The 288358-nt window shown below is 45.6% G+C and overlaps 1 protein-coding gene across 1 annotated transcript; it reads left to right on the forward strand.

Annotated features, from left to right (window-relative positions):
• The first annotated feature begins 24485 nt into the window (after window positions 1–24485).
• EFHC1 (EF-hand domain containing 1) lies at window positions 24486–231097 on the forward strand. Its single transcript, XM_069236146.1, has 10 exons — window positions 24486–24631; window positions 55015–55236; window positions 64977–65264; window positions 71455–71604; window positions 115173–115365; window positions 137310–137530; window positions 146970–147110; window positions 169111–169324; window positions 187091–187238; window positions 230896–231097. The coding sequence occupies exons 1-10, from the start codon at window positions 24569–24571 to the stop codon at window positions 230900–230902; spliced, it is 1647 nt and encodes a 548-aa protein (XP_069092247.1). The 5' UTR covers window positions 24486–24568; the 3' UTR covers window positions 230903–231097.
• The last annotated feature ends 57261 nt before the right edge of the window (window positions 231098–288358 follow it).

A 288358-nucleotide genomic window follows, 5' to 3' on the forward strand; every position in this document is an offset into this window, starting at 1 on the left:
CCGCTGTTGTCTCTGAAATCAGTGTGTCAATTCCCACGTGATTCGCTAGAGGAAAAACCTTTAGCAACCATAACTTCCAAGTCAATACCTTCTCTACACATCATGGCTATGTCCTTTATAGGTATTTCTCCACTGTTTCTTGCACATCACTGGGCTGAATGGATAGACATTTGAAAATTCCCTAATCGCTTTAGATGGACAAGGGTTTTCAGCTGAAAGGAAAAAACCTTTGTTATTAAGTATCATAGGCAAGGAGCCACATCGCATTTTCAAATACTTACTTCAGATGCTGGGAAATGACAACCTTTAGAGGACGTGTATAAGGAGGCTAATCTGCGCTTAGAGAAGATATTTGCTAAGGAGGAGAACATAGACATGTCTTGTTATAAGTTTTATACCAGACCACAGAGACAAGGGTAATCTTTAGAAGAGTTTGTTTCTAGTTTACATGAACTGTCAGTCAAATGCAAGTTTGGACAAATGACAGACGAACTGATCAGAGATCAACTAATTGTGCAGTGCAGGAGTAAAAAACTCAAGAGAGTTTATGGGCTGCCAAAAACCATCTCTGAAGGATGCTATTAGTATTGCTAAAAATGTGGAGGAGTCTGAACAATGCATGAAGGAAATGAGTAAAAAAGAATCATTAAGCAACAAAGGAGATGAAGCTACTCCAGAAAGAAAAGAAAAGCTCCAGGATACACATATCAAATATTAAGCCACAAAAGGGTGCTCAAGATGTGGAAGCGCGTCACATCCAGGCGATTCAAAATGGTGCTTTGCCAGCAACAAAGAATGCAGGAAATGCAGTCACAAAAGACATTATGCGCGCATGTGCAAGGACAATAATAGATCACGGGTGGCAGTTATAGATGGAACTGCATATGAAGACAACAATGAAGACGGAGTGCTGATTGTGCACAATGAAGAGGACGAGAAAGGGAGGAAAATCAGACCAAAGTCATCTTTTGCACTCTCAGGTGAAAAAGGTGAACTAGTGGTTGGCTCAGGGTCATTGTACCAAAGAGCATGTGGAAGAAGGAGTGGCCACATACAACTTTAATACCCAGCGACTTAAATGCAAGAGGCTATCAAGGAGAAAAAATAGATGTGTTGGGATACTTTTTGTCGTCTATGGTATTTAAGTCACAGAAAATTGAAGGAAAGATCTATGTGGCTGAAGATGGACCACCAATTTTAGGATGGGTGCATCAGTTTGACCTACACATTGTAACTGATCCTCAAGCACCAGACAATGTGTTAATAATAGATGATTTAAGTACGGAGGAAGTGTTGGATGAAATGAAAGACATTTTTGATAAAAAGTTGGGAGAAATGAAAGGTTATGTACACAAAATAGTGTTAAAAAAGGGAACTGTTCCAGTCAAACACAAGTTGAGGGGGGTCCCAGTCGTAGTAAAGGCAGGGGGCCCAGTAGCAGTAAGGGCAGAAGTAAAAAATAATGCTTGTGGATATGATAATAGAAGGGGTCATAGAAACCATTGAGGTCTCTGTGTGGATCTCCCCTGTGGTTATTACAAAGAAAAGTGATCGCAATCTCAGGTTCTGTATAGACTTAGGTAGTCTTAATCAAAATGTTGTGACGGACACATTTCCTCTTCCGAACATTAACAAATTACTCCTGTTACTCAAGGTTGGGAAGTACTTTTCGAAACTTAACTTGAAAAGTGCTTACCACCAGACCAAACTACATAAAGAGTATAGGAGTTTAAAGACATTCAGCACAATGGAAGACACATTCCAGTTTACGAGGATGCTGTTTGGGTTACCCTCGGCTGCGAGTGTGTCCCTGCAGATGATGTCAAAAATTTTAAAAGGAATGGAAAATGTAATATACTTTCATGATGACATCTTGGTTTTTGTGAATTCAGTACAGGAACATAACAATGATCTGAGATCCATCCTGGGACGGGTAAAGGAAGCAGTACTAACACTAAGGAGAGGCAAATGTAAATTTCTTGTCAAAGAAATTGAATATTTAGATCACACAATCTCAATGCAGGAGTTGGACCCAAGAATGACCTATTAAAAGCAATTAGATCTGTGCCTCAGGATAATGATACATTAAGATATTTCATGGGATTGATTGAGTACTACTCCAAATTTGTCACAGACTTTGCAGAGAAAACTGAAAATCTAAGGAAGCTCTTACACAAATGTTGCACATTCAAACGGGAAGAAGCTCAACAGAGAGCGTTTGATGGTTTGAAGATGGATGTGTGTGAAGCCAGCATTCTAGTGCCTTTTGATACCCAGTAAAAAACGATATTAACTGTGGATGCGAGTGCATGTGGTTTGGGGGCTGACTTGTCCCAGTTGCATAATACCATGGAGAAGACAGTGGCGTTTGCCTCGTGCTCTTTAACAGAGAGTGAATGTAAGTATTCCGTGACAGAATGCAAGGCATTAGCTGCTGGGTAGTCAGTGGAACATTTTAGGACCTTTCTGTAGGGTTTGCATTTTTGCATCTGCACAGATCACAATCCCCTCATATAGGTATTGAGCACTGGGGGAGCTGGTAAGGGGTTGCTAAGCTGGCAAGATTAGCTTCTAGGCTTCAAGTATGTCGTTTTCAGGTTGAACAAGCGGACTGTCTTTCACATTTATCTCTAGATTGGAAGGATATTGATGGTCCCAACATCATAGCCAAAGAAAAGGAAGGATCAGTGGATTGGTTCATAAGATGCTGAAGAATGTGTAACAGGTGCGTTCAAAGCTGAAGAGTAGAGTAAGTGTATGGAGAAGGACATGGTTCTTAAAGGTGTCGAGCAAATGGTGGTTAAGGGAGGACAGAGAGAGAGAGCTGTTGCTCCGTCTATGAGGCCATTTGTGAAAATTATTGATGAACTGACATTATCAAATAATGTGATCATCGTGAGGAATGATAAATGTGTACCACCAGAAGAACTGAAGGAAAGGATTATCAGTCTTGCCCATGAAGGCCGTTTGGGTCAGACCATGACAAAGAAAAGAGTGTGGGAAAATTTTGGGTGGCTGGGCATGGATGATCAGATTATATCATGGGTGGAGAAGCATGAGATGTGTAAAGAAAGTGAAAAAAGACGCAAGACTGGGGTTCAAGCAACACAAGGCCATACTGAGGATCTGTGAATACCCTGGAGCACGGTGTGTTTGGATTCTATTGGACCGATGCAAGGTGTGAGAGCCAAAATGAAGGTTGCCTTGGTGATGGTAGATGTACATTTAAAATGGCTGGTAGTTAAATTTTTGCATGAGGTGACCACAGGTAGTACTATCAAAGTGTTGAAGAAAGTGTTTTTAGAGGAGGGATTTCCCCACATATTAATTAAAGACAATGGCACACAGCTTACGTTGCATGACATGAGATAATTTTTGGAGAATGGCGGAATAAAACACCATCGCGCAGCATTGTACAATCTCCAAGCCAACGAAATGGTTGAAATGGCCAACTGTTTGGTGAAAGATGCCATACTAATGGCCACTCAAAGTGGAGAAAATGTTGAATTGTTGGTAAATTACATGGTTTGGGCCCACCCTATCACTATGAATAACATAACTAATGCTTCTCCTTTGGAGAAAATGACAGGGAGGAAAGCAAGCACAAAGTTGACCCCAGCATGGGTAAGTCATAATGGTTGTGAGAGAAGTGCAAACAAGAGAAAGGATAGCACTAAGAGTGCAGTAAAAAGTGGTGAGCATGGAAGGGTGAGTGGAGGACTATCCAAGTTTCAAAGTGAAGAAAGTATCAGAAGGATATGTTGAACTGTAGAATGGCAACAAGTGGAATAAACGCAAGGTAGCACAATATCAAAGGGGAGGGATAGTCACTGAAAACAAGAGACATGCATGTGAAGAACTCAACAGTTACATGTTGATGGATGATAATGAATTGGTGAACGATGTGAGAGAGGGGGTAAGGAGACAATGTGAGCATGGCAGTGGGGATATACCCGAACAGGTGCATGACAATAATGTACAAAATGAAAGTGAAAGAGTAGTACGGAGACATGAAATCCGCAGGCCTCCTCACTACATAGAGGACTATGTACAAAATGTTTCATATCTTAGCTTGCCCTGTGAAATCATTAATACTTCACCCTTTCTCACTATTTTTCTTGTATTGGTTTCAGTATACAGAAGGGGAGGGTGTAGTAATTACAATGTGTTTACATTTATACCAGTTTATGCTTGTCATATATCTTTAATGTTTAGAACCTTTAGTTATTTTAGTTCTAGTGGAAAGCTTGGACAGCGTTGATTCTCTTGAAGTCAGTTGCCCTGTGGCAGGCGAGAGAAGGATTGTCTTTCATCTGGCTGTGTATCAAATAAAGGTTTTGCTGCCTTTCCATGTTGTGTACGCTCCTTCACCAACACATTACCTTGTAGGAAGTAACAATCATACAGACCACTAGACCCGATTCAGGGGCGTAGACTCTATTTTTGAAGCCAAAAAAGGCTTTATTTTGTCTCCCACCTAAAACTGCATCTGCTTCAATATAAGCCTATGGGGAACATACATTCCTGCGATTTTGTTTTCAAAATCTCCCATTTCCCAGTTTGAAAATATTGGCATGTATGAAACAGGCATGAGTGGACATCGACAGCACAGGACATCTGAGACCATACTGTCACCTAGCCCATATTTTCCATCTGTTAGTTTACAACGGGCCTCTCTAGTTTCAAAAACTGTTAAGTGCTGATTACCATACCTGATATCACAGGAAGTGATGTCAAGAACCTGTGACAAGATAAATACAAAAAGTTGCATCAGTTAAATAAATGATTAAAAATATAAATGGAAATGGGGGTGTGGCATTCGCCCGAGAAGATGGATGCCTAAATGGATAGCTCTGCCACACCCAATATCAAATCACCTTCGTCATCACCCACGAGCAACAGTTCAACCACATTCTGACGCTCCTGGACCTGCTGAACATGCAGTGAAGAGGCCAGTAGTAAAGAAAATCGGTCCTGCTGCAACCGGTAAGGAGAAGCAGACCACAAGGCTCACGAGCCCCCTGTCGTACGTGAGTTAACGTACGAGGCCGGAGGGACAGAACTGGCCTGTCTTCTATGTTTAGGCGCCTCATGACGCCACGACCAATCCGTAGCGAGGACGGTCGTGACGTCAGGGGGCGGCGCGGCGGAAAGCGGAGAGGCGCGAACAAAGCGCGGTGTTGCGGCCAGCCGGCTCCTCGTGGGCCTTATTTCTTATGGCAAGAATAAAAGATATTAACATGAAATCCGGCTCCCTCGCATCCTTCATACCTGCCACTACAAATGGCGACGAGGGTCACAGCTTCTACCAAGGCCCACGAGTGTAGCCCACCCTACCTGGTGTTTCGGGAGGCCAGTGGAAAGCGCTCATATTTCTTCACGTGAGACTACATGCAACCCCTAAGGCGCTGATGCTGCGATCTACACACAATTGATTTTGACGACTCCTACCGTCCTGCACAGCCCAGTAGCCTCCCATAGTGGATGCTGCACCTGTATCACGCGGTCCTTCCAAGTGTGGCACCCGCTTTCCGGACATGTCGCAGACAGGTCATATCTGCGTGCCTCCCCTCTTCCTGGACTTTCCTGGTAAGCCATGCATGAAGTGGAAAGGATGGCTGCGCACATTTGAGAACTATATTATCTCAATTGATGGTCAGGGGTATAGCCCCGAACGGAAAAAGTCTTTGTTATTCGGACTGTTGGGGAAGGCTGGACAAGAGGTTTTCGATAGCCTGCCGGTTTATGTGAATCCCCATGGAGCCACAGCTCCGCTGAATGAGTACCAGGAGGCTGTACGGCGGCTTGAGTTGCAGTATGCGGAGGAGTGCAACATCATGGTGGGGCGCCATAAATTCGCACTGCGGAAACAAGAGGAAGGAGAGACTATCGAAGAGTATATTGCATGTCTACGTGTTCTAGCCCAAGATTGCGAATTCGCAGCGATGACTGATACGTACATTAGAGATCAGGTGGTGTTCTACTGCCATTCAAAGAAAGTGCAGGAACGTTTGCTTTCATGCAGGAATCCTTCACTGAAGGACGTAATAGCCATTGCAAAGGCACTGGAACGCTCCATGGTATCTTCCAAGGAACTGGCGAACACTAGTCAGGCTTCAAATGTGTTCTATGTACAGGACAGCCGTAAACATGTGCCCAAGACTTCAGACAGGGCGGCGAGTGATAGAGGGGGAGGCAGGAGGCAGCTCGTCTGTTTTAGATGTGGGTCAAAGGATCACTTAGCGGATAGCAGGGCCTGCCCTGCCGTGCACAAAAGCTGTTCTAAATGCAGGAAGTTGGGCCACTTTGCGGCAGTATGTAAAGCAAAAAAATATAATACGGGCATGAAAGTGAGCTCGGTAAGCGAGAGTGACACTGATGCAGATGCGGACATTGTGTTGTCCATTGATGGTGAGGACGGTAGAGTGAAGGGTCCCATTGGCTCCGTCATGATTGGTGTGATAAAATTGCCATTTACGGCTGATTCTGGTTCCCCCCTTACCCTGATCTCTGATAGGACATTTGATTCGAAATGGCAAGATGTACGACTGCATGAGACGGATGTGAGTCCAAAGGCCTTCGGGGAACACAACATAGTGATGAAAGGTTACTTCTGGGACTCCCTCACCTTTCGAGGGCGCACTGTGAGAACAAAGATATATGTGGCTGAAAATGGGAGGAGCCTTGTGGGATGGAAGGACCTGGCGAAGCTAGGTGTGATGCTAGTCCCTGGGGCAGAAGATCCCATAGTTCTGAGAGATGACTGGGTCAATTATGTGCAGCCTGATGATTTACATGATGGATTAGCTGAGGTCCTCGAAATGTTTGACTCCGTTTTTGAAAACAAGGTAGGGTGTGTAAGAGGATTTGTGCATGCTATACGGTTAAAAAAGGGTGCCCTACCAATTAAGCACAAAGTCAGAACGATTCCTCTTTCTGTAAGGGGGAGCTTAAGGCTGTTCTTGATAAGCTGAAAAGAGAAGGAGTAATAGAGGAAGCAGGTGCATCAGAATGGGTGTCCGCAATCGTGGTGTCCAAGAAGAAGAGGACAGGGGACATTCGGTTATGTGTAGACCTGCGATCACTGAACAGAAATATCCTGGTGAACTGCCATCCACTGCCCAACATTCAGGAGATATTGTCGGCCACAGCAGGATCGAAGTTTTTCACCCTGATAGACCTGAAGTCTGCATACCACCAGGTATGTCTCACGGAGGAGTCCAAGGAACTTACCACCTTTATTACCCCGTTTGGAGCATACAGGTACATCCGTCTTCCATTCGGCCTTGCATCGGCCTCGGGCGTCTTTCAAAAGCTAATGGACCTCCTCTTCTGCGATATGAAGGGGGTTGAAGCATTTCAGGACGACATTCTGATACACACGGAAGACGAGAAGGGGCACTTGGAACTGCTGCGCAGAGTGTTGGAGGTGCTACAAAAAAGGGGGATGACAGTCTCCAAAGACAAGTGCAAATTCATGGAAGGCAAGATAGAATACTTAGGGCATGTACTTACCCCAAATGGCATTGCGCCGAAAGATGATTTAGTGAGGGCCATACGAGATGCCCCTTGCCCAGGAGACAAAGACGCCTTGCGATCGTTCCTGGGACTCAGCAAATACTATTCCAAGTTCATGCAAGGATACGCAACCACTGTGGATCCTCTAAGGAAACTGCTACGGAAGAACGAAAAATATACGTGGACGCAGGAACAAAGCACTGCCTTCGAATCCGTCAAACAGGCAATCGTCGCGGCCCCAGTATTACAACCGTACAACAAGGACCTCCGGAATGTAATCACGGTTGACGCTAGTGCCAAGGGAATTGGTGCAGTGTTTTGCCAATTCCAAGGGAAGAAGGAGAACACTGTTGCATTTATATCGCGGTCATTGAGCGAAGCAGAGAAGCACTACAGCACCATCGAGCGGGAGACGCTCGCGTGCGTCTGGGCCGTAGAGAAACTGAGAAATTATTTGTGGGGCAGGGAGTTCGAACTAGTCACCGACCACAAACCCTTGATATACATGATGGACGGTGAAGGACGTGGCAATGGCAAAGCCAGCTCGAGGCTCCTACGTCTACTGTCTAAGTTGCAAGAATATCACTTCACCGTCAGACACATCAAAGGGGGTCTCAACTGCAGGGCGGATTGCCTATCTCGCATACCGATCCCGGATGAGGAGAATGATTCCCTGGACGACACGGAGTGCGTTGTGGCAATGGTGGACGCAACAGCCATGTGCGAGGGATCCATTTCAGAGGAAGAATGGTTGACGGCTCAGGAGAAGGACGTGACCATTCGGAGGGTGATGGACCACATGAAGGCTCATTGGCCCCCTATCCGGAACTTGCACGGGCCACTCAGAAGTTTCCAACAGATTAGTTCTGAACTCACCATTGAAGGCGGCTTTGTGAAGAGACACGAGCTGTTTGTACCTCCGGAAAGTTTAAGAGACAAGCTAATCAGGATTGCCCATAAGGGCCACCCGGGCAATACCGCTACAAAGAATCTCCTCAAGCAGTACTACTGGTGGCCAGGGATGTGCAGCGACGTCAGCAGATTCATTGATCGGTGTGGACCGTGCTTAAGGGCCGATAAGCACTGGAAGACGACAAAAGGAGAGTTGCAGCTGGTGGACATTCCTGCCGGCCCGTGGAACAAGATTGCCATTGATTTTGCGGGCCCATTTACCATGCTACCTGACGAGTGTAGACATCTCATCGTCCTTACGGATTACTTCTCCAAATGGATTCACTACAAGTTCGTCAGGGAAGTTACCACTGAACGAGTGATCAAGGCATTGACGAAAATTTTCGCGATTGAGGGACAGCCGAAGATCATGGTGTCGGACAATGGCACCCAGCTAGTGTCCAGGCAGATGACGGATTTTCTGTCCAGGTTGGGGATTAAGCAGGAGAAGACCCCGCTGTACAGCCCGAAGAGCAATGGGCAGGTTGAGCGTATGAATAGATTCCTCAAAGAGGGCGTGCAACAGGCGATCGCTTCCAACATGAATGTGAAAGCGTTTCTGGCGGACAAGGTGCACACTTTCCACAACACGCCCAGTGAGGTTACTGGACACACTCCGTTTTATTTGATGAGAGGGAGAAGATGCATGAGTGAGCTTACCCCCAAATTCAATAAGTGGTATGACATGAACCGGGAAATTGAGGCAGAATCTGATGAGAGGTTGAGAGTCAAAGCAAGAATAGTGGCCAAACAGGAAAACAATAAGCGGTACGCTGACATGGTGAATAGAGCCAAAACTAAAAATATAGCGCAAGGGGATTGGGTATTGGTGAAGAAACCCAACAGGGTGATGAAGGGGGAGTCTGTGTTTCAAACCCCGGTGCGTGTGCAAGGAGTGACAAGAGGGGCAGTCTGTCTGGAAGGAGCGGGGTGGCGGAGCAAGGACGACATAGTTAGGCTCAAGGCTGGTCAAGAGAAAATCATCATGGAAGGTGTCCATGTGGATGGGGCCGAATGCACGGATGATGTTGACGAGTGGCAAACTCACGAAGCCAGGGATGTGGTCATTGATGAGGAGGAATGTGCGAATACGCCTTCCAGGCGAGGAATAAGTGGACAGGGGAGTGCAGAGCGATGCGAGAAGGCATGGCGTGGCTTGACGGATGCATCAGGACAGAATGGTTGCAGGCCCGAATCTGTGGAGAGCGACAGTCACAATGTAATAGGGTCAAGCCGAGAGGATGCGTGCGCCGTCAGGGCGGATTCACGTCAGTATGTTACTCCGAGCAGGCCAACTAGGCGTATCCGAGCCCCCAAGAGGTTCGAAGATTTTGTTATGAGGTGAAGTTCCTTAAGTTCTCTTGTTCTGTTGAAAAGGGAGATGTCGTACGTGAGTTAACGTACGAGGCCGGAGGGACAGAACTGGTCTGTCTTCTATGTTTAGGCGCCTCATGACGCCACGACCAATCTGTAGCGAGGACGGTCGTGACGTCAGGGGGCGGCGCGGCGGAAAGCGGAGAGGCGCGAACAAAGCGCGGTGTTGCGGCCGGCCGGCTCCTCGTGGGCCTTATTTCTTATGGCAAGAATAAAAGATATTAACATGAAATCCGGCTCCCTCGCATCCTTCATACCTGCCACTACACCCCCCCGACTCTCATTCTGGTAATATCGTCATGCCTGTCCTTAAGATAGCCACCACTGGGACACTGGCCAAACTACAATAATCACGCCGCTTTTTTCATCCACTTCACCCGCTCGTGATCCACGAAAAGCACGAGAAATACACCCGGACATCGGTAGGTGCATTTCTTCACCTTAACATAACTTACTGTACACACACGCATGTGTCTGGAAACGACCCTATCGCACCTGACCTTAAGATGGCCACTCCACTGTGATATGAAGGTTCCAGAAACTTCCCTGCTCCTACTCATCGATGTCTCTCAACTAAGCCCAGTGTTTAAAAGTCCATGATAGTAACTGGTGACTGTTCCCCTTATGAGTAATGAGTAATGAGCTGAGTAATGATAATGAGCTGAGTGCTGAAAGCATTGTATACTGAGACCACTCGGAGCATTGTATACTCAGAGCACTGAATACTCAGAACACTGGGATTGTGGAGTGCATGGTGTGCATGGTGTGCACTGAGAGTGAACTGGGAGTGTATTAGGTGTACTGCATGGACCGAGTGCACTGAGTGGGCACTGAGCACTGAGAGAGTGCTAAGTGCACTGAGTAAGCACTGAACACGGAGAGAATGCCAAAAGAGTTCTGAGTACCAAGTACTGAGTACCAAGAGCACTGAGAGAGTACTGGGATAGCTCTGAGAACACTGAGAGAACTGTATACAGCGAACTGAGGACAAAGAACTAAGGAATCTAAGGGATCAGGGAGGGCAGTGAGATCCGGGCTCTGACTATTGAGATTATTGTGTTCTGAGAGTTATTGAGCTCTGAGAGCAGAGAACACCTCTCAAAACACGTACTAATACTAGCAACTACATGCTCTAAGACAACCATTAAAAAAATCATCAAATCTACCCATTTCAACACTACCCATCTCACTTCCCACCGCTCGTCACATCAGATGATCCTTCAGTAAATACTTCTGAAAGCTATTCAAACCAACTGTCACTGACTGAAGGAGGAGCTTACGACATCATGGGAGAACCTAGAACACATGACAGACGGAGTTCTAAAGACTCTAAACCGGTGTAGAAAAGATCAAAACAGGATGTGCCCACACCAGACTCCCTTATTAAACCCAAAACGGATACCTGTGCAACACTAGAATTAATTATGCAAAAGCTAGACACTCTCCACAATCTTGCACAATCCACAAAATCAACTATGGAGTCCATGCAAAATGACCTCTCCTCCTTGAAACAGGACATGCGACTAATGATCAGTAGGATCTCCAAAGTGAAATCGCGCATAAGCAACTTAGAGGACCGCAATCACTCTTCAGCAAAAACATTGACAATGTCCTCAATAAGACTATTATGGTTGGAGAAACACATCACAGAGTTAGAGGACAGAAATAGGAGAGGCAACCTCCGAATATTTGGCCTTCCGGAAGGAATGGAGTCTCAAGCCCCATCCTGTGCTGCGCTCATCAAGAAATGGATCCCCCAAGTCTTAGGCATAAACTTTGAAAAAGACTTTGAAATAACGTGGGCCCACAGAATTCCAACTCATTCTACCAAAAACTCGGACACCCCAAGGGCCCTCATCTTCAGACTCCTTTGTTACTCACATACAGAATACATCATTAACCAGATGAAGAAAATACAAAGAATCAAATGGCAAGGCGCAACCATTGGGATCTCACAAGACTATTCTAAGGACACTGTTAAAAAGAAGAAAGCATTCCTTGCCTTAGCCAATCTCTAAAAATCTCATCAATTCAGTTCTCATTCTTGTCTAAAGACAACTCACAACTGAAAAAACCCTCAATATTCGAGGATCCTAACGACCTAGGTTCATTCATTGCAGAGATCAAAAATTCACATATGTGCTCATAATAATAAATAGAAGACGCTAACACTCCTCTCCTAACAATATCTAACTTACTAATAATCATATTCTAACAAAAGGCCACTAGCCAGCGTGAACTGTTTTACTACTAATCTAACTAATCATATGTCACCTAATCGACTAACTAATGCCAGTGTTAAAAAGAAAACGCTAACTCTAATGCTGTCCCTTATTCACTACATCTCTTCACTGCACTTGCTCTAGTGACACATGGCGTTCCATCAATTCTCTGTCTGCCACCATCAGAGAGCAACGAAGAATTATTGATGATTATCTCCTAAGCAGGACCGTATCCCTCTAATCTACCTCCAGATAACCATCCCCATAAAGCAAGGATACATATTAGCACTTACCACCCATCTTTATACCCTATCTCTAACATAATACTAAGCCACCCTACTAAATCAACTTTAGAGATATTCCCAGGTGTCGGATTGACTAATCTGACATGCTACATATACTGCCTCTCCGGGGCACCTAAATCTAATTAAAACACTGCATATTGAGGCTTTATCTCCTGGTAGTGCTCACTTAGCTGTCCGTTCAGGCACTGTGATATGTGAGGTCAATATGTCTAATGTCTATGTCATCTAATCTCTACTACGGCCTGCTGAGGGCATACATTGGACAATAGTTGTTAAGAGGTTCTACTCTCACATGTTATGTAATTTCGTAACGTTAAGGGTTGCTACTCGATGTTTTCTAGTGGTGCTCAGCAATTCTCAGTACTACTATGGCGCTCACATTAACCAACTCACTTCTTCGAGGGGATTCAGTCGATAATGCTTGTTGTGGGATTCTACTCTCAGACGTTATGTAATTTCTTAACGTTAAGGTTTGCCACTAAATGTTGTTAATGTTGTTCAGTACTATTCTGTTTTTCCCTACCGTAATGACAGTAATCTCAACCGGAACAGCTGCCAAGAAATGCAAGAACAATCTTCTCTCAGAGGATATGTAGTATACAATGCAAGTGTTTTGTAACTCGTTATAATGACTCAATATTGCCCATTGTTAACTAAAGTTACTGGTAATACAGAGATTAACAACTCCTGTGGTTCCGAAATACCAACCTATTCCTCACATTGCGCACAGCGGCCTCCGACATCCAGTAACCATGTCCCTTCATACCCAGGCATATTTCCCTATCTCGTACCTACATCAGACATCTGCAGGCTGCCTGTTTTAGTAACGTAAACGTATGCCACTCGTAACCATGAACATGTGTATTTGCCAGTCAGTGAAAACCCAGAACCATTTCAAAACTGACTAAGGCCCTCGACCCCGGATCTAGGCTTGACCTCTCGTGGCCCCCACCACCCACTCTCTGTTGTAGAGATTCCTAGATATCCCTTCAGGAAACCTAACCATAACACTCCACATTGATATGCTATACAAGCTGTATCTCTCTCTTCTACTTAATGTACTTCTTTCTCTCTTTCTCTCTCTCACTCTGCCAGTTCTCCTGCTATACACTACTACCTCTTTCCTCTATCCCCACTTCCCTACACCTCCCCAACCTACCCACTCACCTCCCACGTGAACCCCAAACCTACCAACCTCCCCGCCCTCAATCCCTATCCTCCCAAACATAAAAATACATATCCCACAGCTGACTTGGACCAAACATATTAGCTATGCATAATCTAAAAAATTTATCCCTTACTGTCAAGGGACTAAATCACCCAACCAAACGATAAAAAATCCTAGACTACACCCATAAACTTAAGGGAGACTTAATACTCCTTCAAGAAACAAAAGTTGCCTCAAAAGAGGCTCTTCTACTAAGGAAATCTTGAGTGGATGATATATAACCTGCACCCTAGCGCCAAACAAAAAAAACTGCCTAATTACACTTTCCTTCTCTTCTTCTTGGTTGACCATTACCAAACCTAAAGCAGATCCTGAAGGGAGATGGCTAATTACTAAACTCCAGAAACACAACACCAACCTCATAACTGTGAACATATAACTGCGATAACCCAACCTATTGGCTTAATCTTAACGAAAAAAATATCCAACCTACCCGCGCACTGCAAAGATGGGGATTTTAACCTCCCCATGGGACAGCATCTTAGACAGACACTCTGCATGCCCTTTCAGACCCAATAAATCACAAAACAAATGCTGAACCTGTGTAACTCCCACAAACCTAAAGATATATGGAGACACTTCAACCCAACAGGTAAAGACTACTCATTCTTTTCTCACCCTCTCAATACATTCTCCTGTATCGTTTCCTTAAAAGTTGACGAAGCGCACGTTCCTACTACATCGAACCTCAGTATTGAACGAATCTTAGGTTCTGATCATGCATGTATCACCATTCTCTATGACATCTCTAGCTCTGCCCCAAATTACAAAATATGGAGGATGAATGACCTTCTTACCGAAAACCCATCCTTCAGAGAATCCAAAAAGAAAGAAATTTAATTTTTCATTGAAACAAACAAAAACTCTGTCTCAAATCCCCAGATAATGTGGGATGCCCTAAAACCCACTATCAGAGGACACATGATTAAACTCATGGCTAGGAAAAATAAACAAGACAACACGACTTTAGACCACTTAGAAAACCAAATTAAAAAAACAAAAAATACTCTTAAACAATCACGAGATAAGACACAACTAACCATTCTAACCAAACTGAAATACAAATATAACAAAATTCTAAGTAACAAAGAGCAACTAATAGTCCAAAGACTTAAAGGCATCAATTTGGGGGGCTGTAATAGGGCAGGCAGAATCCTAGCCTCCCACCTAAAACATAATGGTCGTAAAATGAGAATAGCTGCCATAACGAATGAACAAGGCTGTATCTCAAATAGGGAGAAAGACATCCTTGCCGTCTTCGAAAAATACTATTGTAACCTGTACACCAAAGGAACGGACACCACCTATGAAGCCTGTCTAAACTACCTGAAAGTTATTAACTTAAACAAAATTGATCAGGGCTCTAAAGAACAATTGGAAAATCCCATCTCCGAGCAAGAAATCCTTCTTGCTATAAATAAACTAAAGACTAAAAAAGCCCCAGGCCCAGAAGGCTTTCCAGCCTCCTTCTATCAAACATGGTCTACATCCATAATCTCACCACTAGAAGATCTCTACACACACTTCACCAATAAAGCTGCCGTCCATGGCACCACCACAGAGGCTACAATAATTGTCATTCCCAAGGAAGGGAAAGATTCAACCAACCCCAAAAACTATATCCTTAATAAACATTGATTGCAAAATGTATGAAACATTCTGGTGCTCAGGTTAAAACCCATCTTAGGCCAAATCATTCACCCCTCCGAGGCACGTTTCGTAAAAGGTAGACTTAGCTCAGACAACATAAGACTTCTCAGTCAGTTCTTAGAAATAGCTCCCTACCTGAAACACCCCTCATGTGCGATAGCACTCGATGCAGAAAAGGCCTTCGATAAGGTCTCCTGGCCCTTTTTACATGCCACCCTCACTAGCCGCAATTTAGGCCCTGCTTTCACCAGGATGATTCTGGCCCTACACCAAGAACCCCAAGCGAGAATTAATATCAATAGCAGCCTCTCCAACACACATTCACACTCCAACAAGGAACCAGACAGGGTTGCCCCCTATCCCTCTTACTATTTCTACTCACACTAGAACCCCACCTGATACAAATTAGACAAAACACAAATATCCCAGGAATTCCCTTCAAGGCAGGCCCTAGGAAAGTATCTGCATACACGGATGACATCCTCCTATTCACTTCTCAGGCAGACTTAGCTATCCCCAATATTATGTCAACAATAAACAATTAGGCCCAATTCTCAGGATACTGTCTTAACAGAGATAAAACTAAAGCCCCCCCCCTTAATATATAGTGCAACAAATCTATCAAAGGAAAAAATGGTCTTAAATGGAACCTCGACGAATTTAAAAAACCTTGGTTAATGGTTCTGCCCAAACCTTAAAGAATTCAAAATTGAAGAAATTATAGATAACTGGTCCTCCAAATTTATCACGTGGTGAAGGAGTATTGAATCCATCAAAATGATGATCTCACCTCTTATCATGTTTCTCATTAGTATGCCCCTCTTATACCTTTCGGATAACTTCTTCACTACGACAGATGGCATCATTACCAAATTTCTATGGCAATCTAAAAAAACCAGAATTGCCCTCATAAAGCTGAGACTTCCGAAATCATTGGGTGGACTAAACCTAACTGATTTTAGAAGATATCAACATGCCTTCCTTGCTAAACACGGAAGCCTTTGGCTTACTCCCTCACTACCTAACTCACCTTCCTGGCTAGAAATCAAAGAAGCTTTAGCCAAACCACTCTCTCTTACCTCCCTGATAACAACAAAGAATATAATAACAGACCACTCTACATGTATGCTTAATTGTACTGCGCAAGCCCTCTGGATGAGACAACAAACTGCAGAATAAAATGCGTTACTCACATTTCGCCTCTTTATGGCACAACAAACTACTAAAAATAGAAGGAAAAACACCTTTCTTAGAAGACTGGGCTAATAAAGGTATACTACTACCACACCAGATTGGACAGGTCAAATACCCCACACCTGAAACACATACACACACCACACACACCTGTTCACCGCACCATAATACATACCCCCTCAAACCCTTGTGAACACTACCACGACCCAGAGATACACAACCCACAAACTACTGCACATTGAGCATTTATTTTACACGTTGCTCACACACCCACAACAATCAACTGCCTGCACTGCACCTCACTTGCACAGCACGCACCCCCACAACATATCACGCCACAAGCACTCACGTTTCACCGACAATGAGTTGCGGGTCATGGTGGACGAGATCGTCAGAGTCGAGCCACAACTGATGGGAGCACAAGTCTAGCAAACATCTATGGCCAGGAAAACCGAGCTTTGGCACGGGGATCGTCGACAGGGTGAACGTAGTCGGCAGCTACCCTCGCACAAGGAAGGACATCAGAAAGAGGTGGAACGACCTCATTGGCAAGGTCCGTTTCATGGCGTCCAGGCACAACATCACCCTCAACAAGACTGGCAGTGGACCCCCACCTCCTCCCATTGACTTGACATCCTGGAGGAGAAGATCTTGGATGTCATGCATCCTGAGGGCCTGACTGGAATCATCAGAGGGATTGACTGCTCCCACCAGCAGGCCACTACCATTAGCCAGATCACATCTGAGCCCTCCACGTCAGCTGCAGCCAATGGAATGGAGGCCCTGCCACAGGACAAGCAGGGCACCAGCACCCCTCCCCTGTAGCTGAGGAGCAGAACATACCCCCTTGTGTGTCACAGCGACACACTGTTGACTGTCCACTGTCATAACTCCGTATCTCACATGGCCATCATACTGGACTTCGACTCCCCACAGGTGGGCTAAGTACTCTGATGATCCCACTTGGCAGGACCCCACTGGTCAGCCCTTGCACTTGTCACATAAAAATAAACACTTTTGAGCACAGTTACTGCCTACTTCTTTATCTACCATGATTACAATATAGACAGCCATGACATGTGTAACAGGCAGACCATTGTCCTACCAATGTATGTGAAAGTGCCAGAAGGGGGAGCAATCATTTACAAGTTCTGAAATAAAGATAACAGCACGACATCTAAAGTTATGGGTTCACCAAAAACCCACATTGAACACAAAACCCTGGTGGCAGCCATGCACACTGTAGACATTGCTACTGGTTACGTAGCATGGCTTTTACACCTACCTGTATGTCAGTGGAAGTATTGTTGTATCAGGTCTGCTCTGGAATCAGCTGTATCCTCGTCATCCTCCTCCTCATCACTCCCCATGTTCCCTTCATCGGCCACTGGCACAGCTGCCCCCTCCTCAGTATTCGGTAATGGGATGTAACATCTGAGAGCCAAATTGTGTAACATGCAGCATGCCACAATGATCTGGCACACTTTTGCTCGTCTTCACAGTAGGGCCCCTCCAGTAAGGTGCAGGCACCCGAATCTGGCTTTCAGCACTCCAAAGGTGCATTTGATGACCAGTCGAGCCATGGGCCTCATTGAAACGGTTTTCAGCTGCTGTAGTCGGATGCCTGAGAGGTGTCAGCAGCTATGACAGGTTGGGATAACCAGAATCACCTGTGTGCACAGAGGTAATAGGCATATTGAAAACTGTAGGTAAATCGGGCAGGTGGTGTAGAGTGTTCAGAATACAGAGGCACACATATGACACAATACATAACGATGAGCCAGGCACAATCCCTTTGCAGTGGTGCCATCATGTGTGGGATGCTGCTGTTCCGCAGAATGTAGGCATCATGCACTGAACCTGGGAACCGGGCAGTCACTTGTGTGATGTAGAGGTCTGCGAGACATACCACCTGCACGTTGCTTGAGTAGAAGTTTTTACGGTTCCTGAACACCTGTTCACTCCTCCTGGGTGGCACCAGGGCAGTGTGGGTCCCATCAATAGCCCCGATCACATGTGGCACATGTGCTACAGCGTAGAAGGCTGCTTTCACAGTGGGCAAATCATCACTTTGGGGGAACCTGATATAGCTGCCTATATGTTTGAGTAGGGCACATAGGACGTTCTTCAAGACGTGGCTGAACATGGGCTGGGACATTCTGGCAGCCCAGCCCACTGTAATTTGAAAGGACCCTGAGGCAGGGAAGTAGAGGACTGCCAACACCTGTACTATGGGTGTGATGGCATTGGGATGACGAATACCAGGCTGCAGATCCGGCTCCGACAGTCTCACAAGCTCCATGATGGTCTGACAGTTCAGTCGATAACACTGGATGACATGCAGATTTTCAAGGGTGGCAAGATCGACCAGGGGCCTGTAGACAGGAGCATTCCTCACCATCATTCTTCCACCGTACCTGGGAATAGGAGAGAGTAGCAATCATTATGTGCATAAAGGACTGTGTGGACGCAGTGGAGCTGTGCACATGGCACTGTAAAACATCCATGACGCACCTCATAAACCCCCTCTATACACATTGTAGATGTAAAATGGCAGCCGCCTGTCCTGTATGCACAGGACAGATGGAAGTGGGCGAATCCTGCCTGCGTAAGACGTCATGGTGGTAGGCGGTCACAACAGCCCTGCAAGTCCTCATTGGTTAACATGGTTGCCTATGGGAGACATGAGGCAATGGTGATCACCGCTGGCGGTGACGGTGATGTCCGCGGCGACCATGACCGCCATTTCATGTGCTCATGTTCACTTGACTCCTGGCACTCGTGCTGAGAAGACCTCCACTGCATGTGCTGCTGTTTTCTGACTCTGGTAGCCAAGATGCCACGTGCTGCAGGGGATTGGGCCCCAGCCTTCTCACAGGAAGAACTAGAGAAGCTTGTGGAGGGGGTCCTACCCATGCATGTCCAGTTGTATGGGGCACCAGGGCAGCAGGTGAGGCCACTGTCATCGTACTGTCTGTGAGTGGTACGAATGTGGACGGGGGCCTTGGGACAAGGATGAGTGAACTGTTGAAGGACCTGGATGAGGGCTGTGAGAACAACTGTAATGTTGAAATGTGAGTATGTTCATGAGATGTGTTGTGACCAATGCAGTCCATAAGATGCCACGCTACACGACTGTCTCCTTTTCTCCGTGTCATCCATGCAGGATGAGCACCCATCAGAAGAAGGGGATTTGGCGTGCCATCGCCAAGCAAGTGTGGACCCTGGGGGTCCATGCCTGGCAGAGCAACCACTGCAGGAAGCAGTAGGAGGACCTGAGATGCTGGGCCAGGAAGACTAGTGTGGCCCAGCTGCGGACGTCCTCCCAACGAGGGGGGGTGCCCGTTGGTCCCTGTCCCCTGTTATGTCCTGCATTTTGGCGGTGGCATACCCTGAGGTGGATGGGCACTTGAGGGCAGCACAGCAGCCACAAGGGGGTGAGTACACATTCGTACTTAGGTTATGTGGTGAGTGATAGGTGCAGCCTGTGCAATGTGTGAAGGCTGTGGAATGTGTGCTAGGTAGCTACTGTCGGACTAGACTTGGGATACATAGAGGCCGGATGTGCTACATACATGTGTTCGAATGCCGTGCAGGATGCGAGTTGAGGTGAACTTAACTGCTAAATAATACCAATGACATGGCAACTATGTAGTAGATGAGCAGGGTATTTGATGTGGACAGGGTCCCTGCTTCTGGAGTTCACACACATTGTACTCCCAACTATCCAAACAGTGTGGCTGGGGCCATAACCCTATCTGCTGTCTGCTGGCAGGTGGTGTATGTGTAGTCTGCAAAGTCTGAGGTTTCACATCACACAGCTATATGTGCATGGGTTATGTGGCTGTGCAAGTATGCCTCTAAACGCCCGTAGGGTATTTAGTTTGGGTCCTGTGATCGTAAAGAGCCATGACCCAATGGGCTGGTTCAGCCATGTGTTGAGGGTATGGCTTTTATCCTGTACAGGACTGAATGTGTGTCAGCATAAGTGGAACTCGTGCATGACTGTGGTGGCACGCATGGTCTGTTATTGGAGTGGCATGTGTGAGTGAGGGCAAGGCATGTAATGACATGGAATTACAGTATGTTGTAGTGACTTGTGTGTGGCTGTTGTGCTGGCATTGACCAATTGCTCCCTTTCTCTCTTTACCACCCTGCCTCTCACTGTTCCACCCTCCCTCCCTCTCCTCCTCTGTCTTTGTGTGCATCAGCATCATCTGGCAAAGAAGAAGGGGCTCCGGCAAGTGGGTAAGCTGCATCCCACGGGACCCAGGAGGCTGATACCAGTGGAGCCGAGGGGACCAGTGGGCAGAGGGCAAGGGGAGAACCACAGGGGAGACGTGATCAACTACACCACCATCAGATTCTTCCTCCGATGGCGACTCCCTGGAGGTGACGGAACCTTGAGGCCCTATGCCTGCACCATCCTTGTCCGCCACCCCACTTACCAGCACCACCCTCCCTGTAGCTCCCAACCCAGTTGCCCAGGACCGCTCACCCAGGAGGGCGGGCATCTCCTTCGCCGCAGGCATCTCTGCCCCTGCCCCAGTCAGCCCTGCTGTGCTCGATGAGGAGGCTATTGAACTCCTGAGGTCCATCTCTGTTGGGCAGACAACCATCGTGAATGCCATCCAGGGACTGGCATCCCAGATGCAACAGTCAAATGCATTCCTGGAAGGCATTCACAATGCCCTGTCTGCCCTTCATAGATCGTTTCAGGCTCTGGCCACCTCATTGATGGCAGACAGTGTTCCTTCTTCTTCCGTCCACCCTCCAACTACCTGTTCCCACTCCCACATCCCTCTCCCATTTCCCATCCAAAGCACACTTTCATACCAGCATGCATCCCCTCCAACAGAACCAGAGCGCAAGGACAATCACATGCACCACAAACACCACCACCGCCATGCACACATCCAACATTCAGATGCACACATAACAATATCCACTCCATACAGTAACTCTCCCACCTCCTTCCCCCTCACAGTTACATTGCCACTCACACCTGCAGACACCACATCATCAGTCCGAGGTCCAGCCACATGTGCTGTCACTGCCACTGTCACCACAACAGCAGACCCCCATACATACACCCCATGCACCACATCCGCACGCACAACAGTCAACACAACCACATGCAGCACATCCACTCTTCCTGCACACACCACCCCAACATTCACTCACACATCCCCCCTGCCATCTCCCTGTGTATCCTCCCCTCCTCCTCCCAATACACCTATACGCCCACACTCATCCACCCAACATGCACCACACACCCAGCACACACATATCATCCATCCATGCACCAGCACCCAAATCACGCTGACGTACACACCTATCAACCATCCTCTCTCCCTCCACTCCCAAACGCCTTACCCAAGACCTACCCACTGCCCCGAAAAAAAAATTCCTTCATGAGTTTTCCCTGTTCCCATCCCCTGGTCCAGTCCCTGTTCCCCCAAAACACCCTGCTACCCTTCCCAGACCCCTGCCTTCCACCTCTGGGCTGAGACATGCCCCACAGACAGCAGTCTACAGTGCTGCCACAACAAGCAGACCTGCCCCTCACACCTCCAGACCTGGGACCACTCCATCTGGGTCCCCTGCTGTAGTAGCCTCCACCGCCATCCCACCAAAGAAGGCAGGAAAGAGGGGCAAGGCTAAGGTGTCCCCCTGAAAGCAAGACAGTAAGGAGGGGAAGCCTGAAGACAGGAGGAGGGACCCCCCATCCAAACCCTGATCCCCCCCCCACCATCCTGAGGTGCCTGCATCCCCCATTGATGCCCCTGCCCTGTGGAGGTCTGCACATTGCAATCAGGAGTCAAGTTAGGCACTCCTCATATGCCCAGTGTGCCCGGGACATTTGGACACATATGCACTGACCCTTGTGGCATTTTGTGAATAGCTGTTTTTATTAAGATTTTAAAATATTGAATTATATTTATCTACAATGGCACTGTTGGTGTCGATGCTACATAGCTTGTCCTGGCTTTCCTTGCGCATGTATGTGTGTTGACTGTACGTTTGTGCGTGTGTGTGTACTAATGTCCTTCCCTCCAGTGTGGGCTAGGCTGGGGTACTTATGGCTGATGTCTATATCGGCATCGCTGGTTCTGGATGTCAATGGCCAGCAGGAGCACTGGAAAGACTTGCAATTCGTGTGCCATGGTGCCTACGGATGTGCGTGTGTTCCAGAAGGTGAATGCTTCCTTTTATGTTGTTTGTTACCACCATGGTTTTCGCAGCCGTTAGACCACCCCGGAAGTCCTGGCGGTGTGCAAGCTTGTAATACGGTGGGTGGAAACTGTCTGACCACCGGCCTGAAGAAGCCTTCTGCCGGCAACAGCGGTCTGTCCACAATGGCAGTCCAGACTGAAACTTGACTGTGTTCTGCAGGTGCCTTCCCAGTACTCGTAATATGGCGGTCTACACCGCCAAGCCTGCGGCAGTGCGACCACCATCTCCACCACGGCGGTCCACTAACCACCAAACCTGTAATGAGGGACTTTTATCACTTCTCAAAACTCAATGTGACTGTTGCTACACACAAATGCAACATTAAGGCTGACTTAACCATTATCCTACACTCGTGAAATAAAGGAGGCCATACTGCATCTAAGATTTACTCCTTCTATCTCCTACTTGCTCGGCACTTACCAATTCAAGACAAAAGAAATGGGAAATACTCCTATGTCCCTCAGAGCACCCGCAAAAGTTGCAACTATACTGGTCACAGAGTTGGACAAACGTAACCACTAATAAAACCATTCTTTAGTTATCTCAAACTAGGTACTGGATGCTACTGGAGCTGCGAAAAAGCTCCAGGAGACTTAAACCACATGCTACTACACTGCACCTTTTTGAAAACGTTTTGAGATGAAATAGGGAAAACTATTTAAAAAATACTAAATATTATCTGGATCCCAAATTTAGCCTCCATCACACTGGGCATTCTTCTCCCTGATCTTACGCTACAGAGGAAAGACTACATTCTATGGGATATACTTGTCTCTACAGGTCTCAAAACCATACTTTCTGAATGGAAATACTTATCCAAACTCTCCCCCCACACCTGGTGGGAATGGATACTTTTCATTAGAAGTTCAGACAACTCCCAAAACTCATACTTGAAAACAAACTATAGAAAGAAGGAAAGTATATGGTTCAAACTTGATAAGTTCTGTGGTTAAACACCCTCCATACCCATACCCCTTCCCCACTACAATGCACTCACCCTCCTCCTGCCCCCTCTACCTACCCTACCCAATCTCTCCTCTATCTTTACTGCTCTTTCTCTACCTTCTTTTCTGCTGTGTATCCTCTCTGCGCCCACAGCTTACAGGTGGGGGAACCTCAGTTTACTCAGACATCTTGCTATTAGTCACCAACTCTCCAATACAAACATTTCAAAACATCACCATCCCCGTAGGCTACAAAGCACACCCACATAACCAACTCATGCTCACCTCTGTCCTTTACCCTTATTATAAGCTATGTTGGTGTTCTCAACAGAGTTGTACATCTCCCCCTCTCGATTAACCTGTATTGTCATACATGTAAAATGGCTGTACTTTTATATCTCTATAAAATCCTAATAAAACTATTTGAATTGAAAAAAATATAAATGGAAAATAAATTACATCAGTTCACTCCAGAACCTTGCTAATTTTATGTTGCCTGTGCGGATCTTCTCTTGCTGGGCAGGACTTCCTGCAACTTCTACGGCGCCCAGGCGCTGATCTGCACATAGCACAGTGTTGCATTTACAAGTCAGTTTCATCATCCCTTTTCGCCCAAATGACACAATTGGCTGACAGGTTTGGGCAAAGCTCAAAAACTCAATTTGATTTCCCAACGTCTTGGTCGGTTCTACGATTAACGTGGAGTTAAGCAGTAGGGAAATAACCAACGCCACATAACCTAAATATCCTACCAGTATCACATGTCTCTTATTATTGCCTGACCTTAAAATGGCGGTACTCCTACGCACGCGCTTAGGTCGAGCTTGGCTCTGTTTCTATCGTTGGCTTGGAGCCGCGCGCGCCTCCGCCGTTGCTAGGGCGACGCTAGGGACGCTCTGAGGGCCTTTTGGCGACACGGAGGAGCTCAGCAGCTCAAATCCAACCATGGCCTCCCACCCCATGCAGGGGCTGCCCTTCCTGCCCGGCAACAGCTTCAGGGACCCCACGGTAAGACCCGGGGCATAGAGTCGAAGAGTGCAGGTTGCACTGGGTGCCACACTTCTTCCTTTGGCTTCCTGGCAAAGAGGCTGGTAATGGGGGATAAGAGTTGGTGGAGGGAGGCGGGCAGTGGGAGAGGAGAGGGTTATTTGTAATGGGGATCTGAAACGTTTAAAGTATTTTTTATAAGGTATATTATGTTTCATAAACTAAGCAAGTTGGTACATATAACAGTTCGCTAAACCTAATTTTCATCCTAAAATGCCACCCGATCTTCGAAATGGATACACTACTACTGTACAAATGAAGGTGGCATAATTAATCAGAATCGCCTTCACCTGTGAGCGAATATTAATAATGAGAGGGTGACAAACACTTTTGGTACCAACTGAACATATATACAACACTGCTCCTTTTTACTGTGTACTACCCGAAGTCACATTTCGAAACTTAATCTGTGTCCAATTATTTCTATATTTATTTCACTAATTTTACCAACGTGGATTATTAGCGCTGTTAATTTTTGGCTCGGGAAGTTGCTACATCGTATATTGGGACAACATTTAAATTGTGCATCCTTTGTTAAACACGCATTGGCAAAACCAACAGGTCTCGCGTTTCGAACCTTTTGGCCTTGGCAGTGTCTTTTTTTGCGATGCTGTACTGCATGATGCATAAAAAAAAAGTGATGGATGGAATGCTTGAATGAATGTCAACCACTGGCAATCGCTCGTGGCTACCTTCCAATCCATCGTATTTTTGCACACCTTGCTACCTCAGTTTGGGTCCAGCCATATGCAATTAAGTCTTGACCCTGTTCCTACCGAAAACTCCAGCCCGAACTGCCATGCCAAGTCCTCTCTGAACAGTAACACAAGCAACCTAGGACCGGTTTCGCCCTGATTAGGACTCATCAGCCACATATAGCTTGGTCCCACTGACATAACGTGCACGGGACCGATGTCTATTCATCACTTTGTTTTTGATGCCCTAAGTGTATTGGTTATGCCCTAAAGTGGGTCCTGCGCTGCCTGTGCCACTGGAACCAAGCTATAACTGGCTAATGAGCTATATTAAGGACGAAACCAGTCCTGGGTTGTTTGTGTTCTATTTCAGAAAGGACCAAGCCTGGCAGTTTGGCTGGACTGTTCCCAATGGAGCAGGGTCAAGACTGATTTGCATATGGCTGGTCCCAAAATGAGTTGGCATCGTAGATGAAAAACAAAGGTCTTGAGAGATGGCCCAGAGCGATTATCAGTGGCTGAGATAATTCCATCATTCTATTCATCACTTTGTTTTTGAAGCCCAAAGTGTGAAGAACAGTGGAGGAGTAGGTGAGGATGGCTGCAACCAAGTGTCAAAAGACAAAGCAGCACGCAAGGGAGAGAAACAAAGAGGGCAGGGAAAGAAGCAATGAAAAGAGAAAGCAACACATAGCGTCTGGAAGACAGCAATCGGATAACAAGCATTTGCAATACAATAGGTCTTGTATTTTCTTTAGTTAGAGCTATTGGCATTGTAAATTCTTAAATGGACTTTTTTTGCCACGAAAATTGGTTAACCCTGCTTCATACTTTCGTCTTTGCACTGCACTGACCTCCTGGTCAGCGTCTGCTGCCCAACCCAGCTCCTCTGGCTGCTGCTGCCTCTGCCTTCTGCCTCGGACGAACTGGGAGTCTCCCAACTCTCAGTTTGAGGCCCTCCTCCACCCGCAGGCTCTTCCCTGTGCCTCATTCCTGGTGGTCTAGTGCCATCACAAGTAAGTATCTTAATCTCTAGCTCTCTTTCACTCTTGCTTTTTTTCTGCCTTTTCACTCGTTTTTACTGCTGCTTTCTCTTCCATCTCTTTTTCCTTTTTACTCTCCCCTGCTGTCCCTGCCTTCTGTCCCACGCAACTCTGGGCTCTGTGGCCCTGCCCCCCTTACAAAGCACAGTTCCCACCCCCAGCCTCCCAGCTGACTGCTCCCCTGCCCCTTCCCTTCTTAATGACAGCCGCAGCGCTGTGAGAGGGCAACTGCACTCACCTCCTGGTCAGCATCTACTGCCCTCCCCAGCTCCTCTGGCTGCTGTTGCCTCTGCCTTCTGCCTGGGACCAACTGAGAGTCTCCTGACTCTCAGTTCAAGGCCCTCCTCCACCCGCAGGCTCCTCCCTGCGCCTCATCTCTGGTGGTCTAGTGGCCATCACAAGTAAGTATCTTTCTCTCTGCCCCTCTCCCACTCTTGCTTTTCTCTGCCTTTTCACTCGTTTTTACTTCTGCTTTCTCTTTCACCTCTTTTTCCTTTACTTTCCCCTGCTGTCCCTGCCTTCCCTGCCACGCTTCTCGAGTCCCTGCGGCCCACCTCCCTTCCCCATTCCCCCCTGCGAAGCACCTTTCCCACCCTCCCGCCTCCCAGCTGACCGCTCCCCCGTCCCTTCATAATGGCGGCCTCGCCGCTGGAGTGCCAAAGGCAATCCCATCTGTGCCCGGATCTCACCCAGCGCCAGAAACCCTGGATCTCCGTCAAGCCACATCCTGGCCAACCTCCGTTACGATGCTGAGACCCTCCATCGCCTTAACATCGGATGTTTCAACAACTGTTGCACCATCTCCCCTAAGGACCCCCACGGACCCTTCACCTGCAGGAACTGCAACTTCAGCGCCGGCCTCAACAAGCTAAAGGTAATCTACACACAGAGAGATACCAACACCCTCCACAACCCCATCAACTGCCTCCTCCTGAACATCCGCTCCCTCCACAAACATGCCACTGAACTCTGGGACTTGATCGACACCGCCCGACCGGACGTTGCCTTCCTCACCAACACCTGGACCAACCTGGGATCTGACATCGTCATTGCCTTTCCCGACGGATACAGCATCTTAAGGAGGGACCGACCCTCCCGCCCAGGCAGAGGACCTTCCATCATACACAAGTCCTCACCACGTGTTAAGGCCGTCCCAGAAGAACAGTGCACCACCATAGAACACCTTAATTTCCTGGTCCACTCCAACCACAACTCCTCCATCCGCGGCACCTTGGTGTACAGGCCACCCAGCCCCCGCTCAGCATTCATAGACAAAGTTGTAGACATCGATACCCCCCAGGCCCTGACGTCAGACGACTACCTCCTCCTCGGCGACCTGAATTTCCACTTCAAGGACCCAAACACCATTGCTCTACTCGACAACCTCGCAACCTTCGGCCTCGGACTGCTGGTCTCAGCACCCACACACATTGTAGGACACACACTGCACCCCATCTTCACCTCAAGCAACCGGATCACCATCAAGACCATCTCCACCCCAGACTGGACCGACCACCGCTGCATACATTTCACAATCACCGCACCCAGCAGCTACACCCTCAACCCACCCCAGGACCCCCCCACAGGAAATGGAATTAAATCACCAACGAGCAACTCACCTCAACCCTCACCAAATCCCTCCCTCCTCCCTCAGATGATGCCAAATGTTAGAAATGGGGTCTTTGGTTGGCAGTCAGGTTACCCCTGTCCAAGCAAGGACCCACACTCTAGTCAGGGTAAAGGAGAATCACCCTCAGTTAACCCCTGCTCACCCCCTTGGTAACTTGGCACGAGCAGGCAGGCTTAACTTCAGAAGCAATGTGTAAAGTATTTGTACCAACACACACAGAAAGTCAGTGAAAACACTACAAAATGACACAACACAGGTTTACAAAAATAGAAAATATTTATCTAAACAAAACAAGATCAAAACGACAAAAATCCAACATATACAAGTCAAGTTATAAATTTAAAAAGCAAAAGAGTCTTAAATCCTTTAGAAAACACTGAGAGCATTGTTAGCATACAAAAGTACAGGGATAGTGTCAAAACAAAGCCGCACGGGCGAACGGTCGTCGAAAAAGGCCAGCGATGCTTCAATTTCTCACTTGCAAGCAAGACCATGAGTCATTCCTCCTCCAGTCGGGTCGGCGTGCGTCGTTTCTTCTCTCCTGCGAGAGAGCGATGCATTGATTTGGATGGGCACCTCGGGTCCAGGCAGGCTTTGCGTTGATTTTTCACGCCCATCGATGTTGCGTCGAAATCCGGTTGCACGGTGTCAAGAAACCGCACAGCGTGGAGGCTTGCATCGTTAACATCAGCCGTTGCGGGAGTTGCGAATTGTTTCTCCAGCCACGTTGCATCAATTTCCCAGTGCGAGGCCGGCAGCTCGTCGTTTTTCAGCTGCAAAGTGGGTGGTGCATCGAAAGTTTCCCCCGCACGGTGGTCATTGAGTGGATTTCTGTCCTTTTCCACCAGCTGCACCTTTCAAGGGCCCAGAGGCACCACTTGGCAGGTAGGACTCTCAGCAGAAAGCCCAAGTGCTGGTAGGAAGAAGTCTGAGAGTTCAACAACGGGCAGCAAGCTCCGTTTCAAGCCCTTGGATATTCTTCACCAGTGGGAAACCACACAAAAGGCACTCTTTGTCCTCTCTGAGGTAGAAACAGCTACTGCAGGCCAACCCAGCAGAGCACAGTCACAGGCAAAGGGGCAGTACTCCTCCTCCAGCTTCTCCAGCTCTTCTCCTTGGCATCCACCAGCTGCACCTTTCAAGGGCCCAGAGGCACCACTTGGCAGGCAGGACTCTCAGTAGAAAGCCCAAGTGCTGGCAGAGAGAAGTCTTTGCTGTCCCTGAGACTTCAACAACAGGCAGCAAGCTCCGTTTCAAGCCCTTGGATATTCTTCACCAGTGGGAAGTCACACAAAAGGCACTCTTTGTCCTCTCTGAGGTAGAAACAGCTACTGCAGGCCAACCCAGCAAAGCACAGTCACAGGCAAAGGGGCAGTACTCATCCCCCAGCTTCTCCAGCTCTTCTCCTTGGCATCCACCAGCTGCACCTTTCAAGGGCCCAGAGGCACCACTTGGCAGGCAGGACTCTCAGCAGAAAGCCCAAGTGCTGACAGAGAGAAGTCTTTGCTGTCCCTGAGACGTCAACAACAGGCAGCAAGCTCCGTTTCAAGCCCTTGGATATTCTTCACCAGTGGGAAGTCACACAAAAGTCACTCTTTGTCCTCTCTGAGGTAGAAACAGCTACTGCAGGCCAACCCAGCAAAGCACAGTCATAGGCAAAGGGGCAGTACTCATCCCCCAGCTTCTCCAGCTCTTCTCCTTGGCAGAGGTTTCTCTTGGTTTCAGAAGTAATCTGATTTTCAGGGGTTTTGGGTGCTCTTCTTATACCCCTTTCTGCCTTTGAAGTATACCTACTTCAAAGGAAAGTCTCTCTTGTTTGTGAGATCCTGCCTTGCCCAGGCAAGGCCCCAGACACACAACGGGGGGTTGGAGACTGTGAGGGCAGGCACAGCCCTTTCAGGTGTAAGGGACCACTTCTTTCCTCCCCTCAGCCCAGATGGCCCATCAGGATATGCAGGCTACCCTCCAGCTCCCTTTGTGTCACTGTATAGAGGAGAGGTGCAAACAGCCCAAATGTCAAACTAACCCAGACAGGGAATCCACAAACAGGCAGAGTCACAGAATGGTTTAAGCAAGAAAATGCCTACTTTCTAAAAGTGGCATTTTCAAACACACAATCTAAAAAACAACTTCACTAAAAGATGTATTTTTAAATTGTGAGTTCAGAGACCCCAAACTCCACTTCTCTATCTGCTCCCAAAGTGAATCTACGCTTTAATCATATTTAAAGGCAGTCCCCATGTTAACCTATGAGAGAGATAGGCCTTGCAACAGTGAAAAACAAATTTGGCAGTATTTCTATGTCAGGACATATAAAACACATAAGTACATGTCCCACCTTTTAACATACACTACACCCTGTCCATGGGGCTACATAGGGCCTACCTTAGGGGTGCCTTACATGTTTTAAAAGGAAAGGTTTAGGCCTGGCAAGTGGGTACACTTGCCAAGTCGAATTGGCAGTTTAAAACCGCACTCACAGGCAATGCAGTGGCAGGTCTGAGCCATGTTTATAGGGCTACTAATGTGGGTAGCACAACCAGTGCTGCAGGCCCATTAGTAGTATTTGATTTACAAGCCCTGAGCACCTCTAGTGCACTTTACTAGGGACTTACTGGTAAATCACATATGCCAATCAAGGAGAGCCAATGTACACATACAATTTATACAGGGAACACTTACACTTTAGCACTGGTCAGCAGTGGTAAAAGTGTCCAGAGCAAACAAAACAGCAAAAACAGAGTCCAGCACACAGAAACAAGCTAGGAAGTAGAGGCAAAAAGTTAGGGGAGACCATGCCAGTGATGCCAGGTCTAACACCAACACAGTAGCGCGCACTCTCAATGCATGGATCACCGAATGCGCCGACACTCTAGTCCGGCTGACATCAACCAAACGTGTACTTAAGAAGGCCAGCTGGTTCACCACCGAACTCCAAGAATCAAAGCGCACCCGCAGACGCTTAGAGAAAAAATGGAGGAACAGCCAAACCAACCACCCACTGCCAAATATCAAGAACGCTAGGAAGGACGCACTCTGGGATTGCATCAACTCCTCCACACAAAACACTAAGGAACTCTTCTTAGTCATCACTGAGTTCACAAATCTCCCCCTCCGACGCCACCAGCAACCTCCCGTCACAGGACCTCTGCAACAAAGTTGACACCTTTTTCCACTGCAAGATCCAGGACATCTACGACAGCTTCCTGAAAAAAAACCTGGCACTGGAACCTGCAACAGGACGCACCCCACCAGAACCCACCCAGACCATCCACAGCTGGTCCACGCTCACCATGGAGGAAACAGTAAACATCATGAACAGCACCCACTCTGGATCCTCCACAGACCCATGCCCGCACCACATATACATCAGAGCCAGCACATCCATCGCCCTTGAGCTCCAAAACGCGATGAACTTCTCCATCAACACCGCCACCTTCCCCGAGGTCTGGAAACACGCTGAAATACACCCTCTCCTGAAGAAACACTCGGCTGACCCTTCAGAACTAAAGAATTTCTGGCCCATCTCGCTGATACCCTACCCTGCCAAGGTACTGGAGAAACCAATCAGCGCACAACTACGTAATTTCATTGAGACCAACAATTCCCTGGACAGTTCCTAGTCCAGATTCGCAGCAACCACAGCACGGAGACAGGCCCTCTGGCAGCCACCAACGACATTCGATCACTCCTAGACCATGGCCACACCGCAGCGCTCATACTCCTCGACCTCTCAGCAGCCTTCAACACAGTATCCCACAGCACTCTACGCACTAGACTCCACAACATAGGAATCTGCGGAAGTTCCCTGAAATGGATCCACTCCTTGCTCTCCGGGAGGACTCAGAGGGTCAGATTCCCACCCTACACATCCAGACCAACAGGAGTTCATTGTGGAGTCCCCCAAGGATCCTCACTGAGTCCCACACTGTTCAACGTATACATGCCCTTTCTCGCAGCCATCGTCAGAAGCCATGGAATGAACATCGTGTCATATGCTGATGACCCACAACTCAACATTTCCTTCACCGAAGACCCGGACACGGCCAAAAGGAATTTCCACTCAGGAATGGAAGCCATTGCCACCTGGATGACAGAAAACTGCCTCACGCTCAACTCCGACAAGATGGAGCTCATCATCTTCAGAAATGCCACCTCAGCATGAGACGACTCCTGGTGGCCCACATCCCTCAGCGCCCACACCAACTGAGCACGCCCGCTACTTAGGCATCATCCTCGACTCCGCCCTATCCGTGACCTGCCAGGTTAACTCAGTCGCCTCCTCACCCTGGCACACACTCCGCAAACTTCAGAAAATCTTCAGATGAATCTCAGCAGACTGCCGCAGGACAGTCACCCACGCCTTAGTCACAAGCAAGCTTGACTACTGCAACGCTCTCTACGTCGGCACCTCGACGAGAAACATCAAGAAACTACAACTCATCCAGAACGCCGCTGCCAGACTCATCCTGGATCTCCCATGCCGAGAACATATCTCCCAACACCTGAGGACCCTCCACTGGCTCCCAAGCGACAAACAATTCACCTTCAAGATACAAAACCACATGTACAAGGCCATACACAACGCAGGACCAGCCTACCTGAACCACTGCGTCTCCTTCCACATCCCCGCCAGATCCCTCTGCTCTACCCAGCTGGCCCTTGCCACCATCCCTCTCATTTGGAAAACCACCGCCGGAGGCCGATCTTTTGCCTACATCGCAACAAGGAGCTGGAACAACCTCCCCCTGTACCTGAGACAAAGCTCATCGCTCACCATCTTCAGGAAGAACCTCAGGACATGGCTTTTCGGATGAGGCCGTCCCCCCAGCGCCTTGAGACCCTCACGGGTGAGTAGCCGCTCTTTACAAAAACTGATTGATTGATTGATCTTTTCTTACCATTTAATTCCAGTGGCCCTGCATGTAACTAAAGCACTTCCATTTACCTTCTTCCTCTATCTGCAGCAAAAAATGAAAATGTTGCTATTTAGCATCCTAATTTAAATCTGCCATGCTAATTCCAATAGAATACCACTTTCACCAGCCTACCATCAGAGGTGATGGTTGGCTAACAAAATTCCCCCAAAAAGACACAAGGCAGCCACAGAGGAGAAATAAATTAGAAGGGTCACCCAGACATATCAAGAGTGTTCAAACAATCATAGTGTAATAAGAAATCATGAATCATGGTCATATTTGTAATAAGGAAAGATTATTAAATTATGTACAATTAACATATAAACCTTTATCAGAAATAAACTGTCATCCTTAGACTGTATTGTTCGAAACACCAACATAACAAAAATATAATTTGTAAGAAACATGGTCATGTAACCATATCGTTAGCCCCTAAATGGCATAACCCTATGAAGAAAACAGGTTGAAGTAATGCTGTAACTCTATATTTAGCCCTTAGAGAGCAGAGTGCATTATACATTTTCAAGGCTAGCAGGTCTATTGCAATGATATTACAAACAAGTCCCATAAAACATAAACTACTCTCAGCTACAAAACAAAAGTTCCTCCCACAACAGCATTTAAAAGGATACTGCATGGTAGGAGGGGTTATTATTTTAGGGCCCCCACTAACCTAGTGTGGGGACCCAGAGATGATGAAGACACGTCGTGCTAAATGTTTTGATGGTGGTCCCATTGCCCTAAGACCACCACAGGGTGAGTTATGAGCAAAAATATTTTGTCAAAGTAATTCCCTGCAAAGCATTATGGGGCAAGTTTCCGCGTGCCACGAATATTTTAGTATGTTGATATGACTGTAATGCTTAGAACAGCCCCTAGAGGACACCACCATGAAATTAACATTTGTAAGGAACATGGTCATGTAACTATGTAGTTAACCCCTAGAGGACATAACCACACAAAAACAAAATGACATTAAATAATGTAGTATAGCCATATTTCTGATGGATACAACTACCTGTGGATTCCTCACCTTATGAATTTGATCCTTGTGCCAGCATCAGGGGTACCAGGCCTATAACAATGATATTACAAACAAGGCTCTTAAAAGACAAACTACTCTCAGCTGTAACACAAAAGTTCCAACCATGATGAGAGCACTTAAAAAATGCTGAATGGTAGGAGGGGTTATTATTTTGTGGTCCCCTCTAGCCTAGTGTGGGGACCCTGAGATGATGTAGGTAGATTGTGTAGTGCTGACCATTTTGGTGGTGTTTCCATTGTCCTAGGACCACCAAAGGCTGAGTTATGAGCAAAATGTTTTGTCAAAGTAAAGCCCTGCAAAGCATTATGGAGAGTGTTTCCCGAGTGCAGTGAATATTGTAGTATCGACTCCCTCACTGTGCCTGGAGAGCCGCTTTTGCTTTGAGGATTTCTGTTTTATGTAAAGCATTTACTAGTTTCAAGTGTTTTAAGGGGAGAGCTACAAGAAATGACTGATTAGGTAACCGTGAACAGTGTGACCAGTGCTTCAATACCACCAATCGAGTTCACGCTGTTGTGCCTGTTCGCGCTGTGAGTGCCATAGCCGCCATGCAGCTGGAAGGGGAGAGACCAAAGAAAAAAAAATAGTTCGCTCACGCTGAAGTATATTTGGTGATCGTGCAATAAGCCATGTAACAAGGGAAGTCTGCAAGGTGTGACAAAAACAGCCTCAAGGCGGGACAAACGTAAAGCATTTCCCAATGACATCAAGTGATTTTTGAAAGGCAAGCCCATGAACGAGTGAAAGTGATGGGTGTGAGTTGAGCATGGTTAAAATCCTACAACACTTACAACAGGTCAAAGCGTTTGCACGCTTGACCTAAAAAGGGGAATGAGAGAGACTGTAAAGCCAACCAATGCTAAGCAATGAGCAGGTGGCAAAGCCCAATTTAAGTTCTTGGTAAGACAACAAAAGGTCTTTTCCAACCAGGCAGCTTGTGCTGTCTGTAGGCTTGACTTAAAAAAGTACATTGAAGAAGAAAAGATTACTTTAATTGAGTATAATCTGAAATGTGGTAACATCTTTTACTGCAGCTGTTCTTAGGATGCATAGAGCTGCAGATTTAGCATTCCAGTTATCATTTGATTACATGCATATTTTTCTTTGTATATGGTTATAGGTGGGTGCTTGTATGCTTATGTTGAATGTTTCTTACATAGTACATGCTTAGTAAAGTCCAATTTCATTAGTTGCAGTATGATTTTCTTCTCTTATTTGGTGCTTTCATGCCATTCGTCACATTTAGCGTTACCTGTAGTATGGCTACCATAACCGTAGTTTATGGTGTGTGAAAATTAGATGTAGTGTACCTTTCTGTGGTGACATTGAGAATGGTTGCGGTATTGCGGTAGTATAAATATGATTTTCTTTCTGAGGATAAGTGCAATGAATGCATCTGTGTCTGTAGTGGTTTGTGAAAGAAAGCACTCTGTGCAAGTTCAGTAGTTTATTTCACTCAGTACCTTAATCTAGTACAACAAGGATCAGTCCTGTAAACGCTACCGTCCTGCTCTGTGCCACCTTAAATCTCCCCCAAATACCATTCCATTCTACATAATAATAGCCCGAGTACGGTGTCCACACAGGATCAATCTCCAGTACAACTGTTTGGATGAATTGTGGCGCATCTGATCTTCTAGTTTCACATTGTGGCCGTTTCAGATGTTGAGTTCTTCTGCTCATGGTGTGGCTGTTGTTGATCATGATCAGTGGCTGTGTGCCATTCAGGGTAGGTTGCCCGCCTCATTCAGCAGGCTAATGCTAAATGATTGTAAGATGCCAGGTTTGGGGTTCCTGTGCCCTAAGCTGAGTGAGGGGTACAGTGCTGCAACTGGAGTGTCTAAGGGTGTGGTGCAGGTCCAAGTAACTCGAGCTAACCTGTAAGTTTCGTTGTAAAAAAAGAACCGATTTTGTGTTTGTTATTTGCATATTACTGTTGACCTTCTTAAGAAATGAAAATCGGAAATTCTTTTTGTTTCACTTGATTAATCATAAGTGTGAAGCCATGAATTTATTTTATGTAATACATTAGGCTGTGAGAAAAAATAATATACTGAAGTGACCCTCACTTTGAGGGGCCCAGCATCAGTGATGAGAAACACGAGATATGAGGAATGAGATATGAGGACCGTTAAAAGGTGATCATTTGAGCCGCAAGATGTGCTGCTGCTCTAACAAAAATGTTCAAGACGGGATAATCAGCAATGATTGTTAGATTTCAGGCACTTAATGTAATGCATAGTGACTAGCCAGTAAGGCACTTTCACTAGTAATCATTGCAGGCAATGAGGCACACTGATCAGTCACTAAGTCGGGATGATTACTATGTGAGGCAGGCTGGACAGGTAAGTAGGTAGGTAGAGCACTGAATGAGGCAGGTTAAGGGGTGAATGAGGCAGGTTTAGCAATAAATAAGGCAGGTTTAGCAATAAATAAGGCAGAGTGGCCATTGGGTAGAGCCGCATGACCAGTGAATGGGCCATAGTGACCTCTGAATGAGGCAGCTTGGTCAGTAAGCCTTGCAGGGTGACAATTTTGCAGGCAAAGATTACCAGTGAACGCCTTGAACTCATTCTTACCTACAATGTCATTTGTTTCAGTCCACATCCCCCCCACGACAAGCACCCTGCTGCCCACCAATTACCGAAGTAAATAGAGTCTCAAATACACTCTGTTCCCCACAGGTTACTACAATAGGGAGCCCATCACCAGGCCACACTACCTCGTTCTATGTTGGCTACCCTCAAAATATAGAATTATAGATGGGTAACAGTGAATTGCAGGGATGAGTGTTCTGATTGACATCAAATATGCAATGAAAGCAAAGCTTGAGTTATCTGTGATATCACTCAGAACCCGAGGTGAAAATCGTACCGTAATTCACTTTTTACCCATCTATAATTGTATGTTATGTATGGCCCCCAAAATCATGAGCCGCGGCTTACAACTGCTACGCAGTGGCAGAGGAGTAGTGCGGGAGCCATACATAACATAGCATGGCCGCTGTTATGTATCTCTGACCCAAAGGAAAAAAAATACCGTATCTGCCGTCCTTGACCAACCCTCTCACCCTCCCTTCCTCCCGCCTCCAGCAGCAGTGCTGTCGGCTTTCAGTCAAAGCGAACAAGCAGGGCTGCGCTGTCAGGCTCTCGGGAAGGCCTGTCAGCCTGTCCTGGAAGGCCTATACAGCATCATAAGAGTGGGTAACCTGTTTTGTTACCAACTACTGCTATGTCATAGCAGTATGGGTATGAGGTTTAGAAACTGAAAAAACTTAAATAAACAATAGAGGTTCTCTGTGAGAGCCATACATAACAGAGCGATAAGTGCGCACATGGAAGAATAGGGTTTTGTAAGGACTGGGATGGGGATGACTTTAATTAAAAAAAAGTAGTATTTATATACGAACACAAAATGAAAAACCGCACACCACAAGTAATATACACACAGTTGTTCGTAAGGCTGACACGCTAGTGTTGTGGTTATTCCCCATTTATATGAGGCAGCATTTAGGCTAGGCCCCACTAGGGAATACAAGTCTTAAAGTTTCCACATGGCTTTTAAAAAGTCAAAGTGCCTCAGCCCTTCTTTCAGAACAACTTCTCCCACAAACCCGGCAGCCAAGTAATCAGCCTAAATCTCTTTCGCTGGAGTTTTGGTACATACGGTGTCCATAGTGCTCCTCTGTTCATGCAGTAAGTCTTCCTTAGTCCAGTGGCAGGCCTCAGGTGCTTCTGGGTTTGGGTGATTGAGTAGATGCTGTCCTTTCATGGGTTGCAACCCACTACGCTTCATTGTCATATGCTGCTTCAGGGCTACAGGCCTCTCTCTTCACTGCAGGCCCCATATGGCATAGCAGGACAACGGCCTCTCTGGGTCACAACACTGCACTGGGCAACAACCCTCTTCTCGTCACAGTGGTCTACCAGGATGATGGCCCTTACTCTTCACCGCAGTCCACACCTGGCATACGGGGTCGCGAACAATGCACATCGGGCAACGGCCCCTCTGGGTCACAGCACCGCAGAAGGCGATGGCACTCTTCCTGCCACAGTGACACTCCAGGACGATGGCCCTTAATCTTCACCGCAGCCCCCACCTGGCATATGGGAGTTACGCAGATGGCTCAATCGGTGCAGGTGTTCTGACATGGAGCAGAGTCTCACACTTTGCTTCAAGGATTCACTTGACATGATTCCCACTGGACCTAGCTCTTTCAGGCATTCTCCTCATCTTCCTCTTCTCTCGGCAGGCAGGCATATGTTGGTGCACCAGGCTTCAGGGAAAGTAGTCTTGATTCTGCTGGGTGATGTCCCCTCACCCAGCTAGGAGACTAACAGACCTTAGTGCATGGATGTCAAATCACCAAAATCCCAGGGGTAGCGGAAGTGACAACACACACTCTTTGACCTTAGTGACATCACAGGAAGTGATATATGACCTTTGAAGCTGTCACATGACCTTAACCCTGAAGACATTGCAATATTTTATATCACTGAAGTTCTTTAATAACTGCATATTATTAATAGGATTAATAACAACACAGCTAAACAGCCATTTTAGAAAAAAACTATATTAGGGTTCTGACATTATCTTTGAAAGTGGTGGAATATAATACTTACCCTGAATTGTAGTGAGCCAGACTATTAGAATTTGTGTTTAAAAGAATGGGAGCAAATAATGTATTAAAAAAATATAATATTCACATAAATCTGTTAAAGTCAAAGGCTATGAAAGGGCACTCATTCATATTTAAGTCATTTTATGTTGCGCCAAGCCAGTGAAACCTAACACTGCCAAGGAGTTCACCCCATTGTTTTCAGAAAGTGCTGTGGATATGGCCTTATGTCAAAACTGCCTCCATTGTGCCAGGCCAACATTTTGTCAAGGATGCCCCTCATATGCAGTGTGTGTCCCCTCATGCCAAAAATGACCTACAATATCCCAGTGTCAGAATTTTGGAATGAATGCCTCCCATACATTAAATTACCTTTTTGACAAATTACCTCTAGTACATCATGGCCAGAATTTTGTCATGCTTGCCCACCTCCCTTATGGAATGGTTTTCCTCCCTGATACCAAGAAGTATCTCAACTGAGCTAGCATCAGCATTGTGCCATCGACTCCCCCCCATGCCAACAGTTCCCTCAAGTGTGCCAGTATTTTTCCATGGGTGCCCATTATTATACTAATAATTACCTGTAACATGCTAGTGTCAGTATTTTTCACAGGTGCTTGTCGTGGTAACAATTGCCTCCAGTATGCCGGAAGCCACATTTTTCCAGGGGTGCCTCTATAAGCCAAGAATTACCTTCAGTATGTCAGGGCCAATAGCAGACTAGCAAGCATAACATTACATTTTCACTCAACTCACACTCATTCTCACTCACACTTCAACATTCATTCTCACTTGCATTTAGTCTCACTGACTATCTGGCACTCACTGTAACTCATTCGCAATCATTCTTACCCTGATGCAAATATACTTAGTTATACTCACTTGCACTAACTGTCCTTCTCACACACTGTCACTTACATATCCTCTCTCCTTAATTCAGATTCACTCTCCCCCACATTCACTCTAACTCCCACTCATACTTTCTCACTTATGTGCAATCACTCTTATTGACACTAATTCTGACTCACTTACTCACTGACACTTGATCTCACTACCTGTCACAGACTCTCACTCACTTTCACACGCACACACTCATGTTCACACATACAGACACACTCACAAACATATGCTCTCTTGCACCTAAACACACTCTCACCCACAAGCATGCACACTACATACATTTAAAAACATGTTTTTCTTACATCTGTCACTGAAGGTCTTGTTCTGGCTCCTGGTGCTCCATTTTTTATTACACTAGTAGTGACTAAGAAGCTATTATTATTAACCATTAGTGTAATATAAAATTGGCAGAAAAGGAAGGTGGGGCGTGCCCCTGTCTTATTGATACCGATTTTGCTGCCTCTGATGCCAGGGATCACAAAAACAGTGTCTGGGGCCACAGGGGGCAAGCCAGGGGTTGCATCTGCAACCCCTGGTGACCCTTAAATGATGTCCATGCCTTAGTGCCCAGTCCTGGCACAATTCCAGACACAGATGTGATATAATGTCTAAGGGCCTGTGAGAAGGTAGCCTCTTTCTAGCCTTGTTACCCCCACTTTTGGCCTGTTTGTGAGTGTATGTCAGGGTGTTTGTCACTGTTTTCACTGTCTCACTGGGATCCTGATAGCCAGGCCTCAGTGCTCATAGTGAAAACACTATGTTTTCAGTATGTTTGTTATGTGTCACTGGGATCCTGCTCGTCAGGACCCCAGTGCTCATAGGTTTGTGGCCTATATGTATGTGTCACTGGGACCCTGTCACACAGGGCCCCAGTGCTCATAGGTGTGCATGTATATGTTCCCTGTGTGGTGCCTAACTGTCTCACTGAGGCTCTGCTAACCAGAACCTCAGTGGTTATGCTCTCTCATTACTTTCAAATTGTCACTAACCGGCTAGTGACCAATTTTACCAATTTACATTGGCTTACTGGAACACCCTTATAATTCCCTAGTATATGGTACTGAGGTACCCAGGGTATTGGGGTTCCAGGAGATCCCTATGGGCTGCAGCATTTCTTTTGCCACCCATAGGGAGCTCTGACAATTCTTACACAGGCCTGCCACTGCAGCCTGAGTGAAATAACGTCCACGTTATTTCACAGCCATTTTACACTGCACTTAAGTAACTTATAAGTCACCTATGTGTCTAACCTTTACCTGGTAAAGGTTAGGTGCAAAGTTACTTAGTGTGAGGGCACCCTGGCACTAGCCAAGGTGCCCCCACATTGTTCAGAGCCAATTCCCTGAACTTTGTGAGTGCGGGGACACCATTACACGCGTACACTACATATAGGTCACTACCTATATGTAGCTTCACCATGGTAACTCCGAATATGGCCATGTAACATGTCTATGATCATGGAATCGCCCCCTCTATACCACCCTGGCATAGTTGGCACAATCCCATGATCCCAGTGGTCTGTAGCACAGACCCTGGTACTGCCAAACTGCCCTTCCTGGGGTTTCACTGCAGCTGCTGCTGCTGCCAACTCCTCAGACAGGCAGCTGCCCTCCTGGGGTCCAGCCAGGCCTGGCCCAGGATTGCAGAACAAAGAACTTCCTCTGAGAGAGGGTGTGACACCCTCTCCCTTTGGAAAATGGTGTGAAGGCAGGGGAGGAGTAGCCTCCCCCAGCCTCTGGAAATGCTTTCTTGGGCACAGATGTGCCCAATTCTGCATAAGCCAGTCTACACCGGTTCAGGGACCCCTTAGCCCCTGCTCTGGCGCGAAACTGGACAAAGGAAAGGGGAGTGACCACTCCCCTGACCTGCACCTCCCCTGGGAGGTGTCCAGAGCTCCTCCAGTGTGCTCCAGACCTCTGCCATCTTGGAAACAGAGGTGCTGCTGGCACACTGGACTGCTCTGAGTGGCCAGTGCCACCAGGTGACGTCAGAGACTCCTGCTGATAGGCTCCTTCAGGTGTTAGTAGCCTATCCTCTCTCCTAGGTAGCCAAACCCTCTTTTCTGGCTATTTAGGGTCTCTGTCTCTGGGGAAACTTTAGATAACGAATGCATGAGCTCAGCCGAGTTCCTCTGCATCTCTCTCTTCACCTTCTGATAAGGAATCGACTGCTGACCGCGCTGGAAGCCTGCAAACCTGCAACATAGTAGCAAAGACGACTACTGCAACTCTGTAACGCTGATCCTGCCGCCTTCTCAACTGTTTTCCTGCTTGTGCATGCTGTGGGGGTAGCCTGCCTCCTCTCTGCACCAGAAGCTCCGAAGAAATCTCCCGTGGGTCGACGGAATCTTCCCCCTGCAACCGCAGGCACCAAAAAGCTGCATTACCGGTCCCTTGGGTCTCCTCTCAGCACGACGAGCGAGGTCCCTCGAATCCAGCGACTCTGTCCAAGTGACCCCCACAGTCCAGTGACTCTTCAGCCCAAGTTTGGTGGAGGTAAGTCCTTGCCTCACCTCGCTGGGCTGCATTGCTGGGGACCGCGACTTTGCAGCTACTCCGGCCCCTGTGCACTTCCGGCGGAAATCCTTTGTGCACAGCCAAGCCTGGGTCCACGGCACTCTAACCTGCATTGCTCGACTTTCTAAGTTGGTCTCCGGCGACGTGGGACTCCTTTGTGCAACTTCGGCGAGCACCGTTTCACGCATCCTCGTAGTGCCTGTTTCTGGCACTTCTCTGGGTGCTACCTGCTTCAGTGAGGGCTCTTTGTCTTGCTCGACGTCCCCTCTCTCTTCAGGTCCAATTTGCGACCTCCTGGTCCCTCCTGGGCCCCGGCAGCGTCCAAAAACGCCAAACGCACGATTTGCGACTAGCAAGGCTTGTTGGCGTTCTTTCGGCGGGAAAACACTTCTGCACGACTCTCCACGGCGAGAGGGATCCGTCCACCAAAGGGGAAGTCTCTAGCCCTTTTCGTTCCTGCAGAAACCTCAACTTCTTCTGTCCAGTAGAAGCTTCTTTGCACCCGCAGCTGGCATTTCCTGGGCATCTGCCCATCTCCGACTTGCTTGTGACTTTTGGACTTGGTCCCCTTGTTCCACAGGTACCCTAGATTGGAAATCCACAGTTGTTGCATTGCTGGTTTGTGTCTTTCCTGCATTATTCCTCTAACACGACTATTTTGTCCTTAGGGGAACTTTAGTGCACTTTGCACTCACTTTTCAGGGTCTTGGGGAGGGTTATTTTTCTAACTCTCACTATTTTCTAATAGTCCCAGCGACCCTCTACAAGGTCACATAGGTTTGGGGTCCATTCGTGGTTCGCATTCCACTTTTGGAGTATATGGTTTGTGTTGCCCCTATCCCTATGTTTCCCCATTGCATCCTATTGTAACTATACATTGTTTGCACTGTTTTCTAAGACTATACTGCATATTTTTGCTATTGTGTATATATATCTTGTGTATATTTCCTATCCTCTCACTGAGGGTACACTCTAAGATACTTTGGCATATTGTCATAAAAATAAAGTACCTTTATTTTTAGTATAACTGTGTATTGTGTTTTCTTATGATATTGTGCATATGACACTAAGTGGTACTGTAGTAGCTTCACACGTCTCCTAGTTCAGCCTAAGCTGCTCTGCTAAGCTACCATTATCTATCAGCCTAAGCTGCTAGACACCCTATACACTAATAAGGGATAACTGGGCCTGGTGCAAGGTGCAAGTACCCCTTGGTACTCACTACAAGCCAGTCCAGCCTCCTACATTGGTTGTGCAGTGGTGGGATAAGTGCTTGAGACTACTTACCACTCTTGTCATTGTACTTTTCATAAGAGAAAAATATACAAAACAAGGTCAGTGTATATACACATAGCCAAAAAGTTTTGCATTTCCTCTTTTCACTCTTTTCTAAGTGCTGAAAAGTACTCCTAAACTTTCAAAAAGTTCTTAAAAGTTTAAAAAGTTTTTTCTGTCTTTCCAAAAAGTTCTGAAAACTTTTTTTTCTTTGTCTATCACTTTAACTCTCTCTAAAAAATGTCTGGCACAGGCCAAAGTGTTGATCTGTCCAAACTTGCATATGACAACCTTAGCTGGAAAAGAGCAAGGAGTCTCTGTATAGAGAGAGGTTTGAGTGTAGGGAAGAATCCTTCCTTGGAACTGTTACTTAACATGCTTAGAGAACAGGATAAGGCCATAGGTGCCCCATCTGTTGAAAAAGTACCTAATAGTTCTCAATCTGATTCAGGGACTCCCCCAGGAAAAGATTCAGGAAAGAAACTTCCTAGCCTGCCCATTACTAGACAATCTAGCATAGATGGTAATGATGATGAGCCACACCAAATAAATAGTGTTGTCTCACATCATAGCAAAAGCATTTATTCTCACCATACTGGTAGTAATGTTTCTGTAAACCAAGCTGTTAGGGTGCCTTCTGTAAGGGACAGGTCTCCTTCTGTTCATTCCCATCATAGCTCTGTTTCTAGAAATGTCCCTCCCACCAACCCTGATGACAGAATGTTAGAGAGGGAACTCAATAAGTTGAGGGTGGAACAAACCAGACTGAAGCTTAAAAAGCAACAGCTGGATTTGGATAGACAGTCTTTTGAATTAGAGAAGGAAAGACAGAAGTTGGGTTTAGATACCCATGGTGGCAGCAGCAGTATTCCCCATAGTCATCCTGCAAAAGAGCATGATTCCAAGAATCTGCACAAGATAGTTCCCCCTTATAAGGAGGGGGATGACATTAACAAGTGGTTTGCTGCACTTGAGAGGGCCTGTGTTGTACAGGATATCCCTCAAAGGCAGTGGGCTGCTATCCTATGGCTATCATTTAGTGGAAAAGGTAGGGATAGGCTCCTTACTGTGAAAGAAAATGATGCCAATAATTTTACAGTTCTTAAGAATGCACTCCTGGATGGTTATGGCTTAACCACTGAACAGTACAGGATAAAGTTCAGAGAGACCAAAAAGGAGTCTTCACAAGACTGGGTTGATTTCATTGACCATTCAGTGAAGGCCTTGGAGGGGTGGTTACATGGCAGTAAAGTTACTGATTATGAAAGCCTGTATAACACAATCCTGAGAGAGCATATAATTAATAATTGTGTGTCTGATTTGTTGCACCAGTACCTGGTAGACTCTGATCTGACCTCTCCCCAAGAATTGGGAAAGAAGGCAGACAAATGGGTCAGAACAAGGGTGAACAGAAAAGTTCATACAGGGGGTGACAAAGATGGCAATAAGAAGAAAGATGGTGAAAAATCTCAAGATAAGCATGGGGATAAGGGTAAAACCAAAGATCCCACTTCAAATCTTAAACACTCTTCAGAGGGTGGGGATAAAACAAATTCTTCCTCTTCTTCCCAACCTGCACACATTAAAAAGCCTTGGTGCTTTGTGTGTACAAATAGAGGCCATAGGCCAGGGGATAAGTCCTGTCCAGGTAAACCCCCTGAGCCTACCACCACTAATACATCAAGCTCTAGTGCCCCTAGCAGTAGTGGTACTAGTGGTGGGACTGCTGGCAACAGTCAAGATAAGGGTGTAGTTGGGTTCACTTTTGGGTCCATAGTAGAAACTGGGGTAGTCACTCCCAAGACAGTTTCTGTCACACCTAGTGGCATTGGCCTTGCCACACTGGCTGCTTGTCCCCTTACAATGGATAAGTACAGGCAGACAGTTTCAATAAATGGTGTTGAGGCCTTGGCCTACAGGGACACAGGTGCCAGTTTCACTTTGGTGACTGAAAACTTAGTGCACCCTGATCAACACATCATTGGACAACAGTATAAGATTATTGATGTCCATAACTCCACTAAGTTTCTTCCCTTAGCTATAATTCAGTTTAGTTGGGGTGGAGTTACTGGCCCTAAGCAGGTGGTGGTATCACCTAGCTTACCTGTAGACTGTCTCTTAGGTAATGACCTAGAGGCCTCAGGTTGGGCTGATGTAGAGTTTTATGCCCATGCAGCCATGCTGGGCATCCCTGAGGAATTGTTCCCTCTCATTTCTACTGAAATGAAAAAGCAAAGGAGAGAAGGCCTGAAAACTCAGGAACCCTCTCCATCAACAGGTAAAAAGGGTATCACAGTATCCCCTAACCACCCTACCATTCAGGATACCATTCCTGTGGTGGGAGAAACCTCTCCTGGGGTGGCACCTGTTCCAAGGGAATCATCAGTTGGCAAAACTGTACTCCCTGAGGTGGAAGTACCTCTCTGTGGGATAACTAACATTGGTGAGAAAAAGAGCACCATTTTAGTTAACATGGAGCATCCCTCCAACCCTCCCAGAGAAACTTTAGTGCAGAAACTCTGCACTGCCTCACAACACTTAGGACAGCATCCCTGCCCTAGTGTGGAGCTGATAGGACAGCATCCCTGCCCTGCTCCAACCCAAGAGAAACAGCATCCCTGTTCTCTCTTCCAGCCATATGGACAAAGTTTTTGCCCAGCTATGGCTTTTCTGAGACAGCATCCCTGTCTGGCATTTCCATCACTACAAATAGGTTCAGTGGACAATTCCCACTGCTCTAAACTAAAACTTACTGATAGAAACTCTGAAAATACATCTTCACATTGTTGCTTAGCTAAAAAACTTCAAACAGGGTGGTTTACATCCCCACAGGGAAGTAACCATATAGTGGATGATAAAGGGAGTAACCAGTCTATTGCAGAGCTACTCTCTACTTATCACCACTTAGACAATAAAGTCTCAACTGGCCAAGGTTAGCCTTATTGTCCTTCGTTTGGGGGGGGGGTTGTGTGAGAAGGTAGCCTCTTTCTAGCCTTGTTACCCCCACTTTTGGCCTGTTTGTGAGTGTATGTCAGGGTGTTTGTCACTGTTTTCACTGTCTCACTGGGATCCTGATAGCCAGGCCTCAGTGCTCATAATGAAAACACTATGTTTTCAGTATGTTTGTTATGTGTCACTGGGATCCTGCTCGTCAGGACCCCAGTGCTCATAGGTTTGTGGCCTATATGTATGTGTCACTGGGACCCTGTCACACAGGGCCCCAGTGCTCATAGGTGTGCATGTATATGTTCCCTGTGTGGTGCCTAACTGTCTCACTGAGGCTCTGCTAACCAGAACCTCAGTGGTTATGCTCTCTCATTACTTTCAAATTGTCACTAACAGGCTAGTGACCAATTTTACCAATTTACATTGGCTTACTGGAACACCCTTATAATTCCCTAGTATATGGTACTGAGGTACCCAGGGTATTGGGGTTCCAGGAGATCCCTATGGGCTGCAGCATTTCTTTTGCCACCCATAGGGAGCTCTGACAATTCTTACACAGGCCTGCCACTGCAGCCTGAGTGAAATAACGTCCACGTTATTTCACAGCCATTTTACACTGCACTTAAGTAACTTATAAGTCACCTATATGTCTAACCTTTACCTGGTAAAGGTTAGGTGCAAAGTTACTTAGTGTGAGGGCACCCTGGCACTAGCCAAGGTGCCCCCACATTGTTCAGAGCCAATTCCCTGAACTTTGTGAGTGCGGGGACACCATTACACGCGTACACTACATATAGGTCACTACCTATATGTAGCTTCACCATGGTAACTCCGAATATGGCCATGTAACATGTCTATGATCATGGAATTGCCCCCTCTATACCACCCTGGCATAGTTGGCACAATCCCATGATCCCAGTGGTCTGTAGCACAGACCCTGGTACTGCCAAACTGCCCTTCCTGGGGTTTCACTGCAGCTGCTGCTGCTGCCAACCCCTCAGACAGGCAGCTGCCCTCCTGGGGTCCAGCCAGGCCTGGCCCAGGATGGCAGAACAAAGAACTTCCTCTGAGAGAGGGTGTGACACCCTCTCCCTTTGGAAAATGGTGTGAAGGCAGGGGAGGAGTAGCCTCCCCCAGCCTCTGGAAATGCTTTCTTGGGCACAGATGTGCCCAATTCTGCATAAGCCAGTCTACACCGGTTCAGGGACCCCTTAGCCCCTGCTCTGGCGCGAAACTGGACAAAGGAAAGGGGAGTGACCACTCCCCTGACCTGCACCTCCCCTGGGAGGTGTCCAGAGCTCCTCCAGTGTGCTCCAGACCTCTGCCATCTTGGAAACAGAGGTGCTGCTGGCACACTGGACTGCTCTGAGTGGCCAGTGCCACCAGGTGACGTCAGAGACTCCTGCTGATAGGCTCTTTCAGGTGTTAGTAGCCTATCCTCTCTCCTAGGTAGCCAAACCCTCTTTTCTGTCTATTTAGGGTCTCTGTCTCTGGGGAAACTTTAGATAACGAATGCATGAGCTCAGCCGAGTTCCTCTGCATCTCTCTCTTCACCTTCTGATAAGGAATCGACTGCTGACCGCGCTGGAAGCCTGCAAACCTGCAACATAGTAGCAAAGACGACTACTGCAACTCTGTAACGCTGATCCTGCCGCCTTCTCGACTGTTTTCCTGCTTGTGCATGCTGTTGGGGTAGCCTGCCTCCTCTCTGCACCAGAAGCTCCGAAGAAATCTCCCGTGGGTCGACGGAATCTTCCCCCTGCAACCGCAGGCACCAAAAAGCTGCATTACCGGTCCCTTGGGTCTCCTCTCAGCACGACGAGCGAGGTCCCTCGAATCCAGCGACTCTGTCCAAGTGACCCCCACAGTCCAGTGACTCTTCAGCCCAAGTTTGGTGGAGGTAAGTCCTTGCCTCACCTCGCTGGGCTGCATTGCTGGGAACCGCGACTTTGCAGCTACTCCGGCCCCTGTGCACTTCCGGCGGAAATCCTTTGTGCACAGCCAAGCCTGGGTCCACGGCACTCTAACCTGCATTGCACGACTTTCTAAGTTGGTCTCCGGCGACGTGGGACTCCTTTGTGCAACTTCGGCGAGCACCGTTTCACGCATCCTCGTAGTGCCTGTTTCTGGCACTTCTCCGGGTGCTACCTGCTTCAGTGAGGGCTCTTTGTCTTGCTCGACGTCCCCTCTCTCTTCAGGTCCAATTTGCGACCTCCTGGTCCCTCCTGGGCCCCGGCAGCGTCCAAAAACGCCAAACGCACGATTTGCGACTAGCAAGGCTTGTTGGCGTTCTTTCGGCGGGAAAACACTTCTGCACGACTCTCCACGGCGAGAGGGATCCGTCCACCAAAGGGGAAGTCTCTAGCCCTTTTCGTTCCTGCAGAAACCTCAGCTTCTTCTGTCCAGTAGAAGCTTCTTTGCACCCGCAGCTGGCATTTCCTGGGCATCTGCCCATCTCCGACTTGCTTGTGACTTTTGGACTTGGTCCCCTTGTTCCACAGGTACCCTAGATTGGAAATCCACAGTTGTTGCATTGCTGGTTTGTGTCTTTCCTGCATTATTCCTCTAACACGACTATTTTGTCCTTAGGGGAACTTTAGTGCACTTTGCACTCACTTTTCAGGGTCTTGGGGAGGGTTATTTTTCTAACTCTCACTATTTTCTAATAGTCCCAGCGACCCTCTACAAGGTCACATAGGTTTGGGGTCCATTCGTGGTTCGCATTCCACTTTTGGAGTATATGGTTTGTGTTGCCCCTATCCCTATGTTTCCCCATTGCATCCTATTGTAACTATACATTGTTTGCACTGTTTTCTAAGACTATACTGCATATTTTTGCTATTGTGTATATATATCTTGTGTATATTTCCTATCCTCTCACTGAGGGTACACTCTAAGATACTTTGGCATATTGTCATAAAAATAAAGTACCTTTATTTTTAGTATAACTGTGTATTGTGTTTTCTTATGATATTGTGCATATGACACTAAGTGGTACTGTAGTAGCTTCACACGTCTCCTAGTTCAGCCTAAGCTGCTCTGCTAAGCTACCATTATCTATCAGCCTAAGCTGCTAGACACCCTATACACTAATAAGGGATAACTGGGCCTGGTGCAAGGTGCAAGTACCCCTTGGTACTCACTACAAGCCAGTCCAGCCTCCTACAGGGCCTGATTTAGAACTCCGTGGATGGGTTACTCCGTCACAATAGTGATGAATATCCCATCTGCCAAAATCTAAATTCCATCATGTCCAATGAGATTTAGATTTCGGCGGACAGGAAATCAGTCACCGTTCTGATGGAGTAATCCATCCACCGAGTTCTAAATCAAGCCCTTAGTCTTTAAGGATTGTGTTTAGGGGGTTGCCCACTTGGAAGTGCCCACTCTTGATAGCCCCACAACACAAGAGCATGACCTGGATGTCAACCTGACTGATACATGCCTATCAAAAGGTTACAAAAGCCCTCAGCCCTGTTCTTTATGATCCCTTATCCGCCCCATCAGCTTCCTGAGATGTGCCCACGCACAACTGACCAGTGACATTTTCAAAATTAAGGAACCTTTTTGAATTGCACAAAAGAGCCTGGCTTTCGCTTCCTCCAGAGTGTGTCCCACCCTGTTCCCAGGAATGCATGCAATACACACATCTGTCTGGGATGGCTTATAAACCTTCACATGCTTTTACAAGGCCCTGGGCTTCCAATATGGAACCCACATCCCTCAATGTACTGTACCAGATACAGGAACACATACATTACAGCACACACACATGCTGCACAGCGCTACATACTAACATAAGGTAGGCCAAGGGTGAGTTAGGTACATAGCAGCAGACCTTTACATAAGTGTGCCTGCAGGCCTCACTCCAGTGACACAGGTAAAAAGCCCTATTCCCTTTGCTGATCACTTATTTAAAAAACGGTATGCTCCGACCATTGAACTCGTGCTACTTAACTCCTGATAAGAGTAGTAGTCCTATACGTTGACTAGGGTAATGCTTCCAGTCTTAACAAGACTGAGATTCATTAGACAGGTCTGAGTCACTGCCACAGGCATGATCCCTTTGTGCCCATAACAAAAAAATCTGTACCAAGGATCCAGATATTGCTGCAGCTGAGTCACTCACAGCAGGGGCTTAAGGGATGCATCACAATGCAGAGGACCTTTTCAATCCAGCACAGGTAGACGCGGTACAGCGGCTGCTCCTCCTCCCGCTGATGAAGTGGGGTAATGACCCTGATGCTCTCCTGAAGAATAGCCTCCTGCTATAAGCTAAGGAGTTGAGATAAATCCTGACCTTCTGATTTTTGTAGTCTCTGCAAATGATTTCCCTTATCTAGAGATCAGACCCAGAGTATTTCCAAACCAGCTGAAAAGACTTAAAGGGAGTGTTTCTTTACGAAATGTAAGGCTGAATACATCCTAACATAGGGACACTTTTAAGAGCTTCATACTGCATACCATGATTATATTTGCCTTCAAGACACTCTCCACCTTCCAGTCCCTGGCCTTCATTTCTATCACTGAAGAGACTGCAGTGAGGACAACAATCTTATACTGTCATAGGCTACTTCTGAGAGGAAGTGAGACTGAATTTCCGTCATAGGCACGAATTCTACCCAATCTTTTATTCTTCATGTTCTGTGGAGAGCTTTCAGCGATATGTACCTGAGGTTGTAATGCACATGCTGACCTTGCCCCTGAAGCTTTATTTTTAACAGAAACCTGGCTATCTGAGGACTCTTTTTCCGATATAAACCTGGCCCTCCCTCAGGACTATCTTATACATCGACTAGACAGGCCTCACTGCAAGGGAGGAGGAATAGCAATTATTTATAAAAATTCTATTAATTGTATTACCTAAAATCTTTCTATTCCAGACTGTGAAAGTCTATTTTTCTCTTTAGCAATTAATGCTACTTTTACCTTATCCGGAATATTGATTTATCGTCCCCCTGGTCCTGAGAGGAAATTCCTTCTGGCTCTACCAGAAATAATAGCAGATTTTGCCTGCAGGAACTCTAACTTCACCATTCTGGGTGACTTTAATATCCATGTAGATGATGAAGACAATAATTTGGCAAAAACTCTGCTTATGGACTTAGCAGCCTTAGATCTGCCACAGCTGATTCTCGGCCCCCGCATATTAAAGGACACACCATTGATTTGGTGTTTAGTAATATGTTAAATTTATTAGCCCTGTCCATGCTTTCCCTGGTATGGACTGATCATTTTTTAATTTCGCTGTCACTTCCCCCTATTCTTGCGCCTATACAGCCCTTATCTAATACTACAACTCGGCATTCTTGGTCCAAGTTAAGTCATAAAGACTGGACAGATACTAGAATCCTATTGTCCATCCTTTTCCACCAATGAGTCTTGGACAGTAGACATTTTCAATAAATGGATCTCTAATTCCCTTGATATCATACTTCCGGCCAAGACTGTCCATAGCATTGTTCGTACCAAGAAGCCCTCCTGGTTTTCTCCTAAGGTACGGCAGTTAAAAAAGGAATGTAAACAGCTAGAAAGGAAATGGAGGAAAACCTGTGACGACGATTCCAAACATGAATACAGGATAGCAATTAGATCCTACCACGTGGAAATAAAAGCCTCACAAGGAACGTTCTACGCCTCTAGAATAGAACAATCTTCTAATTCTCCCAAATAAATTTTTACAATTTTCAAAGAATTAACCCAAGACCCTTCTCCTTGCATTCCTATTCAAGCTTCTCTGGAGCACAGTAATAATTAGGCAGGTTTTTTCAAGAGAAAATTCTCGATATTCAACGAACCTTCTCCCACAATCTTTCCCAAGAAGCTAAAACAACACTTCAAGACCCTCTGAGAGTCACCTTTTCAGTCTTTCAGCCCCTGACGGAGGACCTAGTAGTCAATCTCCTAGGCACCATAAAATCAGGCTCCCCTCTTGATCCAGCCCCACCGTCTATATTAGTCTTAGGCTCGGACGTCACAGTGCCTGTCCTAACCAAGATTCTCAATAACTCTCTTATTTCTGTTCAGCTTCCTCAAAATTGGAAACATGCTGTTATTAAACCTCTACTAAAAAAGCCTAGGCTTGATCCTAGGGTATTGAGCAATTATAGAACAATTGCTCTCCTTCCAATAGAATTCAAAATGATTGAAAAACATGTTAATAAACAAGTCTCAGGATTTCTTGAGGACCACAATCTTTTACATCATACTCAGATGGGCTTCAGACCTTTACATAGCATGGAATCCGGCCTTTTGGCTGTCACGGAAAATACTCGTCGACGCCTGGATTCAGGCGGCTATGCAGCAATTATTTGTTTGGATCTAAGTGCCGCATTTGATACTGTGGATCATAATATACTTCTTCATAGAATCTCTCAGATGGGCTTTCTAGGAACTTCATTTGAGTGTCTCCCTGCCTTTCTGAAGGACAGGACTTTTCAAGTCCTAGACCGATCCTTTTTCTCTAACTCTTTGCCCCTTAGTTGTGGGGTACCACAGGGCTCTTCTTTGAGCCTTACTCTTTTTAACATCTACATGTCTCCCCTGGCAAGAATTATTGAACCCTATGGACTATCCTTAGTATCATATGCAGATGATACTCAACTGGTCTTTTCCTTCTCTGCTAAGAATAGCCGAGAACAGGCCAATTTATTCTCCTGTCTTTCAGATATTGCTAGATGGATGGCAGATAGCAAACTCAACCTCAATGACGGAAAAACAGAAGTTATGATGGTTGGAATCTTTTCTTCACTCAAGTCTCCTTCTCCAGTTGCGGACTGGTTTAAGGAACTTCCTACGCCAAAATAAATCATAAAGAGCCTGGGCTTCTGGTTAGACCCTCACCTTACAATGGAATGCCATTCCAAGAAATTGGCTGCTACCTGCTTTAGTTTTCTAAGAACTCTCAGGAAAATCTTTAAGCTTCTTCCATTTTCAGCCAAAAGACTCCTTACTCAGGCTCTGATATTATCACGCCTTGACTATGGGAACGTGTTGTTTCTGCGCTCCCCCTCGTATGTCTTAAAGAGACTACAAGTAGTGCAGAATGCTGCGGCTTTCCTACTTACAGACACCCCCAGACATTCGTCTGCCGTCCCAGCCTTGGCCTCTCTCCACTGGCTCCCTGTTGAACAACGCATTATCTTTAAAGCCATGTGTTATGTCCACCGAGCCCTTCGAAATAAGGGTCCAGTCTTTCTTAGACAAATGATTATTCCCTATACCCCTCGGTGAACACTCCGATTCTCTTAGGCTTTTCTAATCAACTCTTTTTGTGCCAAGATACCCAGATGGGGGGGCAGATCCTTCGCCTGTAGAACAGCCAAGATCTGGAACTCCCCCTAAAGCTTCGCCATGACATGTCCGAACTTTCCTTTCATAGGAAACTGAAAACTTTCTTGTTCCGCGTATAGGCCTGTTCCTTTGCCTAATGATTCTCCTTCAGCGCTGGGAGGCCTCCGGGTAGCCATGCGCTTTATAAATTCCATAAACTAAACTAAACTAAACATGCAACAAATGCCCCTACCCATAAGGTAAGGATGGTGATTCCAGTATCCACTTTACAGTCGTATGGCTCTGCCAGAGGGCATTCTTCTGGTGGTATAGTAGTCTGACCTAGCAGACTGGAAAGAAGGAAGACCATTGTACAAGACTGTGATAATTCAGTTTTACTGCCTTTCATTGAATAGAGTCTGGCTGTGTATGTGGGGAAAAACAGTCTTTTTCAAATCATTCCACTCATTGAAACTTAGGTTCCTTGCCACCAGATGCAAGGGATGGCTGGAGGTCAATCATTGGTCACACTAGTGTAACAGGCAACAGTCTATTAAATATCATTGACTATACAGATGAAGATCCAGACTCTCTCAGAGAAACTAAAAAAAGTCTTCCTTATATTAAGATATTTGTACCTGGTTTGGAGTCTGCTCCCCATCCTCCATTACAGTGTCATACTCTTGAGAGTTGCAGGAAAGAAATGAGGATGTAGACTCATAGCAGGTAGATGAAGGCGACACTCTGCGCTTTCCTGTTTGTGGATCCTTCCAGCAATTCAGTCAGAACCTGCCTAATCACAGTGGTTTTTAATTGAAATATTACTTAGATAGAGAAAGATTTTTCCTAATGATGTGCCATTGTCTCTGGTAGACTGTGACCTCCTACTTTTTAGCCTCTGATGCTTCATTTTTCATAAACCAGGTGTTTCACACCTGTATGTGTAAACTAACCAGTTTATCACGCTTCAATATTTTTAGGTCAACATTCTGTTCAGCCCAAGGATGGAATTTTTTTTTCTCGAATCTCACAGAAAAGATCAGGACATCTTCTTTTTTAGCAATTGTGTCAAGTTCATTTGATATCATACAGAAATATTCTATTGGAATAGCTATTCAAGTAATCTCTGAATTTAGTAACCAATAGATGACCTATCATAGCTTCTAAAACTAGAGGCAAGACTCACGATTTTAAGCTGTGACTTACAGTGACCTTTGACTTCACCAGAGACTTAACGCAATGGACTATCCTAAATAGGTAAAAAAAAAAAGATTTTTTTTGCAAATTTTGGGGCGTGACGAGAGAGTGGGATACCATAGGCATCTACTCTCTGGAAAACTGTCATCACAGGTAGGTACCATTTTCATTTTGAAGCACAGTGCATTTTTCATTATATTCAATCCAAGAATTGCAGTTCTATACATTTACATATTAAAGGAATGTACGTTAAGCTGAATTCTGTGTTAAAATATCTTATCTCCCTAGAAAACTGCCTATCATCGTTCCCAGACCCTGGAATACCGAAATGGCTTTTCACGCTCACTACTTCCAACAGTTGGAATTGGGCGTGATCCAATCAATGCTAACCAGCTTTCTCAGGCTGAACTGGATGAGCTAGCTAACAAGAGGCCTACACTGACATATGGCCAAGCCAAACCAGCCCCGCCGTCAGATTTTATTCCAGCCCATGTGGCATTCGACAAAAAGGTAAAGAAACTTACATTATGTGAAATATTGTATTAATGGCAGTCAGTCTGGCTATAGTTGAAATCTTGCAATATATTTAAAGTATGTACATTTCTGATTGCTCTCTGTTTGGTTTCCTCTGTCAAGGTGTGGACATTGAGCTCTTTTGGTATGGTTGAAACAGAGAGAGGATGGAGAGTATTTAATAAGTTGTCTTTTGCCAGGTGGCGAAAAATCATAAAAATGTTACTAGACCTGCAGGTCGAGTAACTTGAATAATCTACTCAGCCATATCTGTAATGTACTTGACACTTAAACGGGTCTCAAATTGTGTGATCCTATGCGAACATTTTAGTTTATAGAGTCACCTTTTTCTTCATTCTCACATCTGAGTGCACCGCACCTTCAGATATGTGAGCTCAGCATTTCTGCTGTACAAAAAACCTCTTTTGTTTGATTAAATAGACTAAACGTTTGCTCCATGTATAAAAATAATCCAGCCCACATATAGGGGACACATGATCGATGACTTACCTCTTAGTTTACTATTAGCATTGCTATCAAGGCAGGAGTGATTCTCAGTTTATATTTAAAAACTCACTTTTAATAAATATATTACTAAAGCATGATGTGGTCCCACACTGTCATTTACAGACAGCAAATTTCCAAGAAATGTCCAAAACTCTTCCCACTAATTTGAAGCTTGACTGAAGCATGCCGTGGTCCCACACTGTCATTTACAGACAGCAAATTTCCAAGAAATGTCCAAAAATCTTCCCACTAATTTGAAGCTTGACTGATAAAAGTATATAAAGTATTAACAATCTGTTAAAATTGGGTTTCAGAAAATATATTTATTCTTTGCACATTACTAAGTAAAGTGTTCTGATTTGTTTTTACCCTGTTACATTTTTTTTTTCATCACACAGAAGTACAAACAATGGGCTTTCACAACTACTGAAAAATATTTTGAAATGTTTGTACGGTTGACTTAATTATTTAAATGTTGTCTGTTAGGAAAAACCTGACAACAATCCTGTCATTTCACACTCTTTCTCCAGCAGGTCAGGCAGTTCACCTTACAAAATCCTGGAACTCTGCAGTCAGCAAGTGTAGGAAGCTGGCTCTGTTTATACTATATCAAAATGAGATATAGGCCCTCATTCCGACCCTGACGGTCATAGACCGCCAGGGCCGCAGGTGACGGAAGCACCGCAAACAGGCTGGCGGTGCTTCCTTGCCCATTCTGACAGTGGCGGTAAAGCCGCGGTCAGAAAACCGGGTCCGGTGGTTTCCCGCCGGATTTCCCCCGGCTGGGCGAATCCGTGGGGATTCTGACCCCCTTACCGCCATCCTGTTTCTGGTGGTTTTTACCGCCAGGAACAGGATGGCGGGAACGGGTGTCCTGGGGCCCCTGCACTGCCCATGCCAATGGCATGGGCAGTGCAGGGGCCCCCTAACAGGGCCCCAGCATGCTTTTCACTGTCTGCCTAGCAGACAGTGAAAAGCGCAACGGGTGCAACTGCACCCGTCGCACACCTGCAACACCGCCGGCTCCATTCGGAGCCGGCTTCTGTGTTGCAGGCCCCTTTCCCGCTGGGCCGGCGGGCGCTACCTTAGGTAGCGCCCGCCGGCCCAGCATGAAAGTTGGAATGGCCCCAGCGGTCTCTTGACCGCGGGGCGGCCAAATGGCACTTCCCTCCAGGCGGGTGGCAACCACCGCCCGCCGGGGTCAGAATGACCCCCATAGTTTGTACAGAGTCCAGGGGTTCCCCAGAGGCTTGACAGAGGAAATTACAGATAATACTAATGCTCTATTTGTGGTAGTGTGGTCGAGCAGTTAGGCTTATCAGCCTAGGGTAGTGTTAAGCATTTGTTGTACACACACAAGCAATAGAAGAAAAACACACTCAATGACTTAACTCCAGACCAGTAGGATTTGATGTAGAAAAATATGTTTTGTCAATTTTTTTCTAGAACCACAAGATTCCGTTTGCAGGTATGTACATAGATTGAAAGGTACTTTGCATAGGTATATGTAGGACTTTTAATCAAATCGTCAGTACATACAGTTTTCTTTAAAATGGCAAAAAGCTATTTTAAAAGTAGACAGTGCAATTTTCAACAGTTCCTGGGGGAGTACAGTTTCTGAGGTAAGTAACAAACTTACAGTCTTGGTCTCCGGGGCATAGATAGCCCACCGTTGGGGGTTCAAGCTAACCCCAAGCACCCGCACCAGCAACACGGGGCCAGTTAGGTGCAGAGGTCAAACAGGAGCCAAAATAACGTGGGCGCCTATGGAGACAGGGGTACTCCGGTTCCGGTCTGCTTGCAGGTAAGTACCCGCGTTATCAGAGGGCAGACCAGAGGGGTTTAGAGGAGCACTGGAGGTGCCCCAAGGAGGCACCAATCCCACACCCTCAGCAGCACAAGGGTGGCCGGGTGCAAACAGGGCGTCGGGTTTCGAATGAAACTCTATGAGGGGACCCGGGGGTCACTTAGGTGCTGCAGGAAGGGCACAGGGGGGCTCCTCGGGAAAACCACCGACTGGATAAGGAGAGGGCAGCCTGCTGGTTGTTGCTGCACCGGTTCTCAGTTTCTCTCGAGTCTGGGGGCTGCAGGTGCAGTGCTTCTCCGGGCGTCGGATATCTTCGTCCCAGGCAGTTGCGGTCAGGGGGTCCTCGGGATTCCCTCTGCAGGCGTCGTTGTGGGGGTCTGGAGGGGTCAACACAGGGTGGCCTCTTGTTCCCAATCGCCTGGGGACCCTTTCTTGCTGGGTGGACCACCTAGACACGGGCCGTGGGCGTCGGATGCACAGGGGTCAGGCCTCGCGCATCCAGAGTGAGGTTGGAGTCCTTGGTTGAAAGTTTCTTCTGGACAGAGCCACACATGGGGCATTGCACATTGCCATTACCAGCACTCAAGCATTCTGTTTCTGTTTGCATCAATTGCATCACCTTTGATCTACCACATCGGTACAGGGGACTGTAAGGAACCATGCTATGGACCTTCTTCCAATTACATGAACCAGGCTAAGTGCATTGTACAAGTTGTGCATTATCTATAGATCGTGTAGTAGTTAAGCAAGACAGGGCAAAGTAATGAGTCGAACGAGAACAGGAAAGACTAGAAATCTTATGATACTGTACTTCCCAAACGTGTACCAAAACTCGCCAATGTAGACAAACAATTTGCATACAGATTCCACAGTGACAACCTTCAGTTTGCTTCAGTGGCTTTCATCTGTCTTAAAAAATAGTATATTGGTCCTGAATTGCTTTGACTAAACCTGGTCCAAAATGTGGAGCCACCACTGCCAGTTGGTGACATAAGGTTTAGTGGACAAGCTACAGACTATCCGAAAATGAAATGCAAACCCATTTAATGCAGTAAAAAGAGAAGGAATAAGCCTAACCGTTCCTTGGATATTTGTTATATAAATTGCCTTGTAGCATTTTAAATATGTTAATATTACCCATTTTAATAAGACGTGATTTATTAACAGAAAAAAAACAAAAGACTGAGTTGGCCCAGCGTACTCAAATAATAAACCTACAAGTATACACAGATTTAAGGAGAAAGTGTGTACCTCATACAGCAATATTTCTAGATCAAATAGAAAACAGACTATGCTAAGCAAGTTGCCTCCTATTAAGTTTTATGTGTTGGTAGATCTGTATGCAGCCTAGGATTCTAAAGCTCTCTGCTGATATTGCATTGAGCCTTTATATGCACCAGCTATTTCTGATTAATCCCAATATACCAAGGACACACATGATATTGTTTGTTGTCTATTGCTGAGGGAACATCACATAGGCCATTTTTTTTATTTTGGAGCGTTGTTAGACTGATTAGTGTTAGTTCCTTCTGAAAATGCACAGATAATTTTTTTTTTTTTTTTTAATGTCATTAGATTACACATACATGCCACTCACCAGATCAGTACTATGACCAAGAGACTACTGGAGGCACTTGTCGATGAATAAGACTTCCTTTGAGTAGGCCATCTGGATGAAGATGGCTCCCTGTTATGAGCTCTTCTGGGATGAGGAGTAGAACTTTACAAATCTTGGAACATGACCTTTGGTTCCTAGATCTTTCAGGCATCTGTGAGATCTTCTAAAGTGGAGTTTGCAAAAATGAGTTAAACAGGGACTAGATCATGGTAACTCAGCACTGAATATCTAAATGATCAGCTCCCTTTCTACAGAAACAAATACTATGTACATGGATAGATTTCCCCAGATGAAAGGTTTATAGAGCCCTTGTGGTCTCAGGCTACCGTAGTCACCTTGTTGAGAACCACAGTTTCTCCTTTTTCTGAGCCTGCCAGAAAAAGGCATTCATTGTTATAAAAACGTGGTTTCAATCTTCAGTAGTCCCCATCAGATAATGAATTTGCACCATTTATAAAGGCCTTGGGAGGAATTGGCTACTTCTACCTCAACATCATGCTGAACAACAATTTGCTACTTCAGTTGATCATATAACAGTCTCTTGTGGTATTGAAAAGAAAGAGTTTCATCTTGAGCGGTTCCCAGTAGGTAGCATATATGCACAGTTTCCAATGGGCATGGGAAGAACCAGCTATCTCCTACTTAACAGTATGCCAGAAGCAAACTCCTCAAATTTGAAACCGATTAAAAAAAAAAAAAAAAAGTGCTAATTCATAAACTGCCCCCTACTAACATTGCAAGTAAAAATACCCACTGAAGTCAGGACAGTCCAATATTGTAGGTAATTGTAAGACTGTAAAATTTTAAGGTAGGAGTCAATTTGCACTACCTGCTAGTAGTAGTAGTTCCATCAGACATTAGAATACATGATGACGTGTGGCATTGGTACCAGTATCTGTGACTACAATGTTATTTCCTGAAGAAGGTGGGGTTTAGTAAATTCTGCAGTCTGTAGTCCACCAACACATGTATCAGCATTTTTAACAGTTTGTTCACTGCACAATGACTGAGCATCAGTGTGTAAGTTATAGGAGTATCAACTTTGATGCTAAATTATGCATGTAGCGAGGAAGCAAATGGTTTTAATTTTTTGTATTTGTACTTACTGTAGGCAGGGTTTGTATTTTTGTGATTGATCGTCTCCATATTAGGGAACGTGTTAATAAATGATGCATGTTTATGTATGAGGTAAAGGTTTTTGTGGTTTATATACTAGAAACAGTTCATGTGCAAAGTGTAATTTGATGGTTATACAAAGTTTAGTTTGCCGTTTTAGTGTTGAGTTCCCCAGTAATTATTTGAATAAGTGATCCCCTTTAGTGATTTTATAATAGAGGGAATGATGACAGGAATGTGATCCTTGTCTCTCAGTATCAAGCGTCTAGTTGACCAGATCCTTCACTTCGAAGAGCATCTTGGGAACATATTCCTTCAAATGAAAGGAGGCCTTGTTGGAGTTGAACTTGTTGGACCCTGGTTTTCTCTGGGTCATGGGTCAGTCAGGTGTAACTGAGCAGTTTCAGCAGTGGCTATTTTCCTTTACCACTGATGCCCCAGGGTCTTTACCACTGATGCACTGATGCCCCAGGGTCTGAGTCAAGGTAACCAAGTTCCTCTGTTTGATAACTTGGCCCTTCTGTTGTCACAAGAATGAGTAGTCTAGGCAAGTCCAGGTTGAGATTGGAGGTACTGGAAATCGAACACCGCATGGCAAGAGTAATTAGTCTCAATACAATATCTAGACAAAGCTATAGCTTTAGAAAATAATGGGTCTTTTACTTACATATCAGAAAGCGGGTCATTTAAAATAATGTACACGAAAGAAAGTCAGATGGTTCTAGCTCCTACAGCTGAATCATTACCCAAAAAAGACTAAAGACTCGAGGAGCCACTTAGTAAATCATTTAGTCACTCCTTTACACTGGAATCCTACAACATATATTGTTGAGAAAAGCTTCATGCTCTTACAATCATGGTGTGATGCTTTGAGATCTGATTGAAGGCTCCCAGTCCCAGGCACCGGGACAAATGTGCCAGACTGTAGATTACAGTGTACAAACTTTCCAGTAATATGTCAGCTCTTTCTACCTGTTTTCTCAGTGACCATGTGTGACCAGAATGAGTTCAACGGATTTGAACCAAGATGGCAGAGAATCTGAAAACTTTCCAAAGATTATGTCACTCGAACACCCACTTCCCAAATTGAACATGGGATCCATATGGTTACCAAGGAATTGATGGCCCAAAGTCTCAATGTGACATTAACGGGCCTTAATGCTCTGTTCATTGGTGTCTGAGGCACCTGACAGAGTTTAAGGGTGTGATTAGTTAATTAGTCATTTGGTCTCTGAAGTCAGTGTTCAAAAGCGGCAGTACAATGACAGAACCGGGCTACTACTCTGAAGTTCACTCTCTGGGAGTACCAAATTTCATAAAAGCTTCATATGTTAAATCTAGAAGGCTTTCAGGAGTTGTGATTGATTGGGGACCTAGAAGACATGGACTCCTCACTTCAATAGATGGAATTGTGGACCTGTTATTTCTAGACTGGGTTCTACCTCAACATCAAACTGAAAAACCTCCAGAACCATAGAACTCAAAACGGACCTGATAATACCATGGTATATAACTACCACGGGAAACATCCCCAACCATGACTCCGGAACAACGAAGTCGCGAACAACGAAAGCGGAACAACGCTTTCATTAACCACGACTTTGTTGTTCTGTGCCTTAACCACGCATGTACTGAACAACGCACATGCGTGGTTAAGGCACAGAAGAAGGGAGTCGGCTTTGTCGGAGGACGCAATCAGGTAAGTGGGACTGGGGCCGTTTTAGGGGCGGGGTGGGGGTGGTCGGGGTATTTTTCGGGGTGTGGGTCAGGGTATTTTTTGTTTTTAGGGGTGGGGTCGGGGTAGTTTAGGTTTTAGGAGGGGTGGGGGGTTGCAGTAGTTTTAGGTGTGGAGTGGGGGTCGCTGAAGTTTTAGTGGCGGGGTGGGGGGTTCGGGGAAATTTTAGTTTTTAGGGGCAGGGTTGGGGGGTCGGGGTAGTTTAGGTTTTAGGGGGGTCGCTGTAGCTTTAGGGGCGGGGTGAGGGGTTGGGGGTTTTTTAGGGGCGGGGTGGGGGGTCGGGTAGTTTAGGTTTTAGGGGGTGGGGGGTTGCAGTAGTTTTAGGGGTGGGGGGTTGGGGTATTTTTAGTTTTTAGGGGTGGGGGATCGGGGTAGTTTAGGTTTTAGGGGGGTGGGAGGTCGCTGTAGTTTATGGGGCAAGGGTGGGGGGGTCGGGGTATTTTTAGTGGGGGGTCGGGGTATTTTTATTTTTAGGGGGATGGAGGGTTGCAGTAGTTTTAGGGGCGGGGTAGTTTAAGTTTTAGGGGTGGGGTCGGGGTAGTGGTAGAATTGTTTTTAGGGGTGGGGGTTGAGGTATGATTGTTTTAGGGGTGGGGGAGTCGCATGCTGGAACCACGCATGCCATTCCACGCATGCCTTTACCAGGAATGCCTTTACAACGAAAAATCATTGTTAAGGCATTCGTGATAAAGGCATTCGTGGTAACAACACGGTCGTTGTTCCGACCGCGTTGTTTAGGCATGTGTGATTCCAGCATTCGTGGTTCAGACTCCTATTCAACTACCACTGCCTCTGCTGACTCCTACAGTTTATAGAATGTTCGAACCCAAGAGATAATAGAAGGTCTGATGACTCTTGGGGGTGCAGGCAATGAATAATTTGCAGAGCATTACACTTTAGATCTAACGCACATTATCCCATCTTTGAAATATTTTGCAGCAATGCCAAACAATTCCTACTATAGTATGCATGGCTTCTTGTTACCATTTACATATTGGATTCAGTAGATGAATTTGCAGCATGTCAATGCTTGGACACTGTAACTGTTCAGCTGGAATTTGCACAAAGGTCAATACGCTAATCGCTCATTCATTGCAATGCGAAATGCATGCTTATATACACATCTTATGCTGTGCATGTATTTAGGCAAGCCAAGAAATGTGAGTAAAAGGTCCAGTCTGATGCCGTTCAGTGCTTTAGTGCATTGTTGCACCTTATAGTGGCTTTGCACAGCTCCTCCTGGACTTTTACCAGGTATTATAGTGGAGGCATTCTAGGACATGATGTAGAACAATAGGGAACAAAGGAAACATGAGGTGACATTAGGGGTAACATGTTTTGGTCTGATGCTGTCTATTTTCATCGCTTGGACTTTATAGCGAACTTTGCACTCAAGTAGACTTGTCACTATTCGATAAAAGCCCAATTGTAGCTGTTGTATTATGAGGGAGGTTTGAGCAAATGTTTTTTTAGCCTGAGGTTTTTATCCCATTTTTGCGTATTTTACCAAATTTTACTTTGTCACACCTGCACTTTGCATTTGATTTATGGAAGGGGCAGTGTAAGACGACGGGCAACAATGGGGAAGGTGAGAACACGGGGTGATACTGTTGTCCATGAAGAAGTTCATCTTCTCTTTGTGTCTCTTTTATGGTACCCTTGCCTTTTGCACATCTTACACTGTCACATCTGCACCATATATCTGGTTTTAAGGAAGAGCTAGTGTAAGATAAGATGGGAAACAATGAGAAGATGGGGTGATACTTTTCCCCTGAAAGAGGTTACTGTTTTTTATCAACGTGTATGCTTTTAACTTATTGTTTGTGATGTGCAATTTAATGATTTTAATTAACCAAAATAAACTTGGCAGTGTCAAACTGAGACTTTAGATCTCCTTGCTGGTTGATCATGGGCTCCTCACGCATGTTTCTTAGGAGTTGGCATCAAAATACAGGAAAATAAGTTCTGAGCTTGCAACCGGTTTTGTACCATTCCACGAACATCCTGAAAAGGCCACACTGCATGATCTCACTTACATCCTCAGCAATGTGTAACCATGCTCTGAACTTTAGCAGGTTTAATGAGAGTCACTATGCTAAATCATTCTCCATGACTGAACTATACCCTCTAGTCTGCATCATGCTCTTGATCACCTCTCTCCAGAACCTTGCACTGCATTCTCTTAGCCACATTCCAGACACCAATGGCCACTCTCTTTATGCCTTTAATTATTTTCTGTACATACTCAGACATGCCCTATTGATTCCTAGCACAACCTTGGTCATGGACTCCCCTCTCCCTAGTCCATGTTCTACATAACATGAGATATTGTAACATTTCTGAATTATTGGGATGGAGTCAGGGGAAGAAATCAAGCTTCCAGAAAAAGTGATTCTTGATATTAAATCACACGTCTTAGGAGTTGGTTATTAGAAGAGACCTAAAGGGAGGAAAATAGTCTGGGAGCTCTGCCGTGAAGTTACATAACAAAAAACCGTTCTTACCTCTGTCTTCTTTTGATCCTGACTTGAGTGTGTGGACATCTGGGGGTTACAATTCCTTGGACTCCTTTTATGTATGTCTCTATACACAGAACTAACCAATGACATATCAAGCATTGATGACCAACACACTGCCACAGAAGCTCTGACAGAGTCTGCCCAGCAGAGTTATCAACTACTGTCACATTTAACATGTGGGAAATGCTTGGAACCTTCTGGGCTACCTGCAGACGCACAACATGGCACCCACTGATAACTAAGGAGTGTGTTACTTTATGTGAGGTGCTAATTCTAAGCTCTGAAAGTCCAGCTGCTCGCAATTTGTCACAATTGCATTTCTCCAGATGTAGGATAACTGATACAACACTGTCAAAGTCAACTAAAAAGGGAGGCAAAGATTTTAAGCTGAAAACAATAATGTTCCTTTATCTCTTGTTTGTTCTGATTCTGCAGGTCCTAAAATTTGATGCCTACTTCCAGGAGGTTGTTACCTTATCTCAAGAAGAAAGTTACAGGATCCGTCCAGTTGAAATTTACTATTACCTGGAAGATGACAGTATATCTATAATGGAGCCCACTGTCGTTAACTCGGGAATCCCTCAGGGAAAGTTCATGAAGCGTCAGAGGCAGCCCAAAAATGACTGCGGTGACCACTATCACTGGAAAGACCTTAATATTGGAATTAACGTTACCATGTATGGAAAGACCTTTCACATTGTAAATTGCGATGGATTCACACAGGTAGGAATCTTCCAGTTTTACAATCAGCATGCATATCAATATGTTATGTTTTTTTCCTTAATATTTTGTCGACTAGAAGAAGCGTGTTAATTTTTTTTTTATTATTAGCTATCAGGTTTAACAAAAATGAACATACTGTAAAAAATTTTACATCTAAAATTGGGAAAAAAGAGATCCATTGCATTATATGTCAGTGTCAAAAAAGCACAAATGTATGTATATCTGTATGTATATCTGTATGTATATATATATACATATGTATGTATATATATATATATATACATACACATATATATGTATATATTTAAAATTATACCTTATATTTTTCATTTCACAACCATAAAAGAAGGTGCCTAGGAATACACAGAGGTAATGTATGTGAACAATCTGAATTTGCATACATTTTAGGTGTCTCTGATCCAATCCCCATCAAGCTGATTTCATCTTGATCTGTGAGTGGATATAGGAGATGCCAAGGAGTTGACCATAACATCTGCTTGAACCAGGACACCACATCCAGTGAAGAGTTCCTGGAGACATCTAGAGGATTTCAAAGCAGCAGACATCATCCACGAGTCTTGTTGTGCCTATGGCTTATCACCCGTGGCCATAAAGAACCATGAGCTGAGAATACGTATGGATTATCACAAATGGAGGATCCAAGACATTCCAGTCCACTACAAGATGCCTCTTAATGTTGTTGACCTCAACACTGGAAGCTGCTAGGATTCAGTATTAGGACACAGGAACAGATGCAATTCCATTCTCCTACTTCCAGTCGAAGACAGCACAGGCTTTAAAGACATTTGTATGCTCCTCTGGTGCACCATCAGTGGCAGGCACAACTCAGCATATAGTCTCAGGGCTTGATTTAGGAGGTAGAAATAGTACAATAGTATACAAACCATAAAAAGGTCAAAGGCCCATCCACCCACATCATCGTTCTGCCAGTGTATTTTTCATTGTGGCAAAATCAGTTGCTCCTGTCGTGAGGAACACCCATTTCTTAACAAGCAGGCTTACAGAAATGATGCTGGACCCGACACCCGGTACCCTGACTCCTGGCATTACTTTTATGTGAGATCATCATAATAACCATGGCAGTCTCAAAAAGGAATAAAATGAAATGTCCCTGGTGTGCTGAGAGAAATTCTCCTTTGCATCTTGGACATGTTTAATGTAGGGCCTTAAAATGTACTTCCACATGATGGCTGCTCTACCATGCTAACATGACATGGTGGACCTGGTGTCATGCTCTTTATTTCCCCCTAAGCCTCCTATATGTGAATGGCATGAGCTATTTAGGGGACAAACGTTCCACTGCAGTAGCAAGGGACACAATCCGTTGTATCATCACCAGCCAGTGTGATGCAGGTAGTGCCTTGGCTGCACCAGTGGTTTGGTGGATGCATTTGGTGTATGACCTATCAAACTGTAAATTAATTTTAGTGCAACTCAGCAACATCACTGTCTTGAAAAAAGATGTAAGCAGTATAAATAGCCACCATTCAGGTGCATATTTTACCTATCTGTGCATTTCATAGCTCTGATGAAAGCACTTGGATTCTCCATTTTACCTGTTATAAATCTGTTGTTTAAAACCACGCATAAGTAGGGGATCTCTCTCCTAACTCTGTTGAGACTATGTTGCCCCTTTTGCAAACAGTAAAATGCTGTTTTGACATATACTCAGATTAAGTAAAGGCAAAACTGTCAGTAAGCCACGTGTACCATTTTCATTACTGCCAGCCAGCCACGGTATGCCCATTTTTACACCCATAATCCTTATGAAGAGTGTAAATACATTTCCCAAAATGTCTCTACTGCCTGCAAGAGGCAGAACATTTTTAATTCATGCCACTACAGTGTAAAGTGTATGAAAATATCTCACAGCCAGTGCACATAGTGAAAATGAAGGCTGACTGCACTTTGCTTTACCTTTCCCCGGAAGGAGTGACAAAGATTCATGAGGACCTGCAACTGTTTTAATTTCTTCACCCCTACCTTTCTCAGGTAACTGATGCTGATGAAGTGGTATTTCAAACCAACAAAAAGAGACACATTACTTACCCATTTAAGCAACTCCTTTGGAAGGTACATGCGTCTTTCGGACATCTGTGGATTCACCACAGTGAACACCATTTCACAACACAGAACAGACTATCTATTGCACCTGTCTTCACCATCAAAGACCATGGGCATCCCTACTTGCTATATGTTTATGCTTGTTCCAAGGAGTAAGTGCTGTGCTTTAGATGGTAGAGGGCAAATGAGCCAGGAAACTGGCCGTGGCCAGCAGCAGCCTGTCAGAAAAGAACTGCCCTTTCCAGTACTACCCTCTGCCAGACTTAAATCACCTGGTCTTACCTGGCCATTTATTACCAGTGAGGACTTTGTGTGGGAAAGTCCTGTTTAAAAGTCCCCTTTTCTTCCAAGAGCTAACCTTCAACTACATTTTGATATTCTGTTTCCTGCACACCATGGGAGCTAGCTTTATCTCTTCTTTAAACTGCAGAATTTCAAAGTCTGTCACACATGCTGGCCAAGCCCTAACGGGGAATACGTAGGAGCTAATGAGACCTCTGGAGGAGGCCATGGTTGAGCGTATTACCAGTATTGAGATGAATGCCCATTGACTACATTCAGAGATGGCAATAACGGAATTAAGTAATCCTGAACCTAAGCTACTGTGCACCTGGTGCTATGGGGCAGGGGGAGAGGCAGAGATTTTGGCGTCAGGTTGGTGTGATCCACGCCGTCTCCCACATCTAAATCAGCAGAAAGTTTCCAGGAGGAGGCAGTAGTCCTTCCCACCAATTTTTAAATGAAAGCCTTAGACAGAGCCAGATTCACAAAGGTTGAGGGCATGTAAATGTTTGGTGTTCAAAGAATAACAACTTGTAGTGTTAACTTCCACAATCTCACTCACATAATCAGGATTTGTACAATTTTAGAGTGTCATTTTGCGAAACTTGGTTTTGGTTGAGAGGGTTGAGTACCCTTCTAAAGCAGCAACTACACCGGCTTTAATTAGAGGCAACAAGTAAAGTATTTATGAATCACACAAACATGAATAATAAAGTGAAAATACAACTCAAGAAAAATCCCACACCACAAAACAACAAAGATCCAACTAGTAGAACTGGAACTACTGAATTTCATAGATTTAGGAAGAAATAGCACTTGGAAGCAAATAAAGCCAATATTAGTTATCTGGTCGCGCTTGATCAGGACCAAGTCACAAGTTTAGGCCATCCTTGATGAATTGCAGGCCGGGTAAAGAAGCAAGTTTGGTCCACTGAGACAGTACCTTATGTCCTTGAAATCAAGATGCAAAGTCTGCGCCGGCCTGCGCTGCATTGAGGAGCTGTCGAATAGGAGCTGTGATGTGTGGTCCTGCGTTAAGATGTATTGTGCTAGGCTGGTGTCGATCTGAAGCTGAGATGCAGGCGTTGAGATACATCGTATTGCGTCAGATCAGTGAAACCACTGGGGCTGGGTTGTAGAGACTTGTGTCAAATGTGTCACAATGGGTAGGCGCTGATGAAGCCACCACCCAGGAGCCCATTGTGTCCCTATAACTCACAACAGGACATCAGCTACCTGACCCTTGAGACACTCAGGTATTTCAGGAATTAAGGAGCAAGGCAGGCCTCAGGCAGCTGGGCAGTCCTGAAGGAGCTGGGTAGTCATTCTTCTGTAGAGCCCACAGGTCCAGGAGTGTTCTGAAAAGCTGGTGCCAGCTTTGAAATGGAAGAAACCTGTGGACTCCCCCCCCCCCCCCCCCCCCCCCATCTGGTTCTGAATTTCCTTCCTTCCCCTGCTCTGGCACCTAGGAGTCTGAAGTGACAATAGGCTAGTGTGAAGTTCTTTGTGAGTGTGCTGAGGGCACCCCCTTTAAAGTGCAAGTGTGGAAGGTAGCAGTTCCTCCCCTCCCATCCTGACAAGATAGCCCATCTTTACAGCCTTTCATTGGATGGGAGGAATACACAATGGCCAACTGCCAACTACACCTAGTCATGTGACCCAGGGTACAGGCTGTAGGCACCAAATGGTTAGGGCAAGAAAATGCCAACCTTCTACAAGTATTAAAATCAAACAGGGGTCATCCTTTATTCCAGTGGAACTGGGGTAACTAGGGCCTTATAAACAAAACAACGTTCCAGTAGGAATCACTTAGAAGTGCTTTATAATACTTGCGCAGGGACTAACTCACTCAGTGGCCCTGCTGACACAATTAATGAACTGCACAAACCTGTGGGCAGTAGTTTTAATCAATTATTGAATGAGTGTACATGTATATACATGTATACACATCTATATATATTATTGCAAAAATTCCAGTGAGTGAATAGGTGCTACAAGTGACGGGCAGTGCTGGTGCAAATTGTGTGCATAAACCAAATACAGAAAGTCATTATACAGTGCTCAGAACATGTAATTGCCTTAACCATATGGACATTATTATAAAGTAGAATCCAAACAAAACAATATTAAGGATTTCTTAGTGTCCAGCATCATATGCAAACACCATTAATACCAATAAGTTGATGTTTTGACCCCTGGCTGTTATTTAGAGGGGGTCTTCCTAAGGACAAAATAATAGCAACCTATATGAAGATATAGGAACTGTCAAGTAAAGTGGGTGGCACAATAAGTGCTACAGGTCCACTAGTAGCATTTCATTTACAGGCCCTGATTACCTGTAATACCACATTACTAGGGACTTACAAGTAAATTAAATGTGCCCATTGGGTGTAAGCCAATTTTACCATATTTTAGGGAGAGAGCAGGTTAGCGGTGGTTAAGTGCCTGGAGTCCTCAGGCCAACAAAAATGAATTCAGCAAAACAGGAGGCATAAAGCAAAAGGTTTGTGGGAAAACCACGCCAGGGTGTCAGTTCTAACAATTATGTTCTCTTGGGATGGTGCAAAATTCACCAATATGGTGGATTTTTCACCATAATAAATTAACGATTATGGTGTGAGTGGAGGCTTTTTAGGGTGGATCCTCTTTCATGAGTAGGTGATTATTCATAACCTTGCACCTTTGTGGGCAGTCACATGTCTCTTGCAGATACTGTTTCATTCAGAAATTGCACCTGTGAAAGATAAGAGAAACCAGAGTGGTAAATTGGTACTTGCAAAGGGAAGGGAACACCCACCAACATGGTGTGAATACTTTAATCAGAAATTAATGCTGGGTCCTCCAGATTAAAATATCAGACCTCCTGATGCACTTAAGGCAGCATGCCCTGTGGCTGACAGGATGCTGCCAATGATTGTGCACTGACACAGCTGGTAGAGGTTCTTCCTCTGCGCAATCAGTAGGTCTCCAGTCACTACGTGGGGTGTGGGATCCACAGCTTTGGCAGGCATGGCTTCCCACTCTACCAACACATAAATAAGGCCCTAAACCATCTTCTGGGAACACTAAGAGTAAGCATGGGAAAACATCTGAGAAGGGGAAAGTTTTTTTTTTTTTTTTTTTATGTACTCGTCCGAAAGCCCAGATTGGTCGAACTTTGGTAGAAGATCATTGCAAATTTTGCCACCTGCCAGCAAAAGATATCTTGGCAACTTTTTTTGAGAAACCAGCCACATTCAATGTTCTATTCCTCCAGACAGCCTAATTGGGTACCATTGTTAAGCTATTTAGCCTATCTGTATGTATCACCATCTTCTTAGATGTGGTATTTGGGAGTGCACTTTTTGCGCAAAGAGTTTGGACCTAAAATGAAGCTGGATCTGGTTGGAAAATTAATTCGCTTTTTAACTATTGGATTCTGCCTTCCTTGAAAGATTAGCTGGAGAGGCTCGGGCAGGAGTTGTCCTGTACTAGCCTGTCCAGCTAGTTCAGTATCGCAGTATAATATGCAGTGTTGAATACAGAAGAAAGGTCTAAGTACAGAAACAGCTCTGACTAACCTCTAAGTGGAATATCATCTTGGAAACAGGCTAAATCATAGAAATCACAGCTGGTCTGAACTTTAATTGATGGTCACCCATCATGGTGTTCTGGTCCCAAATGTATTGAACAAATTAGCCAAATAAGTAGAAATGTCTTTTCAGTGTCTTCCAACTGTAGGAGCAGACCTGGTTATTGATAAACACTTCTTTAAATATGTTAACATGTTTTAGAACATTGTTTCAAAGCATGTTCAATTTCTTCTTTGTTGCTGTGTTTTCAGGAATTCCTGGAAAGTGAAGGGATTGAGTTGAATCCTCCAGAAGCAACACCCCCAGATCCCTACACTGAACTCCGCAAAGATCCACCACGCACCTACATCACTCCTTCGGATTGGGACAAATTAAAGCAGTTTGTCACCATGGATCGTAAGGTAGATGAACTTAATCATATTTTGTATGTTTTTTTTTAAATTAAATGATGTGGATTACATGAAGTTACATTAATGTATGTATATATATATATATATGTATATATATATATATATATATATATATATATATATATATATATATATATATATGACTGGAGACGTTTCTTGAAATAGAATGCCACTACATTTATTCATCTTGGATCTCAACAGTACCCATCTTTGCAATGTTGCTGCAGAACCTGCACATAATCAACTGCTTACAATCTGTTCTGTTTTTTTCACCTTTCAGACAGGACACTGACCGTCCCCTCATTAGAGTTTCTACTATAGAGCAGACCTGTTTAGTTTTTTCCCTGCTCCACTTCCTTGAAGGGATTTTTTGTTATTTCCTAATTGTAATTTGCTTCAAGAAAAATAACTTGGGTTCCTCTGATGCACATCCTGTGTACAATAGGTGTAAGCAGTGCAAGCAATTCAGAAAGTAGTTATTTCAGTTAACCCACACAGAGCAAGTGTTTCATGTTTCTGTATTGCATTCAGTGAGGTCCTGTTCATTCAGTGCTGGAATTTATTTGAAATAGCCTAGGAACCATCTGCAATTAATAATTCTGGAAGTGCCCAGCACGCTTCACTTCTTGATGTGATGATGACAGCTGTCAGATTGTTATAAGGAAGATTTGGATCTGAGCTTGATCTCTGGGTTGGCAATGTCTATCAACATCAGTGACAACTGGCCTACCACTGCCACTTCAGGAAGTGGAACATCCAAGCACTTTGATTTGCAAGTACCAATTTACTAATCTAATCTGGTATAAAATGTCAGAGAGAGAGAGAGAGAGAGACGTCCTGCATCAGGACTCCAACAAACCGAATTGGAACACTCTGGCATAGGTGAAACTCATCAAGCCATATTGCTGAAGAACATAAACAGGTGCCCATTTTCTCCAACATTGGCTCTTTTACATGTTTGAATCACTCCCCGTCATCTGGCTGGAAATCCTCAATACTTTAAAATAGCAGTATACAATGCAAAAATATATACAACATTCAGTATTTAATGTAAACTGCCATAAGCCTGAAACAACAGTCTGATTAGTAACACATCTACCTCATTTGAAAGAATCCAAACTTCAGCCAATGAGGTGGAATCTTAAGCACTCCTACTACCCCTTGAGGCCACCATAGCTCAGATTGTTATTGCAGATTGTGTGTGAGGGAGTCATCTGTCAGAGCTCTGCTCTAACTTTTTATTGAACCTCAGGGGTGTGGAATTTAATAAAATATCTACTTGTCCATGGGACAGGTTGCTTCTTAAATCTATTTGTCCTGTAAAAAAATCTACTTGTCCTTTTTGTGCCATGTAGTGCAGCGACATATTATGGCAGCAATCTCATATGTAAGAGCTCTGATAATAGCCTCTCTGATTATACCAGGGCTACAACTATAGTAGGGCTTGAATACTTGCAATTTCAATCCCTACTATACCAATTTCCTTATTTTGCCATCTTTCTGCAGATCTACGTACTGGGGCTGGAGGAAGCAATAAGCAATAGTTCCGGGGCAGGAATGCCTTTGAGTCTGCAAACCAACTAATGTTTTAAGGATTTTCTCTAATATTTTCCCATAATGAGAAAGGTTGGAAATTTACTCCTGACAATGGCAAAAGTAGAAGTTATTCCAGGGTTGGGAAAAAAAGTGGTTAGAGGGAAAGTGAACTTGTAAACGCTCAATAGATTTTCACATGAGCAAATCTACATATGCATATTTACTCGTGCTAAAATACAGTTAACAAATATTTTTCTAGGAGTATGATTTCCTGGTCTACTTCTGTAAGTTCTTGTGAATTCATGAAAGCCACTAATTCAAATACATATACCATGGATGCACTTTTGTGACTTTCTTTAAGAATTGGGTCCCTAATTAGGTCTTACGTTAACAAAGACATTTTGTTTTTATAAAACTTCTATTTCTCGTTCCGTATATCGCCTGGCTTTACTGTGAGTGATCGCATTCTGCTCTTCCACAAGGAGCATATTGGCACACAAAGTAGTTTTGTTCAGTGCCAGGAATTACTGTGGCACCCAGTGGCGTAACAAAACTAGAGGGGGCCTCCTGCAAAGAACATGGAGGCCCCCCTCCAACTCACCCAGGGCAGGTGCTGTGCTGAGAGGGCCCCCTGGAGGGGGCTGGGGTGTCTTTTTACACCACTGGTGGCAATTTGTGCTTTTTGGGACCAAAAACCTTTTTTTCTTTTTGCCAGTGTTTGTTACAATGGTGAGAGTGATGGCAGCTCCCACAATCAATTATTACAAAAGCCATGTCAAAACAAGACACGCACTGATGAAACCAAAAGACGCTCACAAAAAAATGTCAGATTGGTTGGCTTTGCCAGTGCTTGTTTATTTTCATGCTTCCCATAAGCTTAATGGTTACACTGATTTTTCAGGAATGGGAAATACTAGCATGCATCAACACATTTTGCTAAATGACGCTTCAAAGAAATAGCACCTAAATATTCATAATAGGAAAATGTTTTTTTTCTTACTTGCATTTTTTTGTGTACATTTTATTTTGAAAGCAAATAATCCTCACTCTTGCTTACAAGCTTCTGCAAACATTTGCATCTATTCAGAGAGCATTCTGGGACCATTAGACTTCATACTGTTGAACTTTTCAAACGTGCATCCACTGTCAGTAGCGCAGTGTGACCTTAAAACATTTATTTACAGCGCTCTCCCTAATAATGAAGGCTTTTCATTAATGAACCATAAATACAAGTTCAAACAGCATTAACATATGGACGCATTGCCTCAACTGCAGACAGTTTCCTTCTCTGTAAACTGTCAATGAAAGGATTTGTGCCGCAGGGGTTTGGGCCCACTTCTCCCAAGGACAAAATAAACATGAAAACTTGTTGCCCCTGACCCCAAGCAATACGTACCGGGCGTTCAGGAATTCCACATCCCTGAATCTGAAATGTTTCCATTTTGGTCTGTCCTGGATTTGAATCAGCCCTATTTCAGCTCTACTGTACTGTGAGTTGTTTTTATGGAAGATTGTTTCAATTTCTGCACCTGGTAGCTCTTTGGTCTGACAAGCAACTGTCACCAACTGTCACCATGGGACACAAGCCGAAACCTGTTCATCTTGTGTCAGCAAGAAGATTTACACTGATGACCTACACTCTCAATATATTTAGGCCCTGATTGCTTTTGCGTCAAAAAATGAAGCTAACGCGGCATAAAAAAGTATAAATCAGGGCCTTATTGTCTTTATCCTAAACATAAGCCAGTGCATTGCAAGATTTGTACGTCTTTCTCCACTGAGAATCTTAAGGACAGAGAAAAGAGGTTGGCATTATTTCTGATGAATAAAGATAATTTCTGATGGATACAACTACCTGTGGATTCCTCACCTAATGAATTCTCCCATGGCGCCAGCATTCGACGGAAATCTTCTTCCTAGTCTCTGCACGTCGACGAGGACGTCACTCTAGCCCACGCGACGCCGTCTGACGTCATACAGGCAATAAGAGGTCCTCGACAACGTGCCGACGTCAGTTCCCTTTTTTCCGTGCATTCGAAACGGTTATCTTCGAGGGAGCAACTGTTACTTTTGTGGTTACAGTGTATTTTTGCTGCGTAGTCTTTCGCTGTGGTAATAATGTCGCAGAGAAAGTCTGGATTCAAGCCTTGTCGTGAGTGTGGAGGCAAGATGTCAGTGACGGATCCTCATTCCGACTGCCTTTGGTGTTTGAGCTCCGACCGCCTTTGGTGTTTGAGCTCCGACCACGACGTCTCGACTTGTGATTCATGCCAGCACATGAATCCAAAAGCCCTCAAGGAACGTGAGGCGAAGCTGTTTATGGCAAAATCGAAAAAGGAGAAGCATCACAAAAAGTCTTCTTCGCCAAGACATCGGCGTCATCGAGACTCCCAGCGCCGTAGAGAATCTCGGCGTCATTCAAAGGAGACTAGTTCCAGGTCTTCGGATCGGCGCCGAAGGACATGGGAGATCAGTCCCACGGTTACGCCGCATTCTTCGACGCCGTTGCCCTCTCCGGCGTCTCCGACTTCACCTGGACAGGCGTCGGTGATTGAGGTATTGGAGCCTCAGGTGTTATCTCCGGCGTCGCAGACGTCGAGGCCGGCGTCGGGGTCGCCTCCGAGACAGGCACCCCAGTATCCGGCTTTACCCACCCCTGGAGCCGATAGTTCCGCATTCTTGAATGCGATGTATGCCATCTTCCAACAGATGGCTCCAGGGGGTGCTCCGGCTGGGCCTTTGGCCTTTTCATTGGGTGATCCTGCGCCTCTTCGGCCGGCACCCTTTATGCCCTTTCTCCCTTTTGGGAACGTGGGCTCGGCGCCGGTGTCGGCGCCGGTGGCCGCTCCGGTGGCTTCAGAGGGATTGGCCCCGGGGATTTCCATCCCGTCGACGTCGGGATTTCGGCCTGTGACTCCGGTGGGTCCATCTGCTTCGACTGCTCTTTCGTCGCCGCCGAAGTTACCTGTGGCGCCGGACGCGGCATCGGTGGCTTCTGAAGATCGGCGCCGATCTTCGACTTCGGCGGAGGCATTGTCGACTCCGCGTATTGAACAACGGCTTCATTCGAGGAGACGTGCTCTCCGTGTATTAGAGGAGCAGGAGTACCAACGAGCCCTGGAGGAAGGAGAGCTAGAGGACTCGGGTGATGGGCTGTGTGGTCTGGAGTCGGCCAGTGGGCTGGACACTTCCCCTGAGTGGGATCTTTCGTCTCCGGGAGAATATACTGAGGAGGCTGCTTCCTTTCACGCAGTGGTACGGAAGGCAGCTAGTTTTTTGGACCTGCCTTTGCCGGTGGTGGAGGCTAAACAAAACCTTCTAACAGAGGTGCTACATCCGGCCTCAGCTGCGGCGGAGCCTCTTTTGCCATTTAATGACGCTCTGCTGGATCCGGTGTTAGAGGTGTGGAAGAGGCCGGCATCTTCCCCAGCAGTTCACCGAGCCGTGGCCAGGAGGTATCGGGCGGCTCCAACTGACCCTGGTTTTCTGTCTAGGCACCCTACGCCGGAGAGCTTGGTGGTGCAGGCCTCCTGTTCATCCAAGTCAGCGCCTGGTTCTTTCCCGACGGTGCCTGGGGACAGAGATTCAAAGAAACTGGAGGCGCAGTCCAAGAAGATTTTTTCGTCCTGCAGTCTGGCGTTGAAGGCCACCAACGCAACCTGTATCCTGGGGAGGTATATTCATGCTCTGATGGATGACATTTCCTCATCATTTACAGAGCTTCCCCAGGGTCTTTTGGATTTTGTTTCAAATGCCCAGGCTGCTGCGACCCAGATTATCCAGACTGGACTGGATACGACCGACTCGGTAGCCAGAGCAATGGGCACAACTGTGGTGGCAAGGAGGCAGGCCTGGCTCCGTAACTCGGGCTTTTCTGCGGATGTACAGTCCACATTGTTGGATCTCCCGTTTGATGGGGACAAGCTGTTTGGAGCCAAGGCTGATTCGGCCTTGGAACGTTTTAAGGAGAGCAGGGCCACGGCTAAGTCGTTAGGGCTCCAAGCTCCTTCTTCCACGGCCTCTTCCAGATTTTTCAGGAGGTTTCGTGGATTTGGGCGTGGCTCTTCCTCCTCTTCCTTTCGGGGAAGATATCAGCAACCTGCCTCTTCCCATCCCTATAGATCTTTTAGAGGGAGAGGTAGGGTCCGCACCAGAGGAGCCTCTCAGCAGCACTCTGCCTCTTCCTCATCCTCTGGCGGGGTGCAGCAGGGGAAGCAGCCTTAGGCTTCCACCATTTCCCACTCACTCCTCTCCTGTAGGGGGAAGATTACAGCATTTTCTCACCAAATGGAAGACTGTTACAACGGACACTTGGGTTCTCAGTATTGTGGGAAAAGGCTACACCCTTCCCTTTCGGGAGTTCCCGCCCCTCATCCCGCCCCGCCCTTCTTATTGTTCAGAAGAACACCTCCTGTTGCTAGAACAGGAGGTACAAGCCCTCCTTTCAAAGGGCGCGGTGGAGTTGGTCCCAGAGCAGGAAAGGGGTCGAGGATGTTACTCAAGGTATTTCCTGATTCCCAAGAAGGATGGTCGTTTGAGACCAATCCTGGACCTGAGGATCTTGAATTGGTTCCTCAAGCAGGAAAAGTTCAAGATGCTGACCCTAGCACAGGTGCTTTTGGCGTTGAACAAGGAAGACTGGATGGTGTCTGTCGACTTGCAGGATGCTTACTTTCATATCCCGATACTCAAGTCACACAGGAAGTATCTCCGGTTTGTGGTGGGATCGCAGCACTATCAGTTTGCGGTCCTTCCGTTTGGTCTTACTTCAGCACCTCGACTCTTCACGAAGGTGATGTCGGTGGTTGCGGCAGAACTCAGAAGGAAGGGGATAGCAGTATTCCCTTACTTGGACGACTGGTTGATCAAAGCCAAGTCCCCGGAGCTTGTGTCGCATCATCTGCAGTCAACAACCCAGTTGTTGTTCGACCTGGGTTTTTCGGTGAACGAGCCCAAATCTCACCTAGAGCCCTCTCAGCGCCTCCTGTTCATAGGGGCAGTACTGGATACAACATTGGGTCGGGCCTTTCCTCCGCCTCAGCGGATTCAAGATATTCAGGATTTGGTTCCAATGTTTCGAAATGGAGCGGTAGTTCCAGTCCTCAAGGTCCTTCGTCTGCTCGGTCTGTTTGCCTCCTGCATTCTGTTGGTCACGCATGCTCGCTGGCACATGAGGGCTCTTCAGTGGTGCCTCCGAAGGCAGTGGTCTCAACACAAAGGGGATCTAGAGAGTACTGTCAAGATCTCCAGAGATGCTGCTGTGGATTTGAAGTGGTGGATTGCAAGCAACAATCTTTCACAAGGAAAGCCGTTCCAGCAGTCGCCACCAGTGGCCACAGTCATAACGGATGCTTCCACTCTAGGGTGGGGAGCTCATCTGGGGGATCTGGAGATCAAAGGCCTTTGGTCTCCAGAGGAACAGATGTTTCACATCAATCTGTTAGAGTTACGGGCTGTACGTCTGGCTCTCAAGGCCTTCCTCCCTTCCCTTCGTGGTCAGTCGGTACAGGTCCTAACGGACAATACTACCACGATGTGGTACATAAACAAGCAGGGAGGAGTGGGGTCGTACCTTCTCTGCAGAGAAGCTCTTCGACTATGGTCCTGGGCAAAGGACCATCAGATTTGCTTGATAGCAAACCATCTGGCCGGAGTCTTGAACGTGCGTGCGGACAGTCTCAGTCGCCAATTCTCGTCAGACCACGAGTGGCGTCTCCATCCAGATCAAGTCCGTTTAATCTTCCAGAAGTGGGGGTTTCCTCGGGTAGATCTGTTTGCCACTCGAGAGAACGCGCATTGTCCGTTATTCTGCAGCCTCCAGTATCCGATGCAGGGAGCATTGGGGGACGCGTTTCAAATAACCTGGTGCGGCCAGTTGCTTTACGCGTTTCCTCCCATACCCTTGATTCCTCGAGTATTGAGGAAGATTCGCCAGGACCGGGCTCTAGTCATCCTAATAGCTCCGGATTGGCCAAGGAGGGTATGGTACTCCGACCTTCTCCAACTCTCAATGTGCCCTCCGCTCCGTCTCCCTTTCAGGGCAGACCTCCTCTCGCAGTCGCAGGGGCAGGTTTTACACCCCAACCTCCAGAGTCTGCACCTACATGCCTGGAGATTGAACGGGGCAACCTGAGTTCCTTCTCTCTCCCGCCTGAGGTAGTGGATGTTATATTAGCGGCCAGGCGACACTCCACTAAATCTATCTACGCTAATAGATGGTCTAAATTTGTTGCGTGGTGTGGAGAGAGGCAGATTGATCCTTTGCATGCTCATCTATCGGACGTTTTGTCTTTTGCTCTGTCTCTAGCGCAGAAAGGTTGTGCAGTGGCTACCATTAAGTGTTATTTATCGGCCTTGTCAGCCTTCATATGTCTTCCAGACCAACCATCAAATATCCTCCAAAGCCATTCGTTATGCCGCAATGGGATTTGTCCTTGGTCCTGACTTTCCTTATGGGGTCCCCTTTTGAACCTATGCATTCTTGCCCCTTAAGGTATTTGGTTTTAAAAACAGTCTTCCTGATAGCTATAACATCAGCAAGGAGAGTGAGTAAGTTGCAGGCCTTATCAGTAAAGCCCCCTTATACAACTTTTTATGGGGATAAGGTGGTGTTGAGGACCAAGGCTGCTTTCCTCCCGAAGGTTGTTTCACCTTTCCATTTGGCTCAGGCAATTACTTTGTCCACGTTCTATCCTCCGCCTCATCCTTCCAAAGAGGAAGAAAGACTGCACCGTCTGGACCCAAAGAGGGCGTTGAGCTTCTTTATTGATAGAACAAAGGATTTCAGGCTGGAGGATCAGCTGTTTATTGGATACGTGGGCAAGAGGTGACTATCATTGGAATGGGCTTTTCATTAAACTCTTCATTATTTTCAGTCTTCAATCCCACTTAAATATGGTGAAGGGTATCTTTTCCAGTACTTGGTAGTTGTTTGTGCTTATGTGGAATATATTTGATGAAATTTCAGCCCTGATGAAGTCGATGGGGTGTTCCCAAGACGAAACACATGTTGGCTGTGAGGTCGGATCAGAGGGACACCGAGAACACGATTCCTTGACTGTATTGGTGACTTATTGATGTATTGGATTCACTTATATCGACGCATTTGAAGAACGAAATGTGGAACAGAGAAAATAAACCACAAGACTGATTAATTATGTTTTAGACTACAGACGCCTCTTTCCTTGTCGGAATGAACTTCACACAAAAACTGTGATATTTTGTTTTGTGTTATTGGATTTTCTAGGATCATTAACATTGATTTTGCTTGATATCTTGATACTTATCAATGTTACACGTATAATGATTTAACGAGTGCCTCATTTGTTTATTGTTTATCTGATTTGGTTAGCCAATCAGTTTGGTGGTTAGGGGTGGTTTTCCTCATGAGTGCACCGTTTTGTGAACTTTGAAGAATCATACATTTCCCTTTGTCTTTTGAAGCTCCAATTCTCCTAAACTTAACACCCTATCTCCTTTTTTCTCATTGTCAGCAGGAGTACTAGTCTGGAAGTACTTGAATAGATTCAAGGTAGAAACTACCTAGATACTATAGAGAGCCAGATGTAGTCCAAGGTCCAGTGACCATTTTTTCAACGTTACAGTAAATGATGGATACTTTTACTAAGTTGTTACTGCAGCAACCAACTTATATTCCTAACATGGGCTTGCCTGCTACTCCCACCCTCCTCTTCCTCAAACTGTTCCTTTCCCAGTTTCACCTCCTAAGAAGCCATAACTGCTACCTCCTCCTCCAACACTAAGAGGATCGGTCCATGGAGAAAATATGGATGATGTTTACTCTAATGGTTCTACTTACTCTAATTTTGAAGAAGATGAAGGTGAACTACCACTAGATGGTGATGGAAGGGATGAGGTTGGCAGGAATTTTATCATCCCAGGTGGAAACGATGGATCAGTTCTACAAGATACTCAGGATGATATATCTAAGTTTCATTTGTTGATTGAAAGAGCTCCTAAGAAATTCAGCCTAACAATAACCTATGTGGATCAACCATGTTTTCTCTATGACTTTAAAGAGCAACCTCGGAAATATGTCAGATCTATATCTATAGTTGATTATGTGTGGTCAGAAGGTCTGAAATTTTTTAAGACACCTGCTACCATTCTAGCTATGAAACCTCGTCTGTAAAAGAAATTTAAAGCCCCAGATTCAGCTCCATCTTGGCTCACTGGTCATACTAAACTGGATTCAGTAATTGCTTCAGCAGCTCGAAGAAGAACCAAGACCCCAATAATGCTGCCATCTAGTCCGCCAGATAAGGATAGTAAACATATTGATAATCGGGGCCAGAGAATTTTCTTCTATAGCAGCAACATCAATTAAGACAGCCAATGCACTGGTGATTATAGGTCATTATGATCGCCAGATGTGACATGATATAGCTCCATTACTAGATCTTATTCCTGAGGATAAGAGGAAAACAACAAGAGCTTTCCTAAAGGAAAGGGAACTAACCTCTTCTTTCATTATTGATGCGCAATGGATGCTTCAAATACTGGTTTTCCTGACTTAGCAGTAGGTACTGTGCTAAGAAAGCAAAGTTAGTTAAAATCTACAGCTTTATGCCCTGATGTCCAATCTAAAATTTTAGACATCCCTTTTGATTGGATAGCTCTTTTTGGTAAACATGTTGATGAACCTTTGCAAGGCCTTAAAACCAACACTGATACAATAAAGGTGTTGGTGCTGTTGCAGTATAACAGATTTGGGACATCTTCTTTTCATGATTCATGAAGACTACAACATTTTAGAGCAGGATTCAACCAGTTTGGAGGTCAATGGCACCCTTATTATCCTCAAAGACAGTCTGGATGTGATCAAGTATACTCCTTTAATCAAAACCAAAGGTAAACACATGTGAGGTCTGCAGGAAGAAGGTTCCTCACATGTGCAAACAAAAGATAATCAGAAGAGAGCCTGACTCCCAACTTGTTTCCTCCTTTCCATCAGTTTCTCAGAAGTGGTTGGGGTGGGGTGGGGTTTCCCGTTTTGCTCCCGCATGTAAGAATATAACATCAGAGTCAGTGTTGCAAATTGTCCAGTCAGGCTGTACGTTAAAGTTTTTTCCGAGTATTGCTGATGATGCAGAAAGGGGATTTTTTGACCTCCCTGGACCTTCAGGGTGCTTATTTGCACATACCCATTCATTGAAAACACAGGAAGTACCTTTGATTCTCTATAGCGGGTCAGCACTACCAGTTCAATGCGCTTCCTTTTGGGCTCAAACCAGCACAGAGAATATTCACCAGATGTCTCGCTCCAGTTGTCTCTTTCTCAGGAAAAAAGGTTACCAGGTGTTCCCACACCTGGACGACTGGTTAATCAACGCGCCAGCCACAGAAAAAGCAGAAGCTTCCATTAAACAAACAAAGATCCAGTTTCTGGGAGCAATACTTGACACTCAGTTGGGAAAAGCCTTTCCATCGGCAGAAACAGTGAGAAAGTTACAGACATTGTCAAAGACTAATGCTGGAAAGCAATTAATCAAAATGAGGCACTGCAAGTCCCTGATAGGTATGATGGCTTCATGTATGTGTCTCTTTCCGTTTTGCAGGCTTTGTATGAGACCTTTTCAGCAAGAGCTGGATTTGCAATGGAAGCAGGGGGAGGGATCGTAGGAAGATATGGTCCATGTCACAAGGTGCTTGAAACAAGCTCTGATCTGATGTAGAATTCCAGAAAACCTAAATGCAGGTCTTTCTCTTATACCAATAACAGAAATGATGTTACTCACCATAGATGCATCCATAGATGGATGAGGAACCCACCTGCAAGAGCTTTCTACTAGCCTCTTTTGGTCAGACGCAGAGAAAAAGCTGCACATCAATGTGTTGGAACTCCATGCCATAAGACTAGGCTTGCAAGCGTCCCTCCACAGATTGGCAGGTCATTGGTCCTAATCTGGACAGACAACACAAAATCCATGTTCTACATAGCAAAGCAGGGAGGGACAAGGTCCAAGATCCTCTTAAAATTAAAAGAAGCTCAGATGCTGTGGAAATGGGCCATTTCTCACTGGATAGCTATTGCAGTGCAACATCTGGCAGGCTGCCAGAACGATCAGGCAGGTGTGCTCAGCCGGCAAATGACGGATTGTCACGAGTGGGAATTAGAACAGAAACAGGTGGATTACATCTTCAATCAGTGGGGTCACCCCACAATCGATCTGTTTGTCACTCTGAACAACAGAAAATGACTGTGCTTTGCAAGCATGTTTTGGCATTCAGGGATGATGGGCAATGCGTTCAGCAGGTCCAAGATATCTGCCTACTCCTTTTCCCCAGGGCATTGAAGAAAGCGAGGATAGACCATTGCAATCTGATCCTCAGTGCTCTAGCATTGCCTCGCCAGTATTGGTATAGTGAGCTACTGTAGTTGCCAGCACGGACAGCCATTCCTTTGAAAGTGCATCCTAGGATATTGTCCAGAAATCAGGGAGTGATTCTTAACAATGATCCCAGTTTGCCAAATTTGACAGCATAGTACCTGACTACCTAGAATTTTGCCATCTTGATCTTTCGCAATAGTGTAAACAGATTCTGGTGCAGGCTCGTACTCCAGCGACCAATATGACTTACAATGCCGAGTGTAAGCATTTCTTTGTCTGGTGAAGAAATAATGGTAATTTTCTGCTTCAAATAAAGCCTTCTCAGATCCTGCAGTATTGTTACATTTGGCTACAAGTGGTCTCAAATATTCTTCAGTGAGGGTCTATCGAGCTTCAAACTCCAGGTTTAGAAGGACTGACAGTTCAATGTCTACTCTGTTTTCTAAAAGGATTATTAAACAATCTATGAAAGGTCTCTTCAGAGCTTTTCCACCTCTTCAGTATCCTCCAGGACCATGGGAGCTTAATACAGTCCTTAATTAACTGATGTTACCTCCTTTTGGGCCGATACATAGAGCGGACCTAAAACTTGTTTAATGTAAGACAGCACTACTCTTAGCTCTGACATCCGTTAGGAGAGTTGGAGAGATTCAGGCATTCACCTTTCTCCGGTTCACTAAGGATAAAGTGATACTCAGAACCAACCCTAAATTCATTCCTAAAGAGCCTACTGGCTTCCATTTGAATGAGACTATTGTTCTTAGATCCTTCTTTCTCAATCCATCCTCACCAGAGGAAGGATCATTACATTTGTTAGATTTGCGTAAATGCCTCACGTTCTATATAGACAAGACAAAGGAGATACGCACATCAGACCAACTATTTGTGTATTAGTTGCTCAACCATGAAAAGGTCAAGCTCTGTCCAAACAGGAGCTAGCTCATTTGCTGTCAGCCTGTATTGTTTTCTAAAGCCAAGGGTTCTCTTCAGGGAAGACTGAGAGCACATTCCCTAGGGGCATGGCTTCAACTTCTGCACTCAATGCTGGGGTGCCCTTGAAAGACATCTGCCGTGCAGCCACCTGGAGGAGCAGGCATACTTTCATGAAGCATTACTGCCTAGACATTGATGCAGAAGCTGATGCAGCAGTGGGACGGGCCCTCAAGACCTGACTACTCGATGAGCCTCTGAGGCCTGCAAGCACTTAGATACCTAATTGGATGATTAGCGGCGCTTTACAAATCCTGATTGATTGATTGATTGATGATTGAGTCCTGATAGACCTATTTCATTAAAGATGAGCCTGTTTCCCTCTTTGTTATTTTCTATAATGTGTACCGCTTGTCATTCTGATTCAAGTATGTCCATGTATATAAAAGATCCAATGTTTTAGAAGAAAATAGTTACCTGTAAATCCAGTTCTCCAAAATTTTTATCTTTTATATACCCATATGCAAACCTCCCTCCTCCATGGTCAGATGCTCATTATATTCTATTCTCACACTTCTGCTTTGAGATCTGAGCTTTGGTGGCCTGTAAGGGGAGTAGGAGTGCTTAAGCTTCCACCTCATTGGCTGAAGTTTGGGTTCTTTCAGATGAGGTGGATGTGTTACTAAACAGACTATATTGTTTCAAGCCTATGGCGATTTTATGTTATATATTGAATGTTTCACTGTATACTGCTATTTTAATTTACCTGAGGTTCTCCGTCTGATGAAGGGGAATGGTTCAAGCATGTGAATATATAAACGATACCAATGTTGGAGAACTGGAATTACAGGTAAGTAACTAAGGGCCTGATTTAGATGTTGGTGGACGGGGTTACTCTGTCACAAACGTGACGATATCCCGTCCGCCGTATTACGATTCCATTATATCCTATGGAAATCGTAATGCGGTGGATGGAATAACCGTCACGTTTATGACAGAGTAACCAGTCTGCCAAGATCTAAATCACACCCTAATTTCTTAGAGTTTGAGCTATTCTCACCAGTGGGTCCTACTTCTAGTTTGTCGGTACCAGTGTTTCCATGAATGCATGTGGCAGCAAAAAATATTCAAAAAATGCCTGCTTCTTATTGACTTAAAGATAAGATCTTTTTCACAGTTCTTTACCAGAACCAGCTTGGGGAAACTTTTCATCCTGAGCAAAGTCCCAAAAAACACAAAATTGGAAAGTTGAAGAAGAAAGGCCCAAATTGACACTAATCAGAGAACTGGTATTTTCTGATTGAAATGACAGCAACATTTTAAATATTTCCCTCATACATTCCCTGGTTTTGGAGACTGGCTCATTCAATCTGCTCCACTTTGGAAACCATAATTAATTCTGGTTCAAATGAGACTTTGAGTCAGCTTCATTCTTCTCCCTGCTGCAACTGAACAATTACAGTAGTAGAGGTCTGAACAGCAGCCCCTCTTTTCTCAATGGGTGATTTTCGCTGGAAACATTCTGATGGCACCATACTGGATCCATAAGATTGTTACGCCATAGCCCCTGACTGCTGCAAGATGGCGTCATGCAGCTCTGCGTCAACCGCTATCCGATAGAGACTTCTGGCTGCAGCTTCCTTACCTTAGAATTCCCTGGCATCAGCTTAAAATCCGGGATATTTCTGCTGAGCAGAACCCTCTGCGCGCTGTCGGGTGGCATCGTTCGGATCCGCGTGTGTCGCCTGGCTCCGCGTGGCGTCGTCAGCATTGTTGGAGCAGTCTGTGATGTCACGGTTGTCTATATAGACGCCACCTCGGTGCGCGTACGGCAGTTCTTTTCCTTCCGTGCCGGTTAAGCACAGATCTGGACAAGAGCTACCCTTCTTCGACGTTCGTCAAGGTCTTTTTGACTGTTTGAAGTCATGTCTTCAAGAAAGACTGGGTTCAAGCCATGTGGTGCGTGTCATCGCACCATGTCGGTGACAGACCCGCATTGTGTTTGTTTTTGGTGCCTGGAGAAGGACCACGATTCCACCTCGTGCTCCGACTGTGGGGCCATGGCGCTGAAAGCCTTGAGGGAGAGATCCCTTAAGCTTCTTACGGCCCGACAGCCGTCTTCGGTCAGCGCGACTCAGAGGAGGTCACAGTCCCGCAGTAGGAGGAGGTCGCAGCACTGCTCCCGGAGCCCCAAGACCTCTTCCTCGCATTCGAGGTCATTCGAAGCTAAGAGGCACAAGAACAAGAAGTCCAAGCGGACTTCGACTTCGCCACGTCCGTCAGCCGACGAGGCGTCTAGGGAACGTTGACGTTCCGAGCTCGGTTCTGCGGAGCCGTCGCCAGGGTCGACTCCGCGTCTTCCCCCTTTTCTGGGGACCGGTGCAACCCCCGCTCAGATTAAAGAATTTTACGAGGCCATGCGTCTCGTTCTTGAGCAGGCTGCATTCTCGGGTGGGTCTTCGGGTCCCGCTGGGTCAGCAGGGGCCCCTTCGGGTTTGACATTGGCGGCTTTGGCCTCGGCGCCTTTGGGGACCCCAGGATCCAATACCGGATCCGGACCGGCGCCAGGTCCGACGTCGACGCTTCCTCCACTGGCACCCACCGGTGGTAGCCCTATCCTCATTCCGGATGATCCGGAGCTGAAGCGACGTCGTACGACGTCCACTTCGGCACTGATTCGGCCCATATCATTGTCTGAGCATTATTTAGAACAGCTAGGCACAGGAGAGGAATGGGAGGGGTCTGAGGACCCTTTGGAATATGACCTGGAACTGGGCTGGTCTGAGGATCTAGGGGAGGCCAGAGAACTGGACACATCTCCAGATACTGGCATGCTCTCTCCTCCTAATGTGGCTACGGAGGAGGGTGCTTCATATGCTATAGTGGTGCGTTCGGCAGCTGAGGTCTTGGACCTAGACTTGCCTACGGTGCCAGTCAGGACGAATCTCCTGACACAGGTGCTTCAACCGGGGGTGACAACATCAGAGCCGATGTTGCCCTTCAATGAGGCCCTAACAGACGTCCTTCTGGGCACACAGTCCAAACCCAGCACAGGGTTTTATGGGACTTTATGGGATACAGTGGCACAGGTGCTGCCCCAGGTCCCAGAGGGCGTACAGGACACTCTCACCCAGGCTGTCAAGGATGGGAGAGATGCGGGGCGTGGCCTGACCGCCGGGCAAGATGGCCGCCACTTAGTGAGGCATTGCCTGGCCCGGTGGCGTTTATCCGATTATTTCCATATCCGACGGTGCTGGCGGGAGTGAGCCTGGCGCGTTCTGTTCAGAGAAGCCCCTGGGCTGCCTTCGGCGGCTCAGGAGCAGCGGAGAGGTCGGAGCCGCGGTAAAAGGACGCGGGCGGGCCTGCTGACGGCCGCGCTCGTGCGGACAGACCGCGGTGCGGGCGAACAAGAGTGGATGCCCTCGGCGGCTTCTGGGGAGTGAGACCGTGCATGGAGCTGCGCAGGGCGCAGAGCGGGCAGGCGGACTTGAGGCCCACGGCTGCTCCCGGAGGTAGATCGGGCGCGGGACCGCGCCAGGGAGCCATTCGGCGACATGGTCGCGTCGCGGCCCCACAACGAGCTTGGCCCTGGTGACGCTGGTGCAGGGGTGGCTCCGACGGGCCCCGAGGCTGTCTCTGGGCCCGGCGGCTTAGACGGGTGAGGAGGAGGCCCGTAAGGAGACCAGCCGACGTGGTAATACCTCGAAGGGGCCCCCGGGGCTCGTAACTGCACTTGCTTGGTTCTGGAAAATTGTCTGAACATTCGGGTGGACCCCTCGGGCCGCCAATTAAGCGATGTGAAGTGAGGCCTGGCGGAGAGCGGTGAAGGCTGTGACCGCGGGGGCCCGAGGAGGGTGTACGAGTGGCGACTACCCGGATGGATAGTGCGGGCTGATTGGGCCTGTGAGGACAGGCTGATGCCCTGGGATCCCGTTGCTTGATGATCCCTGCTGCTGGAGCGGGAGCCCACGGTGAGCTCCACGCTAACTTGAGAGGTCTCTGTGGTCCAGATCTTCCTTCGCTTGGCTTTACTCACCTGGACCTGGTCGGAGGTGTTGGAGTAGGGTGGAACTATGGGTAAAACGGATCAACGTCAGGCCAAACTTACCCTCGAAGGGGGGAAAAAAAAGAACGCTGCTGCCAGCTCCCAGCCCTGTGAGGAGCTGAATGGAGAGGATAGCCCTGAGGCATCGGTGAAGTCCATGTTTTTAGAACTTAAGGCCAGCCTGGCGGGCATTGACACCAAATTGGATCATGTCACCGAACAACTTGATCGCATTAGGGCGCGCGTAGACGATCACAACACCAGGCTTGAGGCCTTGGAGTCACGTACATCTGAGATAGAGGATGCACGCCAGGGTGACAGGGATCAGATCGCACGTATGGATCGAATCCTTGAGGTCATAGGTAACAAGAACGAGGACTTGGAATCAAGATCACGCCGCAATAATATTCAAATTGTGGGACTGCCGGAGGCGACCGATATGGGGCAAATGGAAGACTTTATTGAGCAGATGCTGTCTGAGCTGTTCGCCGGTGAGCTCTCTCGGATGCTGGTGGTTGAGAGAGCTCACAGATCTTTGGGACCCCGACCCCCTCCGGGGACTCCCCCACGTCCAATTATTGCACGTCTATTAAATTACCGTGACGCTGTACTCTGCCTGGCAAGGGAGAGACGTCCGTTGCTCTATAAGAACTCAGAAATAAATTTCTTTCCAGACTATACACTCGGTGTGCAGTCCCAGAGACGTGCCTTTCTGCCGGTTAAGCGACTGCTATCTCAGGCGGGAGTGAGCTTTGCCCTGTTATACCCTGCCAGGCTGAGGGTGCGCCATGAGGGTAAGATGCACTACTTCACAGACTTAAAACAAGCGACCAAGTTTGCTCGACAACTGCCGAGGGAGCGGGAACCTGCAGAGCGCCGCGGCCGTGGCAATGACGGCGCTGCCTTAAGTGACAATGACTAACATGCTCCGATCGACCTGACACCCATTGTTGGAACCGCGGGGGCGTGCCGGCTGCTCCTTACCTGGCCCCGTTTGGCTTAGTGACTGGCGACTGGCCCACGGGCCCTCTCTCCCGATGCCACCTGGGTGGAGAGATAATAGGCCGGTCATAGCCCCTGGGATGAGTCCTGTTATTCACTGTTCTTGCTTTCGAAGTGGGTTTTGGGGTCAAGCTGGGTGGGTAATTGGTTGGGTCCGATTGGGGGGCCTGAGTGGGCGGGGGGTGGGGGGTTTCTCACATGTTAGTGGGGTACTGTTCCTTCATTTATGTATGAATGTTCTATTTGTTTCCTTGCAAACTTTATGGCAGGTGGGGATTGGCCTTTGTGTGCAATACTGGCTGACTGTGGATGGGGCCGAGAGGTGAGGAAGTATCTGGGATCAGATGTTTGACTTGGAATGTGCGGGGGCTTAACGACAGTAGGAAAGCTCGACTTGTGGCTGCATATGTTAAGAGACATGCAATTGATGTATGTATGCTTCAGGAGACACACCTAGTGAAGTCCACAACACACAGACTAAAATCTGGGTGGGTAGGTGAGATGCATTGCTCAACATACTCAGGTTACTCACGCTTTGTCGCAGTCCTTGTTCGCAAGGGTCTGCAGTGGCGAACGAAAAAAGTACTGGTGGATCCAAATGGCAGATACGTACTGATGAGTGGTGTGTTACTGGACAAGGCGTGTCGCCTAGTCGCTGTGTATGGGCCGAATGTTGATGATCCAGGTTTTTTCCTGGAGTTGTGGCGCCTGGTGGAGTCGTTGGGGCCGGGTGCGATACTTTGGGGGGGAGATTTTAATGTCGTACTTGATGCCAATTTGGATAGGGAGAGTAAGGTCAGGATGCAACATGTTGCGGCGGCTAGGGCCTTGGAGGCCGTGATGCGTGATGGTGCACTGGTTGACTTGTGGCGGCAGCGGCATGGAGTGGCGAGAGAGGGTACATGTCTGAATTATGTGCATGGTAGCTGGTCTCGAATTGACCGCTGGTTGGGCTCCAGGGATATGTTGGCCTAGACTAGAGCGGTTGAACATCTTCCTCGTACGCTGTCAGATCACTCGCCGGTGTGTCTGGAATTGGAGATACCGACTGAACTTGGTAGATCTATTATGTGGCGGCTGCCTAGGGGGGCGCTTCGCGATCCGGCCTTCCGTGAGGAACTGCGGGAGGCGATTAAAATGTACTTTGCAGAGAATCAGGGATCAGTGGAGTGTCCAGGAACCCTTTGGGAGGCATTTAAAGTTGTTATCAGAGGGGTTTGTATCTCGAAACAACACAGTATAGTTAAAACCCTGAGACGAGAGATGGCTGAAATTGAGTCACGGCTTGCTGAGCTGGAAAGACGACTAGAATCTTACTGGTCTAATGAAGTTGTTGCGGAGATTCGCCAAACGATATCGCTGTACGAGGAGGTTTCTCTCAAGGAAATTTCCTTCCTCGGGAGGGAGGCTCGCGCACGTCAGTACGGGGAGGGCGAAAGGGCTGGACGTACATTGGCAGCTTTACTTCGTATACCTTGGGCCAATGACTATGTCTCTGAGGTCATGGATGGAGGGGGTGAGAGTGTATCGGGATCGGGAGGAATTATGCAGGTGTTTACTGAATTCTACGCTGGGCTATATGCGGCTCCGACGGAAACTGGTGTGACTGACGCAGAGATGCCCTTTGAGGATATTGCGTTAATATGGTTTGATGAGGTGCACAGGAAATACCATTTTCAGTGGAGGAGGTGACTGCGGCCATTCGCGGCCTACCTGGAGAGAAGTCTCCTGGACTGGATGGCCTAACCTCTGCGTTCTATAAAGAGTATGTGGATATATTAGCCCCTCGACTATTGGAGGTCTATGCAGAAGCCCTGGAGACTGGGTCTCTCCCAACCTCGCTCCGGGAGGCACTGATAGTGACAATCCTGAAGCCTGGAAAGGATCCGACTCGGTGTGACTCGTATCGCCCACTTTCCATGATAAATATTGACAACAAAATCCTAGCGAAGATGATTGCGGCGAGGCTACAGCCTCTTCTCCCTAGTTTGGTGCTCCCGGATCAGTCGGGTTTTGTCCCAGGAAGGTCTACGGGCCACAATTTGCGCACCTTCTTCGCGGTGGCGGGAACACTAGAAAAAGATGACAATGCGGCAGCTGTTTTTCTGGACGCAGCTAAAGCGTTTGACTCCTTAACATGGGACTATATGTTTGCCCTGTTGGGTCGGGTGGGAATTAGTGCGCGCTTCCTCCGCTGGATTAAATTGCTGTATACATTGCCCACGGCTAGATTGCGCCTCAATGGGAATGTATCTGCTCCGTTCCCGGTTGCGCGCGGCACGCGCCAGGGTTGCCCGTTGTCTCCTCTTCTTTTTGCTGCGGCAGTGGAGCCCCTGGCGGCCCGGCTCCGACAAAATTATAACGACAGAGGATTGCAATTCCGGCAGCGACCAATTTTGATATCTCTGTATGCAGATGAGATTGCATTATATATACGGAATCCCGACCAGAATCTGGATATACTACTTGACGAGATCGTGCGTTTTGGTACCTTTTCAGGTATTAATATTAATTGGTCTAAGTCAGTGGTGCTGCCTTTGACCCCCAGGGTGCCGCAATATGACTCCCGATATCCTCTGATGTGGGCGGATGGGCCGGTGAGGTACTTGGGTATACAGCTGTGCTGTGACGTGGAGGAGCTGTGGCTGGCTAACTATGGCGCCGCCCTGACGTGGCTGGAGGGGAAGGTAGAGATCTGGCGTACCCTACCGCTGTCATTGATAGGACGTATTGCTATTGCAAAGATGGTAGTCCTTCCGAAATTTTTGTACTTATTTGTGAATCTCCCTCTCCCGCTTCCGAGAAGTTATCTGAGGCGTATGCGCTCAGCACTGATCTGTCTGGTGTGGGCGGGCCGACGCACGCGTATTTCATGGGAGAGGCTGACGCTGCCATTCGAACTAGGGGGGCTCGCTGCGCCGGATATGGAGCTGTATTATCTATGTGCTCAGGCGCACTTTGCGTATTACTGGCTGAATCCTATTCGTTATCTGCCGCACCTGGCGCCTGAGAGCGACTCTGTGTGGCCGGACGACCTGGCGAGAGCATTCGGTGGACGTGTTCCGTCCCGGGTGCGGGGGATTGACACGGTGGCATGTACGAGGGGTATGTGGCGTGGGGTATGCTGATGTGGCGATCCGGGGTTTCGGCCCCGTTCGCTCCTTCCCTACCGGTAATGGCGATAGCTGACGAGCAGCTGTACCGTGATGGAGGAGTACGTGGATTTCTCCGAGATGCTGGCCTAACCGAGCTGAGAGATTGGATGATGGATGATCGCTTGCTTGATGTATCTGAGATACTGACCGGTCGCGAGTGCACGGCGCTTCAGCGTATGTATGTGATCCGAGTTCGCTCTTTATTGCGGAACCGCTTTTGGAGTTCGGATGAGGCCCCGGTGGAGTTCCGCGCGCTGGAGATTCTCTGCTGTGCGCGGTCGCCTAATAGGCTGGTCACCAAATTATATAACTGCATGCAGGAACAGAGGAATAATCTCCGAGAGCCGTCCAGACTAGCGTGGGAGGCGGATCTGGGAGAACCCATCTCAGTGGCTCAGTGGCGCGCCTGCTGTGCGCATATGAGAGCGTTGACGCCAAATTACAGGTTCAGATTGATGCAGTTTTAATTTTTGCACAGGCTATATTATACCCCAGTGCAGATGTACTCCTTGGGGCTGCGCGAGGATGCGAGCTGCGCGCGCTGCCGTGCGCCGGAGGCTAGTTTTTTACACTTGGCGTGGGAATGTGCAGATGTTTACGCTTTCTGGGTGGCAGTTTTCAATGCAATCTCTGAAATGGTCGAAATAGAAATTCCAGCCACTCCTAGAATCACGCTGCTTGGGTGTGTGGAGGACATCAGGGCAACACACAGACGTTTAGTGGGCATACTATTGCTGTTAGCCAAGCGCAGAGTGGCCATGTGCTGGGGCGGGACGAGAGTGCTGCGCCGTTCTGAATGGCTAAGAGATGCTGCTTTCTGTCATGATCAGCTTATAGTCTTCTGGAGCCTGATGCCTGAAGGGTCTAGACCCAAAGATATTTGGACCCCGCTGAATAACTTCTTAGCGGCCCAAGACAAGTGAGTGATATAACCAAAGAAGCCCGGACAAAACACTGACCCCTCTGTACGCTGGCATCTACGTCAGAAAAAGTGAATGGCTGTTGTGGACTGGTTATATTCCCCACCTGCTCTTTTTTGTTTATATCTGTTGATGTCCCTTATTCAACTGCATGTTATATCTACTGCATCTCTGGCAGAAACTGCCCTGTGGTAATTCCGTACAGATCATGTCTTCAATTAATAGATGGGAAATTTAGCAGAACAAACTGAACTGTAATAATCAATGCGTACCTGTCTGATTTCTCCTGTATGGAATATATGTTAATATCGCAGTGGGGAGCTATTGCTCTTTAGAATATGGGGCTCTGCAGGGACTGTTGTTTTATTTTTATTTGTTTGATATGATAAAATCAATAAAAAAATAAATAAAAAAAAGGATGGGAGAGATGCAGCCAAGTTTACGATCAGGTGTGGTTTGGACACGACTAACTCGCTGGGCAGAATTATTTCATCGCCAGTGGCCCTACGTGGCCACGCCTGGCTATCTTCAACTGGTTTTTCGGGGGATGTCCAGTCAAGTTTGATGGACATGCCCTTTGATGACTCTCACCTTTTTGGCGAAATGGCAGACTCTGCGCTTGAGAGGTTCAAGGATTCTCGCGCTACGGCCAGATCCTTGGGCCTTTCAGCGCCAGCACAACAGCAGTCTGTCCTTCGCCCCTTTCGAGGCTTCAGAAGGGGCATGGTACCGCACCAGCCACAGTTTAGCCACCATCCTCAGGCTTCACAACATCCCGGAAGAGGACGTGGTCGTGGTACAGGTGCTGCCTCAGGTCCCGGAGGGCGTACGGGACACTCTCACCCAGGCTGTCAAGGATGGGAGAGATGGAGCCATGTCTACGGTCCGGTGTGGTTTGGACGCGACCGACTCGCTGGGCAGAGCGATTTCATCATCAGTGGCCCTGCGTCGCCACGCCTGGCTACGTTCTACTGGTTTCTCAGGGGATGTCCAGTCCAGCTTGATGGACATGCCCTTTGATGGTTCTCGCCTTTTTGGCAAAAAGGCAGACTCTGCGCTTGAGAGGCTCAAGGATTCCCGAGCCACGGCCAGATCCTTGGGCCTTTCAGCGCCAGCTCGACAGCAGTCTGGCTTTCGTCCCTTTCGAGGCTTCAGAAGGGGCGTGGTGCCACGCCAGCCACAGTTCAGCCACCGTCCTCAGGCTTCACAGCATCCCGGAAGAGGACGTGGTCGTGGTACCATCAGACCCAGAGGGTCTGGCCAGAGGTCAGCTGCCACACAGCCCCCCTCCATGGCGCCCAAGCCCTCCTAGTATGGTTCTGCGGGATCACGTCCGTCCAGTTGGAGGGAGGATTCGTTTTCATCTCCCTCACTGGCTTTCCATCACAACGGACAAGTGGGTTCTACCGATCATACGGAAGGGCTACTCCCTTCCCTTCCAGTCTTTCCCTCCTTCTATCCCTCCGACAAAGGAACGGCTGATGGAGGACCATCTGGTTTTGTTCCGCCAGCAAGTTACTGCTCTCTTGGCCAAGGGAGCCATAGAAAGGGTCCTGATGTCAGAAGTAGGCAGTGGTTGTTATTTCCGCTACATTCTGATTCTCAAAAAGAACAAGGGCCTTCGCCCTATCCTGAATTTAAGCAACGTCAATCTCTTCCTCAAAAAGCAGAAATTCAAGATGCTCACTCTTGCTCAGGTCTTGTTTGCCCTAGACCAAGGAGACTGGATGGTAGCGTTAGACTTGCAGGATGCGTATTTTCATATCCCCATCCTGCCAGCTCACAGGCGTTACCTGCGGTTCAAGGTAGGCCACGAGCACTTTCAGTTTACCGTGCTCCTTTTCGGTCTCACCAATGCCCCTCGGGTGTTCACGAAAGTGATGGTTGTGGATCAGCGCATCTGCACAGGTCACGGATTTCAGTCTTCCCCTACCTCGACGATTGGCTGCTGAAGGCTCGCACGCCCGAGTTCGTCACCCATCTCCAGACTCCCTCTCAGAAGCTCACTTTTATCGGAGCTGTTCTGGACACAGTGCAGTATCCGGCCTATCCTCCTGAGCAGCGAGTTCAGGATATTCATGTTATGATACCGATGTTTCGGCCTCTGTCCTGGATTTCGGTGAGACAGACTCTGAGGCTGCTGGGACTTATGGCTTCCTGCATCCTATTGGCCAAGCATGCCAGATGGCATATGAGGGCTCTGCAGTGGGACCTGAAGTTCAAATGGGCACAGCATTAGGGAAATCTTACCGACGTGGTTCAGATCTCGAAGGGGTCTGCAAAGGATCTGCAGTGGTGGTTAGTGAAATGCGATTGGATCAAAGGCAGACTCCTCTCCCTTCCCCAACCAGATCTCACAGTAGTGACAGATGCGCCACTTCTGGGATGGGGCGGCCATCTGGGAGAGGTGATGATCAGGGGTCACTGGTCTCCGGCGGAATCTGGGCTCCATATCAACTTACTGGAGCTTGGGGGGATCCGACTGATATTAAAAGCATTTCTTCCTATTGTGAAAGGGAAGGTAGAGCAGGTGTTCACGGACAACACTACCGCAATGTGGTACTGCAACAAGCAGGGCGGTGTGGGGTCGTGGACCCTTTGTCAAGAGGCTCTGCTTATCTGGACATGACTGGAACAGCAGGGCTTAACCCTGGTGGATCAACACCTGGTAGGTTCTCTGAACGCCAGGGCGGACGAGCTCAGCCGAAAATGCTTAGCGGATCACGAATGGTATCTCCAGCCAGAGGTAGCGCAAGGACTCTTTCAGCAGGTGGGAGAGCCTTGGTTAGATCTGTTCGCATCCGTAGAGAACGCGCAATTTTAGCAGTTTTGCGCGTTGGAGTTTCCAAGGGGGCTATCACTAGGTGACGCTTTTCATCGCAAGTGAAGTTCAGGCCTCCTTTCCGCCCATACCACTTCTGCCCAGAGTTCTCAAGAAAATAAAGAACGACCGGGCCCAAGTAAACCTAGTGGCTCTGGATTGGGCACGAAGAGTATGGTATCCAGAGCTTCTCAAATTGAGCATCAGTCCTCCAATCAGGCTGCCTCTTCGGGAGGATCTTCTGTCGCAGCAGCAGGGGAAGGTTCTCCACCCGAACTTGTCAACTTTGCGGCTTCATGCGTGGAGGTTGAGTGGTGACAGTTGATGGTTTATGACCTACCTTCCGAAGTCTGTGATGTCATTCTGGCGGCCAGGCGTGCCTCTACTAAGTTGATTTACGCCTGCCGATGGAAACGTTTTGTTTCATATTGTACAGAGAGGTCTGTTGATCCTCTTTCTTCTTCTCTTTCTAATATCCTTTTGTTTATTCTATATCTCCCCCAACAGGGTTCCTCCTTAGGGACCCTTAAGGGCTATCTAGCTGCCTTATCGGCTTTTCTACGCTTGCCTGATCAACCATCTTTGTTTAAGTCTCCTTTAGTAGAAAGATTTTTGAAAGGGCTTGTATATTTGTTCCCACCTGTGCCTTTCGTCATGCCCCAGTGGGATCTTAATCTTGTTCTTACCTTCCTAATGTGTGCTCCTTTCGAGCCCTTGCATAACTGTCCTCTCCGGCTGCTCACTATTAAAACAGCCTTTTTGGTGGCAATTACATCAGCCAGGAGAGTGAGTGAGCTGCAGGCTTTATCTTCAAAACCACCGTATCTTACGATATATCCTGACAAGGTAGTATTAAGAACTCGTGCCTCTTTCCTCCCCAAGGTGGTGACCCCTTTCCATCTGGGTCAAAACATCACCCTGCCCTCCTTCTTTGCGCCACCGCATCCCTCTAAGGAAGAGGAGCGTCTCCATCGGCTGGACCCAAAAAGAGCGTTATCGTTCTACCTTGACTGCACTAAAGAGTTCCGGGTGGACGACCAACTCTTTGTGGGCTACGTTGGTGCAAAGAAGGGTCGGGCAGTACAGAGATGGTCGATTTCGCGCTGGGTCGTTCCCTGTATAAAGATCTGCTGCGCTTTGGCCAAGAAGCAGCCTCCTGAGGGCTTGAGAGCTCACTCTACCAGAGGTAAATCTGCTACCACTGCGTTAGCTCGTGGTGTACCCGTGTTGGACATCTGTCAGGCTGCAACGTGGGCTTCCTTGCACACGTTTGCAAGACACTACTGCCTGGATAGCCAAGTGAGAAAAGGGGGGCATTTTGCCCATTCAGTCTTGCAGGACTTCCTCGTATAAAAATCTATCTTTCAGACCCATCGCCATGGGTTATAGCTTGGGTATCTATTCTAAGGTAAGGAAGCTGCAGCTAGAAGTCTCTATCAGATGAACAAGTTACTTACCTTTGGTAACAAATTATCTGGTAGAGACTCTATCTAGCTGCAGATTCCTTACCCCAACCCCAGCCTCCCGCTCTGTGGATAATTTTATATATATATATATATATATATATATATATATATATATATTGATGTATATATGGTTTTGGCATTTTTGCCTTTCTTAAAGGCATGTAAAATTTTAACTTCAAACAGTCAAATGAGAAAGATAAATTCCATAACTGTTAGTTCTTCCATGACTCTGCGCTTCTGGCGTGGAAAGTTGTGGGAAAAGAACTGATGTACGCGCGCCGAGGTGGCGTCTATATAGACAACCGTGACTTCACAGACTGCTCTAACGATGCTGACGACGCCACGTGGAGCCAGACGACGCACGCGGATCCGAACGACGCCACCCGACTGCGCGCGCAGGGTACTGCTCAGCAGAAAAATTCCAGATTCTAAGCTGACGCCAGGGAATTCTAAGGTAAGGAGTCTGCAGCTAGATAGAGTCTCTACCAGATAATTCGTTACAGAAGGTAATTAACTTGTTCTTCTGCTCCTGAAGTGGCAGTCGGAGCCACATATAAGCATCACACACGTGCGCTAATGCTGGTGCCTTTCTTTCCGCACCTTCGTATGCAGATCTTGATCTAGCTCCTAACTTTTTTTTCTCATCAGTGGAGAAGCTTTTTCTCAAAATTTGTATTTTCCAGGGAAAACATGTCCCCTTCTAAAACTACAGGGTTTACGCCAGTCGTGGCTAACGTGGGTTACTGGGGGCAGAGGGGGCACACGGTGGGAGAAGGGGGGGGGGGTATTCGGGAATATAAATAATATAGAAAAATAAAAAAAATAAAAACTTACCTGCACACCGCGCCGCCAATTCTCTGTCAGCAGCAGGCAGGCACAGGCTCTCAGAGTAATAATGGGAGAGTAATGGAAGGACACCTTACCTCCTGAAAGACAGAGCCCTAGTGGCACAATATGGCTGAAAACCCCATGCTTTTTCGACTCCCATGCCACGCTCAATACTTTTCAAGATGGCTGCCACGAGTCACTGTACCGGCAAACTGAAACAGAGCCAAGTGAATATAGATGGAATGGATCCCCAGTCTGAGCGCTTAAATTGGCTTAAAAAGGTGAGATAGAGGTGATGTAAGGAGTGGTGCCATGGAAAACTGAGGGCTGTTGGGAAGAGATAGGGGTGAGAAGTAATGCAGGATCACAGCTCGGAGTAACTGCGGCATTGGAAGAGTGACAGATGAGAGTGAGACCAGCCCTTGAGGGCCTTTTTGGAGCATAGAGACAGAAGAAAGTGCATTCACCATGGCTGCTCGTTTTTTTGGTAGCAGCAGGTCAGTACATGCAAATAAGTCTGGACAGTGAGAGGCTGCTCGCAGGTGTGGGACCCGAGGGGTGCCCTTGAACTATCATGACCCACCCGAGATCACTTTTTAACTGAGTGAGCCAAAGGGACTGTGGTGTAGTTTGGCGATCTCAAGACTTGGGTGAGGAATTCCCTAAAAATGAAGATATGACCTATGCCCTAGTCTTACATTCCCTTGAATGAAACAAGAAGTCACCTCTATCTCAACTTACGGATCAGACCTGACTCATGGAGTGAGCTGTGAGCCATGTTGTTTCTGCGCTATCCCCTCTGTTCCCTCTCAAGTAGATTTAAATTTGTCAATGACGGCATCATGCAAAGCTGAGACACCAAAGGAGACATTAAAGAATTGCTGCACTCCCAAAAGAACCAACTTAAGTCATCGGCTCCAGGAGACCACTTAAGAGTAAGCAGGATACTTCCAGCCCTCAGCCAACAGGGAATAGAATGCAACAGCATCAAGAACGGATATCCGTTTCTTATTAGGAGAGTTTAAACAAGAAATGGGAATCCTCAGACAAGATTTTACCAAAGCTGTATCAGATATAGGACCGCACTTTCCAAAAAGTGGAAAATAGATTGGATCAACCAGAGATGAGATAGCAGTGGCAGAGGGACCCCATGAGAGGAATGAACATGACCCACAGGAAGACAAACTAGAAATACATTACCAAGTGCTCCTGGATAAGATGGGTCCCAGCAACATTTGTGGACTTAAAGCTGGAGCAATATACTCAAGATCGGTTCTGCCATCTATTGTAGGCCCTGCCGATTTGCCTAACAAGTAGGACAGAACCTATAGACTTTTCACCACTTACCAAACCAAGAATTATATTACACCTGATACTCTAACCCACATCCACTTTTTCAAGGAAAAAGAGGAGATCATGAGAGAAGCTTGGAAGATTGATGCTATAGTCTTCAGGGGATCCACGATATTCCTCTTCCAAGATGTCGCTAACCTGATGCTGATAAAAAGGAAATCTTTGAAAGCAGCATCAGATCATTTGAAAGCAAACCAAATCCCCTGTGGATGGGACTATCCTTTCAGACTGCTTTTCTGTCTCCTTAATGGTAAAGCTGTTTCAATCTCAAACAAGCAGGAAATTATTGAGTCCTTGAATCTTGAACCAGAACCCAAGACCACTGATGATTCTCTAGCAGAACTGCATCCAGAATTGTGTCAACAACAGTCAAGACGATCAAGGAGAAAGGAAGTGCACAGGAGAGTCGGGCAACGAGTGACATGGTCCCACAATCACCACAATAAGTAATTCAGTGAACAGTTCACAGAATTATAATGAGGAAAATCTCATTTGTCATTGAAAAAGGTCTTGGCATCACAATTTGATAATAAGACCCATTGTGGCATTTTGAATCTCTCAGAACATAATTTAAAATGGTTCTGCTGTTGAAGTCCCATTTTGAAATTTGCTATTTGTGCAGGTGGAATACTGTTTAAGCACCTGATGGAGGTCACATGGCCTGAAGAGGTCAAGAGGCTGGCCCGACTAACAGAAGTAGTTACCTCACTCCAAAAGTATGGAGATCCCTTAGAAGCTTCTCCTTAATTCATCAGATGTCAACATGAGTTTACAAGATAGGTTTGTTCTAACTGTTAATGTTGTTTTTGTTTCGAAATCGGGTAGGATAGCCTCTGTTCTTTGGTCCAGAAGCGTTAAATTGGCGGATGAGTAGGCAGAGGAAGGAGTCTGATGAAATAAAGGATAATTCTTTTCTACAATCAATAATGACTTTAAAGTTAGGTGTAATATACTGGTAGAAGGCCAGAGCATAGTGTATACCCTCTTCCATAAATGGGCTCCTTTCTAGTTAGATCCTCACTCTCTTGACCCTTACCCTCCAAGGATCGAACTCCCCAGTAAAGGGTTGTTTGTGAATGGTATAGATATAGTTCTGTTATAGGAGACCGATTTTTTAGGGGATTTTACTAAAAGACTCAAGTCCTTTAACAGACCAAATGAAGGTCATGGGGTGGCACTACTTATCAGAGCTTACAAACATGCTGTATTCAATACTTTTTTTTTCATCTGTTTTTATTTTTGTTATTACAACATTTTCAACAAGTACAGACCACTGGGTGTGCGGTACATATTTAAGTGCGAGATAAAACGAGTAGAATAAGTGAGGATTAGGATGGGGGAGGTAATCCTGTAGCCTGTGGAGCGTGAGGGCAGCATTTGGCAATAATCAATAAACAATTCAATTAATATGGGCAAGTACATATGATCATGGTATTCACAAAGGTCCTGTTCTGATGTCAAAGGGGTGTGTGCATTACCTCTAGTGACCTGCAGTAACTCTGGTCTGGGGTGCAGTGATGTAATACCATCTGGAGAGGGCCTTTGTATTCAGGTGTAGGGGTGCTAGCTAATCCGATATTGCAACCCGGAGGAGAGCCGCCATTGCAAGAGGTGATGAATCTTGCCCCAATGTACGATATGTGTTCCTGCGGGGAGGCTACGGGTGTAAGATTATACTGTAATATGTGCTGTCTGCAATGTTGCGTGCACAGCGACTACCTGTGTTGACACTTATTGTCATTGTTCAGGGAGGTCGGTGTCATTTTTAGCTTCAGTCCTGCCTATAAAGGTGTCCCAAATCCAGTGTCCTGCCACAGCTAAGCCTCTGTCATTCAGGGAGCGAAGTGCCTGCGACTCGGCCCTGGCCCACTGTAACAGCCCTCTCAGCCACTTATTGACATCCGGAGTGGAATGCGCCTTCCACTGCATTGCTAGACGGCATTTGAATAGGACAAAGGCTAGGTCTATAAACCTGTGTAGGTGTTTGTCCCCCTTAGCCCTGGTCCGGATACTGAGAAAACAGGACTCAGGGGTAGGTGATAGCGTGTTGTTTGCCAATTCCCCCATCAGTGTAGTGATTTTGTGCCAGGCCCGCTGCATGGCCGGGCAGGTCCACACCATGTGATAGAAAGTGGTTTCCTGTTCTCTGCAGCGTGGGCATTCATGTGTTGTGTGGGGGAACATGCGTTGTAGCCGATGAGGGGATTAATGCACTTAGTGTAGATAATTAAATTAAGTAAAGCTAAATCACGGGTTGCAAGACACACACTTTACCTGTTGGAGCGCCTTAGTCCAGGTGGTAGAGGACAATGGAGTAGAGAGGGCCACATCGAGTTCTTGCCCCCGTCTGACCTGTGTCAGTGCATTTAAGAAGGGGGCTATACAGCAAGGATAGAGCTTTTATGGGACCTGAGCCTGACAATAATGTATGGAGTATGGGCGATGTAGGGGGTTCCGTGACTCCATTCTGCCAAGTACTGTGCATAAGCTGTTTCATGGCGCAGTAGGTCAAGAACTGTCCAGGGCTTGTGCTGTAGGTATCCTCTATATCAGTATATGTCATAAGTAAGTCATCTCTAACCAACCATATTTAGCCTGGCTGTCAACCGTACCAGGGTATGATGTGTGTTCAAGTCCCTTGTGCACCGTACACTAAGCAATGGGATCTTGGGGGAATAGGGTGGTATTGGGCCCTTATTCCGTACAAATCTGCTCCAACATATTCGGGCTGTGTCCATCAGGTTATTGCCATGTAGGGGAGGGCAGGAGCGGTCTGTCAACCATGTCAACACGTCAGTCCGACCCAACCTGTCGTGTACTATTGCCCTCTCAGTTGTGGGGGAGGACCTAAGCCAGGATTACAGCCATTTTAATTGTGTCACCGCATTATAAAGTTCGAAATTAGGCATACCAGGCCCCCTTCCGCAAGCGGGTAATGCATGGTAGCTAAGACGACCCGAGGCTGATTGTTCCCCCACATTAGTTCTAACATCAACCCATGTAATGATCGAAAGGATGATCTAGGCAGCACCAGTGGGAGCATAGCAAAATAATATAATAATCTGGGGAGTATTATCATCTTTGCGATTGTCACGCGTCCTAGGGGCAATAATGGTAGTGAATCCCGAATCAAACAGACTGCTCGTCCCAAATTTCCCTCCCTGAGATCTTCAGTGGTGTGATATATTTGTATGCCTAGATAATTAAAGGTAGCGTGACACCATGGCAGACGATGCACTGGGAGAGCAGGTCGCAAATGATCTGGGATAGGGGCCAGTGGGAATAAGCAAGACTTCGTCCAGTTCACGCATAAACCGGATAAGTCCCCAAAACTATCTTGTAGTTGCATGACCTCCGGCAATGAGGACGTGCACTTGCGCAAATATATTAACGCGTCATCCGCGTAAAGGGAGATGATGTGGAAGATGTCTAGATCTGGGATCCCCCATTGCTGCGCCAGTAGTCGAAGGTGTGAAGCCAAAGGTTTGATTGCTATTGTGAATAACAGTGGCGATAGCGGGCACCCCTGTCTAGTGCCGTGACAAATAGGGAAGCTATCTCAGATGACTTGTCCCATTTTCACACGGGCTGTGGGACTGGAGTACAGTATACTAATCCAGTCCAAATATCCAGGGCCAAAGCCCATGCAGAGCGGTGTCGCCTTTAAGTAAGACCATCCAAGGGTGTTGAAGGCCTTTTCGATGTTCAATGACACCGCTACCCTGTCATGTTCCCTGCTTGGGAATCTATTCAATAAGTGCAAGAACCGTCGAATATTCAAAAAGGTGTTCCGTCTCGGGATGAAGCCCGATTGATCTTCATGGATCAAGTGACCAATCAACGGGAGTAATCAATTTGCGAGAACTTTGCCAGCAATTCACTGTCCAAATTAAGTAACAACAGGGGCCTATATGAGCGCACATCCAAAGGATCACAACCTGGCTTAGGCAGGACCACTATTAGTGCCTCTTGTTTAGAGTCGGTGAGATTGCCCCATGTTTTTGCTTCATACAGCAGTTCCAGAAACGGTCTGGATAGGTAAGCAGAAAATGTGGAATAGTACTCCGCTGGCAACCAATCCGTTCTGGGGGCTTTGTTATGAGCTTGTTGGCTCAGTGCAGTCTGGACCTCCTCAATACCAATGGGTTTGTCAAGATCCACCTTTGTAGTGGGGTCAGAGGAAGATCAGTGAAGAAGTTCACCAGTTGAGCCGGGGAGGGTTCATGTAGAGCATGCTATAATAGTCCCGAAAGGCATCATTGATGGATGCCTGGGTGTTAACCACACCAGTATCCAACCTAATAGCCCCAACGGGAGTTTGGAGTTGTTTGCCGCAAGTCAGCCATGCCAGCAGCCTGCCAGGGTGGTCCCCCTCCGTGTGGAGCCTAGTGAGATAATGTCAGTAGTCATGCCTACGCAGGTGTGAATCTACTTCCCTGTGTCGAGCACGCAGGTCTCGGAGTATGTCTGTGCTTAAGCTACCCTGTGCAACTTCTCATTCCAAGATGCGCAGGTCCGTCTCTACCGAGGACTCGTCTGACTCCCCCAGTGGCTGAGAGGCAGTGGCCCTGCACGACCACTTTGTGGGCATCCCACTCTAAGGCCTGCGACGATGCCAATGCCCTATTTACCTCAAAATATCTGGAAATACATTCTGCCAGCTCCTGGCGGAATGGAGGGTCAGTTAACGTTTCAGGCTGCAGGCGCCACATTGATATGCTTGTGCGCGGTCTACCCCACTAGAAACCTACCTGTAGTGGACAATGATCACACAATGTCCTAGCCAGGTATTCCGCATGCAGGGCATCCTGAGCCAGATAGGCGGGTCCCAGAATCAAGTCTATTCTGGTATGCAGTCTATGCACTGGGGAGTAAAAGGAGTATTCCTGCTCCTGGGTGTGTTGTAAGCGCCACATGTCGTACAACCCTCTATCGGACATCCAGGAACGGAGCCCCTGTGACGTGGTTCTGCTGGGTGCACTCAGCGGTGGGGTGTGAGATCTATCCTTTTCAATATTCGTTACGCAGTTAAAGTCACCCCCCCCCTTATAAAGGCAGTGGAAGGATCCTGGAAAATTATAGGCATGAGGGATGTCAAAAATTCTCTGTGCCTCGAGTTGGGAGCATATATGGGCGTGCCATCCAGTAAGCCCTCTGCCAGCACGTATCTGCCCTCCTTATCTACAGTAAGGTGCCCCAGGGTATAAGGAACATCAGGAGCCACCCAGATTAAGACCCACCTTGCGAATGCTGATGTTGTTGTGCCATATGCTTGCCTCCTCTATTTAGTCCTGAGTTCCTGCAATTCCCCAACCGTGAGGTGTGTTTCCTGAAGTATCGCTATTTGCGTCAGCTGTATTCAATACTTAATAGGGGAGAATGTTGGGAATAAGGGCAAACATACATGGGAGGCCCCTCATGTTGGTCTCAGTTTATTGACCCAACGATAACCAAGAGACTTTTTTATGGTAGTCACTTTTCCACTATATCACAATATGCAACAGAAGACTTGATCGTAGGATGGGATCTGAATGTAGGACCATGGCCTAAAAAGATTGGACCCAACTTGGTAGCACACAGAGGTTCCATCTTGCCTTAAGACAGAAATTGATTATCTGAATCTTAAGCATTTATGACTCTCTCTTCATTGTAGTGGGAGGGATTATACATTTTATTCAAATGTACATAGGACTCACTCTAGAATTGACTACCTGCTCCTGACGCCAAGCCTGGCATATACCGTTCATTCTGTAAAAATTGGAACCTGAGTTGTGTCCCATCACCTATGATTATGACTTTGGATATCACAGCTCGTACTACTACAACATTTTGAGTGTGGATAATGACGGAGGTTGCATTTCAGAGCGAACATCAGAGAGGCTCAGGAGAACGATCCAAAAGAAAACATGACAAAAGGTATTCCTTTGTCTGTGAATTTGGATGCAGCAGATCAGTCCAGAGAGGGCATTAATTAACCATACATAGACCTTTGTCAGATTGGCCAAAAATGTTTATCTAAATTGGAGACAAATGTAGAAAGTTTACAACAAGAATATAAAATGAAAAGGTCATATTGAGCATATAGAGAACTTTCAAAGGATGGGGCCATCAAGAAATCATGTTAATTAAAGATACTGGCTGTATATCACTTGTCCTAAAACAGATGTACTATGAGAATGGCGAAAATGCTGCAAGGTTCTTAGCCTAAGAGTTCACTCTTTAATTCTGAGTCCTGTCAAAGACCAAGAGGCACATGGCTCTTACAGAAAGATTGCCCTTTTAAACAGTAACGTATAGATTTTCACTTGCATACTGGCATCAAGAATTAAATCCATATGGCCCATCCCCATCTCACAATAGACTGACAGGAGACAATATCGGACTCACCCTGAATGTCATAAATAAAGCCTCTACAGACAAAATCCAGTTCTCCTTCTACTGCTAGATAGAGAGAAGGTGTTTAACGTGCTGGATTTTGTCACACCTTCTGAAGATCCATGTTTAATCTTGTACAGGACTGAGAATCAGAGCCTCAATACTCACCAATTTCCAGAAACCCTCCGCTGGATTAAAAGCAAGATCAGCACTTTTGGACCTGATTGTTCTGTCAAGGGGTAAAAGACAAGAATGCCAGTTGTCACCGTTCATTTTCACTCTGACAATAGAATGGAATGGCCTATCAAGATATTACCAGTTTGCAGACAGAAAAGGGGCAAAGTAGCACTGGTCGTGGATGGCGACATTTGTTTTTAGGTTTATCCTGCACAGCACTTGTGCTGTGCTTGTGAAATCTATTGTATTGAATATAAATCTTAAGAGGGGCCTACATCCCACCCTTGCTTTTAATTAGTTTCTGTGCTTGCCACTTACTTTTGCTCTGTTTCTACTGGCTGTAGCTTACTATTTCCTGTTGTTCCTCTGTGTGTTTCTCTTATCAGTCTCCCATGGCCCAAGTACTGGTGTTCATCTGCTTTGGGGTGCGTCTTCTTTATGAGCAAGCATGTCAGCACCCCTGCTTCTCTCCTTCTCCCCTGGCCTCTTCAGCCAGGCTAGCAGATAATTTTTTTAGGCGAGGAGAGATTGAGTTACCCAGAATCACATGCTGTTGAGCTTACAGCGGGACTTGAATCTGCTTCCCAGTCCGTACAGCATGGCTGTCCTTGCGCCGGATGTACTTCTAACGATCTATGGCCGCTTGTTCAGCTAACTGAAATCCCTACGCAAAACATGCTGTTTCTCTCACTTTGTGCGTCGTAAGCTAGTGTGTCTGACGGTGCTCCCGGGCCGCTGCTGGTGAGCAGTTAATCGGTCTCTTAGCCTTGAGAAAGCTTTCACTTTTTTTTTTGTCTCGCGTGGCTGCTGACGGCTTTCTGACGCATGCACAGTGAGCGCCTCTTCTCCCTCAGCCATGCCTGGCCCCTTTTCTATTACCTTTTCCCCCAAGCCTCCTCTACCTCCTTTGCTGGGCGCCGGGTCACATCCCCTTCCCTGTGACAGTCTTGTATTACTAAAATACTTCACAGTTCACACCTCCTGGCTCTTAACTTGCTCCGCAGAGCTGCCCGTGCGCAGGCAGGATGTGATCAGTGCAATGCCCAGGATCTGCGCTGCTACTGCCCCAGCGACGGCCAAGGGCTCCATGTCTGGCTCTGCGCTCAGCTCCAGTTAGTGCTGAGCACCCCCTCCTGCTTGTGTCATAGCTAAATTTGTGGTTATTTCTCATCTTAACTTGTATAAGGGTAGCCGGGTGGTCTGCACGTCTGTTCTACTGAACTTTTATTTGTGCTTTTCCCATTTGTTAGAACATTGAAGTTACTCTGTAGTAGTGCTTTGTGCATGACTTTGGTTTTCAAACACTAGGATACAAAGTTTTTTCGCTGATCAAGCCCTATTTATTGACCATCTTACCTCACTTCTCATCGAATTTCAGTCCTCAGCTATTAACTATTTGTGTTTTTTTTAATGATGCATTGTATGAAAATGCTGTCTGTTTTGTCCAGTTGCAGTCCATTGTATGCAGGTGTGCATAATGCATCTTCATTGAGAAAGGAAGTGATGGCAGCAGATCTGAAAGGCCGGCATTCTTTGAGGACTGAAATATCCTACTGCATTTGGTTTCATTCCATGAGCAGTACAGGGAATGGATGTGGATGCAACGTAATTACAGCTAGTCGCCAGCCGATGGAGCAGTTGGAGAATATCTCCACTAAGATACAGTGCTGCTGCAAGCTGCTGCAACCCTCCTGCCCACCGCCACCCACCAGCACTCCCCTCTATATTGTAGGAATATGATATCTTAACCCCCTCAAATCTCACGGGGCTGGAACTTTGGATACAAGCTATCAAATGCAAAATCTTTCAAGGAGCTTTAAAATGCAAATGCGGGAAATCTACTAGATGATTATCTAATGCCTTTCCGTGTGACACCTATTGTTGCAGCTTAGGATTTGTTTCACCTCAAATGTGGGATCATCTCCTTCTTTGGTTTGGAACAGCTCCTTGGCAGTAGCATAATTGTACGTTTTGCGTTTTCACACGCTTCAAATTCCTCCTCAGAGACAGCTGACGCACTGCGTTATTACTCTGAGGAGATCATTCAAGATATATGGTTTATACCAACATCAGTATAACTCCAATATAATGCGAAGGAGCTGCATGCATGGTGGTTTTGGCAGCTGATGATGTTTTGGAAGTAGAGACATTCAAATTGTGGCATTCCAATATTGCTCAAAATATATGTAGACATATTTTCATATCTGCAACATGGAATGACTTCAATCTGAAAGAAAAACTCTAATAAATGTAAGAAAAATTACATTAATTTAATCAATGTAATGGCAAACAAAATGTCTTAACCTGTAGAACACAAGGTTTAATGAGACTTGCAGAACTGTCACCCCTTTGTGCATCTTGGTGACAAGGTTTCTCCACCTCATGCCCTACTCTCCTTGCCTTCACGTGCCCTACTGGCAGGGTCTCTACACCCAAACTCACCTCATATCAGTTCCTGTCTGCTGTGTGCCCTTAACAAGACTCATTCTGTGGGGTCCTCTCCTCTGCTTGACAGGGTCCTCACACCCTCAGGAGAGCTGCCATTTCAACAATTAGTGGCCCACCAGCTCCTTTTCATTGCACGTCATTCAAATATGCCTGGGAAGTGCCGGCTGGGTTTAGTGTGTGCATGCATACTGACTTCCACAGGACAGATCGTCATCGATGGCTCGCCTATTGTAAGGCAGGTTGATGGATATTCAGATGGCAAAATAGCTCTTTCTGGTGTGTTTCCTGGATTTACATCAGATAGCAAAATCGCTCTTTCTGGTGCATTTCCTGGATTTATATTATATTATATTATATTATATTATATTATATTTATATTATTTCCTGGATTATATTATACCCTTCTTTCTAGAAGAACCAGTAAGTCTTCTATGCCCAAATGTTCCGTACTACCCTGTGAATGTTGTTCTCCTTTGCTCAGCCCATTGTAAGGTTGTCCCTTATTCTCCAATAGTGTCCCACAGAGAAAAAGGTATTAATATTTTCATTAAATCTATCGGTGAACATGCACACCTTTTGCATGTCACACCCGTAACTTTTGGCATTCAGGTACCTCTGTTCAAATATTAGTTTAACATATCAGTTTTACACCTGCTTACCAAGCTAAAACTTACAACAACAAAAATAGTTAATAATCACATACAAGAAACCTATTGCATTTACCAATGCTTGTTTGACTAATTCTGCTCTACTCAGGAGGTTGCAGAGGTTTCAGGAGATAGCAGGCTTTAAAATCAATTATCACAAATTTAAGGGAATATGTCTTGGCACAGAACTAAAGAATAGTAAGGAAGAGACACTTCACAATGATTTTGAGTGATCACCTGTGAGTATAACTTATCCAGAAGTGACTCTACCTCCTCAATAGATAAACTCTATGATACCAGTGCCCTACCATTGCTTGATATACTTTTTAAAGACATGAATAGGTTAGGGAAGCTGGAGATATCTTGGATAGGTAGAATAAGTTGTGTCAAGAATACCTTTCTACTTTGACTCCTATACTTAACTAGGTCTCTGCCCCTAATCTTCCAGTCAGTCACCTAAACTAATTCATAGGAGAATTTGAAAGCTTATATGGAATAATAAGTCCCAGAGAATCTATAAGATTCTGTTGTCCAGATTTCCTTTAGAAGGAGGTGTGGGTACCCCAGATAAAGGGACATTTTAGTGACACAATCAGCCACTTAACCTGGTGCTCTCAAGAGGGAGTGATACCTAGTTGTCTTTTAGAACAAGAAGTCTGTGCTGTCCCATTGCAGCCTCTGTTAGGCTTCCACATTAACCCACAGACACACAGGAGCTCTGATGTAATCCATTCAAACTACCCTGGATCAATGGAAGAGAGCGGTTGGGACAACACAAATTACTACTTTCCCTTCCCGTCCACCCTCCTCCTGGAAAGCTCCAGATAAAGAATATCTGAGACCAAGGGGCATTATGCGCATTAGGTCCCTGTTTGAAGGATGGAGTCTTAAGAAAAGGGAGCTGTGTGCTAATGAGTTCTTATTGTAACCGAATGATGTATATTGGTTGCATTCGACCTGACTACCATCTATCTATAAGGGAGGGAGTAGGGAAACTACTGATGCAGATGACACATTTAAAGTGGGCAAGACAAACAGAGCAGTGGCTCATCTTTGTAAAGCCTTAGCTAACTCCCCCCCCCCTTAATAGATTTGAAGTTTACTGTGAATCCGTGACAGAGCCCTGGACTGGGTCACCTCCTTTCTCATCAGCAGAATCCAGAGAGTCCGCCTCCCCCATTTCGCTCGGAGGCCACCAAAATCAACTGCGGCATACCTCAGGGTTCGTCCCTCAGCCCGACTCTCTTCAACGTCTACATGGCCCCGCTCGCCAACATCGCCCGATCCCATAACCTCAACATCATCTCATACGCCGATGACACCCAGCTGATCCTCTCTCTCAGCAAGGACTCCGCCAAGACCTACCTCCACGAAGGAACGAAGGCCATCGCCGAATGGATGAAGAGCAACTGCCTCAAACTCAATTCCAACAAGATAGAAGTCCTCATCTTCAGCTCCACCCCCTCCACATGGGATGACTCCTGGTGGCCTGCCACTCTCGGAACCACTCCGACATCCATCGACCATGCACGCAACCTTGGATTCATCTTGGACCCCTCACTATCCATGACCCAGCAAGTCAACGCCATCTCCTCCTCCTGCTTCAACACCCTCCGCATGCTCCGAAAGATCTACAAATGGATACCCACCGAAACCAGAAGAACAGTCACCCAAGCCCTTGTAAACAGCAAGCTGGACTACGCCAATGCCCTCTACGCAGGAACCACAGACAAACTCCAGGAACACTCTTCCCACCCACCTGCGCCAGACCAAAGACCTCCTTACCTTCAGGAAACTTCTCAAGACCTGGCTGTTCGAGCAGTAGCAGCACCTCCCCTCCATAACCCCCCCTCCTCAGCGCCTTGAGACCCTCAGGGGTGAGTAGTGCGCTTAACAAATTCCCGATTGATTGTGAAATGGGCAGAGGACCTTGACCAAGACATGCCCAAAAGCATTTAAATTTTGATTTTGCAGAGATTGGCTAAGTCTTCTATCTGTACACAATATAAAGATCTTGCTATGGTGGTATCTCACACCTGAAATCTTTAAAGCTATATATGGTGGTCTAGACATGTGTTGAACAGGTTGTGGCAGGAAAAGCTCCTATTTATATATTTGGTGGGATTGTGAAAGAGTGAGAACTTTTTGGAACAAGGTGGTAGCCTGTATTTGAGATACTTCTAATGTACAATTGCAAATGAATCCTATGATACCTCTACTAGACTATGTAGATTAAAAAGGTTTACACCCTTTATCAATCCAAGCTAACAAATAAATTACTCAACTTTTATTGGCAGTCAGGCTGACCGTAACCCGAGGTGAAAAGCCATGGGCCCCCCTACCCTGGATTTGTGGCAGTGAAAAATATAGAATTTACATGCCATGGAGAAATTATCAGCTATTTTCAAGGATAAAATGACTTATGGCCTAATTTAGTTTGGCAGAGGGTTACTCCGTCCCAACGATGAGGTATATCTCGTCCGCTGAAATCTAAATCCCATAGGCAATAATGGGATTCAGATTTCGGTGGACGGGTTTGACGGAGTAACCAACCCACCAATATCTAAATCAGGCCCTTAGTTTGTAAACGTGTGAAAATCCTTCCAGACATACATGAAAAGAAATGCCTCAGCCCTGGGGCTCCACAGGTCTCCCAAATTGATCCAAATGACGAGAGACTAATTAGACTAGATTAAATCAGCATTGTAGTTATTGTATATCTCTTTACTGGACCCCGGGAGAGGGACAAATAGGGCCCACTTTGGGAAGTCATTGTTAATGATCTACAAAACTAAAGCACGGTTCCAAGAATATGTATGTAATGAAGTGCAAGCTTGGGTATTGTAACCCTGCAATAAACTAGAAAGTGTTGCATACTGTATACCCTCTGGTTCAACTTTAAAATAAGATGTTAGAAAAACTTTAATCCGAGTGTGACTGAGATGCTCATCATCAGAACCATCAAATGCATCGCCCTTGGCTCAGAGATCAACATTTACACATCAATCATCTAGAACTCGGGCTGGTCTTTGTGGGCTTTAGAGCATTCTTCCGTGTGTCTCATTTCAAAGGAAAAAAGTGGAAGTAGATTCTCTCAGCAGTCTATATCATAGTGCTGACAAGTAGAAGATAAGTTCTAAGTAGCTTGTTAGAGTCTTCAAAAGACGCAGCTCTCCATAGATAGATGTGTTTGCTACAGAATTTGCTTGTGGCTTGTGAATGGGTAAACGAGAACAGCTTCTCCTGGATTGTCTGTCAGTGTGTCTCAATGCCTTAGCTCTGTTTTCCCTGATACACTGAACCCCAAAAAAATCCAACTCCTGGAAGGTTCTGATTGGCACTTTTTTGGCTTTGCCATGTTTTGTTTCCAGAAATCCTCTTTCAAAACGGCTCTCTTTTGCTTCCTTGGGTTCTATAACAGTGTAACTCAGTGGTTCTCAACCTTTTGACTTAGGTGGACCCCCATTTTATCATTACTGGAACCTGGGGACCCCAACTCAATCATTATAGGAATCCGAGGACCCCCGACTGAGTCCTTATTGGAAGCTGGGGACCCTGGCCTAATCATTGTGGATGATCTGAACCACAAAACAATACAAAAAAAATAGAAACAAGCATTTATCAAACAAATACACTAATGATAACACATTTTATTTAATTTACAAACAAATATAAATAAATAAAAAAAAGTTTACATTTTAATAGGAAGGTTGGAGCTTTTCTAAATTCAATTTAAGCCACACAACATCTATATTATATTCTTTTTGATGCACTTGCACTGCTCTCATGAATGAATCTGAGGATACCAATTTAATTTTTAGCCTCCGATTTGAAATTCCTTGGCATTTACAGTACATTTTCAAATTTTCTATTGTACATTTGGCCACTTGCTTTATATAAACTTTATTAGTCTGTTAATATTCTTTTTCGAAGCAGTCGTGGACTGCCACCCCAAGAATAGTTCAGGAATTGTACAGCACTGGTAGATTTCCTAGTGTTTTTCAATGCATAAAATTGAAGAATGCACAATTTCCATAGTGTGAAAAGTTTTGCATGTGTAAATGAAATGAAGGCACCCAGTAGCACCAATAAACACTCACATTTCCACTCACAACCCTCAGTTTAACAGTCGGCCACTCACCCTCCTGATGCAGTATCCACATTTCTTAGTGCAGTTTAGGAATGCCAAGTTTAAAGAATCCTGCTTCTTTTAATTCAGTATGTGGAATTTATGTTGCAGAAAGACTTTTGTGAATTAGGTGCACCATATTTAATTATTTCAGGCTACTAACTAGCCCAGCACTAGCCTAATGAACAATAATACAAAGACATTTATACAGACATTACTAGGGATTCATGGAAACGGATGTGATTGTCAGGCAAGGCTCAATCTCCCTCACCTGTTCTGCATCACTGACACACAGAAGTGATATGATTGTAACCCCCCTCCGCCCCTCACTTAAGAAACTCAACAATTCTCATAGGACACACTGTAAATATACATTCAAGCAGCCATGCATAGCAGGATGGCTATTCAGCTACCTTACTGTCCAAAACAGATCTGTGTGGCTGCACCAGGGACATTAAGCACTTTACATACAAATGTTACAGTTCAGTACAACCAGTGCTTAATTTGTGCTTGTTGTTTCCGGTGCGGGACACCAGCACTTATTTTTCTGCCTCAAGCATTTACTGCAAGCAAAAGACACCTATGGGAAATACGGAGGAAGAGAAAAAACGGAAAAGCGTCACAAAGGGAGAAAGCAGAAAGCTGCAAGAGTGAGCTGAAGGGGTAGGGAGTGGCTGTAAATGGATTAAAGAGGCCCGAGATGGCTTCAGGATTACGCTGCCTCAGTATTCCGTGTGCGCACATTTAATTGAGGCAGCCGCGTGTTTAAGACAGGCCCGGTGCCAGGAAGTTATATCTGGATGGGCCAAGGGGATGTTTGGGTGGGCCAATGTGGGCCCAATTTTCGAAGATTTTGGAGATAGCCTACAGCCTGGGCTCTGGTGCCACTGCACCTGCTGCATCATTGGCAGATAAACCCCTGGCTTCTCTTCCCCAACACACACCTCCCCACTTCAGCTAAGCTCCCACCGGCTGTTTTCCTTTTAGGGGCATGCTCAGAGTTTTGTCTCAGCCGGTATTTATCTCCCTATCAGTACACAAGTAAAACAGCTATTAAAACAATGCACTATTAAATGTTTTCTAGAGATTTCTCATTGACCCCTGACTGATAATTAAAGTAAACAAAAGTGAAACAAAAAAATAACATTTGCCGACATGGAGGAAGCATGTAACGGGTGCTTTCCCCGTGGCCTCTTTTGCTGTTACTGGGAGGGCCAAAGGTCATGTTTGGTGGGCCTGGCCCACCCGCTAGAACCGGGCCTGGTTTAAGAGGAGAGCTTTGGGCACCGGCTCGTTTTTATTTACAAATTAAGCACTGACAGACTTACTTGCAGTGACTAGTTTTATTCTAATACATTCAGTGCTTCCTTTCCAGGTGCTTCGCTTCTATGCCATTTGGGATGACACAGACACTCTGTATGGCGAGGAGCGCCCAGTAATCATTCACTACTACCTCTGCGACGACACGGTGGAGATTCGGGAGGTTCACGAGCGCAATGATGGACGAGACCCTTTCCCTGTGCTGATGAAGCGTCAGCACTTAGCAAAGTGTCTTAAAGATCTGAAAGGTGAGTGGGTTTACTTGTAAAATATATATATTTTTTTATTGTCTGTAAAAGAAAGCATAACACTTGGGATAGTGCAAAAAAAGTGTAACTTTCTTTAAATGCTAAAATAGCCAGCAAGCATTCAAAGCCAAGCGAGGCTGGTGGCGTTTCAGTCAGTGGGAGCATTAATGCTAATATTCATACATTTTAGAGTTACATCTTTACACTGTTCTCAATACATGAGAAGGGAATTGGGAACATGTGATAAAACTGCAGGGGCCAGGAGCATCTTGTGGGAGGGCCAGGAGCATCTTGTGGGAAGTATGCGGGAAAGTCTCGGAAAGCTGATTTAACTAATATCAGCAAGAACTGTCTCTAACGTTTTTTAAAATCCTCGCTTTATTGTGCCAACTGCAGAACCAGGCTATGCTTTGCAAAAATAGTTGGCAGAAATGTGCAGTACACAACATGGAATAACAAAACAAAATGACAATCAACACGTATGATAATTTGCACCGCGACCTAGGTATTAGTGGTCTTCAAGCAGGTGCAAAACAGATCCGCAATTGAGTATTAAAATGTAGCAGCATGCATTAAGAGACTCATGAACGTTTCATTTTTATAGTAAACACGAAAGCATTAAGGCACCGAGGCAGGAAACATTCATTTTCTCAACTATAACTACATTAAAAGTGCCGAAGCATCAATATGTATGTATCTAAGTAAAGCACCTGTGTGTGAAAGGAAAAACCAGCACTGCCAAAGCCAGTAGGTCTGTCCTTCACAATGTGCTTAACTGTTTTGTAGTAAATGCAGTAAGATAATGCAAATCTTGGTGGTTGTAACAAGTTTTATCAAAGTTTTAAGTTGTAAAATGTCCTGTGAAATGGTATAGCTTATGACAAGGGAGGAAGTAAGTGTGCATGTTTTTATGTTTTTAAGTTTTTATTGTTTGAAAGTGCAAAAAGTAGTATTTTTTAAAACATATTGCTGGTGTCTAGTAAACCAGACAAATGTTTAAGCAAAGAAAATATTTTCAAAATTTCAGCAGTTCAAAAAGAAAAAATGTGTTAGCTGTTTTAATTATTTTTTATAAACACAGAATTGTGTTTCTAGTAAATGAGTAGGCGAGGTAGACGAGACAGAAAGACAGCTAAATAGACAAAACAGATGAAGACAGATATAGACAGGCAGATAGGTGAGACAGACCAACAACACATAGCTAGAGGCTGACAGAAATATAGACATAAATATAAAGATAGAAAAAGAACAACAAAAGAGACAGATAGCTCAAGATAGATCGATACATAGAGCAAGAACGATAGACATAAAATAGAGATAGATCACAGAAAATAGAGAGAAAGCTATACATAGAGATAAATACAAAGAGATAGAGGCACATAATGAGATATAGAGACAGATAGACAGAAACCGATACAAAGATGGAGACAGGCAAAAATAGACAGGTAAAAAGGTAGATAGATCGTGTATGATTGATTGAAAAAGCTAGTTGCAGAGACAAAGAAAGCTATATAGAGATAGAGTGAGGGATATAGATAGTAACAGATGGCTAGAAATAGAGACATATAGGAAGAGATAGCAACATAAACATAGACAGACAGAGATAGAGGAAGACAGAGAAAGATACCCAGAAACTGAAAGAAATGGTTAGAAACAGACATGCTGACAGATATAAACAGAGCCAGATAGACAGCATGCAACAGATAGAGATAGATAGTGACAAAGATAGCTAGAGACAGATAAAGATTTAGAGGCCGAAGGACAGAGATGGTGGATACTGGTACAAATAAAGATAATTTTAAGACCTATAGAAATAGAGACAGATAGAGGTTGAGTGAGATAGAAAGGGAGACACATCTATTTAGTGACAGATAGAGCCAAAAAAGATCGAGACAGGTACAGATAGACAGAGGCTGCTAGATATAGAGACAGATGGAAAGCAGCTGAAATAGAAAAAGACAGGTAGATAAAGACAGAAAAACAACAGTGAAAGGCAGAGAGAAATAGAGATGGATCGAGACGGACCAGTGGCGTAGCGTGGGTTGTCAGCACCCGGGGCAAGGCAAGTAATTTGCGCCCCCTAACCCGTGGATTCTGATGGATACAACTACCTGTGGATTCCTCACCTAATGAATACTCCCATGGCACCAGCATTCGACGGAAATCTTCTTCCTAGTCTCTGCACGTCGACGAGGACGTCACTCTAGCCCACGCGACGCCGTCTGACGTCATACAGGCAATAAGAGGTCCTCGACGACGTGACGACGTCAGTTCCCTTTTTTCCGTGCATTCGAAACGGTTATCTTCGAGGGAGCAACTGTTACTTTCGTGGTTACAGTGTATTTTTTGCTGCGTAGTCCTTCGCTGCAGTAATAATGTCGCAGAGAAAGTCGGGTTTTAAGCCTTGTCGTGAGTGTGGGGGCAAGATGTCAGTTACGGATCCTCACTCCGACTGTCTTTGGTGTTTAAGCTCCGACCACAACGTCTCGACTTGCGATTCATGTCAGCACATGAATCCAAAGGCCCTCAAGGAACGTGAGGCGAAGTTGTTTATGGCGAAGTCGAAGAAAGAAAAACATCATAAGAAGTCTTCTTCGCCAAGGCATCGGCGTCATCGAGACTCCCGGCGCCGTAGAGAATCACGGCGCCATTCGAGCAAGGAGACTCGTTCCAGGTCTTCGGATCGGCGCCGTTGCCCTCTCCGGCGTCACCGACTTCACCTGGACAGGCGTCGGTGATTGAAGTGGTGCAGCCTCTGGTGTTGTCCCCGGCGTCGCAGACGTCGAGGCCGGCGTCGGGGTCGCCTTCGATACAGGCACCCCAGTATCCGGCTTTTCCCACCCCTGGAGCCGATAGTACCGCATTCCTAAATGCGATGTATACCATCTTCCAACAGATGGCTCCAGGGGGTGCTCCGGCTGGCCCTTTGGCCTTTTCATTGGGTGATCCTGCGCCTCTACGGCCGGCACCCTTTATGCCCTTTCTCCCTTTTGGGAACGTGGGCTCGGTGCCGGTGTCGGCGCCGGTGGCCGCTCCGGTGGCCGCTCCGGTGGCCGCTCCGGTGGCCGCTCCGGTGGCTTCGGAGGGATTGGCCCCGGAGATTTCCATCCCGTCGACGTCGGGATTTCGTCCTGTGACTCCGGTGGGTCCATCCGCTCCGAGTGCTCTTTCATCGGCGCCGAAGTTACCTGTGGCGCTGGACGCGGCGTCGGTGGCTTCTGAAGATCAGCGCCGATCTTCGGCTTCGGCGGAGGCATTGTCGACTCCGCGTATCGAGCAGAGGCTTCATTCGAGGAGACGTGCTCTCCGTTTATTAGAGGAGCAGGAGTACCAACGAGTCCTGGAAGAAGGAGAACTAGAGGACTCGGTTGATGGACTGCATGGTCTAGATACAGCCAGTGGGCTGGACACTTCCCCTGAGTGGGATCTTTCGTCTCCAGGGGAATACACGGAGGAGGCTGCTTCCTTTCACGCAGTGGTACGGAAGGCAGCTAGTTTTCTGGACCTGCCTTTGCCGGTGGCAGAGACAAAACAGAACCTTCTGACAGAGGTGCTTCATCCGGCCTCAGCTGCGGCAGAGCCTCTATTGCCCTTTAATGACGCTTTGCTGGATCCGGTGCTAGAGGTGTGGAAGAGACCAGTATCTTCCCCAGCGGTTCATAGAGCCGTAGCCAGGAGGTATCGAGCTGCACCAACTGACCCTGGCTTTCTTTCTAGGCACCCTACACCGGAGAGCTTGGTGGTGCAGGCCTCCTGTTCATCCAAATCAGCGCCTGGTTCTTTCCCGACGGTGCCTGGGGACAGAGACTCGAAGAAACTGGATGCGCAGTCCAAGAAAATCTTTTCGTCCTGCAGTCTGGCGTTGAAGGCCACCAATGCAACTTGTATCCTGGGGAGATATGTTCATGCTCTTGTGGAGGACATTTCCTCATCATTTACGGAGCTTCCCCAGGGTCTTTTGGATGTTGTTTCACATGCCCAGGCTGCTGCGACCCAGATTATTCAGGCTGGGCTGGATACGACCGACTCGGTGGCCAGAGCAATGGGCACGACTGTGGTGGCAAGGAGACAGGCCTGGCTCCGTAATTCGGGGTTTTCTGCAGATGTGCAGTCAACCCTATTGGATCTCCCTTTTGATGGGGACAAGCTGTTTGGCGCCAAGGCAGATTCGGCCTTGGAACGTTTTAAGGAGAGCAGGGCCACAGCCAAATCGCTAGGACTCCAAGCTCCTTCTTCCTCTGCCTCTTCCAGGATTTTCAGGAGGTTTCGGGGATTTGGGCGTGGCTCTTCCTCCTCTTCCTTTCGGGGGAGATTCCAGCAACCTGCCTCTTCCCATCCCTATAGATCTTTTAGAGGGAGAGGGAGGGCCCGCACCAGAGGAGCCTCTCAGCAGCACTCTGCCTCTTCCTCGTCCTCTGGAGGGGTGCAGCAGGGAAAGCAGCCTTAGGCTTCCACCATTTCCCACTCACTCCTCTCCTGTAGGGGGAAGATTACAGCATTTTCTCCGCAAGTGGAAGACTATTACAACGGACACTTGGGTTCTCAGTATTGTGGGAAAAGGCTACACCCTTCCCTTTCGGGAGTTCCCGCCCCTCATCCCGCCCCGCCCATCTTATTGTTCAGAAGAACACCTCCTGTTGCTAGAACAGGAGGTACAAGTCCTCCTTTCAAAGGGCGCGGTAGAGTTGGTCCCAGAGCAGGAAAGGGGTCGAGGTTGTTACTTAAGGTATTTCCTGATTCCCAAGAAGGATGGTCGGTTGAGACCAATCCTGGACCTGAGGATCTTGAATTGGTTCCTCAAACAGGAAAAGTTCAAGATGCTGACCCTAGCTCAGGTGCTTTGGGCGTTGAACAAGGAAGATTGGATGGTGTCTGTCGACTTGCAGGATGCTTACTTTCATATCCCGATACTCAAGTCACACAGGAAGTATCTCCGGTTTATGGTGGGATCGCAGCACTATCAGTTTGCGGTCCTTCCGTTTGGTCTTACTTCAGCACCTCGAGTCTTCACGAAGGTGATGTCGGTGGTTGCGGCAGAGCTCAGAAGGAAGGGGATAGCAGTATTCCCTTACTTGGACGACTGGTTGATCAAAGCCAAGTCGCCGGAGCTTGTGTCGCATCATCTGCAGTCAACGACTCAGTTGTTGTTCGACCTGGGTTTTTCGGTGAACGAGCCCAAATCTCACCTGGAGCCCTCTCAGCGCCTCCTGTTCATAGGGGCAGTACTGGATACAACATTGAGTCGAGCCTTTCCTCCGCCTCAGCGGATTCAAGATATTCAGGAATTGGTTCCAATGTTTCGAAATGGAGCGGTAGTTCCAGTCCTCAAGGTCCTTCGTCTGCTCGGTCTGTTTGCCTCCTGCATTCTGTTGGTCACGCATGCTCGCTGGCACATGAGGGCTCTTCAGTGGTGCCTCCGAAGGCAGTGGTCTCAACACAAAGGAGATCTAGAAGGTGCTGTCAAGATCTCCAGAGATGCTGCTGTGGACTTGAAGTGGTGGATTGCGAGCAACGATCTTTCACAAGGAAAGCCGTTCGCGCAGTCACCACCAGTGGCCACGGTCATAACGGATGCTTCCACTCTAGGGTGGGGAGCTCATCTGGGGGATCTGGAGATCAAAGGCCTTTGGTCTCCAGAGGAGCAGATGTTTCATATCAATCTGTTAGAGTTACGGGCTGTACGTCTGGCTCTCAAGGCCTTCCTCCCTTCCCTTCGTGGTCAGTCGGTACAGGTCCTGACGGACAATACTACCACGATGTGGTACATAAACAAACAGGGAGGAGTAGGGTCGTACCTTCTCTGCAGAGAAGCTCTTCGACTATGGTCTTGGGCAAAGGACCATCAGATTTGCTTGGTAGCAAATCATCTGGCCGGGGTCTTGAATGTACGTGCGGACAGTCTCAGTCGCCAATTCTCGGCCGACCACGAGTGGCGTCTCCATCCAGATCAAGTCCGTTTAATCTTCCAGATGTGGGGGTTTCCTCGGATAGATCTGTTTGCCACTCGGGAGAACGCGCATTGTCCGTTATTCTGCAGCCTCCAGTATCCGATGCAGGGAGCGTTAGGGGACGCGTTTCAAATAACCTGGTGCGGCCAGTTGCTTTACGCGTTTCCTCCCATACCCTTGATTCCTCGAGTATTGAGGAAGATTCGCCAAGACCGGGCGCTAGTCATCTTAATAGCTCCGGATTGGCCAAGTGTGGTACTCCGACCTTCTCCAACTCTCAATGTGCCCTCCGCTCCGTCTCCCTTTCAGGGCAGACCTCCTCTCGCAGTCGCAGGGGCAGGTTTTACACCCCAACCTCCAGAGTCTGCACCTACATGCCTGGAGATTGAACGGGGCAACCTGAGTTCCTTCTCTCTCCCGCCTGATGTAGTGGATGTTATATTAGCGGCCAGGCGACACTCCTCTAAATCTATCTACGCTAATAGGTGGTCTAAATTTGTTGCGTGGTGTGGAGAGAGGCAGATTGATCCCTTACATGCTCATCTATCGGACGTTTTGTCTTTTGCTCTCTCTCTAGCGCAGAAAGGTTGTGCAGTGACTACCATTAAGGGTTATTTGTCGGCCTTGTCAGCCTTCATTTGTCTTCCAGACCAACCATCGTTATTTAAATCCCCTATTGTTATCAGATTCTTGAAAGGTCTTCTAAATAAATATCCTCCAAAACCATTCGTTATGCCGCAATGGGATTTGTCCTTGGTCCTGACTTTCCTTATGGGGTCCCCTTTTGAGCCTATGCATTCTTGCCCCTTAAGGTATTTGGTTATAAAAACAGTTTTCCTGGTAGCGATAACATCTGCAAGGAGAGTGAGTGAGTTGCAGGCCTTATCGGTAAAGCCCCCTTATACAACTTTTTATGGGGATAAGGTGGTGTTGAGGACCAAGGCTGCTTTCCTCCCGAAGGTTGTTTCGCCCTTCCATTTGGCTCAGACAATTACTTTGTCCACGTTCTATCCTCCGCCTCATCCTTCTAAAGAGGAAGAAAGACTGCACCGTCTGGACCCAAAGAGGGCGTTGAGCTTCTTTATTGATAGAACAAAGGATTTCAGGCTGGAGGATCAGCTGTTCATCGGGTACGTGGGCAAGAGGAGAGGAAAGGCAGTCCACAAGAGAACACTCTCCAGGTGGGTGGTTCTTTGCATTAAAATATGTTACTCTTTGGCAAAGAAGGACCCTCCTGAGGGCATTAGAGCTCATTCCACCAGAGCTAAGTCGGCCACTTCGGCCTTGGCCAGGGGTGTTCCTGTGGTTGACATCTGCAAGGCCGCAACTTGGTCGTCCCTTCACACTTTTGCGAAACATTACTGTTTGGACTCTGAGGTCAGAAGGGACGGCCATTTTGCACGGTCAGTGCTGCAGGATTTCTTGGTTTGACCATTTAGGCACCCGCCACCGGGCGTGGTACTGCTTTGGGACTCTATTCATTAGGTGAGGAATCCACAGGTAGTTGTATCCATCAGAAGAACGAGTTACTTACCTTCGGTAACGACTTTTCTGGTGGATACATTAGCTACCTGTGGATTCCTCACGGTCCCACCCACCTCCCCGTTGCCTTTCTGGTCTTACCAAGTAATCCTTGAGTGCGCTCCTCTTGGTCTTCAAGGTTGCAATAGACGTTGTATATATGGATACGTGTGTATATTATCTGTATATATATATATATATATGTATATATCTTTGTGTACATACATGATTTGCATATATTTGTTCGTTATATTAAATTTACAGCTATTCATTGCAATATTGTGTATTTTACAAGGTTATGGGATGTTGCCTTGCTCTTTCATTGCATTGGGTGGTTGTTCTCATGCACGTAAAAAATGTTGGTACTGACGTTGGCACGTCGTCGAGGGCCTCTTATTGCCTGTATGACGTCAGACGGCGTCGCGTGGGCTAGAGTGACGTCCTCGTCGACGTGCAGAAACTAGGAAGAAGATTTCCGTCGAATGCTGGCGCCATGGGAGTATTCATTAGGTGAGGAATCCACAGGTAGCTAATGTATCCACCAGAAAAGTCGTTACCGAAGGTAAATAACTCGTTCTTTTAGCACTCGAGTCCCCCCCCCCCCAGATGTTGCGCCCGGTGCGGCCGGCCCCCCTGCACCCCCCACGCTACGCCACTGAGACGGACAAAGACAAATGTAATCTTATTCACCAGGATGGCGGAGGCTTCGCTGGGCATCTCATCCTTTGGGTCCCCAGCCAGCGTAGACCAGCTGTAGGCATGCACACTGCCCACTCTTCCTCTGCCCACCTGGAGTTCTGGTTCTGTCCTTTTCGCCCTACCATCTTTGACACCCACAGCCTGATTCACAAACGGAATCACCCACAGCCCGATTCACAAACTGAATTTTGTACTACATAAATTAGTAAGTTCTCCAGTTATACTACTTATCACAAAATCCACTTCTCAAACCTACGAGTGTAAATCTCCACCTCTCCTATCTTTTCAGTTGGAAATCCTCACACATGTGCATCTACTACTTAGTAGTTAATGTAGCAGGAGAGAGACTGGAAAAAGGGCAGACATACTACCAAATGGGAAGAAGTTAAAGAGGCGTTTAGAAAAGGTTATGGAGTAATTTAGTGAGGGACATGCACCCATGCACATAGGGGTAAGACCATCCATGCTCATAGGGGTAAGACCATTGCTATTCACAAACTGCACTTCTAGAGTTACTACAGCCTAAAGAGACCCAAAACAATAGTGCATGGACTCCTGCACAGAGCTGGAGTAAGCCCAGCACCACAGATGGCCAAGTCCAGATAACTGCAACACCTCCAATAGAAAATAATGGAGGTAGGATAAATGAACATAGTCATAGAGGTAGATAGATGCAGACAGACGCAGAAAAAGACTAAGAAGATAGAGAAAGATAGCAACAGACGGATAGTGACGTAGCTAGAAATAGGCAGAAAGATAGCAACAGAAATAGACCAAGATATATGAAATCAGGAAGGCATACCTAGAAACATATATGGACAGCGAGAGGCAGATGGAGACAGACACAGACAGATAAATGCAGATAGAGACACATTGAAATATGTAGAGCATGATAGAGATAGAGATGGAAAAAGATAGAGACAAATACATATGTAAACAGATGGACATAGAATTAGAGAATTGGATACATACGGATAGATAAAAATAGACCCAGATTGGGATAGTGACATACAGAGACTAGTATCAAAAGGCAAAAGAAGACAAAAAGAGGCAAACAGAAATCAGTAGATAGGTAGCATAGATAGAGACGCAAGATATAGAGACAGGTAGAGATACATAGGCAGATAGATAGATAGATAGATAGATAGATAGATAGATAGATAGATAGATAGATAGATAGATAGATAGAAACAGAGAAAAATAGAGGCGTCCAGAAAAAGACTGAGGCAGGCAGCAACAGACAGTCACAGATATAGAAAGAACCAGAGAGCTAGTCAGAGGTATATAGAAATACACAGACCAAGCGATAGAGACATATAAAGTCAGACAAAGAACTATATAGCGGGGCCAGATGAGCAAGAGATAGTCAGACAGCCATATAGACAGAGACAAATATTTAGAGATAGGAACAGTTAGTGGTAAATAGAGGCAGAAACAGATTGAGAAAGGCAGATAATGATGTATGGACACAGAGAAGGAGACAGATAATTTGAGACAGAGAAAGGCAGATAAACAGTGACAGCTAAGTAGACAAATATAGAGAAATCAAAACTTACAGTGGCTAACACAACATGCAGTGGTCAGGAATATGAATTAAATGTTTTTTTAATTACTGGGAATTGAGAGAGCACTCTGTTAACAAAGAATCAAAGTGTAATTCTATTAATTAGCACATGCTTTCCAAACCATTGAAAACAAAATACAAGTTTCACAGCAACAAATGACATCATATACTCCAAGCCCACCAGTTAGTGAAATATGACTCTCAAATGCACTGGCAAAATGTTGCAGCTCATCTTAGGTAACAAGGAAATTAACTAACAACTGTCCTGTTGACAAATGAGAAAGGAAGCTGACACTGCAGAGATAGTGAATGGATAACAAAACCTATGGTAGCAATGGAGACTGACGCAACTTTTGATTGACAGTCAAACTAAGCAATGGCCAAAGATGGCTGGCCCCCAAAAAATATTTTCTTTGTGTATGACTTTGTATTATGTATCCGTTGAGAAAATAGAGGCTAGCAGGCAGTTAAATCTGTCCTGAGGCCATACCTAATTAGAATACGAAAAACAGATCCATCTGACATACTCCGGGGCTATGGAGAGTCCTCCATGCTCTTAACTCCAGCTGCAGCTCGCTGCACTGCTGCTACACCAAACCACATAACACGGAAGGAGCGTTCACCTGTCCCTCCTGCAAGTTTTCATGCACTCTCCTATATCCCACACCACCACTCCCACACAAACAGCACACCACTCATCACACTCACAGACACCAGCCACCCGCTCACACAAACCAAACACCAACATAACAACGCACTAACCTGAATACATAATTCTCAGCATACCCTCGCTCACCAAACACGCCATGGAGATATGAGACCTACTGCATGACCGTGCACCGGACCTGGTCTTTCTCACAGAAACATAGCTAAACCCAACCTTGTTACCCAACATCGCTATAGTTATCCCCACTGGCTACAAAACTGTTAGGCAAGAACGTCAACACAAACATGGAGGAGTAGTTGCCATCAAATTTAAAGATACCATCAGCTGCACCACCTACACAGATACCCCCACCAGCTGCACAGAACACCTAATTTTCAAGATGCACATCATAGCCAACCTAGTCCCTGGGTGGAACCCTCGTATACAGACCACCAGGACACTGCACCAATTTCGCCAGGAACATCATGGACTTTGTTTCACCCCTTATCATAAAAGCTACCATCTTCATCTTCCATAGAGAGCTTAACTTACACCAAGAAGACCGCACTGACCCAAACTCTACGTCTCTTCTAGAAAACCTTGTAAACCTTGGCCTCACCTAGCATGTTTCTGAACCCACCTACACCACCGGACACCTATTGAACCAGATTTTCTCCTCAATTAGCAACATCACAATTGACAAGCCAGCAACTCTGGCCTTCACAAACTTACCACCGCTGGGACCTCCCTCCGCAGTTGGAAAGCATATCAGAAGAGGAGTGGCCTTCCGCCCTCTCCAAGCATGGGCCCGAGCACCAACAACCTCCTGAAATCCATCAAAAACCTCAACAGCTGGATCATTGCATTCATCGACATACTGGTCCCCTGGCCACTTTCACACGGAACCCAATAGCAAGAGCCCACCCACAGGCCAGCTGGTACTCAACGAAACTCAAGCTGATGAAACAAGTCAAGACACCATAGATAAAGACAAATTCAAATGAGCTCTAAGATGCTACCATCAGTAAATATGGAACACCACGTGCACAGCTCCTGCAGATTGCATCAATGCCAGCACTAACAGCAGCAAGGAAATCTTCACCATCATCAAAGAATTCACTGTGCTTTACACTGCCTCCAGCAACATCACCCCCCTCACAAGACCTTTTCAACAAGCCCTTTGAATTCTACAGTAACAAAATCACCTCCATATACAGCAACTTTGGCCCTCAACTGGACGCTGTCACTGTCTCAACTCAACTTCTCATCACAGCCAATGAACAATCCCTGAACTTGTGGCCTGTCATCACCTCTGAAATCGCTGCTGCCATGAAGATCATCCACTCAGGCGCTCCATCTGAGCCTCCCCCCACCATGCCTTAACCAAAGGACTCCTATCAATTAGTGAACACTAACATCTATCCTCAATGTTTCCATCAACTCAGCGACGTTCACAGACACCTGGAAACATGCTACCATCATACCCCTGCTCAGGAAACCATCCGCTGATCCAGTCATGCTTTCCAATTACAGACCTATCTCTGTCATCCCATATACAGGTAAGATCTTAGAAAAAGTAATCAACCAATGACTCACCGACCACTTCAGCAAACACCAGCTCCTCAAAGCTACGCAGTCCAGATTCATGCCCATACACAGTAGAGAAAAAACACTCATTGCCACCACAGGCAACATCTACATGGTTCTTGACAGAGGAGACACAGCAGCCCTCATTGTCCTGGACCTCTCTGTAGGATTTGACACAGTCTCACACCTCATCTTCATCAGGGCACCTGCACAAGATTGGCATACATGGACTTGTGCTTTTCTGGATCTGCTCCTTTTTCACAGACAGAACACCAGCTGTCAGCTTGTCACATTACTTCTCGGAAGCGTGCAAACTCATCTATGGAGTGCCTCAGGGTTCATCGTTCAGCCCCAGCCTCTTCAACATATACATGATGCCTCTGGCTAGTGTCATTGTTACACACAACCTCAACATCATCTCCTGCGCAGACAACACCCAACTCATACTCTTCTTCTTTGTCAAGACCCCCAACACAAGAAACTTGTTGACAGCCTGGATGACCGAAGTGGCTAACTGAATGAAAGCCAACTGTCTCAAGCTCAACACTGACAAGACAGAAGTAGTAATCTTTGGCAAAAACACAACAGCATGGGACTCTAACTGGTGACCAACCGAACGCGGACCAACACCCTGAACCCATGCTTGGAACCTCAAAATAATCATCAACAGCAAACTAGATATGACTGCATAAGTCAACACCATCACAGCATCCATCTTCCACACCCTGAAGATGCTGAGGAAGATCTTCAAATGGCTCCAGAGAACAGTACAAAAACTGTCACTCACACCCTAGTCACCAGCACGTTGAACAATGGGAACACCCTCTATTCTGGGATCACCAAGCAACCACTAGGAGGCTACAAACCGCCCAGAACTTGGCAGCCAGACTCATCCTCAACCTCCTACACAGACTTCACATCACACTGCACCTCAGGTAACTACACTGGCTCCCGATACACCAACACACTCAATTCAAGCTTATCACACGCACATTCAAGGCAATACACAACTGAGGCTTACCTACCTGAGCAGTTGCAACGCCTTCCATCAACTACCCAGACCGCTGCACCTACTCATACACAGAACCAGATCAGGAGGACGAGCGTTCTCTCACATTGCTCCTGAAGTGTGGAACGATCTCCCACTCCATATCAGAGCCTCCTTTTCTGTTCTTGAATTCCGCAAGAAGCTGAAGACCTGGTTTTTCAACGAACCAACCTACTACAGGCAGGGCTAGCCACACACACCAGCTCAGCTCCAGGATACGCTTGCGGGTGATAGTGCGCTTTACAAATACACATAACATATCTGTAGTTTCACATATCAGTGCTAATTTAGCAGATGGCTTAGGTTTGTATATGTATGTTCACAACAGCCCTTACAGCCGACCTAAAGGTGTCTAGACAAAAGTAAATCATACATTGCTTGATTACAACACCAGCATGAGACATCATGGTACAGACCTCCCTTTTAGGTCTAAGCGGACTTCAGTATTAATTGTGTAGTAATTTGAGGTACCTAAATTTCATTTGTGCTTCCCTCAGACTATGGTCAGGCAAACCATTAGGGGCAACTAAACGCTGCATTTAAGGGTTAATTGCCAGCCTAGGTTGGTTGTAATTTTGGCTTCGTTTGAGAAAATCTTCATAAAAAATATGGCATATAACTCAGCCCCCACTCTCCATTCAATCTGTCATTTAATCAGGCAAGATCATTTTAGGGACATTTGCAGTGTATAGGAGAGAGAGAGCTCAGTTGAGTCTCCAAGCAGCGTATAAGTTGGGCATATCACAAAAAGTGTACCTGAGTCAGGCCAGGTGCTTCTGATAAGGAGGCAAATAATTTTGGTTGATCTCCTTTTGGCCTATTCTCAGTAGCTTTCAGTTCCCCATTCTCTCATTCTAGCAAGCAGTATTAATTCAAGACCTACCTCCACGAAGGAATGAAGGCCATCGCCGAATGGATGAAGAGCAGCTGCCTTAAACTCAATTCCGACAAGACGGAAGTCCTCATCTTCGGCTCCACCCCCTCCGCATGGGATGACTCCTGGTGGCCTGCCACTCTCTGAACCACTCCGACTCCCACCGACCACACGCAACCTAGGATCCATCTTGGACCCCTCACTATCCAGGACCCAGCAAGTCAACGCCATCTCCTCCTCCTGCTTCAACACCCTCTGCATGCTCCGAAAGATCTACAAATGGATACCCACTGAAACCAGAAGAACAGTCACCCAAGAACTCGTAAGCAACAAGCTGGAATACGGCAATGCACTCTACGCAGGAACCACGGCCAAACTCCAGAAGAGGCTGCAACGCATCCAAAACGCCTCTGCACACCTCATCCTGGACATCCACTGCCACATCACAGACCACCTGACAAACCTGCACTGGCTCCCAGTCAACAAGAGAATCACCTTCAAACTCCTCACCCACGCTCACAAAGCACTGCACAACACCGGACCAGAATACCTCAACAGACGGCTCTCCTTCTACAACACGTCCCGGCATCTCTGCGCCGCCGCCCTCGCCCACGCAACCGTCCCACGTGTCCGCAGAACTACAACCGGCGGTAGATCATTCTCGCACCTCGCTGCCAAAACATGGAACACTCTTCCCACCCACCTGCGCCAGACCAAAGACCTCCTTACCTTCAGGAAACATCTCAAGACCTGGCTGTTCGAGCAGTAGCAGCACATCCCCCTTCCCTTCCCCCCCCCTCCCCTCCTCAGCACCTTGAGACCCTCATGGGTGAGTAGTGCACTTTACAAATTCCTGATTGATTGATTGATTGATTGAATCCAAAGGCCTGGTTGCCCCAGTGGGGCACAATGTTATGTAGGAATTTGCAGAGCTTTCCCTGATCTCAGCCCACAGGCTTGACATTGTGTTTCTCTGCCTATGGCAAAGATAATTAATTGTTAATCTGGACTCTTTCAGTTAATCTGACCTACAATTAGTTCACAAAATTATTTTCAAACTAGAAACCTGTGTCGTTCAGCTAATACGCCCCATCTCACCCACTCTATGGATTTGTCAGTTTATTGGCTATATGTTGCTATCTCTTTATAAGATCACTACTGTTCTCCATCTCTAGTCAGTCTTCTTCTAACCTCCATTGTGAGACTAACATTTGGAGTCTTCTCAGTAACATCCTTTGTAACAACCTATCGACTGAGTATTGCAAGCACCTTAACGCTTATAGGCTATGGTTGTTCAAAAGACGCCATTGATTTACAAATCATCCTCCTAGAGCTAGAAACATTAATTCTTGTATGTGATTGCTTTCAACCTCATCTTCATGATATATTGATGCAGATCATGTATTTTGCTGGAAGTTAAAGTTTTGCTGATTACTTTAGATAGAACCTATTATAGCTATGTTTTTTTATGACCTACTTAAGTTGTACAGGATTTGGTACATTTTTGCCCACCTCAGTCAGGCTGATGAAGTATTTTGCTGCACATGCAGTGCCTTTATTGGCAGCATGGATGAAAAGGCGGTCTTAATTTGGTTGTGGTAACTTTTGAAGCCCAAAGTTTTGATCTAGATTTATTGTCATCGAAGCAGCCTTTGTCCTGGCTGCTACTTCAGCCAGAAGAAACAGTGCCCTCCAATGCACCTTAACTTTCATGGAAGAAATGTTCTGTGCTTACAGTTCCTATATTGTTCTGTGTATACAGTTCCTACATTGTTCTGTATATACAGTTCCTATGTTCCTATGGTGATATTGCGTGTACATTTTAAGGAAGAAATATTGTCTGTCAGTCTAGACTTCCTTCTTGCCTGACAAATGAGACTGCACATTCTAGATGTAGTTTCTGCTCTCACGTTCTAGTTTGAAATAAAAAAGACTTTCAGAAAGACTGGCAGTTGTTTTATCATTTGTTATGTATAGACACTAGACAGGTCAGAAACCAGGGGACTGTTGTCAGATGGATTGTCTGCTGCATCTGTAGAGAATCACAGCAGTGCCCTGGATTTCAATGGCCCTGTGGCTACTGCAGCTACATGGGTCTATCCTTGCAGTTTTTATTGTATTCTCTTTGTTGTAGCAACATCACATACATAAGAATGTAAATACAAATTTGAAAAACAGAAGCATAATAACAGAGTAGAAATAAAGTATATATTTCACAAATAAAAACAAATGTACTAAAATGTTTCATTTCAATCATATCTCTATCTACTAAAGATGCAGATTTGTATAGGTACATTGCTTGTAAGTGCATACAGTGCTACAGATGTCACAGAATCCAAATATAAGGTACAAGAGAAAACTAATTATGACAAATGATCAATTTAACAAATTTCTGTTTAGTTACAATACACTTTACATTACATGTTTGCAAATGATATAAATTATAAACTATACCACGATGAACCACTGTTGGTTACGCATATTGCTCACCCCACATTTCTCATTATCGCCTCTGTCCATTGTGGGTCTACAGTTTTGCTGTTATCGGCGAAGACAGTAGCAGCCGCCAGCCATATTGAAATTGTATTTTCTGTCTTCGAAGATGGCCATCATGTTGAATGTAGACACAATTTGGCAGCCATCTTGGAAGTATAAAAAAATAACATTAAGCCTTCCTGGAACTAAATTTTCTATATTTTTAAAATGCCCACCAAATTGCATTTACACAATTTAGTTCAACCCTAGGTATGCACTCAGGGTTGATGAGCATCTGCAAAATGGGGAACATGCTTGAAGTTTCAACGTATGAGAAGCCACTGTAGTGAAGTTTCATAGAAAAGCCTAGTTTAGTGTAGAGCAACTGCAATCATCTGGAAGCCAGGAACCACGTCTGCATTATGCAATTCTGTTTCCAGAAATCCAGCTATTGAAGTAGATCATGAATATTTATCTCCAGTACTTGGAATTATTGTTTTACATCTCTCAGTGATTCAGTCTTAACCTGGGCTTACACTTCCACCACAACAGTAACCTAGCAGAAAGTAAGAAGAGAGTATCCATTTTCATAGATTCCTTCCCTAGTTCCTTCACCATCGCTTCCTGAAAATGGGTATGGAGTAAGGTTGGGGAACAAAAGAATTTGGTGAAACCGGTGCTGCAACTCCTTTCTGAGCACAGCTGCCCTCAGGATTTGTTAAGCAACTTCCAGTCCTGTGGAGAAAACTCTGGTTCAGGCGGATGCTGGGAATCATTGAATAAACAAGTGAGACAATCCTCCAGCAGCATCTTTGGTGTCAAGCTCCTTGAGGCGAGGCAGAGCATCTATTTAAAACTTAATAAATAGAGGTTCTAGAATTAGTCATTGCTACAGAGTTTTACTACAGCACAAGTAGGTGCAGGGTGAGCTAATGGGAGTGAAAGCAGAAAACCTGCAGATGGTATCAACATCCATACACGGTTTATACTGAACAAGTAAAGATTTGAAAATTCTCACCTTGGGTGTGATGAGCACTTCACGTGTCGGTGTAGAGAGTGGCACTTCCAGTTTACAGAGTTAGCATGAATAGGCAGACACAGCAGTTAGGGTTTACTATGGCCAAGCAGTTTCAAAGAGTAATTTTTTTAATCTGACACTGCCAATGTTCACCAGAATCATTCTGCTATTCCCACAGCATTGCCTGGTGCTCCTTGTTTATACTTGAGTTACTCACCAGACAATCAGGCACTCTACAGCCTTTCTGGATTAGGCCACATCTCACAAATGCTCTCAAATGCTGTTTCTAAGTCTGCTTTATCTTTCCAGGGAGCCACCATAAGACCTTGATAATGTTTTATCTATGTGAATTTTCCAGTTGTTCCACTAGATCTTCAAGGCTACAAGGTTTCGGGTTTTCCTACAGCATACTTTCACCATATCTAAATTATTAGGTCTGGCCATCAAGGCAACGTTAGCTATTACACCACTCTATTGTTTTTCCTAAAAGACATACTATGTCTATACATACATACATACATACATACATACATACATAGAGGAGCTTTTGTCAGTGGGCTTCATCCGTTGGTCTTTCAAATTGTCACTCACTGCCGACCACAACCTGCAGCATGGACCAGTGGGTCAGCCCACTTTACCCATTGGCTCTCTTCACTTTGAGTGACTGCACAAAGCCTGTGCACACTTTCCACATTCACCTAAAATAGTTCAGCTCGCTTCAGTAGCAAAGTGTAGTTATTTATTCTTTATATTAACTTTAGATACCAGCAATTTATTATGGCTACACTCCTATTTAAGGTTCATGCTATAAAATGTTCAACGGACAATTGTAGGTGCCTGAGATTTGAGTAATTGGTTAGGTGATAATTTATTATAGTATTGTTAAAAGTAATAAACCATCACTAGGAAAGAGCCACATAGATAAATGGTTTTTAAAATGCATAATTTTAATTGCAAGCATAGGATACCCATATTTTTTTCTTTTTTATGTTTGTAGCATATGCTTGGACTATATATATTTTTTAAGGTGCGTATTGCTAGTGAGAAGCTGTTGTAGTTAGAGAAGGGCTTGGTGCCAGCCCTTGGCTTACCATTTATTGGCTGCAGTGTCCCTCTTCTCTGCAACCTTGTTAATTGGCCAGTGCTAGCCAAAAGTTACTTCCGATCCGGTCAGTGGAGCAGGGACCAAGCACAGATTAATTAAACTTAATTAGTGTTCATCTGCTGCTCGCACTGTGATTGAGGTACTATTTCTTCTTCTGTCTCACACCCCCATCTAGGTTATTACTTGTTTTTATTAGCCCGCTAGAGGAGCCGACCTCCGAGCTTCAAAGTTGGCTGCTCTCATGGTTTTCCTGGTTGTCTCTTGTTTCGGCAGCCGTCGCTGCTTGCAGTTTCCTTAATCTCCACTTAATCTCGCCATGTGGTGCCGTCCCCACATCACCACTTTCCACCATCGCTGTTTGTGTTTGCTTGGTTATTGATACTGCAAGAGGATGCAGTGTCCAAACTGCCGAATTTGTAACTCGGTAATAAGGTTTGAGACTCGGCCATAAAGCCCAAAAACTCTTTTTTTTCAGCTGGGCTCTTTGGAGGCTGCTCTCAGAGAACTCCGAAGCTGCCTGCCCTTCAGACTGAACACTTCCCACTTAGTGCGGCACCCGATTCACAGCTGCCACGCTTCGCACAATGGGCCACATGTACAAAGCATTTAACTGGTCACAAACGGGCCTATTCGCAGAATCACTCCGTTTGCAACTAGAAAAATGCTTTTTGGGATGTTCAAAGCCCAAATTGTGATTCTGTAACTTGTTACTGAATCGCAATTTGTGTTTTGCCATTCGGTATTAGGAAGGGGCCTGTTGAGAGCGTCAGTTCCTAATATCGAATGGGAAAAGGTATGTATGAATGTTTTGCAACCGGAATGTGATCACAACACATTTGCAATTTACCGCCAATAGAAAGTTGGCGGTAACCCATTTGCATATGGACCCCTTCGAGAATCGTTGGGAAAATATTTTTTAAGACCAGGCAGTGGTCCCATGTAGTGGTCCCACTGATCACTGCCTACTCTTAAAAAATGAAACTTAAATGTTTCATTTTTTTCTAAAGCTTCCAGTTTTCCTATGAGGAAAAAGGTCTGCGTCATTAAAAAAAAAAGATTGCTTTATTTAAAAGCAATTACAGACATGGTGGTCCACTGAGCCCAGCAGGCCACCATCCCTGTGATGGCTGGGATGCTTAATGGGTTGCAAATTGTGACCTACCTGATTAATATTCATGAAGTAGGTCCTTCTGCGACCCACTGGGAATCTCAAAAGAAACTCAAAAGAGGTTCATACATTTAAAATTACGATTTCCTAATTACAATTCACATAAAATTGCAATTAGGAACTTGCAATTTCAAACTTTAGTGCATGTGACCTAATTTTCTTTAAATGTATGCTTTTTGTTGTGAGCAAGCACTTTCCACCCAATCGCGGCACACGCTTCACGAATGGCGCGCTTCATTTTATTCCCCAATTGCTGCTGCTTGTCCGCACTGCCCTGGTAGGGGCATTTTTTTTTCACTGGAGAGGTGGCAATGTACTGATCTCTGCTTTGGGGGCCGCCGCTTAAAGGGCTTGGTCCGCTTAAAAAGCAGCACTAGAGGACGGCACGCATGTCTCTATCTACATCGCAACTGCAGCACAGAGACTTAGAATAGCAGCTGATTCCATCATGCATGGCCGCAGAGCAAGGACGTACGGGAACCATTGCAGCCCCTTGTAGCCAGCAATACACCGTAAGACTGGGGGGCTCGTTTCACATTACACTGCTTGTTGATGGCATGTCAAAATGTATCTGACCATCGGATAAAAAGGGTCTGTAAGAGGCATATGAAGGTGGCGAGAGTGGGGGCAAAGTGTGCCCACTACTTTGTTTCTAACCACATTGCCGCCACGTAGCTTACCAGAGGAGCTGGAAGAAGTGGGGAGAAGGGGGGTTGTAACTCTGAACCCAAGCTACGTAATTCTACTCCACACCACATACATCCACTCCACTCCTAACCAAAACACATGGGTAAAAGAAATTGTCATTTACAACACCAGTAGCTCTAACTCTCACAAATGCGAGGCCTATTGGCATTGCCAATGCTTGTTTTTTTAATTACAAGCGCATCAGCTTGCCAAGGCCAAACCTAGAAACTTTGCCATTGTTTAGTCTTATATACTAACATTCTCTGCTCAATTGTATTCAATTTGTTGGCGCTTTCACTTATTGAAGCATTGAAAATTGTATCCCCTTAAGTGTCATCCAAAATACGTGCCGCATTGAAAAAAATACTCAGCAGTTGGTGCACTCTATGCTGATCTTAAGCCACTCCCCAAAGTCTGGGATGTTCCCCTGTCTGTGTGTATTCCACGTTACATCAAAATTCTGCTGACCAACTTCAACAGCTAGTAGCTGTACGGGGTTCTGCTGGGGCGACTAGCAACACAACTCTAGTTCTTGAGTCAGGTTAAATCCCATTGTTGGAGGCATAAAAATGTACAAAGCACGTTTGCTAATTCAACCCCTCACACTGCCACCACCGCTGACGTTTCCACTGCTGCTGGCTTAGGGGAGGGGTTCCGTCATCAGCTGTAGTTCCCTGCCACTGTGCACTTCTGCAGACACCGTGTTCTCACCGTCTGGAGATCAGTGCACTGCCACAACTCCAGAAAGATGCCACTGTCGTCTTGAAGATCAGAAAACTGCAGAACTCCGCTTTCATCTCTACAGTCCTGTTACAATAAAGCAGCATCAATGGGTCTCAAGAACCTCCATAGGCATGCAGGGCTCCAACCTAAGCTTCAGTTGAGCAAGGGAGCCAAAAAGGCACAAGATGCTTGTGGAGCTGGGGACTGTGCTACCGTTCCACAGTGCCACCTCTGCACAGTGGAAAGCAGTGCAAAAGCAGTTTTTTTATTTTTTCCCACAGGGATAATATTTTACCTCTTGGAGAAATCCATTCCCCTACCTTGCCTCAATGATGGTGATCTATTCGCTGTCCCATCCTGGAAGGGGATTTCCTCCAGCCCTTGGCCTGAATAAATCTCCGACCATGTCCAGGGTGAAAAATGGTCAGACTTTATTTTGTGAATACCCACAAAAAATACATGTTTGTGGGTGTTCACAAACTTAAAATCCAACCATGCCTTATCTTGTCCACTGACAACCTCTTGTTTGCGATTTACTGCTGTGGATTTCTCTGCAGTTGTGACATATAAATCAGCAGTAGTAGAACATTTATGCCTATTAGGTCTCCTTCATGAGCTCCTGGCAGGCATAAATGTAGCCATTTGGGCAAAAAGATGGCTTTGCGTATTGCACCTAAAGAACCTGAAGAGCAGGGTTGCCATCATAAGCCCTGTTATCATTAGGTATGTATTCTATTTTTGTTCATGGTGGGTTCCTTAAATTTACATAAGAATGGTCAGGCAACCAGGACATTAGAAAATAATTTCCTCATTCAATAACAAACCCTCAGTAATAGTCATTTCTAACAAATCCATTTGTTCTGATTAATGTTCCCATTTAGTGTCCTTCCCAGCTTGTGTACTGGAAATCTCAGATCATGAGGTGATCGACTGGTACTCTCCCAAGGATTTCTGTGTTGGCAAAGACATCACCATCCTGGGCCGCAAGTTTGTTCTCCACGACTGTGATGATTATACGCGAGCCTATTACCGTGACGTTCTGGGATACTCTGAATTCAAGCCAATTGATGTGAAAAAGAAGACTGAAGAGGCAGTGAAACTGGTATAAATGTTCATCCCACTCCTTATTAATAACTTTCAGTGCAAGTCCTTCCAATATCTACTACTTTCTTTACGTATTGGTATTGTATGCTTGCTAGTTAATATGATTGCTTAAGGTCATGTGTGGTGGACATTGGTACTTCAAATATTATGCCTCTGTGTGCATCAATGAAGGGTCTCTGTGCACTGCAGTCAAGTTTATATGCATTAAAGACATGCAACTACTCATTATGCAAGTGAGTGCAGTGTGAGAGGTGACAAAATGAGAGTTGTTTGCCGCAGAACTTTTAAAAAATAAACACAAAGATTCATTTTGACATTCACAATTAACAGCATGTACTAGGTTTGTGGTGGGTACTGTAAAGTAATTGTATCACACAATAAGTGCCTTATTTAGAGTTTGGCAAAAAAGGGGAATCAGTCAAAAAGTGGTGGATGTCCATCTACCATAATTAATTATAATGCGCTTGTACTATGGTGGACAAAGCATCCACCATCTTTTTATGGAGCACCCTGTCCACCAAACTATAAATAATGCCGCAAGAGTTTAATGAATGATTCTAGTGCGGGTACATCCTTACCAGTTGACAAGAATAATGCTTTTCAAAGTGAGGTAGCATGCTGGGTGGGAAGAGCGCCTGCTCCTGAACATACAGGCCCCCTGACTCTCAGAAAGCCCCAGAGTCTCTTTAATAAGAGCTTCCTGTTCCTGCAGTGACAGCCCCCCACAGTACCCCACCTGAAAGAAGTATGCATGCAGGCAGGCAGCCTGGATAAGCACAGCTCTCCCCAGTGCCACCCTTCTCATCAGGCACCATTGATATGAGCTGCCTGCTTCTCCTGCAATAGGTTCCACTAGGACATCCGCCTCACTGTGCCATAGAGATAATCATTTGCCACGCGCCAAGAGACAGATTACCTTCGTGCCTAAGACAGTTTGTGTGCTGTTTGTTGTAAGACATTTTACTCTGGGCTTGAGGTCCGCCCATTGTTTACCATTGGTTTGCCTCATTGTCACTCCCTTGCTTGCTTCTTATTTGATGTATTGTGTGGGCTTTACTTTCCCGTCATGAGTTTGTCCTTCACCTGGAGCACGCACACATTATTGCTTGCTGTTGTCTTTTACGCTATTTTTTCTTTTTAGTTAAACACTCCTCAAGAGTGTTTGTGGTTGAAGGCTTCTCTCCTACCTCGGTCTCCGTGTTGATCTGTCTTGCTGTGTGCTTCTGTACTGCCCTCACCGTATTTCTCTGTCTCACTCTGTGCTCCTCCGCCCCTCGCCCCTGGGCTCTATGTTGCTCTGTCTTGCCATGTGCTCCTATGGCCCGCCTGTTTTGTTTTCCGTCCTCTGTATTGCTCCAGCCGTCTCCTTTTTTCTGTGCCTTACCATGTGCTTCTGTACCCCCATCACCGTGTTGCAGTCTTGCTATACCCCTCCCAGACATGTTTTTGTTCTTTTTGGGTAGCGATCTAACTCGGTTGGTAACCAAAAAACATAAAAACTCCCATCTTTGCCATACAAAAAAGATGTGGTGATCCACGTCGTTTTTTTATTTTTTATTCTTTATCCTTGCAGCATAGCATCAGGAATTCTGTGCAGCATGGCTGTAACCCATTGACATAGCCAATAGGTCCAAAAGGTGCGACCTCATGGCTTTTCCAATGCTTGTTATATGAGCCAGTGGAAGAAAATGTTTCTCTTGGTGCATGCACCATACGTGGAATAAAGGTGGTGGCCATCTTTTTTTTTTTTTTTTTATAGAAGAAAACAAACATGAGATTTTTGTGTCTCATCTTGGGTGCCATATTTGCGAACAGAATAGTTATCTTCGTCACTCGTATTTATTTAGTTTCTCATGAAGAAGGAGCTTTTTTAAAGAGAATAATCTGTGATATGTAATTATTGTTAAGATAGCTGCTGGATTCAGAGATCAGGTTTCTGACCTTATTCAAAAAATCATCCAAATAAAATTTAGGGGCATATTTACAATAAAGTGGTGCAGTGCCAAAATTGGCAGCGCCGTGCTGCGTCACTTTAGAAACACAGGAATGTGCCCTATCAACAAGAATACAGCACACCCCTGTGTTTCCCCCTGCGCTGGCACTAAATTTTCTGCTGAGCTCCAACGCAGCCACCCTTGCGCCACGGTGCAAGGATGGCTGCGTTGCAGGGGAGTTTGTTTTTGTGCAAGAAGGAATGCCTTCCTGCACAAAAACAATCTTCAGTAGCAATTCTGCAGCACACATAGAAAGAGCAAAAAACAAGGAGAAATTAAAGCGTTTCTCCTTGTTACGCAACTAGTTTTTGGCGCTGCCTCAGATTTACGAAATCTTGTAAATCTGGGACAGCGGCAAAATGCAATTGGTGTTCCTCTGGAACGCCCACAGCACCAACCATTGCACGCTCCTTCCACGCAAAGTGCTGCGTATGAAGGGGCCGTATTTGCAAGCCCACGTTAAGCCACAAAAAATGGCTTAACGCCACCTTGTAAATACGGTGCAGTGCACAGTGCCACCGGATCGTCACAAAAAGTGATGCTCCGGTGGCGCTAGGGGCTTGCAAATATGCCCCTTAATTTTCAAATGAAAATACTCTGTTATTCTGCTCTTGCTTTCTTTCAATAGGTTGAGAATTTGACTGTTCTAGAGACTGGACCAAGCAAAGGCTTCTCACAGAAAATGCTCACATATCAGGAGCATTGCAGAGCTCATTTTTGAGCGTTCCTCAGTACAGATGAATCTTGCCCTTATACTTGCGCCTTTCCAACTGCTTCAATCAATTAATCAGTCAATCAACCAAGATATTTGTAAAACACGACTACTCACCCTTTAGGGTCCTAAGGCGCTGGGGGGGGAGCACCTGTGGTTCAGTTGAAGAGCCAGGTCTTGAGGTCCTACGTGAACTGAGGCAGTGACGGCTATTGCCTGAGATACAGAGGCAGGGAGTTCCAGATCTTCGCAACGAGGGAGGTGAAGGATCTTCCTCCAGCCGTGGTCTTACGGATTTGTGGGATGGTGGCTAGGGCCAGTTGGGTGGAGCCAAGCTGTCTGGAGGGTTTGTAGAAGGAGAGGCGTGGTTGAGGTATGCAGGTCCATCATTGTGGAGGGCTTTGTAGGAGTGCGTGATGAGCTTGAAGGTGATCCTTTTGTTGACCTGGAGCCAGTGGAGATCTCTCTGGTGTCTGGTGAAGTGGCTTGATGAGTCTGGCGGAGGCGTTCTGGATGTTTTGCAGTTTCTTTTGAAGTTTTTGGGTGGTGCCGGTGTAGAGTACGTTGCTGTAGTTGAGTCTGCTGCTGACGAGTGCGTGGGTGACTGTTTTCCTGGACTCGGTAGGGATCAACTTGAAGATCTTCTGAAGCAGGAAGAGCGTGTGGAAGCAGGAAGACGAGAAGGTGGCGATTTGGCAGTTCAGTGAGAGCAAGGAGTCCAGGATGATGCCAAGGATACATGCGTGGTCCATAGGCGTCGGGGGGGGTTTCCGAGCGTTGCGGGCCACCAGGAGTCATCCAGGCAGAGGGGGTGGAGCCCAGGATGGGGGCTATGGTCTTGTCTGAGTTGAGCTTGAGGCAACGGTCCTTCATTCAGGCAGTGACTGCCTTTATTCTGTTGTGGAAGTTGCTCTTGGCGGCTGCAGGTTCGTTGGTGAGGAAAAGAATCAGCTGGGTGTCGACGGTATAGGAGACAATGTTGAGTCCGTGTTTTCTGATGATGGCTGCGAGCAGGGCCATGTAGATATTGAAGAGGGTGGGGCTCAGAGAGGAGCCCTGAGGCACTCTTCAGCTGGTCTCTGAGGGTTCTGAGTAGAACGGCGGAAATCTGACTCTTTGTGTTCAGCTGGTGAGGAAGGAGAGGATTCATTCTAGGGCTTTGTCAGCGTTGTGGAGTCTTGTGCAGAGGGTGTGATGAGAGACGGTGTCGAAGGCAGCCAAGAGTCCAGGAGGATGAGGGCTGCAGTTTCGCCTTGGTCGAGTAGGGTGCGGATGTCATCAGTAGCGGCAAGAAGAGCGGTCTTGGTTCAGTGGTTGCTTCTGAAGCCAGATTGGGATGGGTTGAGGATGTGGTTCAATTCGATGAACTTGGAGAGTTGGGCGTTGATGGCCTTCTCAATGACTTTGGCTGGGAGGGGGAGCAGAGAGATGGGTCTGTAGTTCTTGAGGCCTGTGAGGTCGGCCGAGGGGTTCTTTAGCAGGGGGTTGATTTCTGCATGTTTCCAGTCTTCAGGGAAGGTGGCCCTCTCAATGGGACAGTTGATGGTGCAGCAGAGTTCAGGTGCAATGGAGATGCTGGCTCTGTTGAAGATGTGGTGAGGGCAGGGATCCGCGGGGGCTCCAGAGTGGATGCTCTTCATGATCCTGAGGGTGTTGTCGGCGGTGAGGAACTGCTTCAACCAGTTTCTGTTGCTGCTGCCTATCGGGCAAGACATAACAATTGGATTCCAAGCCCTTTCCCTTTCTTGGATTGTACTGTTGCTTTCCTCTGCCCTCCCCACTTCTTCAGTAAGGCATGTTTTGATAACTTTTCCAAATTCAATTGGCAAGTATTTCTGTGCTGTCGACCTTCAGAAAACCTGCATTGTGTCTCTTGAGAATGACATTCAATGTATTTATTGTATTCTAAGCTGGAATTAATCCACAGTTACTGTGTATCTAGCTTTACATGTACATGCTTGTATTTAAGGAGACCCTTTTCTGGCCAAGACTTTGAGGCAGGCCGAAATGTGTTGCCCTTGGGTCTTAGTGCCAGATGCAGTATTTGAGTTAGCAATGTGTAGCAGTATGTTGTGAAAACAATTGTAGTCCCATACTGGAACCTGCTGCATCTTCAGAGTAACAGTCTTCAAGCATATGCTTTATGAGTACCTCTCAGACTGAGGCCCTTATTTCTGGGGATTAGTCGTAGGGCTGCGGTACTTCAAAGTGAAAGGGCAGAAATGCATTGTATTTATCCAATACAGTGCATTGTTGTTCTCTTTCTCTGTGCTGGTGCCATTTCGGCAGCCTAGCGCCAACGCAGGCACCCTTGCACCACTGTGCAAGAGTGTCTGTGTTCTTGGCAAGATTGCTTAAGTGCAGGAAGGTGCCCCTTCCTGCACAAAAACAATCAGTAGAGGCATTTTCATCTTACTATGCATGATGCAGAATGCAGCACAAACAGAGGAAAAGATGAGGAGAACTAAAGATATTTCTCCCCGTTACGCCTGCCAAGAGGAGGCACAAGGTTTTGATGCATTCCCAGGTTTACAAGTCCATGTAAATCTGGGAATGCGTTAAAACCCATGGGAGTTGCATTGGAACACCCACCACAAAACCTGTGAACACCTCACTTGCACAGATTAAGGCGACACAGCAATTTGAACTGCTTTGCCTTACTCAAGGTTTATAAGGCCACTCAAAGCCACGCAGTGTGGCTTTGCTTGGCTTCGTAAATCTGACTGAGAGCCTTATGTCACTCATGAACCACTTTGTAGCTCTGTGCAGAGTGAAAGCAGCAACCCACAGTTCATGGGGTCCTGTGGTCATCAAAGGTACTGCACAGTGCCCATTTGCTTCAGAGGCCCTCTGATTAGGAAATACTTGGATTAATCAGACTTTCCAAGCCAAATCCCCTAAAACGGTTAATGGGCCTTTCATCCAAGACCCTCTGTAAATGAACTGTGGGAGGTAGCAGCCTGGTCAGACACCTCCCTCAATGTCGCTGGGCAGAGCAGTTCAGAGGGATACCCACACAGATAGACGCAGTCCTCTCACATCTTTACAAAATAGTGCTGCTGTCTGTAATCCGCCTCAATACTGCCAGCATCCCTTGCATCTGAAACCCCTTTCTTCTCCAACAGCCCAGCCCACCTATGTGAGCCACTGATGCCCGTTTTTACCAGGCGCCATCTCCACTCCCAGGACTTGCACTTCCTTCTGGTCCGAAGGGGAAGCCTGCATCTCTCCTGTGCCCACCATACATGTGCACACAGACCAAGTTGGTCTCATGTATTTCTTACCTGTCCCAGTTACCTCTCATTCCTGATTCAGCAATAGTGGCAGAAGTACTTCACAACTTCCTACCCGAAACTCACAGCCCAGCCTTTGCACTGTTCAGGCACCCTTTTCCTACATGCCCCTTTCTCTCAACCGGGCTTGGAAAGGTAGACACGCCAGAGGAAACACCCTTAGACTTACTACAGAACCCATATAAACAAAACACTGATGGACACACTTTCAAACAACCTAGTTGCAAGGAAGAAGGGAGAGTTAAGGGACACCGACCAATGGGAATATGTGGAATTATAAACAGGTGACAGTGGGGATTTTTTTTCCACGGGGGTTCTGAGTGACATCGCATAGAAACCTATAGGGAAGTTAGAGTTATTTATGATGTCATTCAGAACCCAGATGTGATAAATATCCCGATTGTCACTTTTACCAAACCACTATTTTATGCTATATATGACTCTTCCAAACCATCTCCTCCTGGTTTCGACAGAACTTCAAGAGTAGATGAGTAGTTAGAGAGCTATACAGTTCATGGTCTCACCTGCCCTAGCCCCCTGCCCAGTTATACATCTGGTGGCTTCCCACCCTCCCCCACCCAAAACTAAGAATAGAATATCTGGCGTCCTGCCATCAGCATTAACCCGTCTCTCCTCCGAAATATAAAAAAATACTTGGCCTCCTTCCACCCAGTCCCACCACCCTGTGCATTTAATCCCCCTCCCCGGTATCCCACTTACCCACTCTACCATCTCATCTACCCTCCTCCTCCCTCGCCGGATATTGAAAAATACATGGGTTACTGCCTTCCACTCGCCTCCCTGCCCAAAGTCCCGCTCTGTCCTCTTTTACTGAGACCGCAGAGTTGGCGCCGGGGTGACTCCACCTCTGTAACAGACGTGTGTCCGTACAGCATGTTTTTCTCTCTTAGCATAGGTTAAGGAAGACAAGGAATGTAGCAGTTTGATCAGCCAGCACGCCGTCCACATTCTCCTGCCTCCCTTTGGCCTGTGGAGACCTATGATTAGCAGAAAAAGGTACTAGCCACCATTTCGTCGCTTGGATCTGTGGACATTCGGCTGAGGGGGGTGAACAGAGGAGTTTAAGTAAGGGCTTCTTGTTTTACGTTGTAGTACCAGTGGGAAACAACATTGGTGTCCACTGTTGTTACGTTATGGCAGTGAATAAATGGGTTTCAAAACCAGATATTCGTGCTAATTTCTCTTAATGAGATCAATACATAACAACTTATTTTAAGCTTGTTGCTTGACTCTTTGACAGCCAGCTTGGAAGAAGAAAGGAAGAACCAAGGATCCTATTTTAGGGGCCTGAGCAAAATTACTCTTTGCCAGAGACCCTGAAATCAGTGAAAGAATCTGATGGGAAACAAGCCAAAGGATATGCATCCTGAGACCCCATACCCGGGACCAGTGAAGGAAATAGGTTGAATAGTGACCCAGAAACAAGTATAGTGAATGGGTTGGACACGGAGTTGGAGACCTGTGAAGGGAAGTGGTTAGGGCCTGATACCCTTAAAGAGAACGGGTCATAGCTGGAAACCTTTGATTAAGAATGTATCTTACTACTTTAATAAAGATGCCTGTGAACCCTTCCCTGTGGTCTATCCTTTAGTCGCCACCTTTCAGTGTCACGCACGTTCCTTTGGAAGGTTAAGTATATCTCTTTCCAGGGTCCTTATACTAATACATGGGGATGAGGCGTACCTCGGTTTATTACTTTGGTACTCAAGATAGAGAGTATGACTTCTGGGTCAAAATCACCACTGTTGGGTGCAGATCCTGCTTTGGGAAATTATTCATCTTCTCAAAATTTCAAAGAAAAAGGCAGTAGAGTAAACCTGACTCAAAGCGGGGATTGGTATCAGTTTCAGCCAATCCTTTGTTAACGAAAACTGTTGTAGTACAGGAGATGGTGTCTCATTCTTTGACTGGGAATGCACAGGCAATTCATTTCGGAGCTCAGGTCGCAACTGTTCGTTTTTCTTTCATACCTGTTTTGCAGTACACCTAGAAGGGAGTCACATTGCTCCCCAACTTTGCTATTTTCCCAGATTTGGGATTTCCTTTTTTAGAGCCATCAGCTTCAGAGCAGCGGCTCCAGTTTGCTTTTCCACCACGTATAGATTACTTTCCACTTGTACTTTTAGCCCGTCTGAAGGTGACCCGGTGTGTAGCTCCCAACCAGTGTCAAGACACCCTTAACTCTGTTCTGCATTTCCTTCGACACCTATTGTCTCTTCTGTGACTATAAGGGATAAGTAGCTTGATGTATTGCCTCCTACAATGAATTAGGATGTGTGTATTCATGTGCAAGGCTGGAAAGGTTCACATCTCGTCCCTTCACCAGGATATCCAAGATACAGTCAAGGATTTACCTTTTAAAACTCTGTCAGGGTTTATAGGAGTGGTGAAGCTATACTTTTCACCTGCAAAGATAATAATCTCGTTAAAAAGGACATTTTTCCATTCAGCCTGTGACTTTGGTGTTGTGGTTTTAGAGAGTCTGTCTCTGCATGTTTTTGTGTGAATATTCACACAATTGGACTATGCAGATTAGCCTGCCATCCAAAATGATTGCAGTTTCACGCAAAGCTCCTCCTTCTTAGACAATTCATACTATTCAGCCACAGCAGAGGCTGCCTCTGTGACCTTGCAAAGCCACGACGATATCCACGAAATTCCTACTGCAGCCAAGTGGGCTGCTCTGCATGCTTTTTGCAGGCATTATCACTGGGTGCATTTTGAAGTAAAGATACATCCTTCGGCCAGGAAGCTCTGCACAACCTGTTTAAGCGATGTGTGGCGAGGCACGTGCTGTCTTCTCTGTTCATATGTCCTAAGTTTTGGCGTCAGTTTCCCAACCAGTTCAAAAGAAGAGTTAACTTGTGGGTGGTTTAGGTATTCTTGTCTTTCCTTCACAACAGCCACAAGTACCCCCGTCAAACAGCATATGCTGTGCTGGAACCTTGCATGTGTGAAATGACACCTCTACATCGAGGCTGCAGGCCTCTGCCACAAGTGCACAAGCGCTTTGTGAACGGTGCCCTTCCTGTGGCATTTGCTGATAAATACAAATAGAGATGTTGGTAATGTATGCTGATGGACTCTATTGCATGGGTACTACAACGTTCTTAAAGTGACAGTATTCTTTTTGAAAAAGAAATCTGTTTGCTTGACTGTCTGTGCAGGTAGTTATTTTGCACAGTCGTTCTGCAAGTAGATCAATGACTAAGAGTTGAGGCAGGCATCCCACATTCTTTAACACTTCAGCAAGTCTGTCCCTTGGCTTGTTTGACATATTTACTGCCTGCACCAGTGTTAATGAAGTATCAGTACTCTAGAGTCTGCCATCTGTTAGAAGTTTGTTAAACTGTTTTGAATCTATAAATTGAAAGAAATTCAACCAAACCTAGTCCCTATTTATTTTTTCATGTCTAGGTATTACCACCATACAATGGCTTTGGATTGATTGAAGACTCTATTCAGAACTGTCTATCTTTGGTGCCCCAGCCTCCTAGGAAGGATGTTGTGAAAATGCTGGAAAATGACAGAAAGGTGCTACGATATGCAGCTGTCTTGGTATGTATTGAATGCGCTAACTAGATTGTAAATGCTGTAAAAGTCAGATTAATCACCAATGCTAGGCCTCATTTGTGCGCTACAGCCCCTCAGACATTTGTCTTGGAAGGATGAAATAATACGTTTCATTTCTTACCTTTTGATCCAAGGTATTTTGGGTTTTTTGCCTTGGCAGTTCAAGTACTCAACCCATTAGAGAAGGACCACAGCTTATATGAAGCAGGACCACACCCGAATTGCAATAATTACCAGTAACTGAGATTGATTCAAGCAGCCCACCAATCACTTTTTAAGTCGAGCATAGCAGCACACAATCGCTGCTTTTCCGATGTGTTGGTATCTATGTGGGCTTTTAACCACGCCACCTCACGCCCATCGCTTTCACACGTTCCTGGGCTTGCCTTTCAAAAATCCTTTGTTAACATTGGTAAATGCTTTATGTTTGTCCCTCCTTGGGGCGGTTTTGTTACGGCCTTGGGGACCGAGCCTGTTACATGGATAATGTTTGCCGATACGTTTGACTGCAAGCAAACTTCTTTTTCCGTTTGTGTGTCTCCTTCACACTCATGTTAATGGCGGCCGCGGCGCTTTGATTCGGCTCACTTATATCAAGTATTTTACTTTTCATTTTTTTTTTCTGTGCACAAGCAAGAGGGATTCCAAGGCTCTTATGGGACTGGAAAAAATCCTAGCAGACATGAAATCTTTTATCAAAGTAATGTCGAATTCAGTTGAAAATAATAAAATTTGTGCTAGAGTTTAAAACCTCATCAGCATCAAGGCGTTAGTTAATCTGTTCAAGTCCTTTTTTCCCCCACGTGCAGGGAACTATCTATTGTGACAAATAAGGTATACATTTCCAAAATGACATGAAATAGTTTTGCTGCCTTTATTTTCATTAACTTCTCGTGCTGAAAATAAAAAGCTTAGACTACTTTGCGTTCGTCCTGTCAAGAGAGGGCAGTATAATATTGTGCACAGTGACCTGCTATTGGCGGAAAAGTGCATATAAACTGCTGGCGCTTTTCCATAGTGCTAGAAGGGAAAAAGTGCAGGGTGAAAAGTGCCTAAGCAAGTACTGGAGAAGGGATGACTATCAACTATTTTAGAAAGAATAATAATTAGTGGAAACGTTAACAAGAAAATAAATGGCCCGAAACCTCTTTCACACAAATTATTCTCTCATGGTTTGTGTCTCGAAGGTACAAGGGCATTTGGTACATTTATTAAAACAAGTATAATTAATCTGCCATAAAAGTAGGTGATAAAATGACGATTTATGTCTACTTAAATACATTTTAATTGATAAAGTACGTCACTCTCACAAAATATGCATCTTCCAACCGCCCGCATCTTATAATGTCATACATTTATTGTTGGCGATGTCAAGTTTGTCTTCTTGAAAATATTTGCTATGGACATCTCTCTGATTTCTTTCCCCGAGGCAGAAATCCACCATGTAGGACAACTGGGGATCATATATATGAAAAGGGGCGTGTCTCTGCACATAACCAAGAAGATTTATCTGACTGACCCACCTGCTCAAGATTGCCTTAGATCGTTTTACGCCCTTATGTTCCTACTTTAAAGTCACAAAAAAGAGTTCAACAAAAGTAGTGACATAATTGCACTTCCTAGCATCTTTCTCCAAGAAGTTATATCATTGGTTTCCAGCCAAAACTTTCTTTAAAAGAAATTCAGCAGTTCATAGAAGCACACCGTTAAATACTTGACAATGAAGATGCACAAGTTCAGGTTACTGCCTGCTGAAAAAAGGGTCTTATCATAGACCAGATTCTTATATACCACTATTCCATCATGGGAAGTATCATATATTTCTGTGGATACTTCCTATGAAACTAGCATCCTGTTTTTAGGTCGCGCACACAAGCACTTTGACCTATAGTGAGTATTGTGGACTTTTTACCATGCCCACCTAACGCCCATCAGCTTCACTTGTTCGTGGGCTTGCCTTTCAAAATCCTTTGTCATCATTGATAAATGCTTTATGTTTGTCTCTCCTTGGGGAGGTTTTGTTACCACCTTGCAGACTGACTCTGTTACATGGATAATTCCGCGATTGCCGATATGTTTGACTGTGAGCAAACTTCTTTTTCCTTTTGTGCCTCTCCTTCGCGCTCATGGCAGCCATGGCGCTTTAAATCGGTTCGCTTATGTCAACTAATATTTTACTTTTCATTTTCAATTTATGTGGTCAAGAAAAGTCCAGTTATGAATTTACAACGCCAATAGCTCTAACTGGAGCAAATGCGAGGCCCATTGTATTGCAAATGCTTGTTTGTTTTCTCAGCACAAAGCCCTGAGTGTGACAGGTATACCCAGACGTGGGCCTTCTGCTTAGTATGCTATAGGTCTCAAGCTGCATCCTACTTACAAGGCCCAAATAACACTCTAAGGTTGCTTGTGTTCCTGTTCAGAGGGGACATGGCCTGACAGCTGCTGCTGGATTGTGACTATTGGAGCAAGACAAAGACTGATTTGCATGTGTATCATTCCTATCTGAGGTTGGATAGTGGACGAAAAAAACAATAGCATGTATTATTGTGACTCAACTTAATTACCAACGGGTGAGATTGATTCCAGAAATCCACCTATTACTTTTTCTGTTCCTCGGTCAGAACCAGCAATGTCTTTGAAACCCATGCAACATCCCTCCTGCTTAAACCTGAATAATCTACATAGCCCTCCTGTAAAACCTGTGATTGTGAGATTTGTGTAATGTGTTATTTCACTGTTCCTCTTTCAAGGAGATTCTGCCATAATATATGAGTGAGACTCAAGTTAGAATTTGTGAATAGGAAAGGAAGTGAAATACAAAGGTGTTGATAATGTCATGGTTAAAGGTTAGGCCTTGTGATCTTGCATTACTGAACTATCATGTATGACTTTGTAGACAGTTTACGGAAATCTTGCTGACAAATACATCATTTTCCTACCATTTCTAAAAATTATTTTATGGCATGCAAAATTCAGCGTTCCTGAGAGGAGAACTGGAAAATGTCACTTAAGTCCACAAAAAATAAACACTGAAAAGGGACTGCCTATTCTTGATGTAGGTGGCTTACTCACTACAACTCAGGCCAGATTTTCAGAACCAACCAGCTGCCAATGATCTAGCCTACACAATTTCTCTTATTTGACTTGACTAGAGGATATTTTCACTCCTCTGGTTCATGTTTATTAGATTTATAGGTTTTAATCTAGTCTGTGAACCGCAGCAACTATCTTGTCTGCAAACAAACATAGTGAGTGGTCAAAAGCTTTTGGCGGTGTCCTTGTGGGCGTTCGATGGTGCCAGCAGTGGAATTGGGTGGTGCTTGTGGAAGGAGTTCATGACAGGCCTCCTAGGAAACAATTTGGGTCCTGAAACTATAAGTACTGTATTTTCCTCTCATTCACTGATCTATTGCTTCCATACAAGGATGAGTCTGAAGTTGTTTGATCCATTTTTGTGTTTAGTTTTCTAATGACTTGTGACTCATACCTGCCTAGCTATAGAACCAGATTCTCTAAAAACCCTAAAAAAATTAGCTTAGTTGAATCTACACAGCAACGATTGAAGGACAGACCCAAATTAGTGCATACCCATAGTTTGAATCTGAGTAAAACCCATTCTGATGGATACAACTACCTGTGGATTCCTCACCTAATGAATACTCCCATGGCGCCAGCATTCAACGGAAATCTTCTTACTAGTCTCTGCACGTCGACGAGGACGTCACTCTAGCCCACGCGACGCCGTCTGACGTCATACAGGCAATAAGAGGTCCTCGCCGATGTGCCGATGACAGTTCCCTTTTTTCCGTGCATTCGAAACGGTTATCTTCGAGGGAGCTACTGTTACCTTCGTGGTTACAGTGTATTGTCTGCTGCGTAGTCTTCTCTGCGGTAACAATGTCTCAGAGGAAGTCGGGTTTCAAGCCCTGTCGAGAGTGTGGGGGCAAGATGTCAGTTACAGATCCTCACTCCGACTGTCTATGGTGTTTGAGCTCCGACCACGACGTCTCGACTTGCGATTCATGTCAACACATGAATCCGAAGGCCCTCAAAGAGCGTGAGGCCAAGTTATTCATGGCAAAGTCAAAGAAGAAGGAGAAACATCATAAGAAGTCTTCTTCGCCAAGGTCTCACCGGCGTCATCGAGACTCCCGGCGCCGTAGAGACTCACGACGTCACTCCAGCAAGGAGTCTCGTTCGAGGTCACCTTCGGCTCGGCGTCGGAGGACTTGGGAGGTCAGCCCCACGGTCACGCCGCATCCATCGACGCCGTTGCCCTCTCCGGCGTCACCGACTTCGCCTGGTCAGGCGTCAGTGATTGAGGTGGTGCAGCCTCTTGTGTTTTCTCCGGCGTCGCAGACGTCGAGGCCGGCGTCGGGGTCGCCCTCGATCCAGGCACCCCAGTATCCGGCTTTTCCCACTCCTGGAGCCGATAGTACTGCGTTTCTTAATGCGATGTATACCATCTTTCAGCGGATGGCTCCAGGAGCTACTCCGGCTGGTCCTTCGGGGCCCTTGGCCTTTTCGTTGGGTGATCCTGCGCCTCTTCGGCCGGCACCCTTTATGCCCTTTCTCCCTTTTGGGAATGTGGGCTCGGCGCCGGTGCCGGCGTCGGTGGCCGCTCCGGTGGCTTCGGAGGTTTCGGCCCCGGAGGTTGCCCCTCCGTCGAAGTCAGGATTTTGCCCTGTGACTCCGGTTGGTCCATCGGCTCCAAGACCTCGTCCTCCGGCTCCTGCCTCGGCGCCGAAGCTGCCTGTGGCGCCGGACGCGGCGTCAGATGCTTCCGGAGATCGGCGCCGTTCTTCGACGTCGGCGGAGGCCATGTCGACTCCGCGTATCGAGGAGAGACTTCATTCGAGGAGGCGTGCTCTCCGTCTTTTAGAAGAGCAAGAGTACCAGCGAGTCCTAGAGGAGGGAGAAATTGAGGACTCTGGAGACGGACTGCATGGTCTGGATACAGCCAGTGGGCTGGACACTTCCCCTGAGTGGGACCTTTCATCTCCAGGGGAATATACGGAGGAGGCTGCTTCCTTTCATGCTGTGGTGAGGAAGGCAGCGAGCTTTTTGGACCTGCCTTTGCCGGTGGCAGAGGCGAAGCAGAATTTGCAGACAGAGGTATTGCATCCGGACTCTGCTGCAGCTGAGCCTCTCTTGCCATTTAATGAGGCTTTGCTGGATCCGGTGTTGGAGGTGTGGAAGAAGCCGGTGTCTTCCTCGGCCGTTCATAGGGCTGTGGCCAGGTGGTATCGAGCTGCACCATCTGACCCTGGCTTTCTCTCTAGACACCCTACGCCGGAGAGCTTGGTGGTGCAAGCCTCCTGTTCCTCAAAGTCAGCGCCTGGTTCCTTCCCGACGGTGCCTGGAGACAGAGACTCCAAGAAACTGGATGCGCAGTCCAAGAAAATATTTTCGTCATGCAGTTTGGCGTTGAAGGCCACCAACGCAACGTGCATTCTGGGGAGGTACATCCATGCTCTGATGGATGATATTTCGTCTTCATTTACGGAGCTTCCCCAGGGTCTCTTGGATGTGGTCTCGGACGCCCAGGCTGCCGCGACCCAGATTATCCAGTCTGGGCTGGACACGACCGACTCGGTGGCCAGGGCGATGGGCACGGCTGTGGTGGCAAGAAGACAGGCCTGGCTCCGAAACTCAGGGTTCTCTGCGGATGTGCAGTCGACCCTGCTGGACCTCCCGTTTGATGGGGACAGACTGTTTGGAGCCAAGGCAGATTCGGCCTTGGAACGATTTAAGGAGAGCAGAGCCACAGCCAAATCGTTAGGACTGCAAGCTCCTTCTTCCTCTGCCTCTTCTAGAATTTTCAGGAGGTTTCGGGGATTTGGGCGTGGCTCTTATTCCTCTTCCTTTCGGGGGAGGTTCCAGCAACCCGCCTCTTCCCTCCCCTATAGGTCATTTAGAGGGAGGGGGAGGGGTGGGGTCCGTACCAGAGGAGCCTCTCAACAGCACTCTGCCTCTTCCTCGTCCTCTGGAGGGGTGCAGCAGGGGAAGCAGCCTTAGGCTTCCACCCTTTCCCACTCACTCCTCTCCTGTAGGGGGAAGATTACAGCATTTTCTCCACAAGTGGAAGTCTATCACAACGGACACTTGGGTTCTCGGCATTGTGGGAAAAGGCTACGCCCTTCCCTTTCGGGAGTTCCCGCCCCTCATCCCGCCCCGCCCATCTTATTGTTCAGAAGAACACCTCCTGTTGCTAGAACAGGAGGTTCAAGTCCTCCTTTCAAAGGGCGCGGTAGAGTTGGTCCCAGAGCAGGAAAAGGGTCGAGGTTGTTACTCAAGATACTTCCTGATTCCCAAAAAGGATGGTCAGTTGAGACCAATCCTGGATCTGAGGATCTTGAATTGGTTCCTCAAACAGGAAAAGTTCAAGATGCTGACCCTAGCACAGGTGCTTTTGGCGTTGAACAAGGAAGATTGGATGGTGTCTGTCGACTTGCAGGATGCTTACTTTCATATCCCGATACTCAAGTCGCACAGGAAGTATCTCCGGTTTGTGGTAGGGTCGCAGCACTATCAGTTTGCGGTCCTCCCGTTTGGTCTTACTTCAGCACCTCGAGTCTTCACAAAGGTGATGTCAGTGGTTGCGGCGGAGCTCAGAAGGAAGGGGATAGCAGTATTCCCTTACTTGGACAACTGGTTGATCAAAGCCAAGTCCCCGGAGCTTGTGTCGCATCATCTGCAGTCAACAACCCAGTTGTTGTTCGACCTGGGCTTTTCGGTGAACGTGCCCAAATCTCACCTGGAGCCCTCTCAGCGCCTCCTGTTCATAGGGGCAGTACTGGATACAACATTGAGTCGAGCCTTTCCTCCGCCTCAGCGGATTCAAGATATTCAGGAATTGGTTCCAATGTTTCGAAATGGAGCGGTAGTTCCAGTCCTCAAGGTCCTTCGTCTGCTCGGTCTGTTCGCCTCCTGCATTCTGTTGGTCACGCATGCTCGCTGGCACATGAGGGCTCTTCAGTGGTGCCTCCGAAGGCAGTGGTCTCAACACAAGGGAGATTTAGAAGGTACTGTCAAGATCTCCAGAGATGCTGCTGTGGAATTGAGGTGGTGGATTGCGGGCAACAATCTTTCACAGGGAAAGCCGTTCGCGCAGTCGCCACCAGTGGCCACGGTAATAACGGATGCCTCCACCCTAGGATGGGGAGCTCATCTGGGGGATCTGGAGATCAAAGGGCTTTGGTCTCCAGAGGAACAGGTGTTTCATATCAATCTGTTGGAGTTACGGGCTGTACGTTTGGCTCTCAAGGCCTTCCTCCCATCCCTTCGTGGTCAGTCGGTACAGGTCCTGACGGACAATACTACCACGATGTGGTACATAAACAAACAGGGAGGAGTAGGGTCGTACCTTCTCTGCAGAGAAGCTCTTCGGCTATGGTCCTGGGCAAAGGACCATCAGATTTGCTTGGTGGCAAATCATCTGGCCGGGGTCTTGAATGTAATTGCGGACAGTCTCAGTCGCCAATTCTCGGCAGACCACGAGTGGCGTCTCCATCCAGATCAAGTCTGTTTAATCTTCCAGATGTGGGGGTTTCCTTGGATAGATCTGTTCGCCACTCGGGAGAACGCGCATTGCCCGTTATTCTGCAGCCTCCAGTATCCGATGCAGGGAGCGTTGGGGGACGCGTTTCAGATAACCTGGTGCGACCAGTTGCTTTACGCGTTTCCCCCCATACCCTTGATTCCTCGAGTGTTGAGGAAAATTCGCCAAGACCGGGCCCAAGTCATCTTAATAGCTCCGGATTGGCCAAGGAGGGTATGGTACTCCGACCTTCTCCAACTCTCACTGTGCCCTCCGCTCCGTCTCCCTCTCAGGGCAGACCTCCTCTCGCAGTCGCAGGGGCAGGTTTTACACCCCAACCTCCAGAGTCTGCACCTACATGCTTGGAGATTGAACGGGGCAACCTGAGTTCCTTCTCTCTCCCGCCTGATGTAGTGGATGTTATCTTAGCGGCCAGGCGACACTCCACTAAATCTATCTACGCTAATAGGTGGTCTAAATTTGTTATGTGGTGTGGAGAGAGACAGATTGATCCCTTACATGCTCATCTGTCACATGTTTTGTCTTTTGCACTGTCTCTAGCGCAGAAAGGTTGTGCAGTAGCTACCATTAAGGGTTATTTGTCGGCCTTGTCAGCCTTCATTTGTCTTCCAGACCAACCATCGTTATTTAAATCCCCTATTGTTCTCAGATTCTTGAAAGGTCTTCTGAATCAATATCCTCCAAAACCATTCGTTATGCCTCAATGGGATTTGTCCTTGGTCCTGACTTTCCTTATGGGGTCCCCTTTTGAACCTATGCATTCTTGCCCCTTAAGGTATTTGGTTATTAAAACAGTATTCCTGGTAGCTATAACATCTGCAAGGAGAGTGAGTGAGTTGCAGGCCTTATCGGTTAAACCCCCTTATATAACGTTTTATGGGGATAAGGTGGTGTTGAGGACCAAGGCTGCTTTCCTTCCGAAGGTTGTTTCACCCTTCCATTTGGCTCAGACAATCACTTTGTCCACGTTTTATCCTCCGCCTCAACCTTCAAAGGAGGAAGAAAGACTACATCGCCTGGACCCAAAAAGGGCGTTGAGCTTCTATATCGACAGAATGAAGGATATCAGGCTGGAGGATCAGCTGTTTGTCGGATACGTGGGCAAGAGGAGAGGAAAGGCAGTCCACAAGAGAACACTCTCCAGGTGGGTTGTTCTTTGCATTAAAATCTGTTACTCTTTGGCAAAGAAGGATCCGCCTGAGGGCATTAGAGCTCACTCCACCAGAGCTAAGTCGGCCTCTTCGGCCTTGGCCAGGGGTGTTCCTGTGGTCGACATCTGCAAGGCCGCAACTTGGTCGTCCCTTCACACTTTTGTGAAACATTACTGTTTGGACTCTGAGGTCAGAAGGGACGGTCATTTTGCACGGTCAGTGCTGCAGGATTTCTTGGTTTGACCATTTAGGCACCCACCGCCGGGCGTGGTACTGCTTTGGGACTCTATTCATTAGGTGAGGAATCCACAGGTAGTTGTATCCATCAGAACAACGAGTTACTTACCTTCGGTAACGACTTTTCTGGTGGATACATTAGCTACCTGTGGATTCCTCACGGTCCCACCCGCCTCCCCGTTGCCTTTTTGGTCTCTCCAAGCAATCCTTGAGTGTGCTCCTTTTGGTCTTCAAAGTTGCAATTCATTTTGCATGTATGATATTTGTATATATGTGTATATTTATATATAAATCTATATATATATTGGGTATATACATGATTCGTATGTATAAATATATTTATTAAAAAAAAAAAAAAAAAAAAAAAAAAAGAAGGTTATATTAAATCTACAGCTATTTTATTGCAATGTTGTGTGATTTACAATATTAAGAGATGTTGCTTTGCTCTTTCATCGTCGGCGAGGACCTCTTATTGCCTGTATGACGTCAGACGGCGTCGCGTGGGCTAGAGTGACGTCCTCGTCGACGTGCAGAGACTAGTAAGAAGATTTCCGTTGAATGCTGGCGCCATGGGAGTATTCATTAGGTGAGGAATCCACAGGTAGCTAATGTATCCACCAGAAAAGTCGTTACCGAAGGTAAGTAACTCGTTCTTTAGAGTCTTTGTTTTCAACCAGCCAACCATTTATACCATTATAACCACAGCACATCATGTTTTATACCTTCTTCTGGCTTCCTTAAAAGGAAGATTGCAGCTTAAAATGCTGCATAGTAGGTTCTGCATGACCCTTCAACTTTTTCCACAGTGATCCCTACCTTACTCCATGTCAGTTGACTGGATCAACTTCACTCAACCTCCTCTTCATGCATTAAATTAGGTAGACATAATCTGGATATTAACAACTGCACATCCAAGGTTCATCTCTCTGGTACTCTGTTATGCTGCTGTTCTGCCTTCACTGCTGGCAGGATTGGCAATACCTTCACAATTTATCAACCAATAAACAGGACTAAGGGAATAGCTTCTTTGGGTGAACCCTCAGATTCAGCTTGCAAGATTCCATCAGGACTCCTCTACAACCTCTACTTCAACTTCTGGCTACTGGAACTGCGACTGGACCTTCCAGGAACTGACAATCTGCATCCATAACAGTGACTCTGCTTGCAACATTGTTTCCACGGCTCCTTCCAGCTTCTACAACATTTACCCGTCTTTGCATCCCCTCAGGACAGCAAGTCTTCAATCTGTACGAGAAGGAAGAAGGAATCTCCCTTGGAGTGAAGGAATCACTTCCCTGCATCTGCAGGCCCCAACTGCAACGACGACCGGCTGCGTGGATGTTCTCTTATCCTGAGCTGCATGGATCCTGCATCACGGGTGGTGGTCTGGAGTGGTTCCTTTGGGCCTCTCTACCAGCTGCCCAACTTTGGTGAAGGTAAGACCTTGCCTTCCCATGCAAGACAGGACCCCTGTGCAGCGCGTCTCTTGCAGCTACCAACGCTTGTGGGCATCTCCTCCAAGGGATCTTCAGGCTCCGTGTAGCCCCAGCACTCTTCCCTGGGACGCACAGCCCTCTGTGTGCTTTTCCTGCGGCGGTGGGACCCATTTTCAGTTGTTCTGCATGGGCTCCTCTGAGACTCCTGGGTCCTCTTCCAGTGGGTCTTCTGTGGGGGGCTGCCTTTTCTTCTGTGGACTCTCTGCCTTGCTGAGGGCTCCCCAGGACTCCCTCCCTTAGCCCTCGCCCCTAATGGGTTGAGTCCACCTGGAGCTTACTGGTCCCCAGAAGCTCCACTTTTGTTTCACCGTGACTTCTGCCTTTGAAAAGGCTTGTTGGTGGCTTTTCCACGTCACTGACAGACTGCAGTCATCCATCTTGCGTGAGACATCGACTGCATCCTCCAGGAACTCTTCACCTGCTCGAGGGCTGCATTCCTGACCGTCTTCGTCCTACCGTCGACCAACTCCTGCATCCACAGCTGGGTGGGTAGAAGCTCCTACTCCTCCTGGGCTCTTCTGTGACTTCAGGACTTGGTCCCCTTCTTCCACAAGTCTTCCTCTTCAGGAATCCACCGCTGGTTTCTTACAGTCTTGTCTGGGTGTTGCATTTTCTTCATTTTCTTCCTTTTCGGTGGTTTGGGGAAAATCCAGTAACTTCCTCCTTTCTTCCTGGTTGCTAGGGGGCCCTGTGGTACTTACCTTTGGGGTTTCCTAGTACCCCCAGCTCCCTTCTACACATTCCACTTACCTAGGTGGGGGTTCTGTGTTCGCATTCCATTTTGTTTAGTAAACTATTGTCTATTTGCATTTGCACTGTTTTCTATCACTTTCTATGCCTATTGCTGATAACTAGTGTACATATTTAGTGTGTTACTTACCTCCTATTGGAGGTTTGCCTCTCTAGTACTTTTTGGTATTGTGTCACCAAAATAAAGTACCTTTATATTTGTAACACTGAGTGTTTTATTTCATGTGTGTAAGTGCTGTGTGACTACAGTGGTGTTGCATGAGCTTTGCATGTCTCCTAGATAGGCCTTGGCTGCTCATGCACAGCTACCTCTTGAGAGCCTGGCTTCTAGACACTGCCTACACTACACTAATAGGGGATACCCGGACCTGGTATAAGGTGTAAGAACCCTAGGTACCAACCACACACCAGGCCAGCTTCCTACAACCTGTAGCTTAGTGGGACTTTAGCTGTCTTCATAGTCCTCATTTGAAAAATTCATTCAGGCATTTTCAGCGTTTTTACTCTGAGCGTATTTACTTTTCCCTAGCAGGTTGCCATTCTTCTCTGTTTTTAGGTCGAACATAGCCACGCACAAGCACCTCGTTTTAACATAGTGTAATCTATTCTGTAGGCTTTAACCACGCCCATCACTTTCATTTGTTCCTGGGCCTGCCTTTCAAAAAACCCTTAATGTGGTTGGTAAATGCTTTACATTTGTCCCGCCTTGAGGCTGTTTTGTTACGGTCTTGGAGACTGACCCTGTTACATGGATTTTTGCACAATTGGCCATGTATCTTAATGTGGCGCACAATTTTTTTCTTTTGCCTGGCCGATTCGCGCTCATGTCGGTATGTTGTTTCTTCCTCTTTCTTGTTTTCGGGCATCTTGTTGTTTCTTTGCAATGTCTGGGGATCTTTTTTATTATGTATATTTTCTTTTGCAGTTTTATGTAGCGCGAACTCGGCACAAAGGTATTGGAGCACTTTATTTATTTTATTTGCAGTTGTACATAGCGCATACTCAATACAAAGGTATTAGAGCACTTTACGTGAGCACCGGTTATATTACACAAACACATTCGTTTTTGGTAGCAAGAGGAGAATAAGTGATTTGCCCAGAATCACAAGATGTTGAGCCAGCACCGAGACGCGAACCGTGTTCCCCAGCTTCATAGCAAGCAGCTCTGGCTGTTGTGCCACATCCTCTCCCCTATGGTTCTACATCTGGTGCAAGTTGGGGCAGTCTGGGAACATCCCTTGGTCATTCTCTCCAAGGCCGGTGGTTCCTTCTGCTTCTCACCACTCTGCCCTTGATGAGACGTGGGGAGTTTGTCATAAGTGACCATAGAGCATGACCTGTGAAAGAGGGGAACTTGAGACAGTACAAAGATATTAGATGTACACAGTGTGCACGGATGCAGATGTAGAGAATGCTGTATAAAGACAGATGCTGACCTTGGACGTGAGGAGCCAGGTTCAAATCTTGGCATTCCCTCCACATCCTGTGATCTGGGCAAATCACTAGATAACTCGGGTGTAAAAAAAAAAATTCCAGTGCCTTCAGTTGCGTTTGCGCTGTATAAAACTGCAGAAAACAAAAACTGGCCACCTACACGCATTTGGTCAGTTCTTTTATATTGACATTTCAGCTGAATTAAAGGATTTATTTTACTGCTGGACATTTAATGGAGCAGTGCGCATGATCTACAAATATGTAAAATATGTTTGATTTTACGACTCTTGTGAAATTCTAAACTTTTTAACTGCCTCCCTGCATTGTGAATTATTTATCTCACTGCATTTTGAGGCTCTTATGTGAGCGTTTTGATGTTGAAGGACTGCACAAAACACTGCACTTTCAACTTGTACTCCCCCACAACCCACACCGGTCCTGTTTCTCCTCCACACCACCATCTTGTTTCTTCTCCCCCTCCCACCCCGTCTCTGTTTGTTTTCCCCCGGCCAACTGACTGAAAGAAAAAAAAGTAATATGAAACAGCAATCGCTAGCTGCGTCATATCGCTTTTTTATTTAACCGTGCCATTTCCCCCGTTCTCCACCCGGTTGCCACACCCAATAGCTTGTTCTCTGCTGCCGTTGAGACTTGAGACCTCTCCTCTGCATGTACCCTCGGCCACGTCACATCACATTGCAGGGCTTTTCACATGATTCTGCTTCTAGTGCCGCTGGGAAGGAATGAGCCTTTTACGTGAATTTTTAAATTAGATGTTTTTTCAGTTTTCATTTAAAATAAATGATATTTCACCATAAGACTCATTGTCACACCCCACCTACCTTCACAGCACTCCTTCGATGTACATATTAAGCGTAAATCTGTGTGATCTATAGCATTATCCCAATTAGTTCCTTTGAGGATGCCAAAACTACAACTTCCAGAATCCATGGTTTGTTAAATGAAAATTGATGTGGCTTAGAATTCATGTGTGTCATGTGGAATCCTCTGACGGATCTTGATGATGTCTGGGCATTCCACATGACACTTACGGATTGAAGCTCACGTTTCTCCTTCCTCTGTGCCCCTTTTACTTTCCTTACTTAAACTGGATAATACTACAATAAACATCTACTTACCTTAACCACTCTCGTTGGAGTCATCACTTCAAAAATCTTAGATGGGAGAATGGGGTCCCTGACGACATGGAATTATCTGGTTACTTTAATTTGGGAAGTATAGGGGGTGTGGATCAAATATCTTTGTATACTACAGCTATTGTAAAAAGGCAACAAAAGGTAAACTCAGGATGCAACTGCTCCAAATCCTGTACCAGTTTCAGCAATCAGATGGTTAAACTTCTGAGAAGGCAATATTATCTCAGTAAGAAAGCTTTTCTTTGGGCAGATGCGGGGAATAATGTTTCTGCCTCACGCACCCTTTCCCTGTGACTAAAGACCATCAGACCCTGTGAACCTGGCAGACAATAGGCTGGCAAATGAGACGATTCATCCATTCATGATGTATTATAATGTGCTGCTTGGAGTCTCGTTTAAAGCCCTAGCTCAGACCAGGCAAAGATAACAGTGCTACATAAACTCTGGACATAAAGGAAACAGATAATAAATGGCTTTGAATGGGAGGGGTGGGGGCGGGAGGAGTATATTCTTGGTGATGGCACGCTTTATTCTCGTGACAAGTGGAAAGAACCAAAGCCTGATCTGTATGCTCACTTATGTCTGGCAAGAAATCGTGAACAAGTCTGGACTAACACAGAATACAGTATACAGCCGGCCGCAGACCCAGTATTTCACCATTTTAGACCCAAAGTGTTGCAGCGGTAAACGTGTGGGTAAAGGGTGTGTGCTACACACAGAACACAGTAAGCTATTTTAATTGATTTTATATAGCGTTCTCTACCAGCAGCAAGGCGCCAAAGTACTTTATGGACACACAGCAAGCTACCATGGCAGGTGGTATAATAAAAAATAAAAAAAACAGCTGTGATAATGTTGTTTATTTATCCAGCTGCCTAAGCTTGAACTTTCTGTGGCACACACATGACTTTGAAATTTTATTAAAATGTCATAGATAACTAGATAATTTTTTTTTTTTTTATGTCAGTCGCACAGTTGGGAGGAGGGCAGTCGTTAAGATACATGGATCTGTAGGTGTGGTTTGACAGTACAACTGTCACTTGACCTTTTAATATATGCCAATATTATTTTACAGTTGTTTGCTTCCATACAAATACATATCTATCCCTATGCTATTTACTTGTAATGCTTCACATTACCATACAGCATTCATTTAAAGCCAGACCTATTGGCACTGACAATGCTTATTAGCCTTCTAAGCCCAAAAGGCTGTTCTGGAGGGAATCCCCGCACCACTGTGGCTTTCGCTTACCTCAAAGGATGCTTCTGTTAAGTGGAGATGGGTGTGTGGGAGTGGTGGGGTGGGGGAATGGAGCTAAGGAGGGTGGGGTAGGTCTGAATGGGGCAAAGGGTGGAGTCAAGCCTCTCAAGTCCACAGTGTCAAGTCACACCTGGGGCTGGAGTTTTTTTTTTTTTTTTTTTAAATTAAGATGCTTTTGTGGGGTCAAAATCCCAGCGAAAACAGACCCTTCAAACTCTCAGATTTCGTGCTCAGGCACATACATATTATGTCACCCTTGTTTGTAAAATAAAAACTATCTATCCCTCTCTATCTCCCTTTTCATCTATTCTGTGCAGCTCTCACCCCTATCTATTCACTATCTATTCCACTACACAAATACACTCCACACCACACAATTCCTCCCCAATCAATTTCACAACTAACAATTCCATTACAACCCACAGAATTCCACTCCACACCACATACATCCACCCCACTCCAAAACAAAACTCATGGGTAAAAAACATTGTAATTTACAACGCCAATAGCTCTAACTCTCGCAAATGCGAGACCTATTACATTGCAGATGCTTCTTCTCGAGATGGCTCTTTGTACAGCTTATTGTTTTTCAAGAACTGGTGATACTCGAACCTCACAGACCACGTTCGTTGTGAAGAGATTCCTCTTTTATTCTTTAATATATTCCCAGAGGTATACCATATATTGGGTCCACTGATATTTATATATTATATTTGCTGATATATAATCAGACATTCTGGCATGATTTAAATAGTTCTTGCTATCCAACCCAATGTCGCACATTGTGTCAACCTGAAAAGAACAAAAGGCTGTGTTAGCCCATTCAAGACCGAAATCTCTGCTCTTCAGCTTACTTAGAAAGCACCTGTTTGGCAGAATCAACCATGTAAATGATTTCCAATGGTGTGAGGCAGGTCAGCTACTAAAGTCTCGTTTTATGGACTTCCTCAAAGCCTGGTCAACTCAGTTATATCTGAATGAATAGTTTAAACACTAAACCAAATAGTTTTGACGGTAACTGTGAAATAGTTTTATTAGATATTTCCGAACCTTCCGTTTTCTTGCCCTTTTCTCTCCAGCAAAAGTATCCGTGTAGTCTGCCTCTTCATCCATAATCTGCCATCCTCAACGACCTTAAAGGTGGCTCCTTCCGAGTGAGCAGGAGAGGCTTTATACTTTTGTTTGTGCTTTAATCGGGATATGGAGCAAACGTATTTTTGCAAATGAATGTCCTTATGTCTGAGATCAGCAGATTAACTCAAAATATTTAAAACATTACTTCTTGAATAGCGACCTTCTAGGAGTGCTTCAGCCGGGGGTGACAACATCAGAGCCGATGTTGCCCTTCAATAAGGCTCTTACAGACGTCCTTCTGGGTACGTGGTCCAAACCCAGCACAGGGGCTCCTGTGAATAGGACGGTCGGCCGCCGCCATAGACCCGCTCTGAGCGACCCTAGTTTCCTGACACAACACCCCACTCCTGTGAGCTTGGTTGTCCAAGCCTCTACTTTCCGTGGTGCCTTCCCTTCCACTCCCCCGGATAGGGAATCCAAGAGGCTGCATCAGCTTGGGAAGAAGATGTTTTCTTCCACCAGCCTGGCTTTGAGGTCCGTAAACACCTCTTGCCTATTGGGCCGTTATTCCCATACTTTATGGGATACGGTGGCACAGGTGCTGCCTCAGGTCCCGGAGGGCCTACGGGACACTCTCACCCAGGCTGTCAAGGATGGGAGAGATGGAGCCATGTCTACGATCCGGTGTGGTTTGGACGCGACCGACTCGCTGGGCAGAGCGATTTCATCATCAGTGGCCCTACGTCGCCACGCCTGGCTACGTTCTACTGGTTTCTCAGGGGATGTCCAGTCCAGCTTGATGGACATGCCCTTTGATGGTTCTCGCCTTTTTGGCAAAAAGGCAGACTCTGCGCTTGAGAGGCTCAAGGATTCCCGAGCCACGGCCAGATCCTTGGGCCTTTCAGCGCCAGCTCGAAAGCAGTCTGGCTTTCGTCCCTTTCGAGGCTTCAGAAGGGGCGTGGTGCCACGCCAGCCACAGTTCAGCCACCGTCCTCAGGCTTCACAGCATCCCGGAAGAGGACGTGGTCGTGGTACCATCAGACCCAGAGGGTCTGGCCAGAGGTCAGCTGCCACACAGCCCCCCTCCACTGCGCCCAAGCCCTCCTAGTATGGTTCTGCGGGATCACGTCCGTCCAGTTGGAGGGAGGATTCGTTTTCATCTCCCTCACTGGCTTTCCATCACCACGGACAAGTGGGTCCTGCAGATCATACGGAAGGGCTACTCCCTTCCCTTCCAGTCTTTCCCTTCTTCTATCCCTCCGAAAATGGAATGGCTGATGGAGGACCATCTAGTTTTGCTCCGCGAGGAAGTTACGGTTCTCTTGGCCAAGGGAGCCATAGAAAGAGTCCCGATATCAGAAGTAGGCAGTGGTTGTTATTCCCGCTACTTTCTGATTCCCAAAAAAAACAAAGGCCTTCGCCCTATCTTGGATCTAAGGGACGTCAATCTCTTCCTCGAGAAGGAGAATCCAAGATGCTCACTCATGCTCAGGTTTTGTCTGCCCTAGGCCAAGGAGACTGGATGGTAGGGTTGGATTTGCAGGATGCGTATTTCCACATTCCTATCCTGCCAGCCCACAGGCGTTACCTGCAGTTCAAGGTGGGCCACGAGTACTTTCAGTTTACTGTGCTTCCTTTCGGTCTCAACAGTGCCCCTCGGGTGTTCACAAAGGTGATGACGGTGGTGGCAGCTCATCTGCGCAGGTCAGGGATTTCAGTCTTCCCCTACCTGGACGATTGGCTGTTGAAGGCTTCTACGCCCCAGGCTCTCGTCACCCACATCCAGACGACGGCGGACCTCCTGCATTCGCTGGGATTCTCTAGAAATGTGCAGAAGTCACACCTGACTCCCTTTCATCGGAGCTGTTCTGGACACAGTGCAGAATGGGGCTTATCCTCCCGAACAGCGGGTCCAGGATATTCAGGTTATGATACCGATGTTTCGGCCTCTATCCTGGATTTCGGTGAGACAGACTCTGAGGCTGCTGGGACTCATGGCTTCCTGCATCCTGTTGGTCAAGCATGCTAGATGGCGCATGAGGGCTCTGCAGTGGGACCTGAAGCTCCAGTGGGCACAGCATTGGGGAAATCTTACCGGCGTGGTTCAGATCTCGGAGGGGATTGCAAAAGATCTGCAGTGGTGGTTAGTGAACTGCGATTGGGTCAAAGGCAGACTCCTCTCCCTTCCCCAATCAGATCTAACGGTAGTGACAGATGCATCACTTCTGGGATGGGGCGGCCATCTGGGGGAGGTAGAGATCAGAGGTCATTGGTCTCCGGCAGAATCCGGGCTCCACATCAACTTGCTGGAGCTTCGGGTGATCCGACTAGCATTAAAAGCATTTCTTCCTGTTGTGAAAGGGAAGTTGGTGCAGGTGTTCACGGACAACACTACCGCAATGTGGTACTGCAATAAGCCGGGCGGTGTGGGGTCGTGGACCCTTTGTCAAGAGGCTTTACGTCTCTGGACATGGCTGGAACAGCAGGGTATCACCCTGGTGGTTCAACACCTGGCAGGTTCTCTGAACGCCAGGGCAGCCGAGCTCAGCCGAAAATGAGCAGTTTTGCGCGTTGGAGTTTCCAAGGGGGCTATCGCTAGGTGACGCTTTTCGTCGCGAGTGGAGTTCAGGCCTCCTGTACGCCTTTCTGCCTATACCACTTCTGCCCAGAGTTCGCAAGAAAATCAAGAACGACCGGGCCCAAGTAATCCTAGTGGCTCCGGATTGGGCATGGAGAGTTTGGTATCCAGAGCTTCTCAAAATGAGCATTGGTCCTCCAATTAGGCTGCCTCTTAGGGAGGATCTTCTGCCGCAACAGCAGGGGAAGGTTCACCACTCTGCACCTTCTTGCATGGAGATTGAGCGGCGACCGTTGATGGTTTATGACCTCCCTCCCGAGGTCTGTGGTGTCATTCTGGCAGCCAGGCGTCCTTCTACTAAGTCGATCTACGCCTGCCGTTGGAAACGTTTTGTTTCATATTGTACAGAGAGGTCTATTGATCCTTTTTCTTCTTCTCTGTCTAATATCCTTCTGTTTATATTGTCTCTCGCCCAGCAGGGTTCCTCCTTGGGGACTCTCAAGGGCTATCTTGTAGGCTTATCGGCTTTTCTTCAGTTGCCCGATCAACCATCTCTGTTTAAATCACCTATAGTACAGAGGTTTTTGAAAGGGCTTGTGCATCTTTTCCCGCCTGTGCCTTTCGTTATGCCCCAGTGGGGTCTTAATTTGGTTCTTACCTTCCTTATGTGTGCTCCCTTCGAGCCCTTGCATAACTGTCCTCTCCGGCTGCTCACTATTAAAACAGCCTTTTTGGTGGCAATTACATCTGCCAGGAGAGTGAGTGAGCTGCAGGATTTATCTTCAAAGCCACCTTATCTCATGATATATCCTGACAAGGTAGTGTTAAGAACTTGTGCCTCTTTCCTCCCCAAGGTGGTGACCACTTTCCATCTGAGTCAAAATATCACCCTGCCCACCTTCTTTGCACCACCGTATCCCTCTAAGGAAAAGGAGCGTCTCCATTGGCTGGACCCAAAAAGAGCGTTTTCGTTCTACCTTGACCGCACTAAAGAATTCTGGGTGGACGACCAACTCTTTGTGGGGTACATTGGTGCAAAGAAGGGTCGGGCTGTGCAGAAACGATCCATTTTGCGCTGGGTCTTTCTCTGTATAAAGATCTGCTATGCTTTGGCAAAAAGCAGCCTCCCGAGGGCTTGAGAGCTCATTCTACTAGGGGGAATGCTGCTACCACTGCGTTAGCACGTGGCGTACCGGTGGTGGACATCAGTCAGGCTGCAACGTGGGCTTCTTTGCACACGTTTGCAAAACACTACTGCCTGGATAGCCAGGTGAGAAGAGAGGGGCATTTTGCCCAGTCTGTTTTGCAGGACTTCCTAGTGTAAAAATCTCCTTCAGACCCACCGCCAGGGGTTATAGCTTGGGTATCTATTCTAAGGTAAGGAAGCTGCAGCTAGAAGTCTCTATCAGTATCTGGTAGAGACTCTATCTAGCTGCAGATTCCTTACACCCACCCAAGCCTCCCCGCTCTGTGGATATTTTTATACAGATCTATATATATATATATGATTTTGGCATTTTTGCCTTTCTTAAAGGCATCAACGAATTTTGACTTCAAACAGAAAAAGAGGTAAAATCCATAATTTTTGGTTCTTCCATGACTCTGCGCTTCTGGCCGTGGGAAGTTGTGGAAAAGAACTGACATACGCGTGCCGAGACGGCGTCTATATAGATAACCGTGATGTCATAGACGGCTCCAACGACGCTCACGACGCACGCGGAGCTTTTCGACGCATGCGGATCCGAACGCCGCCGACCGACGGCGCGCGCGCACGGTACTGCTCAGAAAAAACTCCGGATTCGAAGCTGACGCCAGGGAATTCTAAGGTAAGGATCTGCAGCTATATAGAGTCTCTACCAGATACTTCGTTACCGAAGGTAAGTAACTTGTTCTTCTCGAATATATTTCATTAAATGTGGAAACCCCTCGTTTTTTTAAAGGTTTAATTGAAAACTCTCTTTGGAATGTGTTGATATAATCGGATATAATGCAAGTCTTTACGATTCCATAATATCATGCTTATGCATCACTATGGGACGATCCTCCTCTTCTGGAAAATTTTAATACTGAGGCTTTTAGAATTTAGAAAAGGTCTACTTTCCGGTATTTGGTTCAGTTCTTTAACGGGGAAGACTTTAATCATTTGCGTTCTTGATTTCTTATACTTGAGGGGGCTTTTCATGAATCATTATAGATTGATGACTTTATCTAAGGAACAGGGTAGTGTACTCTGGCTCACCATAAATTCTGTGATCTCCATATCTGTGATATTGGTCATCTATTCATCTCAAACTGGCATCACATTATTGAGCAATTACAATCTAGTGGCCTCGAGGGAATAAGCGACATGTTGCAGTAGGCTATTGGACACTAAGGGCCAGGTTTACTAACATTTCACGTCATGGTTGCACCACTTTTGTGGGCCTTTAATACGGGAGCGGGCCTTTAATGGCCGGTAGAGCCTGCTACGGTGGGTTCTAAGGCTATGGTAGATATGTTGCATTTGTGCTCTCTCCCTTTCGCGCAACGCAGGGCAGCAAGTTCCCTACCTACACTGCGTTGCGTGAAAGGTTTGTAAATCTGTCCCTGACTGTTTAAGGGGATGTTGAGAGCTGGCTTTCACTGATAAACTGTAAGTTCTTGCCTCAAACATGCACTACAGCACTTTAAACAATTGATAACCAATAGGGTGCACTTTATTATCGTCTTAAATTACAGATATGTCCCTGTTCTGGATGTTCCTAATACAAAGAGACGGAGGCTTATTAGGCTCATATGGTGAAATTTGAATAGATGCTTTGTTTTTGAAAGATGTTTGATAAAGTTGGTGCTTTGATACTGCATGATACTGAATCATTGGAAAATTTTATTTCTTGATGCCTCACCCAAAATGCATTGACGTGATAAAGTGTTGGCCTTTTCATCTCCGACTATTAGGTTGGAAATAATTGCAGACACATGGATAGATGTGATACTGCCTCGTATGAAAAAAATGGGAAAATCAACTTTTGATTATTTGATTATTTGTATTTGAGTCTGCAATTAAAGATCTGGGAGAAGAAAATTGCTCACGAGTGGGACTTAGTTTTAGTGGTGTTTTCAGGATACAACAGATACATTTTATTAGCTGTTTTCCTGTTAAACTTTCAATTGTAATAATAGACTGCAGGATGTAATTCTTTCTGACCTAGAAAGATGTGTCTATTGGTCAGTCTGGAATGTTTTAAAAAATGCAACCTAAATAAACAAGTAAAATGGTCTAATTTTTCTTTACACAATCAAGGATTCTGTGCATCCTGAAGACAAAATTCGGCGATTCGTGCTCTCCTACTATTTATCAACCGATATGATCAGTATCTTTGAACCACAAATTCGCAACTCTGGAATCATAGGAGGCAAATTTCTTGAGCGGTCCAAGATCCCGAAACCTGACTCCCCAGTGGATAACCCATGCTACTATGGGCCAGCGGACTTCGCCATTGGCGCTGTTGTTGAAGGTAGGTTGTAAACAGACTTTTGATGGATGTGATACGTAATCTTCACTTAAAATGTGATTTAATATACTAAGCAATGGGCAACACCATGGTGCTGCCCGGTTGACTTCATGTAATGAGCCTTGTACTTCTCCTGGAGTAACGCTAACATAAAAGTTTTCCAATGATGTATATTCTTTACCAAAGTGGCGACGTGGTCTCACAGCTTCTTGACATGTACTGGGCACCAATGTTCTTTTGCGAGGTGGGGCTAAAATTACAGCTCGGCTACAATTACTAGACAGTTGTGCTTAGGGACATAAGGAACCTTAGAATTAGCAGATGTGCTATTTTTCCCAATGCAAGCCTTCCTCCTGCCTGTAGCTCCCAACTCATCTCCCTAAACTAACACTGTAACTGATGACTTTGTTGATCAGCCTGGCTGAAGTATCTGACTGCTTTCATTCATCAGCACAAGGGCCATCTTTGATTCTCTGGCATTTGTCTGCTATTTCATTTGCTCTTGATATTGTTCTGTGAGCTTCATGACAGCAAAGCCACTTCATTCTTCTCTGCCAACTTTAGACTCACTGATCCATTCCAATACATTTATTGACAGTTTGATGTTGCTTTTATTTATTAAAAACAGTTCATAAAACCTTTGCTGTTGTTCAGAATATTTCTAAAATATGTCATTGTAGAGGATCTCAGTGTAGGTGCTTAAGTCCAAGTTTATTCTCATATCATTGAAACAGCATGATCTGTTTTTCATCGCACTGCAATGTCTTCCCATCTGCCGTTTTCAAATTATTTCTGGGTGATCTCTTTTGAAAGTCAGGTGTATGCCTGCTTCTTTTTGTTTCAGGTGGGCAGCATATTTGTGAGGGTGAACTGGTGTCTTCAAGCCGCCTAGATTGATGCCATTAATTATGAAATAGCTTCCTGGTTGCGGCATTGAGCTCACTGTTCAGTAGTGTTGGAGGCAGTCCTACGTATAAGGAATCCCAGTAATCCAGCCTTGATAACACCACTGCATGAATTACTGCTTTGTGCTGCTCCACTGGTAGAAGTGGTAGTATTTCCCTAACTTGATGAATGTGGAAGAAGCTATTGGAGCAAACTATGTTAATTAGTTTTTTTCATTGTGAATTTGTTGTCAGTATAGACTCCCAGGCTGTTTGCTGCTTTTTCTGAAATGGGTGTCCACGACTGTGTCGCCTGCGGGTTTTTCGCTCTTCTTCTTGGTGAAGCAGGCCCACAAGGTGCCAGCAAGGTTCACTCTACCATGTGTGCCACCAAAGCCTGCGGTGGCCAAGCTTATGAACTTTAGAGATAACACAAACATCCTGCAATCCATTCGGAATGCTGGACCCATCACTTACGACAGTGCACTCATCCTCATCTTTCCAGCTAACGCACTGGCAGTCCAGCTCCAATGGGCTTCATTCTTAGGGATGAAGAAGAAACTGCTGTCTGCCGGCCTCACTTATTCTCTGTTATTTCCAACCAAACTGAAAGTCAAAGCAAATCACACTAGCTACACCTATTCACAGAGCCCGCAGACATCTGGGAGTGGATGGAGTATTGCCAATATGAGCCCACAGAGCCGGGAACACCAGAGGTGCACAATAGACCACTACCCCTGATGCTGGAAGAGGCGGTGGTGGCGAGGGAGTGGAGAGACTGACCGCAGACGCACCTAGCCGAGGCCTGCGAGGAACTGGCACAAGCACTCTTGGCAGCCATCAACATGTGAGCGTGAAGGGCCTCCCACCTAATAAATGATACAGACCGGGCACCGTTAGAGGCGGGTCGTGTGCCTCTGATCACAGCACCGCCTCAGCTGGTCTCCTCATCTTTACGCTCATAAACTGTGGATGACACTGTTAGAAATTGGGTACTGGTTGGCAGAGGTATGCACCCTGTCCAAGCAAGAATCACAATCCTAGTCAGGGCAAATCGGTTACACACCTTAAAATAACCTGCGCTCATCCTCTGGTAGCCTTGCATGGAGCAGGAAGGCTTAACTTAAAAGGCAATGTGTAAAATACTTGTGCAACAATAAAAACAGTAAACCAGTGAAAACACCACATAAAAATAATCCACACCATGTTTGGAAAATAGAGCTAAATTTAATGAAAAAAAACAAGACCAAAATGACATAAATCTAATAAATAGAAGTTGAGATATGAATTTTTAAAGATTAAAATGTAATATAGTGCTTAAAAGCATAAATTGCCAACTGGTGCTACCTGGTCACACAAGACTGGGTTAAATCCAAGAGTTCAGGCAGACTGCGATTGAGCACAGGTTGGATTCAGTCTCAGACAAGTCCTGCTGAAGTTTTACCTTCTCAAAGTTGAGCCAAGAGTCCCATTCGCCAGGAAATAGTTTGCCAGGAACACAGAGAGGTACGCTGGCGGTGGACTGGACCGCAGGCACTAAGAGTCGGCTGGGCATCGCAGGCAGGCAGACTGGAGCCTCAATGCTTGCTGTGTAAAGAGAGAAACTTGCTGCGGCTTGCGCTGATTCTTCTTGCGAGTGGCACAGTTCTGGTGAGAATGAGCCTGTTCACCAAGAGCCCAAAATCTTGATTTCAGAAGCCACAAAACCACTTTCATGGTCCCAGGACTGGAGGGATGCCTCTTAGGGACCAGGAGCTGGTTGAAGGCGGGTCCAGGAGCTGTAGCAGATGTGTTGGAAGTATTTTGTGTCACAGACTGTAGAAGAACAGGAGGCAAGCCAGCACGCCCTTGGAGTCACTCTGGTTCTGGGTTGGTGAGATTTAGAGCCAGTCCTTCTCACCGCCAGGCAAGGAGGGCAGCAGGAAGCAGGTCAGCACAGCAGAGCAAGAGTCCAGCAGAATGTGGCAGAGTGACAGTCCTTTCAACAGCACTGCAGTCCTTCCTGGCAGAGTATCCACAGGTCCAGAAGTGTACTGATTTGGTAGAGTCGGAAGTCCAGTTCTTATATCCAGAGGTGCCTTTGTAGTGGGGATACTTCAAAGAGAGGCCTTTGAAGTGCACAAAGTCTCTGACCTTCCTGTCCTGGCTCCAGACACAATACAGGGGGGTTATGAAGCTATTTGTGAGGGCTCAGGACCCAGCCTATTTTGGTGTAAGTGTTGTCTCCTCCCTCCCATCCTGCCCAGGATGAGCCATCAACATGCAGATGGCCACTCGGTCACACCTAAGCTCCCTTTGTGTGTGGCTCTCCGGAGGGAATGCACAAGACCCAGCCGTCACCCACCCTAATGTGTATTCAGAGACAGGCAGAAGGCATTAGATCACTAGATGATTTAAAGTAAACCTCAACTTTCTAAAAGTATTTATACAAAAAAGTAATACCTTCACTGACTCTACTCTAATCAATTATTAATGGATGGGTGCAACACCTTGTCCTGTTGCGACCACATGTTTATTTATGCAATGACTTCATATTTTATTAAACAGTCTACGAAAAATGTGATTGAAAAGATGTCATACACTTCAGAGAGGCAAAAAATGTCCACACCCAAATACAACAGATGGCTTTACCACCTCGTTGTCTTGATCTTACCCAGTACAATAATGTTAGATATAAATTAAACACTGACATGACATACAGACTGTTTTACAATAGACAACATGACAATGTAACCCCATTGATGCTAGTTCAATCATTCAAAACAGTAGCAAAAGAACTTTTAAGAATTTTAACAACAAAGAAACTCCTAACTCATATATTCAGGGAATGGATGGCAATTATCATTTTTGAGTTTGAAGGGCCTGTATTAGAAAAGGGACCAAAATGACTTGTAATATTCCTAAAAGTTCCCTTTAACCCAGCCAAATTCCTAACAAAATCCCCAGTAGAAAACTGTTGACGCATTTCCAGCCCATCAATTCAGGGTTCTCCTCAGGACCATGAACTGGATAAAAACTCCATCCTAAAAGGGAAGAAAATGATATATACCAAACTAAGGGGCATATTTAAGAAAAATGGCGCTGCAATCAGTGCAGCACCACTTTTCTTGTGCCTGCTTAACGCCACCATGTGTGTGCATTATTTAAAATAGGGCGCACTATGATGGTAGTTAGGGGACTAGTGTCAGAATTTTTTACACTAGTCCGGCGCTTTGCAGGATTAGCGTAAAAAGTTCTGACGCTAATCCTGCAAAGCACCCAGAGGCTCATTGTAACCAATGGAAGCCTCCTTTTAATGCCTGCTCTGAGCAAGCGTTAAAAGTGCCGAAAAAAATGGCGCAAGGAAATCTGTTGGATTTCCTTGCACCATTTGTTTGGCCCCCCTAACGGGGATATACCCCCTTTGCATACATTATGCCTGGCGCAGGCATAATGTAGCGCAAAAGGTTCAAAGTAGCACAATGCATGCATTGCACCACTTTGTAAATATGGTGCGGTGTTTTTGGCCTTCTAACGTCACATTAGAGTAAAACAAATGACACTAATGTGGCGTTGGAATGTCATTAGGGGCTCTTAAATATGCCCCTAAGAACATAATCCAAATGTATTAAATATTGTTTGTAAACCATGAGACCTACTTACTGTAGTCTAAGGCAATTCACACTCATTAAAATGATTAAAAAAGAAAAAATACCATACTTGAAGAAATGTATCCTTTAGGCAAATAATTTCAACTATGACAGACTTCTACTTCCAAAGCCGTGCAATTACTTCAGTTTCACCAATTTCGCTGAAGAACGAATTTCATCAAGAATAGCCAGGTCGACATGGCAGTTTAGAACTGCACACTCAGGCTATACATTTGCAGGCCTGAGTCATGTTTAAAGGGCTACTGAAGTGGGTGGTACAATCAGTGCTGCAGGCCCACCAGTAGCCTTTGCACCTGTAGTGCACTTTACTAGGAATTGATAAGTAAATAAATGAAATATGCCAATTGTAACATGTTTTAGGAAAAGAGCACATGCACTTTAGCACTGATCAGCAGTGGTAAAGTGCCCAGTGTCCTAAAGCCAGCAAAAATGAAGTAATCAAACAGGAGGTCAGAAAGCAAAACGTTTAGGGGAAAGCACGACAAGGATGCCAGGTTTTACAATTGTCAAAGCTGGATGTGAATACGGTGCCATCGCTTACTGGATGGGGGCTGATCGGAGGGGGATGTGTGCCTGGGAGGACATCACCTTGGGAAGCTTATTCCCCTGATGTTATGCTGTACCCACACTGCATTAATGAGGTCATACATAAGTGGGGCGGGCGCTTGGAGAGGCGGGCCAAGTTGGCTTGACACACACAGTAAAACCCCCACTTTCCTGTAAGTCACACCGCCTATATGTGTACTAGTCATTACTGGTGGGCAACTCCCCCCCCTTACTCTCCAGGGGACTTGCTACGCATTATAGTAGAACACCTTGAGGTCCCCACGGGTGGGACAGTGCATTACCTATTTGGGCAGTTAGATGTTATTCTGCCGCCCTGGGATCAGAAATTGGGACTTTCGCTTCTTGTTTTTACCGAGCCATATGACCTGTTTAGCTGTTACCATACAGCCCTCATACCAGCATTCCTCATGGCCACGGCCCCCACTTCCTTGTTCACCACATGCCACCTTTACTGGGATTGTAAAATGGCTAGATTATTGTTCTTAACATGGAATGTGCGAGGGATGAAAGTGCCAGGTAGTTGATCAGTATGTCACGAGGAGGGGTGCCCAGATAGTGTTCATCCAAGATACACATATTGTGAGAAGCAGTGATGAGGCCAGTGTTACAGCACTAAATATTCAGGCTATGCCTGGGGACAGTTATATGGGTTACGCCCTCAATACCCTTCAAGAGCACAATGGTTGAAATAGACCATGAAGGACACTCTGGTTTCTTTGAAGGACAACCAGACGGTAAGAATGTCTTACTGGGGAGCCCCGAATATACTGTAGTACAACAGCAGTTTCTAGCAAGCCTTTCCACTCTGCTGACGAGATGGTCCCATTTATCCTGGCTCAAGGGAGGGGACTTCAACTATGTTTTAGACCCACAGATGAATCACTCACACCCGCCACTACTGAACTCCCCCATAATTGGAGCTGTGTCCTACCTGTCCCAGTGGTTTACACACTGGTCCTGGACCGATGACTGGTGCACACTGTATTCAGACACTAGGGAATATTCCTATTACTTGCCACCACATGATCTGCATGTACCCTTAAACTGAGTTCTATGCAATCACACTATACAGCTATGTCAAAATGGTGGAATATTTGTGGAAAAACCTCCTGGACCACAACCCACTCCTTCATATAACATGGGGAGCTCCACTTCCTCCTGTACCGTCATGGTACTAACAGCCCGCAGCATTAGAAGACCCTGTATTTTGCTTGTCGACCAGTGACGCCTTGTTGTCCCATATTGTAGACAACTGGGGGTCCGCCACCACCTGGCTAGTGGAGTGGGAGGCTCTTAAGGCTGTTACACTGCTGGCACACTGTGGTGGACACTAGAAATCCCATCCATTGAGAACTTACACAAGTGGAGACTGTGTTGGGAACCCTTGAAAATTACCCAAGGGGGCGGTGGCTGGAGGAGTATCCCCAGCTCCAAGTGATCCAAGACCACCCACGGGAGGCTGCAGGTCGAGGGCATTTGGGGGCCAGGCCAAAACTTTGGTCTATGGCAAAGAAGAGAAAATCCCGACCTGGACGGGGACGAGAGAATCCAGTGTGGGAAAGGAGACGTCCAGGAGGGGAGAGAGGGGGCTAAAGACTCAGAGGTAGAGGTGCCACATTGGGGGCACCAGCCCCATCGGGCAGGAGGAGATGATCCAACGATCCGACCACCACAGAAGATGAGCAAGAATGAGGCTCGAATGGAATGGTGTCAACTGCCGAACTTGGGAATCAAGAGACTGATGTACCTGTGGACTCTTGATTCAGGTGGGGTCTGAGAGGGCCCCATGGGGTGGGGGGCTACCAACTACACATGGACATATGGAGAGATGTTACTCTGCCACCCAGGGAGTTGAGAGTTTCGTTTATTGTTTTTACCAAGCTGTATGACATGTTTAGATGTTACCATACACACAGCCTGCCCTCATACTAGCATGCCTCATGGCCACGACCCCTACTTCCTTGTTCATCCCACACCACCTGGACTGGGACTGTAACATGGCTAGGTTGCTGTTCTCAACATGGAATGTCCAAGGGATGGGTTCAGCATGAAAGCACCATGCAGTACATCAGTATGTCAGGAGGAGGGGTGCCCAGATCGTGTTCCTCAAAGAGACACATATCGCCAGGGGAGAGGATCTTTGCCTCCAGAAGCACTGGAGAGGCCAGTGTTACAGCACTACATACTCAGGCTTGGTGCATGTTACTTACTCCTTGACTAGAGGCCCACCCCTCTTGGTGAGTGTGGTGTGTAGTTAGAGAGGCACAACTAAGACTGGCTGGTTTATTTTGTTTTAGTTGGAATTAGTGGGTGGTAGTGGATGGGCCACAGACCTCTCTGATCTTGCCTGCCAGTAGTAATGTTTTCTTCTCAGTGGGGGTTGGGGGGATGTGTGTTGGTGTTTGCTGTTGTTGTTCTGAGTTCATGATTACGGGAGGCAAACCTGGTCCTACAGTGCATAGATCCTGGGTAAGACATCTAATGATTTTCATGCATTATGCTGTCCACGACACAGGGGAGTCTCTAGGTGACACACAGCTCTCCATATTGTCCTGGAATGTCAATGTGTTGGGCAATGAGGTAAAGAGAGGTCTGGTAACCCAATATATATATGTGGTCTCAAACACACCATAGTCCTCATTCAGAAGACCCATCTGCAGAGAACACACTGCTCCTTACTGAGTAGGTGGGCATACCGGACTTTGGCACATGCAGGGTTCACTTCGGATTCCAGTGGGATTGCGACAATGATTAAGTAATCCCCGCTCTTCTAGGTCATCCGAACTTGGGTGTATCTGTATGGAAAATTTGTCGGGGTCCAGGGACTGTGGGGAAGAATGGACATTACCCTGGTGAGTGTTTATGTACAACACCCTCCCCGCACTAGAGAAAGTAGCATCAATCTTAATGGAGGCAGATTCGTCCTTGCACATAGTAGGTGGGGACTTTAACAATGTCATGGCTTTTCCCTTGGACCGCTCAGGGCCAGATATGGTGCACTTACAAGGCACACCCGTCACATGTTTTGCAGTGACACTGGGTCTCTCTGACCTTTGGTGCCATCATTTCAGCAAACGGGGATACTCAGACTTTTTTTGGGGGGGGAGGCATAGGGTTTTTTGTAGACTAGACTTCGTCTTGGCCCCTGCAGGTGAGATCGAGATGGTGATTAAGGCTGAAATATGTAAGAGCTAGTGAAATTCTACCCCCTGAGCTTCAACAGCAATACATAAGGAGGGCAAGCCAAAAATTAGCTGTGAGTCATATCGCCCGATCTCACTCCTTAATGTTGAAACAAAGTTGCTGGCTGCGATTCTGACTGCTCGGCTGCTTAAGATAGTGACACCAATGATACACTCAGACCAGTCAGGATTTATGCCGGGTATGTCCACCAGACTGAATCTATAGAGACTCCACACCTGGATAGCCGAGGGTCGGGATAGGGAGCAACACCACGTCTTTCTATTGCTTGATGCGGAAAATACATTTGATGCAATACAGTGGCCCTATCTCCAGAATACGCTGGTGAAATTTGGATTCTGCCTAAAGTTTGGGTACTGGGTGGCACTGCTGTACCAAGCCCCAACCGCAGCAGTGAGGGTTAATGGAGTTGTTTTGTCCGCATTCCTGATAAAGAGGAGGACTCAGCAGGGAAGTCCCCCTGTCCCTATCTCCTATTCGCCCTCACCATAGAGCCTCAGGCATGTATGGTTTGGGGTCAATCAGGTCTATGGGGCTTCGGGGTCTCTGATTCTAGCACAGTAGAAGTACATTTTTCACTTTACCCGGACAACATTCTTCTTTGTTTCACAAGAGGCGCTCCTGGTAATTTTCCAGACCCTGGAGATGTTTGGAAGCTATTCGGCATACCAGATAAACTGGGGGAAGTTGGTACTGTTTCATCACCGCTTTACTAGGTGATTAAAGGTGCAAACAGTGGGCTTCAACTTACTGGGAACATATGTCACGTCTGATAGGGACTTCTGTCTCCCAGCCAACCTCAGGAGGGTGTTCACTACCTTTTAGGGAGGTGTGAAACGCTGGTGCAGGCTGCCCCTGACCATCTTGGTGAGGGCTGCCATTTTTAAGATGATCACACTCCCTAAATTGTTATGCAGCCTACAGAACACATACTAAAAAGTCCTGAAGGAGCTCTTTAGCAATATTGACAAGGAGTTAAGAATGCTACTCTGGAATGCAAGGCACCCTAGAGTGGCATTACGGATACTACAAAGGAACTCCTACAATGGTGGGATTGCGCTCCCGGATGTCAGGGCCTCCTACTGGGCTGCGCATTTGATGTCAATAAATGACTGCATGTTTGCGCCTCCAGACCACTCAACCTATGCGTTAGAGAGGGCCCGGTTTCTGCTGCGTTCCCATCTGCATTATGTGTATGGAGGAGCCGGGGCAGATAGACTGCTGCCAGTGACACAGGTAACACTGGAGGCCTGGAGGAAACCCTCTAGCAGTCTAAAGTGACCAGGAAAAACTTCCTTATGGGAAGGGGGAATGATAAAGGAGCTGTGGAAGCTGGGTTTGCAGCCTGGGATTTGATAGGCATCTCCAAGATTGGGGATCTCCAGGAAGATGGAGGGAATACCAACTTCATCAGAACCAGTACTTAAAATATGCACATCTCTGTCATGCGTGGGGGCCGAGGGGCAGGGAACAATAGACATACCTGAATATGCCCGCTAGAGGGTAGGCTACTTATGGGTGAGCTTGGAAAAGGGGTGACCTCTTACACCTACAGTACGCTAAATAAAAATATGCCTGACACATTGGGTAAACTGCAAGATAGATGGATAGCTGATACAGGAGTGATGGATGATGTAGACTGGACCACAACCCTAATAAACCTCACGAAAAAGCCATTAAGTCTAGGCTTCGCTAATACAGTTTAACATACTCCATCAGGCGTATTATGACTGCATAAGTCTTCATAGGATGGCAGAACAATGTCCCCTGGTTTTGTGAGATGCACTAGAACCAGGGGCGATTTTCCACACACTCTCTGAGGATGTCCCGTAATACAGGTCTGTTGAGCCTAAATAATATGGCAGTTCCAAGCAATACTGGGGATAGATATACCGGCAGAACCTACATTTATACTCCTTGGGGTGCCAACGGAAGTGGATGTCCCTAGGGCTAAACTTACCTTTTGTAACCTGGGCTTGGTTGTGGTGAAAAGGGATGTAGCCAGGTAGTGGAGAGTGCCTGAGGTTCCAACCCTGCAAGAATGAAGGTCGGGAACGGACATGCACATGGCCGCACAGAAGGTTACATACAAAGCTAGAGGGTGTCCACGCATATTCTTCAAAGCTTGGGGACACGAGATGAACCACTATAACTTAAGGCCTGAGGAAGACGGGACTGAAGTCCTGGTGCAACAAGCCCAAAGTGAAGTATAAGATATACCCAGCCATGCTGTTTGTCCATATATAGTATTATCTGATATGGTATCTTCTTTGATGCTGGGTTTTCTGTACTGTGATCATGTCGCACACTCATCTGGGTCCAACCGCAAAGATGACACTGGAGCCAACAGTGGACTGCCTGTCCCTCTCAGGACTGTGCAAGATGCAGGGAAGGAACTCCTGCACTGTCCCAGGGGGGAAATGGGGTTGGGACAATGTAAGAAAAGAGAGAAGAGAGACTTGCGGTACTGGATCTGCTCAGCACCAGTACAACACTGCTTAACAGGATATGTCGCTCCTGAGACCTGTGTTTGCAAAGCTGGAATTTTACTGGACAGGAACCTCAGATTCTGTGAAGACGAATTACATTGGTAACAAGAAGAGGCAATTGCCATAAATTCACGTAGGGAGCCTCTACATACACTTACAATCCATTAACTTCAGTGACAACACTTACAAACTTCTTCAAAATCACAGTATGATAGCAGGATAACTAACTTTCTGGATAAGAATCTTACTGATTGGAGCCCCTGACACTTCCAGGGTAAACTCAGAACATGGAATGGAGTTACTGGCTCTCCCCAGATTACGCTCGGAACATAAGTTGGAGTTAGAGACACTCCCAAGGTTACACTCGGAACATAGGTTGAAGTTACTGGCACTCCCAAGGTTACACTCGGAACATAGGTTGGAGTCACTGACACTCCTAAGGTTACACTCGGAACATAGGTTGGAGTTAGGGACACTCCAAGGTTATACTCGGAACATAGGTTGGAGTTACTGCCACTCCCGAGGTGTGCTATAAACACAGGTTGGAGTTCACAAGGATCATGCAAATATCAATCACTCTCACAGAACATTCTTCTTGACACTTCTGTTCATCAGAAAAACATAATTAAGTCTCTAGTCCTTGTGTAGAAGCAGTTCAAGCGCCAAGGTTGTAGGGTGGTCTGGAGTACGAACAAGCAAGGAGCTGAAGGAAAATCACAGAGAAGGGCCTGGAGACAAGTCTTTAGTCTTGAAGATGCCGATACACAGGGCTGCTTACTACTATCAGAGGATTAGCGTGCATTAACCTGATATTGAGTACTTAGCTAAGTTCTAAAACTTGTATAAAGTTCACAGAAGGTCTTGAGGACTTGACTTGGGAAGTCACCGGCGAACAAGAAGCTGTGCAGGATGCGGAGAGGAAAAAAGCGTCAAGGAAGCTGGAGCCAAGAGGAACCAGAGGAGCTTGAACAGTAGAGCACTAGGGCTCTAGAAGTTCCAAGCGATTCAGGAGGTGAGTGCAGGGGTGATGCTTGTGCAGGACTGGGACGAGGTCAGGCGCTGATGCAGATTCAGATGGGGTATTTATGCTAGAAGAAAAAAGTGTTCCAGGAGGCACGTGCCCCCGTGGATGTGTGGATATTCCAATGAACCTGAGTAAAATCACTAGTTACATACAACGGACATGAAGCCTTGCAGGTGGCAGATGAAAACAGCGATTGGAAACAAATATAACGGAACCCCAAGTACATGGTGGTATATTTCAAAAGGTCACAGTGGATAGCGTAACTTATCCAAAAAAGACACGCAATAACCTACAGGTATAAAACAACCTATACTTGCTTAGCAACAGAAAATGAAAGTTAATGGTTCAGGCTTCCTGGGGGGGCAACCATGGAGCGCTCGAGACAGGAAGGTGCCACAAGGGAAGGATGACTTGGAGCACATGGGTCAGGGAGGTGCCACAAGGGAAGGTTGACATGAGCCCAATTAGTAAAACCCACGGCACATAGAGCACAAGTTGGAGTTATGACAGATCACTTGTGAAGTGGCTGCTATCATGGAACTCCCATTGACGTGTTTGGTGCCTCTGATGATCTCGCAAATCTATGGTTGCATTAATGAAGGCGCAAAATGGCACTCAAATGTATTGTCTCCGTCTCAAAAACAAATAAATATATTTAAAAGAAAAAAAATGATGTAAGGGATGACCCCTCCATGAGGACCAACTTGACTAAGTAGAGAGTGGAGCTTGCTTGCTTGATAGAGTCACTACGATGTCTTGACTGTAAGGCATATCAGACTAGATTGCATGCAGAGGGGGACAAGATCTGCCATTTATTGGCGTGGCTACTAAAGAGTGCAACAGCCACTACCCTGGTGACTGTGATCCACATTTCTCCAGCAGTGCTAGCCACTAGCCAGGATAAAATACATGAGGCTTTTAGCACCTATTATCGCATGCTCTACAATCTGCCCCCGGAGGACCGTCAGGTCCTGATCTGTGAATTCTTGGGCTCGGTCACATTGCCCACTGTGGAGCATGAGCAACAAGAGATTCTAAATGCCCCCTTATTGGAGTAGGAAATCCGAGGTGTAATTTTAAAATCCCCTATGTGTAAAACCTGAGGATTAGATGGATTGCCTATAGTGTTTTATAAAGCTTATGAGGTGCCACTGACCCCCAAGCTATTGGAGCTGTATGCTGCTACCCTTACAGTGGGGCAGCTACCCCTAACTCTCTGTGAGGCGTTGCTGGTCTCTAATCGAGATGGATTCCTATAAACCACTGTCCATGTTGGGCAGTGACTTTAAGATATTGAGTAAGACTATAACTACATGGCTCTTTGAACTTCTACTTGACCTAGTCCATTCAGATCAAACTGGATTTATACCGAATAGCTCCATAACACTTAATATCTGCAGACTACACAGGATGCTGGAGGATGATCTCAGTCGTTTTGAAGTCTGTGTATTCTTAGACCTGAAAAAAGCTTTTGATACCTTCGACTGGGGATACATGTTTGCGATGGTGGACGTGTAGGGCATTAAAAACAGACTACAGTGCCTTATAAGGCTCCTTTACATAGCTCACACAGCAAGGGTGACAATATGGCAGCAAATATCCCTCCCCCCCCTTTCTGGTGGACAGGGGCACGCATCAGGGTTGCCCCCTCCTCTTCACCCTGGCAATGGAGCCTCTAGTGCAGAGGTTTCGGCAGACAGGCCATGAATGGGGCATATCGATTGGAGATACGATTTGTGTAGTCTCTTTATATGCTGATGATTTTCTAATCTACGTCAAGGACATCAGGTCCGGAATCACTGAGATAGCGAACATCGTAGACGCCTTCAAATCTGCCTCGGGATTAGGGATAAATTAAACACAGATCTGCTTGCTCCCGATCCACCCAGATTGCCCCCAAAACATGTTGTGGTGAGCTGTCATGCTCTTCGCTGGGAGCCGTGCACCTTTCGCTATCTGGGCATCAATGCTTACCAAGTGGCCTGAGATCTCATAGATGGTAATCCTATGAAGGTGATCACATCCCTCTGTCTTTAAATCACCTTCTGGTGTTCCTTCCCACTTTCAGTGCAGGGCAGAGTGGCTCTCTCAAAAATGGTGATGCTTCTGCATCTATTGTATTACTTTGTTAACCTACCAGTAAACATCCCCGTAGTACATTCAGAACACTGCACACTATGCTCGGTGGTTTCATCTGAAATAAGGGAAGGTAAAGCCCTGGCCAAGCTGCAGCTCCCTGTGGAGAGAGGTGGACTCTGTGCCCTGAACTATGTACATTACTACCAAGCAGTGCAGCTACAGTGGCCCACCTGCTGGCTTGCAGGTAGGCACATAAAGGAGCTGGGACTAATCCCTGGGAGGAGAGCATAGCAGTTGGTGCAGGAATTATTTCTCCCTAGGGCGATACTGTTAGTGGTTTGCTGCTTGTGGTACATGGCAGCTTTGGAAGAGCCCTGCACCCCTTGCCAGATAGGCCTCAGTATGCCCCATGAGTCCACTTGAGTTCCATGCAGGCACTCAAAGAACAGATCGGCTGGGAGGGAGTGGAGCTTTAGGAGTCGGCAGGCGTGAGCACCCTGGGTGATTTGTTCCAGAATGAAGACCTTATTCTCTTTGAGTAACTCATGGACGATACAGTCCTCCTGGTGGGCTACTTCCTGGCCTTTGGGAGATGGCTGTCGGCTGAATGCCTGGCTGACCAGGGCCCTAGCCCATACACTGCAGGATCCCTGGAGACTCTCAGGTCATAGTGTTGCACCCACAGAAAACTTCCCTCAATGCCTTCTTCCAGTACAACACAACATCATGCACAGGGCATACTTCACCCCTGCCAAATTTTGTAAAATCTATCTAGAGACTTCTTTGGAATGCCCGTGATGCCAGGCGACTGGAGCGGATATACTGCACATGTTCTGGAGCTGTGTGAGGGGTGCAGTCTTTGATCAGGGGCCACAAACACCCTTGCCAAAATCACAGGGTGCACTAACCTCAACTGTGTGGCTGACATGTTAGGCCTTTACAGACTCTGAAAGGTCGGGGTATGAATTACTTTATTGACCTAGTATTGCTAATGGCATGTAGATTCATTTATATGCACAAGAAGGCTAGCATGCTGCCAAAGGTAGTTCAGTGGCAGACAGCAGCTCCTAAGTGGGGCAGGGTTGAAGCCACAGTGATACAGCGAAAAGAGGCACGTGGGCTGCAGAGGTGACCCATCACGGCGGACTGGGATGATATGTTAGTTGCCCTCCAGGTACCATAGGACAGTTCACTACCTCGGACTGATCAACCACATGCTGCAACAGCCTGCTGGACCTATTTCAGGAGTGTAGACCCTTTTTACCCCACCCATCCTCCCCAACTCCCTTTTCCCTGCATTGCCGGGGCGCATCATTGATGAACTTTATGCCATATATGGTCAGTCTAAACGGGAACCACAACGCCACTGGGGACTCTAGGGGTAGTCTGCGTGATGCAGATATACAGTACATGTTTTTCTTTTCGCCTCCATCTTCAGACTGGCTCACAGAAGAGTTTGTTGAATTATTGGTGCATGTACGTCCTAGTCACCACAAAGGTGTGCTCATAGACATGTGGCTCTGTGGCATAATACTTGTAATAATGTCAAAATGCAAATATGGAATGATATGCCCGCTATACCCCCCATAATAAAAATCCAATAAAGATTTTTTTTTAAAAGAGAGTGTAGAGTCACATACTGGTCACAGACCAACATGTGGAAGAACCATGTCTTTTTCACCAATCATTACATCCTGGACATGAATACAACAGCTGATGTGGCACTGTGTCAAACTGTATTTTTGCAAACTGTTTCACTAAGTCTTGTTTCCCACAGGCTCAAGATATGTATATTTGATGACTGCTGCCTATTCATCAATCGAGCATGTGAAATTATGGAGAAGAAAAGGTTACTTGTAACAACTGTTCTCCAGTGTTGGTATCTTCCATAGATTCACATGTGACCCTTCTCTATCTGTTTCTTCAAAGGCTCACATTTTATTCCTTGCATGTGTGTGCTATAAAATCAGAGCAACTGTGGCCTCTGAGGAGTGTGGTTCAGAGCATAATCTCATTCACAAATGTTTACTCAGTTTATGGTGAGATAAATGTGCAACTAAATAAATATTACTGTACTGCTATTCAGGCATGTACACACTATTCAGTTCTATTTATAACATTATGATTCTGAACATTTAGCACCAGTTATAGATTTGTAGTACTCATTTTGATCCCCTTATTGCCTTTGATCATCTTTTTGCTGTGACCGATTGTTCCTAAGTCAATAAGAATAGAAAGGGGGATAGAGGACATTCTTATGTCGTTCTTCTTTAGAACTCTAGTTTCTCTGACATTTAACTACTGCCATGGAGTCTTGGTAGAGTCATTGAATCCTACAGATACAATTTCCAGTGTTCAGAATAATTAACCCCAATCTATCCTGTCATATGCCTTTTTTGGAAACAAAAGGAGATGGCTAACATTTCTTCCTGGTACGTCTTAGTTTACCACAGAAAATGTAGCATGGTGCTTATTTGGTTTCTTAATGATTGGTCATGGACAAAACCTACTTGATACTTGTGTACTAGGAGAGGATGATTTGTCTGAGTTTTGTTGCTAGGACATCTGCCAATGTTTTTATGCCACAGTTGATCAGGGATATAGGGCTTAGGTTTACATAGAACAAGAGATCTTTATCTGGTTTAGGAATTAGAAGAATGCAAGCTCTATTGAATTCTGGACGAAGGCCTCCTTCTTTAGCACCCAACCTAAATATTTTCCCCAGATTGGATAGTAACACTTGAACTATTATTTTCTAAAAGTTGAAAGGAAAGCCATCTTTTCCTGGGGCTTTCCCTGTTGGCATTGCTTTTAAGGCTTGCACTAGTCCCTCATCTGTGATTTTGGGTCCAGTTCTTCTCTTAGTTCTGCAGTGAGTCATGGTGTTGGTATGTTGACTGCAAAGTCCAGTTTCCTGGTTTCATCTTTACCTTCCTCCAAAGTATACCGTTTTGAATGAAAGAAGGTGAAATTTCTGGTGTCTAGTGGATGGGATAAAAGTTCCCCACTCTTGCTACATACCCTCGCTATTACTGATTAGTCGTCTATGTGTTTTTATTGAACACCGCTAGTCTTAAACAAGTGTACATTTGGTACTAATTTCAGTGCATTCTTTTTTGAGTTGGGAATAGGGATTGAAAGCCTTTATGAAAAGAGATGGTTGCTGATAGTTTACATTTTATTTTTATGTATGGATGTCCTTATTGTGTGCCACTTGTAGTACAAAGCTGCTTACGTGAGATTGTTTTCTGAGATCCAGTAATCCAAGTTTACTGGTTAAGGCTGATTTAAGGAAGATTAAGGAGAACATCAGACAGTGTGAAAAGACATCAACTGTGGAATTTTCACTGACTGACCCAAGTCTTAGGAATCAACCTAATATGGCAACTTTTTAAAAACACATGAAAACAAGCCTCTTCAAAGAAACCTTCCATAAGTCGTAATGGCTAATGTGAACATCCCGATAAACGATAAAGATAAGCCCTCCCCCTGTGCACAGTTTTACCTCACTGATGATGGAACTCTAAAAGTCTGGCTTTATAACTCCTAGAATTTTAATTGCCATTCCACTCATAAACAACTGCTGATTACACTTATCAGTGCTACAAAGTGGCAGTCTGTTTGAAGCTAGCACTCTACAAAAGAGAGCTTTTTGTTCTGAGAATGACAGAATCGGTTTGCAACAGACTAACAGAGGTGAAGCAAATAATGGTTCTTCAGGGCATATTGATCTCTGAACATGTGAAAGTGATACTTAGCTTCCTACTAACTTCCATATGATGGTTACTAATTTTAGTCACTGAGGTACTGTATATTTGTGCATACAATGTTTTGGCTTCTATTTCACTCGTATACATTTAATTATTGTTTTTCAGTTTTTAGCCACAGGTTCATCATCAGTGATGCAGATGTGTATGTTTTGAACTACTTACTCGCCAACAAAGACAAGTTTCCCTCTGAAGTGCTGACATCTATACAAAAGCATTTGGAAGGCCGCACAGAGGGCGAACCCAGGTTGATATGGTGAGTTGTAAAAGATTCAGTATTATATAATTTTGTATATTGTAAACCTATTTATTCTAAAGTGTATTACTCAGTCAAACCATGTATATTTGACTAATTTCACTTTGGAATCACCGGCTTAGTGAATTATTTCAATGTAGTTACTCAAGTTTCCAATGCCTGCCTTCAAATCATTCACTTAAGGATACCAAGTGAAAGACAGTGAAGAAAGTGCTCTTTAGCATACAGTAAGTGTGGGTATAATTGTCTCAGAGTACCAAGCCTATTCTGGGTAGATCATAGCAGGTACGTAAGGCACAATTTTAGATTCCTTATTTTCTGCCTTTCCAAGTACAGAAGTACAGCTTTCATGGGAAGTGTCTGTCTAAAGTCAAACATCATTAAAATATGTTCAAACGTTTACAGTATACAACATTGGGATATACGTGTCATTCACAAATTTACATTTTTGAATTGGTGGGATTCTTAGAATCTTTTCTCTACTGAAATTGATACTGATTAAAACCCTTGCTACTAGTTTGATTAGATCACAGCAAAGGATGGTAAAGGCTTGGGATTAAAACAGTTGGAAATCCAGATAGATGCTGTTTCTATAACTAAGACTTAATACAATAACAGATTGGTCTGCTGTCTTGCAGGTCTTGACTGGTGGAATAATTTTCCATATCACCATGAGATTAGAAAAGCAACTAGAGGAAATTACGTTGAGTACGTCAGAATGGACAATAAGTTACAAAATACAAAGCTGAGGTTATTTGAGAATTTACCAGGGTGGATAGTGGGTTGATGGCCACCACATACACAACTCCTGGAAATCAGAGCAAACATCTGTCCCTCGGGTCTTTCTACCCACCATTCACCACCAGTTCCATTATTGTATAGATATACACTATAAAAACAATGTAATAACTCAACAAAAAAGGTTGAGGCATGGTTCAGGAAAATCTTAACTGATGGCCAAACCAGTTCGCATTGGTTGTTAGGGAGGACTCTTTTAATCACCACTCCATTTACCTTTTCTAGACAAGACATCAACATTAAGGAGAATCTTGTAGTAATCTTCTTTCTGTCAATTTTGTATATACATATGTAGTTTATTGGCATAAGATAAATGCACCCATACAACAAAGGAGCACCTGGAATGTAGCTGTACATGACATAGCTGTACATGACAACACTCTCCCCTTTTTATAGAGAAATATAATTTCTTATCTAAAAGTCATTATGAAGCACTGCCTACACATAATTCTTATTGTAATAACATCACAAAATTGATAACACTACACAATCCACCAACCAAAAAAAGCTATACACTCAAAATATAGTTCTAAATAAGATATGTGAAACTATATACATGAAATGCAGTTCTTAACAAACATATCAATTTACAATTTTACTGCTTGACAAAATCTTGCCATTTCTTTGGTGCATAAATAGGAGAACTTTTCCTTATTAAATTGCTAACTTAACTAATTTAGAATCAACATTTACTCTTTTGCGAGTCATATTCATGTAATTATCAGGCATCAAAGCGACATGAGTAGTACTCCACCAATTGCCATCCAACACCTTCACAGAATTCTTCCGTAATTCACACACTTGAGTTGGTTCTTTAAGACCGTTCCCAACCAAAATGGGATTTTCAACACGCACCCAGTCTCCTGTTTTCAGCTTACACACTTTCTTTTTTTTTCAACATTCGTAGTTTCCAAGGGCCAGATGTATCAAAGTTCTGGTTTGCATTTCTTAAATAGCGAATTTTAAGAAATAGCTATTTAAGAAATGCAAAATGGTATGTATGAATTTTGCGATTCAGTAATAGCGATTTCTTAAAATTCGCAAATGCTATTACCGAATCACTAATAGAGAATCGGACTCCATTTGCACCTATGGGCCTGTTGCGAATGGTTTTGCATTTCCCAAATTGCGAATTCCAGTTAGGAATTCGCAATTTAGGAAATGCAAATCCCAGGGTGCTGGGGGCCTAAGGTCCCCTTTGCTGCACCCCAAAAATATTTTTATGGACATGTGAAGCACACACGTCAATTTTAAAAATGCATTTATAATGCATTTTTTAAAATTTGCATATGGATACCACCAACCTTTAGTTTGTGGTTATTACATTTCCTAAATGCCCAATTCGCATTTAGGAAATGCTTGATACATGTGCTTTGGAAATCGCAAATAGGAATTCTCTATTTGCGATTTCCTATTTAGAGAATCGCAATTTGCGATTCTCTAAATGGGGTCGCAATTTTAAGGAATCGCTATCTTATTGATTCCTTAAAATTGCACAGCGAATGCCTTTCATACATTGGGAAAGACAATTTTGCATTCGCAAACAGCTGAATTTTAAAATTCACACTGTTTGCGAATGCAAAAAAGCTCGATACATCTGGCTCCAAATTAGCAAAATTAGACTTCCTTTCAGCCATCTTTTACCACTCACCAACATACTCTTCTTTTGAAAAAAGTTGAACCATCCAAAAAGGAAGTTCCATGGCAGACTTTCTTCCTCTCATTAATTCAAGTGGCGATTTTTCAGTAACACTCTGTGGTGTAGTGTGGTATGACCAAACCAATTCCTTGACTGCTTCATGAACACCCATACTGTTCCTAATTGTGGATTGTACACATTCTGCTCTATTAAAGCGTTCTACCTTTCCATTACTTTGGGGATGATATAAAGGTGTCCTCACATGTTGTATAAAACACTTATTTAAGAATGAAGTCATTTCTACAGATGTAAACTAAACTCTATTATCAGTCAAAATTTCTCCAGGGATTTCTTCCCAAGCAAAATTGTTTTTAAAACAATCAGTCTCCTTGTGGTTGGTTCACTGACTGATTCTACCTCAACCGATCGTGAAAGATGATCGAGCACAACTAGAAAGTATTTCATGTGACAAGGTAAGATATTGTATGGTCCTAAGAAATTCACACCCACACGTTGCCAAGCTCTACTCGGACACAGTGATATAGACTCGGCTGTGCCCTCAGTTGTCAAGACTTTGTCACTCACTTTACACTTCAAGCAATTTCTCACGTAATCCTCAGTTTTATTATCCATTGTTGACCACCAAAAATTCTCTTTCACCTTATTTTTGGTAACAGTTGAGCCCAAATGCCTCAAATGTGCTTCTTCAATAATCCATTGGCGAAAGGACAATAGTGAAATCAATTTATCCCCACATACCAACTTTCCTCTTCAATTAACAATTCTTCCGAAATTTTCCAGAACATTTGCAAATAATGCAACAAATTCCTCTCTTTTGGCCAACCAGATTTCGCTAGTGAAATTACTTCTTTCAAAACCTGATCCTCCTCAACTGCTTTAACCCAATCTTCTCCTTTACTACAAATGTTGACTTCTACAACATGGGCAACTAAACATTCTTCAATCTCTGATTCCCATTCAAGATCTTCCGAATCCTCAATCAGTAGTCTTGAAAAGCAATCAGCTCTCATGTTTCCCCCTGGAATATATTCTACTGTGAATGTAAACTCCAGCAATCTTGTTGATAACCTTGAAATTCTGGCTGCTGAACATTTCATCTTCTTCCCTGAAAAAATATTCACTAAAGGGCAGGGATCAATTCTTAAACCAAATGGTCTTCCCCATAGATATGGCTTAAACGTTTCTACACTCCACAAACACACCAATAGTTCTTTCTGAATGACTGAGTATTTTTGCTTAGTTTGGCAAAATGTCCTAGATGAGAACCCTAAAGTGTATTCTTGTTTGCCTTCCAGTTGGGTTAAAACTGCTCCCAATCTGTTCTCACATGCATCTACTGTAACAGCTGCCTTCCACCCCTCAGCAGACAGTTGTAGAGCAGGTACCTTAATAATCTCTTCCTTGATTTCTTTTATTTTTTAAGTACCTTCACAGATTGCAGACCACACACAATCTACACTTTTCTTCAACAGGCATCTGAAACATTCAGTCATATCAGCAAAGTTTTTAAAAATTTGGCATACAATTCACATAGCCCCATGAAGTACAACAGTTGTTCCCTAGTCTTAGGAACTGGTGCTTCAACTATCCTCTTGACAAGACTGGGTTTAGGTTTCACTGCTTGTTCAGAAAATACATGACTAGGATATTCAATTTCTATTTTCTTGAAGATACATTTATTTTTTCGTAATATAATTCCTCTGTTTTCAAGTACACTTAACACCTTACTCAACATTTGGTCATGTTCATCCTTGTTTTAAAATATAAACATTTTATCTTGAAAATCATTGAACATTGTTGACATCAGTCTTTGAAAGACTGCTGTGGCTGAAGCAATGCCAAACGATATCCTGCGATATTGAAATCTGCCCACTAGAGTGACGAAAGTGGTCAAATGCCTGGAGTTTTGTCCAGTTCCACTTGATGGTAAGCTACTCTTAAATCTAATTTGGTGAACCAGATAGAATGACCAGTTTTAGTAATCAGATCTTCAATTCTTGGTAGAAGAAACGTATCGACCCAAATGGCTCCATTGAGGCTTCTTAAGTCTACACACATTCTGAGCTCACCAGACTTCTTTTTGGCTAAAACAATCTGGGACAACCACAATATCGCCTCCATTTTCTCAATAATGCCATGCTCACACATATCTTTTAACATTTCAGACATTTGTTTTCGTACACTCAGGAGAATGTTATTTAGTTTGTGCTTTACAGGTGGTACTCCTTGTTTGACTTTAATAGTGCATGTAAAATTTGTATTTTCCCTAATTTTTCCTGGAATATTCTACTGCATTTTTTCTTCCAAAGATTCTCCATATTGGTAATAAATCCGATTTCATGTTTCTCAATAGTGACAGGTTTATCAGAACCAGGTCTTATTGTCATTTTAAATTCTGCCTGATGCACCAATGCCAAAACTTGAATGCCACATACATCTTCCCTTTCATTGATTCCCCTAATGTTCCAATGGTAACCCTAAAGTAGCCAACTAGATCCACTCTGCTACCCTCAAATGCTACTGTCAAGACATCTGGTGGCAACAAAGTTTTATTAGGCCACTACTGGTCAAATTTCTCTCGCGCCACAATGCCAAGGTGTGCTCCAATATCCACTAGTAGTTTGATCATCTTCTCTTCTATCATGACACCAATATCAGGGTTGGCAACATGATTATTTCCTTCCAAACTCTCACATCTTACTCCTAAAACTAATTCCTGTTATTCCCCACCACTAACGGATTTTGTTGCTTTTACCATCTCTACACAGTGTGAAGAAATGTCCAGTTGTCCCACATTTCTTACACTTTTGACCATGCGCCGAGGAATGTTTTATAGCAGTGGTTCCCAACCTATGGTCCGGTGATCCCTGGGGGTCCATGAAGCCTCTTCAGGAGGTCCGCAACTGCTTAGAAAATTAAATAATATTAATAGATTACGTCCCCAGCTTTCAGTAATGACTCAGTGGGGGGTCCTTGGATTACAATAATGATTCAGTTTGGGTCCCCGGGTTCCAGTAATGATAAAGTGGGGGTCCACAGAAGTCAAAAGGTTGGGAACCACTGTTTTAAAGAAGATGAATGATTTGGAGAACCACATCTATAACAACTCACTTTTTGTGATTGGAAAGCTGATTTACTTGGTTTGTTTGACCCTCTAGCTGTTTTTTTCTCTGAAGGAATCTTAGGAACTGGTTTGCCAACTACAGCTCTTGAAATTGTAACTTTGGCAAATGAGTCTTCCAAAGATGTGCATTCTCGCACAACACCTCATTGCTTTTATCTATAGCTACAACTTTTTCCAAAGATGGGTTTTCACAAGATAGTGATCGCTGCTGTATTTCCTTTGAGCTACATTTTACTTCTAATTTGTCCCTTATCAGTTGTGAAGTAAAATTATCGAATTCACATTTAGCTGCAAGAACTTTCAATGCCGTAACATAAGTATAAATACTATCAATTTGTTTTTGTACCCTTGTAAAACATTTATACCTGTTCACTACTAGATTTTTTGTTTTTGAAAAGTATTTATCTAATTGGGCTACAGCTGTGTCAAACTCGTCGAGATTCTCTTCAGCTGTGGACTCGTACTCAGCTCCTATATCATGATCCTATGATGTATGATCATATACATTTTGGCCTTCAACCCCTAAATAGTAATACGTTAGGCTTTTTTCCTTTCTGGTCTGAATTTTTGAGCATTAATTGCACCTAAGTAAGCTTTAAATGACCTCAATCATAAATTCCCTTCTGAAGGTGGATCACACAGTTCCTGTAAAAAAAGGGGCAGGTGGAGATACATTCTGCATTTTCGTGTAGTAACAAAGGCTAAATGCAACACTTGAAGAAAAATAATTTTATACAAAAACAATGAATTTGCTATTTTTCACTGGTAATAAGTATTCCTGTATGTCCCTGCCTCTTTTATTTTTTTTTGCGTGCAAATCGCTGATTAACGGTTTGCTCCTTTCCTGAGATTAAGGGTTAATCTGCACTTCTACTTTAGAGTACTAGCATGCAAATCGCTGAATAATAATTTGCCCCAATTGCATCTTCCTTGAAAACTGAAAGTTGATCTGCATTTTTGCTTTTTAGTATTAACGTGCAAATCGCTGAGTGGAAATCTGTTCCAATTGCACCTTTCTTATTACTAGAGCTGATCTGCACTGTTGCTTTATGGCCCAAGCATGCGAATTGCTGAAAGAGAAAAACAGTCTTAAAGCAGTCTGTGTTTACACTCTTTTCTCTAATTCTGGCAGCAATGCATAGTCCTCTTTCTTTGTTCATTTCCAGATATGACGGAGTGATAAACTGGACTCTGCCAGAATGACATACCTGAAAGCCACTGGTGTATGAGTAATTCTTTTTCATTTAGGGCTTTATGTTTTATAAATACTAAAGAGGCTTGGTTATGCCTCCAAACTTGTTCTCGATCAAAATCACAGCGTGTCTACACAGCGCGAACAGATGGCCGCATGCATTCACTGTGCTTCATTGAAGTGGAGCCGCGTGCAGTAACCAAGAAGGCTGCATGCGTATACTCGTGGCTTCATGCGCTGAGTTTGAAAACTGCTGACAGTGGCTCAAATGCACGCGCAGCTCCCTGGATTGCTGTTTGAAGGTAAAGATGGCTGCTTCTATACAGTGACCAGCAGTCAGCTGTAAAAATAGTTGATCACAAAATTCTGCAACTTTACTGCACAGCAGCGCTTCTCACCCTTAACCAAAAGAAACATAAGCGGTCACGATCCTTAGATGCTGGGAAGTCCGCTTTGAGCAATGTAACCAGTCACCTTCCGGCCCCTGGAGCAAAGCTCTCCTTGTGTGCGTAATGGTTTCCGCTTGTCGCCAAAATTGTAGTAATCTTCTTCACATCAATTTTGTGTATAAATATGAAGTTTATTGGCATAAGAGAAACGTGTCCATACAATAAAGGGGCACAGGGTAACTCACACACTTGGAATGCAGCTGTACGTAACATAGCTGCATTCCATGACACATCAACACTCTGAATGCCACATTACCACACATATTTTAAGAATGTTATAGATATTTTGCAGAAAAATTTGCAAGAGTAGTTTCAAGAATGCAGCTATCTATGAATAGAAAGGGCCAGACTTGCCATCCTAGTTATGGATATGCAAAGTTACAAAGAGTTGTAATATATTGTTATCTTCATGAACTATCTGAAATGTAAAAAAAAAATCACAAATAATAGGAGAACACATCTGATAAAAGCTGGCTTGTGGCAAAAACACAATAGTGGCAGAATTCTTGTGCAAAATGCTTTTGTGTGAAAGTTCTTCCACAAAAATGGTTTTATGCGGATACTGTCTACTGCAAATGATGTTAGGTGAAGTTAGTAAACTCACTAATCTTTGCAAACTGGGCAAAATGAAACGTTTGCTGTTTTCCCAAAACTTTAATGGCAAAGGGTGAAACTTCATCTAACCCAAGTGCAGGTTCCTTTAACCTACAGCGAAGGGCAATGCTCATTTTGCTTAACTGAAGTCAGGGATGTCTCCACCCTGCTACTTTGTATATGACTTATAACAAAAATTGAGACAGTACAAACTAGAATGATTGTAATTGCACCAGAATGGCCATGACAGTAAGTATGTCTGTGCATTTATAATGCCTTCCACCACTTTCATTGTCCCTTAGCGCTTTGTGAAACTAAGAACCTTTTATGGTTCTAGGGTACTCTTTGCCTGGAGTCTAAATGATCTTGGCTACATATTTGTATTTTGCATTGTTTAGACTTGTATTTCGTAGTAGATGGTGAGTTTAGAACAGACTGGTGTATTGTTTAGTGATACATTTCATCGGATATTGGCCTCCCGGATCTTTCTATGGGACTTTTTGGGAACATCACATTGCTAGATTATGGGCCAAAGGACATTGCAGTTTGTTTCGCTCTACTGCTATGGACACTTAAACTTCATGTGGCGTTGATACCAATCTGCCACTAGTTGGGTGAAGAAACATCAGGCCATCTGGCAGGGCAACTGTGGGTGCTGTAGGGCTCAATTTTGCTCCTGTCCTTTTTTATGATTTAAGTGTTACCTCTAGCAGAGCTAAGTGAGGAAGCATCAGGTGTTGTAGACCTGACCTGTCAGATACGCAACCAGTGGCGAAGGTCCGGGTCAACAGCACCCCATCGGCCCAGTTTGGCTTGCCCTAAGGCACCCAACAGGGATGTCCGGTCTCGCTGCTGCTTTTTACTATTGCCCTCGAACCCCTGGCATGCTGGATTAGGGTGGACGCCCAGATTAGAGGCCTTCGCTGGGATCCGAATTGGGAGGGAGTGATTTCCTTATATGCAGACGATATCCTTCATTACCTCGTGGTTCCCCCACGCTCAATACAAACAGTCCTATAGGTCTTTGGATCCTATGCGGGATTCTGTATTAATTGGTCCAAGTCGGTTGAATTTCATATTGGCATGGGTACTCCTCCCGTAAAGGAAGGTAGCCCCTTGTGATAGGTGACCGTGGGTCCCGATATCTAGGAATATATGTCACACCTAACCGTGATTTATTCCTTCAGGTGAACCTAGAGGAGATTCTTACAGCAGATCGCGTAGATGTGGTAATGTGGAGGAAGTTGCCACTCTCCCTCCTGGGCAAACAGCCCTCTACAAAATGATTTATCTCCCCAAATTCCTATATGTTCTTCAGAATACCCCATATCCAGTCCCAGACCAGTTTTTCCGCAGGGTAGACCGCATGACAAGAGTGTTGCTCTGGGATGGTGGAGCTCCTAGGATAGCTCTCTCCACACTAACACAAAGCCAATCAGTGGGCGGCATCACCCTCCTAAATCTTCAGTTGTATTATTGGGCATCACAACTCCTGATTGCCAATGACTGGACCTTCTCTTTGCAACAAGAGCCCTCTTGGAACGCTGATTGGCTCGCCATGGCCCCAGAAAGCAATGTACATCACCTTTATGGAGGGAGAGACCTCCCCACCTTTCCCACTTCAACACAGGTGATAATTACAATTTGGAAAAAAGCGACATGTAGACTGGGGTGGAGAAACATGGCAACATTGTGGACCCCCCGTCTGGGATTCAGACCTGTTTAGTAGCTCCATAGAGGGCCACAGGAAGAGGGATCTCTTGGGAATCTCTCAACTGAGCGAGGTCTGGAGGGACGGGGCATTGATACCCTTTGAAGAACTACAGGAGAATATGAGCTCTTGGGGAGTTAATTCCTGTGCAATCAACAGCTCTGATCCCCCCTTGTGAAATGCACTGCATTTCATAAGGAATGTGATTGAGGACGAGTGCACACTAAAATGCAGAGTATTGGGCTCCACTCTGACGAATTATGCAGTGGCCTGAATTTACTTCAAACTATTACATCACAGTCTCCCAACAATGGATCTCCTAAGAGAGAGGTGGGAAAGGGACTTGGGTAGATTGGAGGATGAGGACTGGAGTCAGGCAAGTGGATACCCTTGGGAGGTGGCAATCCAGCAGGCTTCAGACTGAATTAAAAATCTTTCATAGGGCTTAATATACCTAGACCCACTTGTTTCGAATGGCTAGTGTCCCTAGTGACCAATCTCTGCGGAGCTGTCACAGGCGTGGAACCTCGATCCACACTCTTTGGGAATGCCCAAGAGAGTAAGAGACGAGAAGTCGGAGACTCTGGGACTGGAGATACAGCTGACATCACAGCTGGTCACCTTGGGAATCGGGGTGAACAAACTCTGGACCACCATGCGCTAATATTCAGTTACCTGGCACTGATGGTTGCCTGCAGGGATATATTTAAACACTGGGGAACGCCCTGCTTGCCCTACTGCAGTAATGGAAGGAGGGCTTAGACTTGGTGCATGGCAGTGGAAAAAATGGTGTAGCAGACGAGGGGGTAAATGTATAAATGGGACAAAATATGGGCTCAGTGGAGCTCAAGGAAGGAAGAGGGGGAATAGAGAAGCAGTGCTGGGACCCAAATTGGTATAGGATGGAACGAACAGTGCCCTGGTGGCTACTAGTGGGATCGGGCACAATCTTTACCCAGAACCTGGGAAGGCTTGACGGCTATTCCACTGCAGTTTGGTCCGCACAGGACCCAATTTTTGTAACCTATAAAACTGATATTGCACATCTGTCTGTGCAGGCTTGGGGTGGTGGGTGGAGTGTTTATGATGTTTACACCGCTTGAAAAAATTAATAAAGAGATTTTTTTTTAAAGCTTAATGGCTGACAAACAATAAGTGGTACAGTTATGAAGTGTGGACAATAACCATATTGCAAAATGTTTTGCAGATATTCAAAGATAGATGTCAGTGAGCAGGCTAGTCTTAAATGGAGCAAATACTGAGGTCCAAATTGTCAACTCTTTCTTTGGTCAAATTACACTGGGGCTGCTCCATCTCCAGCTTACAATGTGAAACCCTTGTAAAGACCTGCAACTTTTTTCTACAGCACTCAAAGAATATCTTACCTTTTTGACAACTCATCTCAGCTCTGATTTGGATTATCTCTTGTAATCCCGTATATTGGGTTTTTCCTATCCTACACTGTGGCCCTGTTGCAGCCCATACAAATTTGTGCAGCAAGATCAGTCTTTAGACTGTAGCCCTGGAATCATGTCTCCATGATTGTGGCTCCTTGGCACTGGTTACTAGTTCTAGCTGATAGTTACATTTGTGATCCTTAGAATGGCTGATAGGGCAACACAACTGAGAAGCCCTTCATACCCCAAAACACATTTATAGGTTTGCAGAGCAACCTGTATCTGAGCTCCAGGGCAGCCCTGGATATGACAAAATGGAATAAAAGCCAGCCAGTGGTCACTCCATGAGTGTCTGTATGAAAAATCCATGATCACAAAGCCTAAGAAGTACGTTGAAGGCTCATCTGTTTAGGGAAACCTTTTCAAGCAGGATGTAGGCTGCCCGCAGAACAGAGTATTGCTCATTGGTGTTCTCTGTATCAGTAGGTCCAGTTCCTATGCACCCTCAGGTGGCCTAAGAGATTCATGACAGCTCATCTTTGGAGATGTTTTCTAACAAAACTAACATAACATTGTGTTCACATATTGCTGTGGTAAATTTAGCTTTAACTGGAAGATTGATATGGAGGTTGGTAATGGAAGGCAAATGCTTAGCCAACTGAAAGAGAAGTCAAGTAGATGCCAGGGTGATCACACAATAGTTTGTCTGGTCTTTCAAGAGTCCAGAACAAGATTCTCCTGCCTTATCTATATCCTGAATATGTAGTATGACTGCTCCTTTGCTCCAATAAGGTCATGTTAATTTCCAAAAAGACTCTATGAACTTTCTTAGAGAATCAAAACCAAACAAAGAACAAAAGACAGGAGAAGCAACCATTCTCCAGTATTAGGGTATCTTTCATAGATTCACATGCTTGAATCATTCCCCGTCGTCGAAGTGGGAGTCCCACGGTACATAGAAAGCAATAAATAGAGAAAAAACTTTTCTTTCTTCTTTATTTTTTTTTTTTCATTGAAGCCAATAGGAAAAAACATATTCAATTGTAGAACTATCAGCCTCTTTAGAAAGAGCCCAAACTTCAACCAATCAGGCGTGACCACCCTCTTAGAACCCTCAGCACAGAGGCTCAGTCTGTCAGATTTTCTACCGCACGTCGTGTGTAAGGGAGTCTCCCTGAGCTCTGCTCAGTTTTCCATCTCTTCAAGAGAAATCCTTAGAACTTCATTTTTCTTCAAGACTTTTTTCCATCATGTCTACAAGAAAAGGCCTTTTTAGACCTTGTGGGACCTGTGGCAAATTGAGACTTCACTGTGAGGACCCTCACAAGGAATGTATCTATTGCTTACATCCAGAGCACAAGGTCAAGGACTGTAAGATCTGCAGGACCTTTCCTAATAAGACTCTGAGGGACAGAGAAGCTAGGCTCCTACTTTGGCTCCAGAAAAAGAAGGCAAGAGAAGCTCTTTCTGAAGAAGAGAGTGACACTGCAGTGACCTCCAAGAAAAGAAAGAGGTCTGTGGAGAGCCTATCCCCTGTAAGCACTAAGTCAGCCAAGAAGCTGCATGCTTTTAAGGACACCGGGGATCTACCTTCAACATCTAAGGTAGCAAGTGGCAGGGTTCACTCAGAACCATCAACACCTGCTTCTTCTTCAAAGAAGCTTAAAAAGCCTTCCAGTTCTCTACCTTCGTCGACGTCCAAAAAATCTACACCGTTGACGACACCGTCAACGACCGCTCCGTCGACGATAGCTCTACCTGTGACGACGACTACGATGACGGCTACGTTTACAGCCCCTTCGTCTCCGATGATAGTGACTTCATCTCCGCTGTCGTCTACGACGATAACATCGGTGAGTCTCAAGTATGGTCCGTCGTCGTCGCACACTTTGAAGATCGTTAAGAAGCCGTCGACAGGTAAGAAGCTTAAATCTTTACCATCGACGAAGAGATTCAGGAGGTCGCCGTCGGTTTCGCCGACGAAGATTCCATCGACGCACCGGATCGCGAAAACTCTGTCGTTGTCAACCCCGTCGACGGGTGACGCAGTGACATTGGCTTCGTCGACGGCTCCTTCGTCGACAGTGATACCACCAACTACACCGACGGCCCCGTCGACGCCTGCTCCATCGACGCCTGCTCCGTCGACGCCTGCTCCGTCGACGCCTGCCCCGTCGACGAGTGCTCCGTCGACGACAGCTCCGTCGACGGTTTATTTTCCTGGAACTTCTCCTTACCTACCACAAAGGATTTTGCCGGTACAGGTCAGGTCCTCTGTATTACAACCGTCGCATACATCGCCCAGCAAGGTTACACCCGTTCCTCCGCAGCATCTTTTTGCTGATGATGATGATGATGATGGCGATGGGTACTCTGATGACGGATTTTTTCCGGTAGCGCGTAGTCCGTCCGAACTACGTATAAAATGCCAGGAGGAGGATGAAGAGGAGGATCTTCAGCAATTTTCGCACCAACAGGATCAAGGACATCTCGAACAACCAGAACAGACAGTACAAATGCCGGTATCATTGATTAATAACCTTCAGCAAATGATGCAGGACTACTATGCGAGGTTTCCCCCGCCTGGTCCTTCTACACCAGTACAGCCTCACAAGACACCAGTGTCCACTCCAGCTAGACCTTCCACATTACCAGACCCTACCACAGCACCTCCATCGGTTCAAACTATTGAGTCACCGTCATCCGAGGAGGAACAGGAAGAAGGGGAGATACAAGACTCAGACTCTTTAATACCGGAATGGGATGAGTATCAGATTCAGACTCCATCTCCGTCTACACCACCGCCAGTAGACTCTCCTCCTCAGGACATTGGGGGTTTCCATAGTGTCATGGAGAGAGCTGCCAAAAGATTTCAGCTACCGATTACGTCAAAACAATCAGATTGTTTTCTTTATGATTTTAAAGAGGACACTAGAAAATCGGTAAGGGCCATTCCCATAGTCGATTTCATCTGGGAAGAAGGTTTAAAGGTCATGCAGACTCCGTCCTCCATTCCTGCAGTCTTGCCCAGACTAGAAAAGAAATATAAGGCACCTGACAACTCCCCAGCATGCCTAATCAGCCATCCTAAGCCGGATTCGGTTATCTCCCAAGCAGCTCAGAGAAGATCCAGGAATCCGTCAGCTTCTCTGACTGCCCCTCCAGACAAGGAAGGACGGCGTCTGGACTCTATAGGTAAAACATTTTCAACCATGGCTGCCACCACCGTTAGAGCCGCCAACTCTCTAGCAATACTGGGGAGATACGATCGTCAGATGTGGTCTGACATGTCACAATTCATTGACATGATACCTGAATCCAGTAGGGCAGAGGCACGCAGAATTCTTCAAGAAGGAGAAAAGATTTCGGCCGAAATCATAGACTCAGCCATTGATGTTTCTTCTACAGGTTTCAGACAATTGGCCGGTGCTGCGGTTCTAAGACGCCAAGGGTGGCTAAAGGCTACATCTTTTAGACCGGAAGTTCAGTTGAAAATTCTAGACATGCCATATGATGGCGAACTTTTATTTGGAAAACATGTCGACAATGCTTTGCAGTCGATCAAATCAGACACTGAAACAGCCAGGTCACTTGCAACGCTTCAGTACAAAAGGCAACCCTTTCGAGGAGCGAGAGGGAGAGGTACTTTTTCACACAGAGGAGGTTTTCAACAATATAGACCGTACTCCTCTTACCAAGGACAATATCGCTCAACTTATGGCCAGCAGCAACAGCATTCCTTTCGCCAGCAAACATCAGCTCGTTTCAAACAGCAAACGAGAGGAAAGTCTGCTTTCAGACCCAAGGATACGGCTAGAAAGCAGTGACCCTCATCAAGTGCCTGCACCCAGCCCCTGCACCAACACTCGTATAGGGGGCACAATTTCCGGATTTCTACACCAATGGTCCAGAATAACAACAGACAGATGGGTTTTGGATATTATCAGCCGGGGACATACTCTAGAATTCAACCAGTCTCCTCCTCAAGTACCACCAAGAGGCCCCCCCGCCAGCCCATCTCAACGAGCTTATGGAACAGATTGCTATCTTAATGAGCAAGGGAGCAATAGAGATCGTACCAAGAAACCAGAGGGGAATAGGTTTTTACTCCCGTTTTTTCCTTATCAGGAAGAAAAACGGAGACTGGAGGCCTATTCTCGATCTTCGATCGCTCAACAAATAACTCAAGAAGCAATCTTTTCGCATGATCTCTCTTCAAGACGTTCTGAGCCTCCTCAACCGAGGGGATTTTATGACCTCGCTAGATCTTCAGGACGCATATTTTCACATTCCAATTCACCCCAATCATCGGAAATTCTTGCGGTTCAGGGTCGCAGGCATTCACTACCAGTTCAGAGTGCTTCCGTTTGGCCTCAAGTCGGCTCCAAGAGTGTTCACCAAGGTTTTGGCACCAGTGGCAGCCCACCTCAGACAACTAGGGGTGCAGGTGTTCCCTTACCTAGACGACTGGCTAATAAAGGCACGTACAGCGTCGAAGGCTGCCAGAGACACAGAAACATGTCTCTCCCTTTTCGGAGCTTTGAGTTTGACGGTCAATTACCCCAAATCTCACACAGAGCCCACTCAGAACATCACGTTTCTGGGAGCCATCTTGGACACTTTACAAGCGAAAGCCTTCGCTTCACAGGACAGAAGACAGAGACTTCGAAACTTGGCAGCTCGGCAAAAAAAGGTCAGTTTCAGTGCGGACTTACAAGTCTTTTCTAGGGATACTATCGTCTTGCATTCCATTGATAAAGAACTGTCGCCTCCACATGAGGACTCTTCAGCAACAACTAGACAACCAATGGAAACAGACAGAAGGCTCTTTCGACGAGCTAGTACGGATCACCCCTGCAGCGAAACAGGCTTTCAGGTGGTGGAAAGACACTCCCCTAGTCTCGGACGGGCTGTCATTTCTGAAAGACAGGACCATGCACATAGTAACAACGGACGCATCCCTGGAGGGATGGGGTGCTCATTTACAGGATCTTTCCGTGAGGGGAAAATGGTCTATGCAAGAATCAACTCTCCACATAAATGTATTAGAGCTCAGAGCGGTGTCTTTGGCACTCAAATCCTTCCTCATGAACATCAAGGATTCTTCAGTGTTGATAAGGACAGACAACACCACGGTCATGCACTATATCAACAAGCAAGGATGCACAAGATCTCGAGCATTATCCCTGGAGGCGCAGAAGCTGTGGCATTGGGTGATTCAGCAGGGAATCACCATACGAGCAGAACATCTCCCAGGGATCACCAACATCTGGGCAGATGCCTTGAGCAGGAATCGGACCAGCTGCCACGAGTGGGAACTCAATCAATCGGTTCTCGACAATCTCTTTCGTCTTTGGGGCAAGCCCACCCTAGATCTATTCGCGACCAAGGACAACAAGAAATGCCGACACTTCGCAAGCTGGCGTCCGCAGAAGGGTTCGAGGGGGAATGCATTTTTGATCAGATGGTCAGGGATTTATGCATACGCTTTTCCCCCGCTTCCACTCATCCCGAGACTTCTGCTAAAGATGAAGAGGGAGCGATGCAGGATTCTTCTAATCGCTCCGAGATGGCCGCGCCAGTTCTGGTTCACAGAACTTCTATTGCTATCGGAACAACCTCACATTCGGCTGAAGGCAATTCCGGATCTGCTGACAATGAGCCAGGGTCAGGTTCGTCATCCCAACCCGACATCTCTTCGTTTATCAGCCTGGCTCCTGAATTCTATGAATTCGATGGATTGAATATTTCTCCGGAGTGCAGAGAGATACTTGCCTGTGCCAGAGCCCAGTCTACGAATCGCACATACAAATTCAAGTGGAAGAGGTTTTGTTTGTGGTGCGCAGCTTCCAGCATCCATCCTGTAACATCATCCCCTGAACAAATTTTGCCATACTTACTACATTTGGCTAAATCCGGTCTTTCGCATTCATCGATTAAAGTGCATTTGGCTGCCATATCTCGTTACCGACGAACCTCTCAGTCACCTTCACTATGGTCCGCCAGAATAATAAAACAATTTCTTAAAGGTTTGTTCAGAAAATATCCACCAATTCATCGTCCTGCACCACAATGGCATCTGAACATTGTGCTCTCCCAATTAATGAAACATCCGTTCGAGCCTATTCATAGAGTGGATTTGAAGTTCGTTTCTTGTAAAACGGCCCTTCTTTTAGCCTTGACATCGGCAAGGAGAGTCAGCGATATCCAGGCATTTACAATTTCTCCACCTTTCCTTCAGTTCAAGCCAGAGGTGGTCATTTTGAGAACGAATCCAAGGTTTATACCTAAAGTTCCATCATCTTTTCACTTAAACGAACCAGTAGTTCTACGAAAAAAAATTCCAAATCCTCAAACGGCAGCTGAACGAGCTCTGCATTCGTTAGACATTAAGCGCTGTTTAAAGTTCTATATAGAAAGAACAAGTGCTTTCCGTAAATCTGAACAGTTGTTTATCAGCTTTGGAAACTATAGCGCGCTGGATTTCTACTGCCATTCAGTTGACCCACCAGTTGGCGGGAAAGCCATTATCATCTAAGGTCCGGGCGCATTCCACTAGAGCGGTATCCACTTCCACAGCTCTGTTCGCTGGAATACCTCTGGACCAAATCTGCAAGGCAGCGACATGGACGCGTCCTCATACTTTCACCCAGCATTACTGCCTGGAAGCTACGGACAAGGTGGATGCTGCGGTAGGACAAGCAGTTTTGCGCAATTTGTTCACATAAGGTGAGCCTATAAACTTTACCCTCCGTCCGCTGTGTATTATTTCTTATGCAATTTAGAGTATAAGCTTCTTATATGCAGTTAGGAATACACATATTTTCTTTGCTACATGGAGGTATATGTATTTATATTCATCTGTAAATGTTTATGTGGATATGGATAGGTATAATATATACATATATACAGTATATATATATGTATATAGAATAGATGGTTACTACATGTACTTTATAATGATTACTTCTTAATTTGCAGATTTAACTGCTTATATACATTCAGTCAACATGCATTATGTTTATGCATTCTGTTGGTACTACAAGAAAATAATAACTTATCCTTACTGCTGGCTATTCTGATTCAAGCATGTGAATCTATGAAAGATACCCTAGTACTGGAGAAGAAAATAAGTTACTTACCTGTAACTGTAGTTCTCCAGTATTGGTATCTTTCATAGATTCACATGCGACCCACCCTCCTCCCCGGAGAGGCTCACCTTCTGAGATTTTTTCCTGTGTACACTAGTGCGGAGAAATCTGACAGACTGAGCCTCTGTGCTGAGGGTTCTAAGAGGGTGGTCACGCCTGATTGGTTGAAGTTTGGGCTCTTTCTAAAGAGGCTGATAGTTCTACAATTGAATATGTTTTTTCCTATTGGCTTCAATGAAAAAAAAAAAAAAAAAAGAAGAAAGAAAAGTTTTTTCTCTATTTATTGCATTCTATGTACCGTGGGACTCCCACTTCGACGACGGGGAATGATTCAAGCATGTGAATCTATGAAAGATACCAATACTGGAGAACTACAGTTACAGGTAAGTAACTTATTTTCTTCTCAAAGGAGGAGAATCCTGAGGAAATGGTATTGGATGAGGAAGAGCAAGGAGACGTTTAGGTTCGCCGTTTAATAGCAAAGAAGATGTTAGCAGTAAAGCAGATAAAGATGAGGAGACTACACACAGTCGGCCTGGAACACCAGAAGATAATTCAGAATGGAATTAGTTGATTGCACCAAAAGATGTTAGCCTGAAACCTGCACAATATAATTCCCAGGTAACATTGGAAAATGTAAGTCTCTGATCGAGAAAGCTTCTGAACGTTTCAGCCTGCCAGCCTCGGTTTCAGATAAATCTTTTTTTCTATTTGATTTTAAGGAAAACAAAACACACAAAGGCACAAGAGCAATTCCTATATTACTGCATCTATGGGAAGAAGATTTGACAATGATGCAGAATCTAGCAAGTGCATCAGTAATTCTATTGAGAATAGAGAAGGCAGAACATGGGATTCGATAGGGAAAAGAGTAAGGGGCATATATACAAGCCCTAAGCACTGCTTTACACCAAGGCAGCGCTAACCAGTCCCCCACCTGCGCCATATTTACAAAGTGGCGCAATGCAAGCATTGCACCACTTTGTAACCCCTTGTACCACATTATAACTGCAACAAGTTTAATGTATTCAAGGGGGGCATTCTCCCGCAGGGAGGCCCAAAAAAATGGCACTGAAATGTACAATATTTTCCTGTGCCATTTCAGTGTCATTTTTTTACCGCCTTCTCTGGGCAGGCTTTAAAGTTATGCTAGTGCATTAGCCTATGGGCCTCCCTGTGCTTTGCTGGACTAGCGCCATCATTTTTGGCGCCAGTCCTGCAAAGCGCCACAGTACTTTCAAAAATGTTGACGCTATCGTCCTAATGTGCGCCATGGTGCGCTGTATTGTAAATACATCACTACCATGGTGTTGTTAGGGGGTCGCAGGGTGACCCAAGGAAACGGGCGCATCGGAGCCAATAACCCATTTCCTTGTAATAAATGCCCCTAAGTATGCTGGCAGCAGATGCAATTAAGATTGCAAATTCATCAGCAGTTGTAGCGTGATATGACAGGCAGTTGTGGAGTGACATGGCTGCAATCCTACAAAAATTGCTGGGGAAAGATGATAAAAAAGCAAAGGCACTATTGAGTCATAGAGAGCTGGTGCCAACTTCACTAATGTATGCGAGCATGGATGATTCAACTTGCGCATTTAGGCAGGTTGGAAATGCAACAATCATGCGGAGACATGGCTGGTTAAAAAGCACATCTTTTAGGCTGGAAGTCCAGGCACGGGTTATGGATATGCCATTTGATGGTAGTAATATTTTTGGAAGTAAGGTAGATGAGGCCCTTTGGGCAGTAAAGGGGGACACAGAGAAGGCACATTTGCTGGTTATGTTACAGGGTAGGCAGCCGTACAGAGGGTGTAAAAGGCAATTCCTTCACCAAGGACAACAAGGTTCTTATTATCAACCATACAGGCAGAGTACATCATATGGCCAGTACAGTTCCTATTGACATTAAACAAGACAGCAGAGAGGAGAAGGCTATAGAAAAATTCAGGTTAGAGACAGGAAAGGAAAACAGCCTTCTAGGTTTGAGGCAAAGGCGGAAGATCATGGCTTTCTAGAGAAAGGAGCCACCGACATTCAGCGGCAGGTCAAGGGGAGGATGCTGTTTTACTACAGAGATTTGCAGCAAATAACAGCCAAATGGGTTTTGGATATTGCAAAACAAGGGCATGTTCTAGAATTTATAGAGGAAGCACCATCAGACATGCCAATGAGAGTAAAGCACAGACATTTATGAGAATTGTGGAAAGAAACAGCAACATTTCATAAGAAAAAAACAATCAAGAGGGTGCCAATGAAAGAAGTATACAAGGAGTTCTACTTCAAATTCTTTCTCATTTTAAAGAAATCTGCAGAATAGCATCCAATATTGGATTTGATAGAACTTAACAAGTATATAAAAACAGTTTCTGCATGGTCACATTACAGGAAATACTTCCATTTATAAAGAAAGGAGATTTTCTAAGCACAAAAGACTTGGAGGGGGCATATTTCAACTACTGATTAACAAGAAACACAGAACATATCTCCATTTTATGGTGGCAGGACAACACTATCAGTTCAAAGCTCTCTCTTTTGGTCTTAGATCAGCTTCTCAGATTCCTACAAAATTCATGTCTCCAATAGCAGCCTTTATAAGGAGAAAGAGGGAGGGTATGGTGTATCCATACCTGGTCGATTGGCTTATAAAAGCACGTAAATGGAGAAAGAACAGAGAAATAACAAAGTTGACCAAGAAAGTGCTCATGCACTTAGGCCTTGCAATAAATATGAACAAGACAAAAATATAACCCATTCAAGATTTGGTGTTTCTAGGAGCAAGATTGAGAACGGTGAAGGGGATGGTAGGAAGCTGATAAAGCAGATGACAACTCTGATAGGAAGGGAAGGGTTACTGTTAGGCTGATCAAGGTGGTGTTGGAGATCATGTCTTCATGTTTTTTTTTTTTTATATGTCATTGCCGTCTCCAGATGAGAGTAATTCAGGAAGAGTTGAGCAGGCAATTGCAGCAGGAAGATGGAGATTTGGAGATTATGATCAAAATAACTCAAAATATTTAAGGAAGCTTTTCGCTGGTGTAAGAGGAGTGCAGATCTTTTCAGAGGAGAAAGTCTGCAAATGCAAAAACTGCAGAAATAACTGACTAGGGATACTTCCATGACTGATTGGGGAGCACATCTAGACAACAAGATTTTTCATGGTGTTTGGTCAGAGGAGGAAAAGAGATTATACATAAATGTGTTAGAATTGAGGGCTGTGTGGCTGCAGTTAAAAGCCTTTCAGCGGTTAGTGAGGAAGTGTTAAGTAATGATAAGGACAAACAATATGACCACAATGTACTATATACGAAAACAAGGAGGCACAAAGTCATTGATTCAATTGAAAAAAGCACAGAAAATATGGAGATGGGCCATTGCCAACAGAGTATTGTTGATGACGGAGCATAGTCCAGGAATAGACAACAAACAGGCAGATGGATTAAGCAGACAACATGCGGATACTCATGAGTGGGAAAGAGACTTGAAGCAACTGGAAAGAGTATTTCAGAGTTGGGGAAAGCACGAGTGGGATATGTTTCTCATGGATCAGAACAGCAAATGCAAAAAGTTTGCAAGCAGATGGTTTTGCTCAGGATCGCAAAGGCAATGCATTTTCTATAGATTGGAAAGGAAAATCTGTTTATGCGTTTCCTCCTAAACCATTGATTGCAATTGTATTGTGCAAGGTGAAGAAAGAGGGTTTCAAAGCAATCTTAGTAGCGTCAGCATGGCCACGTCAACATTGGTATGTAGACCCGTTGGAGCTGTGTGTGGGCAGGCCAGTGGAGTTCACGCTGGATGCAAAGTTCCTTTCCAAAAACAAGGGACAGGTGCTTTCACCACAGCCCAAAATCGTTGCACCTGAAGGCATGGCTCATCAGGACTTAGTATAATATGAAATGGTGACAGTTTGTGCTATTGGCACATGAACCAATTCTGTATCCAGTATGTATTTTTACCATATTTACTGCATTTGACAAAATCAGGATTGTCTTATGGGTCAGTGAGAGTGCATCTTTCAGCAATTTCAAGATTTCTTAGAAAACCTGACAGAATGTCTTTATATTCACACAGGATAATTAGAGAATCTAGAAAAGGTTTATTTAGAGTATTTCCACCAGTGCAGAGGATGCCACATTAATGGGAACTGAACATAGTGTTAGCAGGTTTGATGAAGGCTTTATGTGAGCCAATCCACAAAGCAACATTGAAGCATTTGACATGGAAGACTGTTTTTTTTATTGGCCAATACATCAGCAAGGAGAGTAGGTGAATTAAAAGTGTTAAGTGGCAAGTATTTAACATTTACAAATGATAAAGTGACATTGATGACAAATCCAAAATTTATACCCAAAGTGCCAACCACTTTTCATCTAAAACAAAAGATAACATTGCCGACCTTTTTTGCAAAGCCAGTAACGACAGTTGAAAAGGCTTTGCCTTCATTGGACATTAAGCGATGTCTAACATTTGTTTCCAGGCTACTAAGGATATAAGAGATACAGATCAGTTGTTTGTTGCATAAGGTCTGGGAAGAAGAGAAAAGGCAGTGTCCAAACAGATGATTGCACGATGCATTGGGGAATATGTTGTTACAGCTCATACATTAATGAACAGGCCACTGACACAGAAAGTCAGAGTGCATTCAACAACAGCAATGGCAGTGACAACAGCTTATATATAGCAGGAGTATAATTGGAAGATATTTGCAAAGCAGCAACATGGAACACAACACATGCTTTTGTAAAACAATATTGTGTAGACCTGCAAGTGAGCAAGGAGGCAGTGATGAGTCAAGCAGTTCTCATGAATTTGTTTGCATAAGGTAAGCCTCATTTCCCTCCTTCCACAATTGTGAATTGTGTACTACTGTGTTAATCTGGTATGCAAGCATGTGAATCTATGAAAGATCCCATGCTGGAGAAGGAAATACGTTACTTACCTGTAATTCTGATTCTCCAGCATTGGTATCTTTCATAGATTCACATGCAGCCCTCCTCTTTTAAGAGGCTTCCAAATGAAAGAAGAAAGTGAAGAGGAACTAGCTGTTTCGAAAATCTGACAGTTGGACGCATCAGTGGGAGAACAGTTTGGTGTGGTGGGTACTGAATGGCTGAGGTTTGGATCATAATAAAGAAGAGGATAGGTTGGAAAATGTTGCATTGAGTTCAATGTAAAGGAATGCTTATATGTGTACTGCTGTTGTCAATGTATACCTGGGCTGGGGCGGCTCCTTCGATATGGCGAAGGAGCGTCACCCCCCTGGTCAAGAGCCAGGAGATGAAGGCCGGCCAAAAACACACGTGCGCACTTAGGTTTCTCTAACCCAGCTGTATACACAGTCGGGCTGGAGAAACAGCACAGACCTCATGCTTCACTGCCACTCAGACCAATCCTGGCGCTGCTTACATGCTATTTCTGATGGATACAACTACCTGTGGATTCCTCACCTTATGAATTCTCCCAATGCGCCTGCATTCGACGGACATATTCTTCCCAGCTCTCCACGTCGACGAGGACATCACAATTGGCCGACTCCCACGCGACTCTGTCTGACGTCATCGTGGCAATAAGAGGTCCTCGCCGGCGTGCTGACGTCAGTTCCCTTTTTTCCGTGCCTTCGAAGCATAAAGTTTTTTTTTTTTTTTTTTCTAGCTCTTGGGGAGCTACTGTTGTTGAAGGTGTTTAATTGTTACAATGTCTCCTCCTCTAAAGTCCGGTTTCAAGCCTTGTCGGGAGTGCGGGGGTTGCATGTCTGTGACTGACCCGCACAATGAATGCCTGTGGTGCTTGAGTTATGAGCATAACGTGGAGGAGTGTGGTTTATGCCAGAGAATAAACCCGAAGGCGCTCAAGGAGAAAGAGGCCAAACTGTTTTTGGCCAAGTCGAAGAAGAAGGAGAAGCACAAGAAACGGAGTCGGCATGATTCCCGGCATCGTTCGGATAGAGGTCGGTCTCGTTCGAGGTCTCCATCCAGTTGGCGTCGTGCAACGTGAGAGGTTTTTCCGACGGTGTCTCCACAACCTCAGAGTCCTCCGGCTTCTCCGGCGCCGTCCGTCTTCGAGGTGGTTGGGCCTCAAGAGAGTCCTCACTTCTCGCCTGGAGTGCAGTCGGACGTTACAGATCCGATGCCGATGCCACAGGAGGAACAGGGGTATCCTGCCTTCCCTACTCCGGGTGCAGATCCGGCAGCATTTTTAAATGCCATGTTTAACATCTTTAATTCCATGGCCCCTGGTGGTGCACCGCCTAGTCCCACAGGTCCTTTGGCCTTTTCAATGGGCACTCCGGCTCCATATAAACTGGGGCCTTTTATGCCCTTTTATCCTGTGGAGGGTGTTGGTCCAGTGCTGGCACCGATACCGTTGGTATCGCCTGGAAGACCCTTGACGCCGGTGGCTTCACCTGCTAGACCAGTGGTGCAGATGACGTCGCCCCATGTTCAATCGACGCCGGTGAAGCGGGCCCGTGTGTCCACGGCACCGATAGATTCGGTTCCGGTGTCGGATGGATCTGGGGATCGGGGTGTGTCTCCTGGTCCGCGTCAGCCGAGGTCTTCGTCGACGAAATCCATGTTGACGCCGAGAATAGAGGCCAGGTTAAGGGCCCAGGTTAAGGGCAAGGAGAAAGGCCCTGAGGCTCTTAGAGGAACAGGAATTCCAAAGACGACTCGTGGAGGAAGGAGAAATTGCTGAGCCCCTGGTGGACTATCAGGGCTTGGACCCGACAAGTGGATTAGACACTTCCCCTGAGTGGGATCTAGCCTCTCCAGGGGAATTTACAGAGGAGGCGGCCTCATTTCATACTGTGGTAAGGAAGGCGGCAACATTTCTGGACCTCCCACTACCATCTGCAGAGGTCAAGACTAACATTTTAACAGAGGTCCTCCATCCTGCTTCAGCTGCTGAGGAGCCACTACTGCCTTTTAATGATGCTCTTACAGAGCCTATTCTAGAAGTCTGGAGGAAGCCTGTTACTTCGTCTGCTGTTAGCAGATCAGTTGCAAGGAGGTATAGAGTGGCTCCGGGGGACTGGGGTTCCTGTCACGACATCCGACTCCAGAGAGTTTGATGGTCCAGGCTTCATCTTCGTCACATTCGGCTCCTGGTTCCTTCCCTGGAAGCCTTCAGACAGGGAATCCAAGAGTATGGAGCAGTCTGCCAAAAATACCTTTTCATCATGCAGTATGGCCCTCGAATCTGCCAATGCAACTTGTGTTCTGGGCAGATACATACATGCCGTGATGGATGCGGCCAAGGCTGTGCTACCTGATCTGCCTTTGGATATGCAGGGACTCCTGTCAGGTGCTCAGGCTGCTGCTACGCAAGTTATCCAGACAGGTCTGGACACTACAGACTCTGTGGCCAGGGCGATGGGCACTTCCATTGTCACCAGAAGACATGCATGGTTGAGGTCTTCTGGGTTCTTAACGGATGTCCAGATGACCCTTTTGGACCTGCCCTTTGATGGGGCCAAATTGTTTGGGGCTAACGCTGACTCTGCCTTAGAGCGCTTTAAAGAGAGTAGAGCTACTGCCAAATCCTTAGGCCTGCAGGCTTCCACTGCTACCCCATTCAGATCTTTTAGGAGCTTTACGTGGTTTGGACAAGGAACTTCCTTTTGTGGGAGACCCCAACCGGCAGGCCAACAACCCTCAAGTCTGCCCTATAGATCCTATAGAGGGTGGGATAGGGTTATAACATGAGGGGCTACCCAGCAGCACTCTTCCTCTGGGGGGTGCAGCAAGGAAAGCAGCCTTAGTTCTTTGCCCATTGCGTCTCATGCTTCTCCTGTAGGGGGAAGGCTATTTCATTTTCTCCACGAGTGGGAGTTAGTCACATCGGACTCCTGGGCCCTCACCATTGTGGGGAAAGGTTATGCCCTTCCTTTTCGGGAGTTTCCTCCGCCCATGTTGTTACAGCTGGAAGTTCTAGGCCTTTTATCGAAAGGTGCAGTAGAGTTGGTTCCAGAGCAGGAGAGGGGTCACGGTTGTTATTCAAGATATTTCCTGATCCCCAAGAAGGATGGTCATCTGAGGCCTATCCTGGACCTGAGGGTTTTGAACTAGTTCCTCAAACAGGAAAAATTCAAAATGCTGACTCTAGCACAGGTGCTCCTAGTGTTGAACAAGGAGGATTGGATGGTGTCTGTCGACTTGCAGGATGCTTACTTTCATATCCCTATTCTGAAGTCGCACAGGAAGTATTTCCGGTTTGTGGTGGGGTCGCAACACTACCAGTTTGCGGTCCTTCCTTTTGGTCTTACTTACTTCAGTACCTCGAGTCTTCACGAAGGTGATGGCGGTGGTTGCAGCAAGTCTCAGGAGGAAGGGAATAGCGATATTCCCTTACCTGGACAATTGGTTGATCAAAGCCAAGTCTCCAGGGCTCGTGCTGCATCACCTGCAGATGACAACCCCGTTGTTGTTCGATCTGAGATTTTCGGTAAACGTGCCCAAATCTCACCTGGAGCCCTCTCAGCACCTCCTGTTCATAGGGGCAGTACTGGACACAACATTGAATCAAGCCTTTCCTCCTCCTCAGCGGATTCAGGACAATCAGGCATTGGTTCCAATGTTTCAAAGTGGAGCGGTCGTTCCAGTCCTCAAGGTCCTTCGTCTGCTCTGTCTGTTCGCTTCATGCATTCTGTTGGTCACTCATGCATGCTGGCATATGAGGGCTCTTCAGTGGTGCCTCCGCAGGCAGTGGTTTCAACACAGAGGGGATCTTGAGGAGTCGATAAAGATCTCCAGAGACACTGCAGCGGATCTACAATGGTTGGCTGTGGACGGCAACCTTTCCCAAGGAAGGCCATTTTCACTACCGCCTCCAGTGGCCACGGTTATAACGGATGCCTCCACTCTATGGTGGGGAGCTCATCTGGGGGACCTGGAGATCAAGGGTCATTGGTCTCCAGCGGAACAGATGTTTCATATCAATCTGTTAGAATTGCGAGCGATACGTCTGGCTCTCAAGGCCTTCCTCCCCTCCCTTCTCGGTCAGTCGGTCCAAGTCCTGACGGACAACACTACTGTGATGTGGTACATCAACAAGCAGGGAGGAGTAGGGTCGTACCTTCTCTGCAGAGAGGCTCTGCAGCTCTGGTCCTTGGCACAGGACCATTGCATTTGCTTCGTAGCAAATCATTTGGCCGGGGTTCTCAATGTTTGTGCAGACAGTCTCAGTCGGCACTTCTCGGCCGATCACGAGTGGCGTCTGCATCCAGACCTGATCCTTTACACCTTCTGGTTGTGGGGATTTCTTCAGGTAGACCTGTTTGCCACTCGGGAGAACATGCACTGCCCATCGTTCTGCAGCCTCCAGTATCCAGTGCAAGGAGCGTCGGAGGACGCGTTTCAGATGCCTGGAATGGCCAGTTGCTTTACGCGTTTCCCCCCTATACCCTTGATTCCTTGGGTTCTGAGGAAGATTTGCCAAGACCGGACCCAAGTCATCTTAATAGCTCCAGATTGGCCGAGAAGGGTGTGGTACACAGACATTCTCCAACTCTCACTGTGCCCTCCGCTCCGTCTCCCTAACAGGGCAGACATCCTCTCGCAGTCGCAGGGGCAGGTTCTATACCCCCACCTCCAGAGCCTGCACCTTCATGCCTGGAGATTGAACGGTGCAGTCTTTTTCTCTCCCGCCAGAAGTTATTTTATCGGCCAGGTGACACTCCACCAAGACTATCTATGCTGGCAGATGGGCAAAATTTGTTGCTTGGTGTGAAGAGAAGCAAATTGATCCCTTACGAGCCCATTTGTCGGAGGTTTTATTGTTTGCATTGTCCTTGGCGCAGAAGGGTTGTGCAGTTGCGACTGTCAAGGGCTATTTATCGGTACTGTTTGCCTTTCTGTGCCTTACTGATCATCCTTCTTTGTTTAAGTCTCCTATAGTTGTAAGGTTCTTAAAAGAGCTAACTAATAGGTTTCCTCCCACTCCGTTTGTTATGCCTCAGTGGATTTGAAATTGGTTCTCACTTTTCTGATTGGTTCACCGTTTGAACCTTTGCATTCTTGCCCGTTAAGGCTTTTGGTTTTGAAGACAGTTTTCTTCATAGCCATCACGTCTGCTAGGCGTGTGAGTGAGCTTCAGGCTCTTAGTGTTAAACCCCGTTTCACATCCTTTCACGCAGACAAGGTGGTGCTGAGAACCAGGGCGGCTTTCCTACCAAAGGTACTTACTCCTTTTCATATGGGGCAATCCATAACTTTTACCCTCCTCTCCATCCATCGAAAGAGGAGGAGAGACTGCATCGGCTTGACCCAAGGAGAGCTTTGAGCTTTTTTATTGAAAGGACAAGAGAGTTTCGAGTGTACAATCAACTCTGCATTGGCTATGTGTGGAAGAGGAAAGGCAAGGCCGTCCGCAAGAGAACACTGTCCAGGTGGGTCATTCTTTGCATTAAAATCTGTTATTCTTTGGCAAAGAAGGTTCCTCCTGTTGGAATTAGGGACCATTCCACAGGGGCTAGGTCTGCCACTTCAGCCTTGGCTAGAGGTGTTCCAGTGGCTGACATTTGTAAGGCTGCAACTTGGGCTTCCCTCCACACTTTTTCTAAGCATTATTGCTTGGACTCGAAAGTGAGGAGGGACAGGCATTTTGCACGGTCTGTGCTGCAAGATTTCTTGGTGTGACCACTCAGGCACCTACCTCCGAGTGCGGTACTGCTTTGGAACTCTATTCACAAGGTGAGGAATCCACAGGTAGTTGTATCCATCATAAAAATAAGTTACTTCCCTTCGGTAATGCTTTTTCTGGTGGATACACTAGCTACCTGTGGATTCTTCACGGTCCCACCCACCTCCCCGTTGCCTGTCTGGACATACCAAGTTTTCTTTGGGTGAATATGTATATATATATATACTGTTTATATTTGAATAAATATTATGCATTATATTTGATTGATGTATTTATGTTGAGTATGTGATGTCGGTGATCACCTGTTCGCCTCAAAGGCACTTAAAAAATGGTGAAAACTGACATCAGCACGCCGGAGAGGACCTCTTATTGCCACAATGACGTCAGACGGAGTCGCGTGGGAGTTGGGCAATTGTGATGTCCTCGTCGACGTGGAGAGCTGGGAAGAAAATTTCTGTTGAATGCTGGCACACTGGGAGAATTCATTAGGAAGGTGAGGAATCCACAGGTAGCTAGTGTAGCCACCAGAAAAAGCGTTACCGAAGGTAAGTAACTTATTCGTTTAGCATGTAAGCAGTAACAGGATTGCTGGGGAGCCTTTGCTGGTGACCACATAGAAGGAAGAGGAGAATGAGCCAGCAGGAGACGGCGGCAAGGTAAGTTTTTATATTTTTATTTTCCCACCTCCATCTCCGTCTCCGCCTTCCCCTTGAGATTTGCGGCGGCGGCTGTTTCCAGTCTAACGACAGGGAAGGATTCAAGCATGTGAATCCAAGAAAAATAGCAATGCTGACGAACCAGAGTTACAGGTAAGTACTTACTTCCTTCTTACTCATAAGTAGTGCAGTTTATTCAACATCCTGTCTAGATGCTACAGTTTGCATTGATTTATAACTAGATTACCACTGCCAAAGCTATAGAATATATATATATATATGTTTCTTTCCCCTTTGTTCTTTGTATCATTATTGCCTTCGCTGATAAGTAAGCCAGTTGATTCAGAGACCATGGCAACCCTGCAGATTTAGATAAGAGAAGTAGAGAATGCGTTGAAATTCAAAAACTTATGTGCAGCAATTTCCTTATTTTGCAGCAAGCTGGATTCAGATACTGAGGTAGCATCTACAGAAAAACCAGCAAAGCAGTCACCATTAGAGAAGATAGCAGAGCAGCCATCCATAGGGAAGACAGCAGAGCAGCCATGTGCAGTGAAGACAGCAGAGCCTTCATCTTTAGAAAAGACAGTAGGGCAGTCATGCTTACAGAAAAAAGAGCAGTTAGCATTGCAGACAGTACCAGAGCAGCCATGTCCGCTGAAGACTGCAGAGCAGCCATGTCCGCTGAAGACACCAGAGCAGCCATGTCCGCTGAAGACTGCAGAGCAGCCATGTTCACTGAAGACTGCAGAGCAGCCATGTTTATTGAAGATTGCAGAGCAGCCATGTTCACTGAAGACAGAAGTGCAGTCACCTTTACAAAAAACAGCAGAGCTGGCAGTTGCAGTCAAGCTAGTTACAGAGCAACCATCTACAGAAAAGGCAAATGCAGTGATGCAGGCTGCAGGGCAGAAATCTCTGGGATTCGGCAAAGTTTGTGGGTGCCAGTCAACCTGTACAAAGTGGTGAGCAGTAACAATGTAGGGTGTTTATACAGTCAAAATGTAGCTTCAAGGAGCAGCAGAGCAATATACATAGTACTAAGAGGTACATAGAAGAGTGTGGATACGCTATCCATTTAATACTCCGTGCAGACAGATTAATTGATCGACACATTCATCGATTAATTCATACATTCATTGATTAATGTGCAATTGCAGAATAGGTAAAGTAAGCTAGTCATGGTGGGTGGCTCACTCCACAGACCTGTGCACCATTGGAGTGTTAGTGCTTACACGAGAGGGTTAGAAAGAGCAGAGAGATATTAGGTTCTTTCGGATGTGGTTAATATTGTTCAGGATTAGCTAACTACAGGTAAAGCAGGAATATAGATGTTTTTAGTTCTCTCCTAAATTGGAGGTGGATGGGCAGTCTTAGATGCAAGTGCTCGGCCATTCCAGAGATTACCTTAAAGGCCCTCGTTATGAGTAGCTTGGGATATCCAATTTGGCTGGTAACAGGAGTGGCCACTCCAGTAGTCAAGAATGTATTATCAGGGCAAAATGTCGAGGTCATACCTTGAGGAATTATGTGCAAGAATCCGTGCAAAAACACTGATTCTGCATTATAGAATCTTCACTAATAGTAATAAATGTAGAATATTTCCACCAGAGTGCGGGGTCCCCAGAACACTTCTTTTTCCCTAAAATAGTAAAATAAAATCTTCACTCAAGGCAGACGTCTTAAAGTAAGTCACAAATGTGTCATAGACTTAAGCAGGATGTCTTTGCTGATTTGTTCTCATTGAAATAACAAGTTTAAAGAATAACAAAAAAAGGCTACAGTGCATTATCCAGCTGAATGTTAGTTCCTCATGTGCAACCCTGCATTAGAGTAGGGAAAAATGAAGAGAATTAATGTTTGCTAGGTTAATGTGCATCAGGTCAAAAAAAGGAACACTACTCCTTTAAGACCTCAGCAACTTCCCTCTCCCAGCATGCACTTTTGCCTCACAGCCTTGGTTCTTTTTTTCTGGTGCATGCTGACTGTATCCTCGTGTACTCCAGATACATTTTCTCCTAAATTCTTGAGATATTTGTCTTTCAAACCACATATTTCTGACTTCACTCAGCTTGTTTTGGTAACTTATCAACAGAACACCCTTTCTTCCCATATTTATGAGGTCATTTTTTTCTCACAATGCCTTCACGTTTTGTGAGGTGCCCTGCTGATGGGAAGAAGAAAGCATCTGTCTGTGTGTAGTGTGTCTTTCACCTACAGATTCAGTTAAGTCCTATGGGTTCTTCCACAAAACATCCTGAAGAACCCTGAAAGACAGGTAAGGCATTAAGGGGCAGCTGGAAGATCTCAAGGCAGAGGGAGTGCTCAACAAAGGTGGGAGCCCTTAGTTCAGACATGATTCAGGATCATTTGCAATTAAGCAAAATATCTGTGGGTGGTATTGCAGGCCCAAACTTACTGAAGATTTGTTCTGTTGTTAGTGCAAATCAAAGCAGCAGAAACAGCAGCAACAATGAACTGTAATTTGCAATAGCTATTTTGTGCCAAGAGTTGACCCTGGTGCAGCCACCAAAACTGCTTTACAACAACCCCGTATTAAGCTAAGCAAAAGATGACGCATCTGGGCGGAACCACAGGAATCATAGATTTTTGGCACACAGCTAGATCTCCTTGATTTCCGTCATCTGGTTTTGCACCAAATCCTACCTCCGGATGAAGCCAGGTGGAACAAAGGGGTTCAAGTAGTACATCACTTAAAATGTAATTTGTTACTTCGCCGCCGGGACACTGCTTCCATATCGCTGCCCATTTGGGACCACTTTTGCATAGATAGGCTCATGCTACACACCAGGCAGTGCAGCATCGTCTCCCTTGGTTTAGGTACACCTCCTTTTGGCGCCGGGTGTCCTCTTCCTGAAGGTATGGACCATTGCCCTCAGGTATTTTGCCCTAGTGATTGCTAATTTTTGCATGAGCCCTTGAGACTTATGCCAGGTCCATTTTTACTCATGGTTCTTGGGCTTGGTTTTATCTCGAGTCCTTATGATGATCCCATAACCTCCTTAGGGATCGAAATGTCGACTGAACCTGCAGAGCCTTAACTATATTGTTGATTATCCAATAATGGGCTGTGCTATTCCTGTTTTTAGATACGCACTTTGGATCACTATTGTCGTGTGTATCGATGATAAAGCACGTTTTTCACTCATATCCACTGAGCGGTTATACAATACTTTAAAAAATATATATATTTTATGGATTATTGTTTGGAATAAATAATTATTTGTTTGAGAGCATTGTTGCATTTATATGTGTGGGTATAATTGTTTTGTATTACAGTGTTTACCCAATGTTCCCTTGTTATGTAGAAACATAGTGTAAGGTGGAGCATCAAGCAGAACAACCATTTATAGCATGAGAGCGAATGATGTAATCGACGGGTAACTTTTCCTGAATGTAGTTCCAAATTATTTTTTGTCTTTCCTGAAATGCAGCACTTCCTGGAGGTAAGCATAGTATATCTGAGTCATAATTGTTATGTTCTCTGATAGCTTATTTGGCCAGCAGTTATAATGATTTTTTTGAGAACATTTACTCAGAACAGCAGAGATGTAACAACCTTTGGGCATTCATCCTTATCACATGATCCGGAACAAAGAACAAACTCTGAGAGGCAACTGTCGGTCCAGTGCATCATGAGGAGTGAAAGCTCCTGGAATCCTAAAGGGACAGGAATCTATTTTCACAGCATTCCGATTTGAAAACCTATCAGGCTGCACTTTTCCCTCAATGGTAGATAATTCATCTTCATTTTTCACTCCTGATGCTGCAGTTTTCTGAAGGCTGGCAATCTATATTTCTGAAATCCTTTTCCTTTTTTAAGCTTCTGAACGGTGCTGCTCATGATATGGACATCTAGCACCATCTACGAATTCTGTGTAGACAAGTATACTAAGCCCTGATTTATACTTTTTGGTGCAAAACTGCACTAACCAGTTTTGCACCAAAAAGTTTAGCATAGGCTTGCACCATTTCTGTGCACCAGCCGGGCACCATATTTATGGAATGGTGCAAGCTGGTGCAAATGGTAGGCTAGCGTAAAAGAAAATTATGTTAGTCGGGTGGGGCTTGCGTTATGGAAGAAGGGGGTTTTGCACCGAGAAATGACGTTAGGCAGGTTTGAGTAAAAAAAAAAAAAGACTCTAACCTCCCTAGAGTTGTTTTCTGATGCAAAACCATCCATACCACATTTCTCCTGTCTTAGAAAAGACAGGAGTCATGCCCACTAGCCCAATGGTCCCCTGGTCCCCTGGTCATGGCCATTGCACCCAGTGCCATGTAGGGGTGCCCATTTCAGGGCCCCCAATAGTACTTTAAAAAAATAATAAAATACTTACCTGTACTTACCTGGGATGGGGTCCCCCATCCTCCGCTGTCCCTCTGTTGTGGGTGTCCCTGGGGCCTAGGGAGGGCACCTCTGGTCTTATTCCATGGTGTTCCACAGGTCCCCTTAACGCCTGCCCTGTCTCGGGTGTTAATAAAAGGTCATTTTTTGACCCCTTCTACCTCCGGTGCGTGATTTTAGCATGGGGGCATAAATATGGTGCTAAGTCATAGAGTCACGGGAACGCCTACTTTGCATCTTATTGACACAAAGTAGGTTTCCACGTCCCAAAAATGACTAACTCCAGAAATTTGGCGCTAGACGGGTCTAGCGCCAAAGTATAAATATGGAGTTTGTTTTGCACCGAAGTGGCGCCAAAAAAAATGACGCAAATTCAGTGCAAAACAAGTATAAATATGCCCCTAAGTGTTCCAGGGCATAAACATGCAGTGATGAATTATTCTAATGCTCATTGCTTTAATGACTATACCTACACTGCAGGACCAGTAAGTAACCATTTCTTCTGTTTCATTTGGATGGGGAAAGTTGCTTCCAACATTTGCTTGTGTATGTTAGCACGAGTCAAACCTAAAATCAGGGGTGGCTCCTCCATTAGGGCGGAGGAGCATTGCCCCTCCCGCCAGCAGAGGCAGCTGCAAACTGTGTTTATTATCATTTTCCTTAAAAGGGGAGGGGCCATGGGAGTGACGTGTGTGTTTGGCGGGCCGTCTCTGGCCGGCCAAGCACACATGCACACAGGGCTCGCTCCAGCCCAGCAACATACTTGGTGAGCTGGAGAGAGATTACACAGGCTCCCAGTCTGCCTGGTAGTACCCTGGCTTTGAGCAGCGTCAGGATTGGCCGCAGGACAGGCTGGGAGCCTGTGCCTGCAGCAAGAAGACGGAGGAGTGGCGCAACGGCGAGGCGGTAAGTGTTTTTTTTTCTTTATTTAATTTTAATCCCCCCGCCGTGGCCGCCCTGCCCCTCCTGCGCCCCACAAGCCTCCATTGCCCAAAATACCAAGAATGAGGTTGTGTAGTTATGTAGTGAAGAGCTATGTGATGACAATTCCTGGGCCAAAGAACTACTCCAACTAAATTAGATTCAGAAATGACTGCACTCTCGCTCAGTCACCAGATTGACTGGATCTTTGCTTTCCAGTGTCTATCACCTGAAAGTTTTACCAAAAAAGAAGTTTCCTCTGCCTCACTCTGTTAGGTAGGATATAAGTCCTGGTATTCCAATGGGGGGCCCCCGTGTAGACTACAGCGAGTCCCTATACCCCAGTCTTTCCAAATGCACTTCACATAGTACAGAATGTGGTGGCTAACCTTGCCACCATTACATGTAGATTTGATCATGCAGTTACCCATTGCATAACCTTGCCAGCAGTACACGTACATTCGATCATACAGTTCCCCATTGCAGACACACCATTGGTTCTTTTCTAGGGCATCCCCAACAATAGGGGTAAGCACTGAATTGTCCCGCTGGGATCCCAGATCACTTTGCAAAAATCTCTCTTTCTCTCCATTAAAAAAAAAAATATATATATATATATATATATATATATATATATATATATATATATACATACGCACACACTCAAACTTTTTAATATAGAGAAATAACACATATATACAATAAAAAATTGACTTTGATCCTAAACAAGGCTAAGCATGGCCACATTTCATTTGTTTTTCATTTTACAAGTGTCTCTAGTTATAGTAAAATAGTCACTATATGTAAAGTAGCTAGAAATGTCACTTACAAACCCCTTCTGAAAAAGGAAAAATAAAGGGAATGCAGGGCTGTGCTAGAGGGTAGGGTGCACAAGTGAAGCAGTAAAAAGGCCTTTATGGGCCCTTCCCTTCCCCCAATGTCTCAGCCTGCCCCAGAGGTGACAGGGCAGTTCAATTTTCCAGCTCCTGGAAATAGAATCCTAGAGCACTGAGCTTGCCCTTTTTTTTTTTTAGCCTTTTTTGGCTTTTTTCGCTCTATAAAAACCTTTAAAATTTGATTTAATCCACCTCACTTGATGTCCCTTAGGATTAGAAAGGTTTTTCACCTGTTTTTCTGATTGGATTTATTAATTTTTTCCTGTCAGAATGCCTTCACGTTTTGTGAAGTGCCCTGTCTGCGGTACAAAAAGTCCAATCAGATCCCCATGAGCTCTGTATTGTACAGCTTCTTAAGGATCATCATCCTGAAGACTGACGGAACTGATATTGTCAAAAAAGAACAGACAGAAAATCAAACTACATGGCCTGCAAGAGAGATCAGAAGGCAGCTTTAGAATGTCATAAGGGACAAGCAGATGTTTTCCTTAGCACCTTACTCTCACTTAAAGGACTACCCAAGAGGTAGATGTAAAGAGAGTCAAGGAAAAGACAAAAGACACATTCTTGTTAAACGGCAAGACAAGGCCCTCTAAGTTAAGGAAACTGTAGCAACATGTTTCCAGTCGAGACATGGTACATCCATGACTTCAAAGGCGACATCAAGACGGCACAGTAAATTGACATCAAAACCACGGTGTCACCTTCATCAACATAAAAAAAGACAATCTCCAACACCATCTACTACTCCCTTACCTTTGAGGTCACCACAGAGTCTGAAGTCACCAATGATACCTCAGGCCTCAAGATTGCTCCTAAGGAGACACAGCAGAAAAGGAAGTCACTGAATAGTTCCAGATCTCCAAAAAGATTATCTTGTTGGCCACCAAGGTACTTTAGACACTGTAGTGGACTGTAAGGTTCCATTAGGACCTCTAGAAAACATGGCCCCCTTTAGGTTCATTGTACATTTCAGACCGCTACTCCATCAGGGACTACTCAAATATTTAATCACGCTCCCTTTCTGTAATAATATCGTTGGGCGATGAAATTAATACCTTCAATGAGGTATTAGTGACGGGAGCACCTAAGCTCAACCTTCCTATACCAGTTCCTGCCACCACTAATACATGATTTTTGAAACGCCATATTATAAGACATCATCTAGACCCCTGTTGCCCCCCTATTGCCTATGTTTATGGGTCTTTTGCAATCTATCAATGCAATTAATCATATCATATAGCTTTGCAAGATCTGTTTCTACCAGGTTGCTAGAGGAATATATAGCAGCAGATCAGGACAATCCTGTCCTCAGATCTGATCCACCTTCAAGCTCTATAATTGTATCTGTGGTGTAGAAATCTCATGCTGTTACACCTTCCCCCACTGTTCCTCCAAATAAGAAGAGCAAATGGATGGATTCAGTATGAGGAAAATGTGTGGCACAGCTGCTATGAGCATTAAAACAGCATGTGCCACAGCCTTGCAATGGCCCTACACTAGATCCCTCTGGGACTCTTTACAGATGTTCACAGAGCAGCTACCAACAGAAGGTAGACAACCTTTCCAGGAAATCCTTCAGGAGGGAATCTATTATAAGTACTGCAGCTGATTCCTCAGACATATCTGCTCATAGGTATTGCCATGCAAATTGCCTTAAAAACAAAGCTTGGTTGAGGTCTATTGTGTTAAAAACAGAATTCCAGCAGAATATTCTCAATCTTCCATTTTGAGGCCCTTTTTGCTTCTCTTGCATAGGATGTGATGGCTCGAATGAAGATGGAAATGGACACTTTAATGGGACTAGGTCTCCAAAAGAGGAAAGAATTCATAAGAAGCTATAATCCTTATGATAGGAGGTATTTCCAACAGAGTTCAAGCTCCTCAGTTCTAACCGTGAAAACAGCAACAAACAAAGACAGCTTTTTACCAGAGAAGACCTTTGAAAGGTAGAGGAGGCCAATGGACATCGGCTGACACTTGGAAGCCTCTACAAATACAATGAAACCTTACTTCTCTCCTCTTTGTTAGTCACTCCAGTGAGGGGGAAGTATCTCAAATCATCTACAAGAGTGGCAGAATATAACAAGAGAAAGATGGGTCTTGAATATTGTACGGAATGAATGTCCTCTTAAGTGTGCAGTCTCTCCCGCCTACTGTACCACTGATTTAAAGAGGAACTAAATACCTTACTTCAAAAGAATTTGGTGGAGGAGATGCTTTCTTACCAAAAAAGGAAATAAGCTTCTAGTACAAAAAATCACCAAAGTGAGAATTCATACCCATTCTCAATCTAAGATTAATAAACAAATTGATAAAGAAATAAAGGTTCAGATTTTTGGCATTGCACTAGATCTACCCCCAGTTACATCAGGGGGACTGGATATGCACAATAGACCTACAAGGTGCATATTTCTTCATTTGATCATTGACAAATATAGGACGTTCCTAAGATTTGTGGTAGGGAAACATCATCACCAAATCCTACCCTTGCACCTAAAGTTAGGTCCTCACACTTTCTCAACGTGCATGGAAGTAGTGTCTGCTTATCTCCAAATGTTAAAGCTCTCTGTCTACCCATACCTGGATATTTGATTGATAAAAGAAGTTCTCAGGAGCTGGCAATGAAGCACTTTGAACAAGCAGTGGATGTATTACAAAGAATGGCGTTAAGAATCAAGTTTAAAAAGTCAACAATTTCTCCAGTACAAAAGAATTAGTACTTGGAAGTGACATTAGACACCATTGTCACAAAAGTGTATCATTCAGAGGAGAGGCTCAAAACTGCCAAACAGAAATGTCTGTGTCTGAAGCAAACACTCCATCCAATTGCTTGACAAAATTGGACATTACTTCCTTCAATTGCATAATGCATCTCTTTTACTCAGAATGGCAGACTCCGTATGAGGCCACTACAGCAATGCCTTGGAGACCAATAGAACCAGAAACTTGGAAGCTAGAAGAACAAGTTAACATTGTCCCAAGAAGCACTCCAGTTATTCCCTTGGTGGTATCAAAAAATAACCTCCTGAAGAAAGCATCTTTTCATCAAGACATTCCATCACAGACCATAGTGACAGATGCAGCATCAATGGGATGGGATGCTCACAAGGACCATCTACAGATACAGGGCACATGGTCAGAGAGGGAGAAGTCATACTACATCAAACTATTGGGGTTAAGAGTTGTCCACCTAGCACTGTAATTATTCTTCCCATCATTAACAAGCACCCTTCTTGTTCAGACAGACATTACAACCACAATGCATTATCTGAACAAGAAGAGAGGAACACTCTTGAGGCTTTTGTTCATGGAAGCCCAAACCAAGGCGCACAGGCCTTAAAGTCATTTTTTGGACGGGAACGCCTGCCTTGCATGTCATTAACGCAAGGCGGTTTCCTGCATCATTAAATGACGCATACGGAGGAATTTTGACGATTGCGGGGTCGGGCGTCATGGTATAAATATGGTGTTAGGTTTGTGCCGAATTTGCGTCAAAATGTTTGTCTCAAATGTGGCGGAAACAGAGTATAAATATGCCCCTGAGTTCTGTATCATCTGGAGTCGCTTCAGGAGTTAGGTGGTGATTCCTGCATAGAACGTGTTGCTGTAGTCCAACCGGCTGGTAACTAGGGCTTAAGTGACAGTTTTCCTGGTGTTGACTGGAGTTATCTAAAGAACTTTTGGAGCATGCAGAGTGTGTGGAAGCAAGCGGAGGAGACTGCATTTATCTGTCACTTCATGATGAGTTTGCTGTCCAGGATGATGGCAAGGTTGCAAGCGTTGTTTGTTGGGATGGGTGTGGGTCCAGAGTTTAGAGGGCCACCAGGTGTCATTCCACGTGGAGGGTGTTGTTCCTGAAAGTCAGCACTTCTGTCTTGTCCATGTTGAGTTTCAGGCAGTTGGTTTTCTTCTGGTCAGTGGCACTCATGATGCAGTTGTGGAAGTTTGTCCTGGTGGTGGATGAGTCTTCAGAGAGCAAGAAGATGAGCTGAGTGTCAGCTGCATAGGATATTATGTTGAGGCCATGGGTTCTGATGATGTCGGCCAGGGGCGTCATGTACGTGTTAAACAGGATGGGGATGAGGAAGGAACCTTGGGGGACGTCACAGATGAAGTTCTTGGTTTCTGAGGTGAAGGGTGGAAGGCAGATTCTCTGTGTTTATCCTTTGTGGAAGGATGCAATCCATTTGAGGGTGTCTTCCTGGATCCCAATGTGGTGGAGTCTAATGGTGAGGATGTGGTGGAGTACATGTCGAACGCTGCTGAGAGGTTGAAGATCATCAGGGCTGCTGTTTCTCCCCAGTCGAGGAGGGTCCTGATGTTGTCAGTGGCAGCCATCAAGGCAGTTTCAGTGCTGTGGGTGGCACGGAATCCAGGTTGGGAGGTCTCCAGCAGGTCATTTCTCTGCAGGTGTTCGGTGAGTTGGCGGTTGATGGCCTTTTCAAGGACTTTGGCGGGGAAAGGAAGTAGAGAGATTGGGCAGTAGTTTTTTTTTTAGATCACTGGGGTCAGTGGAGGGTTTCTTGAAGAAGGGTCTGACCTATGCATGTTTGCATCCATCTGGGAAGCCTGCTGTGGTGATGGATGCGTTTATAATGAAGGTGAGTTTGCCGCTGATTTCCTGGCTCCTGAGGTTGAAGAAGTGGTGGCGGCAAGGTCCGTGGGTGGGTGGCGGTCATGATTGCTGTGGAACATAATTATATTTTGTAAGTTTGAGATGCTTTTGCATCAAAAAATGACGCGAAGACGGCGCTAACGTTTCATAAATCAGGCCTTCGGTGTGGTGAGCTGTCCCCATGTGGAGGGTGGGTGGTTGTGGGTGGCATCCCTTGGTCTGCCGAGGGTGGAGAGGCCTGTGGTTTGGGGTATGAAGTTTCTGTAGATGGTGGATATCTTTCCCTTTTGATCGACGGGTCAGGAATATTTCACTGCACTTTTCCTCCCATCCCACTATTCCAGTAGTGTTGATCAAGTTGCACTATTCCAGAGCAAGAATGATTCACACAAGAAACTGCCGTGCAGACCAGATCTTCTCTACAGAATTTAGGGCCAGATCCTACACCCCAATCTGCCATCATTGAACTTAGCAGTTTGTCTCTTGAATTCTTGCAGCATGGCCATTTAGATCTCCAGCAAGATTGTATGGGCATTTTAAAAGAGGCAAAGAGACCTTCTACAAGTGCATCATATGCATTTAAGTGAAAGAGATTCTGCATCTAGTTTGTACAGAATAACATTAACCCAATTAAATGCCAAGAGGTGGTTATTCCATATCCTTTACATTTGGCAAGGTCTGGCCTTTCCTTTTCATCTATAAAGGTACACATTGCAGCGATTACTGGATATAGAAAATTTCCTTCACAGACATCTATATTTAAAATCCTAGTAGTGAAGGGCTTCTTAAAGGGTATCAACTAGGTCTATCCTCCCATTCAGGTCCCTACTTTACTATGGCAATTGAATATTGTGCTTTCAAAGTGATGGGTTCTCTCTGTGAACCCTCACACAAGGTGACTTTGCTGCACAATCGCCTTGTGTGGACGACAGTTTCTGTTAGTTATTTCTTGTGTGCAGTCAGTGAATTCCAGACCCTGTGTTTGCACGACCTGTACAGCTTTTCATAAAAACAGAGTGGTAATGGGAACCCACCCTACTTTTCTTCTCAAGGTAGTGACATATTTTCATGTGAATCAAAATATTAACTTGCCAACCTTCTTCCTAATCTCCTCCAATCCATAGAAAATAGCTCTTTACGCCCCGGAAGTCAGAAGGGTTCTGAATTCTATTTAGTCAAAACAAAAGAAATCACAAAACCCCACCATCTGTTTGTAAATTACTGCACACCAAGGACTGGTCTTTATACATCAAAGCAATTCATGTCTAGATGGATAATTTCTTGCATTACATTGTTTTACCGGTTACTGAATAATCTCCTTCCCATTAAGCCTTACAGCACAGTCAGCTAAGGGAAAAGCAATTACAATGGCTCTATTAAGAAATGTGCCCTGGTCAGAGCTTTGTAAAGCTGCTATGTGGAGATCAATACATATCTTTACCAGACACTATTGTTTGGATTTTAAATTTGAGATCTGATGCCCAAGTGGACCAAGCTTCTTTGAAGAATCTTTTTAGGTGGTATTGAGAACTGTTTTGTCTTCTTTTTTTGCAGAATTTATTGGGATGAGCCTCTATTCTGTTCAGTGCTTAGGATTATCAGTGAGGACCCTCTTGAAAAGAAAGGGAGTTTCTCACTTGAAATCATAGTTCTCATCTAGGGTAATCCTCATCAGACTCACAGCCAACCTACCCTCCACCCAGGACTTAAGTTGGTACAGGGGTTCTCATCTTCACCTAGGATCTTTTTATTTCTATGAATCTGAGCTGACCTATAACCTCTGGGGCATGATGGGACACTGGAGGAAGTTTTTCTTTTCAAAAGACGTTTGTGAGTGATATTTCTAGTCACTTTAGATATAGTGACTATTTTAATATGACTGGAGATATTTTAAAATGCATAAATACATGAAATGTGGCCATTCCTGAGACCCTCACGGGTGAGTAGCGCGCTCTATAATTTTTTTTGATTGATTGATTGATTGATTCCTGGCCTTCTTTAAGTTGCAAAGTCAATTGTTTTTTATGTGTATGTACGTTTTGTCTGCAATAAAGTTTCCATGTATGTGTATATATATTTTGGTATCCCGCACATGGACAGATCAATTCAATGATTATGACTTTGCTGAGAATTCCCTTGAAAGAGAACTAGGATTAGAGTTAAGAGTCTTTTCCTGGTATGCTCCAGAGGCAATATGAAATTCTCTTCATTGTTCATAAACTTCGCATATGCATTAGCAACAAATTTCCACACTACAGTGCAATCAGTAATGTGGGATCTTAGCCTGTTTTGATGATTCCCCCAAAGCAATGCAAACATGGATTTTTTTTCTGTCTGGACTGTCTTGGACTCGTGACTAATCATCTTAAATCCAGAAAAAAAGCGAAAACATTAGCATCTCAAGTTGCGTAGTTGAATTTAAGGTCTCAGTTTAGGACATTATCAGCACCTTGAAACTACAAAGAGTATACATATTCTAAAGTATTGATATAATAAAAATGGACATCTCGCCATGCAGTTATAGAGGCCAGCTCTGAAGACCTGGAGTCTGTCACTGCTTCAGTTGTCGCATACGATTTTTTAAGGGCCGATATTTATGAGAACCCTATTTCAACTACAAAACTTTATTTCAATGCCAGAAATATATTTTAAACAAAAGCCAAACCACATACTTCCTCGACTTTGACTAGCATACCCCTGCAATCTGAATCACATATGAACAGGTGCATCAAGGTGTTGTACAAGAATGTATGAATAAAGTAAGAATGCTACCTCCCTCCTTACAGGTGGGCTGTAAAACTTGATTTGGGCTGTAAGAGATGGTTCCTGTCTAATCAGGAATTAGAAACAATATGGTAGTTCGTTCCTTACCAAATGTCTGGGTAGGAATCTGACAAAACAAGTGGGAATCTTGAGCTGCAATACGGATTCCAGTTGTATTTCCCCATTTCTAATCAGTTAATCAGAGTCACATCCATAATACAGCAGTATTCCCACATCTCGAAATTTAGGGCCTGATTTATGAAATGTTAGCACCGCCTTTGTGTAATTTTTTGACGCAAAAGCGGGGCAAACTTACAGAATATAATTATATTTTGTAAAATGACGCAAAGGCAGCGCTAACTTTTCATAAATCAGGCCCTTAGTGTATGCTTGAGTAGCTGACAAGACAGATTTGGAGATGGATGATACTGTAGGTACAAGGGTTTTTATATGAATAGCACAATAATCAGCTCAACAGTTCATTCAAAGACCCGCAAAGGGCACCGTCACCTAATTATTCATGTGTTCATTTATGTACGCCCCATTTCTGCACTCTCGCACCCACCCTTTGGCTTATTCTTGAATTCACTTACCCACAGAACAAATGAGAATTGCTGTCCCCTATAAACATGCCAAATATGTTGTCTTTGTTACTGCTTGTTTTTATTGCTCTTTCTTGTGATGTTCAATTTTTCTGATGTCCATTTCTTATTTCCTTTTCAGCTCGTGAAAAAGAAGAAAAATCATCAGAACATTGTAACATGATTTTCCTACCAATCAGTTGAGGATTCCAGAACCTGAGTTTTATTTCACAATTGTAGAATTTGAAAATGTGCACATATATAATTGTCCACTATGATACCGTTACTGTACATCCCCTTTTGAAAACAGCTGTAATAAAGTACAAAATGCATATGCCTTTTAATTCTGGATTTGCATTTATAAAAATACATATTTATTCTGTTGTATGAAATCAAGGAATGGCAAATGTTGCCTTGCATAAGGGCAAACTTTCTTATCTGATTTTGACCTTTGATTTAGAGTCACATGGTATCAGTTAAACAATTAACATATTTGTACATGAATGGAGTACTACAGTTAGGCCCATATTTATACTTTTTGACTCAAACCAGCGGTAGCGCAGATTTGCGTCAAAAAGTTTATCCCCGGCTAACACCATTCCAACGCGCCAGCCGGGCGCCTTATTTATGGAATGACATTAGCCGGCGCTGCGACCTGGTTAGCGTCAAAATAAATGACGGTAACCGGGCAGCGGAGGCGAAGGGAAGACTGGGGGTTGTGCGCCAAAGAATGGTGCAAGTCAGGTTAGAGTCAAAAATATTGCCTCTAACCTGACTAGCGCCATTTTTTGACGCACAACCCCCATGGAAATGGCTCCTGTCTTAGCAAAGACAGGAATCATGCCCCCCTGCCCAATGGCCATGCCCAGGGGACTTCTGTCCCCTGGGCATGGCCATTGGGAACATTGGCATTTAGGGGGGCCCAAGTTAGGTCCCCCTATGCCACTTAATTAAAAACAATATATATACTTACCTGCATCCATGGGTGTCCTCCAGGGGGTGTCCCTGGGTGCAGGGAAGGGCACCTGTGGACTGCTTCCATGGTCTCCCACCATGGAAATGAGCCCATTTCCATGGTGCCCTGACCCAGGCGTTAAACAACAGCGCAAATCTGGCTGGGTGCCTTGTTTTAAGGCCCGCCTCCTCCTGTGCGTCATTTTGAGAATAAATAAGGCGCACATTCCTTAGTCATTTTTTGCATGGTGAGGTCTGATTGGCTGTCAGCACTTCCTTGTTCCATCTTAGGACCAATATAGCACCCCACTGAAATGCATTGTAGTGACTGGCTGGTTCTGAGGGTCACAAAAAGGAGAACGTATAAAGGGTGATAAATTTTAGTTACAATATAAATCGTTTGTTGATGGTACCGTACTAATTTTAGAAATTGTGGTGTGTTTTAAGGTGATTGTACCCTGTTGGGATTTCATGAACCATGTTTAAGAGAAAAATGTTTTCTCATGATTTTCTCACAGAGGTTATGGAAGGTGCTCCAGAAGCTAAAACGAGAGTATATTTTCTGTAAATTCACACTATCATTCTCAGCCATATGAGAATGAAGTCTGGCATTCTCAGTAAAACATGAACTTCCAGCAAGAGCAGCCTGTCAGTTGGTTCCCTTGTGTTCTACTGCAGCCTCGCAGAGTGTTCCAAAGAACAACTGGAGCACTAAGGGCCATATTTATACTTTTTGACGCAAAACTGCGCTATCGCAGTTTTGCGCCAAAAAGATTAGCGCCGGCTAACGCCATTCTGAAGCGCCATGCGGGCGCCGTATTTATTGAATGGCGTTAGCCGGCGCTAGCAGACCGGCGCTGCCTGGTGTGCGTGGAAAAAAACCACGTACACCAGGCAGCGCCGGCGTTGGGGAAAATGGCGTTAGGGCGTCTTAAAATGGGGCAAGTCAGGTTGAGGCAAAAAAATCGCCTCCACCCGATTTGCGCCATTTTTAACGACGCCCAGACGCCATTTACATGACTCCTGTCTTAGTAAAGACAGAAGTCATGCCCCCTTGCCCAATGGCCATGCCCAGGGGACTTCTGTCCCCTGGGCATGGTCATTGGGCATTGTGGCATGTAGGGGGGCACAAATCAGGCCCCCCTATGCCAAAAAAAAAAAAAGAAAAAAAAAATGTATACTTACCTGAACTTACCTGAATGTCCCAGGGATGGGTCCCTCCATCCTTGGGTGTCCTCCTGGGGTGGGCAAGGGTGGCAGGGGGGGTCCCTGGGGGCATGGGAGGGCACCTCTGGGCTCATTTTGAGCCCACAGGTCCCTTAACACCTGCCCTGACCCAGGCGTTAAAAAGAGGCGCAAATGCGGGGTTTTTTGCCCCGCCCACTCCCGGGTGTGATTTTTGCCCAGGAGTATAAATACGACGCATTTGCGTTGCAGTCATTTTTTTAGATGGGAACGCCTACCTTGCATCTCATTAACGCAAGGAAGGCGTTCACGCAAAAAAATGACGCTCATTCCTCATACTTTGGCGCTAGACGCGTCTAACGGCAAAGTATAAATATGGCGTTAGTTTTGCGCCGAATTTGCGTCGAAAAAAACGACGCAAATTCGGCGCAAACGGACTATAAATATGCCCCTAACAGTCTTACTTATGACACAATTGTGACACATCTGAAGCCAACTTTATTGATTAAAAATCTGGCATAACTTAAACTATTTAATTTAGAAAAGAACAAACTGAGGAGTTCATTTTGTCATAGAAATTATGGTTAGTGCTGTAGAAAGAAAAATTAGGACATGTTTTAAGTCAATATCTTCCTCTTCTATTTCATTAAAACATTCTGAAATGCAGGCTGAAACATCCACTTTTAACACCAGCAACAGACTGCCAGATAGCTCCGTGGTGGTCAGCACCTTGCATTGTTCTCATGAGCAACTAGAGTGCTAACATTCTGAATTTATGTCAAAAGTGTGACACATCTGAACGCCATGTTGTGTTATGGGGCTTGTAAATATGCCCGTAATTTCTTTGTTTTTTTGCAGTTTTATATAGCTCAGACTTGACCTGAAGGTACTGTAGTGCTTTACATGAGCATCACTTGCATTACACAAGGACACATTCATTTTGGTTTTAGGCATGGGGAGATTAAGGGCCTCATTACGAGTTTGGCGGTCCTGGGTCCGCCATGGTAGCGGTGGTATTCCGACCGCTGCACCTTTGGTGGTCGGACCACCAGTTTACGAGTTTCATGCTCAGACCGTCAGAAGACTGCCAGCGGACCGTCCACACTGCCTTAGTCAGTGCGGCGGGGACCGCGGCGGTCCTCAGCGTGGCAGCCAATGTTGGAGATCCCAGCATTGAGACCACCATGGCCATGGCCATTACGACCTGCAGGACTGCCAAGCTTTCAATGGTGATCCCACTGCCATGGAAAGCTTGGCGGTTAGGCAGGTGAGGGGCCCAAAATGGGGGGCTGAAGGGGGCATGGCCCCATGGAGGGTGAGGCGTGCGGGTGGGGTCCAGGGGTGCACTGTGTCCTGTGCACGGGGTGGTGCATGGGCACAGTCTGCCCCCATACCAACAGGTAGGGAAGCATGGCCGGCAGCAGCTCCATTATGCTGCCCCCTGCCTCCTCCCCACCAGTCACTTTAGCCCTGTGGGGAACTCGTAATCCGTTGGTCTTGGGACCGTCAGCCTTGCGCCATTCAAAAGACCCCCTGCCATATTTATAATTTCTAAAGGAAATGCTTCAGGTACTAGTTTTGATTACATCAAGATGATGTCAGGCGTGCCACACGTTTGTAATAAATATAGAACAATAGCAATATAGTTGTTCATTAGAATATGGCGGTGTAGCAGAGATCCGGGGCAGGGACTCAGATGATTAAGGGAAGAAAGGAGGGTGCAGAGGCAACAAGCTGGCAACAATGGGAAGGTCGGGGTGGCAGTGGCACCACAATGGACCGTGGAGGACATGGGAAACAAACCCATCATGTAGGATAGGCAAGAGAGGCTGTGGCAATATAACAGACCATTGAGGGCAGAAGGAAGAGACAGTGGCAGTACAACCATACATGCCAACTGACCCAATTCACGCAGGAGACTCCAATGTTTTTCAGCCCAAAGGGGCTGTATTTTATGTGTCTCCTGGCTAAACTTTCATCTTTTTCAGTGTAAGTCAATGGGGAAAATCAATTCACTGGGTCTTTTTTTTAAAAGCTCCCTCTTACCAAGTTCAAAATGTTGGCAAGTATAGTACATTGGATCACAGAGGGCCGAGGGAATGGGTTACGCACATGGACTTTGATAACAGAGGGCAGGTCGGAGATGGGCAGGGACACCAAACTGGCCTTACAGGACAGGTGTCAGGGATGCCGCAGCACAATACACCACACAAGGCAAGCAGGACCGCAGTGCAGCATAACAGACCATGGAAAGCAAAGGGAGGGGACAGGGCCATTCACATGGTCATCAGAGAGCAGCGGGAAAAGAGGGCAAGGTCATACAGGACAAACAGGAGGGACAGTTTCAGCATAATGGACCATGAAGGGCAGGAGGTAGGAGTCAGGGGCACGACAACGGACCAGACAAGGCAGGAGGGTGGGGATAAGGGCCTACACATGGAAAATGGAGTGCACAGGGGCAGGAGCAGCAAGATGACCATGGAGGGCAGGCGGGATGGGCACTGGAAGCACTACACACCATGGAGGGCAACAGTGAAACTATAATGGCATACACATAGACAAAGGAAGGATGGTGGGAGGGGGTCAGGGGCAGAAAGCTGGCCACACAGGGCAGGTGCGAGGAGCTGTGGCAGCACAGAAGACCATGCATGGCAAGCGGGAGGGTTAGTGGCAGCACAATGGCCATGTTGGGCAGGGGCATGCACAAAGGACCATGGAAGACAGAAGAGAGGGGAAGGGGCTGTACAAAGACAAGAAACGGCAGGGGGATGGGCTTCACAACCTACCATGCAGGGCAGGCAGGAGGAGCAGTTGCAGCACAACAGAGCAAGGAGGGCAGAAGGGAGTGGCAGCAAAACAGATCATGGAGGATGGGAGGGGCTAGGGGCATGGAACGTGGAAGGCAGGGTACAGGTGGCAGCCACCTGACCACGCTAGGCGGGTGGGGGGCAGTTGCAGCTCAACAGAACTCAGAGTAGATAGGAGGAGCAGTAGCAGGTCTATGGAACATGGTGGACAAAAAGGAGGGAGCAGGGGCATTCACACAGACATCAGAGGAAAAGAGAAGGAGGGTAGGGGCAGCAAGCTAAGCACAGAGGCTAAGAATGAGAAGAAATTGCTTTATGGAGCCAGATTTTGAGAAGAATGGCAAAATAACTGAACAGGTTCAGTGCAAGGGGCTACTGAGAACATCAGTTACAAGGAGATCTATATAGAGCAAGAATGCAAGATTGGTGTGAAATGTTAGTAATGAATAAGCAGAGGGATATATCTCAGAATAAATCAAAGACACAGAAATTAAGAGTTATTCTAACATATAGCAAAGAAAGTAGCACTATTGGGGAGATTCTTCAAAAATATTGGCATATTTTGAAAGAAGACCTAGATATAAGAGATAGTCTAGGACCTACAGTGTTAAAAGCATGCTAAAGAGCCCCCAAGATTAAAGATATGCTGGTACACAGTTACTTTGAGGACAGACCAGATAAATCTTGGTTTCAAGAAATAAGTAAGGACTTTGGAAAGTGCTTACAATGTAAGGCATACACCTTTGGGAAAAATGGCAGGTTCTTCATGGATGCAAATAGAGCTGAGATGTGGATCAACAAAAGATCCATTTCAAAGCCACATATGTGGTATATACATTGGAGTGTAAATGTGGACTAAGGTATGTTGGGAGCACCATCTGCTCATTAGGAAAGAGAATCTTAGAACACATCAGAGCAGTTGAGAATAATGATACCACATATACAATTGCAAGACACATTAAAGATGTACACGCTGGGTCCACATGGAAAATATTAAGGTACTTTGGGGTGGATATAGCACCGAAATCAGCAAGGGGTGGTGACAGAGTACCAACTTTGAGAAAGAAGGAGTCCAGATAGATAATGTTAAAAACCAAAAGCCAGCTGGGCCTGAATTTTGATGAGGAACTGCATGTACATATTTAAGTTTGTGACAGGCCAACAACGTGGGATAAACTGGTTACAGCAAGTAGTACAGTACAACTGGGTTGAAGTTAATGATTCAGAATATTGAAAGAAATCATAATAGTACCTAGTTCCACTTAGGATGAAATTGGATTTGAGATTAATATACATATTCACTCAGAGAAGAAGAACTGAAGCAGAAAAAGATATGTTATGAGATATGTTATGAGATTGCACATAAAAATATGCATTTGAAGAGCCCGCTCAGGGTAAATTGGGTTACTGACAATCTCACACACTCACTGGGATGAGGTGGTGATCAAAGAACATTGGATCATATACATGCTAAATGTATGTAAGTTGTGTTGTAACCTTAAAGCTGCACTAAAAAGAATGCTGTGAAGTAACTAGAAACTACAACAACCAGAATGCTTCTGTGATTATAGATTGTATATGATGGCAACACAAATGAGGGACTTACAGCCGTGATCAAGTTCAGGCAGGTCGAAATGCGTAGGCTGTTTATTGGAGTAATAAACAGTAAAAAAATATATATATATATAATAATACACACACACACTAATTTCCTCATTTCCGCCAAAAAAACACCGCACCTTTAACACAGCGGGTGCAGCGAGTGTGAGGGTGGCCTCATAATATCTTTGTTTATCTAAACGCACTCAGGAGAGATTCTAAAATATTTGATGTGCCATACAAGAGAAAACAGGTTTTGACAAACTGGTTTCGGCACAGAGCCTTCCTCAATGACAAGAAATGACCACATTTCAGTCATTTAAATAAAAAAGAGAGAGTCAGTTTCTTCTGGCAGTTTGTTGATAGAAATGGAAGAAGCACTATTGCAGCAAGGTACTGCTGCCCTGCAGTCACACTGTGGCGGCCATATTATTAGAACAAAATGCCTGTATTGAATCATCCCACTGTGATAGTTAATTGCCAAAGAACATAAATTATACAGTTGCCACTATCTACATCCCTCATGTTTCTTGGGTCATACTCATCTTTACTGTGAATAGATACAGGAATGAGGAATACAGAATATGTGCTGCCATGGTGAACCATTCCTTTGTGCAAATAAACACCAGCAATAATAAATATACATCAAAAAATAATCAATCAAAATACATATTCTATCCCCCCACGATTGGATATTTCATCTCCATCCTGCCAGATTTCCCTGAATAAATCAGTCAAGCCTTGAATAGGCATAATTATTAAATTATCAAGTGCTGGGCAGCAGTCAGTCCTCAGTTCCATTCCCATCAACAAGCTGCCGGAAGAAACTGACTGTCTTCTTTATTTAAATGACTGAGATGCAGTCAGTTTTTGACACTGAGGAAGGCTCTACGCCGAGACGAGTTTGTCAAAGTCTGGTTTCTGTTGTATGGCACAATATATTCTTTGGAATCTCTCCTGAGTGCATGACCCTTGGATGAAATAAACAAATATATATATATATATATATATATATATATATATATATATATATATATATATATATATATATATATAAATAATTCAGGCAAATTAGCTGGAATGGTGACATTTGGCTGCTGAAATCTCTTTTTCAAACCCTTTTTTAAAAAGAGAAAGATGAAGGAGGTGAGGACAATGCAGCCCTATAGGATGCACTCTTATATGTGTGAAAAGAGCATCTGCACCTTTAAGGGCCCAGAGCCCACCAGCATCAATTCATGCCCCTTTGCATTTGCCTCAGTTCTTTTTACTGAGACAGTGGGAGTATTACGAAGGAAATTTGTCCTATAGTCGTCTTTGCTTCTTCCACGTGGAAGGAAGGTGGGTTGCTTATGACTTCAGTGGAAATTCCCCTGAGAGAGAACTAGGATTACAGGCAAGAAACAATTCCTTCTTTCTCAATGGATCTCCATTGATAGTCATAAGCACTGAATAGATTGGCAAGCCCATTCCCATACACTGCGGTGGAAAAGGAACAGAGAGGATCAACAGACCAGATTAAGCAAATACATTTCTCAGGGAGGTCTGTCCTACCTGAGCATCTGTTTTAGCATCTGAGTCCAAACAATAGTGTTTGGTAAAAGTGTGAACAGAACTCCACGTAGCCACACTACATATTTCAACAATTGCTATAGTCCTCATTAAAGCAACTGAAGCCGCTTTCCTACTAGTGGAATGAGCTTTAGGTTTATCGGCTAGACCCTTATGAGTGTTCTGGTAGCATAACAGAATGCCAGACACTATTCATCAGATATAAACTGTTTAGACATGGCTAAACCTGTATGGACCTGGCTCATAGATTACAAACAATTGGTTCACCTTGTGGATATCTTTTGCCTTGGTCAGACAATTTTAAGACTCATCTGACTTCAAGAGTATGTACAGCCCTTTCAGCTGGTGTAGAAGGGTACTGAAAGAAAGTAGGCAAAGAAACTGTCAGAATTTTGGAAGAGTCCTCACAACCACCTTACTGCTATGGAACACTGTGTATGATTCATGAGAACATAACGCCTGAATCACACTAACCCTACCTGCTGATGTAATAGCTACACGCAAAGCCCCTTTCCATGAGAGATGTTGCAATGAGGAATTATGAATGGGCTCAAAAGGGGTCTGCATAAGGTGTGAAAGGACTATGTTCAACTCCCAAGGAGGGGATGGATGCCATATTGGAGGGGAAACCTTTTTCAATCCCTATAAAAAGTCCTTAATAACTTTAATTTTGAAAAAGACGTTTGCGAATGACATTTTCTTTAGGCAGTAATTGCCTCCAAATGTACTTTGACAAAAGAGAACTGTAAGCCTGATTTGGCCAAGGAAAGCAAGTACTGAAGAATTGCTTCTTCTCAGCACTTCGTTGGATCAAAGTTCTTGCCAGAACACCATCTACAGAATCTCTTCCATTTAAATTATGAGCAGAAATTGCTGAAGGAAGTTTAGCCACGTTGAGAATGTTCATGCAGTCCTGTGGAAGATTAAAATGCTCATATTGTATTAGTTTAGGAACCATGCTGCGAAACTCAAGAGAAGAGACTGTGGTGAACCATCTGACTTCCGAATTTCATGGGAACGTCCGGTCTGCAGGGCAGCTTCATGTGTGGACCCTCTGGCAACCTGTGAACCACTATTGTTGGAGCTACTCCAGAGCTATCAAGATCATTCTGGCTCTTCAGTAAGACAGTTTGATGAGAACGGAGGGAAACAAGGGGATCAGAGGAAAAGCTTAGAGAAATTTCCCAGACCAATCAGTACATAGGGCATTCCCCAGCATCCATAGTGGGTAGTACCTCGAGGCAAAGGCTGGGCATTTTTTATTTCTGTGGTTACGAATAAGTCCATGTGAGGGAAAACCCACATGCTGAAGATGCTTTGTACAACACCTAATCGTGAAGGACCCACTCGTGGTTTTCCTGAAGAACCCTGCTTATGGAGTCTACTTAAATATTTTGAGCTTCTGGAAGATGAGCTGCAATGATTCTCAGGTCTCTGGCTATCAGCCAGTTCCAAATTGTCTGGTCTTCGAGAGACAGTGGTCTGGACCTTGTTTGCCTTTGCTTGTTCAAATAGTACATTGTTGTGATGTCTGTCTGAACAAGCAGGTATTTTGTCTTGAAGGACAGAAGAAAGCACTAGGTGAACCACACATAGCTCAAGGAGATTGATGTAATAAGTAATTTCCCTCAGAAACCATGGGGCATATTTATACTCTGTTTGCGCCGAATGTGCGTCAAAGATTTTGACGCACAATCGGCACAAACCGTGCACCATAGTTAAACCTTGACGCCCGAGCCCGCGAACGCCAAAATCCTGCCGTGTGCATCATTTTCTGGATGCGGCAAACCGCTTTGCGTTAATGACATGCAAGGTAGGCATTCCCGTCCCAAAAATTACTTAAACACCCGTGCGCCTTACTTATGCTACTGCGCAAAAATAACACACGGCCGGGAGGCGGAGGCGGAAAGTGACGCACAACCCAATTTGCATAAAAAAATAACACCTGGGTCAGGGCAGGCGTTAAAATGGGGCAAACACACCTGTATTTAATGAAACCACAGAGAAGCAACAGCAGAGCTTCAAAAGGAAGACATGGAGGTGCTTTTCATCCAGCATGCACGCAGACGCAGAGCACAGGACCAACAACAGCAGCTTCCACAACACCAGCTGGGACCCCAAAGGCAACGCAGAAGGCAGGAGAGGATATTCCGCACCAGGACAACCCTTATGGGACTCTGCCAACAAGACATCATTCAGAGGTACAGACTGAACTGGCAAGCCATTCAGCAGCTGCTGCGCAACATTGAGCCACAGATGGCACCCAGCTTGCAGACACCCCGCACCATTCCACCAGAAACCAAGCTGCTAGCTGTACTACACATGGTGGCAAGTGGCTCCTTTCAAACCACTGGCGCCCTGGTTGCTGTGATCTCACAGCCATCATTCTCCGCCTTCCTACCCAAGGTACTGGATGCCATCATCTCACTCTCACCCTGCCACATCTGTTTCCCCAACACACAGCAGAAGCAGCAGGAGACAAAACGGGTTTTACCAAATTAATGGCTTCCCACACGTTCTTGGTGCCATTGACTTCACACATGTCCGCATTGTGCCACCTGCTGCAACCGAACTTCTATACTGCAACAGGAAGCACACACACTCCATCAATGTGCAGGCCATTCTCGATCACCGGGGATTGATCACCAACATAGTGGCAAAGTATCCTGGGAGTGTACATGATTCATTCATCTTCTGTCACTGCACCATCAATCAACACTTCCAGGATGGACGATATGGAAATGGACTACTTGTTGGTAAGTACAGAAACCTACCTATGAACACAGCAACCCTCTAGGACACACAACACATACACCACGACATCAACATGTGGACAGGAACACACTGAGGTTGTGACACCGCTAGGCATGTTTGATATCTTCACCCAATGGGAGACACACCTAGGGACAAATGACCGTTCCAAATAACAACTGATGCCACTCCACAGACACAAGGGAACAATCTAAAAACAACACAATGACAAACACATGGCCCCAACTGGCAGTACATCTGGGAAGATTAAACTTTCAATATCACATCAATAACACTCAATCCAACACCCTTCAAATCAATACGTACTGTGTAATGGGTGTGTAATGTTTTTTGCTGCAGGTCAAACACCATGACACACATAGCATGTTGATGACTACAATGAAGGTCACGTGCAATCATTGAGGCTGTTCCAATATCTCACATCACTCCTGCTCTCACATTGCCCACTACCAAGAAGCAAGTGGACTGTGCGAAGAACACATCTTGATGGGACAATATTGAAAGTGCACATTCCTACACATACGCATAGCGACAAAGTAACACAAACACAACAGATGTACTACCATACGGACCTTCTGAAACTCGAAATGACAACCTCACAACCAAGTTAGCCATCGGAACTTGAACATGTTCAGTAGTATAGGAACACGTAACAACCTGAGTCGACTTGGCAAGGGCAGAGAAATAGGTCTGCAGTGAACTTGTCACACATTTGAAACTAGTGGTTAGTCAATTGTTAACACGTCAGTGCTCACAACGTACGGAGATGTTTTGCACAATGTCACCTTGCTAAATCTTAGGGTCTCACTGATGCTTAAATTAATCTATTGCATATGTCAAATTGTATGGGATGTCCATGGTACATAGATGCAACCGTGTTACCACCACTGTCGAATTGATTCAGTGTATAAAACTATCATCTCACCCCCAGTTAAGACACAGGGACACCTGTATCACAAGTCACAATGCAAGGGAGTACACACTCTACTGCAACTCTCCAAAAATACTGCTGACATCCGGTCAACAGCCAAACACCCGTTCAGATAAGGAAACAACCCAATGCTGATGGTACATCCTAGAAGCCTAGCAATCAACATAATAACACAAACACCAATGAGTCACAGACAACACAAGAGAACTACTGCCATGCAAGGTGATATTTATGGGGCAAGCGACATCAACATGTTCTCACTCATTTTCTCTTTCAGCTGATCAGCGGTATGGGATCCAGCAATGGATTATGACACCATTTGGCAACCCAAGCACTGCAGCAGAGCGTGCCTATAATGAGGCACATAGGAGGACACGCACCATAGTTGAGAAGACCTTTGGCATCCTGAAGTCAAGATTCAGGTGCCTCGACATCACCGGAGGCAGCCTCCTATACTCACTAGAAATGGTGTGCAAAATAATTTTTACCTGTGCCATGCTGCACAACGTATGTGTAAGAAGGAACATTCCCCTATATGAACCCGACCCACAAATGCCTGAAGAGGAGGAAGAGGAGGATGCTGGCCATCAACATGAGGGGGACCATCCAAACACAGCAGCAGGATTGCGTCAGAGACAACAGATTGCACAAAATTTATTTTGACCCTACCCACCCATCACCACTGTCTTACCATCTGTAGATAAACACCTATACTAATCACCATATCATGGTCTGGAAAATCATTTTTGCATAACATTATTACTAACTATCAGCTTCAGAGTGTAGCCTCATGGAGTATTGCTGAAATACCGATTAGGACACAGAACATTGCTAAACTAGTTAGATGCATATGAATGTACAGCCACATTCACTCACACTGTAAATGACATATATCCTGTACATGTCACATTTGAAGGGCGATAGCAGAGGACCACACCTATTTCACACATACATTTTGGCAACAAGGTTCATTTCAGCATATGCCACACAACTAAGACACCATCAGTCAATAATGGAAACAAATTCATCATACATGAGACAGTGGATGTGCTATTGCATTAGTAACAGGAATGTATGACCAGACCCTTGACAGCAGTAACTGCTACATCACCTATCTTTGCAAGGACAATGTGTGACTAGATTTCCATATGAGCAGCAACGTCATAGCGCAAGTGCCCCAGGTATGGCAAGCATTGCTCACATGACACCCCCTGCACATGTCAGCCCATGTCCTAAGTCCTGACACACCCATATTCCCGGTCTCACCCCACCCGTTTTCAGAGGTCCCTGGAATGGTAATATGTGTACCCAGATAATCCCTCCTCTACACACTCCCAGACTCACAATCTAAATCCAGTGTGCTTCCCCCTTTAGTATGGTATGCCATAGTCATTGTACTTCTGTCTGCATGGACGTCACGTTCAATAATGCACTGGCTTGTAGTTTCTAAGACCTGTTATCACTTGTACAGTGAGTCTCCTGTGAAAGGTACTGTTGGCCTTTGAACTTGAATCTCACATACAGGACTTGTGAGAGACTGATGCTGCACACACCTGTGAGCACCTCCATGGAGACCAGCCATTTCAACATGCACTGCCCTTGCTGATGCTTGGAACAGCATAGAAGCTGCCATTTTATCTATAACACTGTTATGCCTTGCCCTTTAACTCAGCTGTGTAACACAGCCCTTGGTTTAAAGTCTTACCTTCCAAAAAAACAGGACAAACACAGTTTTCCATTTCAACTGTCTTGTTCCTCCTTTGACCAGTCTCAGTCTGACCTCTGTGTATTTATCTTGTGAACTGTCTGGATCCTGATTGACCCTGCATCCTGTTAGCCTGACTGGCTCCTGTCTTTGCGTTACCCTAAAGGTTCCTTGTGGCTACATTTGTATCATAGTTGCTTACCCAACCCTCATATTCCTCCTGGGGTATTGTGTAGGTGGGTCTACAATGCATACTTGTTAGAAATGGCCCTTCTGCAGGGTCATCCCCAGACTTTTTGCCTTCCTCCTTCTTTTTCTGACCTCATTTTTGCTGGTTTTTAGACTCTGCGCACTTTACCGCTGCTAACCAGTGCTAAAGTGCATATGCTCTCTCCCTTTAAACATGGTAACCTTGGATCATACCTGATTGGACTATTTAATTTACTTATAAGTCCCTAGTAATGTGCACTATATGAGGGCCTGTAGATTAAATGCTACTAGTGGGCCTGCAGCACTGGTTGTGCCACCCACTTAAGTAGCCCCTTTTACCTTGTCTCAGGCCTGCCATTGCAAGGCCTGTGTGTGCAGTTTCACTGTCACCTCGACTTGGCATTTAAAAGTACTTGCCAAGCCTAATCCTACCCTTTCTCCACATATAAGTCACCTCTAATGTGTGCCCTAGGTAACCCCTAGAGCAGGGTGCTGTGTGGGTGAAAGGCAGGACAGGTACCTGTGTAGTTTACATGTCCTGGTAGTGTAAAACTCATAAATTCGTTTTTACAATACAGTGAGGCCTGCTTCCTTCATAGACTAACATTGGGGCTGCCCTCATACATTATTTAAGTAGTAGATGCTGATCTGAAAGGAGTAGGAAGGTCATATTTAGTATGGCCAGAATGGTAATACAAAGTCCTGCTGACTGGTGAAGTTGGATTTAATATTACTATTCTAGAAATGCCACTTTTAGAAAGTGAGCATTTCTTTGCACTTAAATCTTTCTGTGCCTTACAATCCACGTCTGGCTGGGTTTAGTTGACAGCTCCTTGTGCATTCACTCAGACACACCCCAAACACAGTGTACTCAGCCTCACTTGCATACATCTGCATTTTGAATGGGCCTTCCTGGGCTGGGAGGGTGGAGGGCCTGCTCTCACACAAAGGGCTGCCACACCCCCTACTGGGACCCTGGCAGACAGGATTGAACTGAAAGGGGACCTGGTGCACTTCTAAGCCACTCCTTGAAGTCTCCCCCACTTCAAAGGCACATTTGGGTATAAAACAGGGCCTCTGCCCTACCTCATCAGACACTTGCTGGAGAAGAAACCTGAACCAGAACCTGCATCCTGCCAAGAAGATCTGCCTGGCTGCCTAAAGGACTCCCCTGACTGCTTTCTACAATGGACTGCTGCCTTGCTGTTGCCCTGCTGCCTTGCTGAACTCTTGCCTTGCTGCTGACGTGCTCTCCAAGGGCTTGGATAGAGCTTGCCTCCTGTTCCCTGAAGTCTCAGGACCAAAAAGACTTCTCTTTTTCATTTGGACGCCTTGTGCGCCGAAAAATTCGACGCACAGCTTGCTCCGCGGTGAAAAATTCACCGCACGCCGATCCGGAAAGACGCCGCTCGACGCGATGCCTGCGGTGCGACCGGAACTTCGACGCACGGCTTCGCCTGGACAACGCCGCCCGACTTCAGAGAAGAAATCGACGCGACGCCTGCCGTGAGGGAGAAGATTCCACGCACAGCCCACCGGAACGACGCGCAGCCGGAAAACAAGCCTAGAATTCCACGCACAGACCCCGGGACATCTGGTAATCCCACGAACCACAGAAGGAGACTGTCTGCGCGCCGGAAAACGAAGCACGACTTCCCCGCGTGAAAAAAAAAGCACGCCAGTCCGTGTGTGCAGGGGAGAAACCAATGCACACACCATTTTTCCACGAATCTCCTCCTCTGCGGCCCTTTGCGGAGATTTTCCACTTTAAACCAGGTACTTTGTGCTTGAAAGAGAATTTGTTTGCTTTTTAAAGACTTAAGACACTTTATATCACTTTTCAGTGATATCTCTACAATTTCATATTGCATCTTTATTCGTTTTGACTTGCAAATATCCAGATAAATATTATATATATTTCTAAACACTGTGTGGTGTATTTTTGTGGTGCTATATTGTGTTATTGTATGATTTATTGCACAAATACTTTACACATTGCCTTCTAAGTTAAGCCTGACTGCTCGTGCCAAGCTACCAGAGGGTGGGCACAGGATAATTTTGGATTGAGTGTGACTTACCCTGACTAGAGTGAGGGTTCTTGCTTGGACAGGGGGTAACCTGACTGCCAACCAAAAACCCCATTTCTAACAATACTCAAATACATTGTATAGCATAATCAGTTTATTTATCGTACCATGGGTGGGAACTTGTCTCCAAATACCCGAATCATGGCCTATCCCTTGTCTGGGTCTCATGTATGCATGAGTGACAAATTGTGACAGTGCACCATGGCAGTATGCAGGGATCGGGTATGGTGCCTCCAGCAAAACCAACAACATCAGATAATGTGCATGAAATGTCTACACATGTTAGGACCCTGACAGTACACACGCTGATTCACATTGCTCCCAACATATTGATGGGGCATGCGTGGTGAATGGCTGTGAGATTAATCAGCACAGAGGCGATGATGTTCCCAGATGCAGTGGGAATTTTAGAGGCCAACCTGTGTACAAATGTTGTGATGATACCTGCCAGTACAATAATCCTGATATATTAACTGTATCAGCACACCAAGGTTGCCCTGTTGACAGTCTCATAACATGTCTGCAGTGAAAGGGTTGGACCATCCCCATGTGTGTTCTCAAATCCTCATTGGCTTTACTTCTATGGATCTGTGAAGGATACTTTGTGGATACAGGAAATGGCGCCACAGACTCATGACGAGACCTGCACGTAACTGTGACAACATAGATCCCAATAATTATACAGGCAAAATATTGGCCCACACACATGAACCAGACACCTCTGTGCATTTGACCACTGGAAATATGTGAACACGTGCTGCTTGGTCTGCTGGTCCTCCACTGCCACAGGAGAGACATGGCTCAGTTATATGACCTCAACTGTGGCGTAAAATTACAAATGGGGTTTATCTTTGGTTCTCCGTGTCACAAACATGGTACCCACATAGTATGTACCCATGCCTGACTCATGGTGGGTCAACAAACAAGTGCCTAGGAAGTAGTATCCATCATTCCAGGACATGTGATGCCCAAGTTTTGGACCATTGACATGAACAACCGTCTGCTATCTATCCAGTGCATGCTTTGTCATTTGTGGTGTTTGTTACAAAAAAACTAGAAAGTGCGCACAGGAGTTTGTTGCTACATGTATGACTAACACATGTCCTCTCTCATTTCCACACTGACTTGCATCTGAGGGTTGGACACAATGACTCCACGTGCATACAAGCATATTTGCTACAATGCATCTTGTGATGGTCACACAGTGGGTCAACAACAATAGTAGTAACCAAATCACACACATTAACCCATAGGCATTGAGTTATTGTACTTATGTGTGTCGCCTTGCTATCCTCTCTTGATGCCAAACATGCCCAAATTGGGTAATACATATTTGTAGCCCACACGTTTGGCCATCTATTGCGTCAGTGAAGAGTGAAAATCCTGTACACCAAGTAGTGGATCATGGTCCACAGTAGTATGATCTGTCACATGTGCCCATACACCGTAATGCCTCAAGTGGGTGCAATCAGCCTATCTCTGTATTATCACAACTGTCATGTACCATTAAAATGGAAACATGACCCAAACCCAGTTTATGTCAGAAACTTTGATGCATACGCGTAAAAAATGACGCACATGGGTCTAAAAATTACGCTTATGCTTAGAAATATGACGCACAATGCCCTGAAACATCCATTGGCCCTGAGCGGTATTTCCAACACTGTACCCCCGGAAATTGGTTAAGTTAGAAACGTTTTTGAACCATATGGATGCGGGGTTAATTCTACACATGTGCGTAAAAAAAAAATGACGCGCAGAATGTAAGTGTGATAATATTTTGACGCATAACAATAAAAACGCACCGCATTTGAGGCAGGAAGTGATGTAAAAGGATATCCTGTTTACAGAATTGGTACAGTGGGTGTACTTTCACTTTCACTTTGCAGTCTGTGATATTTCCTGACTGTGTGGCTGGGTCTAGAATTGTCTCTCTGTGCATTTTGTGATTTTGTCTCCAGTGTGGTCTTTACATTGTCTTTTTGTGTTTCATAACTGTCTGTGGTATCCTGTCTGAGTGTTTTTGTGGTCATTTGTGTTGTCAACATTTGTCTTTGTTGTGTTGGGAGTCTGTTGTGGGTAGTGGTAGTTTGGGTATAGTTGGGCTGTGTTTGTTGTTTTTTTGCATTTTTCCTGTCCTACTTTCTCTCTATTCTCCTTTTTCCCATTTTTCCCCTCTTTATTTTTCTGAGATAATGTTGGGTAGGCCTCGTCTTGGCAGGATGGGAGAGGAGGAGCTGGGTGCGTTCATTTGGCTGGTGTGCCATTTCCTACCCCTGATGATTGAGGCAGGTGGTCTTGTAATCCAATGTTATCACACAGAGGCACGGAGGCTCTGGTGGGCAAAGGTGTTGCACCATCTGCAGAGGATATACAACACACCCCGAAATGACCACCAGCTGAAGCAGCGCTGTGCTGACCTTGTATCCAGAGAGCAAGATCTACTGGACCACCTGGGCATTGTGATTGGTGGCCCTGTTGGTGAGTACAAATCAGGGTAATGTGCACGTTTAAATGCTCTGTAGTGACAGTAGCTGATTTTTTCATAATCTGCCGGCAATGTTTTTGAACATGTGGAATGCTAGTGAAACATACAGGGCCATATTTCTACTTTGTTAGCACCGCAATTGCGAGCTGTTTTGAAGCAAGAGCGGCGCAAACTTACAAAATACAATTGTATTTAGTACGTTTGCACCGCATTTGTGTCAAACAGCAACACAAATATGGTGCAAAATATATTTAGATATGGGCCAAAGTTGCCTGTGAGGTGTAGAAATTTCCGACACATTACCATCATTTGTTGACGCAACAGCTACACTAACTTTATAAACACAACAGGAGCCAGAAAATTAGTGCAGCCTTCACGTCAATTGATGATGGCAATGTGGCGCAAACATATGTTTCATGTGTGGTCGGTGAGTGTGTCAGGAAACAGATAATTGAAATCCCGAAAATGTTCAGAAATATTGTGTCCCTCCATTGTTTTCGGATACATGTCTGACCTGGATTTGGACATATACGTAACAAGTTATAGATGCGCTCAGCTAACATCTTAGACTGATATTTAGAGTTTATAGTGCCACATTTCAATTAGGGATGGCTGGCAAAAGGTATGCACATGGATTCATATATCTATGGTTGGTGCAACTCACCATAGCTGTGGCACATCAATTGAAGAAAATGATACAAATTGAGGGGTAACAACTGTCCCTGGCCCTCGGTACATTGTACCTGTGTGTCTAAAATTGGTCTTAGTCACAATGTCTGGGTGACTGGTATTGCAGTCCTCACGAAAAGTGGCTTTGGTTGTCTCTCATGGATACACATGATGAGAGGAATACACTCCATGATTTTGTCTGCTCACTCATGAAGAAGCATGTTTGCCACCACATGATAGTTAGGGCCACTGCATGTGTACAGATATGTGTGTATCACTCACTGGAGTCCCCGGATCTGTACATGTTTGCAGTGGTATGTAGGATGCAGTATCATCATGTCTGAGAGGCTTTACTTTCTGAGTTCAAATTACACATAGTATTTGTATTTTGAATTGTTGTACAGTGCACAGACATTGAGCACATTTCTCCCTTCCATGCCTTACAGGTGGCCCGGCACCCTACGCTATTTGAGAGTTGGCTCGATTTACAGACCCAGACATCTCCAGTAAGTGTTGATATTTATGTTCTGTGTTGTGTTAGCTGATGATGTGTGATTGACTCCTGTGTGTCGGACACATAGCAAGGTGTGATGCGCTGGTCAATCATTTGTTTTGTTCCATGAGTGGAATATCATTTTATCACCATGTTTGAGTTGGCCAATCCTTATCGTATTGTCATATTTTGGGATTCTAGGTCAGTCCTGTAGGCACGGCAATGTGAATAGGGATGAGTCATGTGGATAAAACTTGAATCTGAAAAAGTGGCAGTAGACCATATTAGTGAATTAGTCAGCCAGTCAGACCCTGATTCTCCCAGAATAGGGATGCCAAAGTCTTAGCCACAGACTTCAGCTTCCCTATTCACTAATGAACATGTTTGACTGTATGTTAAACTTCCTAGCAGCATGTAGCTCCACATGTAGTGCTTCAGGAGTATGAGGCACTTGAGTACTATGGCTTAGGTGTGCATGCAGCTCATGGCCAGAGGTGTGCTTGCATCTATGTGTGTGTTGTAAGTCATGGCTTACTGGTAGTAACTGATGTGGACAAAGGTATGCATTTCCAAAGATAAGTGTTATGGGATTGTCCATGGTTTGGGTGTCTCCTATTTGGAGTTCCTCCTTACCTACCTGTGGTGTGCAGGCCAAACCCATGTACAGCTTTCCAAAGCTTCCTGGGTGTCCTTGTTGTTAGAAATTATTAGTTGATTGTCCACCCCCTCCCCTCAGACACAGGCATAGGGTTGGGAATAGTGTACTTAGGACTGATGATCCAAGTTTGGTACACAGACATGTTAATCAGTAAATCACTTGTCCAAACCTAGGGTACCCACTCATGATTAGCACATGCTTTCTATACTGGCAAGTCCATTTACAACTCACAGATCTTGTGGCCCTAGATTGCCATCCAGTACATGGAAATTTGTTGGCCTGGCAGTGGTGGAGGATATGCAGCATGATTTTTACCTGACAAGTGGCAGAACTATGATGCCAAAATCATTCCAGTTGTTACCCATCTTGTAGGGTTTGTATGTGCTATTTGATGATAGGACATTTGTAGGCTGGCTTGCCATGTACTTCCTCAGGGACTGTCAGTGATCTGTATGATGATATGGGCTGTTGCAGATACATTAGATGTAATGTCTGATTTACTTCCTGAGCCATTTCACACAATGCAGTACCTAATGTTTGGTTTTCTTTTCGTCTTAACAGCTGCAAATATGACTCCCATCCAGATTCAGGAGTTTCAACGCCGGGCAATGTGATAACGCCACATTCTTGATGTTGAGTCTGGGCACCGCAACATGGCAAGAAGATATCGCCATGAAAGAGCCGAAGATGGTACAATCCAGGCCACTGTGCATAGTTATCAGCCCACATTATTTCAGTGCAGTTGTATTGACAATCTATAATCATTGACAGGAGGCAAACATCACTGATCTACCGCACGGTTGATGTGTCACATTACACAGAGACAAAGTGGTGGTGTAAGTGCTATTTATTTTAAAAGTGCTGTAGTGCTATATGTACATTGTCCATGATTGTGCGTCCATTATTATGACATCTTCCATTGTGATCCTACACAAGTGCAAAAGGACATGTCATTGGACATGCTTGGGTGAAGTGTCAGACAGTGCAGAGGGACAGGATTTGCCAATGAGTTAGTGAGAGACAATCACAGGTCAGGCTGACAAGATAAACAGTGGGTTGCAGAACAGTGCTTGAGTACAGCTGTTGCAAGACTGGCATGTTACAAAGCACAGGACCTTGGTAATAGGTGGCCATGTGGCAGGGACTAGTGCTACCGGGTACTCTTACGTGTGAAGGTGATCTGTTCCACGTCTTCATCTTCTGATGTGTGTGTAGTCTCCTCTGCGCTTGGTGGTGGTGGTTGTGAAGGGGCAACACACACCTCAGTGTTTGAAGACGTGGAGTCAGACATCCCGATAGCTGCTAACTGTAGGGGTCTTAAGTGCAGTACTGCAGCAAGGAGGATCTGCTGGTTCTTAAGAATAGCAGCCACATCACGGTGGTAGGCAGCCAGGTCGGCCCTGAGGGGTTCAATGTTGCATTCGTGTACGCGTTGACAGGATTGCTGTTGTAGGTGTTGGGTCAGCTGTATTACGGCTGTGCTGATTTCCTTCAACCTTTTTTCTACTTCCTGCAAGATAGTTGTTCGCCCTTGCATAGCTGCTGCCTGTTCTTCAGTTGACATCATGCACAAACGCACCCCCTCCAGGCTGACTGCCATTTTTTCCATCCCCACCTGCACCTCCTTGGCCAGCTCCCACTGTACTCCAACTACAGTTCGCTCAAAGCTGGTGCCAGTGTCGTCAGAGTCCTCAGCTGTGTTGGAGCTGGCAGGTTGTACAATTGGTGTTGTGGGTGGGTCCTGTGTGATGGCTGCTAGTTCTGTGATCCTCCTTGTGACTGAAGGTGGGGTCTGGAGGGTTCAAAAGACCTCTTGGAGGGTCTGCTGGCTGATGTTTGTCAGCTCGTCATCCATGTCATCAGGGTAGTCCTGGACAGGCATATCCGCAGGAGATCCATCGTCCTCTGCATTGAGATATGGTACAATAAGTGTGTCAGTGTTGTGGGCTTTGTAATGTGACATGCCTGCCTTCCGATTATTTTCACATTGTGATCTTGGTTCCTGTTCATTGTTCCTGTCTTTCATATTAGCATTCTCCCAGGCCTATGCCCCTCCTGCATGTCACATGTATTGTGGTCAGTTTGTGGACTTGTCAGCATCATATCCTCTAGGTGTTGGTTCTGGCCAATTTGTGAATTGCCACCTTCTTGTCCTACTCAACCCTCTGTCTGCTTCCATTCTCATGGTGAGGCCTTTCACTGGCTGCGGGTGCTCTGATGGCACTAGCACCACATTTAACAATTTGGACCTGCCTCAGTCTCTGATCTTTCACATCCACCTATATGTAGTTGAGATGTAGCATATACTATGTATAGCATTGTTATGGCACAATATGGATGTCAGCATTGGTAATGTGTACTGCTGATGTTGGGGAATGTGTGGTACATTGGATTGCACTGATAGTCGTAGCAGTGTCCTATTTCCTCCTCTGACTGTGCTGGTATATTTCTGTGAACAGTTACATGTGTCCTCCCCCTCAATGCTGTTGTCTGAGCAGTATGACATTTGGGTTGTTGCATGGTGTAATTGGAGCTATAGTGATCCAGGCACAGGGTGGACCCTGACATATGCAGCATGGGTATGACATTAGTGCTGTGTACCTCCTAATGTTAATGACAATGGGTGAAGTTTGTGGCAACTTTTGGCACTCACATTTGACAGGATTGGAACATTTGTCTTGATTTCAGGGGATTGATGACGTCATCCTGAACCCTCTAATTTGGGTGTGTTTGATCCATGGGGACGATACTGCCATTAGCTACTTGACCTGCACACACAGCAGAGGTGGTAGTGGCAACTGTTGTCAATGTTACATTCCACTTGCAGGTATGGCCAGAGGTTGTTAATTGGGCCCTATTTAATGTAGGGAGTATACTGGCTGACGTGTGACGGGATGCCAGTTTTATGTTGTACCCTGCCCTCCTGGCCTGGCTTAACCTTTGCAACATTCTTGGCTTGGCAGCTTACCCCCATGCAAAAGTTGTTGGTGTTGTGTAGTGGTGTGCCCCAGGTTTCCTCAGTACGTGCCATGCCCCGGTGCCGTGCTCCTTTACCCATTCCACTCCCTGAATATCATGACTTACATGCATTGTGTAGTAGGTATGTCCACCCCCCCAGTTGCAGTTAACATTAGTGCATTTAAATTCCCCATGCGACTTACCCTGCATGTGTGTTGTCTCCTGGTAGTCTGCGCTGTCCTGTCCTTGAATCCCTGTGACGATCTCCTCAGGGATGACAGCTGCGACCATCTCCTTCATGTGGTCCAGGGGCTCCTGTGGTGCTGGACTCCCACCTCCAGTCTGCAGTGCTGCCTTCCTGTTCCTGGCCATCTTTTCCTTTGTCCTGCGCTTGCAGTCATGCCAGCGTTTCTTGCACTCAATGACTGTTCTACGTACTTCTGCCACACTGTTGATCTTGTCAACAATTTGTTGCCATATTGCCTCTCCCCTACTGATTGGCAACTTTGAGGTGACAAACAGTTGGTGCTGGTGTTCCGTTACCTCTTTCACCAGAATTTCCTGTTCCTCTGCACTGAAGTGACACTTTTCTTCTTCTCCTTGTCCTGGGTCTTGTGTGGGTCCTCCTGGCTGGTTCCTGGTCTGTTGTCAACTTCCTGTGGTCTGTGCAAGCATCTGGGATCCATTTTGGCTCTCCTCTGCACAAATTGCTGTGTTTGCGGCGATTTTTGACGCTATTGTGTCAAAAAACGCCACCTTTCCGGTTTGCGGTGTCGTAAACCGTCTCACAGTCATTTCCGCTGCATTAACATCGTTTCCCTTTACGACGTGACGCAGTGGTCTGAGTAAAAAAAAAATGACTCACACCTGTGGTTTGCGCTGCCATGCGTCAAAGTATAAATTTGACGCCCGCACAGCGATAAGAAATGGCGTTAGCCGGCGGCAATATTTTTGACGCAAAACTGCATCGCGCAGTTTTGCGTCAAAAAGTATAAATATGGGCCCATGTTCCATGGATCGGAAGATGATCCATGTGCTACTCCCCAACCGAACAGAGAGATATCTCTTACTATTGTCCTATTGTTCTTGATGCAAAGGCAACCTTTGTAGGAGATTTGTCGGTGAACACCACCATTTCAGGGATTGTTCTGCTTTGGAAAAGAGTGTGATCTTGTCCTCAGTTTCCTGAGTATTGATTCCACTGATCCTCCAGACACTCTTGAAGAGGTCTCACATGGATACAAGCATTTGGAGTCAGAAAAATGCACGAGGCCATCGAGCCTAGGAGAGATGACACTTTCCTCATTGTGGGATGGGAGACTTTCATGAGAGAGTGACACCCAGTGGCAGGTGGTGAATTTATAAAGTGGTGGTGCTATCAAACAAAAGGTCATTTGCTGGAATGCACTTACATCTAAACAATAGTTTTTATAAACACATACAAACACTCACATACACACACACTGGTGCAGCCTTGCAGACAGGCATGCCCTCATACACACAATGTGGAAACTTACCTGGGATGGTCCTCAGCGCACAGTTTCTTCTGTATGTTGATTCCCAAATTTAAGGACAAACAAACAAGTCGCCAGAGCCACCCCCTTATGCCCATCAGGAGCTCAGATAGGACGGAAGGCTGTTCTTTTTTCTTTATCATGGCTTCTGATGGGGCATAAGGGCGCAGACTGACAGGCCTAACATCACCGTTATCTGACATGCTGCACTGCTTGATGCTAGTGCAGCATGTCAGATACGTATTGCATTTGTGAACAGACAGGCTGCAGCAGCCTATGTCTGACACGTGTGCAATACAGCCCAAGGTACCCTCATCTGGTGGGAGGTGATATAGCAACTTTTACATGTCAACAAATGATCGGTGAGATTTTTTCGTTACATATAGAAGCTGTAATATTCCAAGCAGTAACGTGCAAGTGAGACGTCATTAGAGGGGGGAGTCACCACCCTTTTGGCCCCTACAGAGAAGCCTCCCCTGGTGACACGTCAGGCGGGTCGATAACAGTCTCTCCGACGAAGAATACACTCTTGCTTGTAGGGTATCGATGGCAGCACCTAGGTAATGGAGAACCTGAACTGGAGAAGATGTAGTTGGTGGAGAACACTGATCGTCATTTGATAATGGACTTGAGTCTCTTTTTGTGTTGACGCCCTGATAAGCCAGTTGCCTAGATATGGATAGACAAATGGTCAGAGTCTCCTGAGATGTGCAGTAACCACTGCCATACATTTCGAGAATGTTCTGGGGCCAATTTGAGAGCGAAGGGAAGTACCTTGTACAACTACAACTTTCAGCAACTTGCAGTGTTTCCTGGCTATCTGAACTTGAAAGTATGCATCCTGGATGTCTATTGAGCGAAGCCATTCTCCTTGGTGGATTTGGGGATAAATTTGATGAAGTGAGAGCATTCAGAATTTTTCTCTTTGAATCCATTTGTTGATTAGTTTGAGATCCAATATGGGCCTGAATTTGTTTTTTCACTAAAAAATACCAGGAATAAATTCCTGTGCCTCGTTGTTTGTGAGGATCGATCTCCACTGCTTGCTTCTGCAGAAGGATGTTTACTTCTGATCTTAGCAACTCTAGATGTTGAGTGGACTGTTTTCTTGGGATGTTTGGTGGAGGGCTGAGACAATACCCATTCTGCACAATATTCAGAACCCAGGCATCTTATGCAATGGATTCCCACTCTATCAGGAAATTAGAGATACTTCACCCTACTGGAGTGGGTTAACTGGAGAGAGGGAAGCAGAGGTGCATTGCTTGGAGCCATTCCTGCTTGGGCACGCTAGTGGGCAGATCTTTCTTTAGGGGAACAACGTTGTTGGTGCTGAAAAGGTCTTTGTTGTTGATACCGATGTTGACCTTATAGCCATTGAAGGGTTTGAACCCTTTGTGGATAAAAATGTTGGTCATATGGTCTAAAAGCATGCCTGCATTGTTCCTTATGCTTTTCCAGGCCCATTGCTTTTAAGGTCTCCATTTCTGATCTCATCCTTGCCATTTCATCATCCATATGGATATCAAACAAGGTGTTTCCTGAAAAGAGCAGATGAAGGATACACTGATGGGATTCTTGTTTCAATGCTCTTAAACAAAGCCAAGAATGCCTTCTAAAGGCCAGCCCATGGCAGTATCCGTGTACTGCTAGTAGTGAAGCATCTGCTGCAGCACTAACGACCTGACTACAGACGGTCATGCCCTCAATTACTACTTCGAGAAAATCTTCTTGTTGATCTCTCTGGAGTTGTTCTGTGAACTGCTACAATGAGTACAACAAGGCTATGTTGTACCTGCCTGGCAGAGAAGATGCACTTACTGCCTTCATTGTAGTGGCCGCTGTACCACACATCTTGCATCCTACAGAATCAGGTTTTTTACTCTCCTTGTCCTGAGGGTTGTAGAATGTATCTTTTTTGCAGCTAGAGTTACTACAGAGATAGAAGGAGGATCAGAGCAGAGGAATAATGGATCCTGCTACAGGGGTCTATATTTTTTCTGGAGCCTTGACAGAGCTGATTTAGCTGCAGCTGGTGTGGGGAACAGTTCCATTGATGGTCCCAATAACCCCAGAACTAGTGGTAGGAGAGGTCTCAATGCTGTTCATTGGTGGAGTGTCTCACAAATTACTGATGTTGATGGATGTGGGGCAGACAATGGAATATTCAATTTTGAAGCTCCCCTTACAAGTACCTTCTAAAAGGTGTTGATGTCATGGACTGCAGAGACTCTTAGTTAAGGAAATTCAAAGTAAGAGAACATCTTCCCACACTGGAGGCGGAAGTTGAATATGGCGATCTGCGCCATGACCTTGCCCTAGATCTAGACCAGGACATATAACGGTAATGGAGTGAATGTCAGGAAGATCATCTTGAAGAAGAGTGCAGGGACCAATGATGATGTCTTGAGAGTGATCACACTCTAGATTTATGTAGAGATCTGAAATGAGAAACTTGTTGGAGGGGAAATGAAATGTGAAGAAATTGCGCTACATCAGATAGAGGTAGAAAACAATATAAAATCATATGTGTGAAAGAGCAGTGTAGGCCTAAACTTTGTGCTGACCCCAGAGTGGTGAAGAGTTCACTTGAAAACAGAATGCATGACCAGCAAGGACGAAGTTAAAGGAGAACACATGTTTGTGAGACTGAAGTAATATATGATCATAAGCACAGAGGCACATATTCTGTTGTCTCAGTAAATTACAAATGTGATTAAAGAATGGGATCAGAAGATTGAATTAGCCTAGCTTATGCAAAAACTGATAAGAGATCTTGGGAGTACAGCGATAAAGCACACACACAAATCCACATACATTCAAGAGTAGTGAATGGTTAGTTTGTTAAGCACAGTCAGGACTGCAATAAAGAATGTGTGAGAAACAGGTTACAGGTTTAAAGGGTCATCAGTGTTGTGATTTTGCAACAATAACGTAACTGCTAAATTTACTTATTAACCTTTTGTAAATGTTGGTACAGCTATACAAGTGGCTGCCTGTGAAGTAGCAAATTAAGATTAGCTGTCTACCTGTGTGGAGATAGCTATTCTCCCTGCTGCAACAGCAAAAGCTATGTTTTACCATGCCAAGAGGAGTCTTTTTTTATGTTAAGTTTCCCCGCAACACTTGGGGGTTTTCAGTTTGTTGTGTAGAGGATGCCATAACAGGCAGTGTGTAGCCTGCAGCCCTCTAACAAATCTTGGCAGGTACCACAAGCAACCTTTTTGTTTTTTACATAGCTTGAAATTTCTTTTAAATGAATTGTCATTAATATTACCTACACAAGTACAGTACAAATGAATATTAAGTTCATTCATTTCTAACATTCTTGCTGGAAATATTGACACTTAAGATCTACTGTAGGCCAATACATGAACACTCTTCAAAACCTTCTTTTGAATCAAAATCCTCAACCTTGGAGGAACTTACAAGAAAATCTTATAACAAATCCGAGAAACATAATGAAATGTCCCCTAATGTTGTAAAAATGACAGCAAGAAATCTATTCTAAATCTGTCCGCACACCGTCATCTGAGTCATCTACTCTGAAAAAAACCTCTAAATGGTCAGCTTCCAAATACAAAAAAAATTCTTCATCTTTGATGAGACCAGCATCAGTACCACTGTTGACAACGACACCCTCACCACCATCAACGAAAAAGCCCTCATTGTCATCAATGACACCACCAGCAAAGCTGCTGCCGACAACATCACCACTTTGCTGTGACAATGACCACAACGTCATTGATCATGTCAAAAACACCTACAATGTTAACACTGTTGATAATACCACTGATGAGCATTATGACTATGTGCATTACACCACCACTGATAACGTAAATACTGTTGACGACAGCCGAACCCCTAAAATACACACCAGGATCATCCTTATCTCAGAAAAAAAGGCATCTCAATGCCACCCATATTAGAATAGACCTTATCTAGCAAGGTTTCTCCATACCAGACTGACAAACATTTTCGATACTGAATGTTCCAAAGAAGATGAAGAGGACATTGATCCTCCACTTGGGCCTTCATATAGCACAACACAACGAAAGGTCAAATATCAAGACAAATGAGGATGAATATAAACAAGCTGAAGAACCTTGTTTGGCAGTCTTTACCCATTCAGAACGTCCAGACACCTGAAGATCTTATCAGTCCTTCCAAGATGAAAAGGATGGTTCCTGGCAATATGATTATGACCCACATACACAGGTTTCCCAAACGTCTCAGGAAGCTAAGATATACGCCCATACAGCTCTAGTCAAAAAATTTATGGCTCATGCCTACTATGAGTGATTTACAGTATTTTACTGATCCTCATGGACAACTTTCAATACAAGCTTCACCTCGGTCAAGACCTCAAACGAGACCTCGCACCTCCATGCGTTCTCCTTCCAGGCAGATAATATAATTGCCCCTAATAACACACTCACCTTTGGCAACTCACTCTAATCCACCAATTATAGTTGACGCTTATACAGATGACAACCAAGATGACAATCAAATGTAGCCAGTGTCCCCTTGTTCCACTGGCCCATAGTGAGAGGAGTATATAGTTCCCTTTCCAGGAGATATCACTTCCTCAGCAGTGTATTCACCTCCAGTTGATATAGGGAGTTTTCCCTCTCCCATAAAGAGAGCCTCACAAATATTTGATTTGCCAATGCCAATCAAAGAAAAAACTGCTTTTAATATGACTTTAAAGAACTTTTAAAAAAATCACAAAAAATATATTAGAATTATTCTAATAATCTATCACATTTGGCCAGAGGGTCTAAAGGTTATGAAGAATCTGGCTACAGAAGCTGTGGGAATTACTAGGCTAGAAAAAAATATAAAGCACCCGACAGCAATCCAGCTTGTGTCCTTGGTCACCCCTAGGCAGACTTAGTGGTGATGCATACAACCCAAGAGCAATCAAGGAACCCAACAACTCCATGCTTGGCGCCACTTGACAGAGATGGAAGAAGGCTCAATAACATTGGCAAACATTTTTCAGCTGTGGCAAACACATCAATCGGGGCAGCTAATGCACTGCCAAGTCTTGCAAGATATGACTGACAGATATGGACAGACTTTGGGCTTTAACTTGAGTTGCTTCCTGGCGATAAAAAAAGATGAAGCAAGAGCAATCCTACCAGAATGAGAAAAAAACTCTTCTACTAGAATAGATATTGCCTCAATGGAATTCCAACAATTGGTTGGTGCTGGAGTATTACGTTGGCATGCCTGGTTCCGCTCTACCTCTTCTGGACCTGAGGTACAGAGTGAAAAGATGGATATGCCTTATTATGGGGAATTACTTCTTGGTAGGAATGCTGATGAAGCACTTCAGTCAATTAAAATAGATATGGTCACTCCACGTTCCTTGGGAGTCCTTCATCAAAGACGGCCACAGCCATTTCCTTGAGCATAAGGTAGGGGCCAGTCTACTTTTAGAGAAGGTTACCAAACTTACAAATATCAATCATAGCAACTAATTCAACAATCATATCGTCAAGGCTGCACACAAAGCTGTAGACTGTCACTACCTGCATTTTACTATAAGCAGGCCCCTCATAGAAGATCAACAAACCAATCTTGAGCAAATGAATATTCAAAAAGACAGTGACATTAAAGAAGCAATAGTCATGATGAATTCGGGAATACGTGTAGGAGGAACAATCTTAACTTTTTATAGAGGGCAGGCCAATATAACCTCCTACCGCTGAGTACGGGAAGTGATATTTTTCAACCGCTAGAATGGAAATACCAACACCCAAGGGCCCGTACCAACATCTTTGCCTGCTACAAACTGAGATTCTAATGATGTTGCAAAAAAGGACAATAGAGCAAGTGCCAAATATGAGAAAGGTTTAGGAATCTATTCTTGCTTTTTCCTAATAAAAAAAAAAGTCAGGAGAATGATTTTGGATTTACAAAATCTGAACAAATTTCTCAAAAGATAATAATTTAGCATGGTCACTTTTGCAAGAATCCCCTCCAACTGCTTCAACAAGGACATTACATGACATCCTTAAACCTGCAATTACCTGTGATCATTGCAATTACCTTTGATTCAGGGTAGCTGGCCGCCATTATCCATTCAAGGTGTTGCAGTTTAGAATCAGGTAATCCCAGACAATATTTACAAAGTGTATTGCTCTGTTCACATGCCCACCTAAGAAAGCAAGGACATCAAATATTTTCATACCTAGATGACTGGCTAGTCAAAGAAATCTCACACAAAGCCACAGACTTGTTGCCATTCTTCAGAGAAATGGGGGGTTACTTTACTCAAAAAGGAATCTTGCTTAATCCCCTCAAGAGTAATACAGTTGCTAGGAGAAACTTTAGACCGTTTCCTTTTTAAGGAGAGAGTAGAACATCTAACTTCAATCTAAAATATGTGCAGGCTATATTTATCGCCACTGGGACAATGACATAAGGATGTTGTTGTATCCAGGCCAGAGTAGGTCCTGATAGTGCCTACAGATACTGTTCCATGTATACATTGTCCAACACTTCTTCCATTGTACTTGATGGCTTCCCCAAGTCCTGTCTTCTATAGGAAGAGTGTTCTGGGGTTATCATTAAGGTTCATTTCTCTTTCCTGAACTTCGCTCTATAGTATTCATTATCAAAACCTAAGCACTTCAAAAGGATCCTCTTAATACCTTGGTAGAGGGACGTACCGACAGGATTGGTGGCTTGGTAAGCCATCTGCAGTTTCCCTGATAAGAGAGGTGTGACATATTTACCCCACCATTCTGGGGGCCTCTCAAAGTTGGTTAAAAAAAAACTCTGGGTCTTCCCCCATTTGGTATTTTTGTAGCACTGAATGGGGAACATTTGGGTCTACTTTAGTACTAGTAATGGTATTAGTCAATCTTTGAAAAGCAGTATCCTGAATCTGTTGAATGTCTGCTATAACTGTTTCAGTGTTCTTACGGAGATTTGAAGGTTTTCCCTATCATGCTGGACGGCCTGCATCTGATCTGCAAATGGTGTTGTCCTTCCGACAGCTGCTTGATCATGACTTCCATGGTTACTGGTTGAGTCATATTGACAGCCTGACAAGGGAAAGACTGGGAATCCCACTTCTGACATGACTGTAACATGATGTCAAATATGACTCAGAAGCGGTAGGGTGATATTCATAAGAACTTATTGGAAACAACATAAAAATATGCATCCAGAGCATAAAGCTTCTTCTATGAATTATCTTGACTGGGGTGGGGCCGTCTTCGGGTCATCGTCCCTCTTTGTCCTCTTCACGGTAGCCCAGGGTAACCCTAGGGAAAAACAAAGGAAGGCCTTACAAATCAAGTCAAACCATAATCTGTATCCCTTCTGTAGGAAAATGCCACTGTTGGCATGGTCACCTCCCACCTTTTGCCTAGTGTTGATGCCAGCTTTGATTAGAAGTGTGCTGTGCCAATTGTGGAAACTGTACCTTTGTTTCCACAATTGGCACAGCCCTGGCACACAGTTAAGTCCCTTGTAAAAGGTACCCCTGGTACCAAGGGCCCTGTGGCCAGGGAAGGTCCCTGAGGGCTGCAGCATGTATTATGCCACCCTCAGGGACCCCTCACTCAGTACATGCACACTACTTTGCAGCTTGTGTGTGCTAGTGGAGAGAAAAGACAAAGTCGACATGGCACTCCCCTCATCATAGGTAAGCCACCCCTCTAGCAGGCCCCAAGGCAGGGTGCACTATACCACAGGTGAGGGCATAGCTGCATGAGCACTATGCCCCTACAGTGTCTAAGTCAATTTTTAGACATTGTAAGTGCAGGTTAGCCATACTGAGGCCCATATTTATACTTTTTGACGCTAAACTGCGCTAACGCAGTTTAGCGTAAAAAAAATTTGCGCCGTCTAACGCCATTCTGAAGCGCCATGCGGGCGCCGTATTTATGGAATGGCGTTAGACGGCGCAATCAGACCGGCGCTGGTGTGCGTGGAAAAAAAACACGTAGACCAGGCAGCTCCGGCGTTGGGAAAAAATGACGTTAGGGCGTCTTAAAATGGCGCAAGTCAGGTTGACGCTAAAAAATCGTCGTAACCCGACTTGCGCCATTTTTTTTCGACGCCCATCCCCCATCAACATGACTCCTATCATTGTAAAGATAGGAGTCATGCCCCCTTGCCCAATGGCCATGCCCAGGGGACTTCTGTCCCCTGGGCATGGTCATTGGGCATAGTGGCATGTAGGGGGGCACAAATCAGGCCCCCCTATGCCAAAAAAAATTATTAAAAAAAAAAAAAAAAATACTTACCTGAACTTACCTGAATGTCCCTGGGGTGGGTCCCTCCGTCCTTGGGTGTCCTCCTGGGGTGGGCAAGGGTGGCAGGGGGGGTCCCTGGGGGCAGGGGAGGGCACTCTGGGCTCATTTTGAGCCCACTTGTCCCTTAACGCCATGCCTGACCCAGGCGTTAAAAAGCGGCGCAAAAGCGCCGTTTTTGGCCACGCCCACTCCCGGGCGTCATTTTTGCCCGGGAGTATAAATACCACGTAAAGGCCTGGGAGTCATTTTTTAAGACGGGAACGCCTCCCTTGCATATCATTAACGCAAGGAAGGGGTTCACGCTAAAAAATGACGCCCACTCCGGGCACTTTGGCGCCCGAAGCGTCTAACGCCATAGTATAAATATGGCGTTAGTTTGCGTTAGTTTAGCGTCGAATTTGCGTCGAAAAAAACAACGCAAATTCGGCGCAACCAGAGTATAAATACGGCCCTGAGTATATGGTCTGGCAGTTTGTCATTACGAACTCCACAGCACCATAATGACTACACTGAATACTGGGAAATTTGGTATCAAACTTCTCAGCACAATAAACCCACACTGATGCCAGAGTGGGATTTATTGAAAAATGCATACAGAGGGCATCTTAGAGAAGCCCCCTGTATGTTAGTCTAATTGCTAGAGCAAGACTGACCAGTCTGTGCCAGCCTGCTACTTCCAGAAGAGTTTCTGACCACATGGGGTGAGTGCCTTTGTGAACTGCAAGACCTGGTGGTGAGCCTCAAAGGTTCAAGCCTGGTGTTACAGTGCCCCAGAACACTCCAGCTAATGGAGACGCCACCCCCTGTAGGAGCCCCCAATTTTGGTGGCAAGTTCAAAGGGATAATGAGAAAAACAAGGAGGAGTCACCCCCTCAGCCAGGACCACCCCTAGGGTGTCCAGAGATGAAGACACCCTCTCCTTGAGAAATCCTCCATCTTGCTTTGGAGGATTAGGATCAATAGGGATAGGGATGTGCCCCCCTCCCCAGAGGGAGTGGGCACAAGGAGGGTGTAGCCACCCTCAGGGACAGTAGCCATTGGCTACTGCCCTCTGACTGTAACACACCCCTAAATTTAGTAAGGCGACCCTGAACCCAGCTCTTGAGATTCCTGACAACCTCAAGAAAGAAGAAGGACTGCTGAGCTGAAAACCCCACAGAGAAGAGGAGACAACAACTGACTCGGAACCAGCCCTACTGACCCGTCTCCTGCTTTGAAAAGCTGCAGGAAAAGAAGCAACGTGTTCTACAGGACCAGTGACCCCTGAAAAGCCTCCAGGGGACTGCCTGCATCACTGAGGACCAAGAAACTCCTCTGGACAGCGGGCCTTTCCAAAAAGAAGACAAAGAAACCATCTTTAAAAGGACTCTCACCTCACTCCAGAAGTGTGAGTTCAACTTTTCTGCACCCGACGCCTCCGGCCCGTGTCCAGAGAACCCAACTAGCCAGAGAGGATCCCCAGGTGACTCCGACGATGTGTCCACCCTGGGCTGACCTCTCTGAACCCCCATGATGACGCCTGCAGAGGGAATCCTGAGGACCCCCCTGACCACGATTGTGCATGCAATAATGAAAAGCCCTAAAAGAGAGCTCTCTTTTAGGGCTTTTCATTATTGCATGCACAATGATATTCTCTAAACACACTGGTATGGTAATGCTGGCACTTTTTCGTTTAGGGTTCACTAAATTATTCTACTTACCACAGTTCTTATGGTCCTTGCCGGTTCTTTTCTATACTTATAACTCGAGTTTGACTTTTACACGGAATTATGGCAAATATAAAAAATTGTTTCTTTCCATTGGGACATAAATCACAACTGTATATAAATATTGTTTTGTGCCTTGCACTATAAAATTTATGTAAAAAACTTTTCTTGTTTGTTCTTACATATTAAATGATATCAGGAATACCACTATCATTCAACTTTTTTATGGTTATATGTTACTCTTGCAGCCCTGAAGAAGCCCAAGTGTATAGGGCGAAACGCGTTGGCTGCTTGCTTTCATCAACTTACTGTTATAAAAAGTATTCTTGATCAAATAAAAAGAATTTTTGGAAGAAAAAGAACAGAAACCGTGTATCATCACCTGTTTAATTATCTGGGACTCTTCTACAATTAGTATATAAAGAATATGTCTACAACTTAAAGTGGTGCACCACCCAATCTTTTCTTCTTTAACAATTGGGGTGTTTTTTTCACCCCTGTGGTTCCTTAGTGCAGCAGGAATTTTTGTGGAGGTGCACACTAAATTCTACTTTTTAATATTATTTGTGTTTATTGTGATCACTTGGAAACTATTTGCGATTGATGCGTCTCTTTATGAGCTTGCTGCACTCTGTTTAATTAATGTATTATTGTGTAACGTACCTTTCATTTAATGTACTTACCTGCTAAATCAATCTTGTGGTTCTACAAATAAATTAACAAAAAAATATTTTTCTATATAAAAAAAAGCTATTGGCCTGGAGTTAAGTCATTGAGTGTGTGTTTTTACTTGTTGCTTGTGTGTGTACAACAAATGCTTAACACTACCCTCTGATAAGCCTACCACAAATAGAGCATTAGTATTATCTATTATTGCCTCTGTCAAGCCTCTTGGGGAACCCCTGGACTCTGTGCACACTATGGGGCATATTTATACTCTGTTTGCGCCGGATTTGCGTCGTTTTTTTTTACGCAAATCCGACGCAAAACTAACTCCATATTTATACTTTGGCGTTAGACCCGTCGAGCGCCAAAGATCTTGGAGTTTGCGTCATTTTTTAGCGTGGACACCTTCCTTGCGTTAATGATATGCAAGGTAGGCGTTCCAGTCTAAAAAATGACTCCAAGGCATGTGCGCCGTATTTACACTCCCGGGCAAAAATGACGCCCGGGAGTGGGCGGGTCAAAAAAAATGACGTCCAGCTGCTTTAGCGTAATTTTTTAACGCCTGGTCAGGGCAGGCGTTAAGGGACCTGTGGGCTCGGAAGGAGCCCAGAGGTGCCCTCCCATGCCCCCAGGGACAACCCCTGCCACCCTTGCCCACCCCAGGAGGACGCCCAAGGATGGAGGGACCCATCCCAGGGAACTTAAGGTAAGTTCAGGTAAGTATTTTTTTTTTTTTTTTTTGGGTGGCATAGGGGGGCCTGATTTGTGCCCCCCTACATGCCACTATGCCCAATGACCATGCCCAGGGGACATAAGTCCCCTGGGCATGGCCATTGGGCAAGGGGGCATGACTCCTGTCTTTGCTAAGACAGGAGTCATTTCAATGGGGGTTGGGAGTAAAAAAAAATGACGCTAATCGGGTTGAGGTGAAAATTTTGCCTCAGCCTGACTTGCCCCATTTTTTGCCGCCCAAGCTCCATTTTCCCCTACGCCGGCGCTGCCTGGTGTAAGTCATTTTTTTTACGCACACCAGGCAGCTCCGCCGGCTAACGTCATTCCATAAATGAGGCGCCCGCATGGCGCTTTGGAATGGCGTTAGCCGGCGTTAAATTTTTTGACGCACACCTGCGTTGGCGCAGTTGTGAGCCAAAAAGTATAAATACGGCCCTATATCTCATTTTGATATAGTATATACAGAGACAGCTTCCTACACCTTCACCTACATCTTAGTGTGACAATAGATAACCCAGCATCCAGTATCAAGTGCTGTGAGAAAAAAGGTATCAACTGCTGTGAGGAAAACAGTCCAGAAAAAACGACCCCTCTCATTCTCTAGTTAAACAACAGTGTCACTAAGTTTCCACTGTTGGCCTGAGATTCCCATAAACAGTTTAAATAGTTCTATTACCGCACCACAAGTGCTTTCCATAACAAACCCTATGGCCAAATCAAATAACCCCATGCTAGCATACCCCTTTTGGTCACTTGCCTGACGCCATGGCCTTGGGATAGTGCTGCGGCAGCCTGGTCAGTAGTGCCTTTCCCCAGTTTCAAGCATAAGCCGTCCTCTTCCTCGCCAGTGGACTCTGGCTCCGTCTGTATGGCTGGTGTCAGTTGAAACGACCTCCTCCAGCCAGCCTCCATCTACTAGCTCAGCAGAGCCTTGTTACTCCTCCCCATGGTTCCCGTCGCCTTCTCCGGCTCGCCACTCCCTTTGTAATATGCTGTTCCCTCGGGTTATCCATTCGCCACACTCCTTCTCCATTCTCCAGTGCATCTTCCTCCTCGTCATCCTTGCCACACACACCATACGGTACCTCAGCCCTCCTGAAAATGCGCTTAATCATATTAAGTGGCGTGTCCTGGCTAACCACTAGAATGCTAGCCAACGTTTCAGTCGTACCCCGGGTATACGCCAGCAGTCATAGCAACGGCTTCAGTGCTTAATTTGTGCTTGTTGTTTCCGGTGCTGAGCACCGGCACTTATTTGTGAGGGCCGGGGCTTATTCTTCTGCCTCAAGCATTTGCTGCGAGCAAAAGACACACATGGGAAAGATGGTAGAAGGAAAAACTAGAAAGCGTCATAAAGGGAGAAAGTAGAACGTTGCAGGATGAGCTGAAGGGGCAGGGGTGGCCGTAAATGGATTGAAGAGGCCCGAGATGGCTTCAGGATTACGCTGCCTCAGTATTCAGTGCTCGCACATTTAATTACAGCAGCCGCATGTTTAAAAGAAGGGCTTTGAGCACCGGCACCTCTTTATTTACAAATTAAGCACTACACGGCTTCCTCTCAGCGTCCCTGTAGTCACAGTCTCCTTCACATGAGACACTTTCAAGAGAAACTCAACAAACTATGGCTTCAAGTGCAGGGACCATTCAATATATAAGGGTTACAAAATGAATCAAGAAAGCTTTACCATGGTGGGCGTCCTTTCTGCAAGAAAACTCCAAGTTCACTATGACCACAGATGCCTCTGTAGAAGGTTGGAGAGCACACTTGCAGGAACAAACATAAAAAAATACTTATTTCCAGGCATATGCAATTTGTCAGTATTGATACGAGGTAATACTACAAGCATCTTTCATATCAACAAACAGGGGGAACTTGTTTCTTACAGCTCTCTATGGAAACACCAAACATATCAGACTGAGCCATTCAAACCCATATCCAACTGTTGAGTATGAAATGACTTTGGCATAGCTCTACAAAGTGTGCTTTCCCACACATGGGTGACACAGGTGAACTTTGTTAAATGCACCAACGATTATTGTGAAAAACAGGTTACTGTAGCCCTGCAAAGCACTAATCAATGTGTTACTGAAATAGAATTATTGCTTTTGGGTTCGTAACAATCCCCATAACGCATTAGGGACACCAAGGTAACAGTAAGAAACCTATTTCATTATTCACAGTATCACACACAGAATGTACTAAAAAGAATGAACACTTAAGTAAAAAAAAAAAATTATTACTACAGGAACAATCTGCTTCTCAGTGCATCTAAAACAACTATCCAGATTATTATAAAAACAGCAAGAAGGCATGTTATGAATAACAAGAATAAAATTAACATTTCTAACATGGTTAAAATGTCATCTAAAAGCTAACACCCTAATGCCTACTTCTACGCGCTACACTAAGAGAGCATGGAAGGGAGAGCAGCTTGCAGTCTAGAGTTTCTTAGGGAGAAGAGACATGCTGCATAAATTTTTGACAGCAAAGGATGTCTTTATCGGCAGAGGCATGAAGACAGTGTTCCCCGTGAAGGAGTGGTCTTCCTCCGGGTCTCGGCTTTATTGGATTCAGGCAAGATGTAGCATCTGCGAAGTGCTATGTGCACTGGCAGTAGGTGAGACCATCTCTGCCAAAATCTCGTACAATGATTTTGGCGAAGGAACTCTCCTGACAAGAAGTCAAGTAGTAGTCCTTATCTACTGAATCTAATCAGAAGTTGGAATTGCTGACATAAGTTTAGGAATGTCTGACATAGATTATGTGCATCGAGGTGTGCGTCCCAGACGTTCCTTATGAACATATAGATTAAAAGGATGTTAATTCAGACTACACTATTTCGGCTATGTGTCTGTATTTGTTCTTATTCAAACTTGACATGGTGAAAAGTAGACATTTGTCCCAGATAAATGTTGCATAAAGTGTTGTATCTATGTCATCAATTGAATGACTTGACGCTTTCACAGTTCTTAGAAAGATAAGGTCAGACAACATCTGAGTTTAATGGCAGACATGACAATGAAGCTGCATGAATCAGGAAAGATGGCAACTTCCATTGCCTAGAATTCAGAAGATGGCGAACTCCATTATCTAAGATGGAGTTTGGGCTTACATAAAAAAAAGAGTCGGACCTTAGAGACTTTATGTCACAACTAAAAGCCAATTATCTCCCAGCAACAACCAAGGCCTGGGCAGATATCCTCAGCAGAACTCAAGAGAGGCAAGAGTATGAGTTACAGCAGCAGCAACTATGGCAAACAAAGTCTAGACCTGTTTGCGACCAACCTGAACTATAAAAGATGATAATAGGCCAGCAGGCAAAACCTTCCCGGTTCATGGGGAATGCTTTTTCAATCAACTGGTCAGGTACATATGCCTATGACATTCTACCGCTCCAATTGAATCTGAGGGTTCTAGCAAAGATGAAAAGAGAACAGTGCTGTCTCATTCTAATAGTTCCTTGATGGCCCTGGCAGTACTGGTTCACAGAGCTATTACTCTCGAAGCAGATCAGAATACTGTGGAAACATTAGCATAATCTATTGACATGATGCAACGGCCAAATACTTCATCCAGACTCAAACTTTCCGAGATTGAGAGCTTTGCTCCTGAATGCAATCTTCTAGATATACTAGATTATTTCAGGAAAATATTTTCTAATGCTGGAGGTCCCTCAATGAGCAAAACCTATGGAGCCAAATGGAAATGATTTTGCTCATGGTGCATTGATCACTGTTTACACCCAATATCTTTTTAACCACACCATTTAGGGCACATAAACTCATTAAATTCAGTGGGGAGTAAAGTAATGTATTGAGCCCATAGGTCGCAGTAGGCTGCTAGACTATTGGTTATCGCAAGGGTCAGTTTCTCCATACCCAAGATGTGCCATATTCTATGTAATCACATTGGATGTGTGTGTGTGTGTGTGTGTGTGGAGACTTTGTAGTGCCCCAGTGGGAGAGTATCACTTAAAGCACAGCTTCTAGTGCAAAACTAATGTATCATCCCCGTCAAGATCTCAGGGGAAATGCCAATGGATTAGGAAGCCCCAGTATAACATTGTCTGGGAAGTGTGGGTACTGTGAAGGGAGATGTGTGTAAATGGCATTCAGGACTGTATCCCAGTATCTGGTTAGCTTTGGTTACGTCCACAAAAGGTGCAACACTGTGCCTGTCGCTGCAAATCCTCACCAGCAGTGCTTAGGAGAAATACAGTTGCCCCTTGTAATTTGGCGGAGGTAAGATCCCAATACGTCACTATTTTAGTGCTATTTCCACGCTTTCCATCTTATGAGCTGTGTGTCATACACTATAATAAATGTCTTCCCATTTGTTATGTGCAAGTGTGCGCCCTAGATCTTGCTGCTATCTTTTCTGGCCCACCATTTTCTTTCAAACGTTGGATTGCGCCAGAAGAGTGTGTAGGTCGGTGATGTGCTTACCGCTGTCCTTAGTTAGGAGCCATTTTTCCTGCACTCTAAGCAGCCTTTGTGTAGTACCCCAAATTTGGAGGAAGTGGAGGTGCTCCGTTTCGGAAAGACCAAAGTTGGTTTTCAGTTGTTCAAATGATATAGGCCCTGTGGCACCAAAACATTTGTCTATGGATCTGCAGCCTAAGTGCTGCCAATCTGCGAAAGCCATATTCTGGAGGGCCGGGGTAAAGTCTAGGTTACTCAGAATGAGCATCAGTGGCGAGAGGAAGGATGTCAGCCTCCAATGGGTGGCTACCCTTTCCCAGACCGCCGGAGTAGTTTTTGTGCCCGATGAGGAATATAAGCCACATTCCCTTTGTCTCCAGTGGAAACAGGGTAATTTCCAAAGATGATCTCTGGCTATTGTGTGGTCCATAAAGCACCAATACGTTTCGGTTTTGGGGCAATTCCATTTCAGCAAGAAGTGAAGCTGTGCTGCTTGGTAATATTGAATGAAGTTAGGTACTCCCAGACCCCCTTTAGCTGTAGGTCGATATGCTAGGTTGTGGTGCATGCATGGGTGTTTACCTTCCCTGATGAAGCAGTAGATTTCCACCTGAAGCAATTTGAGCACACCACAGGTAGAGTCAGTGGTAGGGTATGGAACCAAAAGAGGGCCTTGGGAGGGTCATGTTAATGGCAGCTATCCTCCCAAGCCAATAACGGCAATAGTGTCCCACTAGACAAGGTCTGAAGTAGTAGGGCTGGTAATTAATGGCTGCCGTGTTGATGACAGTCAGGGCAATCTGTGCCCCAAAATAGGAAATGGAGGAATTGGAGCACATCGAGGGGCGTAGAGCAGCTAGTTGCTCCCGAGTGTGCAGTGTAGCTGATAAATTGAGTGCCTGTGACTTTTGGAGATGGATAGAAAAGCAAGCCGTGCTCTTGAGCTCTTCAAGGAAGAGTGGTAGGGAATGCAATAGGTCCTCAAGTGCTACCAGCACATCATCCAAGTAGAGGCTTAGGGTGTGCATTTCTCCCCCGAATGACACCCCTGTGATTCTTGGGTCATCACGGACATTCTGTACTATAAGCTCTCTACGTAATGAAAATAACAGGGAGCATTGTGGGCATCCTTTTCATTTCCCCCTGCGGATGGAAAGCAGGTAGAACGCATTCTGTTTACTCACAGCCGCCTTCGGGTTGCAGTAGCTGTTTAGTATCCAGCTATGGAATCTATTCTCAAAACCCAAGCGGCTCAGGGTTGTGTCAGCGTATGGCCAATGCACCCTAGTTAATGCTTTTCAGGGTTGATGGCCAAGAGCATTACTTCCCTTTGCAACCTCTTGGCTTTGTTGTCTATATGTAGGATCTGTTTAGTATTGTCTCCCCATTGCCTATGGGGAATAAAGCCAGACTGGTTGGGGTCCACCAAGCCTGGTATGAGGGGGCTGAGTTGAGTAAAGAGTTTAGCATCTACATTTATGAGCTGAAATGTATCAGTCGAAATGAACTACAGTGGCATGTATCTTTCCTGGGTTTGGGGATGATTGAGATTCAGGCCTCCATCATAGATCGGGGAAGAGTACCTGTGTTCCTAAATGAAGTAAATAGTCTGGTGAGGGTTGGAGCAAGTGCCCGACAGAAGGTCTCATAGACTAGGGCAAAGAAGCCATCTGGACATGTGGATATATGCAACTTTAATGGCACTATCACTGAGATAACTTCCTCAATCGGTATCGGTTTATCAAGGGAGTGAACTTACTGTGGGGTCAGACGAGAAGTGTGGGCCCTCTGAAGATAGCCATAGGTATCTGCCTCATATAAGTCTTGCACCTTGTGGAGAAACTTATGAAAAGTCCCTAAACATTGTCTCTATATGTGCATCGTCTGAGACCTTGGTGCTTTAGGGGGTGAAAAGCGCCTCAACCCTCGGGGGGAGGGCGTGGTAAAACAGGACACTAGGTTCAATGTCAATTCCTTTAATCTTAGATTGCAAGGTCTGTGTGCCTAGAAAGTTGTTGATGGGGGGACGTATGTTTTGGGGACAGCAGAATAGTAGGTGTAATCTCTGGTAAGAGGGTAAGCTATCCTCCACAAGTCTCTAAATCCTGCCTCCCTTAGACACTCCCCTCCTCCCCTGGAGAGAGACCCGCCTGGCGGCCATAACAATGTCCTGATCTGTCAAGATCATTGCTCATTGCAAGGTTGAGGAGTCTTCCTACCAGTATGGCTTGATCTGGGGAGTCAGTGATTTCTCAAACCCCGCGCTTCAGGAATGGCTCCGGATTCTCATTAGGGGCGTATACTGAGGCAAAAGTGAATGAAAGTGCTCACCCTGGACGCAATGTGCTAACGGTCTCCTTTTTTTTATATCAGCTGCCTCACTCCTGGCTCACCCCTTAAAGGAGCATGCAAAAAGAATGGCTACCCCTCCTGTTTTGGTTGAGTTGAAGGAGAAGAATTAGTGCGGATAATGACGGGATTTCAGCCTATGCCAGACTCGGATTAACAAATGAGTCTCTTTGAGGAAACAGATGTTCCCCGCCCCCCACCACCACTGTGTTTCAGGAAGGACAGTACTTACTTCACCTTAAATGGATTGTTGAGGCCTCGACAATTGTATTTTGCAAGTTTGCGCCGCTTTTGCGTCAGAAAACGACGGTAATGCGGCGCAAGAGAGTATAAATCAGGGCCTAAGGACCTCTAGATCAGAATGGATGGGGGGCAGGTGTGAGTGCGTGCTATTCCCTGCCCTCTGCACAAGAGGAGATTGTGGCTGCAAGTGTATAGAGGACCAGGTCCAGACATATCTATCATAGGTGGATTGAATATTGTCCCAAAGTAAATCCCCAATAGCAAAGCAAACATGTAAGTAACAAACATGCGGGTGGGGACTAATCTCCAGGGACCCCTCGATAAGAACATAAACAATGAAACAAAATAAAATTTCAGTGTACACTGTCAGCTTGCAAGGCGGTCCTGTGGTTGATTTCAGGATTGAGGTCGGGATACATTCAACAGTGTATTGGACACTCTCCGGCTCCTCTGCCCCCCACATCTGGTACAGGAAGCAGGGCCCAGTGATATCTTAGGCCCTCCCTCAATAGTGTTAAATGTTGAACCGCTCTCAGCTTGTATCCTGTCTCTCCGGGTCACCTGCAAGACTGTCTATGAGCACTTGTCTATCTAGGCTGTTAGTTTCAGGATCTGGGTGAAGACCTTTGGGTGACTTCCCAATCTGATGGCATTGGTGTTGTCATCACTTGCTGGTCATGGGATGTGCGGAGATCTCTGTCCTGCACCATCTGGGATGTTGACCAGGCACCATCGTTCTCAGTTAGTGTGTTGTGTCCTCTTAATGTAGGATTAGGAGAATAGAAGGCCCCAGCTATACGAGGTTCCTTTGTTTCTGAGAAACTGTATGACTGGATGAAAGGTTCTGTGTTTCTGGAGGGTTACAGAGAAAAAATCCTGGTATAGCGCTAGCTTGTGGCATTGGAATTCTACAGGGTGGGCTTCTCTTCTCCGGCGCAAGATAGTTTCTTTGGGTTGAAAGTCATGAACACATGTAAGGATGCCTGGTGGGTGTGCCCCTCCAGGGCCAATGCAGTTCACTCTGTAAAACCTTTCCAGCTATACGTTGGTCTCTGCCATTGAGTCCAGGATCTGTTGGAGGAGCGCCTCAGTTCCCTCCGGTGTCCCGCAGATACGGATGTTGTTCCTTCACGAAAGATTGAGGGCCTTATTTATACTTTTTGGTGCAAAACTGCACTAAGGCAGTTTTGCCCCAAAAAGTTTTGCACCGGCTTGCACCATTTTTTAGCACCAGCTGGGCACCATATTTATGGAATGGTGCAAGCCGGTGCAAAGGGTAGGCTAGCTTAAAAAAAATGACGTTAGGCAGTTTTGAGTCAAAATAAATGATTCTGACCAGATTAGCATCATTTTTTGACGCTAAGGGGCATATTTATACTCTGTTTGCACTGAATTAGCATCATTTTTTTTTAACTCTAATTCAGTGCAAAACTAACTCCATATTTATACTTTGGTGCTAGACCCGTCTAGCACCAAATTTATGGAGTTAAAGTCATTTTTTGGAAGTGGAAACCTACCTTGCCTTAATGAGATGCAAGGTAGGCGTTCCCGTGTGACAAAAATGACTCTATAGCCTTAACACCATATTTATACTCCCATGTAAAAATGGTGCAAGGGAGGAAGGAGGGGTCAAAAAATGGGGCAAAGCTTGCTTTGCCCCATTTTTTAAGACCTGAGTCAGGGCAGGTCTTAGGGGACCTGTGGCCCTATTTCCATGGTGGAACACTATGGAATAAGCCCAGAGGTGCCCTCCCTAGGCCCTAGGGGCACCCCCACCCACACTAGAGGGACTGCGAGGATGGGGGACCCCATCCCAGGTAAGTACAGGTAAGTGCATTTTATTTTTGAAAGTGCCATAGGGGGCTCTGAAATGGGCCCCCATACATGGCACCGGGTGCAATGGCCATGCCCAGGGGACCCCTGTCCTCTGTGCTGGCCACTGGGGTGGTGGGCATGACTCCTGCCTTTTCTAAGGCAGGAGTCATGTGGCATGGTAGGTTTAGCACCATAAAATGACGCTAATCTGGTTACAGTCATTTTTTTTTTACTCTAACCTGCCTAAAGCCATTTTTTGGTGCTAAACCCTCTTCTTCTATACTGCCAGCCCCACCCGACGAAAGTCATTTTTTTAAACTTTAGCCTACCCTTTGCACCGGCTTGCACCATTCCATAAATATGGTGCCCGGCTGGTGCACAGAAATGGTGCAAGCCGGTGCTAAACTTTTTGGTGCAAAACTGAGTTAGTGCAGTTTTGCAGCAAAAAGTATAAATAAGGGCCAATATTTTGTAAGTATGCGCCACTTTTGTGTCATAAAATGACGTTAATGCGGTGCAAAAAAAGTTTAAATCAGGGCCTTGGTGCTAGATGGATCTAGCACCAAAGTATAAATATGGAGTTAGTTTTGCACCTAATTAGAGTTTTAAAAAAAATGACACTAACTCGGTGCAAACAGAGTATAAATATGACGCAGAGTATAAATATGCCCCTAAATATGGTGTTAAGGCCATAGAGTCATTTTTTGCACGGGAACGCCTACCTTGCATCTCATTAAGGCAAAGTAGGTCTCCACTTTCAAAAAATGACTTTAACTCCATAAATTTGGTGCTAGAGGGGTCTAGCACCAAAGTATAAATATGGAGTTAGTTTTGCACCGAATTAGAGTAAAAAAAAATGACACTAATTCGGTGCAAACAGAGTATAAATATGCCCCTGAAGGTCCTCCACATGGACTTGTAGGTGTACTAGCTGCCGTTGTAGGTGAAGGACTTCTTGCAGCAGATGTTCAAGCTCCTCGACTGCCGTTTCGTTATCCTTCAGCGTAAAGATACTTTCGCCCACTTCTGCTCGGTCACGCTTTACTTCTATGAGGTCTTGCGAGAGCTCTTGCTTAACAAATTGAGGGGCATATTTATACTCCGTTTGCGCCGAATTAGCGTCGTTTTTTTTTACGCAAATTTGGTGCAAAACTAACGCCATATTTATACTTTGGCGTTAGACGCGTCTAGCGCCAAAGTATGAGGAAAGAGCGTCATTTTTTTGCGTGAACGCCTTCCTTGCGTTAATGAGATGCAAGGTAGGCGTTCCCGTCTAAAAAAATGACTGCGCCGCAAATGCGTCGTATTTATACTCCCGGGCAAAAATGACGCCCGGGAGTGGGCGGGGCAAAAAAACCTGCATTTGCGCTGGATTTTAGCGCCTGGGTCAGGGCAGGCGTTAAGGGACCTGTGGGCTCAAAATGAGCCCACAGCTGCCCTCCCATGCCCCCAGGGACCCCCCCTGCCACCCTTGCCCTCCCCAGGAGGACACCCAAGGCTGGAGGGACCCACCCCAGGGACATTCAGGTAAGTTTAGGTAAGTATAATTTTTTTTTTTTTTATTTATTTTTTTTTGGCATAGGGGGGCCTGATTTGTGCCCCCCTACATGCCTCAATGCCCAATGAACATGCCCAGGGGACATAAGTCCCCTGGGCATGGCCATTGGGCAAGGGGGCATGACTCCTGTCTTTACTAAGACAGGAGTCATGTAAATGGCGTCTGGGCGTCGTTAAAAATGGCGCAAATCGGGTGGAGGCGATTTTTTGCGTCAACCTGACTTGCACCATTTTTAAGACGCCCTAGCGCCATTTTTCCCAACGCCGGCGCTGCCTGGTGTACGTGGTTTTTTTCCACACACACCAGGCAGCGCCGGTCTGCTAGCGCCGGCTAACGCCATTCAATAAATACGGCGCCCGCATGGCGCTTCAGAATGGCGTTAGCCGGCGCAAAATTTTTTGACGCTAAACTGCGTTAGCGCAGTTTAGCGTCAAAAAGTATAAATACGGGCCTGAATGTTCTTTCATGGGGTGGCGAATAGCTCTTCCACGAGTTAGCTCATCGGTGATGCCTCTTCCTCTCTTCCCTCTGCCACAGGCGTGAACTGCTGAGGATGTTGGCCGTCTTCGGCAGCACACGTTGAGCATGCGAGCATCTCTTAAGGTGCGGTCTGCCTTCCCCCATGCCATGCCATCCTGGGCAAACATCTTCAGGGGCCAACGCACACCCGCCCAGTAAATGAGGATATGGTGTTCTGGGGGTGCAGATCCACTCCTGTTGTACTCTTTCAGTGGACTCCTGGACCTGCTCAGCAGTTTCTCTGTCTGCGGAGTACCCCTCGCTGCTGTGTACTCTGCTTGTATGGATCTCCAGGTGGGGAGAACGTGCAAAATCACACAAGTGCACCTGTCGTGGTGCCTGCTCCTCTACGTCATCTAGGTTGCTTTCCTCGCCCCTCCAGGGCACGCTCCGGTCTGGGTCCTCAGTGTCATGTCCCTGGTGCTCTTCTCACAGGTCAACTCCTGCCTGGAACCGCAGCCGTCTTCGTTGTTCTGGCCCTTCCTCAAGCGCACTCCTCTGAGAAACAGCACTCGCAGGGGCTCCGCTCTTAATCCTATTCCGGCCACTGATGCAAGCTGGGGTAGCCGGCGCTCACCTCTCCTCTGCCGTTATGGCCCAGGATAGCGAGTTGCGAGGTCGTTGATGCGGCTACTGCCCCTCTCTCTGCGTGGCGGCTGCTCTTGGCACAAGTCACGATCCTAAGCTCACCTGGGCAGCATCGCTTCTTGCTGGGCACTGGCCCGAGGGGCTCCACACTCTTCCGTCTCAAGGTGCAGCCACTGCCGCATTCTCTGCACCTGCCCGAGTCCACAGAAGCACCCGCCACCGCTCCCCTCTCTCAGCGGGTCACTCAGGCACGGGCCCCAGCGCCCCTGTGTCTCTGGAGGGAACATCTCAAGGCTCTCCCACAGCATCTCAGGAAGGCTCCGGCTTACTGCATCCATCATCTGTGCCACAGGGTCTCTGGTTGCCGCTTTTGTCACGCTCTGCCAGCTGTCTGCCGGAGGGCTCCCGTCCCCGGCCACTGCGTCACAGGGTCCTGGGGCTCTCTGTTACAGCTTGAGGTTGTGGTGGGTGGCTAGAGGAGCTGAGCAAAGTGTTGTAAGCGGCCATCTCACGTACCCCACCACCCGGCATAAGCACTAGTTAGCAGTAGTAAAGGGCACAGAGTCCTAAGTCCAATAAAAGATAATTTCAGCATAACAGGATCAGTGAAGACAAAACAATGGGGGGGGGGGGGGGGGGGGGGGGGCAATGCTGACGGGTTTAACAGGAGGTAACTGGTTTCTGAACTATTACTACATCGTGATGTAATATTCTTTAAAGAGGGTTGTCTACAAGTCCTTCCTAAATTGGAGCACAGCTGTTGTGGCCCTGAGGGATATGGGGATGTTGTGCCAGATAAATGGAAAAGGCCTGCTTCCCCCTTTTTTCGATTTCTTACTCTCCAGTCTGATGGTGTCCTGGCTGCGGCTGTGCAGAGAACCATCAGCGTTGGGTATCTTGTCAGCCAGGCAGGCTGGGGAGAGGTCGCCATGACTTTGTAGATGATGGAAGCACTCATGAAAGTGATCTGCTGGGGATAGACTTGAAGCGGACACAAGGATCTCTTGCTCACACTGCAAGTAGCTAAGTAAGTAGATACAACGTGACAAATTACAAGTCATCTGCTTTGGTGTTACAGATTTTGGTGGTTAGTAACAGAAGATAAGAGCCAGAGAACGCCACGCCCTTCATGTCACAAATTCTATGACCTAATGATGCACCACGTACAAAATATGTACCAGTGTCCCATCCACACTGAGTTACACTTTCTGACCCAATAAACACCAGCACTAGCCTGCAACACTGTACCCCAGCTGTACTTCCAGGGGAACATCTGATGTATTCAAAATTGGTGTCGTACATTGAGGCCCACAGCTTTCCTCCTATTGTTGGTATCTTATTCTGAAGTGCAGGTGTCAGATATCATGATGTGCCTGGTCTTTTATCAAAAATACACATCTTCAGTAATGCAGTGATGATCTTGGCTGTCAAACAGGCCCATTAAGGGCTCTATTGATCTGGGGTTCCTTGGCCGCTGTATTATTTTTGAGGACTTATTAAAAGAGACAGAGATGCAGGACAGCTGTAGATATCTCATACCTTACGTTGGCTGTGGGACTTCAAAACACCATTTGTCATCTATTATTTGCCTCATACAAATGCATGCATAGAGTGGCACACAGTGACATTTCAAAGTGGTGGGACGTAAAAGTTGGAGATGAAACTTAGGTAAGGAGTGAGTGAAGCAAGCCCAACTCACAAATAGAGAGCTCGGGAGAACATTTTGTAAAAAGAGGGCAAATTATGCATTTTAAAGCTAATTTAAATTAAGAAATTTGTGAGAAAGCAAGGTAGCTTAGAAATCAATTCTGAATGTGTGAACTCGGAAATATCACCAGTCGCCACTGCCCAATTGTGTGATCCTTGTCAAAATACTTTATTTCACCAATCCTCCTTTTTATTCAGTATCACATACCAGAGCACCTCTGAAACGAGAGTTCAGAATGTGTGCTTTAACTTGATTTAATAGCCACGCAGTGATTGCCGTGTTATGTGGTATTCCTGCCCCAGCGGTGCCTTATGAGCAAGGGTCCCCAGGGAAGGGCCAAACTGCAGGTCCGTGACCAGAACTATTCCATGCGTTGCTCTAATGCCCTTGATAACAGTAAACAGCATGAGAGCAACCCAAGGACTGGTCGAAGAAGGTAAACCCATCACTCCAAAGGAGACCTGAGCTGTGTTCCCCCCGGCTCCTTAACACGACACGGGTTCAAGAGGCCTGAAGGGCGCAAGTCTGTCTGGTTGCAGTAAGAGAATTGTACTTCCGCCTGGGCCTGCAGCCTGCCTGCCACTCAACTGGATTGGCCCTGCCCTCCACAAGCATACGAGTATGGCAACACCACAGCCGAAGGAATAAAAGGACAAGTAAATGCAGTAAAATTATACTTAATGCATCTGGGGGCTTCCTATGGGGGACAACGCACTTACACCCCCATAGATGAGTTGCTCTCTAGAGTGACAGTTTATGCCGATACACACACATTCATATATACAAACGAAGAAAGTGTGTGTGCACATTTTCAGCACAAAAGCTAGAATTATAAAGCTCTGCAATACTGGAGAAATTATACAAAGAACCTGCCCAGCGTAATATACCAAACCAGTGAATTCAAGAATTCTTAGTTGTTATTGAGTGTAAGCCCCACACTGCCCTGTGAACATTGTAACTGATGGTTTCCAGTCTGACGGGAGGGATTGATTCAGCTAACTTTTTTCTGTAAATAATTACTTTAGGCATCAATCCACTTTACTCATTAAAACCAGTGCTTAATTAGTAAATAAAAAGGTGCCGTGCCCAAAGCCCTCCTCTTAAACACGAGGCTGCTGCAATTAAATGTGCGAACACGGAATACTGAGGCAGCGTAATCCTGAAGCCATCTCGGGCCTCTTCAGTCCATGTAAAGCCACTCCCTGCCCCTTCAGCTCACTCTTACAGCTTTCTACTTTCTACCTTTGTGACGCTTTTTCGTTTTTCTCTTCCTCCACCTTTCCCAAAGGTGTATTTTGCTCGCAGCAAATGCTTGGGGCAGAAGACTAAGCCCCGGCCCTCAAAAATAAGTGCCGGTGTACCGCACCGGAAACAACAAGCACAAATTAAGCATTGATTAAAACCCAAGACAGTTTTTCAAATTCCACCACAGTCTTTCATTGTTTCTTGTTGCTAAAATATCATGCTGGGATACAGCCAACAATTGTTTTGAAAAATAATAATTGCTGTTTTAGGGCCTGCATGACTCTCCTTCGCAAATACCACATTAGAAATGAACAATGTACAGCCGAATTGGCGCTTTGTGCTCAGGTTTTAGGGTGTATCGTGGCCTATTCAATTCTGTTACTAGCAGCATAAAGACACACTGGCAAGGCCAACACGTCCTGCCTTCAGGTCCTACAGGCTTCGCGCATGGTTTTAGCCATGCTGCACATCATGGCTGAATCTGCGCAGCTTGGCCAAAGAATGAAAGCGGGCATCGCACGTGACTAAGCATAGAAAATGATGCAGCTATTTTTTTCATTTTTATTTAACTGTTTGAGTCTGAGAGGGGTGCAAAAGCAAAATGGGGGACACTGGCTGTCAGGGAAGCAAAACAGAGCATGAGGGCAAATTGGGGGAAGCAAAATGGGGGAAGCGAGGTGGAAGCAAGACACGGACAGAAAAACAACACGGAAGGGGCAACGAATTGCACGGAGAGACCAAGCATCACAGGGGACCATGAAAGCACGTGATGTGACAGAGCAACACTGACAGAGGAGGCGCACAGAAGCACAAGGCGAGACGAGCGCGTTACTTACCTTCGGTAACACTTTTTCTGGTGGATACTTCAACTAACCACAGTTTGCTCACCTTGTGAACAGTCACAGGTGACAGACTTCACCCAAAGAACTTTCTGAAGCAATTTCCTTGCATGTTTGCGGCTGTACGTCGGATACATCTCGGCCCCAGATGTGATACCAAAGACCCCCTACATAGTCACCACCTCCGTGCGCTGAGGTTAGTTTCTTTCTGATATCTGTCCGCGTCATCAGACGTACAGCCTTTGTAATCAGATTCTGCTAGTGTGCAGATCTCTAAGAAGGGATCTTATTATGGACTAGGAAATTCCTTTGTACAGAAAAAGAAAGAGTGGGCCGGTGGGATTTGGTCATTAGATGAAGTATCTGCTGGAAGGAATGTTACAGTGTAAATATCTTGTTCTTCTGATGGACTCTTCTTACTGCAGATTCCACACCATTTAACTAGATAACAAAGCAGTATCTCTCCCGGTGGAACGTCTGTGAAATGGCTTAGACAGGTCCTGTAGGACAGATCAGGAAAGGGACCCCTACAACCGGACGTAGCCATTCCAACAGCAGTGGATTGTGAACCCACATCCATGTAGTGGCCTGGCAGATGTCCATGACGGGCACACCACTCTCCAGCGCAGTAAGGCAGCCTTTGCTGCAGTAGAATGAGCACGTAGGTCTTCCATGACTGCTTCTCAGCCAATCAATAGCAGAATTTGATGCACAGGACAATCTAGTGATGGTTCACTTTTGTGCAGCTTTTCCTTTGTTTGCTCCACAGAACCCCACAAAGAGCTGATTGTCCACCCAATGGTCCTTGGTACGATCAATGTAAAAGCTCTCTTTGGGTCTAGATGATGAAGTCTCTCTTCCTCCTAAGTTCGACAAGGTAGGGCAGAGAAAGTTGGTTGGGTAAATTGTTAGACTTGTCTGCCTTGGGGTGGTCTTCCTCCAAACGTTTTGCCTTACTCATCCATATTTTTCAGATCTCGTTCTTGTTGGCCTTAGGATTCTGTGCACTTTACCACTGCTAACCAGTACTAAAGTGCATGTGCTCACTCCTTAAAACATTGTAACACTGGATTATCCCCAATAGGCATATTTAATTTACTTATAAGTCCCTAGTAAACTGATACTACGTATACCCATGGCCTGTAAATTAAATGCTACTTGTGGGCCTGCGGCACTGATTGTGCCACCCACTCAAGTAGGCCTTTAACTATCAAACCTTCATTTTTAATGCATATAGTACCCTTATGGTAGGTCCTGAGCAGCCCAGAGGTTAAGTTGCAGTGTATTAAAAAAGTAGGACATGTATTTTTCACTTCTACATGTCTGGATAGTGAAAAACTCTTACATTTGCTTTCCCTATTGCAAGGCCTACCTCTCCCATAGGATAACTTTGGAGTTACCCTATTACATTTAATAAGTTGTAACTTCCACATGGGAACGGGTAAATGATTTATGTTTGGCATCTCTGAATTGTAATGAAAAATCCTCCAGTATGGTAATGTTAGATTTTCAATTAAAATTTACAAAATGCCACTTTAAAAAAGTTGTCATTTTCCTGTCTTGCCATTTAGTGCGTGCAGCCCATCTCTGGGTCACATGACTGGGTGTAGTTGGCAGTTGTTTTTTTGTCTATTCCTCCTAGCCTGCCATACAAAATAGAGAGCTTCGGTGTGCCTGGATGGCCCTTTACTGACAACAGGATGGAGGGCAGAGTTAGGTGCCACACCACTTACACCTGGATAGGCTGAATCCTGCCTTCATACAAAGGAGTGCATACCAAGTATAGTTTGTCTGTAGCCAGATGAGCCAGGAAACCTGTGCACTTCAAATGGAAACCTTTAGAAGCTTCACCCACATCAAAGGAGGCACCAGATATAAATATTGGATCTCAGACAGCAACTCTTCAGTACAGTCCTGGTCCTGTGGATACTACAGAAGGACAGCTGTGCTGCTTTGCTGCCAGAAGGGCTGCCACTCTGCTGCCCTGCTTGCCAAGGATGAAGATTGGACCGCACCCTTCATCCCAGGCTGAAGTGACTCCAAGGATCAGCCAGCTGATCCCCTGTTCTGAGGTACTGGGACAAATCAAGCTCCAGAGACTCCCTGCAACTTCCCAGCTGACCTGCTGCCTGGACCTGCAATTGGACCTTCAAGAGTCCTGCTGACCTCTACTGCAGCAAGTCCTGATCCCCAAGTAGTGCCTCTCAGGTCCTCTACCCTTGGTGTGGCCCCACTTGAGCTCCCATGAAGTTGTTGTGCTCTTCACAAATGCAAACAGGCCTGCTGGTGCCAAAACCTTGCCGGTTGCCACCATCACCAATGCTAATATTTTGCTGAACTAACTCCGCGCTACAGGATCAACTGTTGTGTTGACTGCCAATGCAAAGCTCCAGCCACAAACGTCTGCAGTGCTAACAGGATCTTTGCACTACAGCAACAACTGTCTGTGACGCCTGGCCAGCCCTTCATGCTACTTTGATGGCCATACAACACACTCTCCCTGCTCCTCATGACCGCTTTGACCACAAAGAGAACTCTTTGCACTGGACTGAAAAAGTAACTCTTTCATCTGGAATAACCTTGTCCCTGCATCCAATCTGCGTTCCATCACAGTAGGCCTAAACTTCTGACTTTCTCCCGGCCTCGTACGACCAGATAGCTGCGAGTGGCACTTTATGCTTTTTGGTGCTATTTTCACTTACATTTTTAAAATGTCATCTCAACAGTTCTATTGCTTGGATTTTTTTCATTTTGGTGTCATATTATTTATTAAATTGTACTCTTTTATTCTCAATTGGTGTAGAATTATTCTTGTGTTGTGTTTTCACTTTATTACTGTTTTAAGGGCTGCATAAATTCTTTACACATTGCCTAAAAGTTAAGCCTGATTGCTCTGTGCCAAGCTAACGGAGGGTTGAGCACAGGTTAAGTTGGGCTTGTTTGTGATTTCACCCTGACAAGGATTGTGGTTCCTGCTTGAGTAGGGTTCCACACCCCAGCCCTCCACAACAAGTAACCCAATACAGAAATGTCCTTACAGTAATGGACTGTCCTATATAGAAAGGTGTGACAATTTTAAGGACAAATGTTGCTTCATTTCTGAGCGCTAGTTAGTCTGGAAAAAAGTGGTATAAGGTTGCTGGACACAAAGCACTTCTAGTTCTCTCATGTGATAAACTGATATAATCTCTATGAGGAATGTAGACTTTAAGGAGATCAGTCGAAGAAGGCAGCTGTGTGTTCGCTCAAATGGAGTGCACATAAGGAAAGTGAGAACCCGATTCATCTGCCATTGGTGGAAAAACATGAGTTAGTCCTTTTAGAAAACCATTCACAACAGGTGATTTGAATAAAGATGTCTGATTGGGTAAACAAAAAGGCTGAAAGAGCAGATAAATAGCCTTTAACTGTTGCCATAACAAGGCCTTATTGAGCTAAGGCTAAATACAAGAATAAAATGTCAGACAACTGTGCCTGTAAACATTGGATATTTTTTTAAAACAGCAGACAAACTTCTCCCCGTATAAATTGTTTTAGTTGAGGGATGCCTGGCTGCCAAGATGACAATCTGTACTTTGGACAGGAGATCAAAAGCTGCCAAATGCTGCCACTCATTCTCCATGCACGGAGGTGTAAGTTGTGCATTCTCGGGGTCCAAAGCCTTCAACATCATCTGCGGCGTACCCCAGGGCTCATCCCTCAGCCTGACGCTGTTCAACATCTACATGGCCCCCGTCGCGCAAGTGGCCCGCCAGCACAACCTTAACATCATCTCCTACGCCGACGACACCTAACTCATCCTCTCCCTCACCAAGGACCCGCACACCGCCAAAACCAACCTCCACGAGGGACTAAAAGCCATCGCCAACTGGATGAGAGACACCCGGCTAAAACTGAACTCGGACAAAACTGAGGTCCTCATCCTGGGGCGCACCCCCTCCGCCTGGGACAACTCATGGTGGCCGTCCACACTGGGTCCCCCACTGACACCCACCGACAGCGCACGAAACCTCGGCTTCACCCTCGACTCCTCACTCTCCATGTCAAAGCAGGTCAGTGCCATCTCCTCCTCCTGCTACAACACTGCTGGAAATGGCCCTTCTGCAAGGTTATCCGCGGACTTTTTGCCTTCCTCCTTCTCTTTTTCTGACCTCATTTTTGCTGGTTTTTAGACTCTGCGCACTTTACCACTGCTAACCAGTGCTAAAGCGCATATGCTCTCTCCCTTTAAACATGGTAACATTGGATCATACCCAATTGGACTATTTAATTTACCTATAAGTCCCTAGTAATGTGCACTGTATGTGTCTAGGGCCTGTAGATTAAATGCTACCACTGGGCCTGCAGCACTGGTTGTGCCACCCCCTTCAGTAGCCCCTTAACCTTGTCTCAGGCCTGCCATGGCAAGGCCTGTGTGTACAGTTTCACTGCCACTTCGACTTGGCATTTAAAAGTACTTGCCAAGCCTAAAACTCCCCTTTTTCTACATATAAGTTACCCCTAATGTGTGCCCTAGGTAACCCCTAGAGCAGGGTGCTGTGTGGGTAAAAGGCAGGACATGTACCTGTGTAGTTTATATGTCCTGGTAGTGTAAAACTCCTAAATTCGTTTTTGCACTACTGTGAGGCCTGCTCCCTTCATAGGCTAACATTGGGGCTGCCCTCATACAGTATTGAAGTGGTAGCTGCTGATCTGAAAGGAGTAGGAAGGTCATATTTAATATGGCCAGAATGGTAATACAAAATCCTGCTGACTGGTGAAGTTGGATTTAATATTACTATTCTAGAAATGCCACTTTTAGAAAGTGAGCATTTCTTTGCACTTAAATCTTTCTGTGCCTTACAATCCACGTCTGGCTGGGTTTAGTTGACAGCTCCTTGTGCATTCACTCAGACACACCCCAAACACAGGGTACTCAGCCTCCCATGCATACATCTGCATTTTGAATGGGTCTTCCTGGGCTGGGAGGGTGGAGGGCCTTCCCTCACGCAGAGGACTGCCACACCCCCTACTGGGACCCTGGCAGACAGGAGTGAACTGAAAGGGGACCTGGTGCACTTCTAAGCCACTCTTTGAAGTCTCCCCCACTTCAAAGGAACATTTGGGTATAAAACAGGGCCTCTGCCGTACCACCTCACACACTTGCTGGAGAAGAAACCTGAACCAGAACCTGCATCCTGCCAAGAAGAACTGCCTGGCTGTCCAAAGGACTCACCTGACTGCTTTCTACAGAGGACTGCTACCTTGCTGTTGCCCTGCTGCCTTGCTGTACTCTTGTCTGGCTGTGAAATCCCACAGATCCAAAGCCAACGTCCGGTCACCTGGATCCAAGGCTGACTGTACAAGAGCCAGGGGGAGCATTTCAAAGTTGTATTTCCAAAGGAAGAAGTTCAAAGGGTGAAGATTGAGGATAGAAGGGAGACCTCCATCCTTCTTCAGCAATTCAGGAGTAACAACCATTCCAAGCTTTTGATGCTGGCAACCTCTCTGTAGCTCCCTTGTCTAAGACAGCCTGAACCTCCCCTTGAAGAACGGACAAGTGGTCCTCAGGGAGGTGTTGTGGTGTGGGAGGCATGTCAGGATGGGAGGAAAGGAAGAGGAAAGCATATTCTGTTCTGGACAATTTGGAGTACCCACTGGTCTGATGTGATGCTCTGCCACCCTTGGAGGTAAAACTTGATCGGACCTCCTACAGTACGATTGTGCACTGCAGAGGGCAAGTTAAAGTGGTTTTGCAGTGGCTGCAGGGGGTGAGGGTGGTTTAGTTACTTTGTTGCCCTTGGGGCGTAGATACTGGTGGCTGGACCTCTGGCCCCTGCCATGAAAAGTTTAGGAGCTCTATTGCTGCTGAGGCAAGGTATTATGCGGCCTTTCTTGAAATCCCCTTCTGGTGCCTCAAAAGGGGCAAAATTGTTACGGAACTGCAGTACAGCGAGTGCTAGCCCAAAAAGTGTGCTGTTGCTTTGCTTTTCTTGAGCGCTCCAAAGCAGAGCCCACCTTGTCTCCGAAGAGATGTGTCCCATCAAATAGCTATCTTTCAAGGATTGTTGCACATTGCTACAAAATGACCCTGAGTGGATCCAAGCATGGCGACAAAGCACCACACTTGTTCCAACTGCCCTACACAAGCAGTCAGCAGTGTTCAGACCTAAGCAAACAAGATACTTTGCAGCATCATGACCATCCTGAATGACACACGAGAGGTTGGCTCTGAGGTCCTCTGGGACTGCTGGCAAGATCTTCACCACAACATCCAGGGGGCAACTCTATTACACTGAATAGTGGACAAGGCTAGCAAAGAAGAGCATGCTTTTTGTGAATGAGAAGAAAATGCGTT

This window comes from Pleurodeles waltl, chromosome 5 (genome assembly GCF_031143425.1).
Source record: "Pleurodeles waltl isolate 20211129_DDA chromosome 5, aPleWal1.hap1.20221129, whole genome shotgun sequence".
Classification (NCBI taxonomy): Eukaryota; Metazoa; Chordata; class Amphibia; order Caudata; family Salamandridae; genus Pleurodeles; species Pleurodeles waltl.

Bases quoted from the DNA above. Each gene is read 5' to 3' on its own strand.
- EFHC1 (XM_069236146.1), top strand. From the start codon at position 24,569: ATGGCCTCCCACCCCATGCAGGGGCTGCCCTTCCTGCCCGGCAACAGC. The intron at 65,265-71,454 runs GTAGGAATCTTC...CTGTGTTTTCAG, and splicing joins ATTGCGATGGATTCACACAG to GAATTCCTGGAAAGTGAAGG. The intron at 71,605-115,172 runs GTAGATGAACTT...CTTCCTTTCCAG, and splicing joins TTGTCACCATGGATCGTAAG to GTGCTTCGCTTCTATGCCAT.